Source organism: Coregonus clupeaformis, chromosome 20 (assembly GCF_020615455.1).
Source record: "Coregonus clupeaformis isolate EN_2021a chromosome 20, ASM2061545v1, whole genome shotgun sequence".
NCBI lineage: Eukaryota > Metazoa > Chordata > Actinopteri > Salmoniformes > Salmonidae > Coregonus > Coregonus clupeaformis.
Window position 1 is genome coordinate 14,241,934 of NC_059211.1, and position 255,947 is coordinate 14,497,880.

Below are 255,947 nucleotides of genomic sequence, written 5' to 3' on the forward strand. Positions count from 1 at the left end.
ACAAGTGGGTCCCGACCCACAGTTTGGGAACCACTGTGCTAAATTAACTTTTATCAAAGTTTCCTCTTGATATTAGATCGAAAATGTAATCATCTGTTTTAAAAAATGCTACTTGTATTCCGATTACACATTTAAAAAAAGAAATCTGGGTTGATTATAGTTACTTTATTTTTGTAACTGGATTAAGTCATCTCTGTTACATGTAATCCGTTACTACCCAACCCTGCCTATCCCCTATCTATTGCACTACGTTTGACAAGAGCCCTTTGGGCCTTGGTCAAATGTAGTGGACTATACAGTGAGGGAAAAAAGTATTTGATCCCCTGCTGATTTTTGTACGTTTGCCCACTGACAAAGTAATGATTAGTCTATAATTTTAATGGTAGGTTTATTTGAACAGTGAGAGACAGAATAACAAAACAAAAATCCAGAAGAACACATTTAAAAAATGTTATAAATTGATTTGCATTTTAATGAGGGAAATAAGTATTTGACCCCCTCTCAATCAGAAAGATTTCTGGCTCCCAGGTGTCTTTTATACAAGTAACGAGCTGAGATTAGGAGCACACTCTTAAAGGGAGTGCTCCTAATCTCAGTTTGTTACCTGTATAAAAGACACCTGTCCACAGAAGCAATCAATCAATCAGATTCCAAACTCTCCACCATGGCCAAGACCAAAGAGCTCTCCAAGGATGTCAGGGACAAGATTGTAGACCTACACAAGGCTGGAATGGGCTACAAGACCATCACCAAGCAGCTTGGTGAGAAGGTGACAACAGTTGGTGTGATTATTCGCAAATGGAAGAAACACAAAATAACTGTCAATCTCCCTCGGCCTGGGGCTCCATGCAAGATCTCACCTCGTAGAGTTGCAATGATCATGAGAACGTTGAGGAATCAGCCCAGAACTACACGGGAGGATCTTGTCAATGATCTCAAGGCAGCTGGGACCATAGTCACCAAGAAAACAATTGGTAACACACTACGCCGTGAAGGACTGAAATCCTGCAGTGCCTGCAAGGTCCCCCTGCTCAAGAAAGCACATATACAGGCCCGTCTGAAGTTTGCCAACGAACATCTGAATGATTCAGAGGAGAACTGGGTGAAAGTGTTGTGGTCAGAAGAGACCAAAATCGAGCTCTTTGGCATCAACTCAACTCGCCGTGTTTGGAGGAGGAGGAATGCTGCCTATGACCCCAAGAACACCATCCCCATTGTCAAACATGGAGGTGGAAACATTATGTTTTAGGGGTGTTTTTCTGCTAAGGGGACAGGACAACTTCACCGCATCAAAGGGACGATGGACGGGGCCATGTACCGTCAAATCTTGGGTGAGAACCTACTTCCCTCAGCCAGGGCATTGAAAATGGGTTGTGGATGGGTATTCCAGCATGACAATGACCTGAGGGGGCACATAGTTTGTGAGGAAGGCTGGGGGGGTATTCCCCCTGTCCGGAAGTTAGGGAATTTAGCATTTTTCTAACGCCTGAAACAGCTTTTTCCTGCAATCTAGAGCCATAATCATTATGTTTCATTCTATGTCAAAAAAATGTATTTTTCTATATATCTAAGCATATCTTTTGATCTGTCTGTATCCTCCTGTCTGGTGGTTCTTTTTTAAAGAAATGAAATATGCTTCTCTGCATCTCTGCTAAAATCTGGGTAAAAGATTGAAAGGAATATGAGTCTTATTCAGTACATTTAGCTATCGCTTGCTTTTCTAATGTCTACCAACCTTGCCAGCAGGCATGCCAGCTAAGATAGTTAGTCAAGCTAGCTACTCTAACTTGATTGATAGTTAAAGCCAACTTCATAAAATTGCTCAGTGGCAAGTAGTATTAAAGAGAAACAACTACAAATCTGAGGGGGCAGATGCCCCTGCCCCTGTGCTCCCTATGGGCATGAAGCTTCTGGTTGTGTCACGACTTCTGCCGAGGCTGCCCCCCCCCCTCCTGGTTCGGGCAGGCTTCGGCGTTCGTCGTCACTGGAGTACTAGCTACTGCCGATCCCATTCTCATCACTCCACATCACTCATGTCTTGTCAATCACACACACCTGGTGCTCATTCCCCTAATTAGTATGTGTATAAGTGTTCCCTGTGTTCCCCTTGTCTTTGTGAGTGATTGTTTTGTTGTGAGAGCGTGTAGCTCGGTTGAGCTACAACTCACTGTGTTATTGCCAAGTTGGATGTTTTCCCTTGTACAGTTTCGTTTGACGCTTGGGGCGTTTGATTTATGCAAACAGATTAAACTCTGGACTTCGGTATTTTACATCCTGCGCCTGATTCCTTCTTTCACACCTCGTCACAGGTTGTATGGAGGACTGATGTCTTTCTGTTTCTTAACCTCTAAAGACATCAAGCTTGTCACCTCTTGTAAAACCTGCGGAACAGGAAAAAGCTTTATCTATTTCACGTTATAACATGTATTGGATGGTAACATGCATGGGAAAATGAATATAGCTGTCACAGAAACACGTTAACTTGATTAATTGTACCTCTGGGCTGTCAGTTAGCATCAGTTTCTTCAGGTTGACATACAATCTCTTGATCGTCACATCTTGATACGGGCAGAGAATAAATAACCTGGATCCTATTGACCTCTGATATAATTTTATGGACTACTCTCATTTCACTCTGAAACAGCCCCTGGATTAAATCATTTACAAAGAGTTTATGGACAAATATGGAGGATACATCATGGGCATCAGGGAAAACAGAGCTCGCAAATGACATCAACGACCACAAGTAGGCCTACAATCCATCTTAGCTGTTGGAAAGAAGTTCACGTAAAACTGAGGGTAGAGTGGTTTGAATTGCAGAGGGAGAATCCAGTTTTCAATGATCTCCTCGTCAGAGATCAAAGTTATCTAGAGCCTTCAGTGACCAGATGCTGTTGACGATGCATTGTCTGTAGTTACCCTTTAAGCACAGGGGCGTGTCGTAGAGGGTCAACGCTGTGAGGTTAAGACAGCCTGACAGATCCTCAATGTTCTTCCTAGTCCCCATGTTGTTATCATGGAGATGGAGAAGCTGGAGTCGTCTCAGGCTGTCCTAGAACACTACGCCAGCGAGGGAAAAGACAGATGGAAAACATCTAGCTCTGGTCCAGGGCGTTAGTGCTCGTTCCACCACTAGTGTACCTCATGAACACTAGTGGAGGAACGTGCACTAATGCCCTGGACCAGAGCTAGAATGCATCATGCTCACCTTCAATGTTCTACAAAATGTGGAACAAGTGTTCCACACATTTAACACACGTTGTTCCACATAATGTAGAACTCCTTAAAAAAGGGTTAGAAGTCTGGCACATTCAAGGCATCCGTAAAACTCAAAGGCTGTGTCTCACTATATGGAACTATAGTGAATAGGGTGCCATTTGGGACACATACAAGAGTACCATTTATCATGGCTACAATTAATATGCACAACTTCAAAGGTTTGGCTTTGCAGAGGAGGCAGGCAGCAAGCAAGGTGCGTTTCTCGCTTTGTTGTCATCTTTTATAAAATAAAATAAAAAGCTGTTATCATAAACTTTTGTCCAGTTTCAATAAAAGACAACCAACAGCTGTAGGTAATCGGGCTAGGGCTATTTACATGGCTGAAAGAAACGAACGGATGACTAAATGTTGAAAATAAATGTCTCTCTGAATGTAGGCTATGAATTGGACTGCATTCATCCTTGAACCTTTAGCATACACATTTCTACAAGCATCACAACTAGTCCTACACTAACTAGCCCAATTGCTTTGGTCTTGTGACGAGTACTGAGGATACGAAGAGGCAGGACGCAGACGCTGGAATCAACAATGTAAAGGTTTACTTAACACTGAGCAAGAGAACAACAAAGAGCGAGTACACGGCAAGACACTAACAATCACACACAACACAACACTGAACAGTCCAGGGCTATATAGGGGTGGTGATGAGATGATGAGGTGCAGGTGCGCTGGAGGTGTTTAGGGTGCGTTGGGTTTCCATTCCGGTGTTGCCGAGGTGGTGCGCTCAGACCGGTGGCTCAGTAGTCCGGCGAATCAGAGCACCGGAGGGGAGCAACGGGAGGAGAAAGTAGCCCCCCCGGATGCGCGGCTCCTGCCGCAGGACATCACCAGCCAGGAGGACGACCCAGAGGACGAGGAGCGGACCGGTCAGGGCAGCGACGTTGGAAGTCCCGAATTAGGTTGGGGTCCAGAACGTCCCCAGCCGGAACCCAGCTCCTCTCCTCAGGACCATACCCCTCCCAGTCCACCAGGTAACGGAGCCGTCCCCCACGGAACCAGGATTCCAGCATGTCCCTCACCACATACGCCGGACTCCCGTCAATGTCCAGGGGCGGAGGGGGCGTACCCTGGGGGACAGCATCTGCCAGAGGACCAGGAACCACCAGCCTGAGGAGAGACACATGAAAAGTGGGTGAGACACGGTAGTGAGGGGGAAGGAGCAGCCGGTACGATACCTCATTTATCCGCCGGAGGACCTTAAACAGCCCCACAAACCGGGGGCTCAGTTTCTTGCAGGGCAGGCGGAGAGGGAGGTTTTTTGTGGACAGCCAGACACGATCACCAGGCTGGAATACGGGGGCCTCACTGCGGTGGCGGTCGGCTTGGTCAATCTGCCGATGAATGGCCCTCTGGAGATGGACATGGGCGGCATCCCAGACCTGTCCGGCCCTTCGGAACCACTCGTCGACAGCAGGAGCATCGGTCTGGCTGGGTGTCCAAGGGGCCAGGGCCGGCTGGTACCCCAGGACGCACTGGAAGGGAGTGAGCCCCGTGGAGGAGTTCTGGGCATATTCTGCCCAGGGAAGAAACCTTGCCCACTCACCCTGGCGGTCCTGACAGTGGCAACGAAGAAACCTCCCCAGCTCCTGGTTCATGCGCTCCACCTGCCCATTCGACTGAGGCCTATACCCGGAAGTGAGGCTGGCCATGGCCCCGATCTTCTCCAGGAAAGCCTTCCACAGTCGGGACGTGAATTGGGGGACAAAGTCCGAGACGATGTCCTCCGGAAGTCCATAATGCCGGAAGACCTGTTGGAACAGGACCTCAGCGACCTGGAGAGCAGAAGGAAGACCATTTAGTGGCAAAAAACGGTATGATTTGGAGAACCGATCTACGACCACCAGGACTGTGGTTAAGCCGTCAAAACGTGGGAGGTCGGTGACAAAGTGTATGGACCAAGGTCGCTGAGACACTGGGAGAGGAACTAGTTTGACTGCCGGGCGTTCCGAGGTGTCTTCGTTTGGGCACATACAGAACAGGAGTTGATATAGCGGAAGACATCAGTAGCCAAGGTGGGCCACCAGTATTTTTGTGAGAGAGAATGTAGGGTGCACATCATACCGGAGTGCCCTGCCGTAAGGGTGGTGTGCGCTCAGATCAGTAGACGGTCACGGACCCTGGTGGGTATATACACGCGCCCCGGAGGGCCGTCGGCAGGCGCTGGGTCCTCCTGAGCCGCCAGGCGGATGTCTTCATCCACATCCCAAATGACAGGTGCCATGATGAGAGACGGAGGCAGGATAGGATCCCCCAGATCTTTCCTTTCTCCGGTATGGTGCATCCTGGGTCCTGGGTGCGTCAGCTTTCACATTCTGGGTCCTGGGTGGTAGGACAGAATAAACTGAAAGCGAAATTGGGCCCACCTGGCTTGACGAGAGTTCATCCGTTTCTCTGCTCGTATGTGCTCCAAATTCCGGTGGTCAGTGAGAATCCGGAATGGATTGACTGCGCCCTCCAGCCAGTGTCTCCATTCCTCCAGAGCGAGTACCACCGCCAACAGCTCCATGTCTCCAACTCCATAGTTCCTCTCTGCGGGGGTAAGCTTTTTCGAGAAAAAGGCACAGGGAAACATTTTCTCTGGCTTACCTTGCCGCTGGGAGAGGACCCCACCCACGCCCTCCTCAGATGCGTCCACCTCCAGGATGAAAGGAAGGATGAGATGTATCTGAGTGTTTTAGGAGGGGCGCTGTGGTGAACCTCTCCTTCAGCCTCTTGAAGGCAGCGTCAGCCTCAGGGTTCCAGGCCAGCTTCTGAGGCCCACCCTTAAGGAGAGAGGTGAGCGGGGCGGCTATGGAGCTGAAGGACCTGATGAAACGGCGGTAGAAATTTGCGAAGCCCAGGAAACTCTGTAGGCCCTTGATGGTGGTGGGGACTGGCCATGACCTGACGCCGTCTGTCTTCGCTCTTTCCATGAACACCCCCTTAGGACTGATCCTGTATCCCAGGAAGGAGATGGCCTGTTGGTGGAATTCGCATTTCTCCCCCTTCACCAACAGGCTGTGTTCCCGGAGGCGGAGTAGGACCGCTCTGACGTCCCTGACGTGCTCCTCGAACGTAGCCGAGTAGATCAGGATATCGTCGATGTACACCACCACCTGTCTACTCAGCATGTCTCGGAACACGTCATTGACGAAGGACTGGAACACGGAAGGTGTGTTGGCGAGGCCGTAGGGCATGACGCAGTATTCATAGTGGCCTGATTTAGTGCTGAATGCCGTCTTCCACACGTCTCCTTCCCGGATTCGGATCAGGTTGTGGGCACTCCTCAGGTCCAACTTGGTAAAGTACAGGGCCCCTCGCAGCTGCTCGATGGCCGACGGAACCAGAGGGAGGGGGTACCGGTACTTGGTGGTGACTGCGTTCAGCCCCCGGTAGTCAATGCACGGTCTCAGTCCTCCATCTTTTTTGACCACAAAGAAGAAGCTGGCAGAGGCAGGAGAGGTAGAGCGTCTGATGAACCCCCGTTTCAGGGTCTCCGTCACATACTTCTCCATGGCCTCAGTCTCCGCTATGGAGAGGGAGTAAATGCGACTCTTCTGGGGGTCTTGTCCCTCTAGCAGGTCAATGGCGCAGTCCCAGGGCGTGTGAGGAGGGAGACACTTAGCCTTGGAGGCAGAGAAGACATCGGAGAGATCTGCATACTCATGTGGAATGTTGGGCTGGAGGGCGGACTCCGCACTCTCCACTGACGTGGAACAACAAACCACCGGCAGGCACGTCCTCCGGCATGAGGGGGACCAGGCTGTGATCCTCTTGGTGATCCAATTGATGGTGGGGTTGTGTAGTCTGAGACAGGGTAATCCCAAGACAATCCGGTGAAGGGGGGACGTGATGATGTGGAAGGACAGCTCCTCGTGGTGCTCCGGTAGTGTGGGAATGGTGATGTGATGGGGAGAGTGACGTGCGTAATGGTGCCTGATCCAAGTGGTTTATTGTTCAGCGAGGTGACGTGTAGCGGAGAAGGCAGTGGCACGGTGGGCAACCCCCATTCAGAGACCAGCTCCCTATCTATAAGGTTCCTCGCTGATCCAGAATCTATCATTGCCGTGTAAAGCGAAGAGAAGGAAGAACCATTCACTGTTAGGGGAACTAAAAACAATGGTTTGGTGACAGGTGATGACGGAACACTCACGGAGCGGCAACGGTAGTCATACCGCCTAGATAGTGAGCCACCAGGAGATCTGTGGTCCGTGGTGGTGTAGGGGGTGCTGCCCACCTCCATGGGTGAGGACTCGGAGGCAGGGCAGCTTCCATAGCTCAGATGGGGTGAGCGTTGAGGCTCCGGGAGGTGTTGGGGACGCTGTCGGTCTCTCAACATGCCGTCAAGACGAATGGACGTGGCGATGAGGGTATCAAGGTCCATCTCGTCGTCCCGACATGAGAGTTCCGTCGTGATGTTCTCCCGTAAGCCTCTCCTGAAGGCCATGCGCAGAGCACGCTCATTCCAGCCGGAAGACGCCGCCACCGTGCGAAAGTTCAGGGCATACTCGCACGCGGCCCCCTCTCCCTGTTGTAGCCGGAGGAGACGCTCACCCCCATCCTTTCCCTCCGTGGGATGATCGAACACCGCCCTGAACCGAGCGAGGAAGGTGGAGTAGGGAAGCGTCGTGGCCTCACCTCCTTCCCAGACTGCCGTGGCCCAATCCAGCGCCTTTGCCTTCAGTAGCGAAATCCCCAGCGCTATCCTGGCTTGGTCCGATGGCGATGCCCCACGCTGACGCGGCAGATACAGTGAAACGGAGAGCAAAGCTAGATTGTCTCACCCAATATTCAAGAATGGCCTTTTCCCCTTTATTCAGATTACAACTTCTCACTTTCAGTTATTTGAAAATGAAATAATCTCCCAAATATCACTATTTCTAAAACAAGCCATAGAAAATTGGTTGCAATTTCAATTTAATCCTCCAGAAACGACAGAACAAATAATGCAACAAATATTGTGGTTAAACTCAAATATACTAATTGACCCCAAAACTTTTTTTGGGGACAAAAATAAATTAAATAAAGGTATAATCTTCGTAAATGATATCATCGGTAGAACTGGTGGAGTTATGTCGCACATGCAGCTAACAAAAACATATGGAAATGTCTGCTCTACCCAAAATTACAACCAAATAATTGCAGCCTTACCGCAAAAAATTGAAGAGGAAAGTGGAAGGGGGAGAAAGTAAGGAACTTGTCTGTCAGCCTTGCATTAAAGAACATAATTGGTTAAGGAAAACTGTGATAAATAAAGGACCAAAGGATTGACAGCCGTCCCATATAGATTGCAAAATAGTTGGGAAGAGATTTTTGACGTACCGATCACATGGCATAGTGTTTATGGACAGATACGCAAATGACACCGGATTCAAAACTTAGAATCTTTCAATTTAAATTATTATATAAAATTCTTACTACCAATAGAATGTTATTTATATGGGGGATACAATCTTCCCAGCTCTGCAGATTTTGCTGCGAAGAGACAGAATCATTAGATCATTTGTTTTGGTACTGTCCATTTGTAGCTTGTTTTTGGACACAGGTCCAGGAATGGCTAAAGGATTGCAATATTTACCTGGAGCTAACCTTGCAGATAGCATTACTGGGTGATCTGAAAAGTCATAGTCAATCGATCAATAATATAATAATACTTTTAGCAAAAATGTTTATTTTCAATTCACAATCTGTAGAAACAATGAGAATAGAAAGGTTCAGAATTTTTGTAAAACATCACAGTATAGTTGGAAAATATATGGCTGTCACGCCCTGGCTCTGGGGACACTGTTATGTTGAGCCAGGGTGTGTAATTCTATGTTTGTATTTCTATGTTGGCCTGAGTGACTCCCAATCAGAGGCAACGAGTGTCAGCTGGTTGTCTCTGATTGGGAGCCATATTTAACTGTCTGTCTTTCACTTTGTGTTTGTGGTTTCTTGTTCTTATTTGGTTTGTGTTCAACCGTAGACATCACGTTTTCGTCTGTTGTTTTGATCGTGTGATCATTCATTAATAAATATGTTCACCTTCAACGCTGCGCATTGGTCCTCCTCCTTAGACGATCGTGACAGAAGAAACCACCAAAACCGGACCAAGCAGCGTGTCCAGGAGCCATCGCTAGCAGATCTCCGTGGCAACCTCGACTGGGTCAAGCCTAGTGAGGAGCAGAGAGGTGGACTTGGGAACAGTTGAGGAAGAGCTTCGACTGGGTCAAGCCCATTGAGGAGCTGAATAGCGGGAGTTGGAGACAGAAGAGCGAGAGTTGGGCGAGACGATAGAGGCCTGGCCCACGGGGAGGAGAGACCCCCAGAATTTTTTTTAGGGGGGCTCACGGCGTCGGGGCAGCAGGAGGCCGCGATAGACGGTCCAGCGGGTTGGCAGAGGAGGCCGCCAGGTTACGGGGCCACTGGTCGAAGAGGGGATGGAAGGTGGAGAGGCACGGCGAGAGGTACTGGGGTGTGTTACCAGTCCGGTCCGGCCCGTTCCAGATCCCGGTGTAGGGCCAGTGGTGTGTGTCCCCCAGTACGGTCCGGGTCTGTTCCTGCTCCCCGCACCAAGTCAGTGGTGCGCTGTCAGCCCGGCTCGGCCCGTTCCTGCTCCCGCACCAAGTCAGTGGTGCGCTCCGTCAGCCGGCTCGGCCCGTTCCTGCTCCCGCACCAAGTCAGTGGTGCGCTTCGTCAGCCGGCTCGGTCCGTTCCTGCTCCCGCACCAAGTCAGTGGTGCGCCCGTCAGCCCGGCTCGGCCCATTCCTGCTCCCCGCACCAAGTCTGTGTGCGTTTCGTCAACCCTGTCCGGCCCGTTCCTGCTCTCCGCACCAAGTCTGTGGTGCGGCGTCGCCAGCCCAGTCCGGCCCATTCCTGCTCCCCGCACCAAGTCTGTGGTGCGTTTCGTCAACCGGCTCGGCCCGTTCCTGCTCCCCGCACCAAGTCTACGGTGCGTGTCGCCAGCTCGGCCCGGCCTGCTCCCCGCACCAAGTCAGTGGTGTGTTTCGTCAGCCCTGTCCGGCCCGCTCCTGCTCCCCACACCAAGCCAGTGGTGTGAGTCGTCAGTCCAGCACGGCCCGTGCCTGTTCCCCACACCAAGCCAGTGGTGTGCGTCGTCGGTCCGGCACGGCCCGTGCCTGTTCCACTGGTGCCTGGTCCGGCACCGGTCAGATGCGTTACAGCGGGGCCAGACCGGACCAGGGGTACTTTGGGGGGTTGGAGAGGGAGTGGGGATCAGGCCCGGAGCCGGATCCGCCGCCAAGGCGGAGTGCCCACCCGGTCCCTCCCCTGTGGTATTTAGTTAGGCGCGGTCGGAGTCCGCGCCTTTAGGGGGGTACTGTCACGCCCTGGCTCTGGGGACACTGTTATGTTGAGCCAGGGTGTGTAATTCTATGTTTGTATTTCTATGTTGGCCTGAGTGACTCCCAATCAGAGGCAACGAGTGTCAGCTGGTTGTCTCTGATTGGGAGCCATATTTAACTGTCTGTCTTTCACTTTGTGTTTGTGGTTTCTTGTTCTTATTTGGTTTGTGTTCAACCGTAGACATCATTGTTTCGTCTGTTGTTTTGATCGTGTGATCATTCATTAATAAATATGTTCACCTTCAACGCTGCGCATTGGTCCTCCTCCTTAGACGATCGTGACAATGGCAAATATAAATCCTATATGGATGGTGTTAAGAGAAAGATGGGAGGTGTTGAATGGAGTTGAAGGATGGGACTAATAACAACTAACATAAAATAATAACAATATAACTAATAATGTAAGCATACTGTGTCCATAATAAATAAATAGGTTGTAGGTTGGGATCTTTTGTGAAAGAGCACAGTTAGAAAGATATGCATATAGAAGCAAACCGGATGGACATCATGAAAATGATCGGAGAGGTTGAGAATAGAAGAAGTTCAGGAGAAAAAACAAACAAAATAGAATTATTGTAAAATTGACTGTGTCCATAAAATGTAGATAGTAAGTATAAGCTGGAAGAAGAGGCCTAAGCATTGTTGTTCACTAGTTTACTCCAAGTAGGGAAAGGGTGGTGGGGTTGCAAAGTAATAAAGGGGAATATATTTTTTAAAGGATAGGTATGTGTATGTATGTATGTGTGTATGTATGTGTGTATGTATGTGTGTATATATATATACAGTGGGGGAAAAAAGTATTTAGTCAGCCACCAATTGTGCAAGTTCTCCCACTTAAAAAGATGAGAGAGGCCTGTAATTTTCATCATAGGTACACGTCAACTATGACAGACAAAATGAGAAAAAAAATCCAGAAAATCACATTGTAGGATTTTTAATGAATTTATTTGCAAATTATGGTGGAAAATAAGTATTTGGTCAATAACAAAAGTTTCTCAATACTTTGTTATATACTCTTTGTTGGCAATGACACAGGTCAAACATTTTCTGTAAGTCTTCACAAGGTTTTCACACACTGTTGCTGGTATTTTGGCCCATTCCTCCATGCAGATCTCCTCTAGAGCAGTGATGTTTTGAGGCTGTCGCTGGGCAACACGGACTTTCAATCCTCCAAAGATTTTCTATGGGGTTGAGATCTGGAGACTGGCTAGGCCACTCCAGGACCTTGAAATGCTTCTTACGAAGCCACTCCTTCGTTGCCCGGGCGGTGTGTTTGGGATCATTGTCATGCTGAAAGACCCAGCCACGTTTCATCTTCAATGCCCTTGCTGATGGAAGGAGGTTTTCACTCAAAATCTCACGATACATGGCCCCATTCATTCTTTCCTTTACACGGATCAGTCGTCCTGGTCCCTTTGCAGAAAAACAGCCCCAAAGCATGATGTTTCCACCCCCATGCTTCACAGTAGGTATGGTGTTCTTTGGATGCAACTCAGCATTCTTTGTCCTCCAAACACGACGAGTTGAGTTTTTACCAAAAAGTTATATTTTGGTTTCATCTGACCATATGACATTCTCCCAATCCTCTTCTGGATCATCCAAATACACTCTAGCAAACTTCAGAAGGGCCTGGACATGTACTGCCTTAAGCAGGGGGACACGTCTGGCACTGCAGGATTTGAGTCCCTGGCAGCGTAGTGTGTTACTGATGGTAGGCTTTGTTACTTTTATCCCAGCTCTCTGCAGGTCATTCACTAGGTCCCCCGTGTGGTTCTGAGATTTTTGCTCACCATTCTTGTGATCATTTTGACCCCACGGGGTGAGATCTTGCGTGGAGCCCCAGATCGAGGGAGATTATCAGTGGTCTTGTATGTCTTCCATTTCCTAATAATTGCTCCCACAGTTGATTTCTTCAAACCAAGCTGCTTACCTATTGCAGATTCAGTCTTCCCAGCCTGGTGCAGGTCTACAATTTTGTTTCTGGTGTCCTTTGACAGCTCTTTGGTCTTGGCCATAGTGGAGTTTGGTGTGTGACTGTTTGAGGTTGTGGACAGGTGTCTTTTATACTGATAACAAGTTCAAACAGGTGCCATTAATACAGGTAACGAGTGGAGGACAGAGGAGCCTCTTAAAGAAGAAGTTACAGGTCTGTGAGAGCCAGAAATCTTGCTTGTTTGTAGGTGACCAAATACTTATTTTCCACCATAATTTGCAAATAAATTCATAAAAAATCCTACAATGTGATTTTCTGGATTTTTTTTCTCTCAATTTGTCTGTCATAGTTGACGTGTACCTATGATGAAAATTACAGGACTCTCTCATCTTTTTAAGTGGGAGAACTTGCACAGTTGGTGGCTGACTAAATACTTTTTCCCCCCACTGTATATATATCAAATCAAATCAAATCAAATCAAATTTTATTGGTCACATGCGCCGAATACAACAGGTGCAGACATTACAGTGAAATGCTTACTTACAGCCCTTAACCAACAGTGCATTTATTTTAAACAAAAAAAGTAAGAATAAAACAACAACAAAAAAAGTGTTGAGAAAAAAAGAGCAGAAGTAAAATAAAGTATGTGTATGTGTGTATATTCAATTCAATTTTTCAATTCAATTTTATTTTATATAGCCCTTCTTACATCAGCTAATATCTCGAAGTGCTGTACAGAAACCCAGCCTAAAACCCCAAACAGCTAGTAATGCAGGTGTAGAAGCACGGTGGCTAGGAAAAACTCCCTAGAAAGGCGAAAGCCTAGGAAAGAAACCTAGAGAGGAACCAGGCTATGAGGGTGGCCAGTCCTCTTCTGGCTGTGCCGGGTGGAGATTATAACAGAACCATGCCAAGATGTTCAAAAATGTTCATAAGTGACAAGCATGGTCAAATAATAATCAGGAATAAATCTCAGTTGGCTTTTCATAGCCGATCATTAAGAGTTGAAAACAGCAGGTCTGGGACAGGTAGGGGTTCCATAACCGCAGGCAGAACAGTTGAACTGGAATAGCAGCAAGGCCAGGCGGACTGGGGACAGCAAGGAGTCACCACGGCCGGTAGTCCCGACGTATGGTCCTAGGGCTCAGGTCTCTCAGTTGGCTTTTCACAGCCGATCATTAAAGAGTTGAAAACAGCAGGTCTGGGACAGGTAGGGGTTTCGTGAGCCGCAGGCAGAAACAGTTGAAACTGGAATAGCAGCAAGGCCAGGCGGACTGGGGACAGCAAGGTGTCATCATGCCCGGTAGTCCTGACGTATGGTCCTAGGGCTCAGGTTCTCAGAGAAAGAGAGAACGAGAGAATTAGAGAGAGCATACTTAAATTCACACAGGACACTGGATAAGACAGGAGAAGTACTCCAGGTATAACCAACCAACCCCCAGCCCCCCCGACACATAAACTACTGCAGCATAAATACTGGAGGCTGAGACAGGAGCGGTCCGGGAGACACTGTGGCCCCATCCGAAGAAACCCCGGACAGGGCCAAACAGGAAGGATATAACCCCACCCACTCCGCCAAAGCACAGCCCCCGCACCACTAGAGGGATATCCCCAACCACCAACTTACAATCCTGAGACAAGGCCGAGTATAGCTGTGTATATATATACAGTGGGGAGAACAAGCATTTGATACACTGCCGATTTTGCAGGTTTTCCTACTTACAAAGCATGTAGAGGTGGCTCTCCCTTAGACACCAATGCGATAGCGGTTGGGTCTGGTCTAGTTCATTTGAATATATATGAGAAAAAATGGTGGGATGTCTCGCATCCTCTTCCGTCTCTGATTGTAGTGACACATTGTATCCCTCGGGCATGCTAATAACCATGTGACTAAACCCGGAAACGAGGCAGATGACAACACTGCAGCAGTTTCGAGTCAGAGCATTTCAATTTCAATCAATTTCATATCCACAAGAAGTGAATAGGCAAAAGTTAAAAGGTGAATGACGCAAATGTAATGTTAGTTATTCTGTGGACGCCCCGTTACGTATGCATTAGACCACTTGACTTAGTTTGAGCCATCCTGATTTATGTGCTGATTATGGATCCGTTTTGCCCTTTGAATCACATTGAATAAGATTACATGGACAAGGAGGACCTTGTCCTAGATACATACGGCCCCTAATTTCACTGAAGCATTTCACTTTGACTGAATTGAACTTCTCTCTCAGGAAATGGAGGCGCAATACTGTACTCTCTGCAATGGCTGGAAGACATCTATGGGAAGGCGCTTGGTGGATACAGGGTCCTTCTGATTCATGCAGGTATAATCGTTCATTCATCATACATGTTTTACTGTGAAAATTACATTCTAAAACTGTATATTAGTTGGAAATTATGTAAAAGTGATATAAATGTAAGATAGGCCTATATTATTGAAAATAATTATGCAAGCACTACTGTAAGTCTACTGTAGGTCACATTGGATAAAAGTGTCAGCTAAATGGCATATATTATTGAATGTTTTCAAATAACAGTGATTTTCCTAGGTGGATTCAGTCAGTGCTTGCCCAATGCCAGTGCCCTGGGGGAAATCTTCGCCCCTGGGTGACCCTCTTTACCAGATGCTGGAGATCAAACTAGTCGTGTTTGTGTATTTCCCCAAGCACATGAAATTGGGTGTGCTGGTGACCAGTGCGGATTGCATAGAGCTCTACAGCATAACAGAGGATGAGAACATCAGGTTTGACATGTCTGGGTTCACTGCTCTAGCCCGTCCCTCCCCCATCTCCATCGGAACAACCCAGCCCAGTCTTCGTGCTGGACCAGAAGGAGAAGTCTGTATTGGCCGACATGGAATACAGGACCTGCCTCCATTTTCTGCACAAACCTAGCGTCAAGAAGATGCACGAAAATGGTGCTGTGTGTAAGAGCCAGGATAGCTGTGTGTCTCTTCTAAATGATGCTGAGTTTGTGTACGCAGGCAGTACATATTATGTAGATTACAACCAACAACACTGCAAATGTCAGCAAGCAGGAGAGCAGCCTGGTGGAGATGCATCAGAAGATCTTCCACCACCTTAAGGGAACCCTGCTCAACCTGGTGGCTCTCAAAGTTTTATCACATCAGCACCACCACCGAGTACCTCTTTATGCACTCCCTCTGCGTGAACCGGGAGGGCCAAACCGGTATTGTTACCATCACCTTCGGCATCGAGGACGACCTCAAGAAGGGCGTGGGGGCCCCTGGGAATATGGAGGTGTGGAACCTGTTCGGGGCCAGTTTGGTGGAGTGCCTGGCTAAGTGGGGCCTGAGTCCCGAGAGCCTGAGGTTCTCTGGTAACACATCGAGTTGTAGTCTTTGGAACGCCTGTCTCTTCCCTGTGTGCCCGGACATGCGCGACTCGTTCTGACTCTGGAGATGCTGCAGCCGGGCGGGTCCACTGTCACATTGCCCCCAGGCACCAAGCTGATGTCTCTACAGGAGGCCCTACAAAAAAACCTGGAGGAGATGCTTAAGTACAGGAAGAAACTAATGGAGGATGTAGAGATGAAGAAATGGAGCTGACTGTGATTGAGCTATAGTGATAGCTAGGCTACTATTGATTGTAATACCCATTATGCCTTTGTAATCATGATTGGAATGATTGTGTGTTAAATTGAACTGAAGTAGGGATACAATGTGGTGGGTATTTGGTAGCATTCAGATACAATGGTTGGATCAGCTGTTTGATACATAAACGGGAGATTTGGATGTAAATAATTTTTGTTACAAAGATGCTATTTCTGTAGTATATTTTAATGGTCTATGTTGAAATGACATGGTAGTGACAATCCATTTTGTAATAAAGACAGAAAATATTTGAAAGTTGTGTTGTGTGTCTCTTCATTGTCCTATGCTGGTATGGGACATGTTCCTCAGAATTAAAATAGATTCTGGTACTGTGCTCTATTTTAGAGCAAGTGTAAGTGACAGCTCTTGACATCCTATACAGCAGTGCAGGGCCAGCTCTAGCCTTTTGGGGGCCCTAAGCAAGATTTGGTTGGGGGGCCCCCCACCAAGCAAGCAAAGTTTTTTGGTGGCCTCGCTCTTGACAGCAGAGAGAACGTTTTAAAGTTAATTTCCTACAATTCTACACATTTTGCCATGGGGCGTAGAGAAAAGTTAGCAATTTTATAACAACTTTCATGCAATTCAACTTATTTTACCAAGGTGCAGATATAATGTTCTGCAGTTTTAAAGCTAATTTCCTGCAATTCTACACATGACTCATTCCATGTCAATGATATCTGAGTGAGAGTGACTAACAAAATCAATATGGGCCACCTGGAGGTCAGGGCCCCTGGGCACGTGCCCTGCTTGCCGGTCGGTAATTCGGCCATGATTACCACAAGTTTAGCAAACTGACTAATTGTCAGCTGACATGGCTAATTGAGTGACTGTCAGTGACTGACAAAACAAGAGGAAAACTGCTGATGCACAACCAAATGTTGCTTATCCCTGGAGCCGGCCCTGCAGCAGTGTTTCCCAACTCCAGTCCTTGAGTACCCCCAACGGCACACCATTTTGTTGTAGCCCTGGACAAACTCACTTGATTCAACTTGTCAACTAATCATCAAGCCCTGGATGAGTTGAGTCAGGTGAGTTTGTCTGGGCGGGGCTTACAACAAAAACGTGTGCTGTTGGGGGTACTCGAGGACAGGAGTTGGGAAACAATGCTACACAGTAATGTATAGGTAGTGGCCTATCGGAATGCATACAGAGGCAAGTATATAGTGGATGATGTCATGCTGGCATGATTGTTTGGTTTCCCACAGAGAGAATATCAGATATCCACCACAAGGACGATTATGTCACATTGGACTGGCACATAGTCTGGCAGCTTTAGGATTAATAGATGAACTGGAAGGCATTAGCAAAATTCCATTCCTCAGCTCTATGTAAATACTTCTACTAAATCACTGCAAGGTACTGTTCTGTGGTCAAGTTGTCACTTGTCAAAATTTAAGACAATGTCCTTGCACTTCTGACAACATTGTTTTGTTTTCAGGCCATCAAGCAGTTGACAACATCAACATTGAAAACTGACTGATGGCTTGGGCTGGAAAAATGAAAGGTAATGGCCATCTGCTGTTTAAAAAGAGCAGTGGACACACAACACACAGAGAGAGATCAGTTGTCATAGTGGTCAGGTATTCCTCTCAGAGATGTTTTATTTTTAGCACACTGCCATGATCCAGCTTTATCTGGCCCTACTCTATTGTGACAGAGATAAGGATAGTGTTACTGTTTCACTCCTCTGTTCCACCAAACAAAACAACAACGTATACAGGAAGAAAAGTACAGTTCAATGGGAAATTATAAATCAAGACCACCTCAGACATGTACAGGTAATGGGTTGTTGTCTTTGAGTGTTTTATGCTGCCTGTCAGGTTGTATATCTCTTACCATTTTTTTTGCACTGACATTCTTGCACTGGCTCTATAGTGCATTCTGAAAATATTCAGACACCTTGACTTTTTCCACATTTTGTTACGTTACAGCCTTATTCTAAAATTGATACTTTTTTAAATGTCTACACACAATACCACATAATGACAAATCAAAAACAGGTTTTTAGAAATTTCTGCAAATGTATATATTTAAAAATCCATGAAATATCACATTTACATAAGTATTCAGACCCTTTACTCAGTACTTTGTTGAAGCACCTTTGGCAGCGATTACAGCCTTGAGTCTTCTTGTGTATGACGCTACAAGCTTGGCACACCTGTATTTGGGGAGTTTCTCCCATTCTTACATTTACATTTTAGTCATTTAGCAGACGCTATTATCCAGAGCGACTTACGGGAGCACATCGACAGATTTTTTACCTAGTCGGCTCTGGGATTAGAACCAGCAACCTTTCGGTTACTGGCACAACGTTCTTACCCACTAAGCTACCTGCCTCTCAAGCTCTGTCAGGTTGCATGGGAAGCGTCGCTGCACAGCTATTTTCAGGTCTCTCCAGAGATGTTCGATCAGGTTCAAGTCCGGGCTCTGGCTGGGCCACTCAAGAGCATTTTACATTTACATTTTACATTTTAGGCCATCCGAAGCCACTCCTGCTTTGTCTTGGCTGTGTGCTTAGGGTTGATGTCCTGTTGGAAGGTGAACCATCGCCCTAGTCTGAGGTGCTGAGCGCTCTGGAGCAGGTTTTCATCAAGGACCTCTCTGTACTTTGCTCCGTTCATCTTTCCCTCGATCCTGACTAGTCTCCCAGTATGATGCTGCCACCACCATGCTTCACCATAGGGATGGTGCCTGGTTTCCTCCAGACATGACGCTTGGAATTCTGGCCAAAGAGTTCAATCTTGGTTTCATCAGATAGGAAGAGTCTTGGTGGTTCCAATCTTCTTCCATTTAAGAATGATGGAGGCCACTGTGTTCTTGGGGACCTTCAATGCTGCAGAAATTTTTTGGTACCCTTCCCCAGATCTGTGCCTCGACACAATCCTGTCTCGGCGCTCTACAGACAATTCCTTCGACCTCATGGCTTGGTTTTTGCTCTGACATGTACTCTGTGGGACCCTATATCGACAGATGTGTGCCTTTCCAAATCATGTCCAATCAATTTAATTTACCACAGGTGGACTCCAATCAAGGTGTATAAACATCTCAAGGATGATCAATGGAAACAGGATGCACCAGAGCTCAATTCTGAGACTCATAGCAAAGGGTCTGAATACTTGTGTACAGTTGAAGTCGGAAGTTTACATACACCTTAGCTAAATACATTTAAACTCTGTTTTTCACAATTCCTGACATTTAATCGTAGTACAAATCCCTGTCTTAGGTCAGTTAGGATCACCACTTTATTTTAAGAATGTGAAATGTCAGAATAATAGTAGAGAGAATGATTTATTTCAGCTTTTATTTCTTTCATCACATTCCCAGTGGGTCAGAAGTTTACATACACATACATACACTTAGTATTTGGTAGCATTGCCTTTAAATTGTTTAAATTGGGTCAAACGGTTCGGGTAGCCTTCCACAAGCTTCCCACAAAAAGTTGGGTGAATTTTGGCCCATTCCTCCTGACAGAGCTGGTGTAACTGAGTCAGGTTTGTAGGCCTCCTTGCTCGCACACGCTTTTTCAGTTCTGCCCACACATTTTCTATAGGACTGAGGTCAGGGCTTTGTGATGGCCACTCCAATACCTTGTCCTTAAGCCATTTTGCCACAACTTTGGAAGTATGCTTGGGGTCATTGTCCATTTGGAAGACACATTTGTGACCAGAGAACATTTCTCCAAAAAGTACGATCTTTGTCCCCATGTACTGTTGCAAACCGTAGTCTGGCTTTTTTATGCCGGTTTTGGAGTAGTGGTTTCTTCCTTGCTGAGCGGCCTTTCAGGTTATGTCGATATAGGAATCTTTTTACTGTGGAGATAGATACCTGCTTCCTCCAGCATCTTCACAAGGTAATTTGCTGTAGTTCTGGGATTGATTTGCACTTTTCGCATCAAAGTACGTTAATCTCTAGGAGACAGAACGCATCTCCTTCCTGAGTGGTATGACGGCTGCGTGGTCCCATGGTGTTTATACTTGCGTACTATTGTTTGTACAGATGAACGTGGTACCTTCAGGCGTTTGGAAATTGCTCCCAAGGATGAACCAGACTTGTGGAGGTCTACAATTTATTTTCTGAGGTTGATTTATTTAGATTTTCCCATGATGTCAAGCAAAGAGGCACTGAGTTTGAAGGTAGGCCTTGAAATACATCCACAGGTACACCTCCAATTGACTAAAATGATGTCAATTAGCCTATCAGAAGCTTCTAAAGCCATGACATCATTTTCTGGAATTTTCCAAGCTATTTAAAGACACAGTCAACTTAGTGTATGTAAACTTCTGACCCACTGGAATTGTGATACAGTGAATTATTGTCACGCCCTGGCTCTGGGACTCTGTTATGTTGAGCCAGGGTGTGTAGTTTCTATGTGTTTGTGTTCTGTGTTTAAGTTCTAGTTCATGTGTAGCTATGTTGGCCGGGGTGGTTCTCAATCAGAGGCAACGTGGATCAGCTGTTGCTTGTTGTCTCTGATTGGGACCCATACTTAGGCAGCCGTTTGGCAGTAGTGTATTGTGGGATCTTGTTCCGTGTTGGTTTGTGTAGGTAACCAAGGACTTCACGTTATCGTTTTGTTGTTTTGTTTCGTGTGGTGAAATAAATAAAGTATGTTCACTTATCGCGCTGCGCATTGGTCCACTCTGTATGACGATCGTGACAGAAGATCCCACCAATACAGGACCAAGCAGCGTGCCCAGGAGCAGACAGCCTGGACGTGGGAGCAGATATTGGACGGGCAGGGGTCCTGGACTTGGGAGGAAATCCAGGCCGGGATGGATCGCCGTCCGTGGGAGGAGACGGTGGAGGCGCGCCGGAGAGAGGAGCAGCGGCGTCAACCGGGCCGCGTCGGACCGGCGAGAGGCACCCCCAAGAAATGTTTTGGGGGGGGCACATGGCATGGACGACGGGGCTGCTGGAGGCAGATAAGGGGCGAGTTCGTGGACAAGGAGAGAAGGCCACTGGGTTACGGGAGCCATTGGTGAGAAGAGGGAAGGAAGATGTAGAGGCACGGCGAGAGGTACTGAGGTGTGTTGCCAGTCCGGTCCGGCCCGTTCCTGATCCCCGTGTAAGGCCAGTGGTGTGTGTTCCCAGTACGGTCCGGCCTGTTCCTGTCCCTCGCACCAAGCCTACGGTGCGCGTCGCCAGCCTGGCCCGGCCTGTTCCTGCCCCTCGCACCAAGCCTACGGTGCGCGTCGCCAGCCCGGCCCGGCCTGTTCCTGCTCCCCGCACCAAGCCAATGGTGCGCGTCGCCAGCCCGGCCCGGCCTGTTCCTGCTCCCCGCACCAAGCCTATGGTGCGTGTCGCCAGCCGGCCCGGCCTGTTCCTGCTCCCCGCACCAAGCCTATGGTGCGCGTCGCCAGCCCGGCCCGGCCTGTTCCTGCCACTCGCACCAAGCCTACGGTGCGCGTCGCCAGCCCGGCCCGGCCTGTTCCTGCTCCCCGCACCAAGCCAATGGTGCGCGTCGCCAGCCCGGCCCGGCCTGTTCCTGCTCCCGCACCAAGCCTATGGTGCACGTCGCCAGCCCGGCCCGGCCTTTTCCTGCTCCCCGCACCAAGCCTATGGTGCGCGTCACCAGCCCGGCCCGGCCTGTTCCTGCCCCTCGCACCAAGCCTACGGTGCGCGTCGCCAGCCCGGCCCGGCCTGTTCCTGCCACTCGCACCAAGCCTATGGTGCGCGTCGCAAGCCCGGCCCGGCCTGTTCCTGCTCCCCGCACCAAGCCAATGGTGCGCGTTGCCAGCCCGGCCCGGCCTGTCCCTGCTCCCCGCACCAAGCCTATGGTGCGCGTCGCCACCCGACCCGGCCTGTTCCTGCCCCCGCACCAAGCCTACGGTGCGCGTCGCCAGCCCGGCCTGGCCTGTTCCTGCCACTCGCACCAAGCCTTGGTGCGCGTCGCGCTCGGCCCGGCCTGTTCCTGCTCCCCGCACCAAGCCAATGGTGCGTTGCCAGCCCGGCCCGGCCTGTCCCTGCTCCCCGCACCAAGCCTATGGTGCGTGTCGCCAGCCCGACCCGGCTTGTTCCTGCTCCCCGCACCAAGCCTATGGTGCGCATCGTCAGCCCGGTCCGGCCCGTTCCTGCTCCCGCACCAAGCCTGTGGTGCGCGTCGTCAGCCCGTCCGGCCCGTTCCTGCTCCCCGCACCAAGCCAGGGGTGCGCGTCGTCATCCCGGTCCGGCCTGTTCCTGCTCCCCGCACCAAGCCAGTGGTGCGCTTTGTCAGCCTGGTTCGGTCGTCCCTGCTCCCGCGCACCAAGCCAATGGTGCGCGTCGTCAGCCCGGTCCGGCCCATTCCTGCTCCCCGCACCAAGCCTGTGGTGCGGCGTCGTCAGTCCCGGCACAGCCCGTGCCCGTTTCACCGGTGCCTGGTCAGGTACCGGTCAGCTGCTCCACACCGGAGCCTAAGCAATCCGCTCCACCGATGTCCAGTCCAGCTCCAGACCAGACCAGGGGCACTACGGGGGGGTTATTAGAGGGTGGTGGTCACGCCCGGAGCCGGATCCGCCTCCGAGGAGGAATGCCCACCCGGCCCTCCCCTGTTCGGTTTATGTTTGGCGCGGTCGCAGTCCGCGCCTTTGGGGGGGGGTACTGTCACGCCCTGGCTCTAGGACTCTGTTATGTTGAGCCAGGGTGTGTAGTTTCTATGTGTTTGTGTTCTGTGTTTAAGTTCTAGTTCATGTGTAGCTATGTTGGCCGGGGTGGATCAGCTGTTGCTTGTTGTCTCTGATTGGGAACCATACTTAGGCAGCCGTTTGGCAGTAGTGTATTGTGGGATCTTGTTCCGTGTTGGTTTGTGTAGGTAACCAAGGACTTCACGTTATCGTTTTGTTGTTTTGTTTCGTGTGGTGAAATAAATAAAGTATGTTCACTTATCGCGCTGCGCATTGGTCCACTCTGTATGACGATCGTGACAATTATAAGTGAAATAATCTGTCTGTAAACAATTGTTGGAAAGATTACTTGTGTCATGCACAAAGTAGATGTCCTAACCGACTTTCCAAAACTATAGTTTGTTAACAATAAATTTGTGGAGTGGTTGAAAAACGAGTTTTAATGACTCCAACCTAAGTGTATGTAAACTTCCGACTTCAACTGTAAATAAGCTATTTCTGTTTTTTATTTTTAATACATTTGCAAAAATGTCCAAAGACCTGTTTTTGCTTTGTCATTATGGGGTATTGTGTGTAGAGTGATGAGGGAAATGTTTTATTTCATCAATTTAAAAATAAGGCTGTAACGTAACAGTGGAAAAAGTCGGGGGGTCTGAATACTTTCCGAATGCACTGTATTTACACTCACTGCTCTACTTACACATATTACACTGACACTCCAACACACAAAGACACACACACAAATACACTACATACGCTAACACTCACAAAACACAGACACACACATGAATATTGACGCCACACACACACTCACACTTTCACACTTTCACACTCTTTCACACTCTCCACATACGCTGCTGCTTCTATGTTCATTATATATCCTGATTTACATTAGTGTCCTTATTATGGTGTAAAGTACAGTGTAATAGCTATTGGTATTACACATTTTTACACTCGACTTAGAGTATGTTGTATTTGTATGGCTCAGCTCTAATGAAGCTTTCCAGAAGGTGAACTTAAATTACTGGACAGAGAGTTTACATACACTAAGTTGACTGTGCCTTTAAACAGCTTGGAAAATAAAATAAAATGATTCGATGCATGGTCAATTTACTGTTGAAGAAAAAGCCTCTTTATTTCTTGTGAACAAACTATAGTTTTGGCAAGTCGGTTAGGACATCTACTTTATGCATGACACAAGTAATTTTTCCAACAATTGTTTACAGACTGATTATTTCACTTATAATTCACTGTATCACAATTCCAGTGGGTCAGAAGTTTACATACACTAAGTTGACTGTGCCGTTAAACAGCTTGGAAAATTCCAGAAAATGATGGCATGGCTTTAGAAGCTTCTGATAGGCTAATTGACATCATTTGAGTCAATTAATATTGTACCTGTGGATGTATTTGTGGATGTGTACCTGTGGATGTATTTCAAGGCCTACCTTCACACTCCGTGCCTCTTTGCTTGACATCATGGGAAAATCAAAAGAAATCAGCCAAGACCTCAGAAAAGAAATTGTAGACCTCCACAAGTCTGGTTCATCCTTGGGAGCAATTTCCAAACGCCTGAAGGTACCACGTTCATCTGTACAAACAATAGTACGCAAGTATAAACTGCATGGGACCACGCAGCCGTCATACCACTCAGGAAGGAGACGCGTTCTGTCTCCTAGAGATGAACGTACTTTGGTGTGAAAAGTGCAAATCAATACCAGAATAACAGCAAAGGACCTTGTGAAGATGCTGGAGGAAACAGGTACAAAAGTATCTATATCCACAGTACAACGAGTCCTATATCGACATAACCTGAAAGGCCGCTCAGCAATGAAGAAGCCACTGCTCCAAAACCGCCATAAAAAAGCCAGACTATGGTTTACAACTGCACATGGGGACAAAGATCATACTTTTTGGAGAAATGTCCTCTGGTCTGATGAAACAAAAATAGAACTGTTTGGCCATAATGACCATCGTTATGTTTGGAGGAAAAAGGGGACGGCTTGCAAACCGAAGAACACCATCCCAACTGTGAAGCACGGGGGTGGCAGCATCATGCTGTGGGGGTGCTTTGCTACAGGAAGGACTGGAGCACTTCACAAAATAGATGGCATCATGAGGAAAGAAAATGATGTGGATATATTGAAGCAACATCTCAAGACATTAGTCAGGAAGTTAAAGCTTGGTCGCAAATGGGTCTTCCAAATGGACAATGACCCCAAGCATACTTCCAAAGTTGTGGCAAAATGGCTTAAGGACAACAAAGTCAAGGTATTGGAGTGGCCATCACAAAGCCCTGACCTCAATCCTATAGAACATTTGTGGGCAGAACTGAAAAATCGTGTGTGAGCAAGCAGGCCTACAAACCTGACTCAGTTACACCAGCTCTGTCAGAAGGAATGGGCCAAAATTCACCCAACTTATTGTGGGAAGCTTATGGAATGCTACCCGAACCGTTTGACCCAAGTTAAACAATTTAAAGGCAATGCTACCAAATACTAATTGAGTGTATGTAAACTTCTGACCCACTGGGAATGTGATGAAATAAATAAAAGCTGAAATAAATCATTTTCTCTACTATTATTCTGACATTTCACATTCTTAAAATAAAGTGGTGATCCTAACTGACCTAAGACAGGGAATCTTTACTAGGATTAAATGTCAGGAATTGTGAAAAACTGAGTTTAAATGTATTTGGCTAAGGTGTATGTAAACTTCCGACTTCAACTGTATTAATGCATTAATTGGACATATAATATGTTTAACAAGTTAATTCAATGTTTTCTCCCTTGTTTCCATAGTGAGTAATGAATTGCAATTTGCTGTAAGTTTTATAAGAATTATTCTATCCATTGGCCTTTTCATACAGTGAATGTGATGCATGGAGTAATTTCATGGTGTTACCACATGATGGAGTCACATCAAATATCACACATTATTTTGCACTCCTGCTAAAATGCCTAGAGTGTGTCCAGTCCTGGGGTTTCAGGGGATCAGCAGTACAGATTTAGCCAGGTCCCTGATCTGTTTGTGCTATCATGTCAACTCCTTGTCACTCATTGTCATGCAAACACTCTGCTCAAACACTACAAGCATCCCCTGGATGACTCCCCTTGCAATGAGTACTCCCAGCCTGGAGGAGATGAGTGGAGGAGAACGGGATCACTGGGGTACTCTGACATCAAACCCCATCTCGGGCCAAAGATATTCACTGACTGACTAATGTTCTCTATCTGATGATTTACACTATATATACAAAAGTATGTGGACACCCCTTCAAATTAGTGGATTCGGCTATTTCAGCCACACCTGGTGTATAAAATCGAGCACACAGCCATGCAATCTCAATAGACAAACATTGGCAGTAGAATGGCCTTACTGAAGAGTTGAGTGACTTTCAACGTGACACCGTCATAGGATGCCACCTTTCCAACAAGTCAGTTCGTCAAATTTCTGCCCTGCTAGAGCTGCCCCGGTCAACTGTAAGTGCTGTTATTGTGAAGTAGAAACATTTAGGAGCAACAACGGCTCAGTCGTGAAGTGGTAGGCCACACAAGCTCACAGAACAGGACCGTCGAGAGCTGAAGCGCGTAAGAATTGTCTGTCCTCTGTTGCAACACTTAATACCGAGTTCCAAACTGCCTCTGGAAGAAACGTCAGCACAAGCACTGTTCGTTGGGAGCTTCATTAAATGGGTTTCCATGGCCGACCAGCCGCACACAAGCCTAAGATCACCATGCGCAATGCCAAGTGTCGGCTGGAGTGGTGTAAAGCTCGCTGCCATTGGACTCTGGAGCAGTGGAAACGCGTTCTCTGTAGTGATGACTCAATCTTCACCATCTGGCAGTCCGATGGACGAATTTGTGGTTTGGCGGATGCCAGGAGAACGCTACCTGTCCGAATGCATAGTGCCAACTGTAAAGTTTGATGGAGGAGGAATAATGGTCTGGGGCTGTTTTTCATGGTTCGGGCAAGGCCCCTTACTTCCAGTGAAGGGAAATCTTAACGCTACAGCATACAATGACATTCTAGACGATTCTGTGCTTCCAACTTTGTGGCAACAGTTTGAGGAAGGCCCTTTCCTGTTTCAGCATGACAATGCCCTCGTGCACAAAGCGAGGTCCATACAGAAATGCTTTGCCGAGATCATTGTAGAAGAACTTGACTGGCCTGCACAGAGTCCAGACCTCAACCCCACCGAACACCTTTGGGATGAATTGGAATGCCGACTGCGAGCCGGGCCTAATCGCCCAACATCAGCTCTTGTGGCTGAATGGAGGCAAGTCCCTGCAGAAATGTTCCAACATCTAGTGAAAAGCCTTCCCAGAAGAGTGGAGGCTGTTATAGCAGCAAAGAGGTGGGACCAACTCCATATTAATGCCCATGATTTTGGAATGAGATGTTCCACGAGCAGGTTTTTTATTTATTTTAGTCATTTAGCAGACACTCTTATCCAGAGCGACTTACAGTAGTGAGTGCATACATTTTAAAACTTTTTTTCATACTGGTCCCCCGTGGGAATCGAACCCACAACCCTGGCATTGCAAGAGCCATGCTCTGCCGACTGAGCTACACGGGAACAGGTGTCCACATATTTTTGGTCATGTAGTACATATAATGTATATCTGATGCTATATATCTGTTGGTGAGCCCTACAAAGGAGAGGATGTTGCCTATTAAGATTATTAATGTTTAAGTCTAAGATAACACCTTACCAAGACTATTGATACAACAGAAGTAAATATGTCATTTTCTACAAAGGAATAGATGTTGAGCTAGCCTTGTCGCCAGTCTGTTTCTGCTCTCTTGACAACTCCTTGTGATAGCACAGACAGATCTGGGATCAGACTAATGTTGAGCATAGTTTGAGCAGAAACATGGGTGTTTCAGTGAACATCCTGTTTATCTTGTCACTACTCTTTCAGATGGGTCCTACGTGTCTGTGCTGTCCCCCCTGGGCAAGATCAAAAGCATGACTAAAGGTACTAGTGGAGTGAAACAAATGACACGCTACATCCTGCATCACCCCAGCACTTCAGCTGATACACACACACATATACACATGCACATACACGTATACACACTGCATCCTGCATCATCCCAGCAGCACTTCACATCACTGTCAGCTGACAATGACACACTCACTGGTTCACTGGTTACTGTTGCTATGGGACTTATTAGAGAGTGTCTCCTAAATAAAACAACAAGCCAATGTAAAAAAAAGCTGGCTGAAACTCAATGGTTACTTTTTGCTATGTCACTCATTAGAGTGTGTCTCCTAATTATTCTCTGGTAATCAATATAGTAAACACCAAGCTAATCTGCTTTTCTTTTTTTCTAGTTCAGCCTACCTGTTAATTGTGCGTTTTCGACAAATGTCTTGCTCAAAAGGCAGATGTTCTCCTCTGGGCCAGCCTCCACTGAATCTTCCAACTGCAGCTCTCTGACCTTGACTTCAATGAGATCATTGGTTCAGGTATTACAGACATATTCAACCCTACACTCTCCAAAATAATTTTTTGATTTATTCTTAAAGGGGTACAACTGCTTGTCACTGGGGTGTTACCCTGTAAGGTCATCCTTTGTACTTTTAGTTAAAGGTACATAATAGTACCACAGTTCATACCTTAGATAGTACCTTTATTTCATATGCTGTAGTCCACAGGTACAATGTACCTCTACCATAAACCACTTAAACTGGTACAACACTTCCACTGACGTGTGGCCAAAAATAATTAACTGAAATTTTCCAACCGGGATTGCTGGAAAACCAGAAAATGCTTCCAGAAATGTACCATTACTCTGGCTTGCAAAATGATATAATAAATGGAATCCAGCTAGAGTTAGGATATCCAACCATTTAAATGTTTTATTCACCCGCAACCTGCATTCATAATGACTGCCAGGGTTAGGAACATTGTGAGGAGAATACCTAAGCCATTTAAACTGGAACAACCATTTCAGTAACATGTGCAAAAAATGTAACTAACTGATTGGATTAGTTTACACATTTTTATTTATCTTTGTGTAGCATAAGATTAATCAATCAATGCACATGCAAAAACGCAGATATTAAAAACAATTCTAAAAATTAAACCTGCAGTAGAGCATGCTGGGAAATACTGTAAGATAATGATTATGGTGCAAATGTACCTTTTTGGGGTACCACCCAATGATGTACAGTGCATTCGGAAAGTATTCAGACCCGTTGACCTTTTCCACATTTTGTTACGTTACAGCCTTACCCTAAAATTGAATAAATAGATTTATTCTCCCTCATCAATCTACACGCAATACCCAATAATGACAAAGCAAAAACAGTTTTTAGAAATTTTAGCAAATGTATTAAAAATAAAAAAACAGAAGTACTTTATTTACTTAAGTATTGCTATGAGACTTGAAATTGAGCTCAGGTGCATCCTGTTTCGATTGATCATCCTTGAGATGTTTCTACAACTTGATTGGAGTCCACCTGTGGTAAATTAAATTTATTGGACATGATTTGGAAAGGCACACACCAGTCTATATAAGGTCCCACAGTTGACAGTGCTTGTCAGAGCAAAAACCAAGCCATGAGGTCGAAGGAATTGTCCATAGAGCTCCGAGACAGGATTGTGTCGAGGCACAGATCTGGGGAAGGATACCAAAAAATGTCAGGTCCCCAAGAGCACAGTGGCCTCCATCATTCTTAAATGGAAGAAGTTTGGAACCACCAAGACTCTTCCTAGAGCTGGCAGCCCGTCCAAACTGAGCAATCGGGGGAGAAGGGCCTTGGTCAGGGAGGTGACTAAGTACCCGATGGTCACGCTGACAGAGCTCCAGAGTTCCTCTGTGGAGATGGGAGAACCTTCCAAAAGGAAACCATCTCTGCAGCACTCAACCAATCAGGCCTTTATGGTAGAGTGGCCAGAATGTGAGCAGACGGAAGCCACTCCTCAGTAAAAGGCCCATGACAGCCCGCTTGGAGTTTGCCAAAAGGCACCTAAAGGACTCTCACCATGAGAAACAAGATTCTCTGGTCTGATGAAACCAAGATTGAACTCTTTGGCCTGAATGCCAGGCGTCACGTCTGGAGGAAACCTGGCACCATCCCTACGGTGAAGCATGGTGGTGGCAGCATCATACTGTGGGGATGTTTTTCAGCGGCAGGGACTGGGAGACTAGTCAGGATGGAGGGATAGATGAACGGAGCAAAGTACAGAGAGATCCTTGATGAAAACCTGCTACAGAGTGCTCAGGACCTCAGACCGGGGCGAAGGTTCACCTTCCAACAGGACAATGACCCTAAGCACACTTCCAAGGCAATGCAGGAGCGGCTTCAGGACAAGTGCCCGGACTTTAACCCGATCTAACATCTCTGGAGAGACCTGATAATAGCTGTGTAGCGACACTCCCCATCCAACCTGACAGAGCTTGAGAGGTCTGCAGAGAAGAATGGGAGAAACTCCCCAAATACAGGTCTGCCAAGCTTGTAGCGTCATTCCCAAGAAGACTCAAGGCTGTAATTGCTGCCAAAGGTGCTTCAACAAAGTACTGAGTAAAGTGTCTGAATACTTATGCAAATGTGATATTTCAGTTTTGTATTTGTAATAAATTAGCAACATTTATAAAAACCTGTTTTTGCTTTGTCATTATGGTGTATTGTGGATTGTTGAGGGGAAAAAAACAATATAATCAATTTTAGAATAAAACAACATTTTGAAAAAGTCAAGGGGTCTGAATACTTTCCGAATGCACTGTATATAAACCCTGTATTGCTGATGCTATGTATTGGCAAATGAGAGGCTTTGGAGCCACCGGTCGGCTATTTTGGCACTCCCCAGAAGAATTGTACAGTATTTCAATTAAATGTTTCAAGGACAAAATTACATTGTTTTGTTGTTGTAGTGGGGACAGTAACATTAGACCTTTCATAAATATTATACTTTCAAGAAAATATTTGTATATATTTTAAAATATTTTTTAAGTATGCTTTAAATTGTCTATAATATAATAAACATGGCAAAAACAAATGTAGACATTAATAAATGCATTTCTATAGCTTCCAAAATATTTTTTACAATGGTGAGTTCCCACTGGCTATAAGGTGAGCGCCCCCTGTCTGTCATCTATATATATACATAATTGATACCACCCCAGTGACAAAGCCCTTAGTTCCTTTTATGTGGCAACAAATCCATCATTGTACCTTATGGTGGGTATTGAGGGAACACAAAATATATTTGTACCCTGGTAAACAGAAATGTACCTTCTTCATACCATACCCCTTTTGTTTAAGTTAGAGTGTGATTATTGTACCTTTCAATTCAAAATATTGAGTACAAAAATTTACCATACTATTTATCCACACATGTACCTCAGGGAACAACCCCAGGGAACAATATTGTACATTAACCGTACCCTTATTTCTAAGAGTGTATACTGTTTTTCTTAACATGTTTGGAGTTGGAGTGAGTAGTCATGCTGTACTTCACTCCGCAGGTAATATGACACACATTACATTACAATGGAACGATTTGATTAGTGTAATGTTAGCTAGCTACATAGTTGTCTTTGTATCAAAGATAAAGGTGTAGTAGAGAGAAACTATCGAGGTTAGCTAGCCAGCTACATTCGTTTTTCAAACAAAGTCAACACCGCAGCCATTTCTAGCTAGCCAACACTACCAGCTAGCAGTACTGTAGCAACTAAATACAGTATCATTTTAGCCAGCTACATTCGTTTGCAGCGACATCGTTTTTCAAATAAAGTCAACACCGCAGCCATTGCTAGCTAGCCAACACTACCAGCTAGCAGTACTGTAGCAACTAAATACAATATAATTTTAGTCAATGAGAATTTTGCAACGTAAAGCTTCACTTTCTGAACATTCGAGATGTGTAGTCCACTTGTGTAGCTAGCATGACTGACTTTGTGCTAGCTAGCCAATGTTTAATTATTTCTGCGTTATGAAAGGAACTAGACACGGACACGAATGATCTGTTTAGTGTGTTAACACACTATTGGTAGTTTGTTGTAACCAGGTTTTGGTGCTAAACCGTGTGTTATTGGATGCTAGCATGCTAGTTAGCTATGGCGTCATAGGATACGGTGCCCTGGGCGGTTTTCACGGAAGAATACTGTACCAAGTTAGCTGAATAAACTAAGTTAGAGTCTATTCCTAGAAAACATTGAACCGCTGTAGTCTACAACAATTATAATTTCTAAAGTGGAAGTTGGGAGAGTTATATTTGAGTGTTTCAGTGAAAGGTAAGTGAGGGATGCCCCGCTCTCTCGCTCCCCAGATGTTTAGTTAATTTTATTCCGATCTCTTTTGCATTATTGTAGCCTTTTCTGTAGCCTGTCAACTATGTGTCTGTCTATCCCTGTTCTCTCCTCTCTGCACAGGCCATACAAACGCTTCACACCGTGTGGCTGCTGCCACTCTAATCTGGTGGTCCCTGCGCGCACGACACACGTGGAGTTCCATGTCTCCGGCAGCCTCTGGAACTGCCGTTCTGCGGCCAACAAGGCAGAGTTCATCTCAGCCTATGCTACCCTCCAGTCCCTCGACTTCTTGGTGCTGACGGAAACATGGATTACCACAGAAAACACTTGTACTCCTACTGCTCTTTCCTCATCTGATCATGTGTTCTCGCATACCCCGAGAGCATCTGGTCAGCGCGGCGGTGGCACAGGAATCCTCATCACTCCCAGGTGGACATTCTCTCTTTTCCCCCTGATCCATCTGTCTATCTCCTCATTTGAATATGAATATATTATATATATCATATGAATATATTTTCTACCCACAGGGTCCTTTGGAAAGGTATATAGACGCAAGTGTAAGAACAAGGTTGTTGCCATCAAAAGGTAGCTACGGGTTACATCCCTAACATTGTTTAGCATTGTTTTTGGCTTCACAAATATAATAAATACTACTAGCAGTTGTGTAAAGTACTTAAGTATAAATACTTTGAAGTACTACTTATGTAGTGTTTTGTGGTATCTTTACTATTTATATTTTTGACAACTTTTACTCCACTACACTGAACAAAAATATAAACGCAACTGCAACAATTTCTATGATTTTACTGAGTTACAGTTCATATAAGGAAATCAGTCATTAGGCCCTAATCTATGGATTTCACATGACTGGGAATACAGAAATGCATCTGTTGGTCACAGATACCTTAAAAATGAAGCCAGTCAGTATCTGGTGTGACCACCATTTGCCTCATGCAGCGCGACACAACTCCTTCGCATAGAGTTGATCAGGCTGTTGATTGTGGCCTGTGGAATGTTGTCCCACTCCTCTTCAATGGCTGTGCGAAGTTGCTGGATATTGGCGGGAACTGGAACACGCTGTCGTACATATCGATCCAGAGCATCCAAAAATGTTTTAATGGGTGGCATGTCTGAGTATGCAGGCCATGGAAGAACTGGGACATTTTCAGCTTCCAGGAATTGTGTACAGATCCTTGTGACATGTGTCCGTGCATTATCATGTTGAAACTTGAAGTGATGGCGGCGGATGAATGGCACGACAATGGGCCTCAGGATCTCGTCACGGTATCTCTGTGCATTCAAATTGCCATCAATACAATGCAATTGTGTTAGTTGTCCGTAGCTTATGCCTGTCCATACCATAACCCCACTGCCACCATGGGGCACTCTGTTCACGTTGACATCAGCAAACCGCTCGCCCACACAACTCCATACACGCTATCTGCCACCTGCCGGGTACAGTTGAAACTGGGATTCATCCGTGAGGAGCACACTTCTCCAGTGTGCCAGTGGCCATCGAAGCTGAGCATTTGTCCACTGAAGTTGGTTAAGATGCAGAACTGCAGTCAGGTCAAGAACCTGGTGAGGACGACGAGCATGCAGATGAGCTTCCCTGAGACGGTGCAGAAATTCTTTGTTTGTGCAAACCTACAGTTTCATCAGCTGTCCGGGTGGCTGGTCTCAGACGATCCAGCAGGTGAAGAAGCCGGATGTGGAGGTCCTGGGCTGGCATGGTTATACGTGGTCTGCGGTTATGAGGCTGGTTGGATGTACTGCCAAATTCTCTAAAACGACGTTGGAGGTGGCTTATGGTAGAGAAATGAACATTCAATTCTCTGGCAACAGCTCTGGTGGACATTCCTGCAGTCAGCATGCCAATTGCACACTCCCACAAAACTTGAAACATCTGTGGCATTGTGTTGTGTGACACAACTGCACATTTTAGAGTGGCCTTTTATTGTCCCCAACACAAGGTTCACCTGTGTAAGGATCATGCTGTTTAATCAGCTTCTTGATATGCACACCTGTCAGGTGGATGGATTATCTTGACAAATGAGAAATGCTCACTAACAGGGATGTAAACAAATTTGTGCACAAAATTTGAGAGAAATAAGCTTTTTGTGTGTTAATCTAGACGTTTGTGTCTCATTTGCTATGTAGGATCGTCAATATGTCACAGTCATTGACAACCCTGGACTTTAATTCAGATGGGATAGGCACCAGACCTGCTCTGACACCAACAGAGCTGTTCTCGAGCTTCCTCGATAGGTTTCTATCGTCTTCAAGAAGTGATTATTTCTTTCCGTAATGCATGCCTGTTAGAAAAAATAGCATTCAGATGCTTTGAAAACATCTCATCGCTCACTTTGCCAAATGAGCTACAGACACATCTTTTGCAGTCCGGTATAAACAAACTGGGTTTTTTCTCTTTCAATTAGCATTTCCTTTGAGTCTGTTTGTGAAACAGTGTTGAGACTTTCAATCACAACTTGATTTATGAAACCATGAAATTGGGAACTACTCAACATCAGCAGTAAGAAACTGTCAGGGGGTTCAGGTACTCAGCATAAGTTTTCCTGATGGTGTTAAGGCCAGTGTTAATCTGAGCTTGATCCATTATTTGAAGAATCTCACCAACAAGATTTCAATGATATCCCCTCTGAGCCCCCTGAGTGAAATTTGCTTTGTGACACTCAGACGATTCCTGTCACATGGTTGAAGAGGCTTTTGTTTCAAGACTATCCTTTAGCAAACATCACCTCAGAGCACTTCTGTTGCTTGATAAATCTGAAATGGCTGCATTTAAGATGCAATCAAATCACGACTATTGTTCACTTTACATTTACGGGACTTGGTGAATTGGGATTCCTAGACCTAGCGGATAACAAGATCTCCCAACAGTTTCTTTGGCCTGCAAAGCTTAGAGACCCTAATCCTGGTAAATAATCCACTCATGCAAATTTATGAAGCACCAAGAGGCAGCAAAAAAATACAGTAAAGAAAAAATATACATAATAAAGGAAATATATACTGCATATATTATATGTACAGTATATTTTACATATGTAGTATATATTTTATATATTTTTTACTGCAACCGCCAACCACAGGAAGATTTAGGAGCCCACTCTCAAGTGTAGACTGCATAATAAATAAATGTAACTGGTCATGGTCTGGGCCCAAGCCCGTAGTGGGCCTAAGAGGCATAAAAAAAGAAAACAATACTAATAATTATATTTTTGTATTATTATAATTTTTTATCCAACCACAGGAGCCCGCTCTCAATGTTCAAAATACACCAGAGAGCATAATTTAGCCACAGGGGATCAATAGTTTATAAAAAAAATAACAGTGAATCTGCCAAAATTAAGGAAACACAAACATAAAGTGTCTTAAAAGGGTGTTGGGCCACCACCAGCTGCCAGAACAGCTTCAACAAGCCTTGGCATAGATTCTACAAGTGAACCTAAACCATGCCAGGAAAATGCACCCAACACCATAACATATACTTTGTATCCCTCATTTACTAAAGTGTTTCCTTTATTCTGGCAGTTGCCGGTATGCCTACAGTCTGGAAGGCCGCAGTTTGGGCAACATGTGCGCCAAATATAGGCTACAGCTTGTTGCGTTGTGGCCATAGACATATAATCCATAGAACGGATTTGTAACCTCTTACCCTGGCAATTTGACTTTTAAATTCATGGGTACACTAGCAATGTATGCCAGTCCTGACTTGAATGGGAACTGCCATCTATAGATTATACACTGCTCAAAAAAAGTGGTAGCATGAGACGGAGTCTACAGCCCACACAAGTGGCTCATGTAGTGCAGCTCTTCCAGGATGGCACATCAATGCGAGCTGTGGCAAGAAGGTTTGCTGTGTCTGTCAGCGTAGTGTCCAGAGCATGGAGGCGCTACCAGGAGACAGGCCAGTACATCAGGAGACGTGGAGGAGGCCGTAGGAGGAAAACAACCCAGCAGCAGGACTGCTACCTCCACATTTGTGCAAGGAGGAGCAGGAGGAGCACTGCCAGAGCCCTGCAAAATGACCTCCAGCAGGCCACAAATGTGCATGTGTCTGCTCAAACGGTCAGAAACAGACTCCATGAGGGTGGTATGAGGGCCCGACGTCCACAGGTGGGGGTTGTGCTTACAGCCCAACACCGTGGAGGACGTTTGGCATTTGCCAGAGAACACCAAGATTGGCAAATTCGCCACTGGCGCCCTGTGCTCTTCACAGATGAAAGCAGGTTCACACTGAGCACATGTGACAGACGTGACAGAGTCTGGAGATGCCGTGGAGAACGTTCTGCTGCCTGCAACATCCTCCAGCATGACCGGTTTGGCGGTGGGTCAGTCATGGTGTGGGGTGGCATTTCTTTGGGGGGCCGCACAGCCCTCCATGTGCTCTCGCTAGAGGTAGCCTGACTGCCATTAGGTACCGAGATGAGATCCTCAGAACCCTTGTGAGACCATATGCTGGTGCGGTTGGCCCTGGGTTCCTCCTAATGCAAGACAATGCTAGACCTCATGTGGCTGGAGTGTGTCAGCAGTTCCTGCAAGAGGAAGGCATTGATGCTATGGACTGGCCCGCCCGTTCCCCAGACCTGAATCCAATTGAGCACATCTGGGACATCATGTCTCGCTCCATCTACCAACGCCACGTTGCACCACAGACTGTCCAGGAGTTGGCGGATGCTTTAGTCCAGGTCTGGGAGGAGATCCCTCAGGAGACCATCCGCCACCTCATCAGGAGTATGCCCAGGCGTTGTAGGGAGGTCATACAGGCACGTGGAGGCCACACACACTACTGAGCCTCATTTTGACTTGTTTTAAGGACATTACATCAAAGTTGGATCAGCCTGTAGTGTGGTTCACCACTTTAATTTTGAGGGTGACTCCAAATCCAGACCTCCATGGGTTGATACATTTGATTTCCATTGATAATTTTTGTGTGATTTTGTTGTCAGCACATTCAACTATGTAAAGAAAAAAGTATTTAATAAGATTATTTAATTCATTCAGATCTAGGATGTGTTATTTTAGTGTTCCCTTAATTTTTTTGAGCAGTGTATTTCTATGGTTGGTTGCGGCTGTCAGTTTGACTTTTGTAGATTTCAAAATACAATCAAGGGAAAAACATACCATTTGGAAAGCAAATGCCTACTGCTGAAAAGAGAAGACCAATCTGCCAATATAAAAAAAAAAATCTCAACAAATCTTGAGATAGGCTATTGCCATGACAAGCTCATCGGCCATCACCGTGAGTAGCCTATGGCTTCATCTTCATCATTAGGTGAGTCAGCACTCCATCACTCTCCATCTTGGTCAAATGGCCCTTACATAGCCTGGAGGTGTGTTGGGTCATTGTCCTGTTGAAAAACAAATGATAGTCCCACTAAGCCCAAACCAGATGGGATGGCGTATCGCTGCAGAATGCTGTGGTAGCCATGCTGGTTAAGTGTGCCTTGAATTCTAAATAAATCACAGACAGTGTCACCAGCAAAGCACCTCCACACCATAACACCTCCTCCTCCATGCTTCACGGGGGGAACTACACATGTGGAGATCATCCATTCACCCACACTGCGTCTCACAAAGTCACGGCGGTTGGAACCAAAAATCTCCAATTTGGACTCCAGACCAAAGGACACATTTCCACCGGTCTAATGTCCATTGCTTGTGTTTCTTGGCCCAAGCAAGTCTCTTCTTATTATTGGTGTCCTTTAGTAGTGGTTTCTTTGCAGCAATTCGACCATGAAGGCCTGATTCACACAGTCTCCTCTGAACAGTTGATGTTGAGATGTGTCTGTTACTTCAACTCTGTGAAGCATTTATCTGGGCTGCAATTTCTGAGGCTGGTAACTCTAATTAACTTATCCTCTGCAGCAGAGGTGACTCTGGGTCTTCCTTTCCTGTGGCGGTCCTCATGAGAGCCAGTTTCATCATAGTACTTGATGGTTTTTGCAACTGCACTTGAATAAACTTTCAAAGTTCTTGAAATGATCCGTATTGACTGACCTAATGATGGACTGTCATTTCTCTTTGCTTATTGAGTTGTTCTTGCCATAATATGGACTTGGTCTTTTACCAAATAGGGCTATCTTCTGTATACCACCTCTACCTAGTCACAACACAACTGATTGGCTCAAACGCATTAAGAAGAAAATCAATTCCACAAATTAACTTTTAAGAAGGCACACATTAATTGAAATGCATTCCAGGTGACGACCTCATGAAGCTGGTTGAGAGAATGCCAAGAGTGTGCATCATGCCAAGAGAGCTGTCATCAAGCAAAGGGGGCTACTTTGAAGAAACTCAATTATAAAATATATTTTGATTTGTTCAACACTTTTTTGGATACTACATGATTCCACATGTGTTATTTCATAGTTTTGCTGTCTTCACTACTATTGTACAATGTAGAAAATAGTAAAAATAAAGAAAAACCTTTGAATGAGTAGGTGTGTCTGTCAGAAGAACCGATGTGGATGTGGTGGAGGAGTCAGGCGCAGGACACAGAGGCTTCGTCCAACAGACTTTACTATTCAAAAGTGCAAAAATACAATACACGGCCTCGAAACAAACAGAGGCGAGTGAATACGTAAACCATGCGTAAACACTAAACAAACAAACAGAGCGTCAACACGCAGCTCCGAAATACAGGCAGACAACAACACACAATCTAACCAATACAAAACAGGGAACTTATAGGACACGTAATCAGAACACAAACAGACACAGGTGTACAAGACAGACCAAAGCAATCACACCACGAAACATTCAACGGTGGCAGCTAGTACTCCGGGGCGGCGAACGCCCGAAGCCTGCCCGAACCAGGAGGAGGAGCAGTCTCGGCCGAAACCGTGACAGTACCCCCCCTTGACGCGCGGCTCCAGCCGTGCGCCGACCCGACCTCGGGGATCGGCCAGGAGGACGCGGACCCGGGCGCGTGGGATGCCCACGGTGGAACTCAGTCAGGAGGGATGGATCTAGGATGTCCCTCCTAGGCACCCAGCACCGTTCCTCCGGACCGTACCCCTCCCACTCCACGAGATACTGGAGACCACTTATCCGGCGCCTCGAGTCCAAGATGGTCCGGACCCTGTACGCCGGGGCCCCTCGATGTCCAAAGGGGGCGGAGGGGTCTCTCCTATCTCATCTTCTTGGAGTGGGCCAGCTACCACCGGCCTGAGAAGAGACACATGGAACGAGGGGTTAATATTCTTGTACTCAATAGGCAGTTGTAACCTGTAACACACCTCGTTCAATCTTCTCAGGACTTTAAAGGGCCCCACAAACCGCCCGACCCAGCTTCCGGCAGGGCAGGCGGAGGGGCAGGTTTCGAGTCGAGAGCCAGACTCGATCTCCCGGTGCGTACACCGGTCCCTCACTGCGGTGGCGATCGGCGCTCGCCTTTTGTTGACGGATGGCCCGCTGCAGATGGACATGGGCAGCGTCCCATGTCTCCTCCGAGCGCCGAATCCACTCGTCCACCGCAGGGGGCTCGATCTGGCTCTCGTGCCACGGTGCCAGGACCGGCTGATACCCTAAAACACACTGGAAAGGTGTTAAATTGGTGGAGGAGTGGCGGAGAGAGTTCTGGGCCATCTGTGCCTAGGGGATATACCTAGACCACTCCTCCGGCCGGTCCCGGCAATAGGACCTCAGAAACCTACCCACATCCTGGTTGACTCGTTCAACCTGCCCATTGCTCTCTGGGTGGTACCCCGAGGTAAGGCTCACCGAGACCCCCAAGCGTTCCATGAACGCCCCCAGACTCTGGCGGTGAACTGGGTACCTCGGTCAGACACAATATCCTCGGGGACCCCATAGGCCGGAACGTGGGTAAATAGGGCCTCGGCGGTCTGTAGGGCAGTAGGGAGACCCGGCATTGGGAGGAGACGACAGGCCTTGGAGAACCGATCCACAACGACCAAAATGGTGGTATTCCCCTGGGAAGGGGGTAGGTCGGTTACAAAATCCACAGAGAGGTGGGACCATGGTCGTTGTGGAACGGGCAGGGGATGTAACTTACCCCTGGGCAAATGTCTAGGCGCCTTACACTGGGCGCACACCGAGCAGGAGGAGACATAAACCCTCACATCCTTAGCTAACGTTGGCCACCAGTATTTCACGCTAAGGCAGTGCACTGTCCGGCCAATACCTGGATGTCCAGAGGAGGGTGATGTATGAGCCCAATAAATAAGACGATCACGAACCTCGAGCGGAACGTACGTCCGCCCCCACAGGACACTCGGGGAGTAGGATCGGTACGCAGTGCCCGCTCGATTTCCATCGACCTCCCATACCACCGGAGCCACCAGACAAGACTCCGGCAGTATGGAAGTAGGCTCAATGGCCTCTCCTCTGTGTCCATACCGCCGGGACAGGGCGTCTGCCTTACCGTTCTGGGACCCTGGGATGTATGTGATCTTAAAAACAAACCGGGTCAGGAACATGTTCCACCTAGCCTGACGAGGGTTCAATCTCCTAGCTGCCCGGATGTACTCCAGGTTACGGTGATCAGTCAGAATGAGGAAAGGGTGTTGAGCCCCCTCAAGCCAATGCCTCCACACCTTTAGGGCCTGGACTACAGCTAACAGCTCCCTGTCCCCAACGTCATAATTGCGCTCCGCCCGAGCTGAGCTTCTTGGAGTAGAACGACAGGGGCGGAGCTTGGGTGGCGTGCCGGACCGTTGTGACAGGACTGCCCCAATACCGGTCTCGGACGCGTCTACCTCTACTTGGAATGGTAAAGAGGGATCCGGATGCGCCAGCACCGGGGCCGAGGTGAACAGGTTCTTCAGTTTGACAAATGCCCTGTCCGCCTCAGCTGACCACTGCAACGAACCGGACCCCTTTAGCAGGGACGTAATGGGAGCTGCAACCTGTCCAAAGCCCCGGATAAACCTCCGGTAGTAATTAGCAAAACCCAAGAACTGCTGCACCTCTTTTACAGTGGTTGGAGTTTGCCAATTACGCACGGCCGACTACAGGTCTACCTCTATCTCCACACCAGACGCGGACAACCGATAACCCAAGAAGGAGACGGACTCCTGGAAGAACAGGCATTTCTCTGCCTTGACATACAAGTCATGCTCCAACAGTCTTCTCAACACTCGGCGCACCAGGGCTACATGCTCGGCTCGTGTAGAAGAGTACACTAGGATGTCGTCGATGTACACTACCACACCCTGCCCATGCATGTCCCGGAAAATCTCGTCAACAAAGGATTGGAAGACTGAAGGAGCATTCATTAACCCGTATGGCATGACGAGATACTCGTAATGACCCGAGGTGGTGCTAAATGCCGTTTTCCATTCATCCCCCCTCCCTAATGCGCACCGGATTGTGCGCGCTCCTGAGATCCAACTTTGTGAAGAACTGCGCTCTGCGTAATGATTCCGTCATAGTCGCAATCAGTGGAAGAGGGTAACTGTACTTAACCGTGATCTGATTGAGACTACGGTAATCAATACACGGGCGCAAACCCCCGTCCTTCTTCTTCACAAAGAAGAAACTCGAGGAAACCGGGAAGTGGAGGACCGTATGTCCCTGTGCCAAGGACTCGGCTATGGAGTCTCCATAGCCGCAGTCTCCCTCTTGAGACAGGGATACACACGGCTCCGCGGAAGTGCCGCTCCTGTTTGGAGATTTATCGCACAGTCCCCTGTCTATGAGGTGGTAGCCGTGTTGCCCTCGTTTTGCTGAACACAAGTGCTAAGTCCTCATACTCAGGGGGAATGCGCATTGCGGGCACTTGGTTCGGACTCTCAACCGAGGTCGCCCTAAGGAAACACCTAGACATTTCCCTACACACTGGGCAGACCACTCCATAAGAGCCCTCTGTTGCCACGCAGATGGTAGGATCATGGGCGCTTAACCAGGGAAGCCCCAGCACCACGGGGGTACGCAGGAGAGTCAATCAGATAAAACTGAATGATCTCCTCATGACCCCCTGCGTCGTCATCTTAAGTGGTGCTGTGACTTCTCTGATCAGCCCCGACCCCAACTGCCGGCTGTCTAGGGCGTGGACAGGAAAGGGGGCTTCTACCGGCCGAAGGGGAATTCCTAACCTATAACAAAATGCACGATCAATAAAATTCCCAGCTGCGCCTGAATCTACTAGCGCCTTATGCTGGGAATGAGGTGCCACCTGTGGAAATCTCACAGGAATACTCATGTGACCAACAGAGAGCTCTGGGTAAGTGGGGGCGCCTACTCACCTGAAATGACTCCCCAGTGCGTGACCTGTTGTCCCCTCTCCCAGGAGACCCTCCCCAGCACCTGGCCGCGGTGTGTCCTCCACGGCCACAGTTGGTGCAGGGGATGGCCCCCTCTGGTTCTCTCTCCTCCTCTCTCTGGCGCCCAGCACCCCCGAGCTCCATGGGAATCGGCTCGGAGGTGCTGGAGGGTGGATGGAACGACCCCCCACTCGGGACGTCCGCGGGTAGCCAGCAGGGTGTCGAGACGGATGGAGATGTCCACCAACTGGTCGAAGGATAGGTTGGTGTCCCTGCAGGCCAGCTCACGACGAGCGTCCTCTCGTAGGCTACACCGGTAATGGTCGATGAGGGCCCTCTCATTTCCACCCCCGCATCCACCGCTAGAGTCCGGAACTCCAGGGCGAACTCCTGTGCGCTCCTCTTCCCCCTGTCGGAGGTGGAACAGACGCTCCCCCCGCCGCCTTTCCCTCAGGTGGGTAATCGAAGACAGCCCTGAAGCGGCGGGAGAACTCCGCGTAGGTGATGGTAGCGGCGTCTATTCCCCTCCATTCGGCGTTGGCCCACCCAACGCCTTGCCGGATAGACAGGAGATGAGGCGGAGACGCTCTCGTATCCCGAGGGCGCTGGGTGTAGAGTAGCCAGGTAAAGTTCCACCTGCAGGAGGAACCCCTGACACCCGGCTGCAGAACCGTCATATGCCCTCAGGAGCGAGAGCCGAATGCCCCTGGGTTCCGGTGCTGAGAGAGGAGGACTGGCCGTTGGTGATGGGATGGTGTAAGAAGACGTGGGCACCTCCCCAGTAACCAACCGGCGCAGAGTGTTGGACACCTCGTCCATGGCGGACCCAAGTTGCCGGATCATGGTGTCCTGATAGCTGATCCGTTCCTCCAGCGACTTGGGTGTCGCAGCTGCTCCTGCTGACTCCATGGTTGGTGTGTTGTTCTGTCAGAAGAACCGATGTGGATGTGGTGGAGGAGTCAGGCGCAGGACACAGAGGCTTCGTCCAACAGACTTTACTATTCAAAAGTGCAAAAATACAATACACGGCCTCGAAACAAACAGAGGCGAGTGAATACGTAAACCATGCGTAAACACTAAACAAACAAACAGAGCGTCAACACGCAGCTCCGAAATACAGGCAGACAACAACACACAATCTAACCAATACAAAACAGGGAACTTGTAGGACACGTAATCAGAACACAAACAGACACAGGTGTACAAGACAGACCAAAGCAATCACACCACGAAACATTCAACGGTGGCAGCTAGTACTCCGGGGACGGCGAACGCCGAAGCCTGCCCGAACCAGGAGGAGGAGCAGTCTCGGCCGAAACCGTGACAGTGTCCAAACTTTTGACTGGTAGTGTATATATATATATATATATATATATACAGTTGAAGTCGGAAGTTTACATACACCTTAGCCAAATACATTTGAACTCTGTTTTTCACAATTCCTGACATTTAATCAGAGTAAAAATTCCCTGTCTTAGGTCAGTTAGGATCACCACTTTATTTTAAGAATGTGAAATGTCAGAATAATAGTAGAGACAATGATTTATTTCAGCTTTTATTTCTTTCACCACATTCCCAGTGGGTCAGAAGTTTACATACACTCAATTAGTATTTGGTAGCATTGCCTTTAAATTGTTTAACTTGGGTCAAATGTTTCGGGTAGCCTTCTACAAGCTTCCCACAATAAGTTGGGTGAATTTTGGCCCATTCCTCCTGACAGAGCTGGTGTAACTGAGTCAGGTTTGTAGGCCTCCTTGCTCGCACACGCTTTTTCAGTTATGTCCACGTGGCACATGGTACCTTCAGGCGTTTGGAAATTGCTCCCAAGGATGAACCAGACTTGTGGAGGTTTACAATTTTTTAAATACTTAATTAATGCCTAATATATGGCTAATAAGACATAATAAAGGTCTCATTAGTGGCTAATATGTATACCTTAAAATAAGGGATACCTGTACCACAAATGGTGCTAGCAATGAAAAACAAAGTCATTCACAGTGCCCGGCTGAAAACGTGTGTATCATGATAAAGGTAGGCTATGCATTATAATTCCACAATGACTACTGTCTGCCTCCATAGTAACTGTTTCAAGTGTCATTTCTTAGTACTGTCTCTACATCAGTCTTTCCCATCATTGATCTATACTAAGTGTTACTCTGCGTCTAGATGAAGTCTAACAGTCTATGAGCTGGTTCATTGATCTACTGCTGTGTAAAGTGGTATCAGTTGATTGGCAGGGCCAGGGAGCATCGATCTGTGTTGCTAAGTGTTGCTGTTGCTCCTCTAATGATGTGTAATGATGTGTCAATGGACAGGATCATCGACCAAGCTCATCATCGCCATCGATGTGGCCAAGGGCATGGAGTACCTGCACAACCTCACCCAGCCCATCATCCACAGGGACCACAACAGGTCAATGTGGAGGGTGGGGATCACTGTGTGTGGGGTGGGGTGGGGGGACGGGCGGGGGGGTCACATTTAGTAGCATTGGTAGTGAGCTTCTGTTGTGACTATATGAAATGAACTGTTATGAGTTATTCAGCTTATGATGATATTTGCCATTTCTAGTCACAACATTCTACTCAATGAGGATGGACATGACGGGGTGGCTAACTTTGGAGGTAAGCAGTTACATTACATTTTTATAGTATAATGAAGACAGAGTACAGTAAAATAGCTATTTCCTATAGTTAATTAGTCATTGACATTATCAAGATCATTAACCCTTTTTTTCTCTCTTCAGAATCCATGTTCCTGTTATCTGAGGTTGTGGACAATATGACCAAGCAGCCTGGGGCTAGTCCAACTTCCTTATTCACCATACTATAAATTACTACGTAATGTGTATTAGGACCTGGAGAAAACTGCACTCAGGCAGAATGGGTCTAGATTTGCTGTGTCATCATTGGGGATAATGCTAGGTCTGCGGTTTTCAGCTCAGATGCTATGTGTGTTGTGTGTGTGTGTGTTATGCTCCCTGGGGTGAAGCCTTTGCTGAAGAACCTTGGTAGCCAGAGTGTTTTGCATTGGTAATTGAACCTGCGCTGGATGGCCCCAGAGATATTCACTCAGTGTACCTGCTACACTGTCAAGGCAGACATGTTCAGCTATGCCCTGTGTCTGTGGGAGCTGCTCACCGGAGAGATTCCCTTTGCCCACCTGAAACCTGGTAATCCCTGCATGAATACAAACACACCAATCTGATACTGTATTGGGAGAATATGAATCAATGAGTAAGTATTGAATTGTTCCAACCATGTTACATATGTTGGAATTAAGTTAGAATGTGATTTTTCCTCTCCTCATCACAGCTGCAGCACCACATCCGGCCTCCTATTGGCTACTCTATCCCCAAACCCATCTCTGCCATGCTAATGAGGGACCTGAAACGTCTGTCCAGAGATTATTGTCCTCTTACAATAGATAGCCCCTTGATTTCAGAGTGTGAAATGACCTAAACTTAAGTGAGCTTAGTTCATGTGCTAAGTATGCTATGTTCATATGAGCTAAACAAATATATATTGTCACATACACCAGATAGGTGCAGTGAAATGTGTTGTTTTACAGGGTTAGCCATAGTAGTACGGCACACCTGGAACAAATTAGGGTTAAGAGCTTCTTTTTTTGGGGTGGGGGGGTAGATCAGCTTTAATATTGCTGATAGATTGTTACTTCCATCAATGTAATTGTCTGCATCACTTCCAATCCCCCATATGTTGTTTTTTTTCGCGCAAATATATATATACACATACATATCCTTTTAAAAATATATTTCCCTTTATTACTTTCCAACCCCACCAGGGTTAAGCACTTTTCTCAAGGGCTTGCTCACCTTGTCAGCTCAGGTGTTTGAACCAGGAACCTTTTGGTTACTGTCCCAATGCTCTAACCTATAGGCTACCTGTAACTATACTAAGTTCATGTGTGAACTAATTTAATGTGCTAAGTATGCTAAATTCATGCGCTAAAGTATGCTAAATTCATGTGGGCTAAGTTTACTGTACTTGTATAGACCTGTAGAGGTGTTTCAACCAGAGTCAATGCTGAGGTCAGATGCTAGCAGAGGGGCTTAGAATGTATCATGAAACCTATAATTAATGGAACTGTATTCCCCAGGTGCTGTTGTTGCATGACTCCACACAGCCACACAATCTACAGGTACTCATGAACCGCATGGCCATCCCATAGAGCCAGGCTGTGACGAAGCCGCAAGACGTGGCATAGCTTATTACCCCCTCATTACCTGTTGTGGGCAGGTTGTGGCATTCATCTCTTATCTCCAGGGTCCAGGGTCCTGGTTCTTCTGTTTGCAGGACTGGGTTGCCAGACAACCGTCTCTCTGGACTGAAATGTTGTGCTGTGGTGCTGTTATCAGCAGCTCTGCTCTCATGATCTCAACCGTAGTTACCATCTCTTGTTAGGGCCTGAGTGTCCCAGTTTACCCAATCCGAAACTGTGCCAAAGGCCGTGTGCTTACATTTAAGGTCCAGTTGGGGGCAGAATCAACATGCACCAATTTTTCTAGGTCGCCATGTACAAATGGTCCCAGCAGTTATATGTTTCCACAGTTGTCTATTTTTGACTTTCATGTTTAAAATGTTGATAAGGTTGATGAATATTGTGCATTTTAATAATAGCCACTCCCAAGAAGCACAATTTGGATACTTTTTTAATGTAATGGGTTTGTTCAATGAAAACAGCACACAGATCATGGCCACTGTGAATGTAATGTATTATTGAGTACCTCTACTCTGGTCTGTGTTAGTTCTCTTACAGTGAAGTAGGAGATCTAAAGCCTGCTTTTGAAGCAGAGTTCACCTTTGATTCATGCGTGGGTAGATCCAAATGACCACATAGACCGACTGAGAGCACAGGTGTGTGTGTGTGTGTCTTTGTTCTGTTGAGAGTTGTTTAATGTTATGAGGTGATTTAATGTTGCTTCATCTCCTCTGAATCAGGATAGACCTGAGTTCTCTGAGGTGCTGGCCACACTAGAGGAATACCAATGCAATGTTGAAGTATGGAGTTACTGCTTGGCTATCCACAAACATACAAAAAGCTTTCTACAGTCAAATCTAAATCAGTGGGGAATAAACATAGATGCATGCTGTTTACATTTTCAGAAGTTCACTGATTCCTTTCTGTCTGTCCATATGATATGATACTTGTTGGTGATAATGTCATATTTGTGTGTGCTTTTTTGTGTTTGTGATCCACAGTTGAACAGCAGCGGGTTGAACAGCAGCGGGTCCCTGTCCCCCTCGGGCTCCTCTGACTGCCTGGCGAGGGGCAGTCCTGGTCGGAGTCACGTGGCTGCCCTCCGCTCCCGCTTTAAGCTGGAGTACGCACTCAACGCCCACGCCTACGCTGTCTGGACTCAGAGGTAGGGCATTAATATTTTGATCCTAGATCTGTCGTCGCCTGGCATTGATAATGACCATAGGTGTTGACTGCACAGCACAAACTTATCTGGGACCAGGCTAGGATATCATAGTCTCCTAAACATGCAGTGCAAAATAAACTTGATTGCTAGGCCTAACCAAGTTGAGTGTAAAGTTCAGTCCCAGTAGGAATTCCATGGACGTCATGTCTGGGCCTGTAATGATAAAATTGGGCTTTGTTGTAGCTATAGCACTCGCCTTGACCCCTTGTTTGAGCAGTAACGTGTACAACACTAGAGACAATTTACTGCAACAGTTAGAGGTGGAGTTGCCCAGTTACGGGTCAGGGAAAACAAAGGCAAGCAAATGCAATAAAACATGCATGGAATTCTGTCTAAGGACTAAAGACTCCACTGGTGGCCAGCCCCGTAAGCCTGTGTGTGTGTGTGTGTGTGTGTGTGTGTGTGTGTGTGTGTGTGTTTGTGTGTGGAGAGAGAAGGGAATAGAGAGGAGTGAGCCTGGCAACGGTCTCCAGGGACACTGTAACTGGAGTTGGATTTGTGTATGTATGCTCTACTGCTGAAGTGTCTGTGGGTTAGAAATGTCCTGGCAGTAGATCAAAAGTTTCATACATTTTGTATATACTCAATGTGGAAGTGAGAAAGTGTGGTTACTAGGTCCTGGGCTGTCATGTTACCGTCACACAGGGGGTCATGCTAGATTCATCAGAGGACATCAGAGATGTTTTTATACCTGCCTCATCTAACTCAACCTAATTGATCTTTCATTGGGGAGCATATACGAAATATGCCCCAACCCTATGATGCAGATTGTCGTTTTAAGTTCCTTAAAGTTGGAATCCGTTGCGGTGAAACCGCCACGTCCGTTTGCGATATTACAACAACAAAGACTTCAAACAACGAACACTGTTTTATTTTCCTCGGACATCATTGCACATCATTGCACGTACGATAGAACAGCAGAGTATGTACTAAGATTTTACCACGCCACTGGATGCACATCTCCTCCATTTGATAAACGAAACAAAAACAATAACAAATGCACCTGGGGCAACCAGTGGCACTGTTTCACCTTTAGCGCAACTCAGCTTTAAAGTAAGTGGTGTAGTAGGGGTTATTTATTATTTTTACCACGGCATTGTTGAATACTCGTTTCTGATTGGCTAGAAGGGCATTCTAGAGTGGGCATTACATTACAACCTTATAACAATTCATATATTTTTTATTTTTTAGCGAGGATGACATGATTCCCAAGGTCCATCTCTGGATGAACTCAGGAGGAATATGCCGTTTCCACCTATTGACCGAAATGGTAAGAAGCATAGTAATGAATATACTTATCTAGCCTTTACTTTATTATAGAACTTCGTTGTTTGAAATGGAGTACAGCCAGTTGGGTAGAATGTACAGCTGGTGTTTGTGTGTGTTGGGAAGGGAAATGGCTTTCGATTTTGGTGGTCACCCGTGACCCCTAATCCCTGACGTCTGTGTCCTCTCTCCCTCTGGGTACATGTCAGAACCTATGAGCACCATGCGCATCCACTCCAACTGCAGCATCAACGGCAGCTTCGAAGACAGCACTAACTAACAAAAATAGGAAGTCTTCCAGCTCTACTATATGCACTATTACTGTAGTTCACAAAGCCATAACCTTATTTATAAGTATATCACATACAGTGAGGGAAAAAAGTATTTGATCCCCTGCTGGGGGGAGTGCTCCTAATCTCAGCTTGTTACCTGTATGAAAGACACCTGGGAGCCAGAAATCTTTCTGATTGAGAGGGGGTCAAATACTTATTTCCCTCATTAAAATGCAAATCAATTTATAACATTTTTGACATGCGTTTTTCTGGATTTTTTTGTTGTTATTCTGTCTCCCACTGTTCAAATAACCCTACCATTAAAATTATAGACTGATCATTTCTTTGTCAGTGGGCAAACGTACAAAATCAGCAGGGGATCAAATACTTTTTTCCCTTACTGTAGACATATTGGTTTATCTATTGAGTGTTCACTTTGGCTAAAAGAAGAATTAGCTATATCGTTATGTGTATTCCTAAAGCTATCTACTAAGTTCTCTCTGTTTATGGTGTTGAACTGTTTGAATAGATTTTATGTGGTTTTTATATCTTGTAAATATTTAGTCATTTTTGAGGTTTTGAGAATAGAATAGTATAGTATAGCACCTGCATAGTCTATTCAGTAAAACCATATTTCAGCCTCAGAATGCTCAGTCAATTTGTGTTTTTTATTTTCAATAAAATAGTGAAATCACATTGAGTTTCATTCTAGATGATTTGACATTGATATAATATATACGTAAACAATTTATACGTAAACAAGAAGAATCCTAACCAAACTATGCCAAACTAGGTGGCAGGTAGCCTAGTGGTTAGAGCGTTGGGCCAGTAACTGCAAGGGCGCTGGTTTGAATACCCGAGCCGACAAGTTGAAAAATCTGTCGCTGTGCCCTTGAGCAAGGCACTTAACCCTAATTTGCTCCAGGGGTGCCGTACTACTATGGCTGACCCTGTAAAACAACAAATGTCACTGCACCTATTCGGTGTTTGTGACAATAAACATCTTATTATTTATTATTAAATACAGGATTCATAATGAATGGCAACTGAAGAAAGAAATGATCGAATAATAGAAGTACAGGTATTAGATGTGTTAGCAGCAACATATTTTGACACAAATCGTTTCCTACATAGGACATTTTACAATTTCTCCAACTTTTATTACTGAATGTGTAGTTGTGTAGGCATTAATTGTATGTTTTATGTATGACATACAATGTTTTCAAATGAATTGGGTGAATGTAATTCAAATGTAATTACTTAGAATTGAAATTGGTGAAATTGCACAGAAATGCAGGGATACAATTTGTGACAACAGGTCGTATATACAGTACAGATAAAGTTAAACAAATCTCTGGAAAGTTATCACAATGTAAAATATGGAAATCTATCTCATAAATCTTCTTTCTGTATATAAATAACTAACATTATCTGTATAATTAAGCTTATACATCCAGTATAAAGAGCCAACTGTATTTCCTCTCCAGTGCCAAACTATAATCCAATAAGGTCTCTGTCATCGACGCGAAAGTGTTGTAGTGCTTTAAATCAGTGGTGGCCGGGAGTGTTTTTTTTTCTCTCTCCAAACCAATCATAACACAACCATACCCTGCGAAGTGTGTTAAGGTGCTTTGGGGCAAGCTGACCTGCACATGGCTTAACGACTATGAATTATTTATTTATTTGTGCAGTGTTAATTGAGGGGTATCTGTTTACAGGGAGCTGGAGACAGCACCTGTGCTTGATACCTCCAACAGACAAGGCCTCACTGTTTGTCCCCAAAAAGGGATGGTTGTAAACATCTATGCTACTATCAAAACCTTTATAAAAGACACTCATTTTCATGAAAAAAAAGGGGGAAATCATTAAAGCTCTTAGTAAACTCAAACATGTATTCACAATTGTGGAGCAACTGTTATAGCAGTGTCATCTCATGAGAACCATTACAGCAATATCATCTCACGATAATGCAACTCTGGAAAGAATGTGATGTCGAAGAATATCCTTCCAGGTCATCCTGCAGTCATCTGATTGTCTCATGTGCTTTATAATATAGATAGAGCAAACGTCATTCAAAATAATAGGCCTATGTGTTATCTTACTTTCTTTTTCAGATATCAACTTATCTCAGATATTTAGAAATTGAATAAATGTGCAGCTTACCCTTGTGCCAGTCTGTTGCTTTCTAATAGTTACTGTCAGTCGGTGCAGTTGTCAACAGAGGGTACGAGGTGTGGCCAAACAGTGAAGAATCTTCCACTGAGCAGGTGCTCAGCTGGTCAATCAGCTGTAGATCTTCTTTGTCTCCACTCCTGCTTCCATCCAGTTGTTTAGAATGGAGCTGTACACTTTGGGAGTCTTCCTGGCTCTCATTCTCAGATTTAGAAATGACTCTTAGCTCTGTTATTTCTGTAACCTCTGCAGCCTCTTGCTCTTTCGGTTCCTTTGTATCTTTGGTGTCTTCTGGTTCTCTTGATGTTGTGCCAGATTCAGAGTGATTCTCTGGACTCCCAGACTGCTCCTGTGTTTCATCTCCATTTTTGGAAAGCATTGTCAGGACAGTTATCTCTTCCATTGTTGTTTGTTGCTCGTCCAACCCAGACTTGTCTTTGGTTTCTTCAGTCTCTGCTGGATTCTCACTGATATTTCCAGGCCTGCCACTGGCAGCTGAATGGTTAGAGCCCTGTATACTTTCAACGTCAGTTTTGGACATTTCTGTCAGATCAGTTTCTCCCTGCATTGTCGTACCTTTGTCCTTGTCATCCTCAGACATCCCTGTTGTTCCTTTGAGATCCTCTGAAGAACTCTGACCCTCCTCCTGTGGCCCAGCTGTATCTTCTCTGCTGCTGTGTTCAAGTTCAGTAGAGAGTGTGAAGAGAGTGACTTCTGTTTCTTCTTTCGCCTCGAGAGAGTCTTTGGTTGGCCCAGTTTCACTGGGTTCATCGTCTCTTGAGTGAGTACTCCTGAGATCTGATTGGATCACTTCCACCTTATTACTGTTTGACTCATTTTCATATTCTGTTGATGGGGCTGCCTCTTTAAGTTCTGTAACTACACTCTCAACACTGGTGTCACCTCCGCCTCCAACGGCTGCACTCTTCTCTGAGGCATTGGCATCATGATCGTCAGGTTTCAGGTCTGGTGTCTTTGCCGTTTTAGTAGGTCTCTCTGGTCTAGAAAGTTCAGTCACGTGTGTTGGCTCTATAGCCCTGGCATCCGAATTAGACTCACTGGTAGCATTGTCAGAAGTAAAGTCATCTAGGGGCTCTATAAATGTCTCGAAGAACTTTGAGGATTGATGTACGTTCACCCAGTTAGTTACAAGATCCCTATTGTCTTCTTTCTCCAAGGTCTCTGGAGTTACATCATGGTCCTCAGCTTTAACACTTTCCTCAAGTACATTCGCTTCTTTACGTGATGCACTGCTTTCTTTTCGTGGTGTTTCTGACTGATGTTTGAGCACAACGCTGGCTCCTTCTTCAGATGGCTTGCTTACCCCTTCTGTGGATTCCTCTTCCCTTTTATGTTCTATTTCCATCAGATCTGATTCAGTCTCTGTAGTATCTTCTAACTCCATAGCTCTGGGTTCTGAAGCTTGAGCTTGTGACTCTTCAGAAACAACAATCACCTCTGTAGTACCATCATTAACTTTCTCTTTGCCATCATCCAAGTTCTCTGTGCTTGTATCTGGGTTCTTATCTTCACTCTCAAGTGTAGCATCTCCAATTCCGTCCTTTGACTGAGTTTTTCGTTCAGACTGCTCTTGAGACTCTACAGATTCCTCTATCTCCTTGACATTCTTAGTTACCTTCTCAGCATTCTCTGACATAGCCTCTTCTTTGGATTCAGCCCCAGTGTTAACAGACTCTGGGTCTCCTACATGTGAACCAGCATGGCTATCTCTGTTAGCTTCCTCAGCCTTAGATTCTTTGTCCTCTGTGTCTGCATCCTGATCTACTTTGGTATTTTCACATTTGTCATTTGCCTCTTCCTGGTCTTTAGCATCTTCCTCTGTCTCCACCTTGTTTAGGTCATCTGTCTTTGTTTCTGCCTCCATGTCCTTTTCATTAGCCTTGTCCTCTCCTGTATCGTTTTTGCCTTGGGTATCTTGGTTTGTGGACTCTGTCTCCTCTCTTGCGGTGTCACTCTGAACTTCAGAGGCTGCAGCTGTCTCTCCATTCTCAGCATCTACCTCACTGTCCTTTTTCTCTGTTTCTTTCCTGCTGACTAGGGTCTCATCTCTGGCCGCAGTGCTGTCTCCAGCAATTGGAGCTGAGCCACTCTCTTTATCAGATTCATCGTTCTCGTCCGCATCACTTACAGATTCTAGAACATTGTCTTTGATCTCAGTCTCTTGAGCTTTGACCTCAGTTGTTGTCATGTTTTCTCCTTCCCCTGCTTTAAGTTCACTGGCTTCCTCTGCATCCACAACATTATCATCAACTACTTCCTCTCCCTCTTTCTCTCCTGTTTCATGCTCGGATACTTTCGCTGCTTTACTTTCTTCAACCATTTCCCCACTTTCTAGCTTGCCCTCTTCTTTGACAATTTCTTCTCCATCATTGTCTTCCTTTTCTGCCTGTCCAACCTTCTCTTCACACTCCACCTTATCTTCTACTTCTGCTGACTTTTTGTCGTCATCTTTTTCTCCCCCCTCTGCCTTATTCCCCTCAGCATTGTCTCCACCCTGTGTCCTCTCTTCTGTGTTATCCTCCCCATCTTTCTCACTTTCGTCTACCTTACCCTCACTAACTTTCTCTTCATCTCTCTTAGCTTCTCCAGTCTTTTCTTCCTCAGTCTCTTCCTTTTCTTCTTTCTTAACATTTCCAATCTTTTCACCATCCTTTACTTCCCCTTCTTCAGTTTGGGGAATATCATTTTCTACCTTATCACTTGCCTTATCCTCTGCAGTAGTTTCTCCTCCAACTTCATCCTTACCAGCTTCTTTTTCTGGTCTGTCTTCCTTCATAGCCTCCCCTGTGTCACTCTCAGGTTTGTCTTCTGTTTCTCCAGGTGCATCCTCACTCTTCTCAGCTCCCTCTGCTGTCTTTTCAGCACAGACAGTGGTATCTCCACTTTTCTCTGACACGCTGCTTGAATTATCTGCTGTGACTTCTGTCTCTGTGCCTCCAACCGTGTCCTCCTTCTCATCTCCCTGCCTGTCTTTGTCAGTTATAGACGTCTCTTTATGGCTATGGGACTCTGAATCCGTTATGGGCTCTGCTTTCATCTCTACTGCTTCCCTCTCTGCCACCTCAGTCCCTGCCTCACCGGTCACAGCTGTTTCTATCTCATTATTGCTCTCTGGTTCTTCTGGTGCAGATGACTCATCATCTTTAGTGCTTTTCATCTCCTCTTCCTCTTTGTCTGGCTCACTAGGTGGTATGTCAGGCTCCACTGTGGTTTTCTCTTCCTGCTGCTTTACTTTACTAGTTACAGAATCACTTGCTTTAGCTGGCTCATCCACCTGAAGTTCCACAGCCTCATCTTCTTCTTTGTTGTCCTCAGTTTCTTCACCCTCTTCTTTCCCCTCTGTTTCTACTTTGCTGTCTGTATCTTCTTCATCATCCGTCTCTGGACTGGCTTTTGGATCCTCCTCTTTCTCCTCTGTCACACCACTGGCCTCTTCAGTGTTATGTTCAGACTCCAGTGCACCATCTTCCTCCTCTTTCTTCAGCTCAGTCCTGACTTCTTGTTCCTCGGCAGCACTCTGTGAGGTCATTTCCTGTGCACTGACTGAACTTTCCTCACACTTCACTTCCTCTGTACTGATCTGATGCTGCAGAGTAAAAGCCACGGCTTTCTCTGGTTCTGGACCTGCAGAAGAAATAGGCGGTAGGTGAGTGACCAATGACATTTTCTCACACACTAAAGATAATGCACAGGCGTTAATGACAAATAACTGGAGCTTTTACCAATGGTGTCCTGTTGTTGGGTTTTCTCAGTGGGGTCTTCCTCTGTCTCAGTGCTGGTGTCACTCAGCTCTGGCTCTGAGTGACTCTGAGCCTCCCTCAAAATGGCCTCTGCTAGTTTCTCCTGCACAGACTTGGCTTGGGTTTGGCGTGGGAAGGAGACAGATACGTGAAGCATGCAATGAATGCACTTTACATGTCAACAAACATAAGCAATATAATCATTTACAAATAGAACATCATGAGGAGCCGTTAAAACAAAATTAACTGAAAGCAATGACTGGACATTAGACAGAACAAAGTAAAATGAAACTTCATTTCAGAGAGAGACTCATTTTAATATTTACACTAGCCAATTGAAGCCGAATAGTATAATGGAAATCACATTCAGATGTTCAGCATGCATGAAATAATTGCAGGTTGATGTTTATTGTTATGAATCTGGCGATTTCAAAATTGACCATATTGTACAAATTCATGAAAACAGAAATGTGCTTTTTGGTCTTAATTTAAGGTTAGGGTTTTAGGCATTAGGGTTAGCAGTGTGGTTAAAGTTATGGTTAAGGTTAGGTTTCAAATCTGATTTTATGAGTTTGTGGCCGTGCCAGCTAGTGACCACACTGCAGAGCTGCCTCCAAAACAAGATTCATGACGAAAAACGCTACCCTGCTAAATAAACAAGCAAAAAGCAATACAGAGATAAAGTTCATGGGCCCAAACAAACAAGAAAGCACAGTATAATCATTGAGTGATTTTGTGTTGGCCAAAATAACATCAACGTAACAAAGAACACAGGAGAGCAAACCCAAAACAGACATTCACAATCGTCAGCTCAGTATTTTCAGACATAATTTGTCAGGTATACAGTACAAAGTTGTTCATTTAGAATGTTAAATCTGTTAAACCAATTCTGAGGAAGAACTATGGTGAAGTAATACAAAATCCTCAGAGGCATTCTACAGATGTAGGATCTTAATTTGATCACCCTGTTGCAGGATAACTTTCCAGTGTATTTGAGGTTTAAATAGCCTTCTGAAGTTCGTAATTTCCACTTTGACATTTCAGACTACAAAAATGTCCATGAATTATAATCCACATAATAATTCACATTTCCTGTTGCTAAAGGATTATTTTCCTACCCTAGCAAACTGGCTCAAATTAAAATCCTACATCTGTACATTACAATGTGTAGAAAAATGTAAGTCCAAAAACACTGGCATGCATTTGAATACAAACACAGATGAGACCAAAAAAGCATGTTCCCACTTAGCTCCAACAGCCATCTTATTTCTCATCACTATTACAAGGTGTAAAGGAGAAAGAGAAAAGGACAGGCAGGTCCAAAATGCAGCAGGAAATGGTTTCCCCCAACAACACACAGTATCACCTTTTCCACCATCCGAACTGACCTGTTATCTCACAATAATCAGAATTAAATCAATGGATACTTATGTAAAGGCCTGTGTACATGGAAATATATAAAGCTCAACTAATGTATTATATAGCAAAACTGACAGCTCTGATTATGGAAAAGGCTCCAGAGAGGGGAGGGGTACAGCTCTCACTCAGGCGAGTCTGGATGTGACGGTGCATACTTACCCCTCTCAGGCTCCTCATGTGTAGACTCATCCTCCGCCTTAGTCCCACTCTCCTTGTCTTCCTCCTTAGCCTCAGCACTTCCATCATCGTCATGCCCTTTCCCCTCCTTCTCTGACAGCCCACTGGTGTCTGACACCTCCAGCTCTGTGGTTCTCGCTGCACTGTCCCCAGGGCTGTACCCCAAGGTCCCTGTGTCTTCCTCCCCAGTCGAGGTGGTCTGGGGTGGGGTAGGAGAGCTGCTCTCTGTGGCTGTGGTTGGATCCTCTGTGGGTGGTTGGTCTGGATCAGGTGCTATGGTGGTGGTGGTGGGGGTGTCTTTTGCCTGTTCAGCCTGGGGAGGAGCCTCCTCTGGGTCTTTGGGTAGGTCAGCTGCCTGGTTGACTGCTTGGTCCTCCTTGGGCTCAGCCTCACTGTCATCCCTGTCACTTCCTGAGGAGCTGGAGCCTGACCTTGACCTTCTCTCTTCTACAAGGGAGACAGTGTGAACAGGAGACAAAGGAATAGAAAATTAATCATTTGAAGAGCTAAGATCTACAATGAATGGATGAAGTGGGCTATATTTGGATTGAGATCTACGATGAATGGATGAAGTGGACTATATTTGGATTGAGCTCTACGATGAATGGATGAAGTGGGATATATTTGGATTGAGATCTACGATGAATGGATGAAGTGGACTATATTTGGATTGAGATGAATGGATGAAGTGGGCTATATTTGGATTGGGGTGTATACTCTTCTATTAATTTCACTTTGATTATAATTCAAGATTATTCAAGATGATTAACTAACCATCTTTGTCATCGTCCTCACTGTCAGACTGGTCATCTTTCTCTCTATCCTCTCCCTCTCTTTCTCTGGAGGGAGGAGGACTTTTCTTGTCTTTCTCTTCTCCGTCCTCAGCCTGCCCCTCGTCGTCTGCCTCAAAGTCCTCTTCATAGTCTGTTGGGAAAAACAAACAGCGCCTTATGACTCCATAGCATAATAACCATCTTTTTAACATGATTAACTATCTTATTAAGATGATTTTAATCGTGTACCATAGATAGGTAGACAGAGCAACTACTATGCATCTATTAATAATTTTCACAAAAATATCAGTAACTTATGCCTTGTTCATAATGTTTATGACTGCCTATGATGGATGTTAGGTCTTCATGAAGCTGTTATAAAGGCTTTATAAATGCATGTAAGGGCGGCTACAGTAAAGTGTTACCGAAATATCAATATAATATTGATATAACTCTCAGGTCTCCATTTGTGTAGCTCAGTGTACCATCTTTGGGTTTGTCCTCCTCTGGTGGAATGTCTTCTTTGATCTCTGTTTCCATGTCCTGTGGCTGAGTTGTCTCAGGCTCTGGTTGAGAGCGACTGCGTTTACCAATCATCTCCTCCTCCACCTCTGCAGTGTCCTTCCCAGTGTCTAGAGGGCTGGTAACTATGATTTCCTCTTTGACTCTCTTTGGAGGAGGGGTGGGCTTCTTGTCTAACCCCATGGCTATGATACACCTAGAAAATGAAAATGGACCTCACATACTGTAGCCTTGTGCACCTGATAAGACTGCAGACATTGAACGTGTATCACTGAGATGTCATAATAATTGGTGCTTTATTGGTTTGAAAATCTTGACAAATTCAGATAAGAGGTGCTAAAAAAGAGTTTGGATTGAATATACATTTTCTAACACTCAGGATAACATCTTTGCTTAGACATTACCACTCCATTCACAGATAGTGACACATACTTTGAAAATCCTGCTGTTACTGTATCTTACCTGTAGCAGGGCGAGGCTCCCTCCGTGCTGGAGAATCCAAAATGTCCATGGCGGCCGCCTAGCCGGGAACCCTTCCTGTGTTTGAACTCACAGCATGAGCTGAGGCGCTCCACCTGCAGCCCGTTGAGAAAGAATGTCAGGCTGAAGGGGAAGCCACGGTGGCGCCGCGACACAAACTGGAACGTCTCTAAAATAAATAGAGGTAAAGTAGATCATTTGTATTGTAGTATTTCATATTTTAAGGGATGTTTAAGCAATCGGTATGCAAATGGTTTGAGAGCAGCAAAAAATGAAGTGCTATTAAAATATATATCTTTTTTTAATTGGGCAAGACCGAATAGACCTGAATCTGTCTGTCACACACTCACTGACCTCCCTTCCTGCATGTTCCCATACTGACCTCCTTCCTGGACTCTGCCCTTGTACACACACAGGTTCTCTCCCCCACAGTGCTGCTGGAACACCTTCACCTCATCCCTCATGTCCATCAGGTCATGTGACAGGTGCACCGTCTTTCCAAAGAACACCATGCTCACACATACTTTACTCTGCACAGAGGTCCGCAGGAGAGTAGAATCCTGGAAGCAAAAACAGATTCGTTTTCAATGTGTTTGTCCTGTGGCCTTTATAATACTGCAAAGGAAGAATTAAGTCAGTAAGTACCCGCTGGGGCCATTCATTCAAAATGTATATGCGCATGACTGTAAGTCTGGATAAAAGCATCTGCTAAATTGCATTTATTATTATTACATTACAGTAAGTAAGCACCATAAAACCTGAATGGTTTCTATGGGGTATGATAGCAGTGGGCAGCTGACTTAACAGTCACTGTGCCTATCTGAAGAGCCCTTGTAATCAAACTGTACTTAAATTACAGCTGTGCAAACATGTACTGTACTGAATGTGTAGGAACATTGTATATCTGAGAGAAGTGTGATTTGTTGTGGCATAAAAACAGTTCACTGTGTGTTTATTGTAGGGAATAAAAAACCCATGTGTAAAATGTCCAATCAAAAACTCATATTTTGACCAATGGGTAAAATTATATGTTAATTCTGTAGATAATCCTCTAAGAAAACCAATGGTCCAAACCTCATGTCTCTATCAGAGAAAAAGAGTTGTAAAAAATCTGGAAAATTGCATCGCGTCAGCTAGGCTGGATTCTGTGCAACAATTAAGTCTATCTGACAGGCTCACTTTCCCGTTGCACTCGTCATCTTTCTTCTCGAATCCGCAGGACATAAAACAATATAGAGGTAAGATAGATATCAATTTTGAGACATGACATGCAGTAGTTTCATATTGTAGTATATGCTTTTAATATTAAGCGGATCTCTGTGAAATGTTAACAGAGCACTGAGCATATACCAAGCTTTTTATTTTCAAAGCCTTTTACATTTAATTCAGCTCGTGTCATGCTATTTTAGCTTTTTGCGACCCGCGGAAACGATTTTGAAGACGACGACCACAAAATGTAAAATCCTCAACAGTTGTTACGAGAAACCTGCACCACTATGTCAACAGAGCTCGGTGATTATTATCGGATGTATTAGGTTATGAAATCTGACTTTTTTGCATATAATGTTAATGATATGTTAGAGAAAGACCCCACTGAATGATTCAGAACATGAATAATCATATTTGTCTTGGTAAAATGTATTTTATATCATAAGCACGTTTTCCCCCACTCTGTTTGTTTATTAATAATGGTACATGGTGGAGCTCATGAGTGTGCAGGCTCTATTTATTTTATACCTACTTTTTTCGACCCTGCACCCCACAGAATAGTGTGCGTTTGATCACACTAGACTATAGAGTGGGTGGACACCCTACCATGTGTGATCTGAAGGGGGGAGGGAGCTATGGTTGAAGAGGTAGAGAGGGAGGAAGGAAGAAAGAAAGGAAAAGAGAGACCTCCGTCATTCCGGGGCCACTGGGGGCCGTGGTGGGGCGCAGTCTCCGTCCCCTGAAAGTGCCGTTGGGGGTACCCTTAAAACCGCCCCTCTCTTTCCTCTTTGTCGGAGGTGGCACTGGGGTAACAAAGTTGTTGATGACTGGAAGACGGTAGGGGGATATACCACGGGAAAACTCTGTCGCGGTCAAATGTCTTCTGGAGTCTCTGTCCATCTGGAAAGAAAATACAAAATTCCTGTGATAACGCTTCAATTACAAGTTGCCCGGATACAGGTCCAGGAATACAAAGGCAAGCAAGTGCAATAAAACATGCATGGAATTCTGACTAAGGACTAAAGACTCCACTGGTGGCTAGCCCCGTAAGTCTGTGTGTATGTGCGTGCGTGCGTGCGTGTGTGAGCGCTATAGTGTTATAAATAATACAGTCGATGTTGGTGGTCTCACAATGCAGTTGAAAGGCTGGTCCGTTTCGTTGGAGGAGTCATGGGGCCTGTAGGGGGAGGTGTGTCTGTGGGAGGCTGTGGTGCTGTTACTATGGATGGGCTTCAGACGCACCGGCCTCTGCATCTTCCCTGGAGCCGTGTTGGGCCGGGAGGAGCCCGGCTGCAGCACACACACACATCAACCATGCATTCTAAGCAGAATATGTTTTTTTAAATGTTTCATTTTCTGATGGACATTTAATGTTCATCATAGTAAATGTTTCAGTATTTTAAACATGCTCTTATCTACACATGAACTATACTGAACAAAAATATAAATGCAACATGCAACAATGTCAAAGATTTTACTGAGTTAGAGTTCATATAAGGAAATCAGTCAATTTAAATAAATTCATTAGGCCCTAATCTATGGATGGGGTGCAGCCAAGTCCCACCCACTTGGCAGCCAAGCCCACCCACTGGGGAGCCAGGCCCAGCCAATCAGAATTGATTTTTCTCCACAAAAGGGCATTATTCCAGACAGAAAAACTCATCAGCACCCCCATCCCCCCTCAGACAATCCCACAGGTGAAGAAGCCGGATGTGGAGGTCCTGGGCTGGCGTGGTTACACAGGGTCTGAGGTTGTGAGGCCGGTTGGACGTACTGCCAAATTCTCTAAAACGACGTTGGAGGCAGCTTATGCTAGAGAAATTAACATTAAATTATCTGGCAACAGCTCTGGTGGACATTCCTGCAGTCAGCATGCCAATTGCACACTCCCTAAAAACTTGAGACATCTGTGGCATTGTGTTGTGTGACAAAACTGCACATTTTAAAGTGGCCTTTTATTGTCCCCAGCACAAGGTGCACCTGTGTAATGATCATGCTGTTTAATCAGCTTCTTGATATGCAACACCTGTCAGGTGGATGGATTATTTTGGCAAAGAAGAAATGCTCACTTACAGGGATGTATCACATTTGTGAGAAAGAAATTGAGAGAAATAAGGTTTTTGTGCATATGGAAAATGTAAAGAATTTTATTTTTCAGCTCATGAAACATGGGACCAACACTTTACATGTTGCATTTATATTTTTGTTCAGTGTATGTTTAACCAAGTGCTTTTAATTATATTTGAAGTATTTTTGGCAACACTATATAGTAAGATTTGAACAAGCCCCAACATGCTTGTGATACGTATGTTTTCCGATTTCGTCAAGAGACAACGTCTAACTTCTAGTAAATACAACGATCAAAGCCAGAAAAACCCAGGCAGGCGTTCACCCCTCGACATATGTTGATTCAGCCATTAAGACCTGCCACATCTTACATTTCAAAAGCGTGAGATAAACTTGTGTAATCCTACCACTTCACGTTGAATACACTCTTAAACGAGACATTGAGCAAACACATGAGAGAAGTGTTCTTCAGACCTGCTGACTAGAATGTCAACACCAACCTGGCAACTATCTCAGCACGCACAGGCTATGTCTGCACCCTAAATGGCACCCTATTCCCTATATAGTGCACTACTTTTGACCAGGTACACTATATAGGGAATAGAGTGCCATTTGGGATGCACAGGCCATGAATCAGCTCCACACAAATCCATCAGCCTATAGCTACCAATGAAATACATTTTCCATGATTGTCAGATGGCTGCCTCTGTGTGGTTGAAACACAGCTCAATTTGCTAAATGTGTATAACTCTTGTAACAATAACTCTTAAAACATCAAACGTGATCAAGTTTAAAAACAAACAGCATAGTCGCCAACATTGATACTTATTTTCCGAACCTTTGTCACAACTATCCGGCTCGCGAGTGGCGCAGCGGTCTAAGGCACTGCATCTCAGTGCTTGAGGTGTCACTACAGACCCCCTGGTTTGATTCCAGGCTGTATCACAACCGGCCGTGATTGGGAGTCCCATAGGGCGGCGCACAATTGGCCCAGCGTCGTCCGGGTTTGGCCGGTGTAGGCCGTCATTGTAAATAAGAATTTACCTTGTCACAATAATGCGACTCTTGAGCAATCATTATCAAAATCGTTATTAGAGATCCCAGTTGTGCATTTGCTTTAATTGCTATAGTTTCAGAGGCATCACTCACAGATTCAGAGGATTCAGAGTGCTCCCCCTCTGGCCCAGAATGCTGTGCGTGGGAGACCCTGGGGCCCGTGGGCGGCCGTGGAGACAGGATATGGATTACTTCCTCCTCGTACCTCTTGGAACGTTCCACCTTCACCAAGACAAAGACTATGGTTATAATGCCTTTACTCATGACTCCCTCCAAAATACATGAGAGACATAGGTTTGCATATGATTATGTTTGATACGATAAATTCAAATGAAGGAGTCACAGGTTATACAGAATATTAATTTCCAAACGATACACCTTGATTTTATGCACTCTCTCCCTCCGGGCAAAATCCTCCAACTTCCTCTTGATCTCGATCTGATGGAGACGCTGGATGAGAAGGACACAGGAGCACAATGTTTACGTTACACACAGAGGCAGACAGAACCCACCAATCAGAACAGTGGGATCATGGTCTCTAGGACAAGATCATGTTCAGGAGGGCGCAATGTACTAAATGTTCAGATAGAAATATGTTATGTTTAACAGAAATGCCTTCCCCTCCCCCAATCCTAACCTTAACCAGAATGTAACATTTTTATGGGAGACTCTGTTACAGAGGAGTGTAAATGCTTTTTTTAGGCTGGATCATGTTGTTTTATTGTATTGTTGTATGTTTTAATTCTGTAATGTATTGATTGTTGCTACCTTCTTGGCCAGGTCTCCCTTGAAAAGGAGTCTCTGGGTCTCAATGGGCTTTCCCTGGTTAAATAAAGGTTAAAAAAATATATAAAATATAAAAACAAATACTAGTGTGGGGAATGCAAAATTGACCCAAGGTCAGCATCTAGGGGCAACTTCACCCTACTCCCCCTCTCACCTCCATGTCCAGCACCTTATGGAAGATGGCCTGGGCCAGGCATTCCCTCACATGCCTCTGGTGGGCTCTCTGCATCACATTGTGTCTGTACTCTTTGTCTGGGACTATCCGCCCACTCCTGGTGATCTAATAGAACATCACACATCACGTTAGGAAGTGTTAGTATTAGCCAGGACGGTCCTCGAAATAAGATTTTTACTATCTTATCATTTTGTCTCCCATTCACTTCTGTCATCATCACTGGCATAATCGTCATTGTAAAACTGGTTGTTTGGATCCTGGATGCTGATTGGACGAGCAGCGTTCCAAGCCATGCTGTATTGGCTGTCACAGACACACCTATGCCTGCTATCTCAACTCGCATATTATTTCCCCTTGCTTCCAGCCTTTAGTTTGGTTCACCCTCCTTGGTATTTTTCCTATTTTCTTGCCTTACAACCTGGAATTAAAATTGATTTTTTGGGGGAGTTTGTATCATTTGATTTACACAACATGCCTATTTTGTGAAACAAACAAGAAATAAGACAAAAAAACAGAAAACTTGAGTGTGCATAACTATTCACCCCCCCATTGTCAATACTTTGTAGAGCCACCTTTTGCAGCAATTACAGCTGCAAGTCTCTTGGGGTATGTCTCTATATGCTTGGCACATCTAGCCACTGGGAGTTTTGCCCATTCTTCAAGGCAAAACTGCTCCAGCTCCTTCAAGTTTGATGGGTTCCGCTGGTGTACAGCAATCTTTGTCATACCACAGATTCTCAATTGGATTGAGGTCTGGGCTTTGACAAGGCCCTTCCAAGACATTTCAATGTTTCCCCTTAAACCACATGAGTATTGCTTTAGCAGTATGCTTAGGGTCATTGTCCTGCTGGAAGGTGAACCTCAGTCTCAAATCTCTGGAAGACTGAAACAGGTTTCCCTCAAGAATTTCCCTGTATTTAGCGCCATCCATCATTTCTTCAATTCTGACCAGTTTCCCAGTCCCTGCCGATGAAAAACATCCCCACAGCATGATGCTGCCACCACCATGCTTCACTGTGGGGATGGTGTTCTCGGGTTGTTGAGAGTGTTGGGTTTGCGCCAGACATAGCGTTTTCCTTGATGGTCAAAAAGCTCAATTTTAGTCTCATCTGACCAGAGTACCTTCTTCCATATGTTTGGGGAGTCTCCCACATGGCTTTTGGCGAACACCAAACGTGTTTGCTTATTTTTTTCTTAAAGCAATGGCTTTTTTCTGGCCACTCTTCCATAAAGCCCAGCTCTGTGGAGTGTACGGCTTAAAGTGGTCCTATGGACAGATACTCCTATATCCGCTGTGGAGCTTTGCAGCTCCTTCAGGGTTATACATTTACATTTACATTTTAGTCATTTAGCAGACGCTCTTATCCAGAGCGACTTACAGGAGCAATTAGGGTTAAGTGCCTTGCTCAAGGGCACATTTACGTCATTTAGCAGACGCTCTTATCCAGAGCGACTCACAAATTGGTGCATTCACCCTATAGCCAGTGGGATAACCACTTTACAAAATTTTTTTTTGGGGGGGGTAGAAGGATTACTTTATCCTATCCCAGGTATTCCTTAAAGAGGTGGGGTTTCAAATGTCTCCGGAAGGTGGTGAGTGACTCCGCTGTCCTGGCGTCGTGAGGGAGCTTGTTCCACCATTGGGGTGCCAGAGCAGCGAACAGTTTTGACTGGGCTGAGCGGGAACTATGCTTCCGCAGAGGAAGGGGAGCCAGCAGGCCAGAGGTGGATGAACGCAATGCCCTCGTTTGGGTGTAGGGTCTCTTTGTTGCCTCTCTGATTAATGCCCTCCTTGCCTGGTCCGTGAGTTTTGGTGGGCGGCACTCTCTTGGCAGGTTGTGGTGCCATATTCTTTCAATTTTTTAATAATGGATTTAACGGTTCTCCGTGGGATGTTCAAAGTTGTGGATATTTTTTAATAACCCAAGCCTGATCTGTACTTCTCCACAACTTTGTTCCTGACCTGTTTGGAGAGCTCCTTGGTCTTCATGGTGCCGCTTGCTTGGTGGTGCCCCTTGCTTAGTGGTGTTGCAGACTCTGAGGCCTTTCAGAACAGGTGTATATATACTGAGATAATGTGACAGATCATGTGACACTTAGATTGCACACAGGTGGACTTTATTTAACTAATTATGTGACTTCTGAAGGTAAATGGTTGCACCAGATCTTATTTAGGGGCTTCATAGCAAAGGGGGTGAATACATATGCACGCACCACTTTTCCATTATTTATTCTTTAGAATTTTTTGAAACAAGTTATTTTTTTCATTTCAATTCACCAATTTGGACTATTTTGTGTATGTCCATTACATGAAATCCAAATAAAAATCCATTTAAATGGTTGTAATGCAAAAAAAATTGAAAAACGCCAAGGGGGATGAATACTTTTGCAAGGCACTGTAAGACTTGCTGTCTGCCAGTCCAACTTCGGAAACAATGTTTCACTTTTGAATTTCGATCTGTGTAGTACCATACATAGAGTGAACGTGCCCAAACGAGACAACTTTTTCTGAACCAGTCGAAATCATGCATCAACATTCTTATCATGGACATGCTGTACATGGCTGGTTCCAGGCATAAGCGACATAGCCCGACCAAAACAAAGATACACTGAGTTCACAAAACATTAAGAACACCTTCCTAATATTGAGTCGTTGTCGTCGTCCCCCCCCTTTTGCCCTCAGAACAGCCTCAATTCGTCATCGGGGCATGGACTCTACAAGGTGTCGAAAGCGTTCCCCAGGAATGCTTGCCCACATTAACTCCAATGCTTCCCACAGTTGTGTCAAGTTGGCTGGGTGTCCTATTCTTGATACACACTGGAAACTGTTGAGCATGAAAAACCCAGCAGCGTTGCAGTTCTTGACACAAACCGGTGCGCCTGGCACCTACTACCATACCCCATTCAAAGGCACTTAAATCTTTTAACTTTCCCATTCACCCTCTGAATGGCACACATACACAATCAATGTCTCAATTGTCTCAAGGCTTAAAAATCCTTCTTTAACCTGTCTCCTCCCCTTCATCTACACTGATTGAAGTGGATTTAACAAGTGACATCAATAAGGGATCATAGCTTTCATAGCTTTCACTTGCTCTTTCATATATATATATATATCTTAGGAACTCAGTCGCGGTCTCAACTTACTATTGAGAATAAGAATAGTAGAATAAACCAGATGCAATTTCGAAATGTGTTTGTGCATCAGCAGTTTTTCTCTTGTTACGTCAGTCACAGTTTTTAGCTTGTTATGTTTGGCCCCGTGTAGCTCAGTTGGTAGAGCATGGTACCTTACTTTGATTGTTTTCAATTAAAATTGTCAAAAATAAACTAAAATAGCTTCTTAGCAAGTGCAATTTCTCAAGAATGAATTTAGCTAGGACTGTATCTTGTGCCTTATTGCTTAATCACCATCATCATCATTAGCTCTGGTCCAAGGCATGGTGTGTGGCTTGACCCTTCAAGCCACCCGTAACGCCCTTGACCAAAGCTACATCATCATCAACTAATACAAACTTTGAGGGGAATGTTGCTGATGTGCGTTAACCACTGGTGTTCTTGACGTACCAGGCCAACTCTCTGGAGATGTCTCCTGATCCGGGTGTTGTTGAAGTATCCAGTAAGGTGTTTGTCTGTCAGACTATTGTAGGCTGAAAGTAGTCTAAAGAGAGAATATTACATTATGACAGAAAGGCTATTTATTTTTTGTGTGAAAACATCATACGAACTGTATCCATTTAATGTGCCTAATATGCCATGTATCAGTAACTTAATGGATTTTGTCTGTTCTCCTTTATAGTGGGTTGTATTATGGATTGAGAATACCTGTCTAATGGATTATAGTGGTTCACCAGTCTGCATCACCTCTGAAAGTAACAATTATGCTTAATTTCATCATTACAACATCTAGCCTAAATGTCAATGTCACCTGCACCATTAAAAACAAAAAAAACAAAAATCCATGTTTTTGTAATTAACTAGGCTATCATGGTGTCAGGTCTACCTTCGGATATGTTCAACTTCAATTCTGCCTAGCTCTTTCCAACACAGATTTGATTTCCTAGAGCGTTTGTCAGTGGAACAACAGTATCCCCACAACTATCGGCTCTATTTCCGGTGTCTGATTACCTTAGGAATTAAGGGATGGATAGCGCACTTAACCCAATCGCCCTTTTGTGCCCCCCGTCTTTCTCTCCTGCTCTAAATACCTTCAGTACGGATTTCTCATCTGAATAGGGTCACCAGAGCATGCCCAAGAGCAGGGAATACATTGTCATCCTATACAAAGATATTCTGAGTGGCCAAATTATTTAGATAAAATCTAAGATTTTAATCATAATAATAATATTGTAGCGACCTTAAAGGGATAGTTCACCCAAATTACAAAATGACATATTGGTTTCCTTACCCTGTAAGCAGTCTATGGACAAAGTACGACAGCAATCCTTGCTTTGGTTTTGTTTATCTGGCCACATCTTTTTTGTAAACATTAGTGTCACAAATCCAATGCAAGTCAATGGAAACAATATAAGCATTTTCACGCTTCACGTCCAAATCATCTCTAAGTAACAAAATAATTTCCTAAATATATTTTTTTGATACTTTAGGATGATTTGGACATGAAGTGCGAAAATGCTAATATTGTTCCCATTGACTTGCATATTTTGTAACTCAATGAAGTTACTTAGAGATGATTTGAAAGTGTAGCGTGAAAATGCTTATATTGTTTCCATTGACTTTGTGCCACAAATGCTAAAAAGTTAGCATTTGAAACAGTGGCCAGGTAAACAAAACCAAAGCAAGGATTGCTGTCATACCTTGTCCATAGACTGCTTATAGGGTAAGGAAATTAATATGTAATTTGGGTAAACTATCCCTTTAACCCAACACCTAGTGATTTTGTCAAGATGTTCGGATCTCTTGGTGTAATGGCTAAGGTAACGTGTTGACATTCACTGGACAAGGGTTAAAATCCCGATTGGGGCTACCCTCTGAATTCGCTACATTGGTGTCATAAGTGGGATGACCGCCATGAGGCCATTGGAGAGGCGTGTACACATGAGGGACTTGGCATATAGAAGCGTAGTGACACGCTTTACCGAAGGAAGGGGTAATGTAGTGACCTGAACTCAACACCTTGCGATCTCGTCAAGAGGTTCGGATCTCTTGGCGTAATGGCAAAGGTGTTGCGTTGACAGTCGCTGGACCAAGGTTAAATTCCAGTGGGGCTACCCCCCGAATTTGCTAAAATATGATTAACTATAAAGTCCTTGACAACTTTTATATTGTATTTGAGCCACGTTACAATTCCCACCAATTAAGTTAAGCCTATTGGCGCCATGCGTAAGGTGTAGGCTATGCCATTAACCCCGGTGACCCGAGTTCGCGTCCCGCTCTCTCCATTCACTACAAATATTTCCTGTTTACTCAAAAGGCCAAGCTTTTTTTTTAAGCAAACCCGAAGAGTCGAATAGCCTATGAATATATATATTTTAAACATGAATAATAAAGTCTTAAAATTGTCAAGAAGTAAACTACCCTATCATTCGCGTCTGTAGACTAGACGCGCTAAAACCCCTATCATCACTAGGGTACAACAACCTGTAGAAAATATCCAAAGAATGGCACCTACCCTGGGTTTAGGTGACTCATGATTTCAGGATGCAGTTTTCTATAATAAACGGAGCACTCCGGGTCGGAAGACTGTCTGCCTTGCTCAAATACATGCAGATATAGAACCAGACGATAGAATACTGTCCTATTCGAATGCCCGGCTTGGTAAACGCTGACTGTACTTGCTACACTTCTTCTCGAGCGGAACTGATGACAATTTCACCGTTGCTATGGAAAGTCACGTGACGATGCTATAGAGGAGGCTTGTCTCCACTTACAACTACAGTAAGGATTATTTTCTTTTTCTGCAGGGTATTTTTCTATTGTATTCTATTCTATAATAAAACAAATGTCTGAATTATTGGACCTACATTCTATTCTATTCTATCCATTATCAGATATGCATGGACCCTATCAGTAGTTTTTTAAAATTATTTATTGTAATTTTATTTGTTATTATAATAATGTAGGTAGCAACCCTGCACTGTATTCAGGGACGGACTGGCCATAGGGCAGTTCTGGCAAATGCCAGATGGGCTGGGCCATCTTTAGCCTACTGGGCCTGTTGAAATTGGGGGTTTTGAACAAAATAGTATTTATTGGGCTAATAATGGGGGCATAGAGTTTTTTTTTTTTTAATGGGTCTGTGTTTGGGCCTTGAGAGAAAAAAATGGGCCGGTGTCAGAAATGCCCGGGGCGATTTCTGGTCTCAGTCCATTCCTAACTGTATTCAATTCACCTCTACACTATAGATGTGTGTGGAACCAAGGTTGAACTCATGCATTGCACTACTATAGGCCTACCACCAAGAACCCCTCATGGTGTCCGTCTGCTGGAGATGAAAGACCAGACACACTGATTACTAGTTACCAACAGCCCATGATATAGGAAATAAACCCAAATCCTCCTTATTGCAATACATTTGTCCTATTTCACACATGTACAAGTGTGTGAAATGTAAATTGTATTTTTGCATAGGGGGAGTGGGATACGCAAAAAGCCAGCAACCCTGGAGCATTTAGGGTTGTGCCTTGCTCAAGGGCACAACCCTAGTCGGTTTTAGGGATTCGAACCAGCGACCTTTAAATTACTGGCCCAATGCTCTTAACAACTAGGCTACCTGCCACCCTACATAACAGGTCACAGAACTCCACATCTATGGTCCATTCCACACAATATGAAAATATGTAATTAGGAATATGATGTAAATAATGTTATTGGGTCTTCTGCATTCTTCACAGCATGCTACACATCTATCTCTGCCAGACAGTGTCTGTGTCTGTCTCTTTGATCAAGGTTGCCAATCTTTGCTCAGGAACATTTCCTGGTCCTTAATAAATGCCTCTCGTTACTGTCAGAGAGCAGCTGTTTGCTGAAGAGGCCTCTGCAGTGCAGCAGTTGACCAGTAGATAGAGCCATAGGTCTTATACGGATGTTTGTGGCTTACAGTATGATGACGGTGTTCCTCACTCTGACCCTAGAGGGCAGCCAATCATCAGTCTACACAAAACCCCATAATGACAAAGTGAAAACAGGTTTTTAGAAATGTTTGCTAATTTATGAAAAATAAAAAATATAAATACTTTATTTACATAAGTATTCAGACCCTTTGCTATGAGACTCGAAATTGAGCTCAGGTGCATCCTGTTTCGATTGATCATCCTTGAGATGTTTCTACAACTTGATTGGTGTCCACTGGTAAATTAAATTGATTGGACATGATTTGGGAAGGCACACACCTGTCTATATAACGTCCCACAGTTGACAGTGCATGTCTGAGCAAAAACCAAGCCATAAGGTCGAAGGAATTGTCCGTAGAGCTCCAAGACAGGATTGTGTCTAGGCACAGATCTGGGGAAGGGTACCAAAACATTTCTGCAGCATTGAAGGTCCCCAAAAACACAGTGACAATCAAAAATGTAAAGCTGAAATGTCTTGAGTCAATAAGTATTCAATGTCTTTGTTATGGCAGGCCTAAATAAGTTCAGGTGTAAGAATGTACATAACAAATCGCATAATAAGTTGCAGGACGCATTCTGTGTTCAATTAAAGTGGTTAACATGATTTTTGAATGACTACCTCATCTCTGTACCCCACACATACAATTATCTGTAAGGTCCCTCAATCGAGTAATGCATTTCAAGGACAGATTCAACCACAAAGGGAGGTTTGCCAATGCCTTGCAAAGAAGGGCACCGATTGGTAGATGTGTAAAAATAAAAAAAGCAGATGCTGAATATTCATTTGAGCTTGGTGAAGCTATTAATTACACTTTGGATGGTGTATCAATACACCCAGTCACTACAAAGACACAGGCGTCTTTCCTAACTCAGTTGCCGGAGAAGAAGGAAACTCCTTAGGGATTTCACCATGAGGCAAATGGTGATTTTAAAACATTTACAGAGTTTAATGGTTGTGATATGAGAAAACTGAAGATGGATCAACAACATTGTAGTTACTCCACAATACTAACCTAAATGACAGAGTAAAAAGAAGGAAGCCTTTACACAATAAAAAATATTCCAAAACATGCATCTGTTTGCAACAAGGCACTTAAGTAATACTGTAAAAAATGTGGCAAAGAAATGTACTTTTTGTTCTGAATACAAAGCGTTATGTTTGGGGCAAATCCAACACAACTGAGTACCACTCTTCATATTTTCAACCATGGTGGTGGCTGCATCATGTTATGGGTATGCTTATCATCGGCAAGGGAGTTTTTTTTAGGATAGAAAGAAACCGGATACAGCTATAAGCACAGGCAAAATAATAGAGGAAAACCTGGTTCAGTCTGCTTTCCAACAGACACTGGGAGACGAATTCACCTTTCAGCAGGACAATAACCTAAAACACAAGGCCAAATCTACACTGGAGTTGCTTACCAAGACAACATTGAATGTTCCTGAGTGGCCTAGTTACAGATTTTACTTAAATTGATCTAGCAATGATCAACAACTAACTTGACAGAAGGGCACAATGGCACTTGATATTCTGATGCTAGCAATTCTCTGGTTGCCATCTCATACTCCCGCCAAAGTTCCCCTTTAACCCTGGGATTCGAACCAGCAACCCTGCAGTTACTAGACTGCTTCTCTAACATAGAGGCTAGTGTAGAAGCAGGAATCATAGACAGACAAACACTGGCAGATGGGCAGACAACCAGACAGACATACAAACATGGGCAGATTGACAGACAGACAAACATGGGCAGATTGAAAGACAGACAAACAAACAGACATATAGCCAGATAGACAGATATGGGCAGACAGGCAGACAGACAGACAGACAGACGGACAGAAAGACAGACAGACAGACAGACAGACAGACAGATTTGCATTTAACATTCCCCTCTCGTCAAGTTGGTGGAATCGAGAGGTACAGTGTGTGTATGAATACCTCAAATGCCCATATTAAACACTGTAATCAAGGCCGACATTTCCCTGGAAATAAACGTCTAATATAATTCTTAAAATGACAATTAGCCTGCAAATAGACGTGGGGTGATTATAAATTCCTTTCAGGAGGGGCAGCTTGGCTTAAAGCTGGGGGGAGGGGTGGCAGGGAGATCTGGAGGATTCATGCGGTTTGGGGATGGGGGGCAACCAGTCTTTGCAATCAGCGTTAAATAGAGCAGTTTTGTGCCTGTGTGATTGTCAAGTGGGCCATTACTGGCTGATAAGGGCACTTTTTCCCCCACGTCGCCCTGATTGGGCCCGAACACGTTGCACCGCCTCGCATGCTGTCCTGATGCAATCAGGGCCCTTTTGCCACTGCCATTTTCACCGCTGTGATTTCCACTGAATCCCTCATCGGCCCTCAGCCAACACTAGGCCCCCTTGAGCCTCAACGAGGGCCCATTCACATCAAGGAGAAAAGGTCACGCCAAAGTCATTGTGTCAATTGTAAACCACCACAATTTGGCCTCATTTCAATGAAACAAATAAGTAGTTAAAGCCCTAAAGTTTGAAAGAAAGCAAGGAAGTAGCAAATTATGGGATTTTAGAAGATTCATTTGGGGCGAATGCTTATAGTTTCTATCATCAATGATGCCCCGAATCTTGCACCTTAATCTTGATTTGCTCAAGCTGAATTATTATCTGTTCAAAACCCCTTGAATAAAACTATTGACATAATGACAATGTTTTGTTTCAATAAAATTCTTAGAGGAATCTCAAATAATCTACTACACTTATATTTGGTTTTTGTGTGTGACTATTGACCTGGGCCTGGTTTCCCAAAAGCAAAAGGCTATGTTCATCGTTAGAACCTTCGTAGGAGCATTGTTCAATCTCAGAGCTGTTTCCCAAAACCATTGTTACTAAAGTTGCTCTTGAAAAAGCTCGTTATTTAACGACTGTGTTTTTTTTTATAAATGAGGATTGCCGAATCATTTTGAAAGTAGGCCTACGCGGGGCACGTAATGTCACCGTGTAACTATATACACTACATGACCAAGAGTATGTGGACAGCTGCGCGTCGAACATCTCTTTCCAAAATCACGGGCATTAATACGGAGTTGGTCCCCCCTATAACAGCCTCCACTCTTCTGGGAAGGCTTTCCACTAGACTTGCTTCCATTCAGCCACAAGAGCATTAGTGAGGTCGGGCACTGATGTTGGGCGATTAGGCCTGGCTCACAGTTGGCGTTCCAATTAATCCCAAAGGTGTTCGGTGGGGTTGAGGTCAGGGCTCTGTGCAGGCCAGTCAAGTTCTTCCACACCGATCTCGACAAACCATTTCTGTATGGACCTGAGGGCATTGTCATGCTGAAACAGGAAAGGGCCTTCCCCAAACTGTTGCCACAAAGTTGGAAGCACAGAATCATCTAGAATGTAATTGTATAGGCCTCCTGTAGCTCAGTTGGTAGAGCATGGCACTTGCAACGCCAGGGTTGTGGGTTCGATTCCCACGGGGGGCCAGTATGAAAAATGTATGCGCTCACCAACTGTAAGTCGCTCTGGATAAGAGCGTCTGCTAAATGACTAAAATGTAAAAAAATGGTATGCTGTAGTGTTAAGATTTCCCTTCACTGCAACTAAGGGGCCTAGCCCGAACCATGAAAAACAGCCGCAGACCATTATTCTTCCTCCACCAAACTTTACAGTTGACACTGCATTGAGGCAGGTAGGGTTCTCCTGGCATCCACCAAACCCAGATTTGTTTGACGGACTCCAGAGTCCAATGGCAGCGAGCTTTACACCACTCCAGCCGACACTTGGCATTGCGCATGGTGATCTTAGGCTTGTGTGCGGCTGCTCGGCCATGGAAACCCATTTCATGAAGCTCCCGACGAACAGTTATTGTGCTGACATTGCTTTCAGAGGCAGTTTGGAACTCGGTAGTGAGTGTTGCAACTCGGCGGTCCCGTTCTGTGAGTTTATGTGGCCTACCACTTCACGGCTAAGCCGCTGTTGCTCCTAGACGTTTCCACTTCACAATAACAGCACTTACAGTTGACCGGGGCAGCTCTAGCAGGGCAGAAAGTTGTGAACTGAACTGTTGGATAGGTGGCATCGTATGACGGTGCCACTTTGAAAGTCACTGAGCTCTTCAGTAAGGCCATTCTACTGATAATGTATGTCTATGGAGATTGCATGGCTGTGTGCTCGATTTTATGTCAGCAATGGGTGTGGCGGAAATAGCCGAATCCACTAATTTGAAGGGGTGTCCACATACTTTGGTATATATAGTGTAGCTCCACTACACATTAATTCTAAATGTCTACTGCTTGCAAAATAAAAAAATTCAACTAGGCTAAATTGGTTCTTCTTACTATTCTGGTTGGCTGGAAAGTTTCACCATCAATTATTTCAGATCTACAGGAGTGCAAGCTTCACCATGGCACATACCGTGGCTATAAGTTGGCACATGATCATTATTAGAATATGGCAAATATGAGTCAATTATTACTTTCTATTCATGGTGGCTTTCGCGAGCTAGGCCTACCTGAGACATGAAACAGATAGGTGGGAGGCCATACAGGCTATCGCGAATTTATTTGCCTAAAAGGGTAATGGTAAACCTTCAACCACTACATTTGTATTCAACAATATGTTTTCTTTCGGCTGTTTTAGGTGTGACATCATTACATCCAGCTGATTTTATCTACACAAGAATAGTTAGGCTAAATGGAAACACACCCTAGCATGCAGGCAATTGTCGCATCTATTTTATATGCGAACTTAAATGTCGAAAAAAAATCACAGGACAATTTAATGGAAACATAGCTACTGACAATAATACAAAGTTGCCCATTTCTTTGCATATCAAGCGAAGGATATAGATGCTTCAAATGAAAACCGAGATTACTGTATTAAAATATAAATACAGTATAGGCTATAGCCCTACAGGCTATGTTTGAATGATATCGAAATCAATTTCATGTTGTTTCAATTGAGTTGTATCTATTTGTATGCTACTGTCAGTAATTTTTGCTTTGATGTATTTCATGATGTGCAACATGTGCACAATGATGTGCCAAATCTTGATTTAGTGCATTATTATAGGGTAAGCATTAGAATAAGCCGCCTCAATATTTGTAACCGTAGGTGATAATATTTCTCTAGGACAGTGGTATTCAAACTTTTTCAGCAGTAACCCCATTTTTTGGCTCCAGAATTTCCGGGGACCCCATTTTCCCCCCAAGATTTTCTCCCGATCCCACCGATTTTTTACATCAACAATCACATTCAATTCATTGCATTTTCAACTAAAAGAAACCAATAAATACATTTACTCAATATTATTTTTTCCCCCTCAAATTATCTTTCTCAAAAACGTTTGTATATTGTCCCATACAATAATCGGTACTTTTTTTTGTTCCTATTTTTGTATTATTATGATTCTTTTTTACAAGTTTGAATATCACTGCTATAGGAGCTGATCCATCGTCAGTGGGCTATTGTGGAATAATCCAAAAGCCTCGTTCACAATACATATAAACACTCCGTTATGTTGCGCGATGTCATGCATTTCAATCGGGACATCCGCAACGGAGTGGAAACACAACGCCCTCTTGTGGTTGAAGGCTCCGTTGCGAGACGGACACCGCATACTTGCTCTGTATAGCTCCGCATTGACATTATTGGTTCACAGTAGGTGAGGGCGGGGAGTCCTGTATAAACACAAACTCACTTCCTTGACAACTTCCTTCACAACAGTTCTGCGCTGCTCGGCGAAGCACAAGAAGTATGAATGCCCTGACTTCTGCAGAGGCAATATCACCATAAATGCTGCACAGCCAATGCAAACGTTGGAAACAGCATTTACGGTGATATGGCCACTGCAGATGTCAGGGCATTCATACTTCTTGTGCTTCGCTGAGCAGTGCAGAGCCCTTGTAAAGGAAGTGAGTTTGTGTTTATACAAGACCTCCCGCCCTCACCTACGGTCAACCAATCATGTCAATGGGGAGCTATATGGAGGCCTCCGCATTGTTAAAACATTTGTGAGGTCCCCGGCGATGCAGTACAGAGCTCAATTTGGCCTCTGCATGCCTCCAGAACTCCACAATTGCATCACATCCTCCATATGGAGCCTCCGACCACATTTTCGGATCAAGTATAAATTGGCTTGAAGTTCCATCTACCGGTTTTCCAAAAGCATTTTAAGGCTAAATTAATCGTTAGAACCTTCGTACAGTAGGAGCATCGTTAAGTCTCCAAGCTGTTTACCAAAACCATCGTTATTAACGTTGCACTTGAAAACTATCTTAATCCAACACCTCCTCAGTCCGCCCATAGAACAGCTAAATTGTTAGATGCTTTTTTGCCCTCCCGCGTTACTTTATATACGGAAGATCTCCGCTAAACATAGAATCACATGGTTTACCAATCTCTCTGTGACCGCCATAACTTCAGATTAAAATTGACCACAAATACAACGGTGCCAATGTCTTTGCAATTACTACAAACAAGCAATGTATAAAAATATGCTTCAAATGAAAACCGTGATGACTGCATTAAAATATAAATACAGTAGGCTATAGTCCTATTAAAATCATATTGAAATAAATTTCATGTTCAATAAATTGAGTTATATTTTGCTACTTAGGCTACAGTCTGTAATTATGGCTTGGTGTACAGGGAGAATACTGTAAGAACGGCCCATGTTCTGAATTATGTACATTTCAAAAGAGCTGAACAAATAGTTATATTGACAACGTCCGTCCTAGCTCGCTCAATAATGTCTTACTCGAAATTACGGTTTGCCTCTTGTCCGCACGTCGTCCCCTTATGCCATAGTTTGTACATCTCAATTGTCAGTAGAAACCACATTTGTTTAAGCAAGTCAGCCATATCAGCTGTTTTTTTTAAAGGCAGTAAATGAGGCTGAATGAAATGTTTTGCAGCCAGACAAGGCTCCGCTGATAGCCAGGTGTAACAGTGGTAAGGTGTTGGGACTGCTATTGGGACTGCTGTAGGCCCTAACAGTTTGTGGGCACTGTTTGTCACCGTTATAGTGCAATTAATGTATTGTTTAGTGTTGTGTTGTGTAGTGGCTTTGCTGGCATGCATAAAAAAAATAAAAAAAATTGTTTGCCCCACCAATATTTACATGCTAAAATCGCCACTGATCCAGACTGAAGAGAAATCTGCAAATTTTACATTTTTACATTTACATTTAAGTCATTTAGCAGACGCTCTTATCCAGAGCGACTTACAAATTAGAACTGCATGCCACAAAAGGCCAAATGACTAAAAACTCAAGCATTAAGTTAGAGCATATTGAGTATAAATATAGTAATCAGAACATAAATACTCTGTTCATTCATACACAGACTGTGGTGGTTCATGAAGACCAGGTGAAGCCTTCACATGTGCAACAAGAGTTCATGTATTTTCAGGGGGGGCAAAATTGAAGACAACACTCCAAATAATGTGTCCCTGACCACCTGAAGTGGTCAGCCAGATCTGAACACAATCCGACCACAATGCAACTTTTGTGTGTCTAGACCTGTCGTTTCAATGCGATCTTCGTATTCTGATAGCAGGTCAATGTCCCAGGTAAGTGTCAAGTGTAAACACAGCCGTAGAACAGCTAAGTGTGTGATATATGGTGCTTGCAACGCCAGGGCCAGTATGAAAATGTATGCACTCACTAACTGTAAGTCGCTCTGGATAAGAGCGTCTGCTAAATGACTAAAAAATTAAAATAATAATTGCACTATTACGGTGACAAACGGTGCCCACAAACTGTTAGGGCCTACATAAAGCTGTCCCAACAACTTACCACTGCTACACCTGGCTATCAGCGGAGCCTTGTCTGGCAGCGAAACAGTTCATTCAGCCTCATTTACTGCCTCTAAAAAAAATATAGCTGATATGGCTGACTTGCTTAAACACGTGGTTTCTACTGACAATTGAGATGTACAAACTATGGCACAAGGGGACGACGTGCGGATAAGAGGCAATCCGTAATTTCGATTAAGACATTATTGAGCGAGCTAGGATGGACGTAGTCAATATAACTATTTGTTCAGCACTTTAGAAATGTACAGTGACAGAATTCAGAACATGGGCTGTTCTTGCAGTGTTCTCCCTGTACACCAAGTCAGAACCGTAGGATAAATAAAGGGGCATACATGCAGATAATGAAAGCTTTTACAATATTCAATGATTACATTTCTCTAAAACAGGTTATAGGCTACATGTACACAACCAAGTCAGAACAGTAGGCGAAATTAAGAGGGGAAAATAGACCAAATTATTAGGGTGAGGCACATGGGCTACTAACAGCTTACTACACAACATACACTTAGTATTACTTTCTTAGCGACAGTATACATATCTCCCTGGCATATTACATCATTTATGCAGAAGCATACAATACTTTTTTGGACTCACCTTGTTGTGCTCACTTGAACAGGAAAGTGGAGTGGCGGTTCTTTGTGGGCAAGTTTTGTCATCAGACTTTGTCATCAAAGTCTGGCATTCTCTGGATTTATGGTGCTTTCAACACAACTGGGAACATCGGAAAAAAACAAGGTTGAATCATGATGATGTCAGTGATCTTCAGGTCGTAGCTCTAGAAAGAGGCCCAAATTCCCAACTTACAATTCTGAGTTGGATGACCATTCAAAACGTATTTTCCCAGTCTGAGCAATTTTTTCCTGAGTTCCCAGTTCTGAGTTAACAGTTGTTTTGAGCTCGGCAGAAATCATGCTGGATTGACAGCATGGCCAATGTTGAATGTTTATCATTTTAAGCTTGGAAAAGAGAACCTTAAACCGATAATTGGGACCACACACCCACTCCACTGAATAGCAAGCTAGTGATTGCTTTGCAATGCTTGCAGTTAGCCACTGATTCCTTCCAAACCACTCATTGTTGAATTTGCGATTTCCAACTTGTTGTGTAATGTTTATGTCCAATGGCTGATGAGCACTGATACGTTTTATCTATCATTTCTCTTCATTATTTCTCTTCATATGACAAGGATTTAAAAGAATTTGCCAGTAGATTGTCAACTTGATTCATGATGATGACTGCTGGCTAACATTTTGAAAGTATGATGTTGACATGATCAGTCCAAACAAAGCTACTGTAGAAAAAACGTGATTTGACTTCATTTTATTTGTGGCCAATGACCTTGAGCCTTCTTGGATGGGCACTTCTAAGGTAACTCTATGGCAGCACCCAAGGTTATTGAATTTTAGAGCTCAAACCTTAGATTTGGCAGTGACGTAGTGTCCCCATGAGTGACAGAACACTGAGCCAATCACAGCGCAACTAGAGAACATTACCAACCCCTATGCTCCTTATTTTCCGCTGGCTGCCCCACCACAACAGAAAGCACTGAGCTAGGCTGAAACACCTGCATTTTGGAGCTGCCTTACTCAAGAAAGCAAAAAAGAGACCATGTTTGTATGGAGGCTTTATTAACTCAATTATGTTTTTTTGTTGTTGTTTTTTTTACATTGTTTACAAACTGATATGTGACACCTATTCATGCCAAAATAACATGCAAAACAGGCAACCCCCCCAAAACAAATCTACAAACGTGGGGCTCAAAATAGGGCTGCAGTCCAAACCCAAAGTAGACAGCCCTCGGCGCTAAACCCTCAGCCCTTGAATGACGTTCTACATCATCACATCCGAGTGTACCTTAAGTTTAGCGCCGAGGGCTGTCTACTTCTATGGAGACAGTCAATTCAATTCAAGTGTAATGGAGAATTTGATTTTGCATGTGGTTTATTATCAAAACGTAAGGGACTCACCAACAAACCAACAGAGTGAATAGCCTAATCGTTAATTTAATCAATGAATGAATAATCATCTTATGATGAAAATAAATACCTATGATCAATAAAAGGAATGTAAAATAACACCCTGAAAATATTATGACATTCTGACCGACTGCAGCCTGTTTCCAGCCTTGGGTGTGCCATCAAAGCCAGTCAAAATGACTAATGAATTTCACTGAAGGTTATACAGTAGATCACAATGAGGTAAAACTGATAGATGAAACTTCCTAGTACCAGACATGTGCTATCACGTCAATTCCTTGTCATGCCAAATGGCAAGGAGTGGCATGATGGCACAACAGACTGGTAGCCAGGCTATAACTTTCCTTCTTCAGGAAAAATAAAAATAGATCTGGAGTTTTGAGAGAGGTTGAGCTGAAAAGATATTGAGGGTAAATTGAGATACAATTTCTTCACAATATGATGGTGTATGTAAAATGTGATAGTAAAATGACAATTGACTATGAAAAATCACTCAACACTGTAGCAAGCTTTGTGTAGAATTACTATTCCAATATATTTTGAGATTTTGTCATAAAACATTTGTTATAAAACATGAGATACAGGCTGGAACAAAAAGTGAAATTTTGTTGCATCTTTTTAGTAAAATAAATTAGGTAGTTTAATGAACATATTCAGATACTATACAACCAGCCTTTCATTACCAGTTAATTGAAATCAATGTTGTATTGTCAAATGCCCATGCTATAAAATCAAATAGGCCTAATGCCTCGACTGTCGTTTCATGGTTTATGCTCAAAATGTTCTGTGCCGTTTCATAAAAACAAATTTTAATCGAAAGTGATTTCATTTGAAATAACCACTTCGGCATACACTTAAATGCCTTTACATATGCTATAAAATACTCAAAAACAATGGTACCAATTAGAATACTCCATTGAGGTTAATTGTATGCCATTGTATGGCATTTTCCTCCTCCTAGGCTTATACAGTAGGCCATTTTTTTTTTTTTACGTTAGTGAATATTTGACAGGTAGGCGCGGCCAAAGCAGACAGGAAAATATGAATTATGTCCCTCCCTCAAGATAACAAAAGCTCCTGGGTTGGTATAGGCTAAACCTATAAGTAGGCTATTCTCGGATTCGAAGGAGACACATGGAATAATCTTACAACACATGTAACTACTCTTGAAAGGGATATTGACATTTGAAACTGTCAGGAAGTTGCTGTTGGGTTGTTTTGAGCAATACCGATAATCACAATTTAAATGCACTGGAAAATTGAACAGAAATTAGAATGTTGCAATGTTGTTGATGAGAATGAAAACGGTTCCAACGATGGGGTAAGTTCTGTTTTTCTAGCCTAGGACTAACCTACTTAAAAAAGAAAAGGATGCGTCAAAGATTCTGCTTTCATCGGAACAAGTATTGTGCCATCCTTTCAGGGCAGCCTGCAAAGATATAGCTATAGGTTTATTATAAAAAAGTGCGGAGAATGATAACAAAAGGGGTTGAAATTGAATTGCTTGAAATTACTTTACCAATTATACCTGTCAATATTATATTGTCTGTCTTATATAGCGGCAGGTTCAGTGTTTTCACTTCCTAAATATTCAGCAATTAAGGCTGAAGTAGTTAATGAGACCTCTTCACCTTTAGGTTGTCCCGGGCAAACGTTTGTGTCAAAATTAATTGGTGTTATTAAATAAATCAATTCCCTTTCCCTGTCTACCTCGCGCTGGTTTTGATTGACATGCGAAATTGATACGTTGGGGAGTCAACCGATGTACTAAGCAGTTCAGAATCCCCAAATGCAAATCTCAAGAGCATAATGCACATTTGATAACTATTACCTCAAGTGTCGCCTGTTTTTTGAAAGTAATGACTATCCTTCCCTTTTTAAATGTCATTTTGATAATCGCTGGGGTAGTCATGTTAAAAGGTGAAGAGGATGATAGTTATGGGATGTAGCTTGGGGAGTTTTTTTAAAGCGGCTGAGCGTGACAGACAAAAAAACCCTGTTCCTCTAGCTTGTCGTCATGTGTGAAGATTGCAAAGGCGACGCAGAGGTTATCCGCAGGTGGAGAGAGGGCAGGAGAGAAATTCTAATGGTAACATTTCCTAATTTGATCTAATGAATAATTTAAAAACGTTCTAAAAAATTCACCATGCATTAGGCTACTCACATGCGATTATGTTTAAGTTATAAAGGTAGAGAGGTTTGTTTGTTTTGTTTCAACCACATGAGCCTGTCAAAATCTTTAAAAAAGGCATTTTGCAAATAATAATAATAATTCGAATGGACCGGATAACCTGAGTAATTGGCGTCAATGCGTGATTTGCGCCAAAGTTTTTGTTAGCACCTGTATAAAGTAGGATTCGGCAGAACATGGTCTTAACTGCGGTATGTTTTTCATTTCAGGGTACACCGGTGGAAGTTTTGGATGACGATTCATGCTCGCTCGGCTCATCCTCCCCGTCGCTACAGGCGATGGTATCTGCACCTCTGTTGGGTAGAACTGTTTGTGCAAGTTGCAGTGAGGACATTTTGGATAAATACTTGCTGAAGGTAAAATTTGTGATTGCATCTTGTTTAAACGTTTCAATTTTTTTAGGGGTGTTCATTTTCGTGCATAGCTTGTACCTTTTGTATTGATTTTAGTCGACTTACTGTACAACAATAGGCTATTTTTGCATTAGCATTAGCCTACTACTAAATAATGTCAGAATATTCTTGTTATTTCATTATTGTATGTTTTTTTCATAGGTTAACGACTTGTGCTGGCATGTGCGTTGTCTCTCCTGTAGTGTGTGCCAAATATCGCTTGGAAGTCATACAAGTTGTTACATCAAAGAAAAAGAGGTCTTTTGCAAATTGGACTACTTTAGGTATTTCAAATTGTTCTTGAATCCTTCATACATATCCAATAAAATCGAGTTTAATTTTTTAACATTTAATTTAAGGCATTTTTATGCATGTGCATGTCATGGTATTTGGCTTAAATAATACATCAATAAATAAACATATTATTATCAGTTATGTGTAACACGTTATTTATAAGATTGGATAGCATGTAAAAACATTCTTTTTGGGTTAACCCTTATTTTATCAGGTAAATTGACTGAGAACACATTCTCATTTACAGCAACGACCTGGGGAATAGTTACAGGGGAGAGGAGGAGGGATATGCTTTTTATGCTTTTATTTTATTTTGCATTTAATTCCACGAATAAAACACCATCTAAACAAAATGGCAAGTATTTACCTGACTTTTAAAACCTGTAGCCTATTTATTGCAGAAGATATGGAACATGGTGCGCGTGCTGCGGCCGAAATATCCACTCTACAGACTGGGTCCGCCGGGCGAAGGGCAACGTGTACCACTTGGCGTGTTTCGCCTGTTTCTCCTGTAAGAGGCAGCTGTCCACGGGGGAAGAGTTTGCCCTGGTGGAGGAGAAGGTGCTGTGTCGTGTCCACTACGACTGTATGCTGGACAACCTGAAACGCGCGGTTGAGAAAGGTGAGCATGCTGCAGCGGAGTAATACAAATATTAGCACAATTTATGCCGGTATAGCGACCTGAATTATGATAGAAAATAAATCGAATAACTCATAATAATATGCAGCAATCTTTGTCAATTAAAACATATACTAATGATTATTTATTATCAACATAGGTGAAGTGGAGCCTAAATATGTAGTCCTAACAAAATAGATAATGTTGAAAGTGTTTCTTAAATTTCTGATATTTGCAAAGTTCCTGAATATACCCATGCTTAATGTGGTGTCTGGACAACTACTGCACCAGAAGCTCCTAACTTTTCAACTATGTGTATTGGATATGTTTGTTAATACGTTCTGGAAGCCACTGAGAAAACAACAATAGGATGAATGCATTATCTTTCATTAATATGTTCTAGTCAAATTGATCATAGATATGTATATTTTTTTACTGTACTGTAAAATACATAAACCAAAAGATAAATCCCCTTGACATTTGATAATAAAACAGACTACATTAGATTGTCAATTGATTGAAAGAAACAAAAACAAAAAACAACAACTATTGTCTCTGATAGGGAACAAAAGTAACTTCCCATTTCTCAGATAAGAAGCCATTTGGTGTATAGATGTCAATAAACAAGATGTCATATTAATGTCTTATGCTTGCCATGTCGAGTATCATGATTATGAGCTCATTAATTAAGAAGATCCATCATGTTATTTCAGGAAGTGGTGTGAACCTAGAGGGGGCGATGCCAACAGAACAGGAAGTGAATCAGCCCAAGCCGTCGAAAAGAGCGCGCACCAGCTTCACCGCTGACCAATTACAGGTGAGTATCACTGTCCTGTCGATCTCTCCCAAACATAGCCACAATATATAATTGTCAATAATGTCTGACTGTTCCCAGCCAATGGGTTCAGGCCAAGTGAGGAACAATGGATGACCACATGTGATTGACCTGTGATTGACCTCTTAGACCTTATGACCCCTCCAGGTGATGCAGGCTCAGTTTGCCCAGGACAACAACCCAGATGCCCAGACTCTGCAGAAGCTGGCAGAGCAGACAGGCCTGAGTAGGAGAGTCATACAGGTTAGATATTCATACACAGTTCGAACCAACACAGGCCTTAATCAGCATAGGACATTACTGAATTTCTGCAGTTAATTTGTAATATTTTTGAGGATTTGTTGTGTTGAAAAACGACAACTCTAAAACTCTAAAAACACCCCCTTGGTTTCCTGAAATCTCCTCAAAAACAGCATTCTGGGATGGGTACATCTGTTTACCAAAACAAGTGGTGGGGTGCCACTTTGTTGTTGTTTGAATTCCAGATTTCCACTTTAACCCTCATACTACCAACATCTTTTACATAAATGGATTACCAACTAGGGTCATTTTGACCCCAAGAAGAAACTACAGGAAAAAGCAGCAATCATAGCAAAATGTCAACTTAATTCATATCAAAACACCATTAGACATGTAAATAATTTTATCTGAAATAAAAAACGAATAAAAACAGACTTTATTTTAGCAAAATTACAGTTCATTAGTATATTTTGTTAAACAAAAAACAAAAACATATAAAAATAATATATATATATATATATATATATATATATATATATATTGTGACGTCACGAGAGGCTACACAGCTTTCAGCGGGATTGCTCAAGTAGTGCAAGGAGACCAGGTTCAACCAAAACAAGGATTTTATTAAAGGTCTTGGGAAACTAACGAAAGTATGACACAATTCTGTTCTCTGGTGGCTCTTTAAGGGTTAACAGTTCAGGGATGTCTCTTCCACATCCAAAATCATAACTCTCCCTCGCTCAAATAACTTTTCCCCAGTCTTACTGTATTCCACGTTGCAGCTAGTGGCCAACCCAGCAAAACGTCCTTCCAAATGTCCCACACGTATTTCCACAGGTGCATATATCCAAAGGTGAGTATTTCCCAAAGGTAAGTATCTCCAAATCCTTATATTCCTCATGGAAGTGGACGTGCAGCACTCTTGTCCTCCAGAGAGCCCAGGTTGGAGACTGTGTCTCTTCCCTTCCCAAACCTTCAGCTCATCAGCTCCTCATTTGTTTCAGCTGCGTGGGAAGATTGGCCATAGAGGGGTGGAGTTCCCGACCATACCAGCAGATGGAGCCATAGCTGTCTGGGTTTGCAGCCACCTCAGGGGGATGTAACGTCCCTCCAGGACACAGCCTCTCGTGACATCACACATCCCCCTCCTCGGGACCGACGTCCTCGTCGGGGTAAAGGCAGCGAAGAAGGCATCACGCCGGGAGAGGGCGTCCGCATTGCCGTGGGGGCTTCCCAGACTGCTCTCTCTTCAACTCCTCCAACTCTAGGACCAGGGACTCAGCCTCCTGTTGTCTCTCCTTGAGTTTCTTACTGAACGCATCAGCCTTGGTTTTAGCAGAGTTTAGCTTCTGTTGAGCAGCTTTCAGTTCCTTCTCTCTCTCTGCCTCCGCATTCTTCATCTTGTTCTCCAACACCTTGTACTTCTCCTCTGCCTTCTTCTGGACCTCCTTACTACTGCGCAGGGTCTCCTCACACTCCTCGATGGTCCTGTGCAGCCTCTCCAGCTCCTCCTGTTGCTTAGGGAAGGAGCTCTGTTGGAGTTTAGCCTGGAGGATATCTAACTCTTCTGTCTTCATGTCTAACTGTTGCTTTAACAAACGATACCTCTCAGCGGTCCCCTTCAGACCAGACAGTTCTTTGTCCAGATTCTGTAGCTCCGTCTCTGTGTCGGTCTGGGCACCTGCCATCCCTATCAGAGCCCGGGCGGGAGTGAGTAACTCGGAGGATTGCACCGGAGCCTTCCCAGGATGAGTCTTGCCTCTCCGTTTCCGAGGTACTCGGGTTATCCTCTCCTGAGACTCTCTCCAGAGTGGGTAAAAGGCTGGGCAGTCTCGTCCAATTAGGACAGGGACGGGAGGGAATCAACCACCCCCGCCGTCGTGTGTATGGTTCCCCGTGTGCTGGTCATTGTAAGTTCAGTAATGGGGTATTCTCTGGTGTCCCCATGGACACAGGAAACTGGGAGGACTTTCCCCGGGGTCAGACACGTTGGGCCCACCAAATCCTTACGCACCAGGGTGGCCCGGCTACCAGAATCCAGTAAGGCCTCCACATCATGGTGATTCACAGTTACCGGGCAGGTGGGGGGTCGATCTGGGCCGCCATCTACGACTCCCAAGAGCGAGGCAAAACGGTGTGTGGGTGCTGAGCTGGAGGACTCCGCAGTGGGCATAGGTTCATCGGCTGGTTTCCCACACTGCCAGGAGATATGTCCCATCTCCCCACACCGGTAACACTGTCGAAGTTTCCCCCTCCTGGTGTACTCTTCTTGGACCCGCCTGGTTTCTGGCTCCCCCTGGAGCCGGGATAAGTCCTGACGTGGCTGGGTTCGAGACCTTGGGGTCCTTTGGGACGGGTTCTTCCCATTTGTGGTGGGGCCGCACTCCTGGGGTCTTTTCGGGAAGCATTCAGCATCTCCGCTGTGGCCTGGTACTTTTCCACAGCTTCCACGGTCAGATCAGCCGTGGTCAAGGCCTGTTGACTGATGAACCGTTTTGCCTCATAAGGCAGGGCGCGTAGGTAACAATCCACCACAACGGCCTCCACCACCGCCGCTGCTGTATTCCTCTGCGGATCCAGCCATTTCCTTGCGATTCGGACAAGTTCATGCATCTGCGCCCGAGGAGGTTGGTCTGGTTGGAAGGTCCAGCCGTGAAAGCGCTGGGCCATACCAAACTTTGTGAGTCCATATCTGCTGAGGATCTCAGACTTCAGGGCATCATAGTCAGTAACCTGGTCAGGGCCCAGGTCCCGGACAGCATTCAGCGCTTCCCCGGTTAGAAAGGGGGCTAACAGACCAACCCACTGTTGCTTGGGCCAGGCTTCCCTAGTGGCCGTGGCCTCAAATGCATGCAGGTATGCCTCAATGTCATCGGTAGCTCCCATCTTAGATATAAAGTCACTTGCCTTTATTGGGCGGGTATTTTGGACCACCCTCTGTCTCTGCAACTGCAATTCCTCTGCCTTCAGAAGGTTGGCTTTCTTTTGCTCCTCCAAGAGAGCCACGTTTGCTTGCATCTGGGCTTGCTGGCCAGCAACAAGGGCTTTCAATATGTCCTCCATTTCAGTCGGCGGGGAGCCTACGGCCAACTTGGAAAACTGGGTGATCAAACCTTCGGTATCCTCCTCTGACATGCACTATTAACGCTTGAGCGTGCCTGTATTCTCCACCATCTGTGACGTCACGAGAGGCTACACAGCTTTCAGCGGGATTGCTCAAGTAGTGCAAGGAGACCAGGTTCAACCAAAACAAGGATTTTATTAAAGGTCTTGGGAAACTAACGAAAGTATGACACAATTCTGTTCTCTGGTGGCTCTTTAAGGGTTAACAGTTCAGGGATGTCTCTTCCACATCCAAAATCATAACTCTCCCTCGCTCAAATAACTTTTCCCCAGTCTTACTGTATTCCACGTTGCAGCTAGTGGCCAACCCAGCAAAACGTCCTTCCAAATGTCCCACACGTATTTCCACAGGTGCATATATCCAAAGGTGAGTATTTCCCAAAGGTAAGTATCTCCAAATCCTTATATTCCTCATGGAAGTGGACGTGCAGCACTCTTGTCCTCCAGAGAGCCCAGGTTGGAGACTGTGTCTCTTCCCTTCCCAAACCTTCAGCTCATCAGCTCCTCATTTGTTTCAGCTGCGTGGGAAGATTGGCCATAGAGGGGTGGAGTTCCCGACCATACCAGCAGATGGAGCCATAGCTGTCTGGGTTTGCAGCCACCTCAGGGGGATGTAACGTCCCTCCAGGACACAGCCTCTCGTGACATCACAATATATATATATATATATACAGTACAAGTCAAAAGTTTGGACACACTGACTCATTCAAGGGTTTTTCTTTATTTGTACTATTTTCTACATTGTAGAATAATAGTGAAGACATCAAAACTATGAAATAACACATATGGAATCATGTAGTAACCAAAAAAGTGTTAAACAAATCAGAATATATTTTATATTTGAGATTCTTCAAATAGCCACCCTTTGCCTTTATGACAGCTTTGCACATTCTTGGCATTCTCTCAACCAGCTTCACCTGGAATGCTTTTCCAACAGTCTTGAAGGAGTTCCCACATATGCTGAGCACATGTTGGCTGATTTTCTTCACTCTGCCGTCCGACTCATCCCAAACCATCTCAATTGGGTTGAGGTCGGGGGATTGTGGAGGCCAGGTCATCTGATGCAGCACTCCATCACTCTCCTTCTTGGTCAAATAGCCCTTACACAGCCTTGAGGTGTGTTGGGTCATTGTCCTGTTGAAAAACAAATTATAGTCCCACTAAGCCCAAACCAGATGGGTTGGCGTATCGCTGCAGAATGCTGTGGTAGCCATGCTGGTTAAGTGTGCCTTGAATTCTAAATAAATCACAGACAGTGTCACCAGCAAAGCACCCCCACACCATAACACCTCCTCCTCTATGCTTTACGGTGGGAAATACACATGCGGAGATCATCCATTCACCCACACCGCGTCTCACAAAGACACAGCGGTTGGAACCAAAAATCTCCAATTTGGACTCCAGACCAAATTACACATTTCCACCGGTCTAATGTCCATTGCTCGTGTTTCTTGGCCCAAGCAGGTCTTTTATTATTGGTGTCTTTTAGTAGTGGTTTCTTTGCAGCAATTCGACCATGAAGGCCTGATTCACACAGTCTCCTCTGCAGTTGATGTTGAGATGTGTCTCTTACTTGAACTCTGTGAAGCATTTATTTGGGCTGCAATCTGAGGTGCAGTTAACTCTAATGAACTTATCCTCTGCAGCAGAGGTAACTCTGGGTCTTCCTTTCCTGTGGCAGTCCTCATGAGAGCCAGTTTCATCATAGCGCTTGATGGTTGTTGCGACTGCGCTTGAAAAAACGTTCAAAGTTCTTGACATTTTCCGGATTGACTGTGCTTCATGTCTTAAAGTAATGATGGACTGTCGTTTCTATTTGCTTATTTGAGCTGTTCTTGCCATAATATGGACTTGGTCTTTTACCAAATAGGGCTATCTTCTGTATACCACCTCTACCTTGTCACAACACAACTGATTGGCTCAAACGCATTAAGAAGGAAAGAAATTCCGCAAATTAACTTTTAACAAGGCACACCTGTTAATAGAAATGCATTCCAGGTGACTACCTCATGAAGCTGGTTGAGAGAATGCCAAGAGAGTGCAAAGCTGTCCTCAAGGCAAAGGGTGGCTACTTTGAAGAATCTCAAATATAAAATATATTTTGATTTGTTTAACACTTCTTTGGTTACTACATGATTCCATATGTATTATTTCATAGTTGTTATGTCTTCACTATTATTCTACAATGTAGAAAATAGTAAAAATAAAGAAAAACCCTGGAATGAGGAGGTGTGTCCAAACTTTTGACTGGTACTGTATATATAATATTTCCAAAGTACAATCCACATACAGTGCCTTCAGAAAGTATTCACACCCCTTGACCCTTTCCACATTTTGTTGTGTTACAAAGTGGGATTAAACTTGATTTAATTGTCAGAAAAATCCTAACATTTGTAAACAATTAATGAAAAATAAAACACTAATTTATCTTGATTAGATAGGGATTCAACCCCTTGAGTCAATACATGTTAGAATCACCTTTGTCAGCGATTACAGCTGTGAGTCATTCTGGGTAAGTCTCTAAGAGCTTTGCACACCTGGATTGTGCAACATTTGCCCTTTATTATTTTCTAAATTCTTCAAACTCTGTCACATTGGTTGTTGATCATTGCTAGAAAACCATTTTCAGATCTCGCCATATGTTTTTAAGCCTATTTAAGTCAAAAATGTAACTGTGGGGTACAGAGATAAGGTAGTCTTTAAAAAATAATGTTAAACACTATTATTGCACACAGAGGGAGTCCATGCAACTTATTATGTGACTTGTTAAGCACATTTTTACTCCTGAACTTATTTAGGCTTGCCATAACAAAGGGGTGGAATACTTATTAACTCAAGATAATTCCACTTTGACACTATGGGGTATTGTGTGTAGGCCAGTAACAAAAAATCTCAATTTGATCCATTTTAAATTCAGGCTGTAACACAACACCAGCCCTCCTGTAGCTCAGTTGGTAGAGCAGGGCACTTGCAACGCCAGGGTTGTGGGTTCGATTCCCACGGGGGCCAGTATGAAAAATGTATGCACTAACTGTAAGTCGCTCTGGATTTGTAAAATGGTTATCCCACTGGCTATAGGGTGAACGCACCAATTTGCGAGTCGCTCTGGCTAAGAGCGTCTGCTAAATGACGTTAATGTGCCCTTGAGCAAGGCACTTAACCCTAATTGCTCCTGTAAGTCGCTCTGGATAAGAGCGTCTGCTAAATGACTAAAATGTAAAATGTAAATGTAAATAAGAGCGTCTGCTAAATGACAAAAATGTAAAAAAAAAAAAAAATGTGGAAAAAGTCAATGGGTGTGAATACATTCTGAAGGCACTGTCAGTACTAAAAAAAACAGATTTACCATCATTTCATTGTAGTATCATTTCGTTTTTAGAATTTGTAAGTAAATACAAATGACGTCATATTTACAGTGAGGGAAAAAAGTATTTGATCCCCTGCTGATTTTGTACGTTTGCCCACTGACAAAGACATGATCAGTCTATAATTTTTATGGTAGGTTTATTTGAACAGTGAAAGACAGAATAACAACAAAAAAATCCAGAAAAACGCATGTCTAAAACGTTATAAATTGATTTGCATTTTAATGAGGGAAATAAGTAATTGACCCCTCTGCAAAACATGACTTAGTACTTGGTGGCAAAACCCTTGTTGGCAATCACAGAGGTCAGACGTTTCTTGTAGTTGGCCACCAGGTTTGCATACATCTCAGGAGGGATTTTGTTCCACTCCTCTTTGCAGATGTTCTCCAAGTCATTAAGGTTTCTGGAGACTGGCTAGGCCACTCAAGGACCTTAATGTGCTTCTTCTTGAGCCACTCCTTTGTTGCCTTGGCCGTGTGTTTTGGGTCATTGTCATGCTGGAATACCCATCCACAACCCATTTTCAATGCCCTGGCTGAGGGAAGGAGGTTCTCACCCAAGATTTGATGGTACATGGCCCCGTCCATTGTCCCTTTGATGCGGTGAAGTTGTCCTGAAATACACCCCCAAAGCATAATGTTTCCACCTCCATGTTTTACGGTGGGGATGGTGTTCTTGGGGTCATAGGCAGCATTCCTCCTCCTCCAAACACGGCGAGTTGAGTTGATGCCAAAGAGCTCCATTTTGGTCTCATCTGACCACAACACTTTCACCCAGTTCTCCTCTGAATCATTCAGATGTTCATTGGCAAACTTCAGACGGGCCTGTATGTGCTTTCTTGAGCAGGGGACCTTGCGGGCGCTGCAGGATTTCAGTCCTTCACGGCGTAGTGTGTTACCAATTGTTTTCTTGGTGACTATGGTCCCAGCTGCCTTGAGATCATTGACAAGATCCTCCCGTGTAGTTCTGGGCTGATTCCTCACCGTTCTCATGATCATTGCAACTCCACAAGGTGAGATCTTGCATGGAGCCGCAGGCCGAGGGAGATTGACAGTTCTTTTGTGTTTCTTCCATTTGCGAATAATCGCACCAACTGTTGTCACCTTCTCACCAAGCTGCTTGGCGATGATCTTGTAGCCCATTCCAGCCTTGTGTAGGTCTACAATCTTGTCCCTGACATCCTTGGAGATCTCTTTGGTCTTGGCCATGGTGGAGAGTTTGGAATCTGATTGATTGATTGCTTCTGTGGACAGGTGTCTTTTATACAGGTAACAAACTGAGATTAGGAGCACTCCCTTTAAGAGTGTGCTCCTAATCTCAGCTCGTTACCTGTATAAAAGACACCTGGGAGCCAGAAATCTTTCTGATTGAGAGGGGGTCAAATAGTTATTTCCCTCATTAAAATGCAAATAAATTTATAACATTTTTGACATGCGTTTTCCTGGATTTTGTTGTTGTTATTCTGTCTCTCACTGTTCAAATAAACCTACCATTAAAATTATAGACTGATCATTTCTTTGTCAGTGGGCAAACGTACAAAATCAGCAGGGGATCAAATACTTTTTTCCCTCACTGAATGTGGTAAAACCGACACCAAAATTTAAAAGATACAATTTATCCATTGATCCTGAGAGACAACGACCATAAATATGGTGTAGTTTTCTTTAATTACTTACCCCGACAGCCAGCATTAGCATCTCTGCTAGTGAAACAATGGGAGTGGTAGTACCTACAGCAGGATGCTTCAAAAAGCATGCCCAAATCCTCAAAGTCACTTCAAACCAAATGTTATAGCCAGCCAAATACCATAACAAGTTGCACATATAGAATATTGGAGGATATTATAGGAATTCTGGTATTTATATAACATTTCCAGAAGAATAACTTTTTTTCAGAGAGTACACACCAATACAGCACTATGTACAGTGCATTCGGAAAGTATTCAGATCCCTTGACCTTTTCCACATTTTGCTACGTTACAGCCTTATTCTAAAATGTATTAAATATGTTTTCCCCCTCATCAATCTACACACAATACCCCATAATGACAAAGCAAAAACAGGTTAACATTTTTGCAAATGTATTCAAAATAAAAAACGGAAATATAACATTTACATAAGTATTCAGACCCTTTCCTATGAGACTCGAAATTGAGCTCAGGTGCATCCTGTTTCCATTGATCATCCTTGAGATGTTTCTACAACTTTATTGGAGTCCACCTGTGGTAAATTCAATTGATTACATAAGCTGCTCCAGCTTTGCAGGTGATCTGTCTATCTGGTCAAAATCACTAATACAGGTCCCCCTCCACCCTTTGATGATACTGTATGTATAACTGAATATTATGTAAAATAAATACTTTTTTAGATTTGCCTTAGAATACCTACTTTTCAGAAAATACACACCAATACAGCTCTCTGTAGATTCAGAGTGTTTCTGAGTTCTGTATTGCAGTACTATCAAGTATTTATACCATTGGCAGACGTTGTATACCATTGGCAGATGTATATGTTTTTTAAAAGTTACTTTTTGTATTGTACACGGTCATACGATACGTGGTATAGAAAAGTACAATCTCAGGCGAGATGACATGGTGTGCTATATCTCGGCAGATGATCGGTCTATCTGGTCAAAATCACTGATACAGGTCCCCCTCCACCCTCTGGTGGTATGGATAACTTGATATTAAGTCTCCAGAGGAATCTAGATTACAATAAAGGTCCTATTAATCAAATTACTACACTCTTAGAAAAAATAGTTCCATAAGGGTTCTTTGCGGAGGGATAGGGTTCTACCAATAACCGTTTTGATCAGAATAACCCTTTTTGGAAGTCAAGGGTTCTTTGTAAGGCAAAGGGTTCTACCTAGAACCTTTAACATACTAAGAACTGTTTTTGGAAGAAAGGGTTCTTTGATGATTCTTTGGAAAGCAAGAAGGATTATTTGGAAGGGAAGAAGGGTTCTACATAGAACCATGTATAATATTTCCCAGCATGTTCTATTGCAGGGAGATTTTCTGAATTGTTTGTTTTACTGTAATATCTGTGTTTTTGCATGTACATTGATTGGTTGATTAATCTTATGCTACAGGAAGATAAAGAACATACCGTTTTCTAAACTAATCCGATCTGTTAGTAATTGGATTTATTGCACCAGTTACTGAGATGGTTGTTCCAGTTTAGATGATTTATGTAGTCTCAGTATTCAATCTTCCCTACCCTGGCAGTCATTCTGAATGCAGGTTGCGGGTGATTAACAATTCCACTTGTTGGATATCCTAACTCTGGCTGGATTCCAATAGGAATTACACATCACTTTGCAAGCCAGCATAATGTGACTTGCAGGCCTGATGTGGCCTGTAAACCAGGAGATTCATAACACCACTGTGTTAGGGTGTAACTAGGCCCTCAAAGAAACACCTTATGATATACAGTACAGTATGTAATGTATTGTCATAAATAATTCAATTTTAAAGTATATAAAAATAAAATGTATGCACTCACTACCTCTGGAAAAGAGCGTCTGCTAAATGACAAAAAAATAAGAAAAAGGCTAATAAGGCTGGTGGAACTGTTTATAGAGGGTTCTAGGAAGAACCCTCCAAATATAAAAGGGTTATCTGTAGAACCCTTCATAGAGGGTTCTAGGTAGAACCATATAAAGGGGGTTCTTTGAAGAACCCTACATATAGGGTTCCAGATAGAACCCTCTGCAAAGGGTTCTACCTAGCACCAAGAAGGGTTCCGCTATGGGGACAAACCGAAGAACCCTGTATGGTTCTACTTAGCACCTTTGTTTTTAAGAGTGTATAGGCAGAAATAGGTGCTTTTGGCTGGGGTCAAAATTACCCCAAAGGACTTCAATTTAAAAAAAAGTCCATATTGATACAGAAACACTAAACAATTATTTGGATTTATTAAGAACAAGTTGATTGACACAGTCATGAACATTTTGAATAATTGAACAAACCATCTTAAATTGACCCCAGTCGGTAGGTAGTAAGTATGAGGGTTAACACACATCAATTAAGTGTGCCACTATTGAACGCTAGTACTAAAACATGGCACTACTTACTGTATATCCATCCAGGTTTGGTTCCAGAACTGCAGAGCACGCCATAAGAAGCATGTGAGCCCCAACCACTCCTCAGCCACCCCCCTGTCCTCCCTGCAGCCCGGTCGCCACTCCCAGCCCACCCCAGCCCCAGAAGAGCTGCAGTACACAGCCTACGGCAACCCAGAGGGCTCCATGCTCACCGCGCTGCACTCCTACATCGATGGTAAGCTGAGAGATAGCCTGTGAGATGGCACCCTGGTCCCTTTATAATGCTCTACTTTTGGACCCTATGAGCCCTGGTCAAATGTAGTGCACTATAAAGTGAATAGGGTGCCATTTGGGACGCACTATAGGCTGCACCAGAGACATATAGAAAGACATACGAGTATGACTCTGGGCTGCACTGTGTTTAGCAGTCAATTAGAGTTATAGGAGCAGTAATCTCTTCTGGACAGACTATGTAATATAAATGGTATCATTTAACATTATGTGTGTCAAAAGACTTACAAGAGACAGTATTTCCGGTGCTCTGGTTTTCTGCCACTGGTTATTTGGACATATCAGGATTGGGTGATGGTGGTGCTTAAAGTGGGAAGGGGGATTTCAAGCAATGATTTCAAGTGTAACGTTTTCGGAATGGGGGGGAACCTAATCGAGTATCTGACCCAATTACTCAAGATTTTAGTTCTGGTTTTCTGAGATTATAGAAACAGATTTAATAGAAGAGATATTAGGGCTTTGACGAAACATTCGTTTTGAATATGGGACACGTCCCTAATGGCACCATATTCCCAAGATAGTGCACTACTTTCAACCAGAGCTCTATGTGCCCTAAAAGACCAGAGTAGTGCACTATAAAGTAGTGATGGATGTATTATTTGAGTGTCTCATGCTAGTCCTCTATCTCTCCACAGTGCACTCCCCTCAGTCTATGCTGTTCCATCCCCTGCTGCCCCCCCATTCCATGGCCTCCCTGCCTGTGACCCACGCCTGAGCCACACACACACACACACACACAGGAACATGTCAATTTGCCAGAGCCTCACACACTACCAGGGATCTAGCAGGTTTCTTGGCACATTAATTAATTGTAACATTTCATGTGACTTATCACTAAAGGTCTTGTTAGAAGCCTTATCTGTCTGAAAGGAGCCCCATACACACTCAAGTTGTACAACTGATGTACAACGCATTTGTCACAAACGTTTTTTTCTCCCCCAAAAATAAAAATAATAATTACACAAGCACAGTGGTTAAGTAAACATGTTTGTGCATACACACTCTTTGTTGTATCACACAAATATGAGTTGTATCACAACCATTGTGTCATACTTTGTACATCAGCTGGATAACCTGTGTGTACATAGCTTTGTGTATTTATTGCAAAGTGCCACAGTTTGATGCCGATCTTTTATCAAAGGGGGAAAACTAGACTGCCATTGACAAACCATTGTGACGTTTATCTTAAATTATGAATTCTTTGTACATTAGTATTTGAATTATTGTTGTTTCATGTATTTATTGTATGTGATTAAGAAAATAAATGTTTATTGACAAAATTACTTTATAAAATAGTGACAGTTTCTACTCACATCAACAACCAACAGTACCACAATGCAGCAAAGCAAAATGGAAAAATGGGTTCAGTCAATGTCATAAATGTAATGTTTATTTTTTAAGAATGATAAATGGCATGGAATGCACCTCAAAAATAATTAATAAGTCAGGAATGGTTGATTAGCATCAATTTATTTAAAAAATGAAAGCAAACCCCAATCAAATATTATTGTGATTAAATAATATGCATATATAAAGTCCAAATATGCCAAATTCTTTACATTTTAAAAATACATTTCTGAACGATGTTAGGAATCTACCATTGGTGAGAGGTCACAGACATGTCAAAATGAATTTATTCTCTCCGCAAGAGGCTTTTAGCTTCTTGTCACTGTGCTGTTTGTAATCTGTCCTTGCGTTGTCCTTGAGAGGCAGAGGGAAACTAAGGCACACACTAACTCACCATGAGCTTTTACTTGTGTCTACTTGTTGTCTGTGGTAAAACAAAATAATTCACTTCCCAAAGAGGGAGGGATTCTTCTTATTTACCTCCTTATCTGATTTGTCAAAGGTACAGCATTCTACCACATGGCGATGGAAATTAGTGGGTGAGTAGAAAGATAAATGACTACATACTGTATATTCTTTTGTCATCTTGTGCCTTCAGAAAGTATTGACACCCCTTGCCTTTTCCACATTTTGTTGTGTTACAGCCTGAATGTAAAATTGATTAAATGTAGATTTTGTGTCACTGGCCTACACACAATACCCCATAATGTCAAAGTGGACTTTTTTACTAATTAATAAAAATTGAAAAGCTGAAATGTCTTGAGTCAATAAGTATTCAACTCCTAAAGTTCAGGAGTAAAAATACTTTACTGACTACCTCATCTCTGTACCCACACATACAATTATCTTTAAGATCCCTCAGTCGAGCAGTTACATTTGTTTTTGTTTTAACTGAGTCCGCAACTCCCGTGCGGACTCAGGAGCGGCGAAGGTCGAGAGCCATGCGTCCTCCGAAAACACTACCCCGCCAAGCCGCACTGCTTCTTGACACACTGCTCGCTTAACCCGGAAGCCAGTCGCAACAATGTGTCAGAGGGGGGCGAAGGCAGCGTGCATGCGCCCGGCCGCCACAAGGAGTCGCGAGACAAGGACATCCCAGCCGGCTAAACCCTCCCCTAACCCGGACGACGCTGGGCCAATTGTGCGCCGCCTCCCGGTCGCGGCCGGCTGCGACACCCTGGGATCGAACCCGGATCTGTAGAGACGCCTCCAGCATTGATCAGTGCCTTAGACCGCTGCGCCACTCGGAAGGCCCTCAAGCAGTTAATTTCAAACACAGATTCAATCACAAAGACCATGGAGGTTTTCAAATGCCTTGCAGAGAAGGGCACCTATTGGTAGATAGGTAAACATGTAAAATAAAGCAGACATTGAATATCCCTTTGAGCATGGTGAAGTTATTCATTACACTTTGGATGGTGTATCAATACACCCAGTCACTACAAAGATACAGGCATCCTTCCTAACTCAGTGGCCGGAGAGAAAGGAAACCGCTAGGAATTTCACCATGAGGCCAATGGTGACTTTAAAACAGTTACAGAGTTTAATGGCTGTGATTGGAGAAAACTGAGGATGGATCAACAACATTGTAGTTACTCCACAATACTAACCTAAATGACAGAGTGAAAAGAAGGAAGCTTGTACAGAATACAAATATTCCAAAACATGCATCCTGTTTACAATCAGACACTTAAATAAAACGGCAAAAAATGTGGCAAAGAAATGTACTTCATGTCCTGAATACAAAGCGTTGTTTGCGGAAAATCCAACACAGCACATCACGGAGTACCACTCTACATATCTTCAAGCATGGTGGTGGCTGCATCATGTTATGGGTATGCTTGTCATTGGCAAGGATTAGGGAGTTATTTTTGTTGATAAAAAGAAATGGAATAGAGATAAGCACAGGCAAAATCCTAGAGGAAAACCTGGTTCAGTCTACTTTCCAACAGACTGGGAGATTGGGAAACAAATGAACCTTTCAGCAAGACAATAACCTAAAACACAAGGCCAAATATACACTAGAGTTGCTTACCAAGATTACATTGAATGTTCCTGAGTGGCCTAGTTACAGTTTCAACTTCAATGGGCTTGAAAATCTATGGCAAGACTTGGAAATGGCTGTCTAGCAACGGTCAACAACCAACTTGACAGAGCTTGAAGAATTTTGCAAATATTGTACAATCTAGGTGTGCAAAGCTCTTAGAGACTTACCCAGAAAGACTCACAGCTGTAATCACTGCCAAAGGTGATTCTAACATGTATTGACTCAGGGGGTTGAATACTTATCTAATGAAGATATATTAGTGTTTTATTTTTCATGAATATTCTACAAATGTTTTAATTTTTCTTCCACTTTGACATTACAGATGCTTTTGTGTAGTTGACAAAAATTACAATTAAATCCATTTGAATTCCACTTTGTAACACAACAAAAGGTGGAAAAAGTCAAGGGGTGTGAATACTTTCTGAAGGCACTGTACATACTTTAGCATATGCATAGTCATAAATAGTTTATTGGCATCATTCCATTATAGTGGGACTGTTCTTTCATGGCAATAATAGGGAGACAAGAAAACACAGTGCATCTGTAACAATCCATTCAAATTATTATCTGATATGCATTACTTCCATATTTTCATGTTACATGATTTTACATTTACGTCATTTAGCAGACGCTCTTATCCAGAGCGACTTACATTATTTATTTATTTTTTCATACCCCCTGTGAGAATCGAACCCACAACCCTGGCGTTGCAAACGCCATGCTCTATCAACTGAGCTACATCCCTGCCGGCCATTCCCTCCCCTACCCTGGACGACGCTGGGCCAATTGCGCGCCGCCCCATGGGTCTCCCGGTCACGGCCGGCTACGACAGTGCCTGGATTCGAACCAGGATCTCTAGTGGCACAGCTAGCACTGCGATGCAGTGCCTTAGACCACTGATCATAAAGTTGTTGTGCCCTAACACAGGTCGGATTTTAAAAAACAAAAATGGTATGGCAGTGATGCCACTATGGGACAGACATAGTAAGGCCACATTATCTGTCCCCACAGTGCTGCTGCACAAAGAAGGAATGGGATGAAGCCTTTAGACCAAAAACCTTGAATGACATACAAGAGGGAATGGGGCCAAACATAATTTGTAACACAGTGTGATTTATGGTCATTGGTGGCCAGAATCCAATACATACAGGTAATTGTCCTTGAAGGCTGCATTCCTGCTGATTTCTGTTGCTCTTTGGCACTTACTTAGGCACCTAATTGTAGGGCTATTACATTTTTAGTCATTTAGCAGACGCTCTTATCCAGAGCGATTTACAGTTAGTGAGTGCATAATTTTTTTTCATACTGGCCCCCCGTGGGAATCGCACCCACAACCCTGGCGTTGCAAGCGCCATGCTCTACCAATTGAGCTACAGGAGGCCTATTACATACATACAATTGGAAAAGTTAGAAGGTTGAGACAAAGAGAAATTAGCACAATTGACAATGTATGGCAAATAGCTTTCTCAATAGGAGAAAATAAAAGATAATGCTCCAAGGAGCTTGAAGAGCATAATTATACATAACTGTACATGGTAACTATTTACATTTCATGTACAGTATTAACCCGAGCAGCCATTCACTCAGCTGTCTTGGTGTAACCTCTTGGGAGGTTTATTAAAGGCCCAGTGCAGTCAACATTTTTATTTCCTGTTTTGGTGGGATGGAGTTTTGGCCTGCCTGGTGACATCACCAGGTGTCAAATTAGCTAATAGACCAATAAGAAAGAGAGTTCCAAACCTCTCTGTCAATAACAGCTGGTTTTCAGTTTTCCCCTCCCCACTCAGACCAGTCCCACAGTCCTAGCATAATTCTTGCTTGAGAAATTGCTCTTTGCTAAGAAGCTATTTTTGTTTCTCTTTGACCACTTTAATTGAAAACAATCACAGTAATGTACTTAATTGTTACCCAGAATTGATTTGATATCGGGATTAAAACGGCTGTATTGGACCTTTAAGATTTCCACGTTAAGAGTACCATCTTGTGGCTGGTTTGAGTTCCTGCATACTGAGTGACATGGGCCTGCTGACAGGTAATATGTGGAGCAACCTATTATTATACAAATATATACTTCGCTGTTCACTAAAGTAAGTGCTTCACAGTACATTGGTAAAACCAAGAACTTGCAGTTGCCTTTAAATGCATGATTTGGCCACAGTTATGCTAACCATACTGTTGTCATTGTGGATTCATGGTGATGGTTTGTTAGTACATCAAGTACTGTACAGCAAGATAAGAGAATTCCCATATTATGTCCAGAGCATAATAATAATGTCATCAAGTGCATTATGGACCAGGATTAGTATTGTCTGTCTTCCATCACTACATCACACACTGGTGCCTTCCCCATCTCCATCAACTCTCCTGCCTCTGTCTCCTCCAGTCACCCTGTATCCGTTCCTCTCTTCTCATCTTCCCTGCTATCTCTTGTCTTTCCTCCTCTTGCTGTTCTTCTTGTTGAGAATGTGTCTAAGGGTGCTGCTCATGTAGAAGGGTCTGGCAGCAGAGCCGTTGTTCACCTCCAGATCCACCACTAAGGACAGGAACACATAGCTAGTCACATACCACAGAAGCTATGTTACATACCCCTAAACTACTATTAAACATTCTCTAACACGGTCATATTCCTCCAAATCTATTTGAAATACCAAACTCATTTTTACTCTCAAACCCACTTGATCACAGCCAAACCACCTTTTATTACCTCAAACCCACTGTTTGACAACAGGTCTTCCCCAAATCCTGTGCAATACCACAAACCCAGTGTCAATGTAAATATTTCATAAACCCTCTGTTTAATACAAATGAGATATCAATTACCTAAGAGTTGTGCTATAATTGAACCATTCAAAAAAAAAGAAGGAAAAAATAAGATTTAACATTTTCATGGAGTCATTGATACAAAAGAGTTCTCCTGTACAAAAACATTAAAAAGCCTCCAAACAGATGCGAGTTACAGTACCTAGTATTAAAAACAGCACTACTGCACGTCCATACGATTCCATATAAAATTACTAAAAATGGCTTTAACATCCTTTTATAAACGGTATTTCAAAGGTTCTCGGTGTTAGAATGTAAAACCACAAAACAATAAGAGGAACATTTTTCCACGTAGAATTAGGCACGTTTACTAGCGACTGCATTAAGAATTCCTGAAAGGTGTCAGGGTCTATTCAAATCTCATTCTTAGCATAAGCATCAATGTGTTCAGAAGTCTTGACCTCCCTTAGCCTACATTATATCTGTCATTTACAGTATATCAATGATTGTAAAACCAAACCATACTACAAGTGTCTGTGACTCTGTAGATTTATATCAAATGTCATTTATGAGTGTGTTCAGTTTATCTATGTAGCATTACACATTAAGTTTGGAATAGTGTTCTTGTGCCCAGGACTCTGTAGCAGTATCTGTAACAGTGTCAATAAATATGGTGGACCAAATGTGCCTCTTCAACTAATGTTAAGCATAAACAGCCCAAAAATTATCATGCTTTACAGAAAACCCATCTCAAGGTTATTTTCCACACATGTGCCTAAAACAGTTATTGGGTGGGGTAAAACCTCCCCCAATCCTAACCTTAACCATTGGTGAGGAAAATGCTAAACTGACTGACCCAAGATCAGCGTCTAAGAGCAACTTCACCCAAAACACCTTACATTACAGTACATATAACCATTGCACAAACACAGTAGTGTCAGAAGGGGGTGCCCTTGTACTGTATCACCCCACAACCCCATAATGTTTTTACCATCTGAAAAAGTACACCAATTGCATCCGAAATACAGAGATCTCCTTTTGCAGAATGTGTGCCTCTTGCAATGTGTTGGGCTAATGGCAATTTCACCCTCGTCACACACACACACACACACACACACACACACATGTCCACTGTGCTGCTGCAGCGCTCTCTACGTAAGGCACTGATCAGCAGTGTCGGCACGGCAGAGAAAGAAAGGGACAGAAGCACGACAGAGAAAAAAGGCAAGTATCAGAAGTATCAACGGCGGTGGCGGCGAGAGGGAGGAAGTTGAATAGAGCCTCGCCCTTTTCTAAACCCCACCTACATACACCACCCTCTTGGGTCCTGCCATGTCCTGCCAAGGCCTTCCTGGCCAGTCAGGAGTCCAGCCCAGCCATTAGGCCCTGCTCTAGTATGCTCCAGACCACAAACAGCCCCACACATAGATAATAAATGGGTCAGTCCTTCAGTGAGTCAGTGTTCTGGCCTATCACTAGGCAGATGTTCAGTGTGGTGGCCTATCAGGAGGCAGCATAGAGCTTGGAGCCCTGCTCTCTGCGGAGGATCCTGTGCAATTGAGGGGACATGTAGAAGGGCTTGAGGGTCGAGCCATCGTTCCTCTCCAGGTCCTCACCTGAACCAGGCCCCACAGGATAGGAAGCATTGCCACAGAGGAGAAGGAGGAGAGGAGCAGACAACGTGTATGTAGGAAGGCAGAAAGAGAGAATACGAGAGAAAGGAGTTAGCAGAGCCAAACGATTTAGAAAGTCAAGCAGGAAAATTAATTAGGAGAAAAGTTTATAATGGTTTAAGTCAGCCAAAATGGCCAGTGCATTATAGCCATCTAGTTCAGTGATTAGAGTGCAGCCAAGGCAAGGTTTGACAGAGGACATGTAAATAACAGTCTCTATACAATTCAAATCGTTTAATAGTCTTCACTAGTTCTTCACTGAAATAATTTAATTGGTAAAACAATAATTACTGTGTAAAAACATCAAGCAAGAATAACCTTTTTACTGACTTATTTAAGAAAACTGTCCACCACTAATCACCACAAACATTCTAATAGGGTCATATGACATGGAGAACCTTTCAATTCACCAACAAAGTTCCAACACAAACCCTTCTGTGTCTTTGTGTGTTCACTTTGTATCATATAAACACCCTCACTCCCCAGACTGGGCTGTATTTAAAGAGATGAATGGTGTACTTACAGAAACAAAGGAATAAGGTGTCCACACACATAGCATAGACATTGAAGAAGCCATGGGCAATCAGGTAGGATCCAAATATCACCGTCTGTCAATGAGAGAACAGTTGAAGTCAGTGAACACACTTAGCAACAAGCAATGCTGACCCAAACTCTGTATGATGTATATATATTTCTTACCAGAAGGGGGACCCAGTAGTAATTTAGTGATGGCACTTCTTCTTGAATAACTGGTATCTTACGGGTGAAGAAGAAGAATGCTAGAACACCTGGGGAAAAATAACAATCACGATGAATCATGCGAATACAAATAGTGCCTTTCAAAGAGACGCCTGAACTCAAGCATGCACAGAATCACTGTTTCAAAGTACTGTTTCCCTTTTTGTATTGAGACTCATGCAGTGGTTAGACATAGTTTAGTACACCAGTGTGTGGGAAAGACAGGGAACTCACCAACACTCCCTGAAATAAGCACTTTTCCCAAGAAGAGCAGAAAGTCTGTCACCTTGTCCAGCACTGCCACCCTAAAGAGGAGGGGAAACTCATTGGAGAAGCCCAGAGGCCCAGAGAGAGACAGTAACCCCCATGACAGACAGACGGAGAGACAGACAGACAGACTCTATTCTAATGGAAACCAAGCTTTACAGTGCCTTACCTCACAACATTCCTCATCAGGAGGAAGAAAGCATCCTTAGCCGAGATGCAGAAGTTCTTCCCATATATCGCGATCTAGGGTGAGAAAGTATTCATGATTCCAACAGTTTATGTAAAATGGTTATCAGAATGGCTTGATCTGCTGTTCTTTTCTTTTCTTTTCTTTTTTATTTAACCTTTATTTAACTAGGCAAGTCAGTTAACTCTGTACCATCCCAAACTCACCATGATGTAGGCGTTCCTGTTCATGAACTTGATGAAATGCTCCAGGCACCAGAAGCAGCATTTGAGACAGCAAATCAGGAAGCGGGCAAAAGCATTGTGAGCACCTGAAAAGACATGATGATCATCGTCATGAACTGATGGTAAAATAAATGTACACTACTGTATCTAAACATATAAAAAGGCAGTGGGTTTAGTATGAGCACAAAACCCACCTTTGAGTTTGTGATCCAGATACTCCAGAACAATGCGGAACATCTGCACTACAGCCAGGATCAGAGAGCCAAACGCCAGAGAGCCTGTGTGGTACCTGGGAGATACACCATACACTGTATGACCAAACTGTTAATGTGTGTGTTAATAAATTTAGCTTATACATCCACTATACACACACTCACTCCCCCCTTCAAATCATAGGCTTAAACACCTAAACAAACTTAGGGACAGTTTCCTGGACACAAATTAAGTCTAGTCCTGGACTAGAAGGTATGCGGGCTCCTGAGTGGCGCAGTGGTCTAAGGCACTGCATCGCAGTGCTAACTGTGCCACTAGAGATCCTGGTTCGAATCCAGGCTTTGTCGCAGCCGGCCGCGACCGGGAGACTCATGGGCGGCGCACAATTGGCCCAGCGTTGTCCAGGGTAGGGGAGGGAATGGCCGGCAGGGATGTAGCTCAGTTGATAGAGCATGGGTTGTGGGTTCGATTCCCACGGGGGGGCAGTATAAAAAAAAAAAATGTATTCACTAACTGTAAGTCGCTCTGGATAAGAGCGTCTGCTAAATGACTAAAATGTAAATGTAAAATGTATGCTTAATAGAGAATCTCCATTGAAATAGCTTTTTAGTGCAGGACTAGGATTCCTCCCTTAGGGGAAATCTCTCCAAGCAAGATGTACCATTATAAACTAATCCCATATGACTGAGCCAGCCTACCTTACAGCCCTACTGAAGGAGGAGAACAGTGGACAGGATGGTATATCCTGGGGCTTCCTCAGGGCCCAGTAGTAGGAGGCGAAGGCCCCGGCCAGGGTGCATTGTCCCAGGGCGATGGTGAAGTTGACCAGCCACAGGAACACCAGCAGGTTACACAGCTGCAGCACAAAGATGTAGCGGTGGTAGAGGCTCTCGCCGCCGTAAAAGGCAAAGGTGCACTGGGAGCCAGGGCACACCTTGGTCACGTTGGTCTGACTGAACGTCTGGAGAGATAGGGGAAGTTATTGGGTTAGAAGGAAATGACACCCTATTCCCTATATTGAGCACTCCCTCTGGTCAGAAAGACAGAATGTAGCCAGAGCTCACAGATGTTGTCACTGGCTAGCTATTCACATCTGAATGATGTGTACTCCTATAAGGGACAATAAACTGCTCCAATTCAGGATTTAAGGCCAATAACATACAGTCGTTTTCAATACAGCAATAACACCAATGTGATTAAGAGGAAGAGATTAGAGAGAAAAGCGAACCTCTGGATCACAGGTGAGGTTGGCATACATGCATTTGTCCTGCGTCGACATGACCTTGTAGACAGCATCGCCAGAAGACGCCAAGAAGCTGAGGGCAAAACCAGTTAAGGGCAACACAGAGGAATGGAAGCAGAAACAAGCATCACAATTTGTACCTGCTTATGAGCCATCAATATTGGGATTTCCACTAAAGGGTCAGCAGTTTTATTAGGTTCAATTACATTCCAGCCAGGTTCAAGTAAATTCCAATCACTATGACTCCATGGGTGATAGCTCGGAATGCTTCACCTGTAGCTACAATGGGTAATGCTGCATGCAAAGATAACTGTGTAAAGAGTACACATAGTACAGTGAGGATGAGGCTGGGTAGATATATAGAGAGGATACACAGCAGTGACTGCCCAGTATGCTATGCAGATGGCCAGCAGCACAAAAGTGATGATCGGGTAGAAGAGAGTGGACATGATGTAGCCAATGGCCCTGGAGAAAAGAGAGAGAAAGAGAATGGAGAGTAGTTAGGTTAAAAGTTAGGTTAACGTTCCAACACTGAGCACACAGACGATGGGTTCATTCAAAGTGACACAACAAGAGAAGGTCAGAGTCACTCTCCTGAGAAAAGATTGCCACTCACCTGCTCCCCTCCTTCAGCAGAGCGATGGCGATGCGTACTCTCCTCCTCAGGAATATCAGGATTATTATGATGACCGCCTCAATGACCGATAGGAAGATCACTGCAATACAAATGATTACTATTAAGCAGAAAACTCGCTATTCCTCAGACCACAGCCTCTCCTGGGGTTTTCCCAATTAATTTAAGCAATACGAGGTTGCATACAGGTAACAGGAAATCCTATGGTTTCCCCATCTCTGATTGAGAAGCAAAAGCAAAACCAGCAGACAAGTCTTGCACCCAACTGCTTCACAGCAAGTTCAAGAGACTCTGCACCTTGTGATTCACACAGTAAACTGAGTTGACAGCCTTGTGCTAGGCTAGTATTTCCTGTGCTAAACAAATAGATGGGAGAAGTGGATGGCCACGCACTGAAGATGAGCCAGGTCTGACTGAGCTGCAGGTAAACTCTGAAGTCCGTCTGAAAGCCGATGTCAGAGATGGTGACATCACCATCACCGTGCGGCTTCCCTCTCAGTGTACTGAACTCCCAGTAGCAGTGCCAGATCCCTGAGAAAGGGAGAGAAGAGAGAGAGAGAGAAAGAGACGTGACAAGTTGAGATAATGTACCTGTATATCTGCAACATTTAGCTTGCCATGACAACAGAGGCGTTGGGTAACAGCTGGAAGTGAGAAGATGTGGACACTGTCTCCCACACAAATCTACATACAGTAGCGGTATGTTTACCTTAAGTACAGTATGGGCTGGTGAAGTGTGGATACTGTACTCAGGCTAAAGATGGCATTGTGCTCTTTTAGTGAGGCTAAAGTAGCTGTTGGTCAGTGGTGGAGAGTGTACTGTATTACTAACCGTAGCCCACCACAGCGATGACTCCGAAGATGATGAGCCACAGGAGCACTCCGGCTGTGAACCGCAGCAGCAGGATAAAGGCCAGGCTGACCACCATGGTTATCACCAGACCTCTAGAAACACACACACACAAACACGCCTTTATGTCAGAGTGAGGACCACAGTAAAACATATACACATACAAAAATACATGCATGAATGCACGCGGACACACGTGTTGGTCTTACATTAAGATCCAGTACCAGGAGCTGGCATAATCCTCAAAGATCTTCATGCCAACCTCCTTGGCATCTAGCAGACTGGTAATGCCACTGTGAGGGAGGGAGAGGAGAAGCGAGAGAGAAAGATTGAGGGAGAAATAAAGAATGAGAACATGCTCATTTACAGAGAGAACATTGGCCTGTGTTGTGTTACAATCACTCTCACTTGTACACACAGCACAGGGTCACGACACACTGCAGTTTATGAGGGGGCTGTACAACCCTGGGAGACGGCACAGGTTGTAGGCAGGCGTCCCTTATAAATGTGTCAAACGTCTACATTAGGGTTATCAAAGCGCTAGGAAGCAGCAATGCTCTCTATGACTGAAGCAGCAGGTTATTACTCTACAACAGTAGCAAAGGAACCCTCGGGAAAAAAACATACAAATGGGTCTTGAAGCTTAGTTATTCCTGTAGGAATCTCTTTCTGTAATAACTACATGAACAAGCAGGATATGGTAACAGTTCAATGTACAAGCTGAACAAAGAGCTGATGGCAAAAATCATCGGGAATACTTCATCAGATATCCACCGTAGAACCACTGTACCTACAGCACTTCCGCAACAAAATATTGTGCAAATATCTGGCTTTGTGAGTCCTCATTACTGCATTGGTAAACTGACAACGCTACACTCTTAGAAAAAAAGGTGCTATCTAGAACCTTAACGTGTTCTTCGGCTGTCCCCATAGAATAACCCTTTGAATAACCCTTTTTCATTGCAGGTAGAACCATTTTGGTTCCAGGTAGAACACTTTTGGGTTCCATGTAGAAGAGGGTTCTACATGGAACCCAAAAGGGTTCTACCTGAAACCAATAAGGGTTATCCTGTGGGAACAGCCGAAGAAGATATCTGACCCAAAGTATTCCCTGATGCTTTTGCTCACTAGATTTTCAGCCTCTACATGACTGATGGACAGCAGTAGCAAGAGACTAGAACCAACCTTCCCCTAGAGCTGTGCAGAATGTCGAGCACCAATCTCTGTCTGTTTTATGAGGACAGCTACCACACGTCAGGAGGAAAGCTCACTCTAGGCGTTCATTTAATCTAGACCATCATATTTCTATAAAAAGCCCATGACTGTATAATAGCACATAATACAACCTACTTAAATAATTTTGTTGTTATGAAAAAGGAGCCACAGTAATTCTGCATGTACCAATGAAACCATAAGTGCTGTGCTATTGTGCCCAATGCACTCCACAGACCAGGCTTTAACAGATGGGGTTTGGCCAAACCTGTCGAAAGCTAAATAATAGATGCTTTGTTAAAGTTTTTGGTGGGAGGCAGTGTAATTGGAATGAAATGCTCTGTCCTTGGACAACTCTTTGAAGTGCTTGGCATTCAGGGGAAAATATGTCAAAGGCACTGGTGGGCTGTTGACAAATCATGCGTGAGGGTGAGATGAGCCATGCCTGAGGGTTACCATCAGGCATAACAACAGAAGAATAGCTGGAGGGATTTTTTAACTTTGACAAAAATGCCCCTCTACAATGACTGTCATTTCTAATAGGAAATGGTGGAGCAGTCATCCTAACTACAGATGCTGAGGTCATACAAAGTTCAAAGTTTGGGCGAGATGAAAGATGGAATTACACCTGTCATAACAAAAGCATTACACCAGTCAAAACAATGAGATTACCAGTCACAACAATGCGGATGACATTAGACGACTAGTCATAACACATTTCTGGCTCTCACAGACTTGTAACTTCTTCTTTAAGAGGCTCCTCTGTCCTCCACTCGTTACCTGTATTAATGGCACCTGTTTGAACTTGTTATCAGTATAAAAGACACCTGTCCACAACCTCAAACAGTCACACTCCAAACTCCACTATGGCCAAGACCAAAGAGCTGTCAAAGGACACCAGAAACAAAATTGTTGACCTGCACCAGGCTGGGAAGACTGAATCTGCAATAGGTAAGCAGCTTGGTTTGAAGAAATCAACTGTGGGAGCAATTATTAGGAAATGGAAGACATACAAGACCACTGATAATCTCCCTCGATCTGGGGCTCCACGCAAGATCTCACCCCGTGGGGTCAAAATGATCACAAGAACGGTGAGCAAAAATCCCAGAACCACACAGGGGGACCTAGTGAATGACCTGCAGAGAGCTGGGACCAAAGTAACAAAGCCTACCATCAGTAACACACTACGCCGCCAGGGACTCAAATCCTGCAGTGCAACGCCCTCATTTCATATTGAGTTGCATCCAAAGAACACCATACCTACTGTGAAGCATGGGGGTGGAAACATCATGCTTTGGGGCTGTTTTTCTGCAAAGGGACCAGGACGACTGATCCGTGTAAAGGAAAGAATGAATGGGGCCATGTATTGTGAGATTTTGAGTGAAAACCTCCTTCCATCAGCAAGGGCATTGAAGATGAAACGTGGCTGGGTCTTTCAGCATGACAATGATCCCAAACACACTGCCCGGGCAACGAAGGAGTGGCTTCGTAAGAAGCATTTCAAGGTCCTGGAGTGGCCTAGCCAGTCTCCAGATCTCAACCCCATAGAAAATCTTTGGAGGGGAGTTGAAAGTCTGTGTTGCCCAGCGACAGCCCCAAAACATCACTGCTCTAGAGGAGATCTGCATGGAGGAATGGGCCAAAATACCAGCAACAGTGTGTGAAAACCTTGTGAAGACTTACAGAAAATGTTTGACCTGTGTCATTGCCAACAAAGGGTATATAACAAAGTATTGAGAAACTTTTGTTATTGACCAAATACTTATTTTCCACCATAATTTGCAAATAAATTCATAAAAAATCCTACAATGTGATTTTCTGGAAAAGAAATCTCATTTTGTCTGTCATAGTTGACATGTACCTATGATGAAAATTACAGGCCTCTCTCATCTTTTTAAATGGGAGAAATTGCACAATTGGTGGCTGACTAAATACTTTTTTTCCCCACTGTAACGCTCAGCTTTGAAAGACCAATATAGTACATAAACTGTAAGCTAAGTTGTTACTCTTTGTTAGGGCTTAAATATGGATGTTAGCTCCACATCAGACAACATTTGAAGGTAATCTGTCCTCTTTCCTTTCCACAGCCACAGTCGGAGAGGAGCAGGAGCAGATTACCTATGATGCACAGTCAGGTGGGAAGGTTAGTTTGCAGACAGTGAGCTAGGGGCTACAGAAGGTCACGGTTAAAGGTTAAAATACTGTAATTAGTTTGAGACCTTTCCACTCCTTGCTGCATGGCGGTAACTTGGCTAAAAAGGAAAAGCATTCCACTGGTCATAACATCCTTCTTTCAAAGGCAAACATGATCTACTAATGGCAGCTCGTTAATACAAAACTATCAAGACCCTGCATCTGTCTTAATCACTCCCACAAGTTAATCCATACATATTGTTTGTTTTATAGACTGTATATGCGTAGCATGAAGAAAGTCCCTTAACTGTACTACTCTGAAGCTACAGCATGAGCTGCATTTCCATGCAAACATGCATAGACGGCTTTCAATGTGCATGAATGATCCACACTCCACACACTACTTGGCATGAGTGATCATCGGCCAGTTGTCCTACCCTGCAATAGCTGTCCAGTTGACTCTGGGTTCCAAGGTGGAATCCCTATGACAATATAATAGTTTAAATGCATTTTAATTCCCAAACATGGCCTCAATGAGGCCCCAGTGAACAGATTTGTACAGCGTTAATCTTTCAGGTGTACTCCCACTTACACAATTCATCCAATAGTCTCAGTCCAAGATTTGGACTACAACAAAGGCTTCTGCAGAGGGACATTGTGGAGAGCAGGACTTACTTGGCAGCGTCTCGGAGATCGATCACGCTCCTCGTTTTACCTAAGCCGTCTTTGAAGACTGTCTTGTTGGCGACAGTTAGCGTCCCGTTCCTGGTGATGAAGTCAGGGAAGCACCGCTGGAGGACTGAAACACACAAACAAATATTTAATGCCTAAGAATCTGTCTTTTTACAATTTGTTTTTGTTTTTCCATGGTATGTAATAAGACATATTTCAATTTCATACACTGTCGATATGTATCATTTCCCTTTTCCAACCCCTCCCACAGAATCGAAGTCTTAGAATAGACGATCTGAAAGTCACAATAACGATAGTGGAGGAACTGTGTGCAGAACTTGGATTCACTTACAAGGTCTGCTTGGCACTATCATGGATGGGCAGTCCTCATCTCGCAAGACTTGTGCAACGGACTAAACAGAGAAAAGGGGATAGGGAGAAGAAGTCAAACAATACACACTTAGTGACGTCAAAGCCTCAGAGTTTAGTTTTTATACCTCACTAGGTTAGGAAGACATCCTATCATCATATCCTATGACTTTGCCATTACCCAACAGGACCATGAGGAGAGTGGGCGTGTGGCTGAGATGACTAGGAACAGACGGACTGTCTGTCATACAGTACAGAACAGACTGGTAGGAAACCCTTTCTGATCTATCTGTCATTCCTCAGTTTAGCACTCTGCTCTGGGTACTGACTGAGTAGACAATGTGGGTGGGAGAACCAATGATTCAGCAGTAACAGTGTGATTGTGTGATTATGAGTTCCCACACACAATCTCTCACTCTCCCTCCCCCTTTCTCTCTCTTTTTCTGTTTATCTGAGTCTCATCTGAGGTGTCATGCCAGCATGTCTGACGAACATGGACCAGTGTCACTGTCTGTGTCCCACAAACCAACTCGTCAGAGCTTGAGTGACATCAGCAGATGCTGCCTTCCTCACGCTTTTCTCTCACAGGACTTTCAAATGACATTCTCATTATGTTTCCTTTACATAGTACATTACATAGGCCTAGTACTTACAAAGTATTATCATGGGATGTCTTGGTCGCTATTATTGAACACTATTATCTTATTTTAATTTCAAAAACAGAGAACATTCATTTAAAGGCCCAGTGTCGTCAAAAACATGATTCGGGCTGTTCCCGTCTAAAAAATATATTTGTCGACCGAAAGTTGTCTGTTCTTTCTACTAATTGATTGGTCAACATTTTTTGAACGTGTATTTTTCCATATATAGACACACTCTATGTGTTTCAATAAAATCAACTATATGTATTGAGCTTGTCTGACGCTTTAAGCACACTGTTTGATGAAATAAGACACAAATGACTCAAGAGGGAGCCAAATATCAAGAATAAAAAAACCTTAACCTGACCAGACCATTCTCCTCTCCCTCCTGCTGGCTTTCGCAGATTCTGCCGTTACTCTCCTGAAGTTTCCTGTAATAGGCTACACGAGGATTCTGCAACCATTTCTACCGATCTGCGTGCCAGTTATGGTTTTCATATGCACATTGTCGTGGAATTGTTTCATTTAATTTATAATAACGTCTTCGTTTCTCAAAATCATTGTCTAAATGAAAATGATACAAACCTAAAACATAACTTCTATTGCCATTGCCAACGATGTCACGCCTACTCCCGCTCTGGCGCTCGACGCCGCCGGTCTACTAACCACCGGTCCTGGCAACCCACATTACGCACACCTGGCAACCATCATTACGCACACCTGCTCCCCATCGTTATGCACACCTGGACTTCATCATTACCTTTATTACTTCCCATTTATTTAGCCCTCAGTAGTGTCAGTCTTCAGGCAGTATTGGTTTTGTTTTCATGTCCAGAACGCTTCTCTTGTTTTGCATATCTTCATGTTCCTTGTTATTAAACTCTCCAACTGCACTTGCTTCCTGTCTCCCTGCGTCTTCATTACAAACAATGTAAAAATAGCCTACATAAAGCCAACAAATAAAAACATTGCACCCTGCAGGTAGAAAATATCCGGATAAAAATAAATATCCTATCAATCACATTGGCTATGCATGCCTGTCTGCAACGCACTTGAAACATTGTATCAACTATAAACTTGGGTCAGGCCCAAAGCTTGTGCTAGCAAACTTGCAACATTGTATAAAAAATTCTGGGCCCTTATTGTTTCCTGCACCAGTGAGCTCGGGACAGACACAGCTGTAGGCTATTTGCGCAAGGGATAAGAGGTCACCAACATGATATTTTTCCCTTTCATGCTGAGTGGTTATTGAAAGGGAGAGAGCTGGAGAGATCTTTCAAATACATTTGGGAACTATTGTCATTCTCAATGGATGTAAAAACAGACTTTGTTTGCTTGCTGTTTGGGGTGAAGAAAACATTACTTTGAGAAGCTCCACAGCTCATTAGTGGTGGTGCGTTAAGCCAATCATAAATACTATCAGATCCCCAAATGGGCACATTTATATGCCTTCATTTGCGCGCAGGCCAGGTAGCCTATAGGCCTACTTCTATGCGTAATCAGGTGCGCGTCCTTACTCAACATTGACATGAGCACTCCAAACAAAATACAATGATTAAATTGACAAAACTCGTCAATGGAATGAAATAAACCTAAACTTTTTTCTCACAAGCATAGGTTGTGCGCTCTGAAAACAATGTGTCCACTCCGAAAACAAGAACGGTAAAAGACTGGAATAATAATATATTGAATGCATTAACAGAAATTACCATAACCTAACAAACATGGAGTCCCCTGTAGCTCAGTTGGTAGAGCATGGTGCTTGTAACGCCAGGGTTGTGGGTTCGTTTCCCACGAGGGGCCAGTATGAAAATGTATGCACTCACTAACTGTAAGTCGCTCTGGATAAGAGCGTCTGCTAAATGACTAAAATGTAAATGATAGATTAGAAATTATAGGAATTAACAGTAAATGTACTACTGGTGATACAGCACCAGTCAAACGTTTGGACAAACCTACTCATTCAAGGGTTTATTTTTTACTATTTTCTAAATTGTAGAATAATAGTGAAGACATCAAACCTATGAAATAACACCTATGGAATCATGTAGTAACCAAAGTGTTAAACAAATCAAAATATGGACGTGTGCAAAGCTGTCATCAAGGCAAAGGGTGTCTATTTGAAGAATCTCAAATATAAAATATATTTTGATTTGTTTAACACTTTTTTGGTTACTACATGATTTCATATGTGTTATTTCATAGCTTTGATGTCTTCACTATTATTCTACAATGTAAAAAATAGTAAAAAATAAAGAAAAATGCTGGAATGAGTAGGTGTGTCAAAACTTTTGACTGGTACTGTATATGTAATGGGGAATTGATAGACACTAACAATCAAACGCAAACAATTCGCACAATGAAGTAATGAAAGAAACAATAAATGTGCACAAATTGGCGGGAGAGCGCGCATTCTGGAGAGAGACATTGTGAATTTTAGCCACACTCCCCTTCTTCTTGGACTGTGCCATCCCTGCGGCCTTCGCAATGGATTAGTCTCGGCCTCCACAATGGATTAGTTCACTGAGATGGGCGTGAATCAGACAGGTGTCTCGAGTGCCATAAAATGCTACTGCTCTACAAAAACAAATCTTGGTCGACCAACAGCCTATCGACCAAACAATCAACCAGTCAACTAATTGGGGTCAGCCCTAATTTCCACACCATGAGGTTTGAATAATACTGTGGAATTGTGTAAGCCCTGTTTGAAAAGACTGCCTGAAATGTCAGCCTGTTTTGGTGGGATGGAGTTTTGGCCTGTCTGGTGACATCACCAGGCGGTAAATTAGTTAAATAGACAAATAAGAAAGAGAATTCCAAACCTCTCTGCCAATAACAGCTAGTTTTCAGTTTCCCCCTCCCCACTCAGACCACTTCCAGACAGTCCTAGCAAAATTATTGCTTGCTCTTTGCTAAGAAGCTATTTTTGTTTCTTTTTCACAATTTTAACTTAAAACAAACAGTAATGTACTTAAATGCTCCATAGAAAATATTTTATATTGAGATAAAAACTGCTGCAGTGGACCTGAGTACTCCACTGACTTATAGATGGATAACCATTACAGAAGATATCTGTTTCAGAACGCTCAAGGACTTGATAAGTGAGACCATAAGTGACTGGAGGCATCAGTCTCGGTACCTTTCTAGGATTGTCGAAGCCCGGCTTGCAGAACTGCCTGTAATACTCCCAGTAGCTCTTGTTGTACCTGTAGTTGTATTGCATGTCTAGGTATGTGGCAAATCTGTCTGGGCACTTGGAGACACAGAGCTGGGAAGAGAAGAGAAAGGGACAGCCAAATATTAATCAATGCTTAACGACAGAGAACAAGCGAGAAAAACCAGCGGGAACATAATAGCATAATGTCTGCAACGTTAAGAGGCAGCTCTTACCTGGGTTGTAGGGCACTGGAGGTTAATTAGAACGGCAGGATTGGCACATTGCAATATGTTGAAGTAGAATAATATGGCTTTGTTGCTGTAACCACAGCGACATGGAGAGAATAGTCATTAGTTTCCCAACACAAAGACAATGACAGTTTTATTAGAGATCGCTGAGAACAAACGTTGTATTGAAAATCTAACAGGAGATTGAGCTGTCTGTCAAACAGTGTATAAAAACACAGGGAGCAGGAAAGTCCGTGATGGTAGTTAATGCTACTTTATAAAGCGCTTTTCATACATGGTGCGCAAAGCACTCAATAAAGAAAATATTACAGACTAATACAACTAGCAGGCAGCCAATGTGATGTAGGAAAACCTTTGTAAACTATATTCAGATTATATTGACAAAGAATTTGTATAAGGATCAGCCTATGATTGTCATAACAGGACGCACAACTGCAACGTGTTTCGATTAGAGTCTTCTTCAGGCAACGCTGCTCCTTATTTGTATTTTTGTAAATATAACCTGTATATAGTTCACCTGTATACAGTTTTCCTGCGTCATACTGGCCACCAACTCATTTTCTTTCCTGGATTACCTGCCATTTAGGGGCCTACCTTCCACTGTCCTCATCTCACTTAGACTAATACAACTGACATGCTGAGGCCGGATATTAATCATAGGGAAAAGCAGTTTCTCTGCATTATGATTTCTCTCAGATTGTTCATGCCGTATTGCAGGTGTCAAACGTGTTAAAGCCAACACACCTCCCAAGCTGTTTTCTATCTCTTCCAAGTGCACTAAAAGATTGACATCTTGCAGAATTTCTTTGAGGATATTGATGTGAAGCCTCATCTGTCCGAAGTGCAATGTGAATGCTGGCCATTTATTACTATACTTATCCATAGCAGATACAATAAATGTTTCTCCAAACACAGGTAGAGGTCTTTCTTTATACTCACGCGTTGGGGGTCCCCTGCTGTCCACAGAACTGTCCGTGGCTGTCGGTGGGGTAGACCACCTTCCTGGGGTCACCATGGATCCAGGCTGCAACCAGACAAACGGCCGCATCATTAGCCTCATTCCCTGCCCCTTCAACTGTCAATCCTCTGGGCATTTATGAGTCAGTGACAGGACCTCCCTGGCTGTGTGTACAGTTGAAGTCGGAAGTTTACATACACTTAGGTTGGAGTCATTAAAACTTGTTTTTCAACCACTCCACAAATGTATTGTTAACAAACTATAGTTTTGGCAAGTCGGTTGGGCCATCTAATTTGTGCATGACACAAGTAATTTTTCCAACAATTGTTTACAGACAGATTATTTCACTTATAATTCACTGTATCACAATTCCAGTGGGTCAGAAGTTTACATACACTAAGTTGACTGTGCCTTTAAACAGCTTGGAAAATTCCAGAAAATGATGTCATGGCTTTAGAAGCTTCTGATAGGCTAATTGACATCATTTGAGTCAATTGGAGGTGTACCTGTGGATGTATTTCAAGGCCTACCTTCAAACACAGTGCCCTCTTTGCTTGACATCATGGGAAAATCAAAAGAAATCAGCCAAGACCTCAGAAAAAAAATTGTAGACCTCCATAAGTCTGGTTCATCCTTGGGAGCAATTACCAAATGCCTGAAGGTACCACGTTCATCTTTACAAACAATAGTGTGCAAATATAAACACCATGGGACCACGCAGCCGTCATACAGTTCAGGAAGGAGACGCGTTCTGTCTCCTAGAAATGAACGTACTTTGGTGCAAAAAGTGCAAATCAATCCCAGAACAACAGCAAAGGACCTTGTGAAGATGCTGGAGGAAACAGGTACAAAAGTATCTATATCCACAGTAAAACGAGTCCTATATCGACATAACCTGAAAGGCCGCTCAGCAAGGAAGAAGCCACTGCTCCAAAACCGCCATAAAAAAGCCAGACTACGGTTTGAAACTGCACATGGGGACAAAGATCGTACTTCTTGGAGAAATGTCCTCTGGTCTGATGAAACAAAAATAGAACTGTTTGGCCATAATGACCATCGTTATGTTTGGAGGAAAAAATCTTGCAAGCCGAAGAACACCATCCCAACCGTGAAGCACGGGGTGGCAGCATCATGCTGTGGGGGTGCTTTGCTGCAGGAGGGACTGGTGCACTTCACAAAATAGATGGCATCATGAGGAAGGAAAATTATGTGGATATATTGAAGCAGCATCTCAAGACATCAGTCAGGAAGTTAAAGCTTGGTCGTAAATGGGTCTTCCAAATGGACAATGACCCAAAGCATACTTCCAAAGTTGTGGCAAAATGGCTTAAGGACAACAAAGTCAAGGTATTGGAGTGGCCATCACAAAGCCCTGACCTCAGTCCTATAGAACATTTGTGGGAAGAACTGAAAAAGCGTGTGTGAGCAAGGAGGCCTACAAACCTGACTCAGTTACACCAGCTCTGTCAGGAGGAATGGGCCAAAATTCACCCAACTTATTGTGGGAAGCTTGTGGAAGGCTACCCGAAACGTGTGACCCAAGTTAAACAATTTAAAGGCAATGCTACCAAATACTAATTGAGTGGATGTAAACTTCTGACCCACTGGGAATGTGATGAAAGAAATAAAAGCTGAAATAAATCACTCTCCACCATTATTCTGACATTTCACATTCTTAAAATAAAGTGGTGATCCTAACTGACCTAAGACAGGGAATTTTTACTAGGGTTAAATGTCAGGAATTGTGAAAAACTGAGTGTAAATGTATTTGGCTAAGGTGTATGTAAACTTCCGACTTCAACTGTATATGGGAATATTCTGCCCACCTGTAACACACACTATCATAATCACTTCAGAGTAAAAAAGCAGGTCAAACGGGATCAAAGGTAGACTTCTATTATGAATCACAATCAGAAAAGTGTGTCAAGGTGAGAGCTGGCTGTTCAGCAATTATTGGACAACCTGAAAACCCTGCGAGACTATACTTACAGAATACAGAGAGATAATATGAGTGAAAACCACTGGGTCGTTTCACCAATTCGGTGCCTTTTGAGAAGTGTAACTTGGTAAAAAAAAAAGTTTGATTTCAACTCATTTTAACATTCTGTCATAAAGAGCACATGTTTAACTTAATTTAAAAAACACGGTTTCCCATCTCACGAGGTTAAATTTAAAAAATGACTTTAGTAAGTACCTGTTAAGTGCCATATAAAGTAACAGGGTTGACCGTAACAGGTTTGACGATTTCATCTTAAATCAGCCAAAAATCCCCTTGTGACAGGGAGCTGCAATTGAATGCAAGCGTGACAAAATAAATATAATTGTAAAAATATTATTAGCGTATGGGTTACAGGGTTGATGTATTATGGTCAGTTTTCCATCACAAAACACCAGAAAATGGCCAAAAAGGGTCGAACCAGCTCACCTGCTTTTACGCTATGATTCAATGTTTCTTTTGAAAATAATATTTAAAAAGGAATAGTTTACTCATATTAAATCGAGAGTTCTGTTTACGTAACAGGGTTGACCTTAAAATGAGGGACAGATGTAAATTAATCACTAATCACATTAAATAAATAATAATATTCAGAAATGACTTTGTCAAAGCAACAAAATAACTAGGGCATAACAATAATGGTGAAAACTTGTTGAAATTTTGGGATTAAGTGGGTTAAAATCTCCCTAGAAGTCACAGAAAGTGCATGGCGGGACATGTAAAAATGCTGAAATGTGGCACTTCAGCAAGTCTTTATTCATATTAAAAATCTGATTTATTGAATTCTCCTCGAGGTCTATATTAAAGGGCACTTCATTTAATATAAAAGGCTTTCAAAATTCTATATTGGTGCACAATTTCTACTTTAAATATCAAAGGGATGCAAAAAGCACACTTTTCGTGGAATGATGCCACCAACAAAACCAAGGCCAAGGTAATCCAATTATTCCAATACTCTTTCAACACCAGTCTGTATCTTTTGAGACTACTCTGAAATTCAATCCATGCTGCAAATTTGTTTTTCTAACCTTTTCAAGACATCAACAAAAAATAATTACTTTAGAGGACAAAGCATTCTATTCTATTCACAGACTGTTAGTCTTCCTAGCCAACAGCACTGTACCTGCCTCACACAATAGTCATGATGAAACAGAAAGTTTATGCATGAGGAAGACCACGGGTGAGGAGAAAGAATGAAAAGCTGTTCACGTAATTGCGAACATACCAGTATATATTTGAAGTCACCTCATTTTCATGGCTCTGGCTCTTTTAAAGTAATTGCGCAACAGACAGTCCTTCCTCTGCCCAGACTGGGACGTGACTCCACACGGGAGTCAGAGGGACTGCACTTTGAGAAAAGACATCACCGTTGATTTCATTTGACTAACTGGGAGGGGGAGGGGTGTGTGTGTGTTTGGTTTTACTATCTTTCTGGTCCTCACAAGGATAGTAAAACAAGGAAAATTCGGATAAGTGGGGACCGGCAAGGAAAAAGGCTATTTTAGGCTTAGGGGTTAGGTTTAAGGTTAGAATAAGGGTTAGGGGTTAGGTTTAGGAGTTAGGGTTAGGTTAAGGATTAGGGAACATAGGATTTGGTTTGGTCCCCACAATAATATTAAAACAAATGTGTGTGTGTGTGTGTGTGTGTGTGTGTTTAAGCATGCATGTCTGTGTCTGTACAGATTGAGGTGTGTGTGTGAGGAGATTCACATTATTGATTCCAATCTACTGAGAGGAACACACTGTAGTAAGGCTGTGTTTACATCGCCACGCACAACTACTCTAACTAAGTCCCTTAAAAGGAATGGAGGCCACAGGATGTCACCCATATCTCTGGAGAACATGGTCAAACCCCCAATCAAGAGATTAGATGCACAGATTAGGGAAATGCCATCCAGTAACCTCAGTCAGAAACAGAAACTGACTCACATAAAATCATTAGACTGATGTTGCTGACTCCCACTCATTAAGGAATGGGTCTGTCTCTGGGGAAATTCAAGCACTCATATTTCAACCTCCCACACACTTCACACAATCAGAGGCTCTGTTGCTTAATGCAAAATGGGATCCAATACAAAACTTTATCTAGCATTTATATGGCAATGCAGTCGGTGGAATGCAGTTTGAATCCTCGAGCTGGCAAGGTGGAAAAAATCTGCTGTTCTGCCCTTGAGCAAGACAGTTAACCCTCAACAACAACTGCTCCCCGGGCGCCGATGACGTGGACATCGATTAAGGCAGCCCCCCGCACCTCTCTGATTCAGAAGGGGTTGGGTTAAATGCGGAAGACACAGTTCGGTTGAATGCATTCAGTTGTGCAACTGACTAGGTATCCCCCTTTCCCTTTCCCTTCCCCACCCAAAGACTTTGTCAAGATGAGAGCTAGGCATGCAGAAACTCATGAACACAGACGAACGCACACACTCTACATTTACATGGGACTTGGCCTCACACAACGTGGAGCACCATCATAGGGTGGGCTGTGGTGTTATGAAACCTGGTCTGATGAAATAAGCAGCAACATGACAACTCACCCACGGTGCCCAGAGCGATGTAGCCGATGATGACGATGACGAAGATAACACAGCACACCACGTCCGTGCAGCCCCTGGAGAGAAAACAGAGAAAGAGAGGGACAGAAGGAGAGAGAGAGAGAGTGTCGATTAGATGAGTCTAGTACCCAGGGCTCTGCCCTTGCCATGGCATCCCTGACAGTGGGCTTGTATTTGAGCTCGTAAGCTGGGTGCAGCATTTGCCACCTGACAAGACCAGGTGGCATCTCAAGACTCAAGGCTCTGAGAAAAACATTCCGAGCTCCACTGAATTTGTAATGAGACATGCTCAAACCCCCAGAGTTTATGCTCTCCACAGAGACCCCTCCAACAGAGGTTTTGAAGGTTGGACTGCACAATATTATGAGAGGGGAGGATGTCTCTCTCACAGCTGGGGTTTCTCCTCCTGTCAACAGATAAGAAGTCTTCCCCAGTCTCTCACCCTTCTCACACCCCAGAGGAGCTGTCAGCCTTGCCCCTCATTGGCCCCGTCTTCAAAAACCCACCCCAACTTCAACCCTGTGGTGTCCCCTCAGACAGAGCAAGTACAATCCAAGTCTGAACTTTACCATACAGAGCATGCACTGTGAAGGCTATCATAAGGAACTACACACCCAAATGTAAGACCTTCAAGCCCTCATGCTTTACACTCTCCTCTTTCATCCCCAAGAAGAAAGCCTGTGTCGAGTGGAGGCCGGAGCCTGCGGGCGTTTTAAAGCAGTTCTGCTGTGGCGCTCCTTTGAGGTAGCTGCTTGTCCTTGTTTTGTATGCAGCGTGGTGCCACCATAGACTCCACGAGCAGCACATACGCACATTGCTTTTGAGCCTCCGAACACCATTTTGTGATTAAATAGCAGATGGTCCTGCGGAGCTCGGGCCACTGATGCACATAGAATATCAATTTCATCACAATGGATATTAAAAAGGATAAACTACTTAGATAGAGACATACACAGAAACAAATATGCTGTATACACATACAAACACACATGCAAAAACATTTAGGTTACTAAGTCTGGCTCTTAAACTGATTTAGACTGAGGCAGTTGCACAGTTCAATCTTTGGATCGCAAATTATCCAGGAATGTTTTGCAAGTGCTGTTGCAACTAAGCAAAATGATCATAGCCCTACATAAATACTGTAGGTAATTGCAACTGCATTTGCATTCCATGCTAATGTGTTGTTATGTGAAAGTGGGGCTTGTTGAGTTTAACATTAGTGAAGACTGAGATTCCTTCCCAATTAAATGGCTTAGATCCAGCACTACAGTACCTATAATAAACGTATTTCTCACTGCTGAATTAAATGGGCCTATTATTACCAATCTCATCTGAATTACATGGGCTCGATTGTGACAAACAGTCAGGTTAACGCTGGATTTCTTAAAACGCTACTAACGGGAGATTACATGCACCTGCGGGCTAAACTAAGCTTAAAAAAAAAAAACTGGCAGACCAGCAGATCTGAAGCTTTTACGGTGTTAAGCCGGCTTGATACTAGACAGTGGAAATGGCATGGGGAATGGACATCGTCTGCGTTCACTACCCCCACCCCAATGAAATAACAGTTTATCAGGAACAACGAAATCGAAATACGAAAAAGATAAATGGAAGAATGACATACACTACATTACCAAAAGTATGAGAACATCTCATTCCAAAATCATGGGCATTAATATGGAGTTGGTCCCCCCTTTGCTGCTATAACAGCCTCCACTCTTCTGGGAAGGCTTTCCACTAAATATTGGAACATTTCTGCGGGCTCTTGCTTCCATTCAGCCACAAGAGCATTAATGAGGTCAGGCACTGATGTTGGGCAATTAGGCCTGGCTCACAGTCAGTGTTGCAATTCATCCCAAAGGTGTTTGATGGGGTTGAGGTCAGGGCTCTGTGCAGTCCAGCCAAGTTCTTCCACACCGATCTCGACAAACCATATCTGTATGGACCTCGCTTTGTGCACAGGGGCATTGTCATGCTGAAACAGGAAAGGGCCTTCCCCAAACTGTAGCCATAAAGTTGGAAGCACAGAATCGTCTAGAATGTAATTGTATACTGTAGCGTTAAGATTTCCCTTCACTGGAACTAAGGGGCCTAGCCGAACCATGAAAAACAGCCCCAGACCATTATTCCTCCTCCACCAAACATTACAGTTGGCACTATGCATTCGGGCAGGTAGCGTTCTCCTGGCATCCGCCAAACCCAGAATCGTCCATTGGACTGCCAGATGGTGACGCGTGATTCATCACTCCAGAGAACGCTCCACTGCTCCAGAGTCCAATGACAGCGAACTTTACACCAGTCCAGCTGACGCTTGGCATTGCGCATGGTGATCTTAGGCTTGTGTGCGGCTGCTCGGCCATGGAAACCCATTTCATGAAGCTCCCGACGATCAGTTATTGTGCTGACGTTGCTTCCAGAGGCAGTTTGGAGTGAGTGATTTTTACGCGCTTCAGCACTCGGCGGTCCCGTTCTGTGAGCTTGTGTGGCCTACAACTTTGAGGCTGAGCCATTGTTGCTTCTAGACGTTTCCACTTCACAATAACAGCACTTACAGTTGGCCCGGGATAGCTCTAGCAGGGCAGAAATTTAACGAACTGACTTGTTGGAAAGGTGGCATCCTATGACGGTGCCACGTTGAAAGTCACAGCTCTTCAGTGAGGCCATTCTACTGCCAATGTTTGTCTATGGAGATTGCTCAATTTTATACACCTGTCAGCAACGGGTGTGACTGAAATAGCCAAATCCACTAAATAGTTGAATTCACATATTTTTGTATATATAGTGTATTACAACTGAAATAAAATTATTTAGTTAACATGTTTAATTGCAGACAATTACTAGCCAAATTATGTCTACATCAAGAATCCTCTTCTGCGAAAATAAAGTTATTGAAGACCTACTTTTAATGAATTACCACATTGTAAATTGAAGTGATATGGAATGAAACAACATTGATAGACAATTAAAATGTAATTATAAAACAAAGCACTTTGCATCGGTTTCTTTGGTTAAGATAATGATTTCCAAATAATAAGAAATTACTCTCCCTACCACATTTCTTTCCAATTCAGGAATCCACGTTACGGAGTGGTAAATCGGTGACGGATGATGGTGGCAATTGAAATCAGCTGTGCGGGTGATTTTAGAGCGTAATGATGTTTTAACGAGAGATCAGCTGGCGATAATCTAGTGGCCATCAGTGGTTGCAATTCTCCCATTAAGTCTGGAGACCTGATACTTAATTGTGAATGTCCAATTTGAGATATCTCTCCAAATTACATTGCCCATAAATCCCATCCTGCTAATAGCTGACCCATTGACCATCTGTTCAGATCTGCATTCTCCTGTAAAAGACACCATTACCCACAAAAATCCTGACCATAAATCATATTTGATGGCATAGACTCAAGGAATGACACAAGTCTATAACATGATGGTTATGGAACTGAGGCTTTAAAGGCTAAACCATATTTCACAAACAAACCCAGTCCGAGGGAGCAGAGGAAGAAAATGGCTCCATCATCACACCGACAACATTCCTGTAAGAGACAGTGTGATAGTGGAACTGCGGTGACCAAGGCACTGCCGGCTCTAATATTAAACACGGTATTAAAGAGACAGACGAGGGACTACTTTTTCATTTCATTCAAAAGACAAGGAACAAGAACTGTCGAGGTTGCCATGGTGAGGACTGAATTTCTCAGCGTCCATTAGGAGTTGAGTCAGGTAGTGTAACGGACCAGCAGTCAGCTAGGAATCATGGGTGATTAGTCGATGAGATCCAGGGGGTGGGACCCCGAAGCAGACCTTATGTCACCTCTTCACTGCCTTACCGTGAGGTGCGTCTCCATTGTCTTCTACCCAACCCCCCAGGGCCTAGCATACCCATAACATGATGCTGCCACCACCATGCTTGAAAATATGAAGAGTGGTACTCAGCAGAGTATGTGAGCGGAGTTGAGCGGTCGGAAATCCTGCTCATCGCTCATGGAGTGGTGCTTCCCGGCTCTCCATGTCCTTTCCAACCGCTCCGCAAAAAACCACTCCTCGCACAGGAAAAAAAACTGCCACTCCAAATTCACTCCATTCATTAAAATCATGATATGAAGAAAATGTAGTCTATTTCAGAAGAAAATAATACTCTGAGTTGTCCTTGTGTTAGGTCCTGATGTGGCTATGCCAAATGGCTGTGGGCTACACTAGTTCATTTAGCAGAGTTGCTTATAATTCCGTGGCATTATTTTATATTATTTTATAATATGAAGAATACAATTGAACAAAGCTGAATAAAATATAAATATCTTCTCCAACCACTTTGAGGGAGTGCGCACATGCGGCTATTCTGTGTTGAGCGGTTAACAAAGAAATAGGTACTCCTATATGCTTAATTTAGACGTATTAATGTAACTTTAGTTGTTCTACAAACGTTGGGCTATATGTTTTGATTTTTAATACATTGTAAGGCTGCATGATGAGACTAATGATTTGAAAAAAGTTGCTTGAAAGGCATGAGCTCTGCTTTGTTTTTTGCGCAGGCTGTACACACTCCAATAGTCTCTCATTCACAATTTGACAAGCACTTGATAATGCCTAGAATTTCACAGCGCCATCCCCTTTGTGGCCGTAATGCACCCTAAAGAAATCCATGCCTTTTGCGGCCCAGAGTGATGTGTTGTGCCCTTCTCCCTGAATGTGCTGCGCAATCCGAAGCTTCTCTCACTCACACGGCTCTCTGTCACGTGATCGGGTCTTTCTCACATGCTACAACTTAAGACAGACACATCGGGGACGCAACTGCGCGCGTCCGTATCCAATTCTGAGGTGCATATTGAAGATATTGGAAGAACTGTCCACATTTACTTTTCGTCAGCCAACAAGTTGAGTAGGCCTAACGAACAGCAAAAGCACTAGCCTATGTCAATCTACTATCCCCCATAGTACAAAAGTCGACCTATTCTATTCTGTGTGAGAAGTAAATATTCCAAACATAGTCTGGGACAGTTGTGGGATGCGATAGATCCCAAATTAATACAACGACTAGCATCAAAAAACATTTTTTATGCAATGTGGCTGACACAACAGATCAGAACGTTTAGCTTAAAATGTTGATAAACTATTAGGCTATTTCTTCACATTATAAGCGCAGCAATGCGCACATGGTAGTAGGCTATAAGCGCGACTGTTACATTAGCGGAAAACACCATTATCAAAAGTGACCGCAAATGCAATTATGCATGTAATGCTTTTATTATAAAGGTGCATTTACAGTGGGGAGAACAAGTATTTGATACACTGCCGATTTTGCAGGTTTTCCTACTTACAAAGCATGTAGAGGTCTGTAATTTTTATCATAGGTACACTTCAACTGTGAGAGACGGAATCTAAAACAAAAATCCAGAAAATCACATTGTATGATTTTTAAGTAATTAATTTGCACTGTATATGGTGAAAATCCCCACTGTATATGGTGAAAATTATCTTCCCCAAACTTGAAACTCACGCGCTGCTTATATATGCCAGTTAGGCGCTACACCCCTTGTAAAGTGGATTAATGTGCTTAATTTTAAGAAGTTATTTGGCCACTTTAGTTGTGATATAAACCTTATTAAAACATATAGGCCTATGGGCTAGGCTACATGAGGTGTGCGACTATAATTCGAACAAGTCGCAGAAAAAAGGCATTGTTTCTTATGCTGGGCATCATTCACAAGTGATACAAATGTGGTCCTCTGTAGCTCAATTGGTAGAGCACGGCGCTTGTAACGCCAGGGTAGTGGGTTCGATCCCCGGGACCACCCATACGTAAAAATTTATGCACACATGACTGTAAGTCGCTTTGGATGAAAGCGTCTGCTAAATGGCATATTATTATTATTATTATAATATATAATTCACAAGTGATAGGATAATATTGTCACCCATCAGACTATTCTTGATTTAATCTTGTTTTTACATATACTAAATAATATATATGTGTGACATTTGTTTTGATTAAGAATGGACCATTATCATGCACCTGTATCGAAACAGGGGCAGCGGGAAAAAATACATGTCATCTATGCACTTAAATAGCGAATGGAGGATGCTTTTCCCTGTGGTTTATTTTCATGCTAGCCAGGTAGGCTATACTCCTGTTGTAAATATAAGCAATGTGCTTAATATTAGGAAAGTTGAGAAATAAATATAGTAGGCCTAGCCTATAGAAAGCTGATGGGATCCTCCTCTTTTTAATAGCGGCCATCACTCTGTTTTCTCCCACAATTGCACAGCCTATAGAAATGTTGTGCAACATGAGCTCATGGGCTCTCATGAAGTGTTCGATTTGATTTTCAAATACATTTGCATTGATGTCAGAGTGTTAGAGGGACAATAGAGTGCTGAGTACCAGGCAGTTAGTACGTTTGGTAGGCTACTAATGGCCAGCAGCAGCATCAGAGCTTGGAGAAGCCTAATTACAGTGACTAAACGGTCATGTGGAATTTGACTGCCTTCATGACTCGTGACTGCCAGTGTGGCTGTAATACGGTCACTGCAACAGCCCTAGCCATGGCTGTGGTTGTGATGACCGGTCAACGCTGCCACAGAATAGCGTGGGTGCAATTCTGGTGTGTTACCACCGGTCGCCTGTCTCCATCACATCATGAGAATTAACAGGGAGAGAGTTTGGGAGAGAGGGGGAGAGATAATGGATTCCCACACGCTGGAACACACCAGGAAGTTTCTCACGGTCTGGAGAGACAACAGGGATAGCAGTGGAAGGCAGGAGGGTTTTGAATGTTTTTCAACTTCCCTGCAGAAGTCTCAAGGACATATTTACAGTCCATGTATGTATGTTGTCTAGTTAAATAAAGGTTCAATAAAAAAATGAAATAGAAAATGTGCCTTGACTAAAAAGGTGTGCAGTCCACTATTCAGGCCGGGGCGATACCAGTATCGGGATATTTCTTCCAAGGCAAAAATGAAATAAATGTGACTCTGGATGACAACATAATGATGTTGGTTCCCAACATTAGGGCTGTTTTCCTAAATAATTTAAATCCACTTCGTGTTTTGTTTCCTTGCCACGATACTAATGAGTATCCCGATACTGGTATCGTCCCGGCCCTAGTCAATGGTATTATTCAATTCATACATTATTCAGATGTACTTTATGGATTGATTCATCCCTCGTACCGCAGCATAATGGAAGCCGGAATTAGTCAGAGAGCTACAATACATCTCCATTTTCTCTACTGTTCAATAACCACAGATACAGACTTAATTTAGGCGGTGAGCTTCTGAGAAAAAAGACAACCGGAGGAGAGTCAGTTCTCTCCCAGTTCTCATTTAAAACGCCTCTAAGCCAGATAAACATCAAAGTGCCTTCACTTAGTCCACAGCTGTAGGAGGAAAACGAGCTGGAGATAAAGGTTCGGGGAACATGCTTTCCCACCAGTGTATGAAGCTGGTCTTGAGTATATCTGTTCTACAGTATGAAGTAATGATACGCTCCAGTGCAGAAATTAGGGGTCTAAACAGTATAACCACGAAGTTGAAAGGCTATAAGACATAAACAGCTGCATCCTAAATTGGTTATTGAGCAAGCTTGTTTACTACGTCGTCTTATGGGATGGCGGACTCAAGTGAGAGCCAATGACATCCAAACAAATGTAAACAAGACATAGCAACAGGACATTGGTATATGTGCTAGATAAGGCCAGGCATTCAAATAAAAAGGATGCAGCCAGGTTATACGTGAATGGTATATGTGGAAATAAGTACAGTGGGGAAAAAAAGTATTTAGTCAATTGTGCAAGTTCTCCCACTTAAAAAGTGTAATTTTCACCATAGATACATGTCAACTATGACAGACAAAATGAGAAGAAAAAAATCCAGAAAATCACATTGTAGGTTTTTTAATGAATTTATTTGCAAATTATGGTGGAAAATAAGTATTTGGTCAATAACAAACGTTTCTCAATACTTTGTTATATACCCTTTGTTGGCAATGACACAGGTCAAACGTTTTCTGTAAGTCTTCACAAGGTTTTCACACACTGTTGCTGGTATTTTGGCCCATTCCTCCATGCAGATCTCCTCTAGAGCAGTGATGTTTTGGGGCTGTCGCTGGGCAACACAGACTTTCAACTCCCTCCCACCCACGTTTCATCTTCAATGCCCTTGCTGATGGAAGGAGGTTTTCACTCAAAATCTCACGATACATGGCCCCATTCATTCTTTCCTTTACACGGATCAGTCGTCCTGGTCCCTTTGCAGAAAAACAGCCCCAACGCATGATGTTTCCACCCCCATGCTTCACAGTAGGTATGGTGTTCTTTGGATGCAACTCAGCATTCTTTGTCCTCCAAACACGACGAGTTGAGTTTTTACCAAAAAGTTATATTTTGATTTCATCTGACCATATGACATTCTCCCAATCCTCTTCTGGATCATCCAAATGCACTCTAGCAAACTTCAGATGGGCCTGGACATGAACTGGCTTAAGCAGGGGGACACATCTGGCACTGCAGGATTTGAGTCCCTGGCGGTGTAGTGTGTTACTGATGGTAGGCTTTGTTACTTTGGTCCCAGCTCTCTGCAGGTCATTCACTAGGTCCCCCCGTGTGGTTCTGGGATTTTTGCTCACCGTTCTTGTGTTCATTTTGACCCCACAGGGTGAGATCTTGCGTGGAGCCCCAAATCGAGGGAGATTATCAGTGGTCTTGTATGTCTTCCATTTCCTAATAATTGCTCCCACAGTTGATTTCTTAAAACCAAGCTGCTTACCTATTGCAGATTCAGTCTTCCCAGCCTGGTGCAGGTCTACAATTTTGTTTCTGGTGTCCTTTGACAGCTCTTTGGTCTTGGCCTTAGTGGAGTTTGGAGTGTGACTGTTTGAGGTTGTGGACAGGTGTCTTTTATACTGATAACAAGTTCAAACAGGTGCCATTAATACAGGTAACGAGTGGAGGACAGAGGAGCCTCTTAAAGAAGAAGTTACAGGTCTGTGAGAGCCAGAAATCTTGCTTGTTTGTAGGTGACCAAATACTTATTTTCCACCATAATTTGCAAATAAATTCATTAAAAATCCTACAATGTGATTTTCTGGAGAAAAAAATTCTCAATTTGTCTGTCATAGTTGACGTGTACCTATGATGAAAATTACAGGCCTCTCTCATCTTTTTAAGTGGAAGAACTTGCACAATTGGTGGCTGACTAAATACTTTTTTCCCCCACTGTACTTATATTGCAGTTAATTGGCTGGCTGATTCCCTGTGATATGCGAGTTTGTGTTACTCCGGTCTCCCAGGCTGGTTAATAATGTGTGTCATTGGGCTAACGCCAGCCCATCGTGTGACTAATAGCCATTGATCTGTGTGATGTAGCGAAGACAGCTGCCAGCACTCAGCCTCTCTCTCTATTAATACTGACAAATGATCAATCCGTCAACACATAGAGTGACGTGCAAAAAAGCTTATGAAACAGTAAGGTCAATATTTTCATAGGGGGAAAAAATTATAATCTAAGATTCTGATTAGGTGTGTAGTGGTTTTGATAGTATGCACAATTAAATTATATGGCAGATTGAGAAGATGACTATAGGCCTATCTTTGGGGCAAATCAAAAAGAGAAAGAAAAAAAAACTTTGGGGAATAATAATCTAGACCTAACTATCAATAGGCTGTTGAATGTCCATCATGCAGCCAATTACACGTTTATTACTGTGCATGTCTCTATTGCTTCGTCAGCTGAAACAGTCAAAAGAAACAAGGGAAGTTGGAGGAGACCAGAAGGTATAGTACCTGTTATGGATAGGACCTCTGAAGCTCGGGTCAAACTTGCGTGGCTCACCTGTAAGGGAAGCAGATCATTACATGGTTAGCCTCACCAAAAACTATTTTAAAGCTCTAACATGCAAAACAACTGTGCCTTGGTGAACTACTAGGCTTAGAAACAGGAACATCCATAGTTCATCTCCAATAACCAGACAAGTGACATCATGTATGAGAGCAAATTATACGTTTTTGTATGTAGACTTCGACTATAGAGCAGAAATAAACTGCCCTCGAGCAACATACAGTAACTCCACATGGCATTACTGAGGGGAATGCTCATGGTGATCAATGAGACAGCAAAACAACAACACATGTACCATTAGTCATAACATTGTGTCTGGCCCTGTCCTGCAATAAACATAACATGCAACTGCCTGGGAGGGCACTAACTAGGTCAGTTCACAGCTCCTCTCTGTGTCTGTGTCCAAAATAGCACCCTATTCCCTATATAGTGCACCATTTTATACCAGGACCCATTGGGTGCCATTTGGGACGCATCCTGTGTAGCTGTACTGAGGTGCTAACATGATGCCAAGCTACTATAGATCAGGGGGTTTCCAAACGTTTTCACTCAGGTCCCCCTTCCAGCACTGGGGAACATCCCACGTCTATTTCTATGTCTATTACTCTGTACACACCCCTCTTGTTGGTGGAGAGAACATTTTGCAGGTTTAAAGCTTATTTCCTGTAACCCTTCACATTTTGTCATAGGGTGCAGAGAAGATTTTGCAGTTTTAAAGCTAATTGTCTTGCAATTCTATACATTTTGCCATGTCGTATGTGTATTCATGTGATATTTGAGTGACTTAAACATTACAACAAATCTATGGGCTAAGTAAGTTGAAAGCCGGACTGAGTCCCCCCCCACACAGTTTGGGAACCACTGATATAGATAACAGAAAGTTCTGTGTTTCACACAGAGAATTTGGGGGTTTATAAATCATCTACTTTAACTGCACAGGAACACAGACGGCATATCTGGGTCACTGCACAGGAATCTCCACTTGACCCTGTAAATGTTATCAGTCCCACTTTAAACCCACTATACACCATCCCACAAGGCCCTCCTAAAAATCTGCTTGTGTGTGTGTGTGTGCGTGCATGCGCACGTGTGTGCCTGTTTGCGTGTATACTTAAGTGTGTGTGTGTGTCCACGTGTATGCCCGCACGTGTGTGTATGTATATTGCATATGTTTGCTGGGGCCCCCATGGAGTTTCTGTATGAACGGATTCTGTGAGCACATTTATCATCACACAGAGTGTAATTTCTCAGAGCAGCATGAGTGGGCCTATCTCCCATCTGCCTGTCTCTGAAGGCCTGCTTCTGCTCTAAGAGATAAAGCTCACTTGGCAGAACCCAGCACCAGGGATACTGTACTACGTACTTGGCCTCCTCACTGAGCACTCATGAATCACTGGGTGTCATTGGCTGAGACGGAGAGAGAGGGAGAAAGACGCATGGCACCGCTCCTATGTTGATGATCAGTCACATGGCTGTGATGTTCATCATTTCTGGTTTAAGACATTGTCTCAGCAGCACTGTTCTGATATTCAGGCATAACATTCGGAATAGTCATTAGTTATTAGCATAACATTCGGAAGAGGTCATTAGTTATTTAGCAGATGCTTTTATCCGAAGCAACGCAAATAATGTAAAGTATCAGATCCAAGGGAATTGAACCCATAACCCTGGCGCCAGTAACACTATAATCCAACCCACTGAGTATGCAGGCTATTGTTCTGTACTGCTCTGGAGTTCTGCACTGCTGTTGTGTTTGGTTCTAAATAAAGATGGGACCTTGGAGTTTTTCTGGGATATATATGCATCTCTCAGCCAAGGACACATAGACAGAGGACTAGGTACAGTCGTAGTAGAGGTGTGTTAATAGCCTGGTCACGTTTTGCATGACAATGACCACAGGAGTTTGCAAGACAGCACAAACCGATCTGGGACCAGGCTAGTGTGTTAACGCCTTATACAGCAGGCGAACTACAGCGATATGTTTGAGACACGGATGCAAATTGATGCTATAAAGATATGAGGCATCAATGATGCAGTAAAATACAAATTACTGTACTATGGCAGTATGCTTTAGCTTGCCATGTTCCAAGACTTGAAGGTCATGACAGCAACACCATCTATTTCCTCAGGCAAAAGCAGCAAAAAACTCTGTATTACATCAGTGCAATATGTCGGAATGGGCCCCAGGACACCTGCACCAGCATGGTCCTATAGACCAGGGGTTTTCAAACTGGGATCCGTGGCCGAGGTACTGCAGGGGGTCCTTGATTTTATTCTATTTTTTTTTGGGGGGGGGGGGAATATTTTTTGGGATTTTTTAAGTGGAAAATAATTATTTTATGAATATCGCTAGCTGCAACAGAATACCATCGTGGCTACCATTTTTATGCCTCTGCGTCCAGTATGAAGCACAATGACTGGAAGTCTACAGAAGCTGTTAGCATGCTAGCTGTTCCTGTTCATTCGACTCTGGGGAAGTAGATAAATGGCTTCATTGCCAAAATCTTGAACTATACCTTTAATATGAAGGAAATTACAGTCAATGGAGCCAAGTTCTCTCTTCTTCTGTATAGACAATTCTTAGGCGGGCCATCTAAGTGTTAATTTTAAAGGATGGAAAATCTGTTTCAGTGTAAAGTTTTAATAATACCATCTTTGAGAACTAAAGCCTTGTTCACACTGCAGGCCTTAATGCTCAAATCAGTTTTCTTTTTCAAATCCTTTTCGGAATACTGACAGTCCAAACAGCATGTTAGAAGTGACCAAATTGTATGTGTGTGTGTTTTGACAGAAGTCATTTGCTGACATGGCTACGCTAGTTGTCATAGTAACGACAGGTGTGTGCGCATTGGTGTAGGCTGATTGGTGGTGGTGCTCGTGCTTCCTATCACTCAGAAGTTATGTAGCAAGCTAAGGTGACAACAATACCTGCCATGGACATTTCCCAGTTGCTTTGAATGTTCAAAATCATAGTGTGATGATTATCCAACTTTCAAAACAAGTCCTTTTCGGCTAGCCACAACAGTCAACTAGCTAGCTAGGTAGCTGTTTAGCTTTCTAGCACATTCACTATTTGTTTGTGAACAATTAACTAGATAGTTAACTACCACATGTTCTTGTCAAACTGTCAACAGAGTAGCTAGCAAGCAACAAGATCTGCCAAATAAAAGTCTAAAAACCACTTGAGGGGCAAATAAATCAGATTTGACCGTTCAGACACAAGTCGCATGACCAGGAATCAGATTTGTATTTGACTTCAAACCACCTATGAAGGTGGTTTGAAATGTGGCTAAAAATATCAGATTCCATGTGCTTTTTGGCTGATCAGGCTGCAGGAAAAAGAACAGTTTAGAATTGGATATGAATTCTTTATGGATTTGAGTCACTTCAAACTGCCAATATGAACAAGGCTTTACAATCAAATAAAAGCTAGACACTCAGGGAGAATCGAAAGCAGAGGAACACAGTATTGTATAGACAAAATGTATAGAATTGCAGGAAATTAGCATTAAAACTGCAAAATTGTCTCTCAGCTCCATGCCAAACTGTGTAGAATTGCTTGAAATTAGCTTTACAACAGCAACATTTTCTCTACACAGCCAAGATAGTATATTAGCTAGAAAGGTATGTTAGTTTACACTTCCTCTTCCAATGAACTGTGGGGAGGTCAAAATAATGACACTGTCTACCAAATCTATTAATTTTAAGTTTTGATTACTTACTTGCCATTAACGTTCACCTTAATGTTAGATACTACTGCACTGTTGGAGCTAGAAACACAAGCATTTCGCTACACCCATAATAACATCTGCTAAATATGTGTGACGAGTACTGAGGATACGAAGAGGCAGGACGCAGACGCAGGAATCAACAATGTAAAGGTTTACTTAACACTGAGCAAGAGAACAACAAAGAGCGAGTACACGACATGACACTAACAATCACACACAACACAACACTGAACAGTCCAGGGCTATATAGGGGTGGTGATGAAATGATGAGGTGCAGGTGCGCTGGAGGTGATTAGGGTGCGTTGGGTTTCCATTCCGGTGTTGCCGAGGTGGTGCACTCAGACCGGTGGCTCAGTAGACCGGCGAATCAGAGCGCCGGAGGGGAGCAACGGGAGTAGACGTGACAATATGTGTATATGACCAATAAAATTAGATTTGAAGAGAAGACGTTACTTTTTTTGTTGTTGCTAACATACAATGGGGGTCCCTGGGTTGCCGGTTTGCCTGGGTGGGGGTCCCTGGGCAAGAAAGTTTGAAAATCCCTGCTATAGACGCTTTCAACAGAACTTTCACAGCCAGTTCAAGTAACTGGCAATGACTATTGGCCAAACAGATTCACCATTGACAATTCCTACACTATATGGCTTCAGAGTAGATATTGAAAGCAGGTCCTGTGCAGTAGGAGACTGGTTGGATTTGTCAGCACTTCCGCATGGTGCATGATACTAATAGAAACTTGCTACCTCTCTGTGATGCATCATTAGTTGCCTTAAGTTGCTTTTATATCCCGGTGGATGTTCCTACAAACGGGCGGCCGGCAGGTTGCATTACATTAACTCATATCAGAGCTAATTAGAGCTCCAGCTGCCGGGGGTTGTGAGCTGGCTATCTGTTGGACTGGGACTCAAGCAACCAAGCAGAATATAAATAGACAGAAAAATCATTTTCATTGATCTTGCTATTGTGTGTGAATATTTCAAGCGACTGAGTGCTCCCTGGTCTTTGTCAGCCATCGTGGTGAAAACAGACTGGTCGGTACCAAGGGGAGGACTGAGGATGTCAATTCATACAGAGATGAAGGGAAGCCAATGGCGAGAGGACAGATTGCGCAACAGCAAGGGGCAGGAGGAAATTGTCTTGGGAGAGCCTGGGATATCGCTCTGTCTCTATGTCAGTGATGAACACTCAGTAAGCCCATGCAGAGGCCATCCAGTCTGTCCAACTGGGGACCCAATGGGGGCCGTGGGCATCAGCCTCTTGTTAGGGTGTAAAAAGCGGTCACTAGCTTGGCGATCAATGTCACCATACTATTGGGTGGATATACTCACAGAAGTAAATACCTAAATGCGATTTTCCAGGGCACACTTACAACATTAATCAACAACATGAGTGGCTAAAATGTACTAGATTCTCATCAATCCAAACACACTAAACCAGGATTTGCTTATCGGGCACAACCTGTGAGACCTGAATGCTTGGCTTTATTAATGTACTCACCACAGTAGCCTGCCCTTTCCTCCTCACAGAAGGCCTCTGAGCTTTCCTCTGGTTCACAAAACTGACTATAGTCCCATTATACAGTACCAGGGGGCCTGACATTCATCAGTAACACTGAACCACCAGTATACTTGGCCTTGGTTGATGACTGTACTTAGACTTAGCCAGTGCAGAGAGAGTAGTGGATGTGTGATGTGTTGCTAGGGTCAGGCTGAACAAAGGGCTGTAGTCAACAACATTTAGAAAATGCCTGCGAGGCATATTGTGGCAGTTAGCTAACATCAGTGTGTTGGCTCTGTTGAACCCGTGCACAGCAACATCGATGATACAAACTGGTGGTGCCTGGTGTCCTAAAGATAGCAGCATACATTTTAAAGGTAAATATTGAACTTTGCTAAATAAGGTGTTCAATACACAGTCAAGCAATATATACTCTGCAAAAAAAGAAACGTCCTCTCACTGTCAACTGCGTTTCTTTTCAGCAAACTTAACATGTGTAAATATTTGTATGAACACAACAAGATTCAACAACGGAGACATAAACTGAACAAGTCCCACAGACATGTGACTAACAGAAATGGACTGCACCAGATTTGCCAGTTCTTGCTGTGAGATGTTACCCCACTCTTCCACCAAGGCACCTGCAAGTTCCCGGACATTTCTGGGGGGAATGGCCCTATCCCTCACCCTCCGATCCAACAGGTCCCAGACGTGCTCAATGGGATTGAGATCCGGGCTCTTCACTGGCCATGGCAGAACACTGACATTCCTGTCTTGCAGGAAATCACGCACAGAACGAGCAGTATGGCATTGTCATGCTGGAGGGTCATGTCAGGATGAGCCTGCAGGAAGGGTACCACTTGAGGGAGGAGGATGTCTTCCCTGTAACGCACAGCGTTGAGATTGCCTGCAATGACAACAAGCTCAGTCCGATGATGCTGTGACACACAGCCCCAGACCATGACGGACCCTCCACCTCCAAATCGATCCCGCTCCAGAGTACAGGCCTCGGTGTAACGCTCATTCCTTCTACGATAAACGTGAATCCGACCATCACCCCTGATGAGACAAAACCGCGACCCGTCAGTGAAGAGCACTTTTTGCCAGTCCTGTCTGGTCCAGCGATAGTGGGTTTGTGCCTATAGGAGACGTTGTTGCCGGTGATGTCTGGTGAGGACCTGTCATACAACAGGTATACAAGCCCTCAGTCCAGCCACTCTCAGCCTATTGCGGACAGTCTGAGCACTGATGGAGGGTATGTGCATTCCTGGTGTAACTCGGGCAGTTGTTGTTGCCATCCTGTACCTGTCCCGCAGGTGTGATGTTCGGATGTACCGATCCTGTGCAGGTGTTGTTACACGTGGTCTGCCACTGCAAGGACGATCAGCTGTCCGTCCTGTCTCCCTGTAGCGCTGTCTTAGGCGTCTCACAGTACGGACATTGCAATTTATTGCCCTGGCCACATCTAAAGTCCTCATGCCTCCTTGCAGCATGCCTAAGGCACGTTCACGCAGATGAGCAGGGATCCTGGGCATCTTTCTTTTGGTGTTTTTCAGAGTCAGTAGAAAGGCCTCTTTAGTGTCCTAAGTTTTCATAACTGTGACCTTAATTGCCTACAGTCTGTAAGTTGTTAGTGTCTTAGCGACCGTTCCACAGGTGCATGTTCATTAATTGTTTATGGTTCATTGAACAAGCATGGGAAAAAGTGTTTAAACCCTTTACAATGAAGATCTGTGAAGTTATTTGGATTTTTACGAATTATCTTTGAAAGACAGGGTCCTGAAAAAGGGACGTTTCTTTTTTTGCTGAGTTTATATTTATTTCAAATTTGATTCACCAGATATTTATAACTGCAAGACTTCGTAAGCTTTCACTGTCATGTTTCTAACTAATTACTTCAAGAAATGTCTTCAAATGTGTCTGTCCCATTTTGTTTCCAAAGGCTGAAGTTAATGGAGAATGTGCTGTGCAGCCCTGAAGATCATAATGTATGTGTAAGCAGAGATGAATAAGGCTTGGAATTGTGAGTCAATGCTAAGAATTCTGTACAAGGGAATGGACTAAATGTGGAAGAAAAATTTTAGACATGCTGCAATCCTTTTTCAGAACTATGCACATCATTTGTTAATCAAAATTGTTGATCGGCAATGAATACGCCCCCCTAATTACTAATTCCCCTGTCCACACCAACATTGATGGTTTTTGGTCACAGGTTCAGGAATGGCTGAAGAATTACAACATTTACCTGGAGCTAACTCTGCAAATACCACTGCTGGGTGATTTGAAAAGTCATAATCAATCAATCAATAATATAATAATACTCTTAGCAAAACATTGTATCTTTAATTTACAATCTGTAGAAACTATGACAATAGAAAGGTCCAGGACTTTTGTGAAACATCACAGCACAGTTGAAAAAAGATATGGCTAATAGAAATCAGAACTGGATGGTGTTCAGAGATAGATTGAGGGGAACTGAAGGGCGGGACAAAAAAACCCACAACAAAACAAGATAACTAATGTCAAATATACTGTGTCCGTGAAATGTACACTGCTCAAAGAAATAAAAGGAACACTAAAATAACACATCCTAGATCTGAATGAATGAAATAATCTTATTAAATACTTTTTTCTTAACATAGTTGAATGTGCTGACAACAAAATCACACAAAAATTATCAATGGAAATCAAATTTATCAACCCATGGAGGTCTGGATTTGGAGTCACCCTCAAAGTTTAAGTGGAAAACCACACTACAGGCTGATCCAACTTTGATGTAATGTCCTTAAAACAAGTCAAAATGAGGCTCAGTAGTGTGCGTGGCCTCCACGTGCCTGTATGACCTCCCTACAACGCCTGGGCATGCTCCTGATGAGGTGGTGGATGGTCTCCTGAGGGATCTCCTCCCAGACCTGGACTAAAGCATCCGCCAACTCCTGGACAGTCTGTGGTGCAACGTGGCGTTGGTGGATGGAGCGAGACATGATGTCCCAGAGGTGTTCAATTGGATTCAGGTCTGGGGAACGGGCGGGCCAGTCCATAGCATCAATGCCTTCCTCTTGCAGGAACTGCTGACACACTCCAGCCACATGAGGTCTAGCATTGTCTTGCATTAGGAGGAACCCAGGGCCAACCGCACCAGCATATGGTCTCAGGGTGGCAGGTAGCTTAGTGGTTAAGAGCGTTGTGCCAGTAACCGAAAGGTCGCTGGTTCTAATCCCCGAGCCGACTAGGTGAAAAATCGGTCGATGTGCCCTTGAGCAAGGCACTTAACCCTAATTGCTCATGTAAGTCGCTCTGGATAAGAGCGTCTGCTAAATGACTAAAATGTAAATGTCTCACAAGGGGTCTGAGGATCTCATCTCGGTACCTAATGGCAGTCAGGCTACCTATGGAGGGCTGTGCGGCCCCCCAAAGAAATGCCACCCCACACCATGACTGACCCACCGCCAAACCGGTCATGCTGGAGGATGTTGCAGGCAGCAGAACGTTCTCCACGGCGTCTCCAGACTCGTCACGTCTGTCACATGTGCTCAGTGTGAACCTGCTTTCATCTGTGAAGAGCACAGGGCGCCAGTGGCGAATTTGCCAATCTTGGTGTTCTCTGGCAAATGCCAAACGTCCTGCACGGTATTGGGCTGTAAGCACAACCCCCACCTGTGGACGTCGGGCCCTCATACCACCCTCATGGAGTCTGTTTCTGACCGTTTGAGCAGACACATGCACATTGTGGCCTGCTGGAGGTCATTTTGCAGGGCTCTGGCAGTGCTCCTCCTGCTCCTCCTTGCACAAATGCGGAGGTAGCAGTCCTGCTGCTGGGTTGTTGCCCTCCTACGGCCTCCTCCACGTCTCCTGATGTACTGGCCTGTCTCCTGGTAGCGCCTCCATGCTCTGGACACTACGCTGACAGACACAGCAAACCTTCTTGCCACAGCTCGCATTGATGTGCCATCCTGGAAGAGCTGCACTACCTGAGCCACTTGTGTGGGTTGTAGACTCCGTCTCATGCTACCACTAGAGTGCAAGCACCGCCAGCATTCAAAAGTGACCAAAACATCAGCCAGGAAGCATAGGAACTGAGAAGTGGTCTGTGGTCACCACCTGCAAAACCAGTCCTTTATTGGGGGTGTCTTGCTAATTGCCTATAATTTCCACCTGTTGTCTATTCCATTTGCACAACAGCATGTGAAATTTATTGTCAATCAGTGTTGCTTCCTAAGTGGACAGTTTGATTTCACAGAAGTGTGATTGACTTGGAGTTACATTGTGTTGTTTAAGTGTTCCCTTTATTCTTTTGAGCAGTGTATATAGTATGTATGAGCTGGAAGTAGAAGCCTAAGTATTGTTGTCCAGTAATTTACTCCAATTAGGGGAGGGATGATAGAGTTAGGGGAAAATAATAAAGAAGGAAAATATATTCAAATATATACACTACCGGTCAAAAGTTTTAGAACACCTACTCATTCAAGGGTTTTTCTTTATTTTTACTATTTTCTACATTGCTTCACAATAAATGCTTCACAGACTTCAAGTAACAGACACATCTCAACATCAACTGTTCAGAGGAGACTGTGTGAATCAGGCCTTCATGGTCGAATTGCTGCAAAGAAACCACTACTAAAGGACACCAATAATAAGAAGAGACTTGCTTGGGCCAAGAAACACAAGCAATGGACATTAGACCGGTGGAAATTTGTTCTTTGGTCTGGCGTCCAAATGTGAGATTTTTGGTTCCAACCGCTGTGTCTTTGTGAGACGCGGTGGACGGATTATCTCCACATGTGTAGTTCCCACCGTAAAGCATGGAGGAGGTGGTGTGGCGGTGTTGCAGTGCTTTGCTGGTGACACTATCTGTGATTTATTTACAATTCAAGGCACACTTAACCAGCATGGCTACCACAGCATTCTTGCAGCGATACGCCATCCCATCTGGTTTGGGCTTAGTGTGACTATAATTTGTTTTTCAACAGGACAATGACCCAACACACCTCCAGGCTATGTAAGGGCTATTCGACCAAGAAGTAGAGTGATGGAGTGCTGCATCAGGTGACCTGGCCTCCACAATCCCCCGACCTCAACCAAATTGAGATGGTTTGGGATGAGTCGGACCACAGAGTGAAGGAAAAGCAGCCAACAAGTGTTCAGCATCTGTGGGAACTCCTTCAAGACTGTTGGAAAAGCATACCAGGTGAAGCTGGTTGAGAGAATGCCAAGAGTGTGCAAAGCTGTCATCAAGGCAAAGGGTGGCTATTTGAAGAATCTCAAATATAAAAATATATTTTGATTAGTTTAACACTTTTTTGGTTACTACATTATTCCATATGTGTTATTTCATAGTTTTGATGTCTTCACTATTATTCTACAATGTAGAAAATTGTAAAAAAAATCAAGAAAAACCCTTGAATGAGTAGGTGTGTCCAAACTTTTGACTGGTACTGTATTAAATACGTTTTTGATAAATATATGATGCATTTCTAATGCATTCAAAATATATTTAAATGTTGTTGTTTTCTCGTATGGGCAACTGGTGCCTGCTACGCCCCTATACTGACACTGTGTTAGCCCATCTCATATTGAGACTTTACGTTTGAAATTCGAGATTATGGTGCATGTTGTGCACAATGGGCACAGACAAATATGTTGTCTGTAGTTGGTATGTGTCTGTAGTTGGTTTGTGTTTACAGTGTTTAGATAAGGAATGAGGATGTTAGCAATATGTATACACAAATGCAATGTACAGTTTGCAAGTTTGTGTGATGTGTGCTGTAGGGAGGGGTTAGTCTTGCGAAGCCAGATGCCGTAGCCTAGATATCGAGGCTAGTGAGGGGTTAACATGGCCATTATTTGTCCAGGCAAATAACAAGGCTCAGCAAATCTCTCATGTCTAATGTTTGCCATTTCTGTAGGAGAAAAACAATAGGATTTCATCATCCACCGCAAATGAACTGGTCATTATAGCTACTCTCTAGGGCATTGAGAGCAGACTGGGTATGGAATTACATATCACAAATCCTTGTACTCCAATCCCATTTGCATCTTCTGTCTGCCATTGCAACAGCCTTATGGGTCAAGCTACACCACAGCATTGACCTGACAGCATTGACTGTGACATACAGTGGGGGAAAAAAGTATTTAGTCAGCCACCAATTGTGCAAGTTCTCCCACTTAAAAAGATGAGAGAGGCCTGTAATTTTCATCATAGGTACACGTCAACTATGACAGACAAATTGAGAAAAAAATTCCAGAAAATCACATTGTAGGATTTTTTATGAATTTATTTGCAAATTATGGTGGAAAATAAGTATTTGGTCACCTACAAACAAGCAAGATTTATGGCTCTCACAGACCTGTAACTTCTTCTTTAAGAGGCTCCTCTGTCCTCCACTTGTTACCTGTATTAATGGCACCTGTTTGAACTTGTTATCAGTATAAAAGTCACCTGTCCACAACCTCAAACAGTCACACTCCAAACTCCACTATGGCCAAGACCAAAGAGCTGTCAAAGGACACCAGAAACAAAATGGTAGACCTGCACCAGGCTGGGAAGACCAAATAGGTAAGCAGCTTGGTTTGAAGAAATCAACTGTGGGAGCAATTATTAGGAAATGGAAGACATACAAGACCACTGATAATCTCCCTCGATCTGGGGCTCCACGCAAGATCTCACCCCGTGGGGTCAAAATGATCACAAGAACGGTGAGCAAAAATCCCAGAACCACACGGGGGGACCTAGTGAATGACCTGCAGAGAGCTGGGACCAAAGTAACAAAGCCTACCATCAGTAACACACTACGCCGCCAGGGACTCAAATCCTGCAGTGCCAGACATGTCCAGGCCCGTCTGAAGTTTGCTAGAGTGCATTTGGATGATCCAGAAGAGGATTGGGAGAATGTCATATGGTCAGATGAAACCAAAATATAACTTTTTGGTTAAAAAACTCAACTCGTCGTGTTTGGAGGACAAAGAATGTTGAGTTGCATCCAAAGAACACCATACCTACTGTGAAGCATGGGGGTGGAAACATCATGCTTTGGGGCTGTTTTTCTGCAAAGGGACCAGGACGACTGATCCGTGTAAAGGAAAGAATAAATGGGGCCATGTATCGTGAGATTTTGAGTGAAAACCTCCTTCCATCAGCAAGGGCATTGAAGATGAAACTTGGCTGGGTCTTTCAGCATGACAATGATCCCAAACACACCACCCGGGCAAAGAAGGAGTGGCTTCGTAAGAAGCATTTCAAGGTCCTGGAGTGGCCTAGCCAGTCTCCAGATCTCAACCCCATAGAAAATCTTTGGAGGGAGTTGAAAGTCCGTGCTGCCCAGCGACAGCCCCAAAACATCACTGCTCTAGAGGAGATCTGCATGGAGGAATGGGCCAAAATACCAGCAACACTGTGTGAAAACCTTGTGAAGACTTACAGAAAACGTTTGACCTGTGTCATTGCCAACAAAGGGTATATAACAAAGTATTGAGAAACTTTTGTTATTGACCAAATACTTATTTTCCACCATAATTTGCTAATAAATTCATAATAAATCCTACAATGTGATTTTCTGGAAAAAATTTTCTCATTTTGTCTGTCATAGTTGACGTGATGAAAATTACAGGCCTCTCTCATCTTTTTAAGTGGGAAAACTTGCACAATTGGTGGCTGACTAAATACTTTTTTCCCCCACTGTACTGTACAGAACAGATTGATGTTTTAACAAAGTTGTGTCACTCCCCTCAAATCCCACCTTCCAATTCCAATCATTCCAATTATTCAGTGGTTAATCTGTTAGTCGCTTTGGATAAAAGCGTCTGCTAAATGGCATATTATAAGATATACACTACCGTTCAAAAGTTTTCCATGAAAACATACATGAAATGAGTTTGAATAGGAAATATAGCAAAATGAATAGGAAATGTAGTCATTGACAAGGTTAGAAATAATTATTTTTAATTGAAATAATAATTGTGTCCTTCAAACTTTGCTTTCGTCAAAGAATCCTCCATTTGCAGCAATTACAGTCTTGCAGACCTTTGGCATTCTAGTTGTCAATTTGTTGAGGATATCTGAAGAGATTCCACCCCATGCTTCCTGAAGCACCTCCCAAAAGTTGGATTGGCTTGATGGGCACTTCTTATGTACCATACGGTCAAGCTGCTCCCACAACAGCTCAATAGGGTTGAGATCCGGTGACTGTGCTGGCCACTCCATTATAGAATACCAGCTGACTGCTTCTTCCCTAAATAGTTATTGCATAGTTTGGAGCTGTGCTTTGGGTCATTGTCCTGTTGTAGGAGGAAATTGGCTCCAATCAAGCGCTGTCCACAGGGTATGGCATGGCGTTGCGAAATGGAGTGATAGCCTTCCTTCTTCAAGATCTCCCACTTTACCACCACCAAAGCACCCCCACACCATCACATTGCCTCCACCATGCTTGACAGATGGCATCAAGCATGAATGGTTGTTTTTTGTTTGTCGCACCATTCTCAGTAAACCCTAGACACTGTTGTGTGTGAAAAGCCCAGGAGGATGGCCGTTTCTAAGATACTGGATCCGACAATCATACCGACGATCATACCTTGCTCAAAGTCGCTTAGGTCACTCGTTTTGCCCATTCTAACATTCAATCGAACAGTAACTGAATGCCTCGATGCCTGTCTGCCTGCTTTATATAACAATGCCACAGCCATTTTTGTAAACGGGGTGGTGTACCTAATAAATTGGCCGGTGAGTGTATAGGACAGCCTCAACAGAGTCTTCATTTCAGTCAGGCAGATTCCAAACAGTACAAAAGTAATCTGAGATTGAGTGGTGGGAAGTAACTTCAAAATGCCTGTGGTGGAGCATTTCCAAACGTAACAGCCCGGCGTGGAGTGATAAAGCTTAGCGCTTCAGGAAAAATCATTCGAGGGTGTTTTTCATCAGGTTGTATTTAGAATTTTTTGGTGGAAGAGAAAATAATGCTGTTATCTCTCTGTTTGAGCCCCTCTGATGGGGCTGGTTGTAATAGTGTAGACTTCTAGGGAGTTATGGGGACAGTTAGTGCCCAAACTGATTTACTGTTACCAGGCAAATAGTCTGTCTGATTCTGGATAATTTATCAATTAATTCAGTCAGTTCTTGGTCTAGTTCCATGTGAGAGCAGAATGTAGATATAGCAGAAACTAAGATTGCTCTTATTACTGGAAAAAAAACTACTGGGCAAAGATCCTTTCAGAGCACTGTACATTTTTACTGAACTGAATAGTCATTATCCTTGGTAGGACTGGATGTCCTTGGTAGAGGGCTGTGATAGGGCTGAAGAGGCTTTGTAAAAGGCTAGAAAGAGATGCCAGACTGAATGTATTTGTGTCTGTTATAAAACCATTATTCGGGGATGAGTTAAGGCCACAAAAACAGTAGTATATTCCTTGATTAAATGCCTCTTTATGGAGATATATTGCGCTTTTGTATTGTTGTTGTCCTCATATACACTGTTGTCAATGTCAACACAAGTACAGTATGGCACTGTTTCCCCCTGCTCTCTCTCTCTCCCCCCCATCTCTCTTCCCTCCTCCGACTTTCTCAGCCTTTCCCCATAAACACATCCAGTACACAGACACACCAACACAGGCGGACACAGGCACCAGTGTCCTCATGTTCCACTATGTAACACAGGCTTCTTTCATAGGGTGGCCAGGCAAACGGCACCACCACTGCAGGTGCAGCGCCTGGGTTGGAGCGGAGACGCCTTTCAGTTGGCCTTTTCCATTCTGCCCATTCATGAACATAATTAGACTGGGAGTGACTGGCTGCAGAAGGTCGGGTGTTCCTCACCTTTGAGGGTCGGGTGTTCCTCATCCCCTTTCACCCTTTTTCAGCATGGTGTCGTGCGAAAAAAATCTTCAACGTTCTGCATTGCAAATATCAACAACTTAGCAAAGCAAGCACAGCGTGCAAGTTTGAGAGAACTTCTCTTTTCATTCATATTTGATGAGGCAAAGCCCTCAGCAGATCCATAGGAGTCTCGAGGTTTTGCTTGCCTGAGGTAGAGTATCTCTTGATAAGTTGTAGACCACACAATTTACCAAGAGAGTTTTCCTCTAGAATTTTTTGTAGCTGTCTATTTACCACCACAAATCGATGCTGGCACTAAGACCGCACTCAACAAGCTGTATAAGGCCATAAGCAAACAAGAAAATACTCATCCAGAGGCGGCGCTCCTAGTGGCCGGGGACTTTAATGCAGGAAAACGTACATCCGTTTTGCCTAATTTCTACCAGCATGTCACATGTGTAACAAGAGGGAAAAAAACTCTAGACCACCTTTCCTCCACACACAGAGATGCGTACAAAGCTCTCCCTTGCCTTCCATTTGGCAAATCTGACCATAATTCTATCCTCCTGATTCCTGCTTACAAGCAAAAACTAAAGCAGGGAGTACCAGTGATTCGCTCATTACAGAAGTGGACAGATGACGCAGATGCTAAGCTACAGGACTGTTTTGCTAACACAGACTGGAATATGTTCCGGGATTCATCTGATGGCATTGAGGATTTTATTTTTATTTAACCTTTATTTAACCAGGTAAGCCAGTTGAGAACAAGTTCTCATTTACAACTGCGACCTGGCCAAGATAAAGCAAAGCACTGCGATAAAAACAACAACACAGAGTTACATATGGAATAAACAAAACGTACAGTCAATAACACAATAGAAAATCTATACACAGTGTGTGCAAATGTAGTAAGTTATGGAGGTAAGGTAATAAATAGGCCATAGTGCAAAATCATTTACAATTTAGTATTAACACTGGAGTGATAGATGTGCAGAAGATGATGTGCAAATAGAGATACTGGGGTGCAAATTAGCAAAATAAATAACAATGTAAATAACAATATGGGGATGAGGTAGTTGGGTGGGCTAATTACAGATGGGCTGTGTACAGGTGCAGTGATCGGTAAGCTGCTCTGACAACTGATGCTTAAAGATAGTGAGGGAGATAAGTGTCTCCAGCTTCAGAGATTTTTGCAGTTCGTTCCAGTCATTTGCAGCAGAGAACTGGAAGGAATTCTGGCCAAAGGAGGTGTTGGCTTTGGGGATGACCAGTGAGATATACCTGCTGGAACGCATACTACGGGTGGGTGTTGCTATGGTGACCAATGAGCTAAGATAAGGCGGAGATTTGCCTAGAAGTGATTTATAGATGACCTGGAGCCAGTGGGTTTGGCGACCAATATGTAGTGAGGGCCAGCCAACGAGAGCGTACAGGTCACAATGGTGGGTAGTATATGGGGCTTTGGTGACAAAACTGATGGCACTGTGATAGACTACATCCAATTTGCTGAGTAGAGTGTTGGAAGCTATTTTGTAAATGACATCGCCGAAGTCAAGGATCGGTAGGATAGTCAGTTTTACGAGGGCATGTTTAGCAGCATGATTGAAGGAGGCTTTGTTGCGAAATAGGAAGCCGATTCCAGATTTAACTTTGTATTGGAGATGCTTAATGTGAGTCTGGAAGGAGAGTTTACGGTCTAACCAGACACCTAGGTATTTGTAGTTGTCCACATATTCTAAGTCAGACCCGCTGTGAGTAGTGATTCTAGTCAGGCGGGCGGGTGCAAGCAGCGTTCGATTGAAGAGCATGCATTTAGTTTTACTACCGTTTAAAATCAGTTGGAGGCCACGGAAGGAGTGTTGTATGGCATTGAAGCTCGTTTGGGGGTTTGTTAACACAGTGTCCAATGAAGGGCCAGATGTATACAAAATGGTGTCGTCTGCATAGAGGTGGATCTGAGAGTCACCAGCAGCAAGAGCGACATCATTGATATACACAGAGAATAGAGTCGGCCCGAGATTTGAACCCTGTGGCACCCCCATAGAGACTGCCAGAGGTTCAGACAACAGGCCCTCCGATTTGACACATTGAACTCTATCTGAGAAGTAGTTGGTGAACCAGGCGAGGCAGTCATTTGAGAAACCAAGGCTATTTAGTCTGCCAATAAGAATGCGGTGATTGACAAAGTCAAAAGCCTTGGCCAGGTCGATGAAGACGGCTGCGCAGTACTGTCTTTTATCGATCACGGTTATTATAACATTTAGGACCTTGAGCGTGGCTGAGGTGCACCCATGACCAGCTCGGAAACCAGATTGCATAGCGGAGAAGGTACGGTGGGATTCGAAATGGTCGGTGATCTGTTTGTTAACTTGGCTTTCAAATACTTTCGAAAGGCAGGGCAGGATGGATTTAGGTATGTAACAGTTTGGATCTAGAGTGTCACCCCCTTTGAAGAGGGGAATGACCGCGGCAGCTTTCCAATCTCTGGGGATCTCAGACGATACGAAAGAGAGGTTGAACAGGCTAGTAATAGGGTTTGCGACAATTTCGGCAGCTAATTTCAGAAAGAAAGGGTCCAGATTGTCTAGCCCAGCTGATTTGTAGAGGTCCAGATTTTGCAGCTCTTTCAGGACATCAGGGGGGGCATGGGCAAGTTGCAGCGGAGGGTGCAGAGCTGGTGGCCGGGGTAGGGGTAGCCAGGTGGAAAGCATGGCTAGCCGTAGCAAAATGCTTATTGAAAATCTCGATTATCGTAGATTTATCGGTGGTGACAGTGTTTCCTAGCCTCAGTGCAGTGGGTAGCTGGGAGGAGGTGCTCTTATTCTCCATGGACTTTACAGTGTCCCAAAACCTTTTGGAGTTAGCGCTACAGGATGCACATTTCTGTTTGAAAAAGCCAGTCTTTGCGTTCCTAACTGATTGTATATATTGGTTCCTGACTTCCCTGAAAAGTTGCATATCGCGGGGGCTGTTCGATGCTAATGCAGTACGCCACAGGATGTTTTTGTGCTGGTCAAGGGCAGTCAAGTCTGGGGTGAACCAGGGGCTATATCTGTTCTAAGTTCTGCATTTTTTGAATGGGGCATGTTTATTTAAGATGGAGAGGAAAGCACTTTTGAAGAACATCCAGGCATCCTCTACTGACGGAATGAGGTCAATATCCATCTAGGATACCCGGGCCAGGTCAATTAGAAAGGCCTGCACGCTGAAGTGTTTTAGGGAGCGTTTGACAGTGATGAGGCGTGGTCGTTTGACCGCAGACCCATTACGGACGCAGGCAATGAGGCAGTGATCGCTGAGATCCTGATTGAAGACAGTGGAGGTGTATTTAGAGGGTAAATTAGTCAGGATGATATCTATGAGGGTGCCCATGTTTACAGATTTAGGGTTGTACCTGGTAGGTTCCTTGATAATTTGTGTGAGATTGAGGGCATCTAGTTTAGATTGTAGGACGGCCGGGGTGTTAAGTATATCCCAGTTTAGGTCACCAAGCAGTACGAACTCTGAGGATAGATGGGGGGCAAGCAATTCACATATGGTGTCCAGGGCACAACTGGGGGCTGAGGGGGGTCTGTAGCAAGCTGCAACAGTGAGATACTTATTTCTGGAAAGGTGGATTTTTAGAAGTAGAAGCTCAAACTGTTTGGGCACAGACCTGGATAGTATGATAGAGCTCTGCAGACTCTCTCTACAGTAGATTGCAACTCCGCCCCCTTTGGCAGTTCTATCTAGATGGAAAATGTTGTAATTCGGGATGGATATTTCTGCATTTTTAGTGGCCTTCATAAGACAGGATTCAGACACTGCTAGAACATTAGGGTTGGCAGTGTGCTAACGCAGTGAATAACTCAAACTTGGGGAGGAGGCTTCTGATGTTAACATGCAAGAGATAGCATCACTGGAGGTACCGATTGAGCCGTTCTCCGCGTGTATGGGGGGGGGGGGCGGGACAAAGGAGCTCTCTGAGGCTGGTTGAGCGGGATTGGGGGCTGTACAGTGAAATAGTACAATAAGAACTAGCCCAGACAGCAATAGGCTAGGCATATTGACATGGGAGAGAGGCATAACGCAATCACAGGTGTTATTCGAGAGGGCTAAGACAACAACTGGTAATGGCGACGAAAGTTTGGGCTGATGCTAAACAGATAAACAGGATAGGGTACCGTGTAAAGGAACAGTCCAGCAGGCATCAGCTGTGTAGCTGAGTGATCATAAGGTCCAGTGAACAGCAATAGGTAAGTCCGGGAGCAGTTCGTAGGCTGCTACAGCACAGGCGAGCAGATGGCACGGCTGTTGATTGCACGTGCTAGTGTGCTAGCGGACCGGGGCTAGCAGATGGATCTTCGTGGTCGTCGCAACAGGAAGCCTGTTGAAACCACATCAGACGATTACGTCGGCAGACCAGTCGTGATGGATCGGCGGGGCTCCGTGTCGACACTAGGAGGTCCCGTCCAGTTGACAAAGGTAGATAGCCGGGAGATGGGCCTGGCTAGAGGCTAGCTCAAGGCTAACTGGTGCGTCGGGACAGTGGTGATTAGCCAACAACAGCCATTCGGTTGCAGCTAGCTAGTTGCGATGATCCGGTGTTAAGATCCAGTGATTCAGTGATTCCGGCAGAAAATCCGATATGCTCTGGGTCAATAGCACGCTGTGCAGACTGGCTGATAATTGTCCAAGCTAGAGCTGGCTGGTAGGTAGTGCAGGCCATGGACAGTGGTGAAGACCGCTAAAGGTGGCTAATAGCAAGTAGCTAGTTATCTGGCTAGCTGGCTAGTTTCAGCCGTAGGTTCTTGATAAAAATAAAGAAATAATAGAATCCGTTCCACATTGGGTGAGGCGGGTTGCAGGGAAGTATATTTAGTTAAAGGATGGAAAGTCAGATAGAGAAATATATATGAAAAAAGACAAAAAACTAAAAAAACTGGCTATTTACACAAGGACACAACAGAATACACGACCGCACTGCTACGCCATCTTGGATATCTCTATGGATTATACCACATCAGTCACCAGCTTCATAAGTGAATCGATGACGTCGTCCCCACAGTGACCGTACGTACATACCCCAACCAGAAGCCATGGATTACAGGCAACATCCGCACTGAGATAAACGGTAGAGCTGCCGCGTTCAAGGAGCGGGATTCTAACCCCGGACGCTTATAAAAAATCCTGCTATGCCCTCCGACGAACCATCAAATAGGCAAAGCGTCAATACAGGACTAAGATTGAATCCTACTACATCGGCTCTGATGCTCGTCGGATGTGGCAGGGCTAGCAAACTATTACGGACTACAAAGAGAAGCCCAGGTGCGAGCTGCCCAGTGACACGAGCCTACCAGATGAGCTAAATGACTTCAATGCACGCTTCGAGGCAAGCAACACTGAAGCATGCGTGACAGCACCAGCTGTTCCGGATGACTGTGTGATCAAGCTCTCCGTAGACGATGTGAGTAAGACCTTTAAACAGGTCAACATTCACAAGGCCGCAGGGCCAGACGGATTACCAGGACGTGTACTCAGAGCATGCGCTTACCAACTGGCAAGTGTCTTCACTGACATTTTCAACCGGTCCCTGACCGAGTCTGTAATACCTACATGTTTCAAGCAGACCGCCATAATTCCTGTGCCCAAGAACATCAAGGTAACCTGCATAAATGACTACCAACCCGTAGCACTCACGTCTGTAGCCATTAAGTGCTTTGAAAGGCTGGTCATGGCTCACATCAACACCATCATCCCAGAAACCCTAGACCCACTCTAATTCGCATACCGCCCCAACAGATGACGCAAACTCTATTGCACTCCACACTGCCCTTTCCCACCTGGATAAAAGGAACACCTATGTGAGAATGCTGTTCATTGACTACAGCTCAGCGTTCAACACCATACTGCCCTCAAAGCTCATCACTAAGCTATGGACCCTGGGACTAAACACCTCCCTCTGCCACTGGATCCTGGACTATCTGACGGGCCACCCCCAGGTGGTAAGGATAGGCAACAACACATCTGCCACGCTGATCCTCAGGGGTGCGTGCTTAGTCCCCTTCTGTAATCCCTGTCTCCCACGACTGCGTGGCCAAGCACGACTCCAACACCATCATTAAGTTTGCCAATGACACAATGGTGGTAGGTCTGATCACCGACAATGAGGAGACAGCCTATAGGGAGACCTGGCAATGTGGTGCCAGGACAACAACCTCTCCATTAACGTGATCAAGGAAAAGGAGATGATCGTGGACTACAGGAAAAGGAGGGCCGAGCACACCCCCATTCCCTTCGTGGAGCAGGTCGAGAGCTTCAAGTTCCTTGGTCCACATCACCAACAAACTATCATGGTTCAAACACACTTAGACAGTCGTGAAGAGGGTACGACAATGCCTATTCCCCCTCAGGAGACTGAAAAGATTTGGAATGGGTCCTCAGATCCTCAAAAAGTTATACAGCTGCACCATCGAGAGCATCCTGACTGGTTGCATCACCGCCTGGTATGGCAATTGCTCAGCATCCGACCGCAAGGCGCTACAGAGGGTAGTGCGTACAGCCCAGGACATCACTGGGGCCAAGCTTACTGCCATCCAGGACCTCTATACCAGGCGGTGTCAGAGGAAGGCCCTAAATGTTGCCAAAGACTCCAGCCACCCTAGTCATAGACTGTTCTCTCTGCTACCGCACGGCAAGTCTAGGTCCAAAAGGCTCCTTAACAGCTTCTACCCCCAAGCCATAAGACTGTTGAACAGCTAATCAAATGGCTACCCAGACTACTTGCATTGACCCCCCCCTTTTTTACGCTGCTGCTACTCGCTGTTTATTATCTATGCATAGTCACTTTACCCCTAACTACAGTGAGGGAAAAAAAGTATTTGATCCCCTGCTGATTTTGTACATTTGCCCACTGACAAAGACATGATCAGTCTATAATTTTAATGGTAGGTTTATTTGAACAGTGAGAGACAGAATAACAACAAAAAAATCCAGAAAACGCATGTCAAAAATTTTATAAATTGATTTGCATTTTAAATGAGGGAAATAAGTATTTGACCCCCTCTCAATCAGAAAGATTTCTGGCTCCCAGGTGTCTTTTATACAGGTAACGAGCTGAGATTAGGAGCACACTCTTAAAGGGAGTGCTCCTAATATCAGCTTGTTACCTGTATAAAAGACACCTGTCCACAGAAGCAATCAATCAATCAGATTCCAAACTCTCCACTATGGCCAAGACCAAAGAGCTCTCCAAGGATGTCAGGGACAAGATTGTAGACCTACACAAGGCTGGAATGGGCTACAAGACCATCGCCAAGCAGCTTGGTGAAAAGGTGACAACAGTTGGTGCGATTATTCGCAAATGGAAGAAACACAAAATAACTGTCAATCTCCCTCGGCCTGGGGCTCCATGCAAGATCTCACCTCGTGGAGTTGCAATGATCATGAGAACGGTGAGGAATCAGCCCAGAACTACACGGGAGGATCTTGTCAATGATCTCAAGGCAGCTGGGACCATAGTCACCAAGAAAACAATTGGTAACACACTACGCCGTGAAGGACTGAAATCCTGCAGCGCCCGCAAGGTCCCCTGCTCAAGAAAGCACATACAGGCCCGTCTGAAGTTTGCCAATGAACATCTGAATGATTCAGAGGAGAACTGGGTGAAAGTGTTGTGGTCAGATGAGACCAAAATCGAGCTCTTTGCCATCAACTCAACTCGCCGTGTTTGGAGGAGGAGGAATGCTGCCTATGACCCCAAGAACACCATCCCCACCGTCAAACATGGAGGTGGAAACATTATGCTAAAACATGGGGGTGTTTTTCTGCTAAGTGGACAGGACAACTTCACCGCATCAAAGGGACGATGGACGGGGCCATGTACCGTAAAATCTTGGGTGAGAACTTCTTTCCCTCAGCCAGGGCATTGAAAATGGGTCGTGGATGGGTATTCCAGCATGACAATGATCCAAAACACACGGCCAAGGCAACAAAGGAGTGGCTCAAGAAGAAGCACATTAAGGTCCTGGAGTGGCCTAGCCAGTCTCCAGACCTTAATCCCATTGAAAATCTGTGGAGGGAGCTGAAGGTTCGAGTTGCCAAACGTCAGCCTCGAAACCTTAATGACTTGGAGAAGATCTGCAAAGAGGAGTGGGACAAAATCCCTCCTGAGATGTGTGCAAACCTGGTGGCCAACTACAAGAAACGTCTGACCTCTGTGATTGCCAACAAGGGTTTTGCCACCAACTACAAAGTCATGTTTTGCAGAGGGGTCAAATACTTATTTCCCTCATTAAAATGCAAATCAATTTATAACATTTTTGACATGCATTTTTCTGGATTTTGTTGTTGTTATTCTGTCTCTCCCTGTTCAAATAAACCTACCATTAAAATTATAGACTAATCATGTCTTTGTCAGTGGGCAAACATACAAAATCAGCAGGGGATCAAATACTTTTTTCCCTCACTGTACATGTACATATTACCTTAATTACCACGACTAACCTGTACCCTTGCACATTGACTCGGTACCGGTACCCCCTGTATATATAGCCTCGTTATTGTTATTTTATTGTGTAACTTTTTTTACTTTAGTTTATTTAGTAAATATTTTCTTAACTCTTATTTGTCTTAAAACTGCATTGTTGGTTAAGGGCTTGTAAGTAAACATTTAACGGTAAGGTCTACACCTGTTGTATTCGGCGCATGTGACAAATACAATTTTATTTTATTTTATTTGAAAACAGTAGCAGTTCTTTGAGGCTCATCTTCTCTCTGGCCTGTATACTGTATCGACCCTGTCTTTCTGTATTCTGTCATAACACTCCACCAAACCCAACTCATCAGAGGCTTTGGACATCAAGGGTCAAGAGAGCGGATCTTTAGGGCAGATCTTAGGCTTCAAAGTGCTATTAGTATATTAGATATTAGTAAATCCCACTGAACGTGCGAGCACGCACGCTCCTGTGCGCACACACACACACACACACACACAGTGAGAGTGGCCTTAACATAAAACCACTGAACCTCACATTGGGTGCAGCATGCTGATTACACTACCCACTCTCCCTGCCATGGCCCAACCTAAATAAAGGATTTGGAATCCATCACAGAAGAAATCAAAGCAGTCTAACCACTCTAGATGGCTGTATTATATTTCAGTTTATTAAAGACCTGGACATGCATACAATCACACTCTCAACACTGTTCCCTCTCTCTCTCACTATGTCACATACACCTGTAAAAGTCTATCTTCTCCTTTAACAGACAAGAACTCCCAAATGTCTGCACTTACATCACAGACTCCTGAGTCCTCACTCAGCTTAACTCAATTCCCCAATAGATCCTCTGCCCATGCAGGAATCAAAGCCACAACTCTGGCGTAACAACCACCATGCTCCAACCAACTGAGCCACCAGAACCACAGATGCACTGTGGCTGGCATATCTGGAGTGGACTCCAGATATGAGTGAGTGAGTACATCAACATATGAGCAATATTTAAAACAGCCCCCTGTTCCAAAACAGTAAGACACCACACTGACATCCACTCTGTAGGGGAGAGAGGCAGCAGGGCACAGGGTTAGCATTTCACAGTGTCAGCCTCTGACAGCTAGCCTGCAGCAGACAGAGCCAGAGTAGAGAGAAAGAGCAGGCAGTGTGTTTAGGGGACTGTGACCTTGGCTACTTGTGTGATGGGAGGGAAAATAAGCTAGGCCCCCAGGCATGTCAGTAGCAGCCCTGTTTTCCTGTGAAATGAGTCTCTCATGCTGGACCAGTGACAGGCTCAACTGGCTTTGGTTTGGATTTATATGGGTTTTAGGGGTGAGACGCGTGAACGATGTCTGTTTATTAATCTCGATTCACCTTCGGCGGCTTGTGTAATATGTAGGTTCGGAGAGAGGCACTACCGTTTAAATGCTAAATCAAGTGCACACACACGCATGCACAATGTTGTTCCTTTATTGTCTTTCAAACACTAAATATTGCATTTCAGACTAAATCCTCTCCCTAATACAGTGATCAAATCAAATTGTATTGGTCACCTACACATATTTAGCAGATGTTATCGCGGGTGTAGCGAAATGCTTGTGTTCCTAGCTCCAACAGTGCAGTAGTTTCTAACAATTCACAACAATACACACAACTCTAAAAGTAAAAGAATGGAATTACAAAATATATAAATATGTGACACTTCAATGATGTGCACAACAACTCTCTAATATCAGTCTGTTGCCAATTTGCCTAAAGTTGCATGGGGTGTTACAATCAGGACCCAACACAATCAGACTTAGTTAACTTCATTGATTAAGTGACAGTAAGAATTGATTTTGGGGTCTTCAGGGAGGGCCAGCCTCAATGTGGTTAATGCTAATAAGAACCATTTGGTGCTTATCCTCAGGCTAAGGGATTCTCATAAGCCTATGCCTCTAGCTCTTTCTCTTTCTCGCTCTCTCTTTTTCTCAGTCATTTTCTAATTTACATCAGTGTGGAGTTGGCTGAGAACCCAGTATATAGCACATCCCTGCAGTGTTACGCAAGGCCCTCACCTCTGCAGCCCCACATACAGAATAAATAACACGGGAGCAGCAATCGCTGACTTTCATCTAAGGATGATGGTCCAGCAGTATGTGGAATCTGTTGATAGACCTGAATCATTCAACACAGTGTGTGCTTCACCAAAGTCATCATCATCACCGACCTCACAGTATCACAGACTCAAACAAAGACCTGAAGCTGTTTCCTATGCATGCTGTAATTGCAGCCATCTCATTCACTCTACACAGTTTGTGTCTTTGGGTTGTGTTTAATAAATCACTGTCATTGTCAGTTAGCCCAGCAGTCCAACACAGAGAGGGACTGTATTTGTGCTGCAAAATTGGATATTAAGCAATGCCTGTGTGCATAGTGTTGCCTGAAACAACAAGACATAGTTGGCTATTTAGAGCCAACTCTGTTCAATTTGCACAGGGTCAAGAAAAGGCAGTTCATGTTTGCCTGACTTGATACAAAGTGAGTTTGTGGAAGTTTTTACTGACTCGAGTCTGTCATAAGCGTGACAGACAATACATTTCTCTAATCTCTAAAACGTCGGGCAACTGTGATATGCTACACTGTAATAGCCTGAGAAAAGTGCTGAGGCATTTCACAGGGGACGAACATAACCTCATTAAAAATAATGAGTACGAGCATCATAAAGAGTAAATGAATGTGTGTAGGAGTACCACATAGCAATCATCAGTCTTCATATTGAGTGAGTGGTAGCAGAGAGCCAAGGCACCTAAAAGCCAATCATGGTTGTAAAAATGCCACACTCAGGCAAGCTGACCATGCGAGAAATTTGTTAATTATCAAGGTGCCCAGCTCAAAATTTTTTGACGGTGAACGCTACTTTATCTAAATAGTCACTTACGAACAGTTTCTGATTGTCTGTGAAAAAGCACTGGAAGTGTGAAAGTTGGTGTGTGATGGAATGTGCACAAATTGACTGCAAGTGTGTATCGAATCAATGTGTATTGTTGCTTGCTTGCCTAGTGTGTGTGTATGTGTGTGTCACCATCTCATCCATTTCCATTAGCTAGAGAGGTAGGTTGGGGAGGACGATAGAGTGTTTGCCCCTAGTATCCCTCTCTGCCTGACAGCATTAGCCTGAGTTGCCTGTGAAAGACCATTTGGACAGGCTGGCTGACTGAGCAACAGCACCAGAGAGAGGCCATTTGGACAGGCTGGCTGACTGAGAAACAGCACCAGAGAGAGGCCATTTGGACAGGCTGGCTGACTGAGCAATAGCACCAGAGAGAGGCCATTTGGACAGGCTGGCTGACTGAGTAACAGCACCAGAGAGAGGCCATTTGGACAGAGCAGCTGACCTAAACATGGGGAGTCAGCACAACTCCATCCCATGCTCCACTGACTAAGTCTCCAACTGCCCAGGCTGCATTTAAAGATGCAGTGCCTCAATTCCCTTCTCAGACGGAGGAGCTTCTTCCCATTCTTTTGATAATTACACCAAAATGTTGCATTAGCACTCGAGTGATCAGGTAGTTTACGCCATAAGCATACAAAAGTACATTAAAATGCTTAAACCTAATGTTCAGAATGTTGTAGTATAGCTTTCTCTATAGCTCTGCTTCATCACAGTGAAGCCCTTTATCTACTTTCCCAGTGTCAAAGGAACTCGTGGATACCATCTTTATGTTTCTGCGTCCAGTATGAAGGAATTTGGAGGTCGTTTTGCGAGACAACGTTAACTAGCTTAGCGCAAAGACATGCTAGCTGTTCCCGAAGACTTCCAGTCTTTGCGCTAAGATAGCACTAACACTAGTTAGCATTGGAAGCAGAGACATAAAAATGGTACCATGAGTTCATCTGACTCTGGGGATGTAAATAAAGGGCTTCATTGCCAAAATCCCAAACTATCCCTTTAAAGTGTGGGCTGAATCCTGAGATGGGGGTAGGAGGTCAAACTCCAGCTGACAAACATGATTGGCAGGGGCCTAGGGTCAGTGTGGAGAGAGATGACAGACACTGCAGCTTTCCCATGAAGTCATACTGAGTATACTGACCATGTCACTCACTAACAATGACAATTAGGTCTACTATATACACTCCCCTACGTATTTATTTAGAATTTGGCTCTATACTTTGGCTCTATACTCCAGCATTTTGGATTTGAGATCAAATGTTTTATGAGGTGACAGTACAGAATGTCACCTTTTATTTGAGGATATTTTCATACATACAGTATCTGTTTTACCATTTAGAAATGAAAGCACCTTAAGTATCTAGTCCCTCCATTTGAAGGTGTCAAAAGTATTTTGACAAATTCACTTATAGTGTATTACATTTAGTCATAGGTTTAGTATTTGGTCCCATATTCCTAGCACTCAATGACGACATCAAGCTTGTGCTTCAGATTATGTTGTGCCCAATAGTAATGAATGGTAAATAATGTAATGTGTCATTTTGGAGTCACTTTTATTGTAAATAAGAATAGAATATGTTTCTGAATAATTCTACATTAATGTGGATGCTACCATGATTACGTAAAATCCTGAATGAATCGTGAATAATGATGAGTGAGAAAGTTACAGATGTATAAATACAGTGCCTTGAAAAAGTATTCATCCCCCTTGGCATTTTTCCTATTTTGTTGCATTACAACCTGGAATCTAAATGGATTTCTATTTGGATTTCATGTAATGGACATACACAATATAGTCCAAATTGGTGAAGTGAAAAAAAGAACTTGTTTAAAAAAATGCATATGTATTCACCCCCTTTGCTATGAAACCCCTAAATAAGATCTGGTGCAACCAATTACCTTCAGAAGTCAAATAATTAAAGTCCACCTGTGTGCAATCTAAGTGTCACATGATCTGTCACATGATCTCAGTATATATACACCTGTTGTGAAAGGCCCCAGAGTCTGCAACACCACTAAACAAGGGGCACCACCAAGCAAGCGGCACCATGAAGACCAAGGAGCTCTCCAAACAGGTCAGGGACAAAGTTGTGGAGAAGTACAGATCAGGGTTGAGTTATCCGAAACTTTGAACATCCCACGGAGCACCATTAAATCCATCATTAAAAAAATGGAAAGAATATGGCACCACAACAAACCTGCCAAGAGAGGGCCGCCCACCAAAACTCACGGACCAGGCAAGGAGGGCATTCATCAGAGAGGCAACAAAGAGACCAAAGATAACCCTGAAGGAGATGCAAAGCTCCACAGCGGAGATTGGAATATCTGTCCATAGGACCACTTTAAGCCGTACACTCCACAGAGCTGGGCTTTACAGAAGAGTGGCCAGAAAAAAGCCATTGCTTAACCTCTTCATCCCGAGGTTCCCCATATCCGGGGTACTCCTTCCGCAATCTCAAACAATGACGTAGTATGGTTTTTAAACGTTTGAATACCTGAATGTTATACACTACTGGAACGAGAAGCGTCTCAACTGTGAATCTAGCTAAACTGTTGTTGCCCAAATGAAATAATATTCAGACTCCAAGCAAATATATAAGCATATAGCAAAACCAGTACTGTATTTTGAAACCGTGCATGCCCGTATATTCGTAGACAGATAACTTATTTTTCTCAACCTATCTATACAAACGATACACCATTCGAAAGCTGCTACCTCACAGATTCCAACAGTGATAGCCGTGTTCCTCTATGACCAACACTCACTAAACTATTAATCAAAGAACGTCAATAACAAACTTTTTTTATCACGACAACAAACTGTGTCTTACCTTTGTTGTTTTTGTTACTAAAAGTAGTGTCTGATCGAATAAAACCACTTGAAAAGATACTCTAGTGTCTCTCTCTCATTTCGAGTCAATTTCAATGAGTTTACATTATTTTACATGGCCAAGAATTTGTTTGAAGATGAAGTCAGTAGTTTGTTTCAATCACAACAGGCACTGTTTTGTCACCATCTTCTGGATATATTATGCAATCCCAGTGGCTTGCAATTGTGCTAATCTATTTCTACTGATCCAGAACTTTCGATAGAGGGGTCACATGTCAAAATCGACCAACCGGTTGTTGAAATATCCATGTGCGCACCTCATTGTATCATATTAATTGACTTGCTGCATTACGCACGGTTACGCAGAGTGCACAACTGCACTTGAATTTCGAAGGGAAAACGCAAAGTTTATAAAAATATGGCAGGCTCTAGTAAGAAATATACAGTTACAGAAGCATTAGCAATTGTAACAGATGAAAGTTGGACTCCATGTAACCCCATTGACTCTGAATCGGACGATGAGGACCTGCTTAGACCGGACGAACCACACCCCAATGACGAGAACGAAGGTTATCGTGTCCAGGGCCCTACTCAAGCATCAGAAGAGTATGTAATCCCATTGTTATTTATTACTTCTAATACTACTATTACTAATTTATTGTATGAGTACAAAACATACATTCTAAAATATATATTTGAGTAACTGAAGCTCAACGTAAATTGGCGCTAGCTTAGCTTAGCTAGCTTAACTTAGCTCGCTAGCTTGCTTAGTTTAGCTAGCTAGTTAGCTTAGCTTAGCTAGGTAGCTAGTCCTGCAAGGATCACAATCAAGTCTGTGTTTATTGTATGATAACACTTTTATTGGCTAAATAGAGGCCCACACGCAAGTTTACTTACAATAGAATGCTATGTGTATTATTTCTTGTCACTGAATTATCACTTTAGTCAACACGTATATAAAGTGGGGAGAACAAGTATTTGATACACTGCCGATTTTGCAGGTTTTCCTACTTACAAAGCATGTAGAGGTCTGTAATTTTTATCATAGGTACACTTCAACTGTGAGAGACGGAATCTAAAACAAAAATCCAGAAAATCACATTGTATGATTTTTAAGTAATTAATTTGCATTTTATTGCATGACATAAGTATTTGATCACCTACCAACCAGTAAGAATTCCGGCTCTCACAGGCCTATTAGTTTTTCTTTAAGAAGCCCTCCCGTTCTCCACTCATTACCTGTATTAACTGCACCTGTTTGAACTCGTTACCTGTATAAAAGACACCTGTCCACACACTCAATAAAACAGACTCCAACCTCTCCACAATGGCCAAGACCAGAGAGCTGTGTAAAGACATCAGGGATAAAATTGTAGACCTGCACAAGGCTGGTATGGGCTACAGGACAATAGGCAAGCAGCTTGGTGAGAAGGCAACAACTGTTGGCGCAATTATTAGAAAATGGAAGAAGTTCAAGATGACGGTCAATCACCCTCGGTCTGGGGCTCCATGCAAGATCTCACCTCGTGGGGCATCAATGATCATGAGGAAGGTGAGGGATCAACCCAAAACTACACAGCAGGACCTGGTCAATGACCTGAAGAGAGCTGGGACCACAGTCTCAAAGAAAACCATTAGTAACACACTACGCCGTCATGGATTAAAATCCTGCAGTGCATGCAAGGTCCCCCTGCTCAAGCCAGCGCATGTCCAGGCCCGTCTGAAGTTTGCCAATGACCATCTGGATGATCCAGAGGAGGAATGGGAGAAGGTCATGTGGTCTGATGAGACAAAAATTGAGCTTTTTGGTCTAAACTCCACTCGCCGTGTTTGGAGGAAGAAGAAGGATGAGTACAACCCCAAGAACACCATCCCAACCGTGAAGCATGGAGGTGGAAACATCATGTAGCTCAATTGGTAGAGCATGGCGCTTGTAACGCCAGGGTAGTGGGTTCGATCCCCGGGACCACCCATACATAAAAATGTATGCACACATGACTGTAAGTCGCTTTGGATAAAATCATCTGCTAAATGGCATATTATATTATTATATTATATTCTTTGGGGATGCTTTTCTGCAAAGGGGACAGGACGACTGCACCGTATTGAGGGGAGGATGGGGCCATGTATCGTGAGATCTTGGCCAACAACCTCCTTCCCTCAGTAAGAGCATTGAAGATGGGACGTGGCTGGGTCTTCCAACATGACAACGACCCGAAACACACACCAGGGCAACTAAGGAGTGGCTCCGTAAGAAGCATCTCAAGGTCCTGGAGTGGCCTAGCCAGTCTCCAGACCTGAACCCAATAGAAAATCTTTGGCGGGAGCTGAAAGTCCGTATTGCCCAGCAACAGCCCCGAAACCTGAAGGATCTGGAGAAGGTCTGTATGGAGGAGTGGGCCAAAATCCCTGCTGCAGTGTGTGCAAACCTGGTCAAGACCTACAGGAAACGTATGATCTCTGTAATTGCAAACAAAGGTTTCTGTACCAAATATTAAGTTCTGCTTTTCTGATGTATCAAATACTTATGTCATGCAATAAAATGCAAATTAATTACTTAAAAAGCATACAATATGATTTTCTGGATTTTTGTTTTAGATTCCGTCTCTCACAGTTGAAGTGTACCTATGATAAGAATTACAGACCTCTACATGCTTTGTAAGTAGGAACACCTGCAAAATCGGCAGTGTATCAAATACTTGTTCTCCCCACTGTAGGTCTGGGAGAACATTGGAAACAACATCAAAACAGTTGTATTTTGATGAAATGTACACATATAGTGATATGTTAGTGAAATTAAATGACTTTTGCTGTCTGGTACCTGATAAAAGTCAAATGTCACTGATGGTGCCCAAATCTACCCAAATGTCTCCATTTGGTAATCCGCCTAAACATACTTAAACTAAAACCCCTACAACTTTGGTTTACTTTACTTTATTGGCATCAAACTTCACATAAGTACTCATCAGATATTGGGCTATGGTCCCATAGTGTTTAGGGGCTGCAGCTGCATAAGTCCAATAAAACATTCCCTATAAAACCTGAAGTTACTTTCAGGTGGAATCAAAGCCTCCCAATTTATGCTGTGTTCTAGCTTCATGTACTCTGACACAGTAATACCCACATTAATTATTCAAGATACATCTCACATGTGTTATCTTTCTTTTGCTACCAAGATTATGTTTATAGCCCTTGTCGTTTTGGAGATATACTCTATTCAATTTGGGCATGCATTTTCGAGGCAGGCACTTTAGCCAGGTGCCTAGTGATGAAGAGGTTAAAGAAATATATATTTTTTGTTTGTTTCACAATAAAAAATATTTTTGCATTTTCAAAGTGGTAGGCATGTTGTGTAAATCAAATGATACAAACCCCCCAAAAATCCATTTTAATTTCAGGTTGTAAGGCAACAAAAATAGGAAAAATGCCAAGGGGGGTGAATACTTTCACAAACCACTGTATCATACACCCAAGAACATCCTAACCTCCCCAGTTATTGGTAATGGTGAGAGGTTAGCATGTTTTGGGGCATGATCTTTCTGCATCTATATCTTTCTCACTCATCATTATTCTCGTTTCATTCATGATTATCTGTAATCATGGTAGCATTCACATTAAAGGGACACTTCAGGATTTTGACAAGGAAGCCCTTTGTCTACTTACCCAGAGTCAGATGAACTCGTGTATACCATTGTTAATGTTTCTGCGTCCAGTATAAAAGGAAGTTAGAGGTAGTTTCATGAGCCAAGGCAAACTAGCGTTAACGCAATGACTAAGTCTATGGTAAAACTAGCCTGCTAGCTGTTACCATAGACTTCCATAGACTAAAGCTAGTCAGCATTTGCGTTAATGCTAGTTTGCAACTTTCTTCAAACTGCACACAGAGAGATAAAAATGGTATCCACAAGTTATTCTGACTCTGGGTAAGTAAAGGGCTTCATTGTCAAAATCCTGAAGTATCCCTTTAATGTAGAAGTGTTAAGAAACATATTATATTCTTATTAACAATAAAAGTGACTCCAATATGACACAATACATTATTTACCATTCATTTCTATTGGGCACAACATAATCCAAAACACAACCAAAACAACTGCAAATGCATCCAACAAGTTTATAGTTTATGTAGTCATTGCATGCTATGAATATGGGCCCAAATACTAAACTTTTGACTCAATTGAATACACTATAAGTGAAGTCCAAATACTTATGACACCTTCAAATGGGGGGACTAGATACTCTATATATACACAAATTCACTTATAGTGTATTCAATTGAGTTAAAAGTTTAGTATTTGGGCACATATTCACAGCATGCAATGACTACATCAAGCTTGTGACTCTATAAACTTGTTGGATGCAAATGCAGTTGTTTTGGTTGTGTTTCAGATTATGTTGTGCCCAATAGAAATGAATGGTAAATAATGTATTGTGACATATTGGAGTCACTTTTATTGTTAATACGAATAGAATATGTATGTGGACACCCCTTCAAATAAGTGGAATCGGCTATTTCAGCCACTCCTGTTGCTGACAGGTGTATAAAATCGAGCACACAGCCATGCAATGTCCATAGACAAACATTAGCAGTAGAATGGCCTTACTGAAGAGCTCAGTGACTTTCAACGTGGCACCGTCATAGGATGCCACGTTTCCAACAAGTCAGTTCATAAGATTTCTGCCCTGCTAGAGCTGCCCCGGTCAACTGTAAGTGCTGTCATTGTGAAGTGGAAACGTCTAGGAGCAACAACGGCTCAGCCGCGAAGTGGTAGGCCACACAAGCTCACAGAACGGGACCGCCGTCTGTCCTCGGTTGCAACACTCAATCCCGATTTCCAAACTGCCTCTGTAAGCAACGTCAGCACAAGAACTGTTAGTCAGGAGCTTCATGAAATGGGTTTCCATGGCCGAGCAGCCACACACAAGCCTAAGATCACCATGTTAGTCAGCTGGAGTGGTGTAAAGCTCGCTACCATTGGACTCTGAAGCAGTGGAAACGCGTTCTCTGGAGTGATGAATCACGCTTCACCATCTTGAAGTTCGATGTACAAACCTGGGTTTGGCGGATGCCAGGAGAACGCTACCTGCCCAAATGCATAGTTCCAACTGAAAAGTTTGGTGGAGGAATAATGGTCTGGGGCTGTTTTTCATGGTTTGGGCTAGGCCCCTTAGTTCCAGTGAAGGGAAATCTTAACGCTACAGCATATAATGACATTCTAGACTATTCTGTTTTTCCAACTTTGTGGCAACAGTTTGGGGAAGGCCCTTTCCTGTTTCAGCATGACAATGCCCCGGTGCACAAAGCGAGGTCCATACAGAAATGGTTTGTCGATATCGGTGTGGAAGAACTTGACTGGCCTGCAGAGCCTTGACCTCAACCCCATCGATCACCTTTGGGATTAATTAGAACGGTGACTGTGAGCCAGGCCTAATCGCCCAACATCAGTGCCCGACCTTACTAATGCTGTTGTGGCTGAATGGAAGCAAATCCCTGCAGCAATGTTCCAACATCTAGTGGAAAGCCTTCCCAGAAGAGTCAAGGCTGTTATAACAGCAAAGGGGGGACCAACTCTATATTAATGCCCATGATTTTGGAATGAGATGCTCGATGAGCAGGTGTCCACATACTTTTGGTAATGTAGTGTACATAACATGCATTCATTTCTAAATGGTAACACAAATAGCTATGTATGAAAACATTTGATCTCAAATCCAAAATGCTGGAGTATAGAGCCAAATATTTTTTTTCTTCACTGTTCAAATAAATACATAGGGGAGTGTAGCCTACCTTTGCCAGTTGTGTCAAAGACTGAATTGTGGATAAGATATGTGTTAAAATAAGCTGCTTGGACTAGGCTGGCTGACACTAGTCTTGTGACTCATTCAGCAATAATATGGATGGCCTGACCCTAATTATAATGATTGATCATGTACAGTAATGATTGATTATAATGAGGGTCAAGCCATCCTATGATCATGACTGTAAAATCGCTACTTATAATATGTTGTGACATGTACTTTCTGTAATAACACCAGACATGAGTAAAATAGCCTTCAGGGTATTGACTATTACACTGTAATTACATAAGCCATAGCTAGAGCTGGCATATCTCTGCCTGCAATACTGTATCAGTGCTCCTTTGTCTAATAATCTGCGGTAAACTGTGTTATTGCTGTCATTTCACACTTGAAATACTGTAGTTATGTGGTTTCTATGGCATCTGGCACAAGTCCAGGATTATATCATTTTCATAAACAACCTAACAAAGTGCACCAGCTAATGGACAGTAAATCTGCACAGAGATTGAATATCCATATGCCAACCATTCAGAAAACTTATGGACAAAGGGACAAATATATTGTCTTTACATTGTTTGCCTATTTGCCAAATAACAATGGACATTGTTTATGAGCATTGTTGTTTATCTTGGCTTTCAGATGCAATTCACTTGTTTTCTTAATCAAAACAATACCTTTATGTCTTTAAGTAATCTATTGTCAAGGGTTGAACAGGAAAATGGAAACAGTTTTAATAATATTTTGAATTTGACTTGAGTATGTGTTTAAAACTGTAACAATAACCTTTGTACCAATATGTTTATGTACACTGCACGTCAAGTGTTAAGCCCCAAGAGGGTGCACTGTATTCTGTAAACAACAAAAGCAGAATTCCATAGCAAACTATGATATAGACAGTTTAACTTGTAATACATTTCATAATTGGAGTGAATGAAACAATATCATGGCATTATTATAACCAGTAGGCCTACTTTCGAAATTAAAAGATTATCACGAAGCAATTTTTATTTTGGTAGCCTTCACTCATGGTTAATTCGGCATCCAGTTTTGTAACAAAGTAGCGCTTTCTATGAGCGTTACGTTTGCATAATATTATATTGTATCTTGCTTCAATGTTACATTTTGCAAATCAGTGCAAGCGCCAGAAGCGACCCAATAACAAAAGTCAGAATAGCGTTCGAAGCATACGGTTGTAGGCTATCCTTTGTCGTATGTCTTGAAGAAAGAACGGTTACCGACGGTAAACGAAGACGAATGTGGCGACTCACCATAGTAAGAAGGAGGAATGTCCGTCTTCCTAGCCATCGCACCTCAGACCGGAGATTCTGCACCGTCTTTGTTTTTGAGATAGCATATGAGGCGTGAGATGTGAATAGCGTTTTAATGGCCCAGTCTACGTAAATACATTAGCCTACCTCGAGCCCTTGGAATGAGCTGTCTCTGTCTCTATCTCCGCCACGCAGCTGAGCGAGAAGTGTTTACAGCACGAGAGAGCGTCATCAACTGTGTGATAAAAACACTCTTAAAGGAGACGCACACAGAGACACCCTCGGCTGGCACCAAGGTTGGCACACTGATGGCAATTCAAATGTTATACATGAATCTCGTTGTAGCCCTGATTCACACTTGACACAATGACCATCATCTATATTGTGAATGTATTAGTAAAATTGGAAAGCAATATACCAACATGTATGAGAGTTGTAGGCACACTGTTATTTTATTGTGCCAGTGTAGATGCCATCTAAATACGTTTTTTTAATGCCACTTACAACATGAAGAGTGAATGATACATGAACACTTAAAAAATTATCCTTTCTTTGATGTAATCTATAGCTAGCTATAGGTTGACTTATTCAGGTCTATATCCAGTGAGTAGGCTCTATTGCTAATATCCACCAGAAGTTTGAATGAATGGGTTGATAGCGTATAACCTATGATAGAGATCATATTAAATTAGCATATAATTCTGTGGCCTATACTTAGAACTTTCTCTCAAACAACTTTCACTATTTTACTGTGTGGCATCCCTTGACTTTCACATGGACCCTTTGTGGAGAATTACTGTCCTCTGCAGGGCTTTTTGTGGCAGCACAGATCCCGTCTCTGCCTGCCAGGATTTGGGAGAAATGTCATGTTAGGGTCAAGGCAAAGCAATGGTTATAAGTGTTAAACTCAAGCAAAAGTATCCAATTACATTACTAGTCATGAATAACACAAAGTCTGGACCCCTAACCAGTTAAGAGTGTTGTGAGAAAGTTCTCACATAGAGCTCCTATAAGCATGTGACATCCAGTGGAGAAGAGTGGTGTTGAGCTGAGAGTCTCCATCGCAGTATCACAAATTAATTATCGAGTGACTCTTACCATTGCTCAATTTCTTTGGGAATGTCTCACTCACTCACTCACACACACACACACACACACACACACACACACACACACACACACACACACACACACACACACACACACACACACACACACACACACACACACACACACACACACACACACACACACACACACACACACACACACACTGGTTACAATAGATGAGCATGACCAGGGAGTGGCAGCAGAGGGTAGAAAAAGCCATAAATCAAGTAAACATACTGTAGGCTTGGTACTGGCAGGATGTAATGTGCATGTCTGCCTATTTGTACTGAATATGTATGTTTATGCTTTAACATGAAATACAACTACTTTATCATTATTTTACAACCCATACCCTGTGTTCAAATAAGGGAATCTGTTTTAAAGGGATGGTTAATCCGAATTACATATTGTTTTCCTTACATTTTTTTAGTGATCCAATTGACATTTTAATCATTTAGCAGACGCTCTTATCCAGAGCAACTTACAGTTAGTGAGTGCATACATTTTTCATACTGGCCCCCCGTGGGAAACGAACCCACAACCCTTGCGTTGCAAGCGCCATGCTCTACCAACTGAGCTACAGGAGGGCCAGTCTATGGACAAGGTATGACAGCAATCCATGTTTTGGTTTAGTTTCCCTGGCAAAGATTGCAAGGCACTGGTTGGAAAGGTGGCATCTTATGACACTGACACGTTGAAAGTCACTGAGCTCTTCAGTAAGGCCATTCTACTGCCAATGTTTGTCTATGGAGATTGCAGGGCTGTGTGCTCGGGGTCCGTCTTTAAATTTACTCTTGAAAGTTGTAATAGTCGAATGCACAAGGTGCAATTTCGAAATTGGGTAGTGCATCATCAGTTCCTCTTGTCATGTTAGTCATTGCATACCTTGGAGAGTTATTTATAACTTGTCAGAAATGTCCAGAACAACTAGCCCATGTCAGCTAACGTTTTTTTATTTAGGTTTTGTAGCCCATAGTTATTGATGTAAAACATTTTTTCACTCAAATATGACATGAATACACATTAGACATGGCAAAATGTATAGAATTGCTGTAAGGTTCTGTATTTATTTTCTTAGTTCGCCTTGTGTTCTTGAACGTAGCCCTGTTTCTTTGTGTTCTTGAACGTAGCCCTGTCTTTAATTTTTGTTCATTGATTTCACCTGTGTTAGTTACTCACCTGGTCTCATCAGCTCCTTATTTAGTTCAGTTATTTCTATTTGTGCCTTGTGAGGTATTGTTCGTTTTCCTAGCTCGTTTGTGAGAACCAGTTTTAGCCTTCAGTCCTAGTTTTGTTTCACCTGCCTGTTTGCCTACCTGTGTATGACCATTGTCTGCCTGTGACCACAATTCCTGCTTTCTGCGAAGGTGTAATAAACACCTGCCACGCTCTGCGTGTGAATCTACACCTTTTTCTCCCTGAGTATTCATTACAATTGATGAAATGTTGCATTAAAACTGGAAAGTTTGCTTTGCGCCAATGACAAAATGTGTAGAGTTGCAGGAAATAAGCTTTAAACCTGCTAAATTCTCTCCACCAACGAGGGGTGTGAACAGTTTGTGTCATTAACAGTGCTTGTGCCCATAGAAATAGACATGGCGTGTGTGCGCGTGCAGGATGTTCACTAATGCTGGAAGCGGGGCCGCGAGTGAAAAGGTTTGGGAACCCCTGATCTAGACTACTGCAACTCTCTTGTGCCATCAAGCCCCTGCAACTTATCCAGAATGCCGCAGCCCGCCTGGTGTTCAACCTTCCTAAATTATTCCATGTCACTCCACTCCTCCGCACACTCCACTGGCTTCCAGTCAAAGCTTGCATCATCTTCAAGACCCTGGTGGTTGCCTATGAAGCAGCAAAGGGAACTGCCCCTCCTTACCTCCAACCCGAGCACTCCGTTCCGCCACCACTGGTCTCTTGGCCCTCCCACCCCTACGGGAAGGCAGCTTCCCGCTCAGTCCAGTCAAAGCTCTTCTTTGTCCTGGCACCCCAATGGTGGAACAAGCCCATCTTCCAAAAACATCTGAAACTGTACCTCTGAAGAGTATCTTAAATAACTCTCAAGGTGCCCCCTCATTAATATGTTGTCTTTGAAGGACATCTTTGCCCTTTCTTCATAGCTTCTTTCAGGGAAGTCATGGTTAAACTGCAGAATTAAAATCAAAACAAATCAAATGTTATTTGTCACATGCGCCGAATATAACAGGTGTAGTAGACCTTATCGTAAAATGCTTACTTACAAGCCCTTAACCAACAATACAGTTCAACAAAGGGGGGGAGGGGGGTCACAAAAATAGTCCAGGTGGCCATTTGATTAATTGTTCAGCAGTCTTATGGCTTGGGGGTAGAAGCTGTTAAGGAGCCTTTTGGACCTAGACTTGGCGCTCCGGTACCGCTTGCCTTGTGGTAGCAGAGAGAACAGTCTATGACTGGGGTGACTGGAGTCTTTGACAAGTTTGCAGTTTTAAAGCTAATTTCCTGCAATTCTATACATTTGAAATTGTTGTATTTATGTTTTTGTTCAGTGTAAATACAGTTTATAAGGGGTTTATACCAATTATCTGTATCAATAGCCTCTAAAATATATGTAAACAGACCATTTATTGTTTTCTTGGTAAGCTGTGAGTGTTATTATATGATAAAATATCAGAACATGTTGCATTTACAACTTTTCTAAGTCTATCATCAACTAATTTCAGACAGTGTATGGCTGTATATTGACTGTGTGCATTGTTTGAATGGAATGTTGGCATATTGGCCATTATTTAGAAAAATGTATGGAATCATTCCTCTAAAACTGGCTAGCTAGCTAACAAACATACAGTGCAGATAATCTTCAAATTCATTGTTTTACACTATTTTATCACAGCACTGGCAAACCATGGTTGACCAATAACACACCTCATCATTGCATGGTATTAAAATAGTACTCACTTATAGGAATGGGTAATTGTTTACAAGTTGCTAGCTATCCCATAAAACCATCACCGAAAACACATAATTTATTTTCATCTTGTTCTGTGGTTTGGTAACTTCCTGTTCTTCGATGGACTCTGGCTGGACTGAGGACAATGCACAGTTAGAAAAATATCGAAGTATGCAGCGTCCGTCTCGCAACAGAGCCTTCAACCGCAAGGAGGGCGTTGCATTTCCAATCCGCTGTGGACGTCCCCATTGAAATGCATGACATCCGGCGCAACGTTATGGAGTGTTTATGGGTAATTTGAACGAGGCTTGAGTCTTCATTCCTTCATTGCAATCCTAGCGAAGCATTCCATTCAACTTTCAACTTTCAATGATACCCCACTGGGCACACACTGGTTGACTCAATGTTGTTTCCATGTCATTTTAATTCAATTACGTTGAACCGACGTGGAATCGACATTGAATTGACGTCTGTGCCTAATAAGACTTTATTTTTATGGATGTTGAAAAAACGTTTTTTCTTTATGTTGAAATCAGGTTCATTTTCGGTTGTGAATGAAAGTTGAAAATACATATTTTTAGTCATTGATTCTATGGCCAAATTTCAACTGCACATACATTCTCAATGAAGTAAGCTTTATATCACAATAATATTCTTAAATCCATTTAATATACTGTAGGAAAGAGGAGCCGGCTGAAGATTGCAACATATTATAGCAAAACACAATTAATGAGGTGAAAAATGAGGTCAAATTGGACTTGCTTCTGGTGTTAGATGAACATGGAGTATTATTGCTACCATCTGTCACATGTACTACAGTATGTAAGCTTTTTCAAAAACTTAAAAACTGGCAGCGATGATAATCAAAGCAGTCCAACCTACAGGATAAATCAACAGACCACTTCAACTACAATAACATTCTCAGTAACGGTTACAGAAATATATATTTTCTTGCTATGACTGTGATATGTTGTTGTTTATCTACCTAAGTTGCATGCACTGGCTGTAAGTCGCTCTGGATAGGAGCGTCTGCTGAATGACCCCCCCAAAATGTTCCAATTAGCCACATCTTTTAGACTCTTTACAGGTTTGGTTCCAACATGTTTCTATGTGTCCAAGAAAAGGCATGGTATATCATTTATTGGTTGAAGAAAATCATATTTATTGCAGGCCTACTTACAAAAATAATGTCCAGGTTTGTCACACAGTTCCTTGTTGATGAGTAGTAAAAGAAAGAATGGTTTCCAGTATGCATAGAGGGGTTCCAATTGATATTGGTAAAAGGTACAAAAACTATCAAGATAAACAGGATGAAATGAAACAGTATAAAGAACGTTAAAATAATTAAAAGAAAGCTTGAAAACTGTATCTTAACTCGCCGTCTATCTAGCAGGCTCCAAAATATCTTCAATACATTTTCTTTCACATACAAAATGCCTCTAACATATACTATCACATAAGCTCCCCAATGTTATTCCTTGCATGGCTGTCTTAATAATGTCATAAATTAATCGTGCATGTATTAACAGTACATAATATATCATACACATAGTCTGAAGCATGTTTAATATTCCTCCATGTTCATCTAACACCAGAAGCAAGTCCAATTTGACCTCATTTTTCACCTCATTAATTGTGTTTTGCTATAATATGTAATCATTTGCACAGACATTAAAGTTGCATTAGTAGGCATATTAAACAGCCTGATTAACAAACATCCCTAAAATGTCCCAGAGTAGCCAAAAAGCTGCCTGTCACACCATCTGATTTACAGCTATTGGAAATGAGGGGAAAGGAACAGCTTGATAATTACAGTGGCTTGCGAAGGTATTCACCCCCCTTGGCATTTTTCCTATTTTGTTGCCTTACAACCTGGAATTAAAATAGATTTTTGGGGGGGTTGTATCATTTGATTTACACAACATGCCTACCACTTTGATGATGCAACATATTTTTTATTGTGAAACAAACAAGGAATAAGACAAACAAACAGAAAACTTGAGCGTGCATAACTATTCACCCCCCCAAAGTCAATACTTTGTAGAGCCACCATTTGCAGCAATTACAGCTGCAAGTCTCTTGGGGTATGTCTCTATAAGCTTGGCACATCTTGCCACTGGGATTTTTGTCCATTCTTCAAGGCAAAACTGCTCCAGCTCCTTCAAGTTGGATGGGCTCCGCTGGTGTGCAGCAATCTTTAAGTCATACCACAGATTCTCAATTGGATTGAGGCCATTCCAAGACATTTAAATGTTTCCCCTTAAACCACTCAAGTGTTGCTTTAGCAGTATGGTTAGGGTCATTGTCCTGCTGGAAGGTGAACCTCCGTCACAGTCTCAAATCTCTGGAAGACTGAAACAGGTTTCCCTCAAGAATTTCCCTTTATTTAGCGCCATCCATCATTCCTTCAATTCTGACCAGCTTCCCAGTCCCTGCCGATGAAAAACATCCCCACAGCATGATGCTGCCACCACCATGCTTCACTGTGGGGATGGTGTTCTCGGGGTGATGAGAGGTGTTGGGTTTGTGCCAGACATAGCGTTTTCCTTGATGGCCAAAAAGCTCAATTTTAGTCTCATCTGACCAGAGTACCTTCTTCTATATGTTTGGGGAGTCTCCCACATGCCTTTTGGCGAACACCAAACGTGTAGGCTTATTTTTTTCTTTAAGCAATGGCTTTTTTCTGGCCACTCTTCCATAAAGCCCAGCTCTGTGGAGTGTTCGGCTTAAAGTGGCCCTATGGACAGATACTCCAATCTCCGCTGTGGAGCTTTGCAGCTCCTTCAGGATTAACTTTGGTCTCTTTGTTGCCTCTCTGATTAATGCCCTCCTTGCCTGGTCCGTGAGTTTTGGTGGGCGGCCCTCTCTTGGCAGGTTTGTTGTGGTGCCATATTCTTTCCATTTTTAATAATGGATTTAATGGTGCTCTGTGGGATCTTCAAAGTTTCTGATATTTTTTTATAACCCAACCCTGATCTGTACTTCTCCACAACTTTGTCCCTGACCTGTTTGGAGAACTCCTTGATCTTCATGGTGTCGCTTGCTTGGTGGTGCCCCTTGCTTAGTGGTGTTGCAGCCTCTGGGGCCTTTCAGAACAGGTGTATATATACTGAGATCATGTGACAGATCATGTGACACTTAGATTGCACACAGGTGGACTTTATTTAACTAATTATGTGACTTCTGAAGGTAATTGGTTGCACCAGATCTTATTTAGGGGCTTCATAGCAAAGGGGGTGAATACATACGCACACACCACCTTTCCATTATTTATTTTTTTGAATTTTTTGATCTAAGTTATTTTTTTCATTTCACTTCACCAATTTGGACTATTTTGTGTATGTCCATTACATGAAATCCAAACAAAAATCCATTTAAATTACAGGTTGTAATGCAACCAAATAGGAAAAACGGCAAGGGGGATGAATACTTTTGCAAGGCACTCTACATCATCTATAATGTTCCCATCTTGTTTCAAACTGATTACTTGCTGTTGCTATACTATTTGCAGACACAATGGGTAATTTAACCCAATGCAATTTTCCATTTGAAATTTTAGAGCTGAAGTGAGTTCATAGTCAGAGCGGGGAGGGCAGAGTAATGCTTATCTAGACTATCTCTGTTTCAACTCAGTGGATAATAAGGAACTGCAGTTGCAATCGACCCCTGTGACTCCCTATAATTGAAACCCATGAAGTGAAAAGGGAAGTGATTCAATTGAGTTCTCTCTGCTATCGCTCTCGAAACAAACAAAACAACAGAAAATGATCCCAATAACAAAACAAACCTGAGTATTATGCTGTAAAAGATTAGGTCTATCTGAAAGAGGAAATTGCATCCATAATTGGTATGATGGGTATTGCACTGGTACACCGACAGTTTCCTCAAAGATGAAGTGACTCTCCGGCTTGAAATATAGACCTGTGTAGTGTACACCGGGCAATAGAGAACTAGACAGTCAACTCCGGTAGTAGTATATTCTGCCAGATATCCATTCACTGGTAGCTGTTGATATGTGGAGTCTCTTGGCAGTTGGAACAGTCTGAGTCATGTATTCAGAAACAGCTCTTAGACCCCCCGGGGACCGCAGAGTCAAAGCTCCCGCCCAGCATCTGTCCAGAATACATTAACATTCAGCAGCTTTGTCCACCTCTGACCTACTATTATCTGTTGCAGATTGTGTAGTGTCCACTGCACTGCCTCCCGTATAGCTCCTTTTAGTTTGTGTGGCTATCTATCCATACACTACCTCCTATGCTTCTCTGCTCACCAATGTGTATTCCTATTAAATACAAGATAATATAATATTTTTCGGACATTCTTCCCAACCTTTATTGATGCAAGGGTAAGTGAAGCAAGCTAGGAAATACTTACAGTTGATAGGGGCTTAATAAAGGTAGGCACTGTGACAAACTGAAAAGTTAAAAGTAATTCTCAGGAAATGTCTGAGCAGTTGAAACAATTCACATTTAATAAGTTTGTCTAAAAGTCATACAATAAGTACATCTAATGTACAAAGCCAAAATTGGATTGCCCATCATCATTGTCACATTGATGACACATCACAGAGCTGGACTATTGAGTGAGTGACAAAAAGCGTGTGGAATATCAAACAGATGGGGGCAGAGCTGCTTATTCCTCTCCTGCATTGTGCTTGGGCGAGCCGGCCGTCTGCAATTTTACTGTAAAAGACAGCCTAGTTAATAAAAAAATATATGTTGTTCCACAGACAGCACTTGCTTCCTTTATGTCACTGTGGTCCCCCCTAATCTCATCTCTGAGATGCATAATACCTCAGTGAGCTATCTAATTAAACACATATACTGCCTGTGGGAAACTAGGGAATAGTCAGCTAATCCATCCAAGCATGGTCTTTCACTTCAATAACAAAATCATTGGCCTTGGTTCTACTGCACATTTTGAAACTGCCCTCAACAGTTCAGTGAAACACCTGTCGTTAGTTAGTTAGTCTCCCTAGGCAGACAGTTTGCATGTAAAACATGCTGGTCCAACTCAAGGTGTCATAAAAAAAAATGCACCCACCTTGTAGGCTTACCCAGTATCGAAGGCTTAGGCTTGACAATATCTGAATGGTATTCAACTTTTGGGTTTTTGTAACAGCCTCTGCACAGTTTGGGTTGATTGATTGATTGTTTGATTGATTTTATTGGTCAGTTAAAAAAATACATATATACACAAATCATTTTCAAAGTGACCGGGATTGCATAATAAAGTCGGGGACTTATTTCCATTGTGGTCCCTACATTTGCTGCAGCATATGCTGCAGTAATATAAGGACTGAATGCATGTCTAATTTACACTACATCTCCATCTGGCTTTCGGGGTCACCTTATTTTTTAACATAGCTACATCTATGGGCTTTTATGTTTTTCTGTGGGGTGCAATGTGCGGTAGCCTATATCATAGGATAAGGACACAATCATTTGGGTTACTGGAAAAGTGATAATTCTCAGGATGGAACCGGGAAAATATTCAACTCTATTCTGTAGACCAACAAAGGCAAGTGCCTACCATAATGTTATTTATTTTACAACAGACCTACTTATAACCTATCATAAACTAAATACGGAGCATACAATTAAAAATACAGAATTTCATTTAGCCAATGAAAATGTCTCAACAGAAATAAACAAAACAGGTTTTGCATATTTAAACAACAGATTTTGATGAATAAATAGGCTTACAATAATAACAATGATATTCAATAATAATAATGATAAATCAAATTATTATAAATACATTTAAGTTCCAAAATTGCATCCTACCTGAATAGGGAGTTGCACAGTAGCCTGCATTCTTCTCATCCTAGTCCACTACAATATTAAAACTTATATTAAATTCCCCCTGTAGGCTTTTCACTATAGGCATACTCTTTTTCCTCTAACTTTTGTTTCACTTCAATGAAAAAGGCCTCCATCTTTGCAATTAACAGTAGCCTAGCCCAAGGCTCCTCTGTTGCTCTCTCTCTCCTCAGCAGCAGGCGTGCATGCACGCAATGTGTGAAAGAATGGTGCTGAAATGCGATTTCAGGGTGTAGGCTGTGATAGACAGCCTCTCCTGGACAATTTGACCAAATACCATTTTATTTATCGGCTGAAATATTTTTTTTAAGCGGCCAAATGCCCACAATTACTACCTAAGGGAAATCCTGGAGCATTTTCCCATCAGAGTTGTATTTCTATCAAATTGACTTGTTGCAGATAAAAGTATGTGGGTAAATGCATAGTGCACATAAAATACATTTTGAGGTTGAATTCCCATGTACCGAATAAAAAATACAAGTTAAATGGGTTTCCAACTCTAGGCGTACTGATGGTTTTGTCACATAAAATGTTGCATAGGTATCACAGGAGGCTGCTGAGGGGAGAACGGCTCATAGTAATGGCCGGAACGACACATATTGAATGGAAAACTATGTGTTTGATGCATTTGATAGCATTCCTTTTATTCCACTCCAGTCATTACCACGAGACCGTTCTCCCCAATTAAGGTGCCACCAACCTCCTGTGATAGGTACAGCGATTGTGCCTACTCTGGTATTGGCACGTGCACTCTAGCCAACAGCTTGCAGATACAGTGTAGGTATAGCCTACTACACAATGAAATTATTATGGACAAAAGTGTGAGATTATTTTTATTTGTCAAATGGCATCCAAGCATCGATCATCATGTCACCAGAATAAGACCCTTGATATTTATTGAAAGGAGCATCAACCTCATCACTGTGCACTTTCACCACCCTGTGAAGTTCATCATCATTTATTTCATCTGTAGCCTAATAAACTGCGTGCTTTCTCATGATGTGGTGAAACATTTTTATGTAGGCTACTTTACTCCCATAAAAAGGTTGGATGGAAACCTGGTTAAGGTCAAGCCATTTTGAGTATAATGGAATTATATTTTGGATGAGCGTGCCCATGCCTATAGCATACTTTTGAAGTAGCCTAATCAGATTAAAACATTGTGACTGGTTGTGTTTATGCCACATACTGTATAAAATGAAATTATAAATATTTAGGCTATATTGAAGCATTAGGTTCTAGGTGTGCGAGGAATAGCCACTTTGATTAGAGAGGCGGCAGAGCATGTGTTAAGTTTTCCTGAATAACTGGGTTGCCGGGAACAAATGTTAGCACATTATTATAGGACGACTTGGGAGAATGATGATCTGCAACAGACAGCGCATTCAGTATCAGAAGTAAAAATACAGCCAGACTAGCCTGCTACTGTACCTTTCTAGACCTTATAAACTGTCGAGAGTAGACCCACAACTGATCCAAATCGAATGAAATATTCAAATTACAGGGCTTTTGCGCCATTATTCAAATGACATTTTCACCACTCAAGTACATTCAGAGACTTGTCCCGAAGCCACTCCTGCGTTGTCTTGTCCGTGTGCTTAGGGTCGTTGTCCTGTTGGAAGGTGAACCTTCACCCCAGTCTGAGGTCCTGAGCGCTCTGGAGCAGGTTTTCATCAAGGATCTCTCTACTTTGCTCCGTTCATCTTTCCCTCGATCCTGACTAGTTACCCCGTCCCTGCTGCTGAAAAACATCCCCACAGCATGATGCTGCCACCACCATGCTTCACCGTAGGGATGGTGCCATGTTTCCTCGAGACATGACCCTTGGCATTCAGGCCAAAGAGTTCAATCTTGGTTTCATCAGACCAGAGAATCTTGTTTCTCGTGGTCTGAGTCCTTTAGGTGCCTTTTGGCAAACTCCAAGCGGGCTGTCATGTGCCTTTTACTGAGGAGTGGCTTCCATCTGGCCACTTTACCATAAAGGCCTGATTGGTGGAGTGCTGCAGAGATGGTTGTCCTCCTGGAAGGTTCTCCCATCTCCACAGAGGAACTCTGGAGCTCTGTCAGAGTGTCACTGTGTTCTTGGGGACCTTCAATGCTGCAGACATTTTTTTGGTACCCTTCCCCAGATCTGTGCCTCGACACAATCCTGTCTCAGAGCTCTACTGACAATTATTTCGACCTCATGGCTTGGTTTTTGTTCTGACATGCACTGTCAACTGAGGGACCTTATATAGACAGGGGTGTGCCTTTCCAAATAATGTCCAATCAATTGAATTTACCACAGGTAGACTCCAATCAAGTTGTAGAAACATCTCAAGGATGATCAATGGAAACAGGATGCACCTGATCTCAATTTCGAGTCTCATAGCAAAGGGTCTGAATACTTATGTAAATAAGGTATTTATGTTTTTTTATGTTTATTACATTTGCAAACATTTCTAAACACCTGTTTTCGCTTTGTCATTATGGGTATCGTGTGTAGATTGATGAGGATTTCTATTTCTAATTTTAGAATAAGGCTGTAATGTAACAAAATGTGGAAAAGGTGAAGGGGTCTGAATACTTTCCGATTGACCTGTGGTATAGTAAAAGTTAGCACATGGAAAAGTGTAGTGCATAAGGTCAGTACCAAAACACCTTGATATAGGGGAAGCACATGCAAGCAGATGAGGACATTTGGCTAGGATGGAAGAAATTATATAGTAACACTTGCAAAAGAGTGAATGTAAACCAGGGAAAAAACACATTGCCCAATAAAAAACCACACAATTCTCCCCAAAGCAAAACCCTCCACTATTTTGGACCACCCCTCCCACCCAGTAAATTGCGATCTGTCCCTTAGGAGACTGAATGATTCTTGGACAGTACAAATTACCTTCAGGCTTAATCAGTAAGATTAAAAAATTGATATCTTTAGACTGGAATAAAAGGAAAATCATATAACTCAGAATAAACCCAAACAGATGGTGTAAAAGCTCAAGCAATACAATTCAGAAAACAACAGATCAGTAAAACAACAGATCTGTATGGTGTCCCAGCAATAGGCTTAATCAGAAACAAAACCAATCATTATGGTATCATGCTCGAGAACTAGTCTCTGTCTATGACGGAGGTGATTGGCTAAGGTTAGCTAGCTAGCTTGTGTTAGCTAGCTAGCGGCTAATAATATGGTGCTTTGAAGACAACTGCGAACAACAACAAAAAAGTCAGTGATATTCAGGTCAGAAAGTCTGAGCTCTAGAAAAGATTATTCAAAACTATTTTCCCCAGTGTACAGCTATACACAGCAGGTCTTTACAATACAGCAACGGTCACAGCAGTCTGCCATAGACTGTTTTGAACAGCATATTTCAGTCATTTCAATTGCTGATATGGAATTTCGTTAGAATCTTATTTATTATATATGTGTGTGTAATAATATTTAATGTAATAATATTATTATGTGTGTGTTTATGTGCACCACATTGGAAGAATTGTAAATGCATTGTGAAAGGCTATGGAGTTTGTGTTGCAAACTATTCCGATGAAATCTGTCCATATATTGGTCTTTTAGACCACCTATTGGTTCTTACTGTGTATGTTGCATCGGTCTATGGCAGAGCTGAGTTGAGCAGTGTGTCATTTTGTCGGCTGATATGAAATATGCCGTAATCAGAGGCTATCGCTTGTGTATCTTGGCTACATTGATATTACATTTGGTTGTTGGAGCTATCTGCTTTATGGTAAACTTGGGCTTCATCAAGGTTTATTTTGTGAGTAAATCTGCCTACCCAGGCAGCGACCTCACTGTTTATTTGCTATATAGCGTCTAAAATTGATTCAGAGATGTTTTGAACAATAAAACAACATATTTCAATATATTGTAGAATATCTAATGAAGGAAAATACATTTAAATTGATTAAAGTTTCATTTTGTGAATTTTTATTGCTGAAAAGGTCCCTGTTCCACTATTCAAAAACCATTCAGGGCAAGTGGGACATTACTATAAATCTGATTTTCATAAAATATATAATAACTGTTTACATTAATGGTTATTATATTTTAAAACACTACCAGTAACTATTTATGTTAACACCAAAAGCTAGATTGTGGAATTTCAATTGACAGAATGATAGCCTTATCATTCTAGCGCAAGGTTTCATTTGTACTGTGGTTTTTAATGAGTTTTAACGGGTCACCCCATCTAGGAAATCTGACCACACACACACTACAATGTCCCACTAACCAAAACCATTTTTCATTGCACAGAACACATTCAGCAACAACCCAATAACATTTGTTGTGATTGGGTTGCAAAATTGCCAAAGTACAGTAGTACCCACAAACACAAATGTACCACTACACCAGATGTCCCACTAATGTTGACATTGCCCTATCTATATCAGAACAGCAATGATCAAATGCTCAAATACATTTACAGAAAAATACATTTACAGAACTTCTGATCATTTTCTTACCTTAGTACCTGACTTGCATATCTTAGACCACATTTAGCAAAACTTTAAATATATAATGTCATCAGTGAATACAGAAGAAAAATGTGTGCAATTGTGTTCACTTTTTTGGCAAAATTAAATTCTAAATCGCCCCATCAGTGTCATACCATGTACAATATACTGTGTGTAAAGATCTAGGAAATGGGGACCTCCTAATTGTTAGGACTTTTTACAATATTGTGGACATGCAGAGAATGAAGTGGGGTTACTTCTAAGTAACTTTGGGTTACTCCTAAGTCATCATCTTCAACATTGTGACCTTCCATTACAGAGCTTTGCTTTGGTGTGGATTAAGGCCAAAACTCTTAAGAGAAAAAGGTGCTATCTACAGTAGAACCTTAAAGGGTTCTTCGGTCTTCCCCATAGGAGAACCCGTGGAAGAACTCTTTTTGGTTCCAGGTAGAACCCTTTTAAGTTCCATGTAGAACCCTTTACACAGAGGGTTCTTCATTGAACCCAAAATAGTTATACCTGAAACCAAAATGGGTTCTCTGAAACCAAAAAGGGTTCTCCAATGGGGACAGCCGAAGAACCCTTTTGGAACCCTTATTTTGTTGTTGTTGTTTTTTTTTGTACTATTATTATTAGTATTATTATTATTTAAACAATACAAAACATACACATACAAACGCACACAAATATCCTCAAAATCACCCCTGCCCAGACCCACCTGCTCACACCCCCATCTCCAGCGCCCACATCTCCGCCACATCGCCCACACACTTTCAACATTTAGATAATAAAGCATTTTGATCTTTCCATTGTGTTAACGATGAAGGATTGGTTGATTTCCAGTTTTTAAGTATACGTTTTTTCAAGATGATTGACGAGAAAGGTATCGTCCAACCCATCGGGTATCTCACTGCACCCTCATATGCCATGTCTTGAAATATGCAGACAGGCGGATTACACTTTTTTTTGTATACATTTTTGTCATTTAGCAGATGCTCTTATACAGAACGACTTACAGGAGCAATTAAGGTGAAGTGCCTTGCTCAAGGGCACATAGACAGATTTAATGGTAAACATAACATAAACTAAACTTATTTGCAGATGATCTCCTAATATACCTGACCAATTGGGAACTAAATTCCCCCCTTTCTAAAGCAATTTCATCAGATAATGCATTATTTGTTTATTTCTTTGCTTTAGGACATTTTTTATATTGTTATTAAATCTATTATTTCAGCTAGAAAGTTGAAAGCTTCTGAAGGTTTTAATAGAAAATGCCATTCAAGATGATTGAAAGCCTTTTTGATATCAACAGCCATTATTGATAAATCTATATCTTGTTTTTTAGCGTATTAAACTGAAACATGTTCTTGTACAGTGCCTTGCAAAAGTATTCAACCCCCTTTTTTCTTATTTTGTTAAATTACAACCTGTATTATTTGGATTTCACGTAATGGACATACACAAAATAGTCAAAATTGGTGAAGTGAAATGAAAAAAATAACTTGTTTCAAAGAATTCTAAAAAATTAATAACGGAAAAGTGGTGTGTGCGTATGTATTCACCCCCTTTGCTATGAAGCCCCTAAATAAGATCTGGTGCAACCAATTACCTTCAGAAGTCACATAATTAGTTAAATAAAGTCCACCTGTGTGCAATCTAAGTGTCACATGATCTGTCACATGATCTCAGTATATATACACCTGTTCTGAAAGGTCCCAGAGTCTGCAACACCACTAAGCAAGGCGCAACACCAAGCAAGCGGCACCATGAAGACCAAGGTGCTCTCCAAGCAGGTCAGGGACAAAGTTGTGGAGAAGTACAGATCAGGGTTGGGTTATAGAAAAATATCCAAAACTTTGAACATCCCACGGAGCACCATTAAATCCATTATTAGAAAATGGCACCACAACAAACCTGCCAAGAGAGGGCCACCCAACAAAACTCACGGACCAGGTATGGACGGCATTAATCAGAGAGGCAAGAAAGAGACCAAAGATAACCCTGAAGGAGCTGCAAAGCTCCACAATGGAGATTGGAGTATCTGTCCATAGGACCACTTTACATTTTACATTTACATTTTAGTCATTTAGCAGACGCTCTTATCCAGAGCGACTTACAGGAGCAATTAGGGTTAAGTGCCTTGCTCAAGGGCACATCGACAGATTTTTCACCTAGTCACCTCGGGGTTACTGGCACAACGCCCTTAACCACTAAGCTACCTGCCGCCCCCCTTTATCACACTTTATTAAACATATGGGTCTATAATCAGCAGGGGACTCTCCAGATTTTCCTGGTTTTAATATAACCCTCTTTTCTGTGTATACATTCATATCAGTTGTGTTCCTTCATTTTATTCACCTTTCCTTATTTCTATTGTGGATTTGTGCACCAATGGAAAGTCTACAAAACAATGAGCAAACCAGCCTTTGTATTGAATACATGGAATTGGATTGTAATGATACCGGTGAATGAATCCTGCACACAATGTGCTTATTTAAAAAATACATAATATCAGGAATAATATTTGATTTAATGTATGAAATTGTTTGGTGAAATATGCATAAAAGGAGAGTAATTGCCCATAATTCTGCACGTTTGGATAGCATTTACTATTTTTCAAAAGGCAACAGACTTCTGTGTCTTGAAAATTGACAACATTCTTTTTTAGCAAAACATTTTGTAGGTGATTTAGAAAAACTGTATTTTTTTCTTGGTCCTGTGCAGTTGTAAATCAAACAAATACACATGTGAACACCAAAAGTTGTTTCAATTTCAACTTATTTTATGTAGAAGAAATAGTGAATCATGCAAGGGTGCCAATATATTCAGCCTGGTCTCATAGACTAGACGTAACATAGTAAACGGAAATCCGGGACACTCAAATTAGTATGATGTGTTACTTTGGTATGGTTACATAAGAATGATGGTTACTTAAGGTAGGGTGATTGGTCGGGGTGGATGGGTGGGCGTACAAGGTGAATGTCTAGCAACCCAAAGGTTGCGAGTTTGGATCTCATCAAGGACAACTTTAGCATTTTAGCTAATTAGCACCTTTTCAACTACTTACTACTTTTTAGCTACGTTGCAACTACTTAGCATGTTAGCTAACCCTTCCCCTAACCTTAACCCTTTAACCTAACTCCGAAACTTAACCCTAACCTCTAGCCTAGCTAACGTTAGCCAGCTAGATAACATTAGCCACCTAGCTAGAATTAGTAACATATCATATGAATTGCAATTCGTAACGTATCATACGAAATTAGTGATGGACATCCACAAATTATTACATACCATACGAAACGTAACATATCACACTAAATGGAGTGAAGCAGATTTACATACAGAATAATACGAAATGGTCTGAGACCAGGTTGATGTATTTGACCTGAACTGTATGTCAAAGTGTATGTGTATGTGTGTAAAGACCCTGAGAGAGAGAGAGAGTGAGAGAGAGAGAGAGAGGCTGAGAAAGAGAGAAAGAGCATTTTATATTCTACTCCATAACATATATACTACTCTTGCCCCATGACCCCATCAGGGAAATGTAGACAGAAAGCCTAGTGGAATAGAACTGGGACTGGAACCCATTAGAGATCAATAAGTCCAAAGCATGGATTCCTCTTGTTGCTTTCCTCGTGTGATGCACGTTTATGTGGCCTTGTAGGACCTTGAAATCGATGTGGGATAATTTCTTCCCACCCAATTGAGTATCTCCCTACCGCTATTCAAATAACTGTGTTTTTGTATTTATTTCTGATGTGACAGTACCCCTTTGGCTGGCCATTGGTTAGCCATGACCACAACTCTTTCACAGGAAGAATGAACAGGATTATTCACTTCCTGCTATGACATCTCCTCTAGTAACCTCTACCAGTCTCTCTCAGGTCCTATTTGTCAGGTCATTTTTCAGGTCATTTTCATGTGTCCTCATACTCCCTTTCATCACAGTGGAATTAGTGCAGTGTTAAACTTGCTTGAATTAGCTATGGGTACAACACACTGGAGCCATATCCCTCCCAGCCCAAATGCCCTAAGATATATCAAAAGATATGATAGAAAATTATGAACACATGAATCTGAATATAAGGCTTTGATTATTACTAATTACTCTAAACCATGCCAATTACACTAATTAGGTCAATGGTATCATTAAAATGTACATCTAGGCTAGAGTGAAAAAGAGACAAAACAACGACCTGAATATTACTTCAAGTATCATAGGCTGACTGAATGTATTGTTTTCTATTGAGATTTTAAATGACTTTATTTACCACCTCCCTCAAGCTGCTGCACAGCGTATCTTCTAGGTGAGAACCATCTTACAGCGATGTCAATAAGAGATGAAAGTCGTAGATTCAACAACTCAGAGGGCGGCTAAAAAAAGCCTGATTCCCATTTCCCAGCAGCTCCAGACTAGATTACAGCTTCTAGCAAATCTGCTCTCCCGTGAGGAGCGCTGGTGCTCTGCTCTGGTTGCCATTTTTAGATGAGGAAATGCTATCTCTTCACATTGGGGCTCCCAGTGTCTGTGGTTGGCATGTGTTTGGAACTACTGTTGAGGCTACTTGTGATCACAGCCTAGAGGTCAAGAACTCTAAGGCATAGGTGGTAGTGCACACACAGGTGGTACCACAGAGTTGCTGGTTCAAGCCCTGCCCCAGGTGCTCTTCCACTACCTTATGCATTATGTTTACATAATTCAATTAATAAGAATAACTTGTTTAATTACTCTGTAGCCTACCTATTATGAAATATTATCCCACAATCTGGTTATTAGGCTATGATATAAAATAAAAATGAATTCAATAAACATTATTCCACATATTTGCAAAGCCTATACCATTACATAATTCCATTATTCAGCCTATATTAACCACTTATTAATGGTAATTAACAGCCTATAAGCTCTTTGTCAACACTGACATTTTTACCAAGGTCTTTTTTACAAGGAAGCCCTGCAATTTACAAATACAACTTAATACAAAAATATATATATATACAAGATTGCAAACACACTCAACAGAAAGAGTTAGGCTACATTACTCAGTAAAGAGGTCCCCAATGAATAATTTGAACTGTACGAAATTGTACCATCCTTGAACAGGCGTGCATTATGACCATGCGAAGTAACGATACTGGGCGCTCTGGATTCTGCGTGAGGGAAGTGGATCGTTGATGTATCCGCGCGAGCGCTAATCTGCTATATAGGGATGCGCTCTTGATCAAAAAGTAATTTGTTATTTGTCACAAACAGACACGGCTGCGACGATTTCAGTAACGTGAATGCTCCGGCTTCTAAATCGTGATGTAAAGTGAACAATACGGAGGACATCCACAAAATGAAGGTTCAGGTGGTATGCTTTTTGAAACTCTTTTGGAAAGATGGAAGTTATGGGGGAAAATAGACATCTAGCCTACTGCTACTGTATCATGGTCCTAGTCTATTCTACTCTACTGTTTAAATATTTTCGGCTCTATCTCTATGACAATGGGTTGGATGATGGATTTAAAGATTATAATGTAAAGAGTGCCTGGGTGCACAGCTGTCAGTCTTTTTAAATCATAGAGCGCTTCTATTCACACAGGGCAAAAGCTGGTTGAATCAACGTTGTTACCACGTCATTTCAACAACAACAACGAAAAATCCAATGACATGGTGATTTGTTGATTTCACGTTGAATTTGCGTTAATTGACAACTCAACCAAATGTAAATTTAAACTGGACTGAACTGACATCTGTTCCCAGTGGGTTGTTTTGAGTGGTGGATGAGAGAATTTAATTGTGATCACAGAAAGAAGAGATGTGATAATATTTGTCATCTCACAACCATTATTATAAGCTGCTAAAAGAGTTTAAAAGTTCTAATTTGTCATTATATTCTAGAATAGAAATGCTATAAATAAGTAATTATAGCATACTGCAGATATAGGCTAATTTAGTTTTTGGCATATATTTTTTTAAACAAACCGGTTGAATACTTCATGATATAACCTATTTTACAAATTCTCTCCTCATTATAGCGCCATGGGGTTATTGTCATTATAGTTATTACCATGGGTACCAGTCTTATGGTTGTGTACAACAACAGCTTCACCGACACGTCAGGGACAGGGTATCACATGGATGTTGCTGCTACTGGACGACCAGTGGATAAGCCCAGGAAAGCGCAGCCTAAACCAGGAAGAGCCCTGTCATCAACCCTACAGGGCTACACTGGAGTCATCGATCAAAAGGTAAGCAATACACTGACTATAAGAATGCAAAATCTGTAGAAATGTGTCAAGACATTTAAAACATTTATGGACAACCACTGCTGTCAACAAATAGTGGTTGTTTCATGTATAATTTATTCAAAAGGCTTTGTAGATATTTTGAAATTGTAGGCAGGTATTCAGCAAAGCCTACAGTATATTCCAAAGTACCATCAACAGCACTATCACTAGACTTTTCAATAACCCAATGCCCTTTGTTGCTACATATCTTCAGTCTGTCACTTAAGGTTAAATTGTTTAGGACTAAGATGAGGGTTAATCGATTCAGTCTCTTGTGAGTATAATTGTAATCAGTGGCCATAGCCGACATGTTGGACATCAAGCACTTGAGAGGCACATTGATTGTTCTAGTGATGTTGTGCATTAATAATAAGAGCTGCACCTCCCGATCTGTATTCAGCTGTCATTCAGGTAAAGCTGACAGGCCAGCTCACAGATGAATATCCCAGGTAGGCTACACTTGAAATGGCTTATTGATAAAGCTTTGGAGATTTCCTCTTGAACCACATGACTGGGTCGGCCTTTGAAATTGGCAACCGTTTGCAGTGTGTTTTATTCCTGTTCCAAAGACTGCAGTCAGTGAGGTTCCAGACAAGCTGATTGGTAGACAGATAGGTAGTTGTTTTGGTACCTTTGAGTTTTTGTTGTTTGTTCCTAAATAAGAGATACACACAGCAGACTTGCAGTATTGTTCTGTATGGGCTGACTTATCAGCATTGCTCCCTCAGAGTGGGAGAGATACGAGAGTGAGACACGGCAGCATGAAAGGACACTGCGTCTGTCAGGCGGCACCGGACAAGAGAGGCTACAACGGACAGTGGTTGGGAAAATGATTACATCTGGGTCTGTGTCTGGAGCTGTTCTGTTCACTGCTCACTGTTGAATGATTATTAAAAGCGTCAGAGAGTTGTGTGATTTTTAGCTATTGTACTGTACATGCCCAGCACAACGAAGTTATTTGTTCTTGCCAAGCACAAACTTTTCAAAATATTCAGCAGCAATTTGAAGTCCACTTCCAGTCAACAGCTAGAATGTGATGATGAAAGAACTTAGTAACTTGGACCAAGTAGGACACAAAGAAGTCTTTTTTCTTTCTTTATGTCCTACTTGGTCCCAGTCCAAGACAAGGCAGCACAATGAGCACATCTACAGTTGAAGTCGGATGTTTACATACACCTTAGCCAAATACATTTAAACTAAGTTTTTCACAATTGCTGACATTTAATCCTAGTAAAAATTCCCTGTTTTAGGTCAGTTAGGATTACCACTTTATTTTAAGAATGTGAAATGTCAGAATAATAGTAGAGAGAATTATTTATTTCAGCTTTTATTTATTTCATCACATTCCCAGTGGGTCAGAAGTTTACATACACTCAATTAGTATTAGGTAGCATTGCCTTTAAATTGTTTAACTTGGGTCAAACGTTTCGGGTAGCCTTCCACAAGCTTCCCACAATAAGTTGGGTGAATTTTGGCCCATTCCTCCTGACAGAGCTGGTGTAACTGAGTCAGGTTTGTAGGCCTCCTTGCTCGCACACGCTTTTTCAGTTCTGCCCACACATTTTCTATAGGACTGAGGTCAGGGCTTTGTGATGGCCACTCCAATACCTTGACTTTGTTGTCCTTAAGCCATTTTGCCTCAACTTTGGAAGTATGCTTGGGGTCATTGTCCATTTGGAAGACCCATTTGCGACCAAGCTTTAACTTCCTGACTGATGTCTTGAGATGTTGCTTCAATATATCCACATAATTTTCTTCCTTGTTGAGTGGCCTTTCAGGTTATGTCGATATAGGACTCATTTTACTGTGGATATAGATACTTTTGTACCTGTTTCCTTCAGCATCTTCACAAGGTCCTTTGCTGTTGTTCTGGGATTGATTTGCACTTTTCGCATCAAAGTACGTTCATCTCTAGGAGAACGCGTCTCCTTCCTGAGCGGTATGACGGCTGCGTGGTCCCATGTTGTTTATACTTGCGTACTATTGTTTGTACAGATGAACGTAGTACCTTCAGGCGTTTGGAAATTGCTCCCAATGATGAACCAGACTTGTGGAGGTCTACACATTTTTTTCTGCGGTCTTGGCTGATTTCTTTTGATTTTCCCATGATGTCAAGCAAAGAGGCACTGAGTTTGAAGGTAGGCCTTGAACTACATCCACAGGTACACCTCCAATTGACTCAAATTATGTCAATTAGCCTATCAGAAGCTTCTAAAGCCATGACATCATTTTGTGGAATTTTCCAAGCTGTTTAAAGGCACAGTCAACTTAGTGTATGTAAACTTCTGACCCACTGGAATTGTGATACAGTGAATTCTAAGTGAAATAATCTGTCTGTAAACAATTGTTGGAAAAATTACTTGTGTCATGCACAAAGTAGATGTCCTAACCTACTTGCCAAAACTATAGTTGGTTAACAAGAAATTTGTGGAGTGGTTGAAAAACAAGTTTTAATGACTCCAACCTAAGTGTATGTAAACTTCCGACTTCAACTGTAGATTATTTTTCCATTCTCCCCCATCTCCTGATATTGCGTCTGATATTCAGTATGTATTGAAAAATCTTCTCCAGTCGTTCCCTGCCATCTTATTACTTCATCAATCGCAAACTGCCGTATCTCAGGTCTGCTCTCCACTGTAGGGTCTCTGAAGTACCACTGTACTGTAGCTTCCATTAGACCCGGAAAATCACTATCTGGACTCAGAGGACTTTGAGCCTGGCATCAATTCACAGACCATCCCAGTCAGTTGGAATCAGCTTTAGCTGCGGGGCCTCTTGACTCTGATCACATACATACACAAGCATTCATGCATGCATGCACGGCCCCACCCCAAACACACACCACCACCAAACCATCACCCCCAAAAACACCCCCTAGCGGCAAGATCTGAGGACAGGGTTCTACAGTATTTACTGTATCTGAAGGATTCTGGCTATGCCCCTCATTAACTTATGTGCATAACTTTCTCTTCATGGGCCATGATTCCACTGAGCTGGGTGGTGGATCTGTGAGCACCACCACCATTCCTCTAGCTGCTTTATGTCTCATCCTGGGGGCTGAGAAAGGCCACACATTAATCATGGAGAATATACAGGAGAGGTCTGCCTCCACCTACGCGCCACAGAAGCTTGTTAGTTTGCTCACAAGCCACCCAAAGCAAATCTTTTCTACTTCTATACCTGAAAACATTTATCTCATTCTAGTTTCATCTCAGCATTTGTGAATTGGGATGAGAAATAAGATATACAGTACCTAACTGGTGGCCTTTGACTATTTTAATACGACTAATTTCTAATAGGTGAAACTTTGCTGATAAATGTAGCATAAAAGGAATATACACTACCGGTCAAAAGTTTTAGAACACCTACTCATTCAAGGGTTTTTCTTTTATTTTTACTATTTTCTACATTGTAGAATAATAGTGAAGACATCAAAACTATGAAATAACACATATGGAATCATGTAGTAACCAAAAAGGTGTTATACAAATCAAACTATATTTGAGATTTGAGATTCTTCAAATAGCCACCCTTTGCCTTGATGACAGCTTTGCACACTCTTGGCATTCTCTCAACCAGCTTCACCTGGAATGCTTTTCCAACAGTCTTGAAGGAGTTCCCACGTATGCTGAGCACTTGTTGGCTGCTTTTCCTTCACTCTGTGGTCCGACTCATCCCAAACCATCTCAATGTGGTTGAGGTCGGGGGATTGTGGAGGCCAGGTCATCTGATGCAGCACTCCATCACTCTCCTTCTTGGTAAAATAGCCCTTACACAGCCTGGAGGTGTGTTGGGTCATTGTCCTGTTGAAAAACAAATGATAGTCCCACTAAACCAAACCAGATGGGATGGCATATCGCTGCAGAATACTGTGGTAGCCATGCTGGTTAAGTGTGCCTTGAATTCTAAATAAATCACAGACAGTGTCACCAGCAAAGCACCCCACACCATAACACCTCCTCCTCCATACTTTACGGTGGGAAATACACATGTGGAGATCATCCATTCACACACACCGCTTCTCACAAAGACACAGCGGTTGGAACCAAAAATCTCCTCTGAACAGTTGATGTTGAGATGTGTCTGTTACTTGAACTCTGTGAAGCATTTATTTGGGCTGCAATTTCTGAGGCTGGTAACTCTAATGAACTTATCCTCTGCAGCAGATGTAACTCTGGGTCTTCCATTCCTATGGCGGTCCTAATGACAACCATAGCCTCCGAGTGGCGCAGTGGTATAAGGCACTGCATCGCAGTGCTAGCTGTGCCACTAGAGATCCTGGTTCGAATCCAGGCTCTGTCGTAGCCGGCCGCGACCAGGAGACCCATGGGGCAGCACACAATTGGTCCAGGGTAGTGGAGGGAATGGCCGGCAGGGATGTAGCTCAGTTGCTTATTTGAGCTGTTCTTGTCATAATATGGACTTGGTCTTTTACCAAATAGGGCTATCTTCTGTATACCCCCCCTACCTTGTCACAACACAACTGATTGGCTCAAACGCATTAAAAAGGAAAGGAATTACACAAATTAACTTTTAAGAAGGCACACCTGTTAATTGAAATGCATTCCAGGTGACTACCTCATGAAGCTGGTTGAGAGAATGCCAAGAATGTGCAAAGCTGTCATCACAGCAAAGGGTGGCTATTTGAAATATAAAATATATTTTGATTTGTTTAACACTTTTTTGGTTACTACATGATTCCATATGTGTTATTTCATAGTTTTGATGTCTTCACTATTATTCTACAATGTAGAAAATAGTGAAAATAAAGAAAAACCCTTGAAAAATGTAAATGTGTTCTAAAACGTTTGACAGGTAGTGTATATAAAAAAGGAAATATATGTGTATCTTAGATGTAATCATATAATTTAGAATGAATCAATGCTTCTAGAATGAATCAATGCTTCTCCCCTTTGTGTTACTTTCTCCTTGTTCTTTCCATTTGTATTCGCCTTTATCCTCCACTGTCTGTTTCTTTTCTGAGAATTTCCCTCTATGGCTTTCTCACCTTTGACAATCTGATTACAGCTGCAGTCTCTCTCTCTCGCTCTACACACACACACACACACACACACACACACACACACACACACACACACACACACACACACACACACACACACACAAACACACCTTGTGGACTAGGTACAGTTAGTGACAGCCCCCCCTTCTCCATCCTCTCCCTTATTCCCCCCGATGCTTTACCGATTCCTATTAAAGAGATGTTGACCTTTAACAAGTAGTCATCAGCATCAATCTGCACTGGCCTTTACACATGATAATCACAAATCATGTTTTTTCTGTAAATCTCCTCACTAAATGTGTGTGTTCGCACGTGTGTGTGTGTGTTGCTCACTCATTATTCCAGTGCTGAAATCCACCTCTTTGCTTTTAAAGCCTTGCTTTTTGATGTAATCTCTGATGATTAGTTGGAACTAGAAAGGAAAATGTAGATAACCAAAGAAAATGAGTTATTTGTGAGATTCCCTCTTAATGATGCCCTTTACAAATCCCAGTTGTATTGAACACCAGACAAAGGATCCAGAAATCCTAACAAGAGAATCAGTGCATTCCTGCCTAACGTCTGATATCTTTACCACAGTCTATAGGCCTAGACAGAGACTAGAAGATCAATGCTTAACCGAACCACGGCTAACCTTATTGGACGTCATCCTCTGGATGTCATTAACACAAGTAGTCCATTAGCTGTGCACCCAACGCACTTCCTCCTCACTGAGATAACTTCTTCAAAAGGATCCAAGTCCTCATTAATCCAAGAGCCCTACTTCCTCATAAACAGATAGACAGGGCTAATCAGAGCCTTGAGAAAAGCTGACAGGAAGCAATGAATATTATCATTTTGTGAGAGGCAGCTGTTGACTCCATCTTGGATCTAAGTGGAAATTGACCATTTTTAGATTTCACCGTTAAAGATGAACTTTGAACAAAATGGCAGTGGTATATACAGCAAAATATCACAGAGCGGGCCTTTAACAAGGTTTCATCCACCAATTAATTGGGCTGTGAGAAGAATGCTGGTGCTGTTATCATTAAAAAGCAGTTGTAAATCAAACAAATACACATGTGAACACCAAAGGTTATTTCAATTTCTACTTATTTTAGAAGAAATTGTGAATTGTGCAACTGTGCCAATATATTTGACCGCATCTGTAATACAGTAACTCCACATATGATTCCCCCCGGTCCCTCAAATGCCTCAACTTCCTCAGACATTTCCTCTGATATGTAGGCCTACTGTCTCTAGTCATCATAAAGGAAGGGCTCTGTGCGCCTAGTCTCACTGTCAAACCATTGTTTCTGAAATATTACATTTACCAGAACTGCGAGACTGGAAATGGAGTCTACTGTCCGCCTTGGGTGCTGTGAGTATTCTGGGAGGTATCTAGAGAGAAGCTAAATGGACGGGGTAGTTCTCAAAGCAATTATGATCCTGCTTTCCTCTGAGGAGAGTCTAAGCAGGATGATAGTGATGCGTCTGGAGATGCTGTGTGGGTGGTAATTGACTGGGTTGGAGCTGTACTCATAACTGTGTGTTGTGCTGTGAGCTCTGTGGTCTGTTTATCATGGCTCAGCTAATCTAATCTACTTCACATTAGAGGTCAATGAAGTCTGAATCTGCCAACGCGCCATTACCATGCTAACTCTGGGACTGCGTCCCTACATATAGCCCTATGGGCCCTGGTCAAAAGTAGTGCACTGTATAGGGAATATGGTGCCATTTGGGATGCACAGTTTGAGTAGAATATGTATATTTTCCGTTTATGAATGATTTATGACACGGTGGGTCGTATTAGTCAAGTTCCTACTGCATGCTCTTATTGAAATTGGTTCATAATGTAATAAATATAAAACAGGTGGATCCGTGAAGACCTCTACCACAGGCCACTCCCAAATGCATAGGCCTAATAAGGATCCTCCCAATTATTATTTCTTTCAAGCAAGGCTTCAAGCAGGTAGCTTCCATAATGATGGAAATGTAATAACATGTGATTCAATGATGTGCTATTTGAGAATCCTTTTTTCAACCTTTTCCTCAAAATGAAGGTTGATAAGTTGTTGCTATTTCTGCCTAGAATCATTCAGCTGACAGAAGCTCTGGGCTCTGTCAAAGACAATTTAGTCTTCCTGTCAAAAACACTTTTATTACTGGTACTGGGAGAATTTCCCTGGTGCTCCAGGCCCCAAGGAGGATACAATAATAAAGTTGAAAGTTATTGCTTGGGTTCTATGTCTGCATTTTGCTGCACTCATATTCCTGAGCGTTTTTTAATGAACATGTTTCAATTCCAAATATCAATCTTATCTCTTGACTCGTTAAAGGAGAAACGAATGTGTTGAGAAAACGTTAACGGACAAACATAGTCAGTTCAGGTAAGAAAGCAGCAGAGATGAAAAGGAAAGAACAATCTTCCAGGAAGAAAACAGAGCATGGCGTTTGCAACGCCAGGGTTGTGGGTTCGATTCCCACGGGGGGCCAGTATAAAAAAAATATGTATTCACTAACTGTAAGTCGCTCTGGATAAGAGCGTCTGCTAAATGACTAAAATGTAATGTAAATGTAAAACAGTTGCACTTCATTAGAAGAGACAGGCATGAAGACTGGCCGATAGAGAAAATGCAGAAACAAAACCGGTATGGATTACATGTACCATCCTTTTCTTGTATTGTACTGCATTAAGTAGTATTGCCATGGGGAGTACGTGTTCCATATCTACGTAAACATGAAGAATACGAAGAAGAAAGAAGATCTATGTCCTCCCTAGTTATTTTCGTAGCCTGGCAGGTGATTGTGTATAATCGTGTAGCGGGGCGTGTAATTCTTTCTTGTCTACTAGAATGTCTGGCTAGCACGAACAATCGATATATCCACATTATTTCTATGAAAGATGCAATAGTTTGAAGTCTGGAAATTCAAATTCACAACCTGTTACCATGATAGGAGAACTCGGATCACTCATCCGGACACTTCGGGATGGAAAGACAAACTCAGTTTGCAGGGACTTCATTATCTCTGTGTCTTCATACACACTTCCCACATCGTGCTCATTCCCTTCTCCATGTCCTCTCCATTTCCCTTGGTAATTAATCTATGTGTAATTACAGAGATTATAGGAAGACATGTAAACAGTAGAGTGGGATCGTGTAGCAGTGAAGTCGGTAATCTCACCTGTATGTACAGTTGAAGTTGGAAGTTTACATACACCTTAGCCAAATACATTTAAACTCAGTTTTTCACCATTCCTGACATTTAATCCTAGTAAAAATTCCCTGTTTTAGGTCAGTTAGGATCACCACTTTATTTTAAGAATGTGAAATGTCAGAATAATAGTAGAGAGAATTATTTATTTCAGCTTTTATTTATTTCATCACATTCCCAGTGGGTCAGAAGTTTACATACACTCAATTAGTATTAGGTCATTATGGCCAAACAGTTCTATTTTTGTTTCCTCAGACCAGAGGACATTTCTCCAAAAAGTACGATCTTTGTCCCCATGTGCAGTTGCAAACCATAGTCTGGCTTTTTTATGGCAGTTTTGGAGCAGTGGCTTCTTCCTTGCTGAGCGGCCTTTCAGGTTATGTCGATATAGGACTCGTTTTACTGTGGATATAGATACTTTTGTACCTGTTTCCTCCAGCATCTTCACAAGGTCCTTTGCTGTTGTTCTGGGATTGATTTGCACTTTTCGCACCAAAGTACGTTCATCTCTTGGAGACAGAACGCGTCTCCTTCCTGAGCAGTATGACGGCTGCGTGGTCCCATGGTGTTTATACTTGCATACTATTTTTTGTACAGATGAACGTGGTACCTTCAGGCGTTTGGAAATTGCTCCCAAGGATGAACCAGACTTGTGGAGGTCTACAATTTTTTTTCTGAGGTCTTGGCTGATTTCTTTTGATTTTCTCATGATGTCAAGCGAAAAGGCACTGAGTTTGAAGGTAGGCCATGAAATACATCCAAAGGTACACCTCCAATTGACTCAAATGATGTCAATTAGCCTATCAGAAGCTTCTAAAGCCATGACATCATTTTCTGGAATTTTCCAAGCTGTTTAAAGGCACAGTCAACTTAGTGTATGTAAACTTCTGACCCACTGGAATTGTGATACAGTGAATTATAAGTGAAATAATCTGTCTGTAAACAATTGTTGGAAAAATTACTTGTGTGGTTGAAAAACGAGTTTTAATGACTCCAACCTAAGTGTATGTAAACCTCCGACTTCAACTGTATGTGTGCACAGGCCACACGGGCCACAGTCAAGCATGAAGCTAATAGTACAGCTCTGAATGCCAAGGGGCCTCTGCATTAAGCCTTAGAATAATTCATGAGTGGGCCTCAGGATTTCTATTATTAGATATAGATGCCCTTTTGCCTGGCCTTCTACTCTGTGCTGTAGCGGGTATTGATTGTGCTGTTGAATTTTGGGGAGTACAGTTTTCCTCTTGGCAGGGAGATCTGAATCTGGTGCCATGGATCTCACCCCTCCATGTGCCCATTGACATCGATGAGAGAGAGGGAGGATTACATTATTTTTGAACACTTTTACTTATTTTGTTAACCTTTTACTGCAGGGTCACACATTCTTGGTAGTCTTAAACAAATCTACTTTGAAACAAGAGTATGCACCTGACACACATGGTTATGGCTTAAACAAAATAAGACACCTTTACCATGTCAGATATAGAGTTCAAATGTATTCCATTTTGAGTTTGCATCCCAATATTACACTTTATATACATCACAGAAGACTGAAATATAACAAAACCGTTTGACATAGAAACTGGATTTTCAGCGGGTTTTTGAAGTAATGTTTATTCATTATGAAATTATGAAAAATATTAATAATATTCCACCCATGGGGCCACTAGGTTATTTGACTGCAGGAAAGGGCTACAGGCATCATTACATACTCCAAAATCCTCTTGGTGAATATGTCTCATATTTTATTGAATGATAATGGGTTGTGTGATTCCTGTAGAAGACCTTTTGGGCTTCTGTCGGCCCCAGAGAGTTCAGATGCTGTTTGAAAACTTCAAACATGCATCCTTCTTTCTCTTCTGACTTCCGAAAGGCTTGAGCAATGTGGTGGGTACCATGCTTTCACTTGTCCAATGCTGTTAGCTACAGGTAACTGCCAAAATAAAGGAATAACCATCATAAAGTTTCATAGCCCTTTCCTGCAGTCAATGACCAAAAGCGCCATCTTTGGCTTCATGGGTGCAACGTTATTAATATTTTTCATAATTTCATAATTAATAAAGATTTTTTTTTTTGTACAGACGAAAATCACTCTGTGTGATCCTGATTTAGCCCAGCGCAGTAAAAGGTTAATAGGGCGTTGGGCCACCACAAGATGCGAGAACAGCATTCAGCATTCTACAAGTGTCTGAAACTCTATTGTAGGGATGCAACATCATTCTTACATAGGAAATACCATAATTTGGTTTTTTGTTGATGGTGGTGGAAAACGCTGTCTCAGGCGCCGCTCTACTGTGGGGGAAGAAAGTATTTAGTCAGCCACCAATTGTGCAAGTTCTCCCACTTAAAAAGATGAGAGTGGCCTGTAATTTTCATCATAGGTACACGTCAACTATGACAGACAAAATTAGGAATAAAAATCCAGAAAAACACATTGTAGGATTTTTTATGAATTTATTTGCAAATTATGGTGGAAAATAAGTATTTGGTCAATAACAAAAGTTTCTCAATACTTTGTTATATACCCTTTGTTGGCAACGACACAGGTCAAACGTTTTCTGTAAGTCTTCACAAGGTTTTCACACACTGTTGCTGGTATTTTGGCCCATTCCTTTATGCAGATCTCCTCTAGAGCAGTGATGTTTTGGGGCTGTCGCTGGGCAACACGGACTTTCAACTCCCTCCAAAGATTTTCTATGGGGTTGAGATCTGGAGACTGGCTAGGCCACTCCAGGACCTTGAAATGCTTCTTACGAAGCCACTCCTTCGTTGCCCGGGCGGTGTGTTTGGGATCATTGTCATGCTGAAAGACCCAGCCACGTTTAATCTTCAATGCCCTTGCTGATGGAAGGAGGTTTTCACTCAAAATCTCACGATACATGGCCCCATTCATTCTTTCCTTTACACGGATCAGTCGTCCTGGTCCCTTTGCAGAAAAACAGCCCCAAAGCATGATGTTTCCACCCCCATGCTTCACAGTAGGTATGGTGTTCTTTGGATGCAACTCAGCATTCTTTGTCCTCCAAACACGACAAGTTGAGTTTTTACCAAAAAGTTATATTTTGGTTTCATCTGACCATATGAAACAAAAAAAAAAATTGGAAAGTGGTTATCCCACTGGCTATAGGGTGAATGCACCAATTTGTAAGTCGCTCTGGATAAGAGCATCTGCTAAATGACGTAAATGTGCCCTTGAGCAAGGCACTTAACCCTAATTGCTCCTGTAAGTCGCTCTGGATAAGAGCGTCTGCTAAATGACTAAAATGTAAAAAAAAAATGTAAATGACATTCTCCCAATCCTCTTCTGGATCATCCAAATGCACTCTAGCAAACTTCAGACGGGCCTGGACATGTACTGGCTTAAGCAGGGGGACACGTCTGGCACTGCAGGATTTGAGTCCCTGGCGGCGTAGTGTGTTACTGATGGTAGGCTTTGTTACTTTGGTCCCAGCTCTCTGCAGGTCATTCACTAGGTCCCCCCGTGTGGTTCTGGGATTTTTGCTCACCGTTCTTGTGATCATTTTGACCCCACGGTGTGAGATCTTGCCTGGAGCCCCAGATCGAGGGAGATTATCAGTGGTCTTGTATGTCTTCCATTTCCTAATAATTGCTCCCACAGTTGATTTCTTCAAACCAAGCTGCTTACCTATTGCAGATTCAGTCTTCCCAGCCTGGTGCAGGTCTACAATTTTGTTTCTGGTGTCCTTTGACAGCTCTTTGGTCTTGGCCATAGTGTTTGGAGTGTGACTGTTTGAGGTTGTGGACAGGTGTCTTTTATACTGATAACAAGTTCAAACAGGTGCCATTAATACAGGTAACGAGTGGAGGACAGAGGAGCCTCTTAAAGAAGAAGTTACAGGTCTGTGAGAGCCAGAAATCTTGCTTGTCTGTAGGTGACCAAATACTTATTTTCCACCATAATTTGCAAATTCATTAAAAATCCTACAATGTGATTTTCTGGATTTTTTTTCCTCAATTTGTCTGTCATAGTTGACGTGTACCTATGATGAAAATTACAGGCCTCTCTCATCTTTTTAAGTGGGAGAACTTGCACAATTGGTGGCTGACTAAATACTTTTTTTCTCCACTGTATAAGTGTTCCATTGGGTTGAGATCTGGTGACTGAGATGGCCATAGCATGTTTACATCGTTTTCATGCTCATTAAACCATTCAGTGACCATTCGTGCCCTGTGGATGGGGGCATTGCCATCCTGGAAGACACCACAGACTAGAGACCTTTACGGGTCCAAAATGTTGGACCCGTTCCGCAATGGACAGACCATTCCTTTCAGGATAGAAATGATTCACCACAGGTTGAAGGTGATCACTCAGAATGGCTGTGTATTTATTGGTGTTTACCTTGCCATCGAAGGGGTTGAGTGGACCTAAACCATGCCAGGAAAATGCACCCCACACCATAACAAAGCCGCCAGAACTCTCATTTACTCAAGTGTTTCCTTTATTTTGGCAGTTACCTGTACATCATTTCAGGGTAAGGGAAGAAGGAAGGATGCATTTTTTATGTTGTTTAATGGCCACAGTTGAACTCCTGTAACCTCTGACCTCACTCTACTATACCGTCTTTGACCTCTTGACTTTCCCCCCGAGCCTCTGAGGATGCACTGTAACTGCTGTGCCTTGGTGACCAGCTCGGGCCACCTTACCGGCAGCAACCGTGGGGACGAAATCGACCGCACCGAGTGCGTCATCCGCATGAACGACGCCCCGACTGGGGGTAGTTTCCAGCGGGATGTGGGCCAGCGTACCAGCCTGCGCGTCATCGCCCACTCCAGCCTGCAGAAGGTACTGCGGAGCCGGCAGGAGCTGCTCAACGTCAGCCAGGACTCAGTCTTCCTCTTCTGGGGACCCAGCAGCTGCATGCGACGCGACGGCAAAGGCCTGGTCTTCAACAACCTGCGTCTGGTCAACCAGCTGCTGCCCAAGCTCAAGGTCTACGTCATCTCCCAGCTCAAGATGCCGCAGTTCGACGAGCTCTTCAAGAAGGAGACAGGGAAAGACAGGTAGGGTTTTGACCTTTTGACCCTTGGGTCAATGATGCCATTGGGTTTTGGCTTTGTGAGTCTGTCTGTCTGTCCAATTCTGGTCAAGAATGACTTCTGAAAAATACAGTCAGTGTGTTTGAGGACTTGAGCCACTTGAAGCAGGATTTGCTAGGGAAGCCGAATGCATTGTAGTCAGTGCTCTTGGGCATACACATTCTAATTCAAAAGCTGCTTTTGAGCATTTTTGACGACGCTCTTAACAAAAGAATAAGAAAGAAATCCCAACAACCACCCAACCACTCACAGTATCATTAATGGGATTTAGTTCAAAGCACTCTGAATATATGTTAGGAACTAAGAGGATTAGCTGTAGACCATGGGGATATGAGAGTCCCATTGAATGGGACAATGCAGCTAGAGAGGGATTTGAACACTCTGTAAATACAGAAACTCTGTCCCAAATAGAATGCTGGATCATGTTCTGAATGGAAGTGGTAGAAGAAGAAGGAACACAAAGTTGTGTAATAACGTTGAGACAACCTAATGCCAACTACCAATTTTACATTACCATGGCATTGCAGACAATGTTGCGACAAGCTAACACATTGACGCAATGTTGCTGTGTTTCTGCGCAGGACAATCTATGTGACAACAGAGTGATCAAATTAAGATAGTACAACTGCACATGACAGTTACATGATGACAGGAAGTGACAAAAGCGCTACACAGCCTCACAAGATGATGTCACTGAGCCAGAGCTAGGAGCAGAAACCAATTACAGGTCCTACCAGACTCTCACTGGCTGGCACTCTCCCTGGCACTCCTTCTGTGCCCCCCTGGCAGAGGCTGCCAACAGTAAACAGAATGAGCCCAGACAGGAGTGGCTCTGCTGCCAGCTGGGATATCCCCCAGTGAGGGGCTGGTATGCTTTGATGGCGGTTTAACAGCATTGAAATTGCCATTTCATGGTATTAAAAATGAAGCAATAAATTGAGGGCCTTGACCAGAATGGATATCGCTGCAAGTTCCACATAGGGCCATGCAGTTTTTTCCCCCCACAATTCTCATTTAATTATATTGAGTCATGCAATACATTTAGTTGAACATACAGTCTATATTGTGTCTTGTTTCTGCTCACCTTGTCATCCAGGAAGACCTCTAACTCATGGCTGAGCACTGGTTGGTTCACCATGGCCATTGCCCTGGAGCTCTGTGACAGGATCAATGTCTATGGCATGGTGGCTCCTGACTTCTGCAGGTGGGTTGGGTTCTGCACAGGGCACAGTGCTGTCGGACTCAAGAGTTTCAATGACATGGATGACATAGGGAATATTACCCCAATGATTACTAATAGGCAACTATCACTGTTATTATTATTATTTCTGTTCTGGCAAATAAAATGTACCTGCTTGTGTTCTGAATATCCTGACTATGCATCTTAATACATGAGAGGTGATAAAAGTTAGATAGATTAGATAGATAGATAACAGTAGCTCCAGATATTGAGCTGATATCCATAGGCAGGTCCATGGGACCAGATCAAATGTCTGTGCTCTGTGAATTATTCATGCTGGCTCAAATTCTACTGAGTCTAGGACTGAAGAAGCATCACAGGGATAGGAGTAGCTTTGATAAGCACATCTCAGGGCTAATAAATATTTTTATGATATACTTTATCTCTCTCATCTCTCTCTATTTTCTATTCCTCGTTCTCTCTCTCCCCCCTCTCTCTATCACTCCCCTCCCCATTCTCTCTCTCTCTCTCTCCCCCCTCTCTCTATCACTCCCCTCCCCATTCTCTCTCTCTCTCTCTCCCTCCCTCTCTCTATCACTCCCCTCCCGATTCGCTCTCTGTCTCTCACACGCACACCACACACACCACACACACTCTTTCTCTTTTTCTGTTGATCTCTCTCCTGTCCATTCTCACTCTCTGTCTCCCCCATCTTCCATTTCCCCCCTCCAACTTCTCTCCCCTTCATATCCCCCTTTCTCCCTCTCTCTTCTCATCCTCTTTTCACAGGGCTCCTTCCCATCTCTCGGTGCCGTATCATTACTACGAGCCTTCGGGGCCTGACGAGTGCTCCATGTATTTCTCCCACGAGCGCAACCTGCGCGGCAGCCACCACCGCTTCATCACGGAGAAGACAGTGTTCGCCAACTGGGCCCGGACGTTCGACATCCACTTCTACCAGCCAGACTGGAGCCCGTCCTCTACTCTCAATGGAAACATCTCACTCACACCTGCTTCAGCTGGCTCCTGATCCCAGACAGATAGACAGAAAGGTCCCCAGGACCTGGGGAAGAAGTGACTGTGTGTTTGGACTCCAACATGCTGATTTTCCTTATCCTCTCCATGGTTCCCTTATGGGAGGAGTGGAACAGTACAAGGGTCATTCCACTAATTCGGTGCCTTTTGAGAAGTGTAACTTGGTAAAAAAAAAAAAAAAAAGTTTGATTTAACCTAATTTTAACATTCTGACATAAATAGTACGTCCAACTTCATAAAAAACACGTTTTCCCATATCAAGGGGTTAGATAAAAAAAATACTATAGTGCCTATTAAGTGCCAAATAAAGTAACAGGGTTGACCGTAACAGGGTTGACCATAACAGGGTTGACTGTAACAGGGTTGACCATAACAGGGGTGACGATTTCAGTTCACGTAACATGTTGACCTTAAAATGAAGGACAGACATAATCACGTTGAATAAATAATAATCTTCAGAAATGACTTTGTCAAAGAAACAAAATAACTAAGGCTTTACAATGATGGTGAAACTTTGAGAAATGTTGGAATTAAGTGGGTTAACATCTTCCTAGAAGTGACACAGGGTTGACGGGGGAAATGTCAAAATACAGAATCTTGGCACTTTAGCAAGCCTCATACTTGATCACCTAGCTACGTTGTTTGCTTTATTGCCAAAGAAGTAACTAAGTAACAGATTACTTAAATTGAAAACGAATGCGTTAGGTTACTTGTTACCTCAAAAAGTAATCTGAGTACTTTAACGCGTTACTTTGGAATCCTAATGCCGGTAGCTACACTCCCAAACAGGGACGACCCTTCGGAATGGTGGGATGTCATGCTATCTGCACAGCATCCACCTGAGACCTGGATCATGTGCTCAGCACACCTATGACCATCCCGGAGGTGGACCTGGTTGGATTTAAGGGCTTCAAGGGACAAGCTGGGTTTAAACAAGCTTATTTTTTAATTAGTCCAGTCCCTATAAATAACACTCTCAGGTCGACATGATAACTATGTTTGACCTTGCCTGGTAAAATAAAGATGAAAACAAAGGTTTGGAAATGCAGTGTAAATTCATAAGTAGGTTTCGGTGCTTACAAACTGTATTCACCTACAAGCCTCTTTATTCTTATTGTTGGAAAAGGTTAGTCTGAGTTTTATAGGACCAAAAGTGCCAAGGTGGTGTACTTGTTTTACAAATAATAAGCAGTCTTGTCTTGACTTGACTTGGGTGAGGAATCCTGTTTCCAAACCAACCTAATAAAACAGGCGTTAACAAAGGTTAAAAACAAATCATGAGCTATCCCCCTTCCTCTTTCAACAGTGTTCAACTTTATCACCATTGAAATCATACCGTTTGTAGATGCAGGGTGTAGAGTACATTACAGTATGTGTCAGTATTTGACACCTCATTGAGCCGGAGGATGAACAGCCAATGTTCCATGTCATAGTCTGATGCTTTCATCTCCTGAGCAGCAATTTCCAGCATGACACATATCCCCATTCCTGACATAGATAAGCACTGGCGCTAAATTGCTAAAATTACAAATGTTGATAGCCCCTGGTAGTGGGGGAGATGGTTTTGGGATGTTTTGGTGGTGATTCTTGAATGGTTTATCAGTAAAAAGTGACATCATTATGCAGTGGGACCAAACTGTTTTCTGCACATAGTTGAGATAAAGTATAAGATAAATATAGGAAAAGATTGCATAGCCTACGCACATCCAATACTGAGCAGGTGCTGGAAATCAAATAATATGATCAGCTAAAGGTAAAAACAGAAGGCAGTGTACAGAGTGATGATTTATAAGGTATTATAACTTCTCTTTTCATAGGCAGTTAATAACTTGGCCTCAGTCCACTTTTAGATGACCAGAAGGTAGGATTAAGACAGACTGTCATTTCTCTAAATGTCAAAAGCTAGTGGAATTTCTTGGCAAATTTTAAATGTGAAGGTTATGAGGAGTTTTAAGAGATATTACTCTTGGTTTGCCCTGACACCTAGTGGCTATTTGTGTTCTCCATCTGTATGGACTGGTCTGTAGGTTCGGGAGAATGAATGTCCTGTCATCTATGACTGTTTTAACTTTGCTTGTGGGCATAGCGGGGCACTTTGCAGTGTGTGGGTGGTCTATATGGACAACAATTGTTCCAAAATTGCAATTGCCACCTGTTTCCCGCCTGGTGTTTTTCACCAGTAGAATATAGGCTCACCCTTTGTCTTTAGTCGATAGTTCATAGTTGACAAAATATTCTAAATATGGGTCTTACAGTCTGTGAGGAACCTTTATTATTGATCATTCTGCGAGGCCCCTATTTACACTAACAAGCCTGAAAGGAACCTTTACCATTATAAACCAGCCTGTAAGGCCCCTATTTGCTCTGATCAGCCTCAGAGGAGCCTTTATTATAGACCATTAGACCAGCCTGTTAGGCCCATATTTACTCTGACCAGCCTGAGAGGAAACTTTATTATAGATTAGCCTGTAAGGCCCCTATTCACTTGGATCAGCCTCCAAGGAGCCTGTATTGTGTTAGTTGTATTAATAGATACAGTGAGGGAAAAAAGTATTTGATCCCCTGCTGATTTTGTACATTTGCCCACTGACAAATAAATGATCAGTCTATAATTTTAATGGTAGGTTTATTTGAACAGTGAGAGACAGAATAACAACAAAAAAATGTTGTTATAAATTGATTTGCATTTTAATGAGGGACATAAGTATTTGACCCCCTCTCAATCAGAAAGGTTTCTGGCTCCCAGGTGTATTTTATACAGGTAACGAGCTGAGATTAGGAGCACACTCTTAAAGGGAGTGCTCCTAATCTCATCTTGTTACCTGTATAAAAGACACCTGTCCACAGAAGTAATCAATCAATCAGATTCCAAACTCTCCACCAAGACCAATAAGCTCTCCAAGGATGTCAGGGACAAGATTGTAGACCTACACAAGGCTGGAATGGGCTACAAGACCATCGCCAAGCAGCTTGGTGAGAAGGTGACAAACAGTTGGTGCGATAATTCGCAAATGGAAGAAACACAAAATAACTGTCAATCTCCCTCGGCCTGGGGCTCCATGCAAGATCTCACCTTGTGGAGTTGCAATGATCATGAGAACGGTGAGGAATCAGCCCAGAACTACACGGGAGGATCTTGTCAATGATCTCAAGGCAGCTGGGACCATAGTCACCAAGAAAACAATTGGTAACACACTACACCGTGAAGGACTGAAATCCTGCAGTGCCCGCAAGGTCCCCCTGCTCAAGAAAGCACATATACATGCCCGTCTGAAGTTTGCCAATGAACATCTGAATGATTTAGAGGAGAACTGGGTGAAAGTGTTGTGGTCAGATGAGACCAAAATGGAGCTCTTTGGCATCAACTCAACTCTCCGTGTTTGGAGGAGGAGGAATGCTGCCTATGACCCCAAGAACACCATCCCCACCGTCAAACATGGAGGTGGAAACATTATGCTTTGGGGGTGTTTTTCTGCTAAGGAGACAGGACAACTTCACCGCATCAAAGGGACGATGGACAGGGCCATGTACCGTCAAATCTTGGGTGAGAACCTCCTTCCCTCAGCCAGGACATTGAAAATGGGTCATGGATGGGTATTCCAGCATGACAATGACCCAAAACACACGGCCAAGGCAACAAAGGAGTGGCTCAAGAAGAAGCACATTAAGGTCCTGGAGTGGCCTAGCCAGTCTCCAGACCTTAATCCCATAGAAAATCTGTGGAGGGAGCTGAAGGTTCGAGTTGCCAAACGTCAGCCTCGAAACCTTAATGACTTGGAGAAGATCTGCAAAGAGGAGTGGAACAAAATCCCTCCTGAGATGTGTGCAAACCTGGTGGCCAACTACAAGAAACGTCTGACCTCTGTGATTGCCAACAAGGGTTTGTCATGTTTTGCAGAGGGGTCAAATACTTATGTCCCTCATTAAAATGCAAATCAATTCATAACATTTTTTACATGCGTTTTTCTGGATGTTATTCTGTCTCTCACTGTTCAAATAAACCTACCATTAAAAGTATAGACTGATCATGTCTTTGTCAGTGGGCAAACGTACAAAATCAGCAGGGGATCAAATACTTTTTTCCCTCACTGTAGCTCTATTTAACCAGCCAGCTAAGATACAGCTTGCTATATTAGCTCATTGCTCCAGAGAAAATAGCTAGCTAAGCAGTTAGTAACATTAGTAGCTGTAATTGCTGCATTATGTTGTCAGCCAAGATGAAAACTCCTTTAAAAAGATAACTAACCAGCTAAACAGCTTAGATTATCTATATGTCAGCCTTTATAATGTCTAAATAGTATTTCTATTTCAGTGTTTTATATGTTAGCCAGTATAATTTCAAAATAGTCTAGCCATTTCAGTGTTTTTGGAACAGCTAGCTAGATTAAAGATTTCAAAATGGTTATTCTTGCTCTCCCCATTTGCAATTTGAATTTGATTGTCTAATGGGAAAGAATTGGCGGAGTTGCTTGAACATCAGCCTGTGAGGCAGCAGTGCTGCTAAACATCAGCATGGAAGGCACAAGTCACTTGTGCTAGTAGTAGATTGTATTGGTTTTTCACAGTTATAGACTGAATTGTATATGCCATGCTAAAATATGCTATTCCTGACATTGACCTGTGATGTTGTGTTCATCAACAAAAAATATATTTTCACCCTGTCTTTGTAATTCAGCTACTGAGTGATGTGTATCTGTTTAGAAATAGCATCATATGGAACTGAACAAAATGTAAATGAATCAATTTTTCTCATGTGGGACAATGTCTTTACAATTACATTTTAGACGTTTTTTGATGTGTGGCCAAACAACTGGAGCGGAGATTGATAAGAGTCTTTGGAAATAACAGTGGTTGAGATGTGCTTTTAAACCAGCAGATGGAGATATAGTCCCAACCTTGGGAAAAACTTCCATCCAAATACATTTTGAATGCTGGAAGCCCGACCCTTGAATTTACATACCAACCTGTTTTTCCTCCCTTTTTAGTGTGTAATTATTGGGTTTAACCACATCGGAAGGAATCTTTGGAGAGGAAAATAAATCCTTTGGCTTACCACACCAGGATCAAGCTACAGAACAAGCTTCACAGGGTTATTTCAGGAAAATGGACCCTAGGTCCTTATCCTGCATTGACCACTAATGAACACACAATCTCAATTAATTGTATAATAACTGCAGACAGATGTGTCATATCAAATGTAGCTCTTCATCCCTATGTGAGTGAGTGCCCTCTCCCAACTCTGACAGAGCATTCTAGCCTATGTCCCTTTGCAATGTTTCTGCAACATCCCTTTAATGTTTCTGCAATGTTCCTGTAATGTTTCTGCAATGTCCCCTTATGAATGTTTCTACAATGTCCCTGCAATGTTTCTGCAATGTCCCTGCAATGTTTCTGCAATGTCCCTGCAATGCAATGTCCCTGTAATGTTTCTGGAATATCCCTGTAATGTTCCTGCAAAGTCCCTGTAATGTTTCTGCAATATCCATGTAATATTTCGGCAATATCCCTGTAATGTTTCTGCAATGTCCCTGTAATGTTGCTGCAATATTCCTGTGTGTAAAGTTCCTGCAATGCAATGTCCCTGTAATGTTTCTGGAATATCCCTGTAATGTTCCTGCAAAGTCCCTGTAATGTTTCTGCAATATCCATGTAATATTTCGGCAATATCCCTGTAATGTTTCTGCAATGTCCCTGTAATGTTGCTGCAATATTCCTGTGTGTAAAGTTCCTGCAATGCAATGTCCCTGTAATGTTTCTGGAATATCCCTGTAATGATCCTGCAAAGTCCCTGTAATATTTCGGCAATATCCCTGTAATGTTAATGCAATGTCCCTGTAATGTTTCTCGAATGTCCCTGTAATGTTTCTAAATCAAATCAAAGTTTATTGGTTGTGTGCACAGATTTGCAGATGTTATCGCAGGTGCAGCGAAATGCTGTGTTTCTAGCTCCAACAGTGCAGTTATACCTAGCAATACAAAAGAATGCACACATAATGCAAGTAACAAAGAAATAAATTAAGAAATATCAGAACGAGCAATGTAAGAGTCCGTAATATATCTGTGTACCCCATTCACCCGCTGCTGGGTTTTTCACGCTCAACAGTTTCCCATGTGTATCAACAATGGTCCACCACCCAAAGGACACCCTGCCAACTAGACACAACTGTGGGAAGCATTGGAGTCAACATGGGCCAGCATCCCTGTGAAACGCTTTCGACATCTTGTAGAGTCCATGCCCCGACAAATTGAGGCTGTTCTGAGGGGGTGGGGAAGGTGTTCTTAGTGTTTTGTACACTCAGTGTATATAATGGTGTGTATAGACAGTATATTTTGTATATTTTTTAATTTATCCTTTATTTGATCAGGGAGTCATACTGAGACCAAGGTTTCTTTTACAGATGAGCCCTGAATTACATAAATTAAATGAAATACACACACTGAACAAAAATATAAACACAACATGCAACAATTTCAAAGATCTTGCTAAGTTACAGTTCATGTAATGAAATCAGTCAATTGTGTGGATCAGAAAACCAGTCAGTATCTGGTGTGACCACCATTTGCCTAATTCACATTGAGTTGATCAGGCTGTTGATTGTGGCCTGTGGAATGTTGTCCCACTCCTCTTCAATGGCTGTGCGAAGTTGGTGGATATTGGAGGGAACTGGAACATGCTGTCGTATATACGTCGATCCAGAGCATCCCAAACATGCTCAATTGGTGACATGTCTGGTGAGTATGCAGGCCATGGAAGAACTAGCACATTTTCAGCTTCCAGGAATTGTGTACAGATCCTTGCGACCTGGGGCCATGCATTATCATGCTGAAACATGAGGTGATGGCGGCGGGTGAATGTCACGACAATGGGCCTCAGGATGTCGTCACGGTATCTCTGTGCATTCAAATTGCCATCGATAAAATGCAATTGTGTTCGTTGTCCTTAGCTTATGCCTGCCCACACCATAACCCCACCACCACCATGGGGTACTTTGTTCACAACGTTGACATTAGCAAACCGCTCACCCACACGACACCATACATGCTCTCTGCCATCTGCCCGGTACAGTTGAAACCGGTATTCATTTGTGAAGAGCACACTTCTCCCAGCTTGCCAGTGGCCATCGAAGGTAACCATTTGCCCACTGAAGTCAGTTACGACGCTGAACTGCAATTAGGTCAAGACCCTTGTGAGGACAACGAGCACGCAAATGAGCTTCCCTGAACCAATTTCTGACAGTTTGTACAGACATTCTTCAGTTGTGCAAACCCACAGTTTCATCAGCTGCCAGGGTGGCTGCCTCAGGGAAGCTCATTTGGGGACTTGATAAATCAATGTCAGATTTTTTATTTTCACTGAATCTCTGTTTGGACATTGGTTAGGCTACAATTAGGCTGTGGAAATGTTAGTTACGAGAGATGAGTGCTGCTCATGATGATCTTGTCTAGTTGGCTCATTTATTAGAACATTTTGCTTGTAAATTATGTAGGCTAGGCCTAGTTTAACAAGTGGATTATTTTGCTCTATTTTATAATATCCCTTTTCTATGACAGCGGTTAGAAAACGTTGCTGTGACTCAAGTTGTGTGGGAAAATATTTTTTTTACTTTATTCTGTTATATTCCATTATATTCTTACTATAAAATATATGGGTGTTGACTGTGATCAGAGTAGGTGTGTCTTGTCTGTTTAATTAACAAAATAACTATTGATTTCATTTGGATGGTGCAGCCATGGCTGCACAGACCCATAACATAATGAAACTCAAAATATGCCATTCTATTCTTTTGAAAATACATTTTATTAGTCTTGTAATGTTTCTTAGGACCTGCCTAAAACAAATTAATAATGGATTTGTTTGTGATGGTATATTCAATGGATTTATAAAATACTGTAGACATCCACCCACCTCAGCCCAGGTCCACTCCCACTCCTAAACTTGCCGGCATGTGCAAAGGAGATATAAAAGGCTAATCAAGACAAGAATGTGGTAAAAATGGGACTGTATGAATTGGGTTCTAAAAAACATACCATAAAGTCTGTCTGTAAATGTCACAATCATTTATAGACGGGTCAGACCAAGGCGCAGCGTGATATGCATACATGTTTATTTATACTGGATAAACACCACGACAAAACAACAAATGAACCGAAACGTGAAGTCCAAGGTAGACAAACAACATACCTCACACAGAACAAGATCCCACAACCCACTAGTGCCAATAGGCTACCTAAGTATGGTCCCCAATCAGAGACAACGAGCTACAGCTGCCTCTGATTGGGAACCACACCGGCCAACATAGATCTACACGATCTAGATCTAAACATAGAAAATGCAACATAGAACATACCACACAGAAAATACACACCCTGACTCAACAAATACGAGTCCCCAGAGTCAGGGCGTGACAGTAAAGGGTATCAGGTTCAGGGCAGGGTACTGGATAGAGGCCAGCTAGTGGTGAATGTTTAATAGTCTGGAGATAAACAGCTTCTATCAGTCTCTCGGTCCCAGCTTTGATGCACCTGTACTGTCTCCGCCTTCTAGATGGTAGCGGGGTGAACAGGCCGTGGCTCGGGTGGCTGAGGTCTTTGATGATCTTCTTGGCCTTCCTGTTAATTATAGCCGTGTCCCCTTACCAGAAGGTTCAGATCAGCATGTTTGCTTTTCTCTAAGGATCAGTCTGTTCCTTGGTAACAGTGGAACCACTGTGTGCTTGAGTACTTTCTTCAATGTTCCTATTAGCAGCCATAGCGTTTTCTTCTTGGATCTCTTCATTACTAGTGTACTTTAAATGTATAATTTTAACTTTCACCAAATGTTCGAGTAGTAAGATTGGAATAGTTACTGTCGAAACAGACATAGTGTATTTCAAGCAACTTTTTGACTACTTTTCAGTATGCATTTATTCTCTGTATAAGAATGTACATGAATAAAACCAATCTCATATCTCATTCACCTAACAGTCCTTCACCTGCTCTTTCTCAGTCTGATAATGTACTGTGATGGGTTGACATAGCCACATCCCATCTGCTAGTCTCATTGACCTAACTAAGTGCAGCCTGTGATATGAACATTTGCCTCTCTCTGCCTGCAGATTGCCTCTTCCAGAGCAGTGGTAGTATTTTTTATTGTCACATGCACAAAAATGCCTTTCTTTCCCAACAATGCAGTAATCAATATCTGTGGGACTATAACTTGTTTTAAATTTAAAAAACACGAGAAATAGAAATAAGAAGAACACGAGAAAGTAAGTAAGCTATATGCAGGGTCAGTTCCAATACTGGAGTGGGTGTGTTAAATATGTAGGGGTAAGGTGACTAGGCATCAAGATATATGATAAACAGAGTAGCAGCAGCATATCTGATGATTGAGTGTGTGTGCGTGTGTGTGTGTGTAGAGTCTGTGTGAATGTGCATGTTATGTGTTTGTGAGCAAATTACGTGTGTGTATGTGTGAGTGTGTGTTGGAGTGGGAGTGTGTGTGAGTGAGTATGTGAGTGTCCATAGAGTCAGTGCAGCATTTTTTATTAAATAGAAGGGTCCATGGAGATAGTCCACTTAGCCATAGTATGGGAGAACAGGTGGGGTATTCGGGGTTCCCTGTGGGACAGCGGCAGCCTCTGCTAGCCAACAGGTGGCCTGAGTGTCTGTGAGAGCATGGTGAGAGATCAGAGTGTGTTGGAGGTGGGGATGGAGGGATGGTGGCAGAGAGAGGGGAGAGGGGTCAGAGGGGTTTGGATAGTAGTAGAGAGATGGAGGGAAGGGAGGATGGCGATAAAGAGTTGAAGAAGGATAGAGGAGAGCACATTGGAGCTGTGGATAGGGGTGTGAAAAGGGAGGAAGGTGGTAGATGTTTTTGCGATGGGGACAGAGGTATGGACTTTGTTGGTCTATGCTGGTTAGTGCTCGTCTGATGCTGGTCAAGCTGGTCTGACCAGCATGGTTTAGCTGGTAAGGCTGGTGATGCTGGTGACCAGCTCATGCTAGTGATGCTGGTATGCTGGTGACCAGTTTATGCTGGTATGCTGGTCATGCTGGTATGCTGGTGACCAAGCTGGTCCATGCTGGTCTATGCTGATCCAGTATTGTCTAGCTGGTCAAGCTGGTCTGTCTAGCTGGCAAAACCACGTCCATCATTGTCATATTTCCCAGCACGGTTGATTAATTCATCAATTAATTTGTATTATGATACACAAAGATAAATAACATGTATTTTACTAAACTAATCCAATCTGTTAGTAGGACTTATTGCACCCAATAAATGATATTACCAAAACAAGATAAATGACATAAAAAGAATGGGAAAATACTTTGGAGCACCTTAAATTATATTACAGTATGGGCAGAAAACCCAATTCATCTCCATCGTTCATTGAAGTTGATGGGTCATTTATAACAAAACCTTTTGATATAGCCAATCGTTTGAATGACTATTTCAACGGTAAAGTGGACAAACTGAGAAGTGAAATGACAACATTGAACAGTGAACCATCATATTTGTGTATTGAAGATATAATAATGAAAGAGAAGGATTGCTGTTTTGAATTTTGTCAAGTTTGTGGAAGCGGTGTAAAAACGGTTTTTATCCATCAATAATGATAAGCCACCAGGTATAGACAATCTAGATGTGAAACTATTGAGAATGGTAGCAGACTGTATTGCCACCCCTATTTGTCATGTCTTTAACCAAAGCCTAAAGGAGTGTGTCCACAGGCGTGGAATGAAGCTGGCTCTAACAGCCGACCAGTCTTGGAGCCGATGAAGATGGCGGCCTCGCGACTAGCTCTTAGGAAACTTTGCAGTATATTGTTTTTTTATGTATTATTTATTACATTATTAGCTCAGAAAGTGTTTGGCATCATTACATACAGCCGGGAAAAACTATTGGCTATCAGAGCGGCGGTAACTCACCAGCATTACGACCAGGAACACGACTTTCCCAAAGCAGATCCTTTGTTTGCTCTCCCCAGGGCAACTGAACTTATTCCAGCGGCTGACCCAAAACATCACCTGTTGGTTCGACTTAGGAGGCGCCCACACCACCCACCGCTTCCAAGTATACTACTCGCTAATGTTCAGTCTCTGATTAACAAGCTCGACGAACTACGGGAAGGATTTCTTTCCAGAGAGACATCAAGGCCTGTAACATACTCTGTTTCACAGAAACATGGCTCTCTTGGGATATTCTGTCGGAATCGGTCCAGCCAGATGGGTTCTCAGTTCATCGCGCAGACAGGAATAAATATCTCTCCGGGAAGCAGAAGGGTGGAGGTGTGTGTTTCGCCCGCTATAACATCTGCTAAACACGTGTATGTGACAAATGCAATTTGATTTGATTTGATTTGAATCAGTTTGCTGCCTGTTCTTAGTAAACAGAGAATTGTGTTTGAACAAATACAATGCTATTTCTTTAAGAACAAGTTAACTACTGACTTTCAGCATGCATACTGTATAGGGAAGGGCACTCAACTTGTACTGCACTGACTCAGATGACTGATGATTGTCTAAAATAAATGGATAATAAGGTTATAGTTGGAGCTGTATTAGATTTTTAAATGTGAGAGGTTATAGGCCTACAGTCAGTGTCCATATTTCAGTTACTATTCCATTTAACCCATATACTTAAATTAGGAATATTCTGTTTATTCATGGATATCAAAGGTGCATGTAAACAGCTTATCCCGAATAAGACCTTAAGCGGGATGTGAGCAACTATCTGGAATACTGTGCACATGTAAACGTGGTCAAAGCAAGGCCTATTGATGTAATGTATTGTCATAAATAATTAAGTACTGATGCTGGTTTTTCTGGTGACCACAGTTCCCTCCAGTGGCAGCCACCTGAGCCTCCCCTGCTGAAAAATGAAAAAACCCCAGCTCAGACCAGCATAGGCTGGTCATCCTAGTCACCAGCCTTCGCTGTGTTTTGGAGACTTGTGACCAGCCTTCGCTGTGTTTTGGAGACTGGTGACCAGCCTTCGCTGTGTTTGGACACTAGAATGAATTAATGCATCACATCAGGTCTTTTCACATCAGAGACCTGCTTGGGCCAAGAAACACGTGCAATGGACATTAGACCGGTGGAAATGTTTACATTTTAGTCATTTAGCAGACGCTCTTATCCAGAGCGACTTACAGTTAGTGAGTGCATATATTTTCATACTGGTCCCCCGTGGAAATCGAACCCACAACCCTGGCGTTGCAAGCGCCATGCTCTACAAACTGAGCTACACGGGACTACGTGTGTCCTTTGGTCTGGAGTCCAAATTAGAGATTTTTGGTTCCAACCGCTGTGTCTTTGTGAGACGCGGTGTGGGTGAACGGATGATCTCCGCATGTGTAGTTCCCACCGTAAGGCATGGAGGAGGAGGTGTTATGGTGTGGGGGTGCTTTGCTGGTGACCCTGTCTGTGATTTCAAGGCACACTTAACCAGCATGGCTACCACAGCATTCTGCAGCGATACGCCATCCCATCTGGTTTGGGCTTAGTGGGACTATCATTTGTTTTTCAACAGGACAATGACCCAACACACCTCCAGGCTGTGTAAGGGCTATTTTACCAAGAAGAAGAGTGATGGAGTGCTGCATCAGATGACCTGGCCTCCACAATCCCCCGACCTCAACCCAATTGAGATGGTTTGGGATGAGTCGGACGGCAGAGTGAAGGAAAAGCAGCCAACAAGTGCTCAGCATATGTGGGAACTCCTTCAAGACTGTTGGAAAAGCATTCCAGGTGAAGCTGGTTGAGAGAATGCCAAGAGTGTGCAAAGCTGTCATCAAGGCAAAGGGTGGCTACTTTGAAGAATCTCAAATATAAAATATATTTTGATTTGTTTAGCACTTTTTTGGTTACTACATGATACCATTTGTGTTATTTCATAGTTTTGATGTCTTCACTATTATTCTACAATGTAGAAAATAGTAACAATAAAGAAATACCCTTGAATGAGTAGGTGTATCCAAACTTTTGACTGGTACCGTATCTGTATCACAAGACGATGTTAGTCCAATTAACACCCTGGTTGAATGTATCACTGACATAAATATTTGGATGGCAGAAAACTTCCTACAGCTAATCAAAGAAAGAAATTGGTGCTGGTGGAGCTAAGGCCCATAGAGAGAAGCTGACGGCACATTTACAGTCTTTGTCATTAGACGCAACCCACCGGGCTAAAAACCTAGGTGTGATTTTAGACTCTGCCCTACATTTTGAGGCCCACATCCGTAATGAGACTAAATTGGCTTTTTATTACCTAAGACATATTGCCAAGTGCATCTGTTTCTCTGCCAGGCTATCACTGAGAGACTAATACATTATTGTATTACTAGTAGGCTTGATTATTGCAATGCTCTCCTGTCTGGTCCTTCCCCAAAAAAATATTAGCCAACTCCAAATAATTCTGAATGCAGCAGCACGTGTGCTAACAAAGACCAGAAGGAGAGCAAACATAACCCCTATTTTAAAGTCCCTGCATTGGTTGCTTGTTAGTTTTAGAATTGATTTTATAATTCCTTTATTGATTTTTAAAGCACTTCGTGGCCTTGCAACCGAATACATGTCTGATATGCTTTTAAGATATGTGCCTGGGTGGTCCCTCAGATCCTTTGGCACTGACCTCAGATCCTCTGGCACTGGCCTTTTAGTTGTTCCAAAGGTCAGAACCAAAACATTTGGTCAGCCACTACGGTCCTGGCCTTTGGAACAGCCTGCTGGAGGATCTGAGGGCCTCAGAAACTGTAGAAATGTTTATGAAAGATCTTAACACACCTTCTTAGCCAAGTTTTAACATAGGGTGCTTTTAATCATACTATCTTTTTTTTTTTTTTATCCCATCCTACAGTGGGGAAAAAAAGTATTTAGTCAGCCACCAATTGTGCAAGTTCTCCCACTTAAAAAGATGAGAGAGGCCTGTCATTTTCACCATAGGTACAAGTCAACTATGACAGACAAAATGAGAAAAAAAATCCAGAAAGTCACATTGTAGGATTTTTAATGAATTTATTTGCAAATTATGGTGGAAAATAAGTATTTGGTCAATAACAAAAGTTTCTCAATACTTTGTTATATACCCTTTGTTGGCAATGACACAGGTCAAACGTTTTCTGTAAGTCTTCACAAGGTTTTCACACACTGTTGCTGGTATTTTGGCCCATTCCTCCATGCAGATCTCCTCTAGAGCAGTGATGTTTTGGGGCTGTCGCTGGGCAACACAGACTTTCAACTCCCTCCAAAGATTTTCTATGGGGTTGAGATCTGGGGACTGGCTAGGCCACTCCAGGACCTTGAAATGCTTCTTACGAAGCCACTCCTTCGTTGCCCGGGCGGTGTGTTTGGGATCATTGTCATGCTGAAAGACCCAGCCACGTTTCATCTTCAATGCCCTTGCTGATGGAAGGAGGTTTTTCACTCAAAATCTCACGATACATGGACCCATTCATTCTTTCCTTTACACGGATCAGTCGTCCTGGTCCCTTTGCAGAAAAACAGTCCCAAAGCATGATGTTTCCACCCCCATGCTTCACAGTAGGTATGGTGTTCTTTGGATGCAACTCAGCATTCTTTGTCCTCCAAACACGACGAGTTGAGTTTTTACCAAAAAGTTCTATTTTGGTTTCATCTGACCATATGACATTCTCACAATCCTCTTCTGGATCATCCAAATGTACTCTAGCAAACTTCAGACGGGCCTGGACATGTACTGGCTTAAGCAGGGGGACACGTCTGCCACTGCAGGATTTGAGTCCCTGGCGGCGTAGTGTGTTACTGATGGTAGGCTTTGTTACTTTGGTCCCAGCTCTCTGCAGGTCATTCACTAGGTCCCCCCGTGTGGTTCTGGGATTTTTGCTCACCGTTCTTGTGATCATTTTGACCCCACGGGGTGAGATCTTGCGTGGAGCCCCAGATCGAGGGAGATTATCAGTGGTCTTGTATGTCTTCCATTTCCTAATAATTGCTCCCACAGTTGATTTCTTCAAACCAAGCTGCTTACCTATTGCAGATTCAGTCTTCCCAGCCTGGTGCAGGTCTACAATTTTGTTTCTGGTGTCCTTTGACAGCTCTTTGGTCTTGGCCATAGTGGAGTTTGGAGTGTGACTGTTTGAGGTTGTGGACAGGTGTCTTTTATACTGATAACAAGTTCAAACAGGTGCCATTAATACAGGTAACGAGTGGAGGACAGAGGAGCCTCTTAAAGAAGAAGTTACAGGTCTGTGAGAGCCAGAAATCTTGCTTGTTTGTAGGTGACCAAATACTTATTTTCCACCATAATTTGCAAATAAATTCATTAAAAATCCTACAATGTGATTTTCTGGAAAAGAAAATCTCAATTTGTCTGTCATAGTTGACGTGTACCTATGATGAAAATTACAGGCCTCTCTCATCTTTTTAAGTGGGAGAACTTGCACAATTGGTGGCTGACTAAATACCTTTTTTCCCCACTGTATATATCTTATTCATTTTTATTTATTTTATACATTAGTCTTTCATGTCCATTGTTATTTTATTATTGTTTTACTTTTTTTAACTTGTCTCACCATTTATTTATCTATCTGTCAAGCACTTTGAAATGCATCCCCTGTAAGACATGCACTCTATAAATGAAGTTTTATTGATTTGAACAGTCTTGCTTTCAGAAACGTCTTCAGGCATGTGATGAATCACTGCTATTGGGTACATATTACCTGTACATTTGTGTAATGCTGTCAATGCCTCAATTGCTAATTATGAAACAGATTATAGAGATTATTTAGATATAGTGCAGTAAACTTTGCTGGAATACGTAATAACAAAACAGGAACAATGTGATAGTTTATTATTTCTGACCATACTTAAAGAATGTACCTTTAAGCAATTTGTGATCGAAAATGTATAATGAAATGGTTTGGTGGCTATCCTATTTCTTGAACTTCTTTACCCTTTGCTGTGAGCATCACTAAATGACCTCATACTTCTTTTCATGAGTACATGATGCCAAAAGTATTGAACTATGTATAGAATAGGGTGCCATTTGGGACGCAGCCATGGTCCCTGACATCATGAATTTTGGCCCACCACATGAAAGGGAGTATGAGGTCATTAAGTGATGTTCACAGCAACTGATCTTGTAAGGATGAAGAAGTTCAAGAAATAGTAAAGGCACCAAACCTTTTCATTATCATTATACACTATACAGGTCTAATATCTTAATTTTAATTAATGGGCATTTTGGTTGGAGTTGATACATTTTTCATAAGGGAAAAACAAGCCTGAAATTTCAAAGTGGAAATTACAAACTTCAGAAGCTTTTTTAAACCTAAAATATACTACAAGTAAAAAAACGTCCTGCTGTGCAGGAAAGTTCTCCTGCCACACTATGATCAAATTAAGATCCTTCATATGTATAGGGAATAGGCTGGCAATTGGGACGCAGACCATAAATCTATGCTAGGGCCACGATTACACCGACGTCATGGATCCAATCAATCTTGATTATGTTGATATCAGAGTTTACGTCTATCATGATTTTGCTAACATGGGAGATCACATCAATCGTGATTATGATTACTGTCAGAAAATTATAAGATTAGATTAAATGTTCTGTAATTTACCTTACGTGACTCACCTTCTAAAGCCTCCCTGAGTGAGACCTTTTTCATCACAACACCTTTGATAAAGGCTTGTTTTTTAACATGTGAATGTTTTTTAGATATATATTTTTTTAGTATTATACTATAATTTTCCTTGTTTCAGGTCAACATCGTAAGCAAATTGTACATATGTAAATCTATTTGAATTCCAAAATGAAACAAGATAACATAAAACATAGCATAACCAACCAACACCAAAACAAAACAAAAACATACAAAAACAATAAGAATTATACATTCCCTTTCAGTTCTCTGCTCTTAACTTTTCATTACTTTAACATATTTTTTTCTCATTCATTTCATTCACATTATTATTTTATTTTCCTTACATGCCTTTACTAATTTGACTGTAGCAAAATGTGTGGCTGTAGTGTGTAAAATACCCTTAACAGAATATAGAGGCCTATACGACAAAATAATTATTTTATACAAGAAATCTACCAGGGTCCAGTTGACCCATAGATTAATCTAATTTTTATATTGACACTTCTTAGGTTATCTGCAAGATTAGGGGGAAGAGATAGCAAAAAGGGGTCCCATATTTGATATAAATCTCCTTTCTTGCACTCATTTTCTCCAGTGGTAACACTTTAAAGATCTCACAATACCACTGATCTATTGTTGGTGGCTTGTCTTTTATCCAGTTAAGGATAAACTCTTCCTGGGGTCCAAACACATTAAGGCACTTACATCACAAATAAGACAGAAGATAAAACACTTACAACAGGTATCAGAGAATTCTGCTTTCATTTTATTCAATTTAATGGGAGTCCTATGAACCCTTTGCATAATCTTATATTGCATCTCTTGCACCTTGTTGCAGGTGAACAGTTGTCTTGCTTCGAGCATAGCCTTTGTCCAATTTTGAATTTCTGGGCATCTTCCCAGCTCCGTTTCCAGAGCACTTGAGTTACTCCAAAGCAGAGACCATGTTGCTCTGCTGATTTCAGTGTTTGTTAATCTCTCAAAGCATCAGTCAGTGTAAATAGGCCAGGTAGCCGTGATTAGCTGTTCATGAGTCTTATGGCTTGGGGTAGAAGCTGTTGAGAAGTCTTTTGGACCTAGACTTGGCACTCCGGTACCGCTTGCCGTGCGGTAGCAGAGAGAACAGTCTATGACTAGGGTGGCTGGAGTCTTTGACAATTTTGAGGGCCTTCCTCTGACACCGCCTGGTATAGAGGTCCTGGATGGCAGGAAGCTTGGCCCCAGTGATGTACTGGGCCGTACGCACTACCCTCTGTAGTGCCTTGTGGTCGGAGGCCGAGCAGTTGCCATACCAGGCGGTGATGCAACCAGTCAGGATGCTCTCGATGGTGCAGCTGTAGAATTTTTTGAGGATCTGAGGACCCATGCCAAATCATTTCAGTCTCCTGAGGGGGAGTAGGCTTTGTCTCTGACCTCCTCCCTACAGGCTGTCTCATCGTTGTCTGTGATCAGGCCTACCACTGTTGTGTCGTCGGCAAACGTAATGATGGTGTTGGAGTTGTGCCTGGCCATGCAGTCATGCATGAATGCTGAGCTGTAGTCAATGAATAGCATTCTCACGTAGGTGTTCCTCTTGTCCAGGTGGGAGAGGGCAGTGTGGAGTGCAATAGAGATTGCATCATCTGTGGATCTGTTGGGGCGGTATGCAAATTGGAGTGGGGTCTAGGGTTTCTGGGATAATGGTGTTGATGTGAGCCATGACCAGCCTTTCAAAGCACTTCATGGCTACAGACGTCAGTGCTACAGGTCGGTAGTCATTTAGGCAGGTTATCTTAGTGTCCTTGGGCACGGGGACTATGGTGGTCTGCTTGAAACATGTTGGTATTACAGACTCAGTCAGGGACATGTTGAAAATGTCAGTGAAGACACTTATGATGCATTAATTCATTACTCCCTCCTCTGTCAATGCAATTTTCTTCATGCCATTTTAATCCACATTTGCCCTGACTGATCAACGGTGCCAGTGTGTTCCCAAGAATCTGAACCCACTAAACCAAATTAAGTTGAAAATACGTATTTTCCAGACGTTGAAGTTAGGTACATTTTAGGTTCTGAATGAAAGGTGAATAGTTGTCTTTTCAGGAAGTTTCAAATATGTATTTTCCTGACGTTGAAAATATATATATTTTTTCTCCAGATGTTGAAAATACGTTTTTTCCGGTTCATTTTCGGTTCTGTTGAAAATACTTTCTCTAATTTTTTTTGACTGTACTGTACTGCACTCTGCTCTGCTATACTGCAGAGGTTCTCAAACCTCTTCTCGGGGACCCCAGACATTTCACAATTTTGCTGTAGCTCTGAACTAGCTATTCAAGAGCTTGAGGATTAGTTGACAAGTTGAATCGGGTGTGCTAGCTCTGGAATAGATCAATTACATGGAATGGTCTGGGGTCCCCATGGAGAGGTTTGAGAATCACTACTCTACTGTACTGTGCTGTCCAAACTTGTGAAACATAGATGACTAAGATTGGTTCAGATGTGGTCAAGTCCGGACCGGACCAAATCTGAATAAATCCTAGAAGTCTATCTTTGGACCAAATCAAGGTCGGTCCGAACTGGACCGGACCAAATCTGAACCAATTATAGACGTCTATGTTTGGACCGGATGTCTGTGGACATTGAAATAAAGTCTGGACCGGACCAAATCTAAACCAAACATAACCGTCAATGTTTGGGCCAAATCAAGGCCAGTCCAGATCGGACCAAATCTGAACCAAACACAGACATCTATGATTGGTTCAGATTTGGTCCGGGCCAGACCCAAAATTTACATCTGTGGATGAGATTCCCTAAAAACATGCCACTTCCATAGAGCTACAACTTTTTCATAGCATTTTAGGAGAACTTACGCAGTGGGTTAGGAGAATTAATGCAGCAGGTTAGGAGAATTAAGGTAGCAGGTTAGGAGAATTAGGTTAAGGTTAGGAAGAGGGTTAGGGTTAACGAAAATGCTCTCCTAACCTGCTACGAAAAGTCACTTGTATCTACGTTTTTTTTGGGGGGGGGGAGTCCCATCCGTCAGCCTGGTCTCATAGACTAGACGTAACATAGTAAATGTAAAATCCAGGACACTCAAATTAGTATGATCTGTCATGTTTGGTATGGTTACATAAGACAGATGGTTACTTAAGGCAAAACGAAATTAGGGTGGTTGGTCGGGGCAGATAGTATATGCAAACGTATAGCAACCCAAAGGTTGCGAGTTCGAAACTCATCAATTCGTAACATTGTACATTTTGGAAATTCATAACATATCATACAAATTGTAATTCGGAACATATGATACGAAATGGGTGATGGACATCCACAAATTAATACATACCACACGAAACGTAACATATCATACTAAATGGAGTATCTCGGATTTACATACAGAATACTATGACCAGGTTGCATCTAGGGATGTTGAAATTAAGGCTGGTCCAGACCGGCCTTGACTGAATGCTCATTCATTCAGTCAATTTATTCAGTACTTTGAGAGTCACTTACAGGAACTGGTATGTGTGTAATATAAAGCAGCTGTTGATATTCACCCCCCTCCCCTATATAAAGGGAGAATCCATATGTTTTCCATAAATGCAAATAACCATGTCTATGAAGTAATAGCCAGAGCCCGGCTTCCCGATAGCGATGGAACTTAAGCTTATGAGTGTTTTAACGATGCATCGCTTCTATTACGGCCGAAGGACTCACATGCGTTTCCCAAAACACCACGTAGGGAGAACTTTCAATAATTGCATGTGTCGATACTGAGGATCGAAAGAAAGCCACCGCAGCTCTTGGATCAGCGTTCTCCATTCAAATCTTACGTTAACATTAAATACTGACAACGGATCAGCTCCTATAACTAAATGATCACCTTTGGCTGCAAGTATTGAGGCGGCTTGTTCTAATGCTTGGGCTATGCACTAAATCGAATATTTGGCACATCATTGCTTACATTTTGTTAGGCCTGAAATTGAGGACAACATTTTACTGTAGCCTACAATTAGCAAAATATAACTCAATTGAATGAACATGAAATTAATTTCAATATGATTTAAATACAGTATATAGGCCTATGTATCTACTGTATTTATCTTTGAATGCAGTCATCTCAGTTTTTATTTGAAGCATCTTTTTTCCCTTTGCTTGTTTATAACAATTGCAAAGACATTGGCAACTTTGTATTGTAATCAACTTCTTTCTGAAGTTATCAGTGTCACAGAAACAGATAGAATCAAGATGTTTATGGTTAGTGGAGATCTTCTGTGTATAAAGTGACACAGAAGGGCAAAAAAGTATCTAACAACCCAGTTAGTTGTTAAGAGTGGTCTGAGGCAGTCGGCAAATAGTGTTTTCAAGTGCAACTTGAGTAACAATGGTTTTGGGAAACAGCTCTGAGATTTAATGATGCGCCTACGAAGGTTCTAACGATGAACTTAGCCTTAAGATGCTTTTGGGAAACCGGGCCCTGGACCATAAATTATGTGAGACAAAACACATAATATTTTTTACATAATTTGAAGTGCAAATTACATTTTCGAAAAACACAATTTTCATGTGGAAATGTTGTATAATTTTGTATAATCACCTTAAAGCCAAGAATACTTGCTAGCAACAGAATTACTTGCACCATCACTGTCTTAGTCTTCATCATAGGATCAGCAAGTTAGCAATGGATGTGCCATCAGTCAAGAAGCGAAAAACAAGAGGACATATGTTTTTTAAAAGAAGTGCAAATGACTGTAAGTATGGTTCTTGGCAACTGCCCACACACCACACCACTAGCCGGGAAATGTAAGTGCTTTCAGCTTAGATATCTTTAACTTCATCACAGTGATTATGGGTCATAAAGATGTATTCCATGTGTTAAGACGTTGTTTGGTGCTATCATGATCATGGCAGGAGACAGACTGGCAGAGAGGGAGAGAGAGAGAGAGAGAGAGAGAGAGGCCACAAAACAACAGGTAAGATACTGAGAAGTGCCAATCCAAGCACATATAGTTTGTAGACTGATGATCTGTCATATTGTGAATCAATCTGAATTATCATATATGATCTCTAATTAAATGATAGCATCTTAAGTCTAGAGGGTGTATTGCATGTGTTAACTTCATGCAGGAGAGAGGCAGCCATGATGATACCCACGGACAGACACAAAGGCAGAGAGAGCGCGAGAGAGAGGCCACAAACCAACTGGTAAGATAGTGAGAAGTGCCTCTCCAAGCTCATATACTGAACAAAAATATAAATGCAACATGTAAAGTGTTAATACCATGTTTCATGAGTTGAAATAAAATATCCCTGAAATGTTCCATACACACAAAAATTGTACTTCTCTCAAATTTTGTGCACAAATTTGTTTACGTCCCTGTTAGTGAGCATTTCTACTTTGCTGGTGCACCTTGTGCTGGGGACAATAATAATAATATAATAATAATATGCCATTTAGCAGACGCTTTTATCCAAAGCGACTTACAGTCATGTGTGCATACATTTTTACGTATGGGTGGTCCCGGGGATCGAACCCACTACCCTGGCGTTACAAGCTCCATGCTCTGACAATTGAGCTACAGAGGACCACAATAAAAAGTAACTCTAAAATGTGCAGTTTTGTCACACAACACAATACCACAGATGTCTCATGTTTTGAGGGAGCGTGCAATTGGCATGCTGACTGCAGGAAGGTCCACCTGAGCTGTTGCCAGAGAATTTAATGTTAATTTCTCTACCATAAGCTGCCTCCAATGTCATTTTAGAAGAATTTGGCAATACGTCCAACTGGCCTCACAACTGCAGACCACGTGTAACGACACCAGCCCGGGAGCTCCATATCCGGCTTCTTCACCTGCGGGATCACCCTGACAGCTGATTAAACTGTGTTTTTGCACAACCGAAAAATGTCTACACAAACTGTCAGAAACCGTCTCAGGGAAGCTCATCTGCGTGCTCGTCGTCCTCACCAGGGTCTTGACCTGACTGCAGTTCGGCATTGTAACCGGCTTCAGTGGGCAAATGCTGACCTTCGATGGCCACTGGCACACAGGAGAAGTATGCTCTTCATGGATGAATCCCGGTTTCAACTGTACAGGGCAGAGGGCAGACAGCGTGTATGGCGTTGTGTGGGCGAGTGGTTTGCTTATGTCAATGTTGTGAACAGTGCCCCATGGTGGCGGTGAGGTTATGGTATGGGCAGGCATAAGGACAACGAACACAATTGCATTTTATCGATGGCAATTTGAATGCACAGAGGTACCGTGACGAGATCCTGAGGCCCATTGTCGTGCCATTCATCCGCCGCCATCACCTCATGTTTCAGCATGATAATGCACAGCCCCATGTCGCAAGGATCTGTACACAATTCCTGGAAGCTGAAAATGTCCCAGTTCTTCCATGGCCTGCATACTCACCAGACATGTCACCCATTGAGCACGTTTGGGATGCTCTGGATCGACGTGTATGACAGCGTGTTCCAGTTCCCGCCAATATCCAGAAACTTTGCACTGCCATTGAAGAGGAGTGGGACAACATTCCACAAGCCACAATCAACAGCCTGATCAACTCAATGCGAAGGAGATGTGTCGCGCTGCATGAGGCAAATGGTGGTCACACCAGATACTGACTGGTTTTCTGATCCACACCCCTACCTATTTTCTAAGGTATCTGTGACCAACAGATGCATATCTGTATTCCCGGTTATGTGAAATCCATAGATTAGGGCTTAATTTATTCATTTCAATTGACTGATTTCCTTATATGAACTGTAACTCAGTAAAGTATTTGAAATTATTGCATGTTGCGTTTATATTTTTGTTCAGTGTAGTTTTCATAGACTGATCTGTCATATTGTGAATCAATCTGAATGATCATATATGATCCCTGATGAAATGATAGCAGCTAATGGGGATCCTAATAAATACTAAACTGTGTATGTTGGTTATTATTACAATGTAATAACTGTATTATAAGTTTAAAATATTATGTTAAGTTTCAAACCATACGGTATGTAGAGCAGCAGTAGGCCAAGTAACACACTGACATAATCATACAGTAGCAGAGAGTGTACAAAATGGTTGTTTAATTGAATATATCCACATTAAGTCACACTGGTATTCAGTACAGTAGGAATGGCCATGGCCCTAAGACTGATTGGACTGTACCAGAGTAAGTGACCTTCTTAGCCTTGTACATTTACCCATTTGTAAGTTGAGATTTGTCTGTGTGCTTTTCTCAAAAGTCACTAGAAATTAGCATTTAAAACATTTCAGGGGGCATGCCGCTGGACCCCAGTAGCAAAATGTATCCCCCCCCAATGTCAGAGTCTCTCCTACGCCCCTGCACACCGTTACACCATGGCACATAGTCACTCACATAAGCAGGAAAGCAGGAGACACCAAGATAAGGATTCTTGCAATTGATTCGTAATTAATTTTACTGTTAGGAGAACAGTCATACTTGTTCTCATTAGTCTTTATTGAAAATACATGTCCAAAAGACCCTCGCGTGGACAAATGGTGAAATATAATTGCTGAAGACATTGACAGGTGAGGATTTTCCATTATCCAAATGTTTTTATTTGCATAGTTTCGACCAAAATAGCAGTTGTTTACCACAAGTGAAATATTGCAACCTCTAGACTAGTAAACATTAATTTGCATACAGTGATTTTTACACATGACGCACCGTAATGTTGTCAGGATATTAGCCTACCATTTAACTATGATATAGGCAATGAAGTATAGCCTAGTCTACTTTAAGATGATAATTTTAATTTAACATAACAGTGCTTACTTATATGATATACTGTGTTGACGTCATATTACGAATATTTATGGACTATGTATACATCTGAAACAGAATGCGCAAACGTTTCCAATGAAAGTCACATCTGTAAAGTGCAACAGATATCAAGTCACTGCAGTATAACTTGACTGTAAATGCCCCATATGTGTTGAAACATGGCCTGGAAGCGTTTTACCGATCCCAAGGCTCAAGTGGTTTGAGATTTGTGATTAATAAATTAAATATGTGTTCTTGAGTAAAAAAAAAAAACGTGCAGATGTTGTGTTTGTGTCAACCATCATGCCAACAATATGCATGCCAAAGATCTGCATTGGTGAAAAACGTATGTAAATGAAAACACATTCATTGTATTGTGTATGAACATTATAGCAATTAAAATATATGCTCTTTCCTACTTAAAAAACAATATAGGCTACAAGTTCATTTGTGCAATGATCCCCTTTAGCATAAACTAAATTATATACATTTTTCTAGACATTGCCTTTTATGTTCAAACTGTGAATTTGAAGTATTTTGGAAGTAGGCCTATGCTATGTTGACAGGTAATTTTACATTTACATCATTTAGCAGACGCTCTTATCCAGAGCGACTTACAAATTGGTGCATTCAATTTATGATAGCCAGTGGGACAACCACTTTTTACTATTCCAGGTATTCCTTAAAGAGGTAGGGTTTTAAGTGTCTCCGGAAGGTGGTCAGGTGACTCTGCTGTCCTGGCGTCGTGGGGGAGCTTGTTCCACCATTGGGGTGCCAGAGCAGCAAATAGCTTTGACTGGGCTGAGCGGGAACTGTGCTTCCGTAGAGGTAGGGGAGCTAGCAGGCCAGAGGTGGATGAACGTAGTGCCCTCGTTTGGGTGTAGGGTCTGATCAGAGCCTGAAGGTAAGGAGGTGCCGTTCCCCTCACAGCTCCGTAGCCAAGCTTCAATAAAAGTTATTACATTTAAATTCATTTGCAGTTATGAGGAAGTAATGTATACAGAGACTTGTTAGAATAGTTATGTTTGATTGTGTTTTAACACACAAAGCTTTTCAAAATGTTTTTTCTGACAGACCCCTGTATATCACTCCCATATGGTAGGAGGGTTAATGAGTTTCTCCATTTCACTTTAACCCATTTTTTTCTGAACAAATGTGCAATGCACTTTTCAAACTGTGAAAGGCTTGGCCCTCATAAGGACAGTACAGTATGAACATAGCCTAAAACTGCTTCTCCAATAGAAATCCCCGATCACACTTGTAAGCGATGTCTGGAGACATTGGCTAGCTAAACTCATGCGTAGAAACACGTAATCGGGTCCAACGGTCGTCTCGCCCCGAACTGCGCATGTGCAAGACGTCCAATCAAGGCACTCTTTCGATATACAGTAATTTTCTATGAAAATGAAAACGTGTCAGTTTGTCACTTTCACAAGGTTGGAGTAATAACATGTTCAACTACTTAAGACATTGTCTCGAATCTAGGTTGTGCCTTTAGATTTCGAGAAAAATAATAACTAAGGAATAATTTTTCACTTCTCTCATTGCTCTTTCCCGGAAGTCACGCAATGTTGAGCTTCTGCGTTTAGAAACTCTGTGGCAATACGCAACAAAGCGTCTAGTCGGCTGGAAAACCAAACGAAGAAGTGAGTCGGAGACGGTTTGGGAAAGATTGCTGAAGTGGATGATGAGTTCGAATCAAGCAGCGCGTCGAGCAAAGTTAGTGAAGACGAATGTTCTGAATGGACAACAGTAGTATTGAAAACTGGAACAAAAAGGAAATTGTCTAAAATTGGAGTGGGGGATACTTGTATGAATGTTAATGAATCACTTCTTGCTGGGATGCGTTTGTTGAGTAAGGATGCATATGTGGGAGACCCGTATGAGGTGTCGAAAATTGTGAAGTATGCGCTGGGTCTGTCAGAGTGACCAGGAGTGGTCTAATTTTGAGTAATTGTATTTATGAAGAACTGAGGAAGATTGCAGTGAGCCTCAAAAGAATCCGGACAACAGAAGTTTTGTGTTTTTAATTTTGGAGTAGAGCACACGTCAAAGGAGTCATCTCAGGGGTGACGACGGATGTTCAGGTTGAATCACTGAAGAGAAGTATTGGTGTGGTTGGTGCCCGGCGTCTGACCCGCTGGGTGAATGGAGAAAAATAAGAAAGTCTGTTGGTCCTGTTGTTTTTTGATAAAGAGCAAATACCTACGCATGTGAAGCTTGGTTATGTAAGATACGCTGTAAGAGCTTTCGTACCCAAACCATTGTATTGTAAGAATTGTAAAGGATTTGGCCATGTTTCAAGTGTGTGCAGACGGACAGAGTATATTGAAGAACGGTGTGTAGAAAGACGACAGTGTTGCAATAGTGGTGGGGTTCATGATCCCGAGTTCCCTGTAAGGGTGAAAGAGATTGAGGTGGCAAAAGTTAGAGCGGTCAATCAAATCTCCTATGCGGAGGCGATTAAAAGTATTGAGAAAACAAGTGATGTTAGTGAAGAAATGGTAGTGGACGCACCACAGCCTGTAGTAAATGTTTCCTGCCGCGAAAATATACCCTGTGTGTTAAAAGGTGGATTTTGTGGCGTTCATTGCCACAGTTATAAACTGTACTGCACGAGTCTCAAAGAAATCTAAGAAACTGGAGATTAAGGATTTTAATCTGAAGATTTGCAAAGGGTATTTGCGCCATCAGACCCGCCCTCCCAGGTCCCCTTGAGCCTGTGTAGGGATCAGATCTGTCAAAAAATTTTTTTACAGAAAGGTTGTTTGATTTAGTTAATTTTATTTATTGTTTGTTAGTTTTTGGGGTATTTTGTTCCATTTTGGGGAATCCTGTTTCCATCCCGCACAGTACGTAGCGGAATGCACATTAAATTGTGCGATCGCCAATATACCATAGAAGAAGAAGGTTTCATGATGCCACCGAAGAATATATCAGTCACATGGTAAGTTACGTATTTTCTTCGTCATATCCTCCATCTTTCGTTGCCGCATGTTTCCTCGGATATTTGTGGATCAGGTCTGGTATATTGTTATTACGTCATTTTTTAGAGTGGTGTTATGATCTACAATTACGTTTGTTTGATATTTGACTGGGACCGAAGTACTTTAGACGAAAAGAGGCAATGACACTTCATATGATACCCAGCAAGTCCACTGTTTTCATTTTGTTAACTATCTAGCGTTGGCGTGCTAGTATGTCTGCTTAGCCTGGCTATATCTGGCAATTTGTTTGCGTCAGCAACAGACAGCATCCCTTTTGTGAAAGATGTCGCATGTGGATTAGGCTCGTTTTCAAATTGTATGTTCTGGTTTTTTACTGTTCTCTCGAGGTAGTTAACGTTAGCTAGCGAGTAACAACGCCCCCTTGTCAAACGTGGTTAGCTAGCTCGCTAACTGAGGTTCACATAATAAATTAGCTAGCTAGTAGGCTAGCTAGTTACAGTAGTTAGCTAGCAGCTAGTTAGCTGAGAAACGCTGAACTTCATTCTCTGAGCGTTCCTCGGATAGTTAGTTTGGCAGCAGATATATGTTGACGTAATCCCTAATACCTCCAGTCAAATTATGTATCAAATTATGAATGAAACTGGTCATCTGGAGCAAATTGTTCTGCTATTAGTGCTGATAATTGACAAGATAACAACCCATATGCCTCCACTTGAAAACAGTTCAGTTGCTAGTTTAAATGTTTTAGTTTGACTCATACCCATGTGATTTTTCCAGGTAGCAACATGAACCAAGAAAAATTAGCAAAACTTCAAGCCCAGGTCCGGATAGGAGGAAAGGTAAGCTAATTTACGTCTTTAGAGATTCAACAGGAAGTACCTGGGGTGCGTTCAGCAGGATAGAGTGGTGTGCAATGTTTAAAGGTAGTCAGCGATATGACGGTAGATGCACAAAGTAAACAGCATAGTGGGTCAATTTCCGCAACAACTAAGCGCATTGGAGCGCAAGGCTAAACTTCTCAGCTGTTTTGGTCCCGTGGCTACCTATAGAAGTTTGTGAAGCGAACCCGTGCACATGCGCAGATATTGTGTGTGGCTGTGTAAGAGTGAAGTCTACAGTTGGGTGTAATTTCGAAATTTGGTTTGCATCAGCTGTTTTTCTCTTGTCAGTCACTACCAGTCACTCAATTAGCCCATGGCGGCAACAAAATTTAGCTTAGGGTCCCCCAAAAGGCTAGTGCTGGCTCTGCCTGCATGTGTGGGTATGGATATGGGTACACAGACCCGTGAGCCACTGTGGCCCCTCATGATGAGTTCCTATTTTTTGTCCCCCATCAAAGTTGCCCATCCCGTTTCTACATGTTGGAGAGGCATATTTGTTATACATAACATTTGTCTATCTGAACATTCCAAAACATTGCATCCTGTTGAACGTGCCCCTGTTGAAGGAACGTGAACCATTTTGGGAAAACGGTTTGTTCAGTACAAACTGTCACGCAACGTAGGAAAACGTTCAATGAACTAAACACACCCACGGATTTAAGGACTATAAGCATGGGCTCCACCATTGGACAGACACACACAGGTCATTTAAGGAAAAAAGTATAGTCATTCTTAGCAAGATTTGGGAGAAATATCCCTGGACTGTCCGTATTTGAAATTAATTAATTAAATCAAGTCAATCTTGAGGAGTTAGGCCTATATAATACATTTTTATCAAATGAAAGTGTAGTCTAAATGTTGTTTCAAATAGCACATTATTTTTGCCATTTTAAGGTGAAACGTTTAAATGAAATATAGGCCTGCTACTTCTATATTATATACTCAATATTTATTTATTTATTTTAGTTAATCAACCTTATGGTTTCTGATACTCCTGATACGTTGATATTTCTCTGAGGACTGGACACACCCCTGCTCTATTTAACCTTTATTGATGTACATTCTTACATCTCCCTGCGTTGTTTTCAGGGCTCGGCACGTAGGAAGAAGAAGGTCGTACACAGAACGGCAACAGCCGACGACAAAAAACTTCAGAGTTCGTTAAAGAAATTAGCTGTCAACAACATTGCTGGTATTGAAGAGGTAAACACAGCTACCATTATACATTTTGTGTAATCTTAAGCTCTTAAATGTTGTATTTTGTTTGTTTCATGCCTCCCTTATACAGTGCCTTCAGAAAGTATTCATACCCCTTATTCCACATTTTGTTGTTACAACCTGAATTCAAAATGTATTACATCGACACACAATACCCCATAACGACAAAGTGAAAACATGTTTTTTGAAATGATAGCAAATTCATTGAAAATGAAATACAGAAATATTTCATTTACATAAGTGTTCACACCCCTGAGTCAATACTTTGTAGAAGCACCTTTTGCAGTAAGTCCGTAAAAGCTTTCCACTCCTGGATTGAGCAACATTTGCCTATTATTATTTTCAAAATTCTTAAAGCTATGTCAAATTGGTTGTTGATCGTTGCTAGACAACAATTTTTTAGGTCTTGCCATAGATTTTCAAGTAGATTTATGTTGAAATTGTAACTCGGCCACTCAGGAACATTCACTGTCTTCTTGGTAAGCAACTCCAGTGTAGATATGGCCTTGTGATGTAAGTTATTGTGAATTCATCTCCCAGTGTCTGGTGGAAAGCAGACTGAACCAGGTTTTCCTCTAGGATTTTGCCTGTGCTTAGCTCCATTCTGTTTATTTTATATACCCATAACATGATGCAGCCACCACTATGCTTGAAAATATGGAGAGTGGTACTCAGGAATGTGTTGTATTGGAATACTTTATATTCAGGACAAAAAGTTAATTGCTTTGCCACATTTTTTGCAGTATACTTTAGTGCCTTGTTGCAAACAGGATGCATGTTTTGGAATATTTTTATTCTGTACATGCTTCCGTTTCACTCTGTCAATTAGGTTAGTATTGTGGAGTAACTATAATCTTGTTGATCCATCCTCAGTTTTCTCCTATCACAGCCATTAAACTCTGTAACTGTTTTAAAGTCACCATTGGCCTCATGGTGAAATCCCTGAGCAGTTTTCTTCCTCTCCGGCAACTGAGTTAAGAAAGGACGCCTGTATCTTTGTAGGGACTGGGTGTATTGATACACCATCCAAAGTGTAATTAATAACTTCACCATGCTCAAAGGGATAGTCAATATCTGTTTTTGTGTGTGTGTGTATTACCCATCTACTAATCGGTCCCCTTCTTTGCGAGGCATTGGAAAACCTCCCTGGTCTTTGTGGTTGAATCTGTGTTTGAAATGCACTGCTCGACTGGGGGACCTTACAGTTAATTGTATGTGTGGGGTACAGAGATGAGGTAGTCATTCAGAAATCGTTGTAAACACTATTATTGCTCACAGTGAGTCCATGTGACTTCTTAAGCAAACTGTTACTCCTGAACTTATTTAGGCTTGCTATAACAAAGGGGTTCAATACTTATTGACTCAAGAAATTTCAGCTTTTCATTTGTAATTAATTTGTAAACATTTCTAAAAACATAATTCCGCTTTGACATTATGGGGTATTGTGTGTAGACCGTGACACACTCCACAAAAAAGTGGAGAAGGTCAAGGTGTGTGAATACTTATATATAATAAATGTTGAAGTCTCTTGCATGGACTGCAGCCTAGAATGACATGGAGTAGAATTTTTAAGTAAGCAACTCCCCCCTACTGTCACCAGGTCAACATGATCAAGGATGATGGCACAGTGATCCACTTCAACAACCCCAAAGTGCAGGCATCTCTGTCTGCCAACACTTTCGCTATCACCGGCCATGCCGAGACCAAGCAGCTCACGGAGATGCTCCCGGGCATCCTCAGCCAGCTGGGTGCCGACAGCCTCACCAGCCTGCGCAAACTAGCAGAGCAGTTCCCTCGGCAAGGTGGGTTGGCCATCATGTAGACTCATTAGGTTAGGGCTGGGGTATATTCACAAGGGACAAAACGTGGAGGGACCTACCAGAATTTGTCAAATAGACGCTCTCGTTTTTGTTGCAAAACGTTTTCTGTTGCAAAGAAAAGTTCTGCTACAGTTTGCTACAGTGTGCACTAATGAGTACACCCCTGGGGATTATTTTGAGACCTGAGGAGCGTCTTGATGCTTATTGCTTACAATATATATATATTTTTGCAGTGCTCGACAGCAAAGCCCCTAAAGCAGAAGATATTGAAGAAGAAGACGACGATGTCCCAGGTAAGGATGATTCCGTTTGCAAGGGAAGTATATCAGACACTTCAGAGGAAACGTTGCATAATTTGAACCTGTTTTCCTCTCCCTTTCTCTTCAGACCTGGTGGAGAATTTCGATGAAGCATCAAAGAATGAAGCAAACTGATTGATCTTCCCCTTGAGACCCCATACAAGGATTGGAACTGCAATTAAGAAACGAAGGGCGACTTCTCCGATGTTTTAACTTCTAGTTACGAAGACATATCATTTCAAACACTATCCCGTCAACCAGAGACTTGTGTATTTTGAAATGGCCCAAGGATGACTGGCTTGCCCACTTAAACTCCCAACACATTGGTCAACGGTTCAGTACTTTTCACCACATTGTTAGTCGGGATCAGGATTGCGGTGGTCATTAATTAAAGCTAGTCTTAATTTTAAAAAAAATTGTTTATGAAACAAAATAAAGGTGATTAACGTTTTCTACATGGTGCTGTGGTCTTTCTGGCTGTTGAAAGGGGGTATTTAGTTTTTGAAGACTGTTTGCACAATTTCTGCCACCCTGGTTCATCATTGTATCAATATTAATTTCAAGCAGCTGTTGACTCACACTCAAAGTAATCCATGCAACTGCAGCATCAGGCCTTGCAGAGGTCATGATATTAGACTGACTTGGATGATATCGCTGATGAAAGATGGTTGTAAGGCCTTTCGTGATTGTAATTTTAGACCCATATGTTTTATTTCTGAGGTTTCATGTACATATGACTTGGGTATTATGACCTAGCACTTAAACCACTGGGATAAAGATATGAAAATGTAATCTTGAGTCATTATGTCCTATAGACAAATTTTTGGCTAGAAATAAGAGCAAGTTTTCTGTAATAGAATGATATAATTAGGTAAATATCTATTCTAATACAGCTAGAAAAGGACATTGAGGACATTCTTGAGTTTACTTAAGAAGACCTGCAGTGAGTTTGTGGGCGCGCAGAAGGGGGGGGGGATAGTGGGAGAGAAATCGTCCCTCCCCGCTAGTGAGCAAGACTGCTTTTCTTCTCACTAATGTTACAATATGTTGAAGTTCTTCAGTGCCCGGGACGATGAGAATGAAAGCCTATTGGGTGCATTGACAGAAGGTACGTTTTTAATTCTATTCCAAAGTAAAATCAGACAGACAGTGCGAGATTATGTAGTTCTATCATAGGGGAAATTGTAGCTAATCTGCAGTCATCGTTTTGCCGCGCGCGACACATTAATAGACTGGCAGAAGCACACGAGAATATCCCTTCTGCCTATATGAATTACTGGAAAAATACGACTTGAATTATATGGAAATAACGTGATAAAGGGAATAATGCTGCGAAATTAACCTGCAACGATTAATGAAGCGGGATGGGGAGCAAATGTCGCATTGCCGTTTTCGCTGGTCGAGAGGGGATTTAAACTGTTGCACGTGTGCTGGATGCGTCACCCGTCCCGCGAAGCAAACGCTCAGTCAGCTGTATCGGTTGAGCCCTATTGCAGTTTATATGCGCCGTAAAAAATAAGATATATTTACCGATAATCTGTAATCGTCAGCATGAATGGCAGGGTTGGGGCGCAATAACAGAGGGAGGGTTAAAGCTGCAATGCAGTTTTACCCCGACAAGAATTCACCAACGCTAAAGGGTAGGCCTACCTGAAATTGTGCAATAGGCAATAACCAACCAAGGCGCAATCACAGCACAATGTAACCGCAAATCTGAATTATGAATCAGATTTTCTTCCTCACAGGTCATAACATTTTGTCTTATTTCATTCGATAGTGAAGTAGAATATTTAAACAATATAGAATGAAATTGATATTGCCTTTATTTGTGTTATTGACATTATCCATCCATTCTCGATCATTTAAAACTATTTGTATGCGCCTTGATTAATAATGTGTAATAATAATGTACATAATCTAACATCCAGTTTTGCCACCTGTATTTTTTTTTATGCTGGTGTTTCACTACAGCCCTATTCCCCAGAGAATGAGTCAGCTTTACCTGGCTCTCTGGATCTGTCTCCCTCTGAAATGGCACCCTATTTCCTATATAGTGCATTACTTTTGACCAGAGCACTATGGGCCTGTGGTGCACTAGGGGGGGGGGAATAGGCTGCCAAAAGTAGTGCACTACATAGGGAATAGGCTGCCATTTGGGACATTACCTTGCTCTCTCAGTGACGACATTGCAAGTATGTTGGCCTCAGTGGATTATTTAACCTATTCAAAGCAAAGAAAATGGCGCCCCATTTATTGGACCCATTACCACCTAGGAACACAGCCTGTCCCATCTGGGATCATAGTCGTGTGCGTGAGTGAGTGCTTGGGTGCTCTTGTGGACTAAATGTTATGTTCTTCATATATGTCTGTTTGTTCTCTTTGTGAAGCAGAATGTCTTTGTCAGGTTCATTTGACATATACCTTTACATAGTTTTGATCTGTTTCCACGTCTTTGTATGAACAGATGAATCGGATGCTCCGTCTCTGATGGATGCTAAGCATCACTGGCTCCACAGACCCTGTCTGCTGATGCTCAAAGATGGGGATGTCACAAAGCCAGGACAGCTGGGCTGTGGACACATCGGATCAGAGTCCCCTGCAAAACCCAAAGTCCATTCAGAGGGGGTCCTGAGCCCAGGGGTGGCAAAAGAGGGTCCTGTTTCCCAACTGGAGTCCCCTGCTCAGAGACTGATGAGACAGCTAGAGGAGGGAAACTGCACTGTGACCACTCTCTCAACATGGGGAGAGAGGCATTTTGGGGAGGCTTCCACCCCCCTAATGCTCAGCCCCTCCAAAGCGGCTGGGCCGGAAGTGGAGGTGGAGGTAGAAGAGGTGGTGAAGAGCAGGCCCCAGCCATCCTCCTCCAAGGAGGACTCTGTGGTTGAGGAAAAGGAGCTGGAGGAGAGTGGACTTGAGCTGCAGGACTCCCCCAGTGGCTCAGATGCCCTAGGTCCTGACATGGACGACACGTCTGGTCCCCCTGTAGAGGAGCCCTATGGAGGCGGCCATGATGCCCAGATCCAAGGGCCTAGACTGGGGCTTCAGAGCCAGACCAAAGCCAATGGACTAGCTAATGATGAGACCAACGCCAACATAGTTCAAGCAGATAGTGAAGAGGGAGCTGTGGGGGACTGCACACCTTCCCCAATGTCTCCATTAGTGGATCCAGACAATGAGCTACAGGCCGGCCCCGCAGGCATTCTTTCCAGGGAGCGAGGCACTATCCTGGGGGAGGTGGCCCCCGTGTGGGTCCCTGACGCCCAGGCGCTGGTCTGTATGATGTGTGAAGTCAGATTCACCTTCACCAAGAGAAGGCACCACTGTCGCGCCTGTGGCAAGGTGAGGGTCTTGCACCACTATTTTATTTTTGTGTGTGTGTAGGTTGTATTTAAGGTGCGTCTCTGGTATGTTGTCCCTGAGAAATTAGGCTGACCATTAGTGATTGTGTGTCTGTGCTACAGGTATTCTGTTCATTGTGCTCTGGTCTGAAGTTCCGACTAACACACCTGGATGGGAAGGAGGGGCGTGTCTGTGTCTCCTGTCACTCAACTCTAGTGAAAAGTGAGTATCACATGACAACACTGTTACCATGACACTACAGGGTAAATCCATTTAAATTCAATCACTTTTTGACAGCACCCCTTGTGATTTAAACGAAACCTTCCATACATATTTGCCCATTGTAGAAGTGGCAATAAAGTTATTTTTTGGAGCCGAATGCCAAAACATGATATTGATATAATTTCAAACCTTAAAAACAGGGTTGTCAAACTATTTATAATTTCTGTGACAAAAAAAAATACACAAATACTAATATTTATGTAGTCCCGTGTAGCTCAGTTGGTAGAGCATGGCATTTGCAACGCCAGGGTTGTGGGTTCGTTTCCCACGGGGGACCAGTATGAAAAAAACAAAAAAACAAAACATGTATGCACTCACTAACTGTAAGTCGCTCTGGATAAGAGCGTCTGCTAAATGACTGAAATGTAAAATGTAATGTCCCTTTTTAACCTTTAACGTAAATTACCTCAAAAATACTCAACTCTGATTTTTTTCACATTCGCATATGTGGTAGCTTATACCCTATTTTACATCGTCTAAGGTTTTTGTGTTGTTCCTGCTATCGGTTGAGACACAACATGCTCTTTTTCATATTCGCAAATGTTGTAGCTTATACGCTATTTTACATCGCCTAAGGTTTTTGTGTTGTTCCCGCTATCAGTTGAGACACAACATGCTCTTGAATACAGGGTAGGTGTCATGTTTTGGCTGATGAATGCACTAAAATGGGAATAAAATAGAGATTTCTACTTTCAAATGGTACCACAAACATGGTTGGAGATCCAAACATCAGAGAATGTTGACTTGAATGGGAAAATCTGTTGTTTGAAATTACCTATTGAAATCATAGAAATATAGATAAGAGAATATACATGACAATTTAAGTTGATATTCGACAGTGGGTGGACCGGCTGTAATCTTTGTAGTAGTAATTAGAAGTTACAATTTCAATTCAATTTCAATGGTGTACCAGCTAAATTACAGTCTTCTGAAGGGATAGGTCCATTCTATGAATTTTATTTCTATGATTGAAATGACACCCACCCTGGATTCAAGAGCATGTTGTGTGTCAACCGATGGTGGGCACAACACAAAAACCTAAAATGATGTGAAATAGGGTCTAAACTACAACATATGCAAATATGAGTTTACAAATTTTTTGATAATTGACGTTAAAGGTTTAAAAAAGACAATTTTTCAAAAGAAAGAATCAAATTGTTTGACAACACTGTTTGTAAGCTTTTAAATTGATCAAACTCAACCGTTAATCTTTTCCAGTGATGAAGACATGGATGTCTCATGGTATGGTGGGGTATGCAAAACGGTTCAACTTTTAGCACCTTTATCTCCTGAATGTTTTGGCATTTAGGTCCAAAAAGTAACTTTCTGACCACTTCTTCCATGGGCAAACATGTATGGAAAGTTTTGTTTAAATCAAAAGGGACGCTGTCAAAAAGTGATTGAGGCAATAAGTGTGTTATAAAGTTAATTGGTGCAATATGGAGAAAAATGTTCCTGTCAATATTATTGACTTTCTCTCATGTATGTTTTTCTTTAGCAACCCCTCCCAGGGGGAGGAGGAAGGTGTGGTTTGCTGATGAGATCCTATCCAATGAGAAATCAGACTCTGCCCCTTGTACACCAATCAGAGGCCCCACCTTCTCGCCACTATTATTGAGGAGAAGTATAGCTGCTACAATCAGAAGCGCCACTGGCTCACCACAGACCAGCAGGAGGGCCCCAATAGCACAGGAGATGCCCCTGCTCAATGTATGTAACAACACCTTATCAGACCAGACTGAATTGATACAATTAAAATTAAATAAAAGATCTAAGGATGTGGTCACATGCACATGCATCAGTCTTTCTGTTGGTATCTTTGATATCCATAACCCCACAGTATTCCATAAGCTCTCTCTTTATGACTCTCTTTCTGCCTCTCTATCTCCTTCCTCCCTCCTCCTCCTCCTCCTCCTCCTCCCTCCTCCACCTAGGGGCAGCAGGTAGCCGAGAGGCTAGAGGTTAGAGAAGCAGGTCAGCAACTGGAAGGTTGCTGGTTCGAATCCCATAACTGACAGGAAAATCTGTCTGGAACTGTCCTAGATGCCATCACCTGCCGTTGGGCCCTTGAGCAAGGCACTTAACCCCTAAACTGCTCACCGGGCGCTGTGTGTGTGTGTGTGTGTCAGAATGGTTGGGTAAAACTAGTGGACCAATTTCTGTCTTGTATGGATTAATAAAGTATTCTCCTTCTTCTCCCTTCTCTGTATAGCCTCTGCAGGAGGCTTGTGGGCCCTGTGGCTGGGGTACAGCAGCCTTGGTCAGCAGCCACATCAGCAGCTCTGCTAACCTCATCCCACTGGAGGGCCTCCCTCCCATCCTCACCTCCACTGGAGTCAAAGGAGGTACGACCAGGCTATCAACACTGGAGATGCTAACGGCTAGCTCAATGTTCTGGGATTGTCATAGTTAGCTACTGGAGATTACTCAAATCAAATCAACTGCAGGGCCAAATACTGCAGGGCCATGTTTGGGAAACCCTGGCTTACTGTACTGGGATTGTCATACGGTTAGGTAGTTAGCTACTGGAGATGCTAAAGGCTAGCTCACTGTACTGATTGTCATAGGGTTATCTACTGGAGATGCTAAATGCTAGCTCACTGGTCATAGGCTTGTCATGTGGTCCTCTGTAGCATGGCGCTTGTAACGCCAGGGTAGTGGGTTCGATCCCCGGGATCACCCATACGTAAAAATTTATGCGCACATGACTGTAAGTCGCTTTGGATAAAAGCGTCTGCTAAATGGTATATTATTATTTATAGGCTTAGCTACTGAATGATCGGAGGGTTAGCGTTAAAGGTGTTACTCTGATTCATTATCAGGCTTATTGTCTTAATGTTGGGCAATTTAATTGGATGCAAACAGGCCACCTTACAAATCTTATTTAGTCATATTTAGACACAGAAGTTAAACTATGGTTGACTGTTTTTAAAGGAGGTATTAGCGGCTACTGCTAGCTCCCTGGGCTCAGGGTAAAATGGAAGCTAATGTCTAATAGCTTCTAGGGATGTCTAGCTCACAGTTTCCTCTGTTTTGCCCAGACTACACAGTCGAGGAGAGGCCCTCTGAGATGGTTCTCATCCAGGAGCTGGAGAGCGGCAGGCCCAACTCCCTGGTCTTTGTCCTCAACGCCAACCTACTGGCAATGGTCAAGCTGGTCAACTGTATGTGACCTTTCCTCTCAACCTTCAACCTTTTTCAGTCATTGACAGTGTGTATACACAAGCACACACTGTTTACATGTATTCTTAGCTCACCATTGACTCAAGTCACATGCATATTTTATAAGAGTGTCAGACCGTGTCACCAACAGTGACCTCACATTGAAACGCTGCCTCTCATTGGCTCTCCCCAGATGTAAACAGGAAGTGCTGGTGTGTGACGTCCAAGGGCATGCATGCGGTAGGCCAGGTGGAGGTGGTGGTGCTGCTACAGTGTCTGCCTGAGGAGAAGAGCTTCCCCAAGGACATCTTCAGCCACTTCATACAGCTCTACAGGGATGCCCTCACAGGTGAGACTGGTGTTGACGTGGTCTGGCAACTTAGCCACCATTGATCAGCACTGGATAAAGCTCTGAAGCAGGTCTTGAAAAGGCTTCCAAGTCTGTTTAATGGTGTACTGGTCCCTCTCTATATATCTCTCATTATCTCCCTCCCTCCGTCTCACTCTCCTTTTCCCTCTCCCTCTCACTCTCCTTTTCTCTCTCTCTCTCTCTCTCTCTCTCTCTCTCTCTCTCTCTCTCTCTCTCTTTCCATCTTTCTCTCCATCTTTCTCTCCCCCCACCCCCTTTCTCCACAGGCAAGGTGCTAAGCCAGCTGGGTCTCTCCCAGTTCTCCAGTAGTTTCCTGGGCAGTGAGGAGCATGCAGGGTTCCTCTGGGTGCGCTCCACTCTCCAGTCCCTGCAGGGCCTGCCTATGCCCAACCAGCCCTTCCTCTTTGGCCTGCTGGTCCACCGGGCTGAGGTACCCTGGGCCAAGGCCTTCCCCCTGCGCCTCATGCTCAGACTGGGGGCAGAGTACAGATGTGAGTCAGGGCTCTGGAGGCGGAAGAGAGATGTAGCTGGGTAGAGAGAGAGAGAGAGAGAGAGTGTGTGTGCATGTGTGCGTGCGAGCAATATCCACAGGAACGCAGCATAGCTGTCGATTTGTGGTATCTATTACATTTATTGCATTGGAGACGCAGTGTGCAGCTTTTCTGTTCTTTCTATGCGTTTCACTGGTGCATCCACTCAGTGTCATCCCCATTAAGGCATTCCTCTCCCTTCCTTTACAGTTTACCCCTGTCCTCTGTACAGTGTGCGCTTCAGAAAGGCTCTGTTTGGGGAAACTGGCCACACCATCATGAGGCTGCTAGTAGTAAGTAGCTTGCCTCTCATTACAATAACAATAATCAACACCAAGGTTATATTCATTAGGGCACACGGTACCAAAACGTTTTACAACGGAAAATGAAAGTTCAGATAGTCCCTGCCTGTTTCAGTCAGTTGTTTCCATTTGGGTCCTAATGAATCACACATTTTACCCTCTGCTTCCCAGGACTTCAGGAATTACCGGTACACTCTGCCAGTGGTGCCTGGACTCACTGTAGATCTGGAGGCTCAGAGGACCTGCATTAAAATCCCCACCAACGGCTATGATGAGGTACAGCTAAACCATGAAACAACACTTGGTTAACTGTAATCAATAAGCCGTTATAAATGCTTATAAATACTTTATAAATTATAAAAACTCCTTTATAAATAACTCTTTCATCAATAGATCAAGGGTTGACATCAATACATTCTCCCTCTCTTTCACCTTCTCTCTCTCTCTCTCTCTCTCTCAGCTGATGAGGGCTTTGAATAAGTCCAATGAGCATGTGCTGGCCATGGGGGCATGCTTCAACGTGGCAGCAGACTCCCACCTTATCTGTGTTCAGGGGGACGATGGCCAGTACCAGACCCAGGCCATCAGCATCCACAATCAGCCTCGCAAAGGTGGGAAGCCCCTGGAATCAACAGAGGGTGATGGGGACTATGGGAGACTGCAGACTGCACTGCCTGTCCTGTAATGAAAGATAAATAACAGTAGCGGGGGGATGCTACACAGAGGCAAGCAGCACATCACCTACCATCAGAGAGAGGGAGAGGGAGGGAGAGAGAGAGATTACAGTACAGAGAGGTAATATTTACTGCCACGTAACACAACCAGTGTATCTGGCCTTTGACAGCCTAGGAAAAATCTTATGTATGATTTGCCATGTTTTTATATGTGCTCACTGCAAGAACTGTGCCTTAGCTGTCACTTTTTCACCACTGGAGGGCAATGTCGTGTCATGTGAGAGGGTGAACCATCCTGAGAAAGTTACCGGTGGAGAAAGCTTACTTCTGTGATTATATTTGGTTAGTCCAACTGTAATATTTAGATGTTTATATCTACAAGTCAAGTGGTAATATATGGTGTTGTGTTTTGTTTCAGTCACCGGTTCCTGCTTCTTTGTGTTCAGTGGAGCTCTGAAAGCAGCATCAGGATATCTTGCCAAATCCAGCATCGTGGAAGGTAGCATCATACTTGTGTATCTTCACTTAGAACTGGAAAGTTACCTTACTAATCATATTTAATTAAAATACAGAAATAGTCATATTATGATTACTTGACTACTAACTTTCATCCTAAATAAGATTTCCTTATTTAGAGTCTGTCAATGTTTGTCTGTATGTGTGTGTCCATGTGCACTCAAAGTTGTGTGTGTGGCTGTATGTATGTGCATGTGAGTGTGTGTGTCCTTGTTGGTGTCTGTGTGTGTCCTTGTTGGTGTCTGTGTGTGTGTGTGTGTGTGTGTGTGTGTGTGTGTGTGTGTTTTTTTTGCTTTTGCTGTCCCTCTCTCCAGATGGGCTGATGGTGCAGATCACTGTGGAGACCATGGTGGAGCTTCGCCGGTCGCTACGGGAGATGAAAGACTACACCATCACCTGTGGGTGGATTGACCAGTCAGACAGCCAGGAGCATGTCCATGTCCAATGGCTGGATAAGGAATGCACTTTGAACAAGGGGTGAGTGTTAGGTCATTCAACTTCTGATCAGTGTCCCATGAATAGTTCTTTAGCCTATCATTATCCTACATTTATGCCACAGCGTTGTTGAATACATGTTTCTGATTGGCTAGAAGGGCATTCTAGAATGGACATTAAAACCTGACAGTGGGAAAAGATATAGGGACAGTTGGAAAAGATATCGGGACACCTTGCAATCATGAAGCAATATGCACCTACACATGCAGACCGTACTTGCTACAAAGTTACAGAAAGCTAAACCAACAACTACACAAACTGAACTTGGATACATTGTAAACACAGGTCCAACGAGGAAAAAACGTAGCTAGCTAGCATTGATTTGTTTTTGCAGAGACATATTTTTTTTGAACATCTGATGACCTAACATGGTGAGTGGTGAACATGAATTTCTCCGGTCCCTTTCGCCGCTGTGCTGTCAAATCTTCCCACATGTTTCTTGTTTGACCAGCTGTTTTCAGCAACTGATATTTTTTAATTTGGTTGTCATATTGGCAGGTTTGCTATCAACTAACTACTTAGCTAGCTTCTAGCCTAGTGTTTAATAAGCAATGCGATCTCCTCGTAATTAACAGTCATTATACAACGGGTGGGTCTAATCCTGAATGCTGATTGGTTAAAACCGCATTCCAGCAGGTGTCTATTCCACAAGTTACCACCGGCTAAATCTATGACGTTAAAATGCCTATTTACTCTGCGCAATCCACTGTCTTATCAGCCTAGCCAAGTTATTTATGAACTTGATCTCCACTATAAAAAGCATCTAGACATTATCTCACATTTCTTTTAGACTAACATTTCGTTTTCAACAGTGGACATTTGTATAAACCTTGCTCTCTGTCTCTCCGACATTTGCAACATTGTTTCAAAATTCAAATTCGATCTCCAGCTGTCCCATAGAACGTGTCGGGAGTCGGGACGAGACAGACAGACAGGCAGCGTTTCTCAGCCAGTTGAAATCATGAATCAGCTTGCATAATTTTTATGGCTATACAGTGGGGAGAACAAGTATTTGATACACTGCCAATTTTGCAGGTTTTCCTACTTACAAAGCATGTAGAGGTCTGTAATTTTTATCATAGGTACACTTCAACTGTGAGAGACGGAATCTAAAACAAAAATCCAGAAAATCACATTGTATGATTTTTAAGTAATTAATTTGCATTTTATTGCATGACATAAGTATAAGTGATGAGAGGTGTTGGGTTTGCACCAGACATAGCGTTTTCCTTGATGGCCAAAACACTCAATTTTAGTCTCATCTGACCAGAGTACCTTCTTCCATATGTTTGGGAGTCTCCCACATGGCTTTTGGTGAACACCAAACGTGTTTGCTTATTTTTTTCTTTAAGCAATGGCTTTTTTCTGGCCACTCTTCCGTAAAGCCCAGCTCTGTGGAGTGAACGTCTTAAAGTGGTCCTATGGACAGAAACTCCAATCTCCGCTGTGGAGCTTTATTTGCAGCTCCTTCAGGGTTATCTTTGGTCTCTTTGTTGTCTCTCTGATTGGCAGGTTTGTTGTGGTGCCATATTCTTTCAATTTTTTAATAATGGATTTAATGGTGCTCCGTGGGATGTTCAAAGTTTCGGATATTTTTCTATAACCCAACCCTGATCTGTACTTCTCCACAACTTTGTCACTGACCTGTTTGGAGAGCTCCTTGGTCTTCATGGTGCCGCTTGCTTGGTGTTGCAGACTCTGGGACCTTTCAGAACAGGTGTATATATACTGAGATCATGTGACAGATCATGTGACACTTAGAGTGCACACAGGTGGACTTTACTTAACTAATTATGTGACTTCTGAAGGTAATTGGTTGCACCAGATCTTATTTAGGGGCTTCATAGCAAAGGGGGTGAATACATATGCACACACCACTTTTCCGTTATTTATTTTTTAGAATTTTTTGAAGTTATTTTTTTCATTTCACTTCACCAATTTGGACTATTTTGTGTATGTCCATTACATGAAATCCAAATAAAAATCCATTTAAATTACAGGTTGTAATGCATCAAAATAGGAAAAACACCAAGGGGGATGAATACTTTTGCAAGGCACTGTAAATTCATAATAATAATGTTTATAATCAAAATGTGTCAATCATTATTTGAATATGTTGGGAACCCGTTGTATAAAATTGATAATGCCCTCCAAGCCGGTGTTTGGAGGATATAGTGGCACCGTGCCAATATATCCTCCAAACACCAGCTTGGAGGGCATTATCAATTCTCGGGCATTATCACTTAAGTGTCAACGAGTGTCCCGACGCTGCGTCTTCAATTATTCTGCGTCTTCAATTATTTCCAAGGTACTGTAAAGAACGTTGGCGTTCATCCCTTACTTAACCTCTCTCACTAACCCCAACCCATTGTCGCTTCATGCATTCTTCAAGTCTGCCTCAGACTATCTGACCCTCTTGTCCATCGCTGTAGAATACCCTTTATCGTTGCTTGCTTACTTTGTATGGCTGTGTGTGTGCGTGCATGTATGTGTGTCTTGCAGTGTTATCAGCCCCATTGATGGGAAGTCCATGGAGTCCATCAATAGTGTGAAGATGTTCCAGAAGTCAGAATACAAGGCCAATGGAAAGGTCATCCGCTGGACAGAGGTATGCCTAGTCTCTGGACCCAACAATAACTAGGGCACATCCAACTTTGCACCACTAGTCTTCACTCTTGTGTACTCTTACTCAAAGCCATTTCTCTCTGTACTGTATTCCCTAAGTACATGCTTATGTCTTGTGAGTCTCTTGTGTGTTGCACAGGTGTTTTTTGTGCAGAGAGGGGATCATTCTAAGAGCCAGAGTGACCACCATACAGAACACAGCCGGCTGACAGAGAGACTGGCCCGGGCATTCTGCTTGGCACTGTGCCCACACCTCAAGCTGCTGAAGGAAGATGGCATGGCCAAGCTGGGGCTGCGTATCACACTGGACTCCCACCAGGTGAGAGTGCCATTGGGTAGAATGAACATACTTGACTTAGATAATTTGGACCATTTAGATATTAAGAAATACAACTTTATGGAAACATCTTTGAAATTGTGCATCATCTGACTTTAATAGTTGTAGTAATTATTGAATGCCTAAGATGGGAGTTGTTGACCACCTTTTAATATGAAGTTATTATTCATGTAAATAGTAATGGGATATAGGCCTTCATAATATTACCAAAACTAGCAGTGAAAGCTATAGATGTGTGGTGGTTAACATCGCTGTTTCATGTTCCAGGTGGGGTTTGTGGCCGGCAGTAATGGCCTGCCACTCCCAGCCCCGTACCTTAACACCCTGGACACCGTGCTGATCCCCATCATCCACAGCAGGGGGCGCAAGAGGAGCGAGGGACCCGTAGTCATGGAGCTCATCTTCTATATCCTGGAGAACATATCCTAGGGGAGGGGGTCAAAGTGCACACACTCATCTCCACATCGCACCATCCTCTCTCCTGGCTCTCCATTTGTGCTGCTGTGAGTTCGATAGAGCTACAAATCAGCATTGGTTGAAGGAGTAAGCTCATTCAATGGACATAAAAGCTCACCTCCAGGCTCTATATGTCTCAGCCAGCCTGTGGTAACGGGTGGCTGGGTGGTAAGTGGTCTGACTCACCAAAGCTGTTCCATAGGTCACCCTGCCTTGGCCTCTAACTCAGCAGCAGAAAGAAATGCCACCCTCATGTTGTTTTTCCACTGTCAGGCTTTGTACCAGTGTCACCAGTGCTACTATGGAATAACACCAAAACACACACATGAAACCCAAAAGGGGCCATGAGATCAGGGTATAGTAATCTGCTTCATTTCGTGGCTTGAGACCAGTACGTCTGTATATTTTCAATAGAAATGCCCATATTTTGAGAATGCCTTTAAACTGGGGACTGGATTCAGTTCCAGACCTTAAAAATCAATGGGAAAAAGAGAATGACTTCAAAAGTAATATATCAGTAGATCTGTAGCTAGCCGTTTGATGCATACTGAATGAATGAATGTTTAAGAATGTTTTCATATTTGAATGTATTTGAATTCCTCTTGATTGCCCCTGAAATGCATTACTGTCAACCTAGGATTAATTAAACATTATATTAACACAAGGACATCATACAAGGTTTTGATTTTTAAACCAAATCAGATTTTATTGGTCGTGTACACATATTTTGCAGATGTTATCTCAGATGCAGCGAAATGCTTATGTTTCTAGCTCCAACAGTGCAGTAATTCCGAACAATACAAAACAATACACACAAATCCCAAAAAATTTAAATCAAGAAATATCAGAACAAGCAATGTCAGTCCGGAATATAAATATATATGTATATGATGGTGTATAGACAGTATATGAATAGACAAGGTGTGTACAGTAGTAGTTATATAGGATGAGCCTTGACTAGAATACAGTGTATACAGTTTACATATGAAATGGGTAAAACAGTATGTAAACATAATTAAAGTGACCAGTGTTCAATGACTATGTACATCGGGCAGCAGTCTCTAAGGTGCAGGGTAGAGTAACGGGTGGTAGCCGGCTAGTAACAGTGACTAAGTTCAGAGCAGGGTACTGAGCAGAGGCCGGCTAGTGGTGACTATTTAACAGTCTGATGGCCTGGAGATAGAAGCTGTTTTTCAGTCTCTCGGTCCCAGCTTTGATGCACCTGTACTGTCTCCGCCTTCTAGATAGTAGCGGGAAGAACAGGCCGTGGCTCGGGTGGCTGAGGCCCTTGATGATCTTCCAGGCGGTGATACAGCCATACACGATGCTCTCAATGGTGCATCTGTAGAAGTTCGTGAGGATCTTAGGGGCCAACCCGAATTTCTTCATCCACCCGAGGATCTCAGTGATGTGCACGCCGAGGAAGTTCAAGCTTTTCACCCTCTCCACTGTGGCCCTGTTGATTTGGATGGGGGCGTGCTCTCTCTGCTGTCTCCTGAATTCCACAATCAGCTCCTTCGTTTTTTTGATGGAGAGGTTATTTTCCTGGCACCACTCAGCCAGGGCCCTCACCTCCTCCCTGTTTGGTAATCAGGCCTACCATTGTTGTATCGTCTGCAAACTTGATGATTAAGTGGGAGACGTCCATGGTCACGCTGTCATGGGTGAACAGGGAGTACAGGAGGGGGCTGAGCACGCACCCTTGTGGGGCTCCTGTGTTGAAGGTCAGTGTAGCGGAGGAGTTGCACAGGACCCAGTTGCACAGGGTGGGGTTCAGACCCAGCGCCCCAAGCTTAGTAATGAGCTTTTGCCACATTTTGTTACGTTACAGCCTTATTCTAAAATTGGTGTAAAAAAAAAATTCCCCTCATCAATCTACACACTATAACCCATAATGACACAGCAAAAACAGGTTTTTAGAAATAACACATTTACATAAGTATTCAGACACTTTACTCAGTACTTTGTTGAAGCACCTTTAGCAGCGATTACAGCATTGTGTCTTCTTGGTTATGATGCTACAAGCTTGGCACACCTGTATTTGGGGAGTTTCTCCAATTCTTCTCTGCAGATCCTCTCAAGCTCTGTCAGGTTGGATGGGGAGCATCGCTGCACAGCTATTTTCAGGTCTCTCCAGAGATGTTCCATCGGGTTCAAGTCTGGGCTCTGGCTGGGCCACTCAAGGACATTCAGAGACTTGTCCCGAAGCCACTCCTGCATTGTCTTAACTGTGTGCTTAGGGTCGTGGTCCTGTTGGAAGGTGAACCTTTGCCCCAGTCTGAGGTCCTGAGTGCTTTGGAGCAGGTTTTCATCAAGGATCTCTCTGTACTTTGCTCCGTTCATCTTTCCCTCGATCCTGACTAGTCTCCCAGTCCCCACTGCTGAAAAACATCCCCACAGCATGATGATGCTGCCACCACCATGCTTCACCATAGGGATGATGCCAGGTTTCCTCCAGATGTGAAGCTTGGCATTCAGGCCAAAGAGTTCAATCTTGGTTTCATTAGACCAGTGAATCTTGTATCTCATGGTCTGAGAGTCCATTAGGTGCCTTCTGGCAAACTCCAAGCGGGCTGTCATGTGCCTTTTACTGAGGAGTGTCTTCCGCTGGCCACTCTACCATAAAGGCCTGATTGGTGGAGTGCTGCAGAGATGGTTGTCCTTCTGGAAGGTTCTCCCATCTCCACAGAGGAACTCTGGAGCTCTGTCAGAGTGACCATCGGGTTCTTGGTCACTTCCCTGACCAAGGCCCTTCTCCCCCGATTGCTCAGTTTGGCCGGGCGGCCAGCTCTAGCAAGAGTCTTGGTGGTTCCAAACTTCTTCTATTTAAGAATGATGGAGGCCACTGTGTTCTTGGGGACCTTCAATGCTGCAGAAATGTGTTGGTACCCTTCCCCAGATCTGTGCCTCGACACAATCTTGTCTCGGAGCTCTACGGACAATTCCTTCGACCTCATGGCTTGGTTTTTGCTCTGACATGCACTGTCAACTGTGGGACCTTATATAGACAGATGGGAGAAACTCCCCAAATACAGGTGTGCCAAGCTTGTAGCGTCATATCCAAGATGACTCGAGGCTGTAATCGCTACCAAAGGTGCTTCAACAAAGTACTGAGTAAATGGTCTCTGAATACTTATGTAAATGTTATATTTCAGTGTTTTTTTGTTATTTGTTTAGCAAAATTTCTATAAACCTGTTTTTATTTTGTCATTATGGGGTATTGTGTGTAGATTGATGAGGGGGTAAAAACAATTTAATCAATTTTAGAATAAGGCTGTAACCTAACAACATGTGGAAAAAGTGAAGGGGTCTGAATACTTTCCGAAGGCACTGTATATTTCACAGCGGTTTAGATGTACAATGTTTCTCTACACAATAACTGCTTGCTTTGTCACTTAAACTGAAATTAGGCAAACTATTACACTTTTATCAACCAGGAAATGGCGCCGCGATTTCTGTGTATGTATTTGATAAAAGTTGAGACTCAGAGCTAGAGAATGGTAGTTCATACTCTGCAGTTGAGGAACAAATGGGAAAGTAATTCTGCTTTGAAAGATGATAAACTTGTAACCCCACTTTTGAGAAAATGGTCCTTGAATGTTTTGGGACACCTACTGGAGAGCTCTTCTTTGTCTACACACATTCAGCATCGTTCACACCCTCTTAAGCCTTAGCCCCACCCATCGCTTTAAGGATTCACATGAGGCCATGTGCTAAACAGTGAGTACGGTAGTGTACAACCAAAGATTTCAAGACTAAAGGCTGGTTTATACTACTTCCATCGACATGTCTGTATACAGTTGTCCCAGTGACATCATGAACATTCTATTGTCGTCCGACATCAAACTTGTCGTTGTCATTATGAAAAAGTATAAACACAAAAACGACAAAAGCAGCCTTGGGGTCCAAAATAGCATAACTGCTGCATTTTAACACCAATAAACCTATCTGTTTTAAAAATGAATTCAGTACATGTCAATCTAGCAAACCAGGCAACTAAAAGCAACTTTCTAAACAATGTTTTTGGTTAGTTTCTAGTTTGTTAGAAGGTGTTAAAGGGTACAATAAAATGGTTACTTGCATATTGGAGTCTTTTGTTTAGACGAACTTTAATCCCAACTCATAACGTTACTACCCTACATGAATCTACAGGTAGCTAAAGCTAACCAACTAGCAAGGTTCAATGTTAGCTAGCTAGCTAACATTAGGCTATAACTAGCAATGCAAATGGCTCTGAGATACGAGTAACATTACTACACAGATTATACACGTAACGTTAGCTAGCCAGCCAGGCAGCCAGCCAGCTAACGTTAGCTAGCTAGCTAACAGTATGCTTTAACTTGCAATGAAATCGACTTTCTGACAAAATTGGAAACGTATAAATATCTGAAAATGTAGCTAGCTAGACTCTCTTACCCGTATACATGGATGAACACTTCTCCCTCTCTTTCATGGATGCCATGGTAGCCCTTAGTTTGAAGATGTAATCCATTCAGGTGTTTTATACAACAGCCTTCAGTGTTCTCTTTTCGACTCCCTCCGCATTTGCAATCAAATGTCTGAATTTTCTCAATCTCCTTAGCTATCATACTCTGCTTCCACCGGGCATTCCACTGATTTCAAAACTCGGTCACCCAGAAAGTGGAGAGCCTTAGCAACACTTCTGCAGTTCTTTGTGATATCTTTCAAAAAAGCCACTTTAGAAAGTATTACCTACACATACTAAGCAGCTCATGTTATAGACAGACGCGTGCTACATGGCAGACCAATCCGAACCCATCTCTCGGTATGTCCAGACCATCCATTATCTCAGCCAATCATGGCTAGCGGGAAGGTTCCTGTCTTTTTCCATGGCTAAATCAACTAAGCTCGTAATTTAACAATTGTATTCGTATTTACAGATGGCATACAAGTTTGTTTTTAAGGCACATTAAAGTTCACATGTTCCAGAAGGCATTTTTGCCCCCAAACTAATTTTGATAAAATAAAATAAATTACGTTCAAATGTCTCTCCTGTGAATTAGTGATGCACGACATATACCTAGTTTCCTGAAATGAGTCACATATTGCACATTTAAGTAACCTTCTTTCTTATGTAACCATACCAAAGGTAACATATCATACTAATTTGAATGTCCCGGATTTACATTGACTATGTTACGTCTAGTCTATCGGACCAGGCTGCCTACACACACTGCAGCAGTGCGCCCTGTCCATTGTGTTGACACACTGCAGCGGAGGTACAGATTTTTGGGGCGCCAACCTGTCATTCAATCTTTTAACTTTTAGGCTATTTTTATATAGTGACATAAAACTAAAACTGAGGGGGATAAAGTTTGAACTGAGGGGGCTTAGCCCTCTTTAGCCCCCTCGTGGTGCCGGGCCCGCGCCGAATACAACTGGTGTAGACTTTACTATGAAATGCTTGCTTATGAGCCCTTCCCAACAATGCAGAGATTAAAAATAATAACACAAATAAAATAGTAACACAAGAGGAATAAAATAAAATACACAAGAATGTAGATATATACAGGGGGTACCAGTACCAGATCAATGTACAGAGGTACGAGGTATTTGAGGTAGATACTGAATGTACATGAAGGTAGGGTAAAGTGACTAGGCATCAGGATAGATAATAATAAGAGTAAAATAAAGAACAGAGTAGCAGCAGCAAATTAGGATAAAAGTGTGTGTGTGTTTGTGTTGTGTCGGTATGTGTGTGTGTGCGTATGTAGTGTATGTGAATGTGTGTGGGTGTGTCAATGTAGTGAGTGTGTATACGGTGTGTATACTGTATATAGTGTGCGTAGGGTCAGTGCAAGACAGAGTTAGTGCAGATCGTTCAGTACCAATAATTGACTATTTAGCAGTCTGGCTATTTAGCAGTCTTGTGGCTTGGGGTAGAAGCTGTTGCTGAGCCTGTTGGTCCGAGAGCCGATGCTCTGGTACCGTTTGCCAGACGGTAGCAGATTGAACAGTCCATGGCTTGGGTGGCTGGAGTCTTTGGCATATTTTTCGGGTCTTCCTCTGACATTGCCTGATATAGAGGTCCTGGATGGCAGGGAACTCGGCTCCAGTGATGTACTGGGCTGTCCGCATCACCATCTGTAGCACTTTGCGGTCAAGGGCGGTGCATTTTCCATATTCAGCCAGTCAAGATGCTCTTGATGGTGCAGCTGTAGAACTTTTTGAGGATCCCATGCCAAATCTTTTCAGCCTCCTGAGGGGGACTGTGCGGGTGTGTGTGGACCATGTTAAGTCCATAGTGATGTGGACGCCAAGGAACTTAAAGCTCTCGACACGCTCCACAACAGCCTCGTCGATGTGGATGGGGGCATGCTGTTTCCTGATCTTTCTTATATCTCTCAGATATAGGACAGATGCTTCAGAACAAACTTCCTTTAGATTTGTTTTGGGGGGGGGCTATCTGTTGTTTGTACAGGCAAATAGCAGTAAGGCTAAAAATATTTTTATATATTTTTTATACTTCGAAGGGTCTTACAATTCTACATCAAATAGCAAAATGAGCCTTGGTATGACATTCTTAAAACAATTCCATATAGCTTAGTATAACCCCCCCTATTTAGACAGGGCTTAGACTCTTATGGGTTAAATTCAGAAAGGATGTTTGTGGGAAAATACATTATGACATCTTTCTGTTTTCTCAATGACAAATTCAGATTGAAAAAAAGCACAAGTTTAAGTTTGTTCCACCTGAGCGAGTCTGACCACAAGTCAGATACCACTATTAAGAAATACCAAATGCACATTTCTGTTTTCTCAATTACAATAAATTCAGATTGGGGAAAAAAAGCGCAATTTTAGTTTGTTCCACCTGAGCGAGTCAGAGACCACTATTATGACACACCAAATGCATTC

General features: G+C 42.9%; 7 protein-coding genes, 1 long non-coding RNA gene and 1 pseudogene across 18 annotated transcripts; 7 read left to right on the forward strand and 2 right to left on the reverse strand.

The window, feature by feature from the left end:
- The first annotated feature begins 15,444 nt into the window (after positions 1-15,444).
- On the forward strand, positions 15,445-16,381 carry LOC123481057 (annotated as a pseudogene).
- A 1,193-nt stretch (positions 16,382-17,574) lies between these two features.
- On the forward strand, positions 17,575-32,175 carry LOC121532766. The gene is made up of 4 exons (XR_005994384.1): positions 17,575-17,651; positions 27,675-27,731; positions 28,091-28,225; positions 32,137-32,175. It is a non-coding gene; the product is annotated as an uncharacterized LOC121532766 (long non-coding RNA).
- A 14,840-nt stretch (positions 32,176-47,015) lies between these two features.
- LOC121533737 (serine/threonine-protein kinase TNNI3K-like) lies at positions 47,016-49,403 on the forward strand. The gene is made up of 3 exons (XM_041839934.2): positions 47,016-47,646; positions 48,898-48,976; positions 49,182-49,403. Exons 1-3 carry the CDS (start codon positions 47,441-47,443, stop codon positions 49,188-49,190), a joined length of 294 nt encoding a protein of 97 aa, XP_041695868.1. The 5' UTR covers positions 47,016-47,440; the 3' UTR covers positions 49,191-49,403.
- Positions 49,404-50,141: 738 nt separating this feature from the next.
- Positions 50,142-69,643, reverse strand: erich3 (glutamate-rich 3). Its single transcript, XM_045205325.1, has 16 exons — positions 69,474-69,643; positions 67,409-67,502; positions 63,821-63,946; positions 63,649-63,702; positions 63,259-63,330; positions 62,974-63,102; positions 60,889-61,047; positions 60,445-60,657; positions 58,931-59,108; positions 58,531-58,717; positions 58,032-58,264; positions 57,548-57,697; positions 56,756-57,220; positions 55,160-55,294; positions 51,408-55,061; positions 50,142-51,287 (listed from the first exon to the last, which is right to left on the reverse strand). Exons 1-15 carry the CDS (start codon positions 69,491-69,493, stop codon positions 51,430-51,432), a joined length of 5,847 nt encoding a protein of 1,948 aa, XP_045061260.1. The 5' UTR covers positions 69,494-69,643; the 3' UTR covers positions 50,142-51,287; positions 51,408-51,429.
- A 12,181-nt stretch (positions 69,644-81,824) lies between these two features.
- LOC121532765 (LIM/homeobox protein Lhx8-like) lies at positions 81,825-97,361 on the forward strand. 2 transcript variants are annotated; one of them, XM_045205778.1, is made up of 8 exons: positions 81,825-82,002; positions 83,082-83,228; positions 83,427-83,548; positions 83,960-84,180; positions 84,891-84,994; positions 85,160-85,255; positions 95,833-96,022; positions 96,714-97,361. In XM_045205778.1, the coding sequence occupies exons 1-8, from the start codon at positions 81,928-81,930 to the stop codon at positions 96,791-96,793; spliced, it is 1,035 nt and encodes a 344-aa protein (XP_045061713.1). In that variant the 5' UTR covers positions 81,825-81,927; the 3' UTR covers positions 96,794-97,361. The 2 variants fall into 2 exon arrangements, with proteins under 2 accessions (XP_045061713.1, XP_045061714.1); XM_045205779.1 differs by lacking the exon at positions 81,825-82,002 and adding an exon at positions 82,674-82,770.
- A 3,950-nt stretch (positions 97,362-101,311) lies between these two features.
- On the reverse strand, positions 101,312-168,590 carry LOC121533736 (choline transporter-like protein 5-B). 3 transcript variants are annotated; one of them, XM_041839930.2, is made up of 23 exons: positions 168,370-168,590; positions 131,982-132,030; positions 122,182-122,255; positions 117,633-117,717; positions 116,679-116,763; positions 116,428-116,556; positions 112,631-112,691; positions 112,282-112,405; positions 111,693-111,725; positions 108,471-108,554; positions 108,244-108,356; positions 107,805-107,942; positions 107,394-107,493; positions 107,150-107,242; positions 106,763-106,850; positions 106,233-106,495; positions 105,516-105,610; positions 105,304-105,407; positions 105,080-105,153; positions 104,878-104,948; positions 104,605-104,693; positions 104,429-104,513; positions 101,312-102,005 (listed from the first exon to the last, which is right to left on the reverse strand). In XM_041839930.2, exons 1-23 carry the CDS (start codon positions 168,404-168,406, stop codon positions 101,893-101,895), a joined length of 2,187 nt encoding a protein of 728 aa, XP_041695864.1. In that variant the 5' UTR covers positions 168,407-168,590; the 3' UTR covers positions 101,312-101,892. The 3 variants fall into 3 exon arrangements, with proteins under 3 accessions (XP_041695864.1, XP_041695865.1, XP_041695866.1); XM_041839931.2 differs by lacking the exon at positions 101,312-102,005 and adding an exon at positions 102,148-103,848; XM_041839932.2 differs by lacking the exons at positions 101,312-102,005; positions 111,693-111,725 and adding an exon at positions 102,148-103,848.
- A 19,334-nt stretch (positions 168,591-187,924) lies between these two features.
- Positions 187,925-206,982, forward strand: LOC121533735 (alpha-N-acetylgalactosaminide alpha-2,6-sialyltransferase 5-like). The gene is made up of 5 exons (XM_041839929.2): positions 187,925-188,030; positions 188,701-188,913; positions 201,780-202,192; positions 203,325-203,432; positions 204,198-206,982. Exons 1-5 carry the CDS (start codon positions 188,019-188,021, stop codon positions 204,436-204,438), a joined length of 987 nt encoding a protein of 328 aa, XP_041695863.1. The 5' UTR covers positions 187,925-188,018; the 3' UTR covers positions 204,439-206,982.
- A 24,673-nt stretch (positions 206,983-231,655) lies between these two features.
- On the forward strand, positions 231,656-236,431 carry LOC121533734 (transcription factor BTF3 homolog 4). Of its 5 annotated transcripts, none has more exons than XM_041839927.2 (6): positions 231,656-231,761; positions 232,540-232,601; positions 233,733-233,846; positions 235,462-235,663; positions 235,915-235,974; positions 236,069-236,431. In XM_041839927.2, exons 2-6 carry the CDS (start codon positions 232,548-232,550, stop codon positions 236,113-236,115), a joined length of 477 nt encoding a protein of 158 aa, XP_041695861.1. In that variant the 5' UTR covers positions 231,656-231,761; positions 232,540-232,547; the 3' UTR covers positions 236,116-236,431. The 5 variants fall into 5 exon arrangements, with proteins under 5 accessions (XP_041695861.1, XP_041695859.1, XP_041695860.1 ...); XM_041839925.2 differs by lacking the exon at positions 231,656-231,761 and adding an exon at positions 231,779-231,835; XM_041839926.2 differs by lacking the exon at positions 231,656-231,761 and adding an exon at positions 231,847-231,938.
- Positions 236,432-236,952: 521 nt separating this feature from the next.
- Positions 236,953-249,735, forward strand: LOC121533733 (zinc finger FYVE domain-containing protein 9). Of its 4 annotated transcripts, none has more exons than XM_041839920.2 (16): positions 236,953-237,088; positions 238,445-239,319; positions 239,442-239,541; positions 241,100-241,311; positions 241,814-241,946; positions 242,643-242,765; positions 242,957-243,112; positions 243,400-243,624; positions 243,874-243,956; positions 244,137-244,241; positions 244,426-244,576; positions 245,058-245,138; positions 245,470-245,632; positions 248,153-248,258; positions 248,415-248,594; positions 248,880-249,735. In XM_041839920.2, exons 1-16 carry the CDS (start codon positions 237,025-237,027, stop codon positions 249,039-249,041), a joined length of 2,919 nt encoding a protein of 972 aa, XP_041695854.2. In that variant the 5' UTR covers positions 236,953-237,024; the 3' UTR covers positions 249,042-249,735. The 4 variants fall into 4 exon arrangements, with proteins under 4 accessions (XP_041695854.2, XP_041695855.2, XP_041695856.2 ...); XM_041839919.2 differs by lacking the exon at positions 236,953-237,088 and adding an exon at positions 237,311-237,620; XM_041839921.2 differs by lacking the exons at positions 236,953-237,088; positions 245,470-245,632; positions 248,153-248,258; positions 248,415-248,594; positions 248,880-249,735 and adding exons at positions 237,305-237,620; positions 245,322-245,360.
- Positions 249,736-255,947: the final 6,212 nt, after the last annotated feature.

Coding starts and splice junctions, on each gene's coding strand:
- LOC121533734 (XM_041839924.2), top strand. CDS start 231,942: ATGACACTTCATATGATACCCA. Junction 232,602..233,732: donor AGGTCCGGATAGGAGGAAAG/GTAAGCTAATTT, acceptor CGTTGTTTTCAG/GGCTCGGCACGTAGGAAGAA. Junction 235,975..236,068: donor AGAAGACGACGATGTCCCAG/GTAAGGATGATT, acceptor CTTTCTCTTCAG/ACCTGGTGGAGAATTTCGAT.
- LOC121533737 (XM_041839934.2), top strand. CDS start 47,441: ATGTCATATTTGTGTGTGCTTTTTTGTGTTTGTGATCCACAGTTGAAC. Junction 47,647..48,897: donor TACGCTGTCTGGACTCAGAG/GTAGGGCATTAA, acceptor TTTATTTTTTAG/CGAGGATGACATGATTCCCA.
- LOC121533735 (XM_041839929.2), top strand. Junction 188,914..201,779: donor CTGGAGTCATCGATCAAAAG/GTAAGCAATACA, acceptor TTTCCCCCCGAG/CCTCTGAGGATGCACTGTAA. Junction 203,433..204,197: donor GTGGCTCCTGACTTCTGCAG/GTGGGTTGGGTT, acceptor CTCTTTTCACAG/GGCTCCTTCCCATCTCTCGG.
- LOC121533733 (XM_041839919.2), top strand. CDS start 237,536: ATGGCAGGGTTGGGGCGCAATAACAGAGGGAGGGTTAAAGCTGCAATG. Junction 239,542..241,099: donor TCACTCAACTCTAGTGAAAA/GTGAGTATCACA, acceptor GTTTTTCTTTAG/CAACCCCTCCCAGGGGGAGG. Junction 241,312..241,813: donor AGGAGATGCCCCTGCTCAAT/GTATGTAACAAC, acceptor TTCTCTGTATAG/CCTCTGCAGGAGGCTTGTGG.
- LOC121533736 (XM_041839930.2), bottom strand. CDS start 168,406: ATGGCTAGGAAGACGGACATTCCTCCTTCTTACTATG. Junction 112,692..116,427: donor GCTTCGACAATCCTAGAAAG/GTACCGAGACTG, acceptor TTCTCTGTTTAG/TCCGTTGCACAAGTCTTGCG. Junction 107,494..107,804: donor TCAGACCTGGCTCATCTTCA/GTGCGTGGCCAT, acceptor TTTGTATTGCAG/TGATCTTCCTATCGGTCATT.
- LOC121532765 (XM_045205778.1), top strand. CDS start 81,928: ATGCACTGGAAAATTGAACAGAAATTAGAATGTTGCAATGTTGTTGAT. Junction 83,229..83,426: donor TGGATAAATACTTGCTGAAG/GTAAAATTTGTG, acceptor TTTTTTTCATAG/GTTAACGACTTGTGCTGGCA. Junction 84,181..84,890: donor GAAACGCGCGGTTGAGAAAG/GTGAGCATGCTG, acceptor ATGTTATTTCAG/GAAGTGGTGTGAACCTAGAG.
- erich3 (XM_045205325.1), bottom strand. CDS start 69,493: ATGAGTCACCTAAACCCAGG. Junction 63,703..63,820: donor ATAAGGTGCTGGACATGGAG/GTGAGAGGGGGA, acceptor TTATTTAACCAG/GGAAAGCCCATTGAGACCCA. Junction 63,331..63,648: donor AGGGAGACCTGGCCAAGAAG/GTAGCAACAATC, acceptor CTTCTCATCCAG/CGTCTCCATCAGATCGAGAT.